This window comes from Orbicella franksi, chromosome 10 (assembly GCF_964199315.1).
Source record: "Orbicella franksi chromosome 10, jaOrbFran1.1, whole genome shotgun sequence".
In the NCBI taxonomy this organism is placed as follows: Eukaryota; Metazoa; Cnidaria; class Anthozoa; order Scleractinia; family Merulinidae; genus Orbicella; species Orbicella franksi.
Genome location: NC_138154.1, coordinates 30,600,013 through 30,858,731, shown reverse-complemented (window position 1 = coordinate 30,858,731; position 258,719 = coordinate 30,600,013). Strand labels below are relative to the sequence as shown.

General features: G+C 38.4%; 18 protein-coding genes, 1 long non-coding RNA gene, 1 other non-coding gene and 1 pseudogene across 29 annotated transcripts; 11 read left to right on the top strand and 10 right to left on the bottom strand.

Moving 5' to 3' along the window:
* The first annotated feature begins 1,605 nt into the window (after positions 1 to 1,605).
* On the top strand, positions 1,606 to 5,680 carry LOC145499512 (S-adenosylmethionine synthase-like). Its single transcript, XM_081479031.1, has 7 exons — positions 1,606 to 1,744; positions 1,894 to 1,971; positions 3,150 to 3,272; positions 3,482 to 3,873; positions 4,111 to 4,293; positions 4,528 to 4,745; positions 5,010 to 5,680. The coding sequence occupies exons 1-7, from the start codon at positions 1,675 to 1,677 to the stop codon at positions 5,107 to 5,109; spliced, it is 1,164 nt and encodes a 387-aa protein (XP_081335157.1). The 5' UTR covers positions 1,606 to 1,674; the 3' UTR covers positions 5,110 to 5,680.
* A 5,328-nt stretch (positions 5,681 to 11,008) lies between these two features.
* LOC145499514 (MOB kinase activator 1B) lies at positions 11,009 to 15,987 on the bottom strand. The gene is made up of 5 exons (XM_081479034.1): positions 15,877 to 15,987; positions 15,529 to 15,695; positions 15,256 to 15,349; positions 12,428 to 12,561; positions 11,009 to 12,235 (listed from the first exon to the last, which is right to left on the bottom strand). The coding sequence occupies exons 1-5, from the start codon at positions 15,888 to 15,890 to the stop codon at positions 11,991 to 11,993; spliced, it is 654 nt and encodes a 217-aa protein (XP_081335160.1). The 5' UTR covers positions 15,891 to 15,987; the 3' UTR covers positions 11,009 to 11,990.
* A 941-nt stretch (positions 15,988 to 16,928) lies between these two features.
* On the bottom strand, positions 16,929 to 31,831 carry LOC145499506 (heterogeneous nuclear ribonucleoprotein H2-like). Of its 2 annotated transcripts, none has more exons than XM_081479025.1 (9): positions 30,326 to 31,831; positions 28,332 to 28,437; positions 27,124 to 27,235; positions 23,369 to 23,556; positions 21,610 to 21,748; positions 20,114 to 20,275; positions 19,128 to 19,516; positions 18,639 to 18,746; positions 16,929 to 18,119 (listed from the first exon to the last, which is right to left on the bottom strand). In XM_081479025.1, exons 2-9 carry the CDS (start codon positions 28,420 to 28,422, stop codon positions 17,416 to 17,418), a joined length of 1,893 nt encoding a protein of 630 aa, XP_081335151.1. In that variant the 5' UTR covers positions 28,423 to 28,437; positions 30,326 to 31,831; the 3' UTR covers positions 16,929 to 17,415. The 2 variants fall into 2 exon arrangements, with proteins under 2 accessions (XP_081335151.1, XP_081335150.1); XM_081479024.1 differs by having other exon boundaries at positions 30,503 to 31,831.
* Positions 31,832 to 32,783: 952 nt separating this feature from the next.
* On the bottom strand, positions 32,784 to 45,197 carry LOC145499511 (caspase-3-like). Of its 2 annotated transcripts, none has more exons than XM_081479030.1 (4): positions 44,664 to 45,143; positions 43,650 to 43,721; positions 35,785 to 36,264; positions 32,784 to 34,788 (listed from the first exon to the last, which is right to left on the bottom strand). In XM_081479030.1, the coding sequence occupies exons 1-4, from the start codon at positions 44,938 to 44,940 to the stop codon at positions 34,439 to 34,441; spliced, it is 1,179 nt and encodes a 392-aa protein (XP_081335156.1). In that variant the 5' UTR covers positions 44,941 to 45,143; the 3' UTR covers positions 32,784 to 34,438. The 2 variants fall into 2 exon arrangements, with proteins under 2 accessions (XP_081335156.1, XP_081335155.1); XM_081479029.1 differs by lacking the exons at positions 32,784 to 34,788; positions 35,785 to 36,264 and adding exons at positions 36,271 to 39,087; positions 39,513 to 39,983 and having other exon boundaries at positions 44,664 to 45,197.
* A 1,453-nt stretch (positions 45,198 to 46,650) lies between these two features.
* LOC145499507 (bone morphogenetic protein receptor type-1B-like) lies at positions 46,651 to 59,111 on the bottom strand. The gene is made up of 7 exons (XM_081479026.1): positions 57,869 to 59,111; positions 52,800 to 53,090; positions 51,227 to 51,344; positions 50,623 to 50,755; positions 49,676 to 50,342; positions 49,195 to 49,331; positions 46,651 to 48,761 (listed from the first exon to the last, which is right to left on the bottom strand). Exons 1-7 carry the CDS (start codon positions 57,936 to 57,938, stop codon positions 48,585 to 48,587), a joined length of 1,593 nt encoding a protein of 530 aa, XP_081335152.1. The 5' UTR covers positions 57,939 to 59,111; the 3' UTR covers positions 46,651 to 48,584.
* A 7,091-nt stretch (positions 59,112 to 66,202) lies between these two features.
* LOC145500008 (QRFP-like peptide receptor) lies at positions 66,203 to 68,503 on the top strand. Its single transcript, XM_081479520.1, has 2 exons — positions 66,203 to 66,231; positions 66,318 to 68,503. Exon 2 carries the CDS (start codon positions 66,498 to 66,500, stop codon positions 67,731 to 67,733), a length of 1,236 nt encoding a protein of 411 aa, XP_081335646.1. The 5' UTR covers positions 66,203 to 66,231; positions 66,318 to 66,497; the 3' UTR covers positions 67,734 to 68,503.
* A 3,412-nt stretch (positions 68,504 to 71,915) lies between these two features.
* LOC145499505 (protocadherin Fat 3-like) lies at positions 71,916 to 92,788 on the top strand. Its single transcript, XM_081479023.1, has 25 exons — positions 71,916 to 72,269; positions 73,873 to 73,935; positions 77,352 to 77,494; positions 77,740 to 77,799; positions 78,107 to 78,196; positions 79,037 to 79,141; positions 79,718 to 79,822; positions 80,224 to 80,355; positions 80,826 to 80,901; positions 82,289 to 82,386; positions 82,707 to 82,832; positions 82,928 to 83,122; positions 83,782 to 83,959; positions 84,435 to 84,646; positions 84,944 to 85,126; positions 85,681 to 85,774; positions 86,171 to 86,217; positions 86,466 to 86,663; positions 87,268 to 87,356; positions 87,578 to 87,646; positions 88,003 to 88,065; positions 88,415 to 88,615; positions 89,228 to 89,302; positions 89,874 to 89,925; positions 91,138 to 92,788. Exons 1-25 carry the CDS (start codon positions 72,215 to 72,217, stop codon positions 91,630 to 91,632), a joined length of 3,204 nt encoding a protein of 1,067 aa, XP_081335149.1. The 5' UTR covers positions 71,916 to 72,214; the 3' UTR covers positions 91,633 to 92,788.
* Positions 92,789 to 93,330: 542 nt separating this feature from the next.
* On the bottom strand, positions 93,331 to 105,459 carry LOC145500153 (uncharacterized). The gene is made up of 12 exons (XM_081479633.1): positions 105,384 to 105,459; positions 104,933 to 105,314; positions 104,049 to 104,056; positions 103,138 to 103,809; positions 102,378 to 102,623; positions 101,021 to 101,434; positions 100,302 to 100,475; positions 98,477 to 98,798; positions 96,537 to 96,761; positions 95,859 to 96,114; positions 94,608 to 95,003; positions 93,331 to 94,379 (listed from the first exon to the last, which is right to left on the bottom strand). The coding sequence occupies exons 1-12, from the start codon at positions 105,457 to 105,459 to the stop codon at positions 93,336 to 93,338; spliced, it is 4,215 nt and encodes a 1,404-aa protein (XP_081335759.1). The 3' UTR covers positions 93,331 to 93,335.
* Trnas-gcu (transfer RNA serine (anticodon GCU)) lies at positions 97,844 to 97,925 on the top strand. Its single transcript has one exon. It is a non-coding gene; the product is annotated as a tRNA-Ser (tRNA).
* A 1,873-nt stretch (positions 105,460 to 107,332) lies between the features above and the next one.
* Positions 107,333 to 109,745, top strand: LOC145500019 (uncharacterized). The gene is made up of 2 exons (XM_081479527.1): positions 107,333 to 107,475; positions 107,560 to 109,745. Exons 1-2 carry the CDS (start codon positions 107,430 to 107,432, stop codon positions 107,856 to 107,858), a joined length of 345 nt encoding a protein of 114 aa, XP_081335653.1. The 5' UTR covers positions 107,333 to 107,429; the 3' UTR covers positions 107,859 to 109,745.
* Positions 109,746 to 110,078: 333 nt separating this feature from the next.
* On the bottom strand, positions 110,079 to 146,250 carry LOC145499503 (voltage-dependent L-type calcium channel subunit alpha-1D-like). Of its 2 annotated transcripts, XM_081479021.1 has the most exons (45): positions 145,888 to 146,250; positions 145,278 to 145,383; positions 144,895 to 145,034; positions 140,169 to 140,302; positions 138,166 to 138,318; positions 137,534 to 137,745; positions 137,056 to 137,168; positions 136,571 to 136,686; positions 135,980 to 136,027; positions 135,549 to 135,657; positions 134,911 to 135,083; positions 134,301 to 134,413; positions 133,898 to 134,007; positions 133,469 to 133,600; positions 133,041 to 133,113; positions 132,837 to 132,960; positions 131,946 to 132,210; positions 131,410 to 131,443; positions 131,185 to 131,290; positions 130,615 to 130,744; positions 130,220 to 130,349; positions 129,987 to 130,046; positions 129,500 to 129,606; positions 128,928 to 129,030; positions 128,190 to 128,297; positions 128,009 to 128,061; positions 127,369 to 127,429; positions 127,074 to 127,174; positions 126,250 to 126,451; positions 125,300 to 125,464; positions 124,775 to 124,882; positions 122,726 to 122,806; positions 122,371 to 122,511; positions 120,016 to 120,081; positions 119,547 to 119,644; positions 119,152 to 119,296; positions 118,317 to 118,444; positions 117,868 to 117,964; positions 117,020 to 117,224; positions 115,575 to 115,678; positions 115,091 to 115,236; positions 114,466 to 114,610; positions 114,244 to 114,375; positions 112,580 to 112,622; positions 111,343 to 111,475 (listed from the first exon to the last, which is right to left on the bottom strand). In XM_081479021.1, the coding sequence occupies exons 1-45, from the start codon at positions 146,088 to 146,090 to the stop codon at positions 111,441 to 111,443; spliced, it is 5,358 nt and encodes a 1,785-aa protein (XP_081335147.1). In that variant the 5' UTR covers positions 146,091 to 146,250; the 3' UTR covers positions 111,343 to 111,440. The 2 variants fall into 2 exon arrangements, with proteins under 2 accessions (XP_081335145.1, XP_081335147.1); XM_081479019.1 differs by lacking the exon at positions 112,580 to 112,622 and having other exon boundaries at positions 110,079 to 111,475; positions 145,888 to 146,249.
* Positions 146,251 to 154,410: 8,160 nt separating this feature from the next.
* On the bottom strand, positions 154,411 to 167,010 carry LOC145499900 (uncharacterized). Its single transcript, XM_081479417.1, has 13 exons — positions 166,472 to 167,010; positions 163,969 to 165,846; positions 163,515 to 163,660; positions 162,637 to 162,904; positions 161,763 to 162,152; positions 161,052 to 161,274; positions 160,048 to 160,355; positions 159,183 to 159,695; positions 158,343 to 158,447; positions 157,470 to 157,625; positions 156,764 to 157,318; positions 156,029 to 156,400; positions 154,411 to 155,404 (listed from the first exon to the last, which is right to left on the bottom strand). The coding sequence occupies exons 1-13, from the start codon at positions 166,854 to 166,856 to the stop codon at positions 155,271 to 155,273; spliced, it is 5,433 nt and encodes a 1,810-aa protein (XP_081335543.1). The 5' UTR covers positions 166,857 to 167,010; the 3' UTR covers positions 154,411 to 155,270.
* Positions 167,011 to 169,074: 2,064 nt separating this feature from the next.
* Positions 169,075 to 177,386, top strand: LOC145499835 (protein Hikeshi-like). 3 transcript variants are annotated; one of them, XM_081479359.1, is made up of 4 exons: positions 169,075 to 169,284; positions 172,666 to 172,694; positions 173,894 to 174,118; positions 174,988 to 177,386. In XM_081479359.1, the coding sequence occupies exons 1-4, from the start codon at positions 169,263 to 169,265 to the stop codon at positions 175,324 to 175,326; spliced, it is 615 nt and encodes a 204-aa protein (XP_081335485.1). In that variant the 5' UTR covers positions 169,075 to 169,262; the 3' UTR covers positions 175,327 to 177,386. The 3 variants fall into 3 exon arrangements, with proteins under 3 accessions (XP_081335485.1, XP_081335486.1, XP_081335484.1); XM_081479360.1 differs by lacking the exon at positions 172,666 to 172,694 and having other exon boundaries at positions 169,076 to 169,284; XM_081479358.1 differs by having other exon boundaries at positions 169,076 to 174,118.
* A 173-nt stretch (positions 177,387 to 177,559) lies between these two features.
* Positions 177,560 to 181,671, bottom strand: LOC145499992 (C-reactive protein-like). Its single transcript, XM_081479507.1, has 5 exons — positions 181,214 to 181,671; positions 180,125 to 180,353; positions 179,094 to 179,218; positions 178,306 to 178,569; positions 177,560 to 177,898 (listed from the first exon to the last, which is right to left on the bottom strand). Exons 1-5 carry the CDS (start codon positions 181,305 to 181,307, stop codon positions 177,639 to 177,641), a joined length of 972 nt encoding a protein of 323 aa, XP_081335633.1. The 5' UTR covers positions 181,308 to 181,671; the 3' UTR covers positions 177,560 to 177,638.
* A 2,929-nt stretch (positions 181,672 to 184,600) lies between these two features.
* On the bottom strand, positions 184,601 to 190,191 carry LOC145499933 (methylthioribose-1-phosphate isomerase-like). Its single transcript, XM_081479447.1, has 3 exons — positions 189,830 to 190,191; positions 186,956 to 187,616; positions 184,601 to 186,383 (listed from the first exon to the last, which is right to left on the bottom strand). Exons 1-3 carry the CDS (start codon positions 189,959 to 189,961, stop codon positions 186,112 to 186,114), a joined length of 1,065 nt encoding a protein of 354 aa, XP_081335573.1. The 5' UTR covers positions 189,962 to 190,191; the 3' UTR covers positions 184,601 to 186,111.
* Positions 190,192 to 192,820: 2,629 nt separating this feature from the next.
* On the top strand, positions 192,821 to 214,717 carry LOC145499538 (collagen alpha-5(VI) chain-like). 5 transcript variants are annotated; one of them, XM_081479062.1, is made up of 5 exons: positions 192,821 to 193,096; positions 207,022 to 207,098; positions 207,832 to 207,892; positions 210,190 to 210,560; positions 213,391 to 214,713. In XM_081479062.1, exons 2-5 carry the CDS (start codon positions 207,036 to 207,038, stop codon positions 213,631 to 213,633), a joined length of 738 nt encoding a protein of 245 aa, XP_081335188.1. In that variant the 5' UTR covers positions 192,821 to 193,096; positions 207,022 to 207,035; the 3' UTR covers positions 213,634 to 214,713. The 5 variants fall into 5 exon arrangements, with proteins under 5 accessions (XP_081335188.1, XP_081335187.1, XP_081335184.1 ...); XM_081479061.1 differs by lacking the exon at positions 192,821 to 193,096 and adding an exon at positions 194,607 to 194,786; XM_081479058.1 differs by lacking the exon at positions 192,821 to 193,096 and adding an exon at positions 194,607 to 194,776 and having other exon boundaries at positions 213,391 to 214,712.
* A 5,829-nt stretch (positions 214,718 to 220,546) lies between these two features.
* On the top strand, positions 220,547 to 222,432 carry LOC145501832 (uncharacterized; annotated as a pseudogene).
* Positions 222,433 to 229,501: 7,069 nt separating this feature from the next.
* LOC145499863 (uncharacterized) lies at positions 229,502 to 233,358 on the top strand. The gene is made up of 2 exons (XR_014051000.1): positions 229,502 to 230,708; positions 232,645 to 233,358. It is a non-coding gene; the product is annotated as an uncharacterized LOC145499863 (long non-coding RNA).
* A 3,851-nt stretch (positions 233,359 to 237,209) lies between these two features.
* Positions 237,210 to 243,161, top strand: LOC145500547 (neuronal pentraxin-1-like). The gene is made up of 4 exons (XM_081480068.1): positions 237,210 to 238,390; positions 238,976 to 239,024; positions 239,399 to 239,618; positions 240,226 to 243,161. The coding sequence occupies exons 1-4, from the start codon at positions 238,064 to 238,066 to the stop codon at positions 240,620 to 240,622; spliced, it is 993 nt and encodes a 330-aa protein (XP_081336194.1). The 5' UTR covers positions 237,210 to 238,063; the 3' UTR covers positions 240,623 to 243,161.
* Positions 243,162 to 244,208: 1,047 nt separating this feature from the next.
* Positions 244,209 to 251,542, top strand: LOC145500237 (uncharacterized). The gene is made up of 2 exons (XM_081479752.1): positions 244,209 to 245,681; positions 249,863 to 251,542. The coding sequence occupies exon 2, from the start codon at positions 249,870 to 249,872 to the stop codon at positions 250,749 to 250,751; it is 882 nt and encodes a 293-aa protein (XP_081335878.1). The 5' UTR covers positions 244,209 to 245,681; positions 249,863 to 249,869; the 3' UTR covers positions 250,752 to 251,542.
* A 594-nt stretch (positions 251,543 to 252,136) lies between these two features.
* On the bottom strand, positions 252,137 to 256,010 carry LOC145501830 (uncharacterized). Its single transcript, XM_081481217.1, has 4 exons — positions 255,842 to 256,010; positions 253,776 to 253,797; positions 252,775 to 252,979; positions 252,137 to 252,388 (listed from the first exon to the last, which is right to left on the bottom strand). The coding sequence occupies exons 1-4, from the start codon at positions 256,008 to 256,010 to the stop codon at positions 252,137 to 252,139; spliced, it is 648 nt and encodes a 215-aa protein (XP_081337343.1).
* Between the last annotated feature and the right edge of the window lie 2,709 nt (positions 256,011 to 258,719).

The following is a 258,719-nucleotide window of genomic DNA, read 5'->3' as shown; positions in this document are numbered from 1 at the left end:
ACAACGCATGAGGAACTTAACGTTTCGTATGCTTCTACATACATCATCAGAAGTATAAAGCGGTTAGTTGCATTACAATAAATTTAAACGAGACGACTAGTACCTAATATGAGGAAAACCGGTACCTAATAAGGAAAGAAATGACAATGGATATAAATGAAAATAAACAGACTTAAAATCTGCTGGAAAAAAAAACGTATAAATGGCCAGTAGAAAAGAAGTTTCTCACTGCCAACATTTTCATTGTGCTGGTTGCAAAAGTTGTCTTGTCACGCAATGGTCCTCTCTTTGAACAGCAATACTATTCACGGTCATTGGCGAACAAGTGAGGTCATGACCCGGGGGAACTTCGGGAATTTCTGGGTGGGGATGTGCCACTGGGACCCTGGAACCCTTAGCCTATACCAGAGCTAGTTCAGCTGAATTTTGCTAACTTATACTAGAGTAAACTCCCCAAATCCCCCCGTCTATCGACACTGTTGAGGCTGATTTGCGTAAATTTAAACTTGCCTATTTGATTTTTTTATATTTTTGAGTGGCAATTCCTGGTTTCCTTACTCTAGATAAAATCTTCAACCAACCAGTCAATTTTGTGAAAAATGATACCCTATTCTAGACCCAGACACTCTGATTTATATACCCTATTCTAGAGTAAACTGCTTGAAAACCATACTCTCACAGCGGTACATACCTGCATAGCCCATTTATGGCAGTGCCTCCCCCTCCCCCTCCCCCGGGGGTCATGGCTGAAGTTTATCAATATGGATATGATTTTGGTGTAACGACTAGAGTAAAGAAAACAATATGGTGTTGCGCGCGAGAGCGAGATCGTTAAAAATCTCTCCAGTGTATCTCAGCTTGTCAAGGCTTGTGATCGTGCCATGAGCAGTATCGACTATAGTCCCGCTATTGTGCAGGGGTTCAAGTACGTTCTGCATGCGTCTGGGCTTAGATTTCAAAACGTTCTTTTGTCAAGTGAAAATACGATTGTACGAAGTATCTATATATCATATTACCACAAAAATTCTATGTACTTGAATTTTTGACAAAAATATTACTCTTGAGACAATTGTAGGCCTCTATGGTTTTCAACTTGGACTAGTGTTCACGGGTGAGCTCGAGCCCTGGGCTGCGAGGAGATGAATGATGTGATGCAGATTCATAGCCAAATATGTCCGAGGCAAGTTCTTGCGGAGGAGTTCGCAACTGGGATCAGGGGCCGGGAAATGAGATTGTGAAATTACGTAACATCACCGACAGCCGTAAAATTACTTGGGATGTCACACACGATTAAACCTTTTTTCGCTCCACAAATTTCATTAAATTAACCACATAACTCTTATAATTCATAAACCCTCACCTATACATCTGTAAGAGTCAGCGCAAACAACTTACAAGTTGAATTATAAGAGAAAACTTGGGCTCGTGGCTCTTACGAAATTTTTCGTTGGCATTCCTAACTCACGTGGACATTGTGTACCAGGAGAAAGGTCTTTCATCACCTTTCGCTTCTAAGTCAGCTTGACCAATGAGAAGGCTAGTTCCAGTAAACCTGAGCAAAGGCGGTCACCAAGCAAATTATACAAGAAGCACTGGAAAGCTGACATGAGTCACATTTTTTACAACGACAACTTTAACCAAGAGCGGTGTAGTCCTTCCCTTTAAAGATTCAGAATGAACAACCCAGATACTCAAAACAATACTTTCCTCTTTACGTCCGAGTCTGTTGGTGAGGGACATCCTGGTAAGTTTCAACAGTAAGCTTAATTCGCGTTTCAATTGCTTTAGCACGCCGTTCTGAATGAATTTATGAATTGTTCAGGTGTCGGTCGGTCGCAGTTTAAAGTTCACCATACAAACACTGAAACGTGGTACCGGTACATTTTTTCGTAGATAAGATTTGCGATCAGGTCTCTGACGCTATCCTGGATGCTCATCTTAGGCAGGATCCCAATGCTAAAGTTGCGTGTGGTAAGTGGAAGAAAACCTCTACTTTGGAGAGGCGTTGTTTTGAAAAATCATCCTGCGCAATAGCTAGTTTTCCGTGGTTAGTTAGGGATCGGTAAGCGTATGTCAGTTTATAACCAAACCTCGATTATACTGAAAGTTAAAAAGTGTAATTCACCCTTCATCGGGCTGTCCAGTCGATTTAGTTTCGAATTCAATCTCGAGAAAGTTTTTCATTTTGTACTCGATGTACACAAGCTTGGGTCCTGTCGGAACATGTGTTTCTTGGGACGTTGTATCGAGAAGCTGGCGTTTGTCTTCAACGTTAAAATACTTCTGATTATGGTCAGAATGACAAGTTTATGCCACACTGTTGTTAAATGTTAACCGTTCCTGGTTGTTTTTCGTGGGCATGGTTCCATGCTCGTAGTGATTTCCCGGGAACTCGTGATATTGCGAAATACATTTAATATTCATAGCTTTTCACATGGATTCATTTGCTTGTCCAGTGTTCATTGAATCTATCTTTTTTCAGAGAAAAATCATTTCTGACGAACTCTTTTGCGTTTTTTCTGGGTTGTAAATATTTCTATGTCAACCCGCTCAGCTTAAGTTCCGTTTTGAACTTGGGCAAAATCCCGCCAAACCGGTTCAACTGATGTAAACATTATCACGTTGCGTAGTTTACTCACGTAGTATTGTTTTCATTCTCTACAAACATGATAACGTAAAATTTATCCTCCTTTCAGTTTAAATTGTAAGAAAACCATGTTAAACGGGTGTAAAAACTGCGGGAAAGGAATGTTGATGAATCAGGCGATAGTTAGATTTTTTTCGACATCCATCGAAGTGCTAATGATCATTCATTCGTAAAACTCATCAAACTCGGATGTGTATCCTAACAGACCTGTTTTTGTCCAATTCCAAAGAGGGTTTTTTCCAGTCAAGCCAGTGTTGTGGGGCGACATTTAAGCGCTTGGCATGAAAATAGGTCTCGTGATTCCTTTTACACCACAGAAGACACGTAATCATTTCAGATGACTTTAATCATGAGAGCAAATCATAGCGTTGTTTACTTGCTAGTGCCACACTCTCATTTTGACTTGATTATTAACGTATTTGTGGAAGTCTTGGTCACGCTAGTCAACTGTCTTTTTCCATTAAGGTATGATTTAGTTGTGATGTATTTTTTTGTTTTGTAGAAACCGTTTCCAAGACTGGCATGATTCTTGTGTGTGGTGAGATCACGTCTAAGGCTGTTGTGGACTACCAGACTGTTATTCGTGACACTGTCAAGAAGATAGGCTATGATGACTCTAACAAAGGTCAGTGTTAGTTTTGGCATCTAATTAATGTGTATGCAGATGTAAACTCAAAATTAGAACTTGCATTAGGAGCAGTCTTTGTGAAAACTCTCTTTTGAACTGGAGAGTAATAGATTTATTGTGGTCTTGTATTGATTATGTTTTGTACATAACAAATTGAACTTGTTAGTGATGAGTGAAGCAACTGATTGACTTGTTTACTCCTCTAGGTTTTGATTACAAGACCTGCAATGTCTTGGTTGCTCTTGAACAACAAAGCCCTGAAATCGCTATGGGAGTCCACACTGGAAGGAAAGAAGAAGATATTGGTGCTGGTGACCAGGGCCTTATGTTTGGCTATGCTACAGATGAAACTGAAGAACTTATGCCTCTAACTGTTGTATTAGCCCATAATCTCAACAGAGTGCTTGCTGAAAAAAGACGAAATGGAAGCATGAAATGGGTGCGACCTGACTCTAAGACTCAAGTTACAGTTGAGTACAAAAATGAGAATGGTGCAGCGATCCCTCTCAGAGTACATACCATTGTTATTTCAGTTCAGCACGACCCTGACATCACATTAGAAGAGATGAGGAAACAGCTGTATGAGAAAATCATCAAGGTACTGTAACATGTTAGCTTTTATCAAGAAAAATGTCATTGAGTTTAAAACAAACCAGCATTGTCTCAAAAACTGTCTTGCTGGTTGTGACTGTTGATTTTAGTGGACTGAAAGATGACAAACATAACTAGAATACCTAGTATGAAGAGTTGATTAGTGCCACTGGGTACAGTTATTTGAGAGGTAAGTTATTGATTTAATCTGAATGTTTCTTTAACAATGTGACTTATTTTGTAGGAAGTTGTCCCTGCAAAGTACCTTGATGATGACACTATCTACCACCTCCAACCTTCTGGAGCATTTGTGATTGGTGGCCCTCAGGGTGACGCTGGTCTGACAGGAAGGAAAATCATTGTTGACACTTACGGTGGATGGGGTGCTCATGGAGGCGGTGCTTTCTCTGGAAAGGACTTCTCTAAGGTTTGTATTAATTTGTTTTCAAAACATTTAAACTTTTGACTGGTTGCCATACATGTACATTTATTTTTGTCATGGAAATTTGGTGCTTATAACTCTCAAAAGTATCTCTTGATTACTGAATTTTTTCCTTCAGCATTCAAATGTCCAAAATTGTATTAAAAGTGAAAGGAGAATTCATGTTTCCTATGTCATGATTTTGGACAGTTATAACCTTTTTTTTTTTGCATTTATCAGGTTGACCGCTCTGGTGCATATGCTGCTAGGTGGATTGCAAAGTCTCTTGTAGCAGCTAAACTATGCCGTCGAGCTCTTGTCCAAGTCTCGTATGCCATTGGTATTGCTGAGCCACTTTCCATCACTGTGTTCTCGTATGGAACTAGCAAAAAGTCTGAAGATGAACTGCTCAAGATTGTCAGGGAGAACTTCGATCTTCGTCCTGGCATGATTGTTAAGTAAGTACCAATGTAATATAGGTGTATACATTAAGGTGTTTGTAAGAGAAATGTATTTTAACTGATTTGGCAATTCACTGCAGGAAAGGTTATTTTAACGTTTGTAGCACTGCATTTAAAGAACGGCAATTTCTAAAGCTCATCCACCAGCCTTCTCTTCAAACTTATATCATGCTGTTGCTTGTGCTTTTGTTTCACTTATAAGAATATTAAGTATTGCAAAGCTCAATTTTTGATTTCTCACAAGGGTTCCTTTTTTCCTAGGGCTCTTGACTTGAAGAAGCCCATCTATCAAGATTCATGTGTGTATGGTCATTTCAAGCCTGGTTTCACATGGGAAGTTCCCAAGAAGCTGGTTTTCTAAGTCATTTACCACTTTGTCCCTGGAAACATTTGTGGAAAGTAGACCCATTGGAGTAGACGAGAATGATTGAATTAAAAGTGATACATTGGAGTTTTCAGTTCCAACCTCACAACCACAAATATAGGAAGACACATATATATGAATTTTGACAGTTTTAGTTTAGACAAAATAATATGAAGTATTTTTGTTCAAATACCAAGTGTATAATTGTTTCTACAAGTGTTAGCTCTTCTATTCTGCTGTAAAAGAAATTGCAAGCTCATTTTAGTAAGCCAAATAAAAAAAGGGAAAAGCTATTTTATAAAAAAATGCAGAGAAGTAAAGAACCTTGTGACAAAATACATTCAGACCTAAATTATATTCATTATTTATTACCAAGCAGGCATTCCAAAAGCCTTGAATACAGTGAATGAGAAGCGTACTTTTTTCTTACTAAGGACATTCCACACTTGCATTCTCTTTTGTTTTAATGTTTATGTTTTTTTTTTGTCACGTAATCATATTGTTGCATTCAACATTTTAGCATGTAATGGCAATAAAGGCAATAAAGGGCATGGATTTGTCTTATAAATATCATTCTGATCTGTGTTTGCTGTGGGATACTTTTGATGGCTTTAGTTAAGCTCAATGGGTTGGGCAAATATGGAGCTTTGAGACTATTTGATGGATTTCATTGCCTTTGCCAGAAATATTTTCCTTTCAAGTTCAGCTTTTTGGAGGCATATTTGATAAAATTTGTGACTTGTTTGCCTTAGCCAAGTAAATTGTTAACTGGGAGTTAAATAGTGTTATCTTTGTTCATTGTTTCAAATACGTGAAATTTTGGCAGACAAGTCTGGGTAATGAGTGAAGTCTTGCAAAGGTAGCCCTCAAAGACACCAATAATTTGGAATCCTAATAAGAAAAACCGTATCCTGGGAAATTAGATTTTCTGTCACTGGACATAGCATAAATGCACTACCAAGATGTTGACAAGTAAGAGCTACTAAATGAAGAAGTAAGTTTTTGAAAGGGAGGAGCCAGAAGTATTATCGGACTGTTGGAAGACAAACCCTGTTATCAGCTGCCTGCTTGAATAATTCCCTTCCCTGATTGCTACACATTTCTTCTTTTGTTATCTATGGCTGTACATCAGTATCCCAGTTTTAATTTTTTTCATGATTGCCTTTGGTCTCAAACTGTAATTGAACCTTCACTAAGAGCCACTTCTCTACAATGGCCACCTTTTTGGTCCCATTGGACAGTCCATACATTCACTCTTAGTTTAACCTCTCTATAATGTCCACCTCTTCAGAATGGTAATGGCCACTAAAACTTGTCCCAACTGCCAAAATAACCTCTTGATAATGGCCAGTTATTCAATGACTGACGAACAGTCTATACAAGACAATAACAATCATAGTTGACTGGCAATCTTGTTCCCAGAGTCTTCGTTCCCCTTGACCAGTGGTCAGAAAACAAGAGCCCTGGGAGCAACCATTTTGAAATAACCGAATTCTGGTGATTCTGCCCATCTGATTTGACTGCGTAGTCTGCATCTATGGCACATGCCTGAAATGGTTGCTCCCAGAGCTCTCGTTTTCCGACTGCTGGTCAAGGGGAACGGAGACTATGGGAATGAGATTGAGTTGACTGGAAGATCTGCTGTTGGTCAGCAGATGATCACCTTGGGCATGTGTAGTTGAATCTTGCCCTCAAGGTCTTGCTTTAGCGTTGCTTTTGCCTTAAGATTGCCACCTCCCACCCACCTCTACACTCTTGGTTAAAGGAGGGCCATGTCCAGCTAAGTTCACTTGTTCTCCATTGAGAATTCAGTGTGACAGGTGCCAAGGGGAGGGACCCATTGGAGGTTGCCATGGTTATCCCCTTATTTGCATTTTGCCCGCCCACTTGCTTATTGTCTGCTTTGCTGTCAATTGGCGCCTACCTTCCTCCATTTGAATATTGCTCATCAACAAGTTAATAGACCATTTAACAGTTGTCTGTTCAGTGACCTGGCCTCTAGATGGCAGTGATGCTGGATTTGACCTTGTTTTGATACAGACCTCACTGCTTTTGCTGTGTGAAACAAGTTGTTCTGATCCTAACTAGGTGCATTTACATGACAAAAGCAGTGAGGTCTATATCAAAACAAGGTCAATTCAAGCCTCGCTGCTATCCAAAGGCCAGGTCACTGAGCAGACAACTGTAAAATGGTGTATTGTAAAAAGTCACCAAACTTGATCCATGCTGTACATTGCCAGTCTCGGTTTCTGTTTAGTTTCTGTTTTATTGATACATTTTTTATTTACATATGATAAAGGAGCATTTTCTGGAAAAAAATTGTTGCAAACCCCCCAAAAACAGGTGTCATTACACCCCTATCTCCCCATAACAGCCACCTCTGTCCACACTGTGGCCCTTGTGGAGAGGTTTGACCATACTCCTAAAGGACCTTTTCGACTATGTGGAGGCCATTTTGAATTCTATTGTTTCAAATAGCTATTATGGGTTGCTCAGGGGGCAAATACATACTAATTTGCCTCCTGAGCATCCCACAATAGCTATTTAAAACAGTGGAATTCAAAATGGCCGCCATATCCCCGAAAAGGTCCATTACTTACATTACTTGCTAAATACTCCTCTTGAGCATAGTGTCTTATGTTTTTAAGATCCAAGCAGATGATGTCAAGGTCTCCATTACATAGTACATGTAGCTGGGGTCCTGGGTAAATCCTTTTTTCTCTAGCTATTTGAATATTCTCCATTTCATAGGATTAAAATAAATAAAAAAAATATATTAGTATGTGAATAAAAAGCCCAGATGAACAGCTTAAATTCAAAAGTAATAATATTAGAACTGCTACAAATTTATGTCTTGACTTAAATCTTTATTTTTATGAGAATTACCAATGCTGCCTCTGAAAACATAAAACCAGAATACAATAAGACCTCTATAAAAACTTTCACTAGCATTTTTAATGAAATTATTTGCTAGCAATCAACACTTAAGCAACTTCACGCACTTTTAAGAGTTAAATATAGAACTACTGTTAACCTGTTAACTCAGTCATATACTACAGTCACGAGCCCTGTATTTTTCCACACAGGGGAAAGGAAATGGTGCTACAGTTGAGAAGAGTTGAGTACTGTTATGTGGTTAGATAAATGTGCTTACAGGAGAAAATTTGCAATAATTAACTTCATAACATTAACATTTTGATCGAAATTTTACGATACAAAGTTAGTTTATTTGCAGAAAAAATACTCAAGGCTAAACTTGCAATAAACACTAATGCTAATATGACCACCTTGGAGGCCATTTTACCTTAAAGGAGCTCAGTCATGGTGTGCACATATTGAAAAGTTTAACCTCAATTTTTCAAATTTGTCGTTTGGAATCCATGTCAATCTTCTCCATCCTTAGCCATCCTTGTTCCTTTATGGTTTATCATTATGTCTCTAAGCAATAGACCACAAGTTTTTATTGTTTATAGGCTGATAAACCACGCAGGATGTTGGGAGAACACAAGAAGAATTCGTAAATCATGAGCTGGAGGGGAGTGATTTACGAATTCTTTGAGTGCTCTTCCAACATCCCAAGTGGTTTATCATGTCTCTAAACCATAAGAACTTGTGGTCTATTGCTTTTATATGACAATTCAGAAGACATGCAAAATTTCTATGAGCTTACTGGCACAATAAACCATGGCTGATTGACCAACCAGAGTGCACACATTCATTTAATTATTATATAAACCTTATTAAACTGTTATTTTCAGGTTTCCTAATTTTGTATGTGGCCAAAATAACTCAAAATACTGTGACTGAGCCCCTTTAACAAAATCTTAAAATATTTAAGATGATCACCCAAGAGTTACCCTCAGGCCAAAGAGTGGTGGCCATACTGAGCGATACCGACAGGATGCTTGTAAGGTGGTGCGCCATTCTATCACAATTCATTAAGATTGTTTAGTAAAAAAAGTTACCAGCATTTGATGACAGAAATCATTTTGATTTCTGATTTATCTAGAAATACTCTTTATGCCATTACTATTGGCTTTTAGTATCACCCAACTAGTGGACTAATGCAAATCCTGCATTTTAATTGGCTACGCTACTACTTAAGGGCCACGGGTCAATAGCCCATTTGGCTTTGCCTCATGGGCTATTGACCTGTAGCCCTTGCGGGCTACGGGTCTAACTGTTAATTAGTATAACTCTAGCAACCTCCTACCACGAATGGCATTCTCTGATTGGCTACACTACTGACTATCTATTCTGTGATAGATAGTGAGGAGAGTGCAAAGTGCCTTGGTAACAAAATGACGTCCACTTCTTAGTGTTTTTGAAGTGTCTGTGAAGAGGATTTAGATAAAGTTTTGAATGACTAGTAGATTTATACTAAAACAATTAGATTATTCGCACTCGATTTCTATGTGTGACAGTTAATGAGCAATAGAAATCTCAAGGTCCTAGTCCTGTATTAATAGAAATTAATACAGGAAATCAACAGTATCATAACCAATAGTCCACAAAACCGCAATCATTAGAACAGTTGATGAAAAAGTGATTGTATGTGGTATATTTATATTATAATTTATAATACACGTAAACACGTTAACACAGCATGCAGCTCATTGTGAACATTCTGGTCTCCCTTTCAATATAATTCTCCTTGCTCAACTTGTGGGAAAGTCTGACAATTCATTTGAAATTAATGATCAGTATCTCTGGGTGATGAGTTTCTTAACTTCCTACCAGTCTACTTGACAATGTGCTGGTATTGAAACTCGAGGAGAAATTAACTGTGGAACTGATGATCACTCCCAGGAAGCCTGGCAACATGACTCATTACTTCCAGATAATGGTAAGCTGCTTCTGCACAGTATTGTAGGAACAGAACATAAGTTGGAGAGTACCAGTGAAACCATGCTCGGCCTTTCAATTTGTTTTTCACCACCCCAAACCAAATTCAACTGAATAGGAAATAACATAACCCAACAATCTTCGAAAAAATGATCAACAAACACTTGAAAAGGAACCTAGAAAATTAATGGAAAAAGACAGAGATCTACACCACCATTGCAAAAGGTGTAACTGACACAAGTAAGCATGCAAGACAAACACAACTCAAATGTAGAGTATGATCTGTAGTTCTTTAGTAGTCTCTGACAAGTCACTGAGGTCTCTTTCTTTGTCACACAACATTCAGTGTCAAGGTGGCTCCCTATAGTTTTATGATCGCACAGTCACTGAGGAAGAAAGCTCAAGTAATCTGCGTGCGCGCTCGAAGGAAAACGTCAGTGTTTTTGGATATTTTATGACATCAACATGAGCACAAAAAGCAAAACTGACAGTGAATTTTCTTGCGTTTCCTTTCGTGAAATTCGTACAATTTGGCAGATTGGTAGTAAATATTTTACTTTAGTTGGAGCTCGTTTTTCAGGGAAATCTATAAGACCAGGTTTTTTGCAGCAGTAAAAGACAAATTTGAAAAAACTGAAAAAACTGCCTTTACAAACCATACTTCTTTTTTATTTATAATTTGTATCCTGCTGGAAGCGATGTGCTGTAAAAATTTTGGAAGATTTCACCGCAGGAAATTCAAGAAAATCACAAATAAAGCCATAAAAACAGTAAAAAAACATGTTTGGGCATTTATAATTCAAGACTAAAGCCCAGAATTTTAACAGAGATGATAGCAAAACACTATTTAATTATTGGTTATTACATGTACTAATAAGTTTGAGAGGACTGGGTGTGAAAGCCAATGCAAAAACAGCATTCAATACATAACACTTGCGTGCACAATGGCATGAATGATTACCCCATGGAGCTACCTTAAGTAACAACTTAAAATAGAAGAACAGTTGAGACAGAGGTTACTTTTTGCTTAAAAATGGACTTTGTTTAACACGAACAACAGGTTTATTTGCTTTATTTGTTTACTTTGTAAACAATAACTAGACATCTGTGTATTTTCGTAAACATAGCAGAATAACACCCACTACAAGCAAAGCCTTAGTTGACCCACATAATTCACCTATGTACAAAATTAACTTTTCTATCAAAAATAGGTACATTATCAATCAACTCAAAGATACTAGTCAATAATTAAAAAACATCATATGAAGTTACTCATGACGCTCTCTTATCAAGTTTATTCAGATAGGAACTGATAAAAAAATTGTTTTTTTTTTATCTTACAAAGAATGCTGCATAATGTGCCGTAATAAGGGCCACAATGACAATTACCACAACCAGTATTACAGTACAAAACACCCTTACTATCGGCATATAAAGCCTTTAAATTGCTCTTTGTTACAGGCCCAAATGTTACAATTTACAATAGTTCTGCAACCAATAGCTTGTTGTAATTTTCATGGTTTTGTTAACAATAACATTGATGAAAAGCCCTTTATCTCTCAAAGGTTTATAGACATAAGTGTGACTGTGCAGACTGCAAAAGTCTTTTTTTGCATTTCAGCTGTTTTGCAGTCTAGACCCTGTGAAGACCACAGGCTATCTTAAATATCTTTAAAATTTCATCAAAACAGACTTAACTTGCATTAGCTAATTTTCCTTTGCAACATGAAACTGCTGTTACTTACTACTTGCTGATGTTGTGATAACAAATGAATTAAGAAATAAATTGTTTGATATGCAATACATAGATGCTTGTTGTCAGGGAAGAACATGGTTAGAAAAGAATGTACTTTGCCTTCTGCTGCAACATGAAATAACTCCAAACAAGCTCATGACTACAGAGATGACAATATTTGGCTTAGTCAAACACCAAGCCAAATTTGTTACATGTGTTCATGCAATGGCAAGTACATGTAGAGCGACACACAAAATGTCTAGATCATAGTAATTAGAATGTTTAGAACTAGAGACAGCTAAACTTTATCCTTGTTTGTGAGCTTTTCTATAAGTTCCTGAAGTGGAGCAAGCTCTCGCTTATCAACCAGACTGAACTCTTGAACAAAGAACATGAAGTGTTTAAACGAGGTGTTGAGATGGGCTTCCTCACCAAGTCCTACAATATGGAGAAAGTGCTGGTGGTAGATGTGAGCGTATACTCTGAACAGACGCTTCAGGATTGTCTTGGCAATGGACAGGAAATTCTTTGGAAATGGAACACCTGTCATTAAAGCAAGCAAAGCAGCACTCCTTTTACATTTAATAATACTACAAGACAATAATCCTGTACATTATATCCATTTCAGGCAAACAAAAATGTCAAACGGCTACCAAGTTTATCCCTGCAAGTCATCAGCAATGAGTGGTTTGAAAATAACTAGCAGCAGAATTCTGGACACTCAGTATCACTCACCAATTTTTGATGGGAATAGTGTCTCATCATCCAGCTGATCCTGTACCCAAGTCATTAGATAGTCAATGTATTTTGGTGCTGAACATTTAATTGGTTTCTTGATTGTTGTTCCATCCGCCCAGTGGTATTCATATCTAAGAGGAAAAAGCAAGTCAGTCTTCAAATAAAGTAGATGTTTCAACTTCTACAGACACATTTGGGTTGCACATCAGAGAGATTTACTCAGAGAGCTACGCCAAAGATGTTACATTTTGAATATTAAGTTTCTTGCTTGTAAATAATTACCAGTATGCATCTTAGCCATCTTTGTCCTGTTCTGGTTTATTGCCATACCCAAATTGAGTTATTCCAGAAAAAATACACCCCCCCCCCCCCTCAAGGGATGGCAAACTGGAAATTCTCGCAGGAGGGGGGGGGGGTTTGATGGCTCGGGAAATCCGGGCGGGAGGGGGGGATCTGAACCTAAAAATTCTTCCTTGGGAGTCACTTTTAACTTTAACCTTGATCGATATATTTTAACCACTTAAAAAAAGAACTTTGCAATAGGAAATCTTGTAGTCTTTCAGTTTATAGTGTTCTTACCTCATATGCTTTAAGTTTACCTTCATAGGTTCTGTTAATCATGCAGAACCAACACAATAAATGGATAACACCGTTGACTGAGCACACAATGCTTGGAACATTTTTACAGTACCCAGGCCACCCGTGCCTGTGCTTTGTAACATCCTCAAAAATGTGACAAAAAGACGATTAGGCTGGGAGTCAGTTGTACTTTTCTGTTTTATTCAGGCAACCCAAGAACTCGTTTTGCTGGTTAACATGCGTATGCACAATTTGCGTATAATTTCTTGGTTACCTCTTACGATGTGTAACCGTAAAATCGTGGATACGATACCGCCATGCAAAATAATTAGATCCGCCAAAACAATTACTTTTCTTGTAGAATCCAGGTTGTCCAAAATTATGCTCATGGTACATGCCACAATATACCACAATATTTTTGCAAGATTCCTCGTCAGATCTACAAGAGTTTTAAGCTGTTTTATCTAGGCCACTTCCACTGTATTATCTGTGCCTTATAATCAATATGGTAAAAGATAAGTTTATGGAGGCCAGAACGTGGGCACTATGCATAAAACTTGAATGCTTGAAAGAAAGGTAAGAGTTCCAGTTGACCTACAGACCCATAAAGGTAACAAAATTTAAAATTAGTCTAGTTCGAAAAGCTTTCTTAATACGCTTAAGTAAATGTCACACTAACAGTCCTAACAACGGAAACTTGATCTTGTAAACATGTGCCAATGTAGGCCGTCTTGTCAACGAAAACTGAAATTATAGTTTTTATTTATAATCGCCTTAAGGACTTTTTTCGCTGTAATTTTTCTTATGTTTACATAATTTTTAAGACTTACGAATTTCTTATCTTGTACATTTGTTGTGGTACAGAAAAAGGCAAATGGTGTTTTACAGGAGAGTGTGAGATCACTCAAACGTTAAACATGATCGTTTGAATAATCTGATTTAAAAAATGTTGAAATTTAACCCACAAAATTCGCAATATTTGCCGAACTTTTAAAATTATAATAAACAGGGATCTTTTGGATGAAATATTATGTCTTTTCTAATGCCTGTTGTTTCCAGTTAGGGCCTTTAAAAAAAATGGAAATCCGGGCAAGAGCGGGGGTCCTTGAGCTTGGAAATCTGGGCGGGAGGGGGGCTCTTGCCATCTGGGAAATCCAGTCAGAGGGGGGGGGGGGGGGGGGGGGGCAGAGTCAAAAATGCTTGCCATCCATCAGGGGGTGTGTGTATTTTTTCTGGAATAACCCATTTACTGCCCTGACTTATATGTACCCCATGAAGACATGGTTGATTGTAGCAGTTAAACAACTTAAGCAGTTGTGAAATTAAAGCCTGAAAAAAATTCAGGCCTGAACAGGATTCAAACCCAATGACCTCTGCAATACCAGTGCAGTGCTCTACCAACTGAGCTATCAAGCCACTGGGAGCTGGTCACTTAGTGAATTCGTAATATACCTGTTGATGGTGAAGAATACAAGTGAATATATGAAAGATCATATATATTTGAACTGCAGAGAAAGATATGAAGACCTGGTTGATCATCGCAGTTATACAAACAACTCAAGCAGTTGTGAAATTAAAACCTGAAAAGTCAGATGAAGATGACCTGTTGTCGTAAACGCTCGGTTGTTACTTTTAACTTTTTCAGCCATGTAAATAGAAATTATTTTTAAAATCAAAGCAAATATTATGGACACTATTATTATTATTATTACTATTACTATTACTATCACTATTACCATTACTATTATTATTATTATTATTATTATTATACTGCTTAAGGTCAAAATAAGAGTCTAAGAATGAAACATGTTTTAAGCGAACGCCCATAGGACCCTCACTAGTGTCTGCTCTAAGCAGGTTCTAACATATTGTGCAATACAGTGTATGATCAAAGACTGCTCATAGCACAACGTTCAGTCTTTTCTCATGCAAAGCTTATGATTAGTTGATTACAATGACTGGAAAAAAATTGGGGTACCCATGCTCGTTGGTGAGCTAGAGCCATTTTCCAACTGACAGAGCTCAATATCAAGGCAAATCCGTCATGTTTTCTATATGCGCGTGCACAAGCGCGCGCTAATGATGCCATAAATTATGCGCAGTAAGGATGCGCAATGCAAATGTGAGGAACGACCTTAAAACAAGTTTCACTGTACAGGAATGATGCCTGGTATTGGTTGATGACAAATTAGGTTTGTAAAATATATTTGTATTCTTCTTAGATTTAAACAAAGTTGGACACTCACTTTGGACCAGCTGACATGACAGCACAAGATTCAGCAGTGCAGAACTCCGTTATCGTTCCGTATAACATGTTGATTTGATTGAAGAAATCCACAGCTGAAATGACACAAGTACTCATTACAAATCAAAAGCGATAATCCCTCGACCCTACAATTGTTGCAGTTTCTAACTTCTTGGACATCACAAATACGAACACGATATTGAGTTTCTAAAAGCTTAATTATTTCAAGAACTAACAGACAAATTTCTGAAAGGAAAGTATAGCTTAAACATACTGTTTACAGCCACCCATTCGTTCAGATCCTCTCCTTCTGGTAACATGACGGCCAGCCGTAAATTTCCACTTCCGAGAGTTGCTGCCGCTTGCTTCATTAAATCATATTGATGTGTCCCTTCTGGTATATTCTTTTTTGGCTTGAAAGTCTTCGTGGAACGACCACCACTGAAAAAGATTGCACACTGTCAGTGATTTGATTCATCGTAACTATTGACTGTTTGAGTTACACGGCAAGATAGATCGTGTGCCAGCAACTTGCTGCGTGAAAAGCTACACGCTTTGGTTTCACTAGAACCAATATGAAAGATAAAAACGTTTGAATTATCAATTAACGGTGAAAACTTACAATAGGAAGCTCATTTTGACTATGAAACACTCTCAAAGTTCCAATGTTATTTTTATGCACTGAATCCTTTACCAGTCAAAATGGCGACCTCAATGACTGCCTCGCTTTCGTGTTTCCGGGATGCAAACATCGTGCTTACGTCATGGGTATGAATAGCTGAGAATAATTTATGCTTTTTTGGAAACGTTTCATCAAACATTGATCAGGTCTTTAGTAAACAAACTGATAGCCTTTGAAAAGTTGTTACACCCCTTAAGGAACCGCCCATCCCAGGTTAAAATTGTCAGCGGTGGTCGGATTATTGGAAACATGAAGGGAAAGTAAGAAGGAAAAGTGAATCAAGCCGAATGATGTTTCTACTCGGCTGAAGCCATGCTACTGTAGGTGCCCCTTGTGAACAATGTGTCAAGTCTATTACTTACCATCAAAATACAGTTTTAATATGATATGATTTCTCTTCGAAATGTTTTAACAAGTATTTGTCTCTATCGAAAACTAGAAATCGCATCAACGTCAAGAAATGTCGACTGGATGCAAACCCGGCCGGCACAACCGGAAATCGGCACGCATAATTTATAAGCAACTCACTAAAGCATTGCCCGTGTTTCTTAAGTTCATCGAGAAACCAAAATGAGAAATGTAAAGAGTGCATTTGATTTCCTCTTGTCTCGAGTCCAAGGCTACTTTTTCGAGCGCTTCTAAAATTGAAAACTTTTGAAGCACAGGAAGTCCGTTCCACCCTCTTCCTTTAGTTGAGTTTTTTCCCCCACCTTTTATAACGCCCGTTCATTTATGACTTCCCGTTATTTGATAGGTTCATTACACCGCTGAAAACAACTACAGAGAGCGGAAATTGAAAGTTTTTTCGAGGCTTCAGAGAAAAGACACTGAACAGAACGGATTCCTCGGATCAAAATTGTATCTGTTAGGGAATTTCTTCGCAAATTCTTGACGATTCACTTTTCCAGCTGCTCGACTATCTTAATGATCAATCAACGCGCAAAATAAGGGCAAGAAAGTTTATCAGTGAGATCAAAAAAAATACAAAGGACTGTCTGTATTTAAAACAATTTATTACGAAACCCAAAGGGGCTTCTTGAAAGTAAAAAAGTGTAACAATTAATTTAATTCAACTTGAGAAATATCTGCATCATCTTTTCTAGTAAAAGACGATACTGCTAGTTCGTAACTGACAAAATGAGCAGACAGAATTGCGTTTATACTAACTAATCCAATCACAAAATGTTAAGTTGCAGTTTAAAAGTCACACTCTCGCTCAGACTTAAAACATATTTTGTTCTTTTTACAAAAAAAACACCCTCTGACATAACAAGTCAATATAATTGAAATGACTGCAAGCACGTTTAGCAAAGGCTGTTACTATGCTCCAAGTAGGTCCCCTGGCTAGAAGAGCGTACAATGCGGTAGGGATTTGAAGCTAACGGTTAACCTGTAAATAGCACAATGTACAGGAAAACTATGAGCACAGTTCTTACAAATGTTTGTCTTAAGCCAACTAAACTATCATATAGCAGTCAGTCACTGATAGCCGGGATAAGAGACCATGCCAGGCGTTGCCGAGCCCTGTGGCTCCTGCTTAATTTGTGTTTGTATGCCACCAAAGAATGAGCCGCCGCCGGATGCCCCATAAGCCGAGTTGTCGCCATATCCGGTCTGCTGTTGCTGTTGCTGTTGCTGCTGCTGTTGTTGCTGCTGCTGTTGATTAAAAGGAGTGCTTTGTTGTTGTGCTGACGGATTGTTGTAACCTCCTCCCTGTGCTCCGTAACTGCCTGTGTTTATTCCAGTATTCATTCCAGTACTCATTCCAGCGTTCATCCCAGTATTCATGGCTGTGTTCATTCCTGATGACATCTGTCCTCCATAGCCTGATCCACCGTAGTTAGAGCCTTGTCCATAGTTAGACTGTGAGTTGAAGTTTCCACTGCTGGGACCCGAGTTGAACCCTGAGCCAGCATTGCCAAACGCATTGCCTTGGTTTCCGTAGTTTCCACCACTGCCCCCTCCCATTTGATTACCAAAGCCGCTCTGCTGCTGCTGCTGCTGCTGCTGCTGTTGATTGTTGAAGCCAGTGTTCTGGTTTCCTTGGCCTCCAAATCCTCCCATGCCACCACTTTGGTTGCCAAAGTTGTTTCCTCCACTAAAGTTGTTAAAGTTGCCGCCATCATTGAAGTTTCCACCACCAAAGCTTCCTCCTCCAAAGTTGTTGCTGCCAAAGTTGCCACCTTTAAAGGACAAAAAGCTACTTGATATATTCATACCAAGAAGAGAATAACACTAACTGCTTTAAAGGTGGGGGGGGGGGGGGGGGGGGCACACAGGGAGAAAAAAAAATTATAGTGTTTATCTCTGACTTCTACACAGGTCTCTTGTTTGTATTAATTCCAGTGTTAGTTCTGAGTATTTCTCAACACATCGTCATGATAAAAAGGGTAACAGACTGGCAGTAATTTTATATGAAGTTCTGAGGACCATCAGGGTACAGAAAACAAAACTCAACAGTGGTAGTGATGCAATTGACAACTAGCATGATTATCAAAGAAACATTTGATTGTTCGATATCATTAACGTGCCACTTGTGTTCATATATGGTTATTCATGGTTAAAATGTTTCTTGTGCGTGAAAAACACTTCAAACTGCCGTGAATTCTAAATCTTCATTTTAATATCGTCCGCTCTCCTTCAACCTCTTATACACCCAGGTTATCACAAGGACATGTCAAAAGATATAGGTATGTACTTACCACCACTGTTGCCACCACCAAAGTTAGATCCTCCCCCTGAACCACCCCATCCTTGACTGCCCCCACCATCAGGCTGAGATCGCAAAAACAGCTCAATGTAACGATGACCTGTGAAGAGCAAAGTTGCATTTTGTTGAAAAAGTTTCAGCAGTTATTTCAACCCTCTTAGACAATAGTAAAGTAACTTTTATTATCACTGGAGAAGAAAATCTTGCCCATGTTCTTCATCAGTCTCATCTCACTGATTCATATTCTTAGTACATTACATATTATGCCCATGTCTTCTTATTGATAATAAAATAATTTTAAACTTGTCAGAATAGCCAGAAGATGCATCTGCGGACTCTCATTTGGTTAATGCGGTCCTTGCACCCTCAGAGACTATCACATGACTATCAACAATTCAAAGGAAACAAGAAAAGTTGTTCAACAGACACAACAAACAAAAACAATAATAATAATAATAATAATAATAATAATAAGTCTTACCCATTGATGAATTATTCTTTAACATGGCTGCTTGAGCATCCTCATGGGTTGCAAAGTCAACATCAACTTGCCCATTAAAAGAACCATTTGAATACTCCATCCAGACATTGACTGGGTTAAGAGGCATAAAAAACTGTTTGACATCACTCTCCTTTGCAGCATATGGTAAGCCTCTCATGTGTACTCTATGACCAGTAGTGGACATCATCCCCATATTACCACCACCTCCTCCACCCCGACCCTGGTTGCGAAATCCACCTCTGCCACCCATTCCTCTGCCACCACGACCCCCACGACCTGATCCACCACGTCCACCACCAAACCCATTGAAGTCACCACCAAAGCCGCCTCCAAAGACAGGCCCCCCAAGGTTACCTCTACCCCTGAATCTGTGGAGATAAGTACCAGACAAGAGATTCTCACAAGGTAAATAAAAGAAAATCTATGACAAAGAGTAAGAAGAATTTGACACTAACAACAACACATGCTATGTGCTGATGTAGTTTGCGTATGCACAATGAGAAATCAAAAAAGTTGCAAGCAGAGGCTTCCTCTTGTCTCTAAAAGAGAAGAGATCTCTGTCTTGCAGGTAACCTTTAGAGAACACTGAGATTCAACTTGCATTATGGCTTCACAACTGTGAATGATAAGGACTGATGAAAATTAATGACCAAGCAACAACATGACCAGACACACTTGATCACCTCTGTACAATTACATGTACATTATTTGTCACTATCAAATCTTTTGGGGTCAAAGTTAAGAAGTCTCTTCATCAGCTGAGTTTTAAAGAGAAACATCTCTTACCAATACTCAACCCACAACATACATAAAAACAAATACCACCAATGGGAAGTCAAAAACAGGAGGAGAAAAGAATCAATTTAGATTCCAGTTATGCACACACATAATGCTCTTTCACTCTATTTCAAAATATCTGTCCTCCTTGAAAAGTTAATCTAAATAGAGTAGTATTCTGTTCTTACCGTCTCTCATTTCCTCCTCCACCACCAAAGCGACCTCTTCCTCCACCAAAGCCCCCAGCAGATCTGTCATATGGCCCAGGTCTGGTCGACATCAGAGGCTTCAGTTTTGTAGAAGACACATATTTGATGTCTGTTTTACAGCTCTTGAAAATCTCAATGTACCTAAAAAAATAATGTAAATCTGAGTTAGAATCCCGTCAGCTCAAAGAACAAAGCCACATCCAAGTAGTATTAATGCAACACAACGTTCTCACCAACTACAACTAACACTATCAACCCAAAGAGATTGCATAAATTTAGCTATACACCTGGCCAGCTCCGGGAAGCCTTTGCTCTGTGGAAGTACTGAATGAATGTTTTTTTTCTTTTTTTTTAAATTACAAAAAAAAAAAAATTGACAAACCAAACAAAACCAATGTATGCAATACTGTAAAACTAAGTAAATGTACAGGGACAAATTTCCAAGACAATGAAAAGGTTCTCTACATAATTTGCTTCAAGAATATCAGTAGAAGAACCAAAAAGTTAACCTGATAAGAACAATGCTTGTGCATAATTCACAATGTGTAAGCAGGAAAATGCATTTCAATTTGCACCCGTAGGCGTGTGTATTTCAGACTATCATTGCTAAGGTTTGCCATTATTTATTTTTTCTTAAGGGGAAAAATATATCGACAAAACTGTGAAAAATTAAATAACACTACACTTCACAATACTGTGTCTTCTGGAATCAAGTTAGAACCACACTCAAACTCCAGACAGATATTCTTTTACATTCATAGCAATATTTGAAAAGCAGCACAGCAATCACACCACAACAAAGGTAATACAACATTAAAGCATGCTATTAAAGATAAATGCTGATCAATACATGTAAGGTCTGTGTCATGCTTCCTCCCAAATCAAATTACAAAGTCAACCCAGATCAAACAACTTTGTAATCAAAGAAAAAATTCATAGAGAAGAAAATATTTTAGTCTTGGTGTTTGATTTTGATACCTGATTTACATGTAGTTTTTCCAGGTGTCACAAATAGTTATCCCTGTAAATTTGACAGGAACCTTTCTTTTGAGGGTTTAGGATTACCTAAGGTATCAGAGCGATATCATAACTACCCCGTCCTTTAAAATTGATAACATTAAACACAAAACACACACTTCAGAGTAATACCCACCTAACATTTCATAGTGCAAGTTTAGACCACACCATCTAATAAAGTGGCATAGTGCAATACAAAATGGATTTGCCAAAATTTCTCTAGTCTCTACATTTAAAATTGAAGACCCAATTAACATACATGTATAAATGAGTTTGTTAGAGAATTATACCAGAAATACATGTATCTCTTCACTTCCTCACCAACTTAAATCAGTTGCAGACTGAATTTGCACTGTGAAATACACAAACATACATGACCAACCAAACCACTGCAATACAGTATTATTACAGAATTGTGCCCGTGGTCCCATTCAGACCCGCACCATTACTTTCCCCACCTGTGCCCTATCTTCTCTTTGTTTTTTTTCAAAGCTTGCTGAGCTATATCAGGAGAAGCAAATTCCACAAAAGCATCCCCCGTGGTCCTCCCGTCCTCGTCAAGAGTGATTGTTATCCCATTAGGAACTATCTCCAGCCCTTTGAATTCCAGTAGAGAGCAAAGCATGTAAACCAACAACTGTTATATACACCCACTCACTAGTAGAGGGATTATGTTACAATTAACTCAGGGAAAACATATTTCAAAGTGAATTAAGTTAAAAGAAACGGCTAAGCTCTGTTACATACATGCACAGTGAAAATTATTTGTAACACCCTGAGATCAGTCCACAAAGAACTCACACCTTAACTAACATTTTGTACAGGTCACCACAGAAGAGAGTGATGGTCTGGGACAAAAGTGCCACATGGGAAGACAGGAAAGGCATATCAAATAGGCAATATTAGTATTGGAACTAGCTTGCAACTGAGGCTGATGTGGCGAGTCTTTTCAAATGCAAATGACATTTATCTCTTTCTCAATGGTATTCCCCTGCATAGTCACATAGTTCAAGCCATAAGAAGTCTAAGGTTGATGCGAGCTGACATTCCCAGAGTGACTTCACTAAGATCAAAGTCTTCCCAAACAGCACCAAATGTCCATTACCATCATAGACCTTTTTTAAATGAGTCATATGTGGCTTACTTTTTTACGTGGGCTATTAAAAGATCAACATCAGGGCTAATGAATAGTACTTGTTGTAATTCTTTAGCCCTGATGTGAAGCTAATTTGTGTTACCATTCACCATGCATTTTATACTGGGCTACGTGGAAGACACTTCTCATAACCAGAGCCATAGCCAGTATGAGACAAACAGAGGCACTTGCCTCAGCCCTTTTTCTTAGTTCCTTAGTTTCTTTTTTGCAAGGGCAAAGTAAAACACCGCTGAATACCTAGGAAGAAATTTAACTGTGGATATTGCCCCAGTTGTAATTTCTTCTGGCTGTAGCCCCGATATCAGACAATTCCAGATTGTTTTGACCATTGTGCCTGACTTAAAATGATGTTAGGAAGAAGTTCTGATCACTGTCAGACACTGTATTCCACCAATAACATGCATCTCCCACATGGGACACAAATGGTAATAAAAGTTATACACTGTATTCACTGTCTATACAAAATAGCATACCTGCACCCATAGCAGAAAAAAATTCAACAGGAAAGATTGAATAAAGACAATTCAAGTCACACAATCCTTCCTGAGTGGACAGAATTTTTTAACCTTACATGGAATAGTAATATACCTGATATATCCTTACAAAATTGTACAGAGAACAAACCTGACCAAGAATAAAAATGTTCACAAATATAATAATTCAATGCTACCTTTTGTATGTTTGTTTTCTCTCTCTTTCCCAAGATAAGAAAGAATGCATTTCTGGTTCTGAATGCATTCACCTCTATTAATTATGATATTGCATACCCTGATTCAAACTTCCCAAACTTTCCCTGCTTTAAAGAAAGATTGTTTCTCTGACTGTGCCAGGCGTGTACATGAAACGCACTGCTTCAACAACCTTAAAAACACTGCATTTCAATATAAACCTAGAATAAGTCGTTGTTGTGGTTTATCTGTCGTGATCTTTGTGCAACTCCTTGGCAACAAGGAATTGCATTTAACATAGGTGAAAATTGTACAGTACTTCCCCAAATGACCATAAAGATCAATTTTATATCCAATATTTCTTTAAGAAAGCAAAGAAAGCAATGAGGTTACCTGTAAAGAACTGAGCAATCTCCTCTTTTGAACAATCAAACGGCAGTCCCCTCAGTCGCACAACAGCTTCATTGCCTCGATCTGGAGGTTGTCCCATTCTCTTACAGATCCACTCCATTTCACCGCTTTTGGACTCAAACACCTCAACATACCTTTTGCCAATGAAGTTGTTGCTTTTTGCAAGAGCTCTGTTGAAAAACACAGACTCATTTGATTTCAGTCCTACATTCTACCCTTCCTTATGAATCACTTCACAGAACTTAATCTTACTAATATAGAAATAGCACTACAGTACCGCTCAAAAGTAAGTTACCACCTCTCGTCTCGTTTCTCGCGAGACGAGACTCTCGTCTCGCGAGAATCATTGAAGCGTATATTTTGGAATGAATTACAAGCAATTAGCTTGCGAGAAAACGATTAAATTCTCGCGACGCGGTGAAGTTTACCCCGCGAGAGCATCTGGTTTTGCAGGCTCTTGTTTCACACGCCACTTCAAGGGAGCCAACTTTTACTTACAAGCGAAAAACTTAAATGAAAGTGATGAAAAACGAACGGCAAAGACGTTCGCCGAAACTCGAGTTCGGCGGTCGCGTTAATTATTTCATTGCAGCGTGTTGACTTTGCGTAAATATGAACGACAGCTTTTAAGTGGAAACTTGCTTCGTAAGACCCAATACTATCATCGCAAATGAAGAAACTGAATGGAAACATTGCTTTTTATTCTCAAATCAAGACGTTGGTGAAAGTGCTTGAGCAATCGATGAGTAAAGTGTCAATAGTTTACGGATTATTTTTAGTCCGTAACGCAGTGAATTTGCATAAGTGTGCATGTCCTTTGAACTCGCTTTTGAATCGTAAAACCGTTGTTTTCATCCATAAAATTGAATGTAATCAGTCATAAAAATCGAAATATTAACCACCGGAAAGAGAACTTCGGTAAATCTGTACATGTTTCGTCTGACAGCGAGAAAGGAAGTGAATTTTTGATTACATAACAAATCGAAAACGTGACTTTGACTTTATGCACGCGTCCTTTGCTAAAATAACAATCGCACGTGGTAGAAGTGTTCAAAGAATTGGAACGTGAAATGGAACGCAGAAGACGTCAGTTTGAATACTGAAAGTTATGTTGATCCTAATTTCCTTGTTAAACGCGCTCACCAAGAGAGACAAAGTCTGTTGAGCGATTGATGGAAAGATTGCGATCCTTTGGTCAAATTAGTTGTGTTGATGTTGAACTCGCCTACATGTACATCGATCGATAAAAGGCTTTCTGAGAACCCTACAAACAAAGAGAAACGTTTAAAAAATGAAATGGCTTTATAGGAGTTTTTAATAGCAAATGCTGCGAGATAAGCTGTGTCACAGAGCTCGCTTAACTGCAAAGTTAGCAACGTGCGTCGATCAGCGATCGAAACACGGTTATGAAAATTGTGAACCGCTCGAAGGCCAAGAATGGTCCTGAACGGTCCGTGTTTGCTTTTAAACATGTCACTGTTAACCTGTCTTTCATGTATACAGCACCTTTCTACTGAAGTGAAGTTAATGATTTCATAAATCGCAGCGCTAGTTTGGCGAAAGAAGCCACTGGGATCGACCAGCAAAAGAAGCAATTTCAGCGTACAGGTCTGGACACCGTGGAAGTCATGAACGATATGTTTTCGATTGAAAACTGAAAAATTTGCGGCGTATATATTCACAGATACCATTCTCAAACCATGTGGGTTGAAAATTTCTGGAGTTACATCTTTTATGAACGTGGTAAACATGGGAAATCCGGCGCCGGCGCTCGCAAGCGAAGCTTCGTCAGATCGCGCAAAGTTTCGCTGTGTTGTTGCTGCATTGTTTGCTTCACAATGGGCTATTAAAATCTCGCGAGAAGTTCAGGCAACCGTACTTACAGTTTTTTAAAGCTCTCGCGAGACGAGAGTCTCGTCTCGCGAGACGAAAGTCTCGTCTCTCGAGACGAGAGTCGCGTCTCTCGAGACGAGAATCTCGTCTCGCGAGAAGGTGGTAACTTACTTTTGAGCGGTACTGTATATAAATAAAGTATTATTATTATTATTATTACTATTATTATTATAAGCCACTAATAAACATTATTATTATTAAATTAAAAATATTATTATTATTATTATTATTATTTAAGAAAAACCCTCCTTTTCACGAGTTTTCCCTGAGAGAAGTGGTTTAAGATCAAAATATCATACTAAGAGGAAAAGCAGCACCAAACATCGATGGTCACCAATTTAAAACAGACCATCTAAATCTATAAGATGATGACATGCATTAAATGCTCACAAAGTATAAAGTTACAATAAAAATAACACAGCAAGTAGGAGGATGAGACAGCATTGACAAGAAGTTAGGGTAGCACACTTTAAATCCCGGGGTACCTAGGGTTCTTTCCAGTCCATTCTTTAAGTCGCACATGCTACTGAAACAGTTTTGGGACATCTTCATTTAATTACATGTCACAAGTTTTCTTGCTTTATTCTAGAGAACACTGATGTGTGCTCTATTTTGTCCTGGGTCACTAAGAGGTCAAGGAAACACCCTGCAGTAACAAGGCTGTGTTCTAAGAAAAATTATGTGAAGCCAAAAGGTTCTTAACCATGAAATTCTGGGTACCCAGCACTTGAGCTGATATGAAAAGAGTAAGTTTCTCCATATGTCTAAAGTCAAAAGTTAGCAGTCCGTGGCATCTAGGCACTTCTAGAACACATTCCTGAGTAAAGTTCACTTTAACCTAACACAGAAAACCAATTTTCGGTGTAACTATGATGTAAGTCAATGGCACTAGCCCCAAAAATGTCATTTCTCCCTGTGCTTCTGTAATTTTTATTTTCCTAGAAAATTTTCCTAAGACATTTTACTTGTCTGTCACACAGGAGAAGGTCAAGCTGCAGGAGAAAAATCATCACCTTACTTCTAACTATAACCAACATTTTTTGTTGTCCTTCTGTAGTTTTGGGGACATATCCAAAGCTGAAGCTCCTTCAACTATATTGGCTAAATATCTTGCATGTGAATATTCAAGCATAAGTAATCATTCACTCTCAGCAAGACTTGGAAAAATCCCGTGGGGTCTGCTGTGGTTCTTTAGGTTTAGCTGTTTGCCATGTTTTTTTTTTTTAACTCTCTGCCATGTTAATCAATGCTGAACAGAAAACTCTCTGATCTTTTAAACAAAATGCTGACTAGAAATACTGAGTTAGAATCTTCCAAATGTAATTCTCATCACAAGAGGACATTAACTTAAAAGCTATCTGTCCTTAGGCTGTTTTTTAGTCCTTCTTTCCTTTTTGCTTTGGAGAACTGAAAGTACTTTAACATCAAGTTTTTGACAATGATGTAGGCTTTTTACTGGGAATTTTTATGTTGGTGGAACAAAGTTACAATAATTATTAGGTATTGTGTGTAATTCCTGGTTACAAAATATTGGTCATCAGACAGATTAAATGGGAATGAAAACTCCATCTTTAGGTGCTCCTTGAACAAAACTTAGGTCGCCCACACTCGTAACTTAGGCGCCTCAGGCAACCGGGCACCTGTTAGGCAGCAGCCTTGAGTAACTGCTTTGTTTTCAAGTCTTTGGATTAATTTGCCAATAGAATTTGGTAGAGGATGAAAAAACAAACCACTTGACAAATCGATGTAATGACAATGACAACAATTTTAGAAAGGTACATTACTTCCATGAAAATCAAGATTCAATTAAAAAGAGAGGTAAAATTCTTCCCACGTTTACTCACTTGTTCATATCTTCTAGGGACACAAGCTCTACAAAACATTCACCACTGGGTCGTCCATCAGAACTGTAGGTGAAGTGAATACCACTCTTTGCACCACCTTTAATGTTGCAACCTTCACAAAATAGCATTATTAATGATATAAACTTGTCAAATGGGTTTATGAGTAAAATATCAAAGTGTAGTCTTGACATATATTTTTTTCAAGTATTTTTGCCCTCAAACCACAAATGTAAAACTACTTTTCGTATTTAAAATACCCAAACCCAGTGATAGCTGCAGCCTACATGTACAGCTTTTCCTTTGAAGTAAATGTGTTTTAACTTGTATGACTAAATGCAATTTACACTAAGTTAAATGTGAGAGAATATTGCTGGCCAGCAGCCTCCCACAGGGTTGGTGTATGGAGTGGTTACAGGGTCTTTTGCAGGGGCTCTTCGTCATTTAAAGCCCGGATTGGATGTAAAGTTATTCCGCGTGTTTTTTGATGCCCGATTATTCCCCTAGAGCTTTTCTCCCAGTCCAACCCTGTTTCTTTTCATGGTAAGTATGTTATAAATAATTTTGTTTCCACTATTTGTTCAGTGTGATGGTGCCTGGTGGCCACTGCTCACAGGGTTGTCATGAATACTCTATGCGCTTGGCTCAGATTGCTCATGGCTCCACCATCCTTTTAGGCACTATTCCTCAAGCTCATCTGTTGTCAATGAGTTCAACCCAACTTTGTTACCTCCAGTTTCAAGCCTGTGACCTCTGGGCTACTACAGTCAAACCCCCATTAAGCGGCCACCTATTAAATGGTCAGCCCTATTAGGCGGCCAGTAATCAAAGTCCCAATGAAATTTTTTCTTTTGTTTTTACCTTTATTAGTGGCCAGCCCCTTTTAAGCGGCTACTACCATTTCCCCAGGGGTGGCCATTTAATAGGGGTTGAACTGTATTAGCTTGCACAAAGCACAGCTCTTAATTTTATTTTCTTTGTATTCTGAAAAAAAAACTGATATTGCTTTGCCATTGACCCCCCATTTTCAAGGAAACTTGGCCAATGTAAGAAAAGAGCCATCTTTAGTCACTAATTTACAAAACATTACTGAAATACTCAAAACAAAGCAAGGCTATTTATCAAATCCCTCATGTTTAAGAGCACTACTGTTTTCGTGTTCACAAAATAGTGTTAACTATGCAACAGTATAACACACAAAAAGAACTAACCTGAGAAGAAGTCGGCAACGTTTTCTGCAGTTGCAGACCAAGGCAGTCCACGAGCACGGACAATGTATTGTTCCTCAGAGTCTGGGTTCATGCTGTCTGGGTTTTCCTGTCAATACAAGAGAGTTATTTTAAACATGTTTTTAACTAGAGTTTTATTTAGAATAAGGGTTTCAATTTTCACAAAATTCTAACGTTTTTTAATTAATTTTTCTTCAATTAGTGTCACCAATTAGTGTGTAAAATGCTAGAACGACTGACACTTAAATAAAGTTTACTACTACTACTATTACTACTTGTGTTTTAATAAAACTCTGCACTTTAAATTTCTAACAAGCTGGCCATGAATGTATGGATTATGGCAACAATATCTCATGGTGCCAACAACTGCAACACTGACTATGAACCCTCACGTTATATATGGACCCATCACTCATTTTATCCTCCCTTGCCATTGGAAATTCTAAAATGCTCTACTCCTATGCATGCAGAATTCCAAAATCTTTCCAACGATACCCAGATCAGAGTGATCAGCTAAGTGGAGCCTGATATACGCATGAAAATGCTCAGAAATGTGAGTGAAAAACTTGGAGCAAAATTTCCTGCAACTACACTTAGCTACTCCATGGTAAAAAGTGCTTGTCTCAATGATGCTTTCCCAGAAATTTTTGAAAGATAAGAATGGGAGAAAAATGAAAAACGAAAAATAATAAAAAACCAAAAAGCCTGAAGACGTAGGTCACTCTCTTGTCCAAAAAACTCGAAATTTTGATTTCTGTGTATGCTCGGGCAACAATGTCATAAAACGCGGTGCTAAAAGAAAGAGGCATGCAGTCATGTTGAAAATGCCCTTTTGAGTAGTGTTGCAGCCGCATTTAATTCTTTATTATTTTTTCTGTTTGTACATGCATTCTTCCCATGATCATCGCATTCTTAACATTTATCTCACTTTCAGGTTATCAATATTGTGTTAGGTTTTTTTGCATAATTTTGTTTTGCTTCAGTCTCCTTTTGTATGCATTTTTCTAGTCTATTTGTGCATTTTCATTGCGACACTACAGTCATCTTGTTTCATTTACCGCCTTCCACTTTCCTCTTTTGTGTTCCTAACCATCCTAGTCATACAACGTTTGTAAGTACCATCAACCTTTGGCTTGTTAGTTGCTTCTTTTATTGTATTCCTTCGTAACTTGTAATTTATTTTGTTTGTAGCAACCGCTCTCTTCTCATCATTTTCTTCACTTTCATCATTTATCACTGCACTCTATAGTTTGAATTGTACATATTCATGGCAACGATTAAAGCACATGTAGCATGTTGAACATTTGACTACATTAAGTAGGTTGGACCTAATTTGGCCCATATCCAGGGTGAAAACCTCCAAAATGTCCAAAAAAGGCGTTTTTGGCAAAAGCTCCAGGAGTCAATAGGTTAAACAGCACATAAAAAAGGCGTGCTGTTCTTGTTGACATCAGGTCCTGCTGGTGACATGCACTAAAATATATTAGAAAACAGCCCTAAGAAAATACGTGCACTGATTGGTTATAAATCGTGCATCTATAACTCAATTGAAACACAGAACTAGCACGAAATGTAGATGGCACAAGCAAAGGGAATTTAGGTTTAGAAAAAATGTTCTCCGTGTTTCTATCGAGTTATAGAAACACTCGTGAAAGTTTGGGAGAACTCGAAAAAGCTGTGGAAACACTCGCCTGTGGCTTGTGTTCCCACAGCATTTCTCGTTCTTCCAAACTTCCACTCGTGTTTCTATAACTCGATAGAAATACGGTGCATGTTTTCTATTTCTTAAATAGGGGTTAAATACTGTAACATTACACTTTCTGTCGCTTATTGCAGCTTTAACGTAAGTAGGCTTATTAAACTGAAAACAAACTGCACAGATTTTCTTTTACGGATGACATTATCATTCTGACGTTGGGCCACGCTCAAAGATTACTTCAATAATCATTGCTCCATTTCTCTACGAAATTGCTTACCGAATATAAGCTTAAGTCAGTCCTCGAGTTAGACTTAAGACTTGGTTGTATAATTGTAGTTTCACTTTACGATCCCTCGTATTGTTCACTCGATAGTTCGAAATCTCTCCCAGTTTTCGTGCCGGGAAAATCGTTTAAAAGCCAATACAGAACGAAACAAAGATAGTCTAACCTTACCTCTGGGCTTTGGGAATCAAGACTTGTCATAATAGTAGTTGGATATGACAAGTAATGTAAAAAAAAGGACAGCGACAAAACTGAAACCAACAAGCACTAGCTTTCAAAGATGGCGTAGAAACGATGCCACCGTCATTGAACCACGTGGTGTTATCGTGTGTGAGCTAAGCATGTCGGGATTTTATCGTTAAGGGCGGGGCCGGGGCGGAAGGGGAACCCTCTTGAATGTCCCCAAAACTATTATCTGATGTTGACCGTGATCAGCTGTAGAGTTCGGGTCGCTTAACACGTGCGGACGATTTGCATCTTCGAGATCCACGTAAATCTTCTATGACTTCTGCTACATGAATCGTCCACCCGAACCGCTCGATCTACGCTTGCTGAGGTAAAACGCCTGAATTCCACGCGCAAATCATTTTCTTCCGGATACCAAATGAACTACTTCATAGTATTCACAGTGTGGAATAAATAGTTAAAGCATCGTTTGGCTCTTGAATCTTGAACAAAGGAGGAACACAATATGTCGTATGTGAAGTCAGGAGCTTCCGAGTTGTCCTTCGCCTGCGAACGCGGACATATTTCTTGCTGTCTCTTAGTTTCGCCAAAAATAATTGAACCAAGTGACACCCGGAAATATGTCTGCGTTCGCTGGCTAAGTAGGCTCGATTTCCGCCGCTTTCTCGAGTGTGGTCTACGTTCCTCCCCGAGAAGTGTTCGGGAAAGGAGCGCGGGCTCCTTTCCCGAACAGCGGCTGGTAATCGAGCCTGCTGGCTAAGTTGTCTCTTACCTTTGTATCAAAACGAGCCTTCGTGCGAAACCATTCATATGAAAATGCGTGCGCCTACAGGTTCATAGCCTGAAATGTCTGTCATCTCCCACCCTCAGCTTGATTCCCGGGTGAGGGACGCCGTCTCTCACCAGGAGATTAGGCTTTGGGCGGGACATGACAGACATTTCAGAAACAGGTTCATTTTCATGCAAATCAAACTCATTTCCATATGAAAGGTTCCGAGGAGACGTACCTACCCTAGGCTCGATTACCAGCCGCTGTTCGGGAAAAGAGCCCAAGCTCTTCCCCCGAACTCAGTCTCTTCTCGGGGAGGAACGCAGACCGGACTCGAGAAAGCGGCGGAAACGAGCCTACACAAGGACTCGTTTCGAAAGTTGAAACAGAGCCACAAGGTAACTCGAAAATGGCCTGGTGCACATTAACCCCACAACATAACTCCAAAAACCCTTTGAAAGTCTAACTGGCAGAATCTGTACTCATTTTGCATAAAGAATATCGTAGAATTCGAATAAACCCTTGGTTTAGAATTGTTATTAGAGGGGGGGCAAGGGGGGGGTCTTGTCACGACGTCACGATAGTAAATTTTCGATTTCACGAATCACTAAGGTCACGGAAAAAATCTGATCACAATGCAGTGAAATTCAGCTACGAACTCAACTTAAGACATTCACGATTTATTTCTTATCTATTCACGATTCACAGCCAAGGACTTTTGCGATACACGCCTCACGGAATACACTTCAATCACGATTCATGGAACAGTTTTTTATCAAATCACGATTCACAGAGCACAAAAAAAACCGGATCACGGCGTCACGAAAATACCCTTGCCCCCTCTCTTATTAATAATTCCTTTGTGAATTTATTTTTTCTTGGGGGAAGGCGCGACGGCAGTCGGCGGATGTGGCAGGGACTATAATAAAGGCACCCTCGCCTGCTCCCCAGTGTGCACCTAATTTATGATATCTATTTTTTTCCCTACCAGTTCATGCTTGTAACTCGTTTCAATTTTTTTAAACTCTTTTTATATAACTATTTCAACTACTAGACGTTAGTTTTTTTGGTGTTTTTTTAACTCTATTTTTATAACTATTTTATACTATTAGACGTTTTATATTTTTAGAAATTGTATTTAGCAGGGCCCCTCTGGATACCAGCCACTGTGCTGAATGGGCCACCCTGCATAAATAAAGTTTTACCTACCTACCTACCTACCTACCTATTTGCAATATTTGTTTATTTATTTACATTGTCCCCAATTAGCACAACAGTGCTAAATACATTCGACACTTAAATTAAGTTATTATTAAATGGAGGTTTTAGACGAGAAATGAGGATCTTTTGTTATGTTTACTGAATCACCCATAAGTCTTGTGGCTTGACTTCGATCTCCGCTCTGAGAAACTCATGAGAGAGAGAGAGAGAGAGAGAGAGAGAGAGAGAGAGAGAGAGAGAGAGAGAGAGAGAGAGAGAGAGAGAGAGAGAGAGAGAGAGGAGGCCGAGAAATCAATCAGTGAATAAATTGTTTATTATATAATATTATCAAAACCTCTTGATTATATTGTAACACATTAGCAACAGAGATATATTGAAGTCAAAGCTAAGATTTCATAGAGTGCAAACGTTATGGTAAATCATATTATTTTATACGACAAAGCTACTTATACAAATAGAGGAAATAACAAATTTGGTTGGTAAACAGAATGCAGCTATGCTGTAAAAGCAGCAGCTTGCACGAACAGGCATCATTTTCTCAACCAAACTTTCACCATGACTAAGAATAGCGCATGGCTCGTTACAGTTTTCATTTGGAATTGCGGCCATGGAACGATCTGATCGGATACCTTCATTTGCGGTAGCCTGTGTCACAGTCGCCCTCCCCAAGGAGGGAAGCTGTACCCACATTTGTAATCACATAAATTTTTCACTTGAACCATTCTCTACAAATCTCACGCGAACAGACAAGCTAATTTACAAAAGTGCCACCATATTTTAAAAAAAGTGACGGTCGTGGTTGTTGTAAAAATTGGGAAATTCATTCAGTGGCCTCAATGCTGTTAACTTTGCTAAACTGGGGGGAATTTCCACTGTGTCACGAGGCCAGATCATTTTCAGCAGCAGCTCCGAAACTCTGGAATGGCCTACCTGAAGAGCTTTGTCAAGCAACATCACTTGACAGTTTTAAGTCTCGACTTAAGACTTATCTATAATTATAATTTATAATTTTATTTTATTTTTATGGTGATTGTTAAGTGCTATTGATCAGAATATGTAAATATGCGCCATATAAATTGGTAAATTATTAATTATTATTATTAAGCTATTAGTGCACATAAACAACATTGATAGCATTGATGACACATTAATTTTGTTGCCACCGAAATAGTACCGGTAACTTGCATATGTCCTGATCAAAATAGAAAAAGATCTTTCTAATTTCCACTTGTCATTTGCCAATAAGCACTCAATATCACTCGTTAATTCTACTTTACAAACCTCGCGCTACCAGACAAGTCAAAACCTCAATGCTACAGTTTTGTTGCAAGTCAGTGAAGAGTTAGTGAGACAAATGTTGATAAGCAAGCACTGAAAGACTAGCTTCTAATTTTCAACAGTAACTGCGTTTGAACCAATCTTCTGTGCACAAGTCACACTTGATCAGTTTAGCACAGAAAACTTTAATAAGGCCTATAACGATTAAGACTTTCAACCATTCTGCAATGTTGCCAGATGTAACTGGCCTAATTAACAGAAGGCAAAATTATTAAATTCTGTTTTATTTTAACAGAGGGCACAAGATCACCTAGTGGCTTTCAAAGTCATTTAAACTTCCTCTTTTTCTCCCACAGTGCTCTTTAACAGAAATAGAAAACATTTTCTCTGTGTTTCTTCAATTTATAGAAATAGCCATAAAAGTTTGGGAGAACTAAAAAAGCTGTGGACACATTTCTTCCATCTGTGTTCCTATCACTTACTAGAAACAAAGATTTTTTTATTTCTTAAACAAATTCCAACAAGTTTTTAACAAGGCTAGCCACACAGGATTCTCTTATCTAAGTTCATTTCAATTCTCCACAATAAAAACTAATTTTCACGGTCATACATCATGATATAGGAACTAAAATGTTTGTACTACAGTGTCCATCTTAACTCTGCTCAACGTTTTCAGGGAAGAAATACAGTTCCTTCCGTAGCATTGACACAATACTAGAAACCTGCCGTTTGCTGTCAGAATAATAATCACCGGTTCGCGACTTGTAAGTAGACACCATGGCATTGACCCGGGTCAGCATTCGGAGGATATCCATACGCTCAGCATTATCCTCGAACACCTTTGTCAATGACTGAATAAACCAGGATCCATTGACAGAATTTCTCCATGAGTAGTACCCTGGGACTGTGGAGTAGGCATAGAGGAAGTCAGCCTCAGCTGGAACAGACACTTTGTTTTCTTGCGGAGCATCAGTGACGTCCATACCATCCATGTACTCATGTCCTTAAAAATACATCATATAAAACAAAATTAGCCTCTGAAAATAGGGAAAAAATATCCTTATAAGTAGCTGGAAACTTATCACAGGCTAACAATGACGTCTTTCTCTCAAATCCTTTTTAAAAATGCTGTTTTAGGCTATCTAGAGTGCTTTTTAAAGCTGTGGCTGCACTGTCAAATTTTCATCTTTTTGGTTATGGTTATTCTAGGTAAACTTTAGTATGTTAGGGCTTTTTTTTTTTGCCCATTTCCCAAAAACCTTAGCAGATGTTGCTTTTCCAAACATTGTAGCTGGCCTTTTTCGGCACTCAAAACAACATCATTATCAATCCAAAAGCAACAGGCATTGTATTTCTCATATCAAAAAAGTTCTAGGAGAAAATTCACTAAAGAATATTGGAGGGGTTTAAACACCTCCTGAACAGTCATAATAATATTATATAATTTACTGAAACGATCTGTTGGGTGCTTGTTAAAAATTGGTTTCGGTAGTAAACAGACAGCATATTTAAAATTTACTAATACTAATCTGGTTTTGAACAACCAGGCTGTGCACTTAAGATTGTTGACAGACCATAATATAACCAAAACAGATCAGTAGTAGCTCCAAGGAGATCATCATATGAAGCCAAGATCCCTAGCTGATTTTTGTCTTAGCTTACTTCTACTTGACATGTTTATATCATAATTGATTGTCCTCAGAAACCAAGAGTTAATCTTCAAGAGTTCTCAAGATATCAACATGAAATTAAGCAGACATGTCACAAAAATAATTACACACATGACAGATCATCGAAATTATGAATGCAACTTAAGTTGCTGGGAAAATAAAGCCTAAAAAAATTTCAAGCCAACTGCTCAAGTTACATTCAGAACTTGATGATTTTTCATGCTGTTTCTCTTTGTAGTGCAGTTCAAATGTAGAACATTCTACATAGAAACAACACATGCCCTGTACAAGAAGTGCTGCCTGCAAATGATATGTGTTTATCTTCTTACCCTGACAAGCTTGGAAGAAAAATAGTTTTGGCTTCCCAGCCAAAGAAGTGGAATATTTAAACTCTGCTGTAAGATCCCGGATGGAAATGGTGCCATCTGTTCCGTAAATTACACCCTCTTCACCATGTGTCAGGATGGAGAAGATAAACGCATCATAGTTGGAATGATTCAATGTTGCCATTTCCTTTGTTATGGTACGTATCTCAGCTTTGGTGCGGTCATTGTAAATCTTGACTTCGAACTTCAGCATTCTGAAAAGCTTCACCAGGCTGTCTCGGTCAACATCAGTGCCATTACGTGGATAACGATCCATCCCTGAAGACCTCAGGAAGTTCTTGTTGTTAATGATGACAGCAATTCCACGAGTCGAGCGATCCATCTTGTAAATGATCTCCTTATCCAGTGTGCTTGATGAAGGCTTGGCACTTGCACTACCACCTCCAAAGCCAAACAGCTTAGCATCAGCTTCATCAGCACTTTCTGAAGAAACAAACACACAACCAGATTTGCCAGTGTTAAAGTTGAGCTGTGCTCTACGCATGTATAGTTTATACTCCTAGGGTAACACCCAACATTTTGGGTGTAAACAGGAATTTTCACAGTAAAAGCTCAGCTTGGAGCTCATGTTTTGTTATTTACATCACACATTTTGTTAAAATTTGCACTTGGAAGTTCTTTGCGTTCGCTTTTGTGCCTGCTCTCACATGAAGAGTCATAAAGAATACTGTCTTTGAACAGAGGGGAAAAATCAATCCATATAACAAACAATTCTGTGAAGAAAAGAGAAAAAAACCTTAATGGAAGCAATGAAGGCTCTTGGTTCAGACTAAAACTCTTGTCATCCATTGAGGAACCAAAGACCCTAATACCCTAGCCTGCAAGCAGCTCTCATATGCGAATACCTTTGGTGTTTTTCCCTTCAACACTTCAGTGAGATAGAAAACATGAATGCATAGTGACACTTTTTACTGGGAGCTTCTGATCCATTGTCCAGGTCCTGTTTTCCATTGGCTTGAAGTTTTATGAGGATGAGGTGAGATAATCTCCATGTGTGGTACAAGTTGTTTATGAAACTTTATTAGTTAAAATGCCACATTTTAATTTTGGGAAGAATACTTAACTTTGAGCAAATTTAGACCTGAGGGATTTTCATGAAAAGTTGCTGAAACATTCCAGGAATAATGACAAACAAGTGTGTCAGGAAAGTTTGATATTCAAAATATTTTTCCTGTGGTGTCTATTCACCCAACACACCTCACATATTTAGAGCCAACTTTAGGTGTAAACATCAAGAATATCAAAGAGGCCTGGCACATTTTTGTTGATTGAATTTGATGCCTGCTGAATGACACTATGCAACTGTTTCGCTTGTGCTGCAGCATTTGATTTTGATAAATTCAATAGAACCCTTGCATGTTTCATGGTCTACTGGCTCCCGACGCTAAGAAAAAAGTCACTTAAATTATATTTTCTTTTTTACAGAAAAACCACATTTACTAAGCTTTACTGTTATATGCCTTACCACAGAACCCCTGTGGCAAGGGCCTGTTCCTCGGAAATAAATGGCCAGTAAGCCAAACATTATTGCTATTTGAATGGCTGCAAACACACAGATAAAGACAATGAACGTAGTAAAGAAGAATTTAATTCTCCCAATTGGAATGACTTAGAGATGAACAGTACAGGAACATTGTTTGTTCTGAACAAATAACTTCAAAACCAATTACCAGGTGTTACTCCCATGTAAAAATGGCAGGGTGCTCATTGTACCTTTTAGGGGTTAAAAAAGTGGTTTTGGTAACTCTTAGGTTGCTGAGCCTCAAAAGGTCAACAGTGGGAGCTTTTACCGTACCTTTTAGTGTACATTGAGCTGAAAAAAAATGACAGGAGTTATCTTCAGTGTTGTTTTAGAATTGGTACCTCTTAGCGGTGAAAAAAAATTCAAGCCACGCCCACAAAACAGGATCTTGGTACCTCTAAGGGGATCTTTTCAAAACTTCTGACCAGCACCCCTGGCCTTTTTATACAGGAGTCTGCCCTTCACGGGACCAGATAAAGTGGTTTTTAAAATAAATATTACGCTTTCATTACAAATATTAAAAATTAGGAAATACAGCCTTTACATAAAAAATAAACTTCTTTTGTAATTTATATTAGACAAAGTTGACTATATAAGAATAAGTCACAATATTATTATTTTATATTAAATTACTAAAATCGTGCATATAAAAACAATTACCAATACAAAGCTTAGCTAACATTAAACAACAAAATAGTAATAATAAATTGTTAATAATATACTGTATGTACATTTTCTTCATTCATATCTTAGAACCTTATACTGGGAACTTCAGTTTCACTGTGTCCATAATACCTATTTACACATAGTTGTTTTCTTAAAACAAACTTCTTGAAAACTGCAAATGAAAACAAAGTAACTTTACATTCCTTCCATCATGTTTTTGTTACAAACATGGGGTCTTGAAAACAAACTAAGCGATAGACTCTTAGAAGTACAAAGCAACCAACAATGGTTTTCCACACTGTAGCAAAGTTACAAACTTACGAGAACAAACTTGCTTGTGTTCATAATGTAACTTTCTCTGTCCAAGGAAAGTCCTGTCTGACACCATGGGGCTAGTGAATTTTCAGACAAGCTAGCAGATTCTGTCTGTCACTTGTATGAAATGAAGTTTCTTGACAAAATTTTTGAGGAAAGTTAAATTATGTACATAATGTTTAAGACAAACTTTTGGGGGGCTTGCTTTGATGATTTTCAGCCTAGTACAATATAGTTAGAGCCCCAACATTTGTTTTCTTTCCACTCTTGTGGAGCCAACTTAAAGCAGAAATTAAATCAAATGCCATGACCGCATTTTTGTAGAATTTAATCACCAAACAAACCCTTTCAAGATCAAGAAAGTGGACATTTTGAATTATCACGTCCCTCTTGAGAGTGAACTTCCACATCAGGGAAAAAGTACAACTCTTTTCTGAGCATTGAGACAATACAAGCTATCTGCCTTTTGTTTTTCGAGATAGGGTTATAGGTCTGTGATTTATAGGTAGATAAACTGGCATTGACTCTGGTCAGCATTTGGAGGATGTCCATGTGCTTGGCATTCTCCTCAAATACTTTAATCAATGATTGCATGAACCAAGACCCATGAGTTGAGTTTCTCCATGAGTAGTACCCTGGTACGGTAGAATACGCATATAAGAAATCAGCTTCAACTGGGACAGTCACACTTTCATAAGGCTGAGGTCCATCAGGAACATCCAATCCCTCCATGAACTCCTGACCTGCAGGTTGAATAAAGAAACAAGTTTGTTATAAATTTGCTGGTAAAATTCTTTACAAAAAAAGTTTTGATGGAAACATAATATTAAGGTAATATTAATTACTAAGTAAAATCAACCTGTGTGAAAAGGACTAACACTCAAAACGTCAGCTTCTCAATCTTGCTATTAATAACGGTTAATTTACCTTTATCAGCTTTGAAGCTGATAAATAGGTTGGATTTCATCAATAAAATAATACTGAGTACCGCCTGTGCTGCACTAGTCTGAAGCAAACTGAGTGCCTGCTTATATCATCTTTTTATCTAGTTTTAGGAAACTGTCGTTAGGGTAAACCAAAAGCTGTAATGCAAGAATTAATTCAACATGCTTTCCATGGAATTACCAGTATGTTCACTGTACTATAAATTTCTTGTCAATCTTCATACCTTGACAAGCTTGGAAAAAGAAGATCTTTGGCTTGCCAGCCAATGAAGCATTTGATTTGAACTTGGAGGCAATGTCCCTGATTGAAATTGTGCCATCTGTTCCATACACCAAACCTTCCTCGCCATGTGTCAGAATAGTGAAGATAAAAGCATCGTAGTTGGAATGATCAGCTGTTGCTATCTTTGCTGTGACATTTCTTATTTCACGCTTTGTGATGTTGTTGTAGATTTCCACCTTAAATTGTAGCTTTTGGAAAAGCTTCTTTAAGGCATCACGATCAACATCTGTGCCCTCACGTGGTGCCAAATGCTGTCCAGAGGATTCAAGGAATGTTTTGTTGTTTATGATGACTGCAATGCCTCTTGGAGAGCGATTCATTCTGTAGATTAACCTGCTATCGGGCATGCTTGATGAAGATTTGGAACCAATGCTATTCTGTTCAAGTGACTGTTCTATTGAATCATCTTTTTCTAAAAAGAAAACAAGTACAATAAATTAACATTACTCAGTTTGAGGATTTCTCCAAAGACAAAAAGATAGTTGAGAACATATTAGTACTACTATTTTATTTCCTTTTTTCATCATTTAACCTAACTGCTGGTTTAAAGAAATCTTCAAATAGGCGTTGACCTTAGAACTTCTGAATATTCTTTGCACAAACTTTTCCTTGAGTCTAGATTAATAATATTATCTATAAAAAAGTTTCAAGGGTTAGGGTTAGGGTTAGATGGTCAAGGCGAAAAGTTTAGTCTGGTTTCTACAGACAGATACATGATACATAAAATTACAACATCATCAAAGACAGAGCAAGCAAGACAATTAAATCCATTTATTTCACAGAAAAAATCTTTGGTTTCACTTGTTGTGTCAGATGATTCACAGTGCTATACATAGCACTTTGAGACGTCTCTTTGTGCACTAGCATTTCTTGGTTATTCTGTACCTATGGGTGTACAGACAAACATGAATTTTAGTAGGGTTTTGTCAGTATTTATAACTTAATTCTGGCTGGCTAACAATTTGTTGATTCTAGAAAGTTACCAAGAAAAAATGTATTTCTTGCTTACTCTGCATTTCTTAATTAAAATGTGTTATCTATAAGGTAAAATACCACCTCCACATAAAATCATGGCTCCAAGGTGGGACCATTTTGGACATAGCCATAGCAAAAAAAAGTCGCTAAAATAGTCCCAAGGTTCGCCAATTTGGCAAGTTGTTTTTGATACTAGAAAAATTTGTAAGTCAAACAATACAAAATTTCTTAAGCTTAACAGGTTCTTCTTGTAATTGCCTGTTTTGACTTTGTATCAAAACCTAAATCACGTAGTTCCAGTTTAATTGATTTCGTTTGATTCAGAACAGTCTGTGGTTTTAAATTTATACCTCATATAATGAAGTACAATGTATCCCCACATAGACTGGCAACCAAACTTTAATATCTGGTGGCCATTATATCAGTAAAGGCCACCAAAAGGCGATGTTTGAAAAGATTCAGCTTGGAGTCCTGAAAATTAGTCATAAATTTATCAATCTGGTGAGTTTCATTTTAATTTTTATGACCTGGTCAACAGTATCTTAAACAATTTTATTGGTATAGCGACAGCACTTTTCCAAAGCACAATATGGCATTTACACTTGTCCAGGTCCCAGGTGGGAATTTGTCTCACTAACTGGACCCAACAGTGGAGCATTATTCTGTAACATTCTCTAATGCTGAAAATTCAAATGCCTAAAATTATGAATGCCTTTGGGACAACCAGGTCTGCTTGGAATTCATCTTGACTTAATGAATCTCAGAATGACATGGTTTGGTGCCTATAGGCATATAAACTTACAAAGTTTATCAAAGTATAACAACTTCAAACAATGAAAGCACTTACCTGACGGTTAGAACACATGGGTCATAAACCAGGTTGTAAGATATTGTGGCCAGGTTCCCGAAAAGTTGCAATTTGTACAATAATCAGTATCTCATTCAGTGAAATGTGTGATTTGCTCAAAAAGTAACCAGATGACTCCATTTTATAGGACCTTCCAAGTGTGAAATGCAGTGGTGAAATTTTAGTGTGCAAGACCCGAAATCAAAAATCCAATCTAAAGCTCAACCAGGTACAATCCTTATCTTGTATTCTTATACATGTACAAGATGCTCTCCTCTCCACTGTCCTCAAAGCAGGGTGCACATGAATCAATGTATACACAGGAGGAGACACGTGCAGATTAAGAGCAGTCACTTCATATTACAGAAAGTGGTATTTAAAGCATTGGCGTAGTTCAAATGGACATCACTTCAAAATATTTCAAGGAGCATTCAAAGACTTTTTACATAAAATTCAGCGACAAACAAAGACTCGTTGTCCTCAGAATCATATGGCAGGGGAAAGGTTGTGTACTTTGTACAATTGTTTATAATATGTTCCACAAATTTTAAGAGCTTTTAAGAGCATGACTTTTTTAGGAGTCAAAGACTGCTCTCCATAAAATAATTTATTACAAAATAACAAAATAACAAAATATGTTCACAGACCAACCAGAAAACACATGTTTTAAATTTCTGGCCTTATTGAAGGACTTTTTTATATAAGGACTAAAATTCAAGCTCTTTTCAAGATTTTGAAAAGAGTGGGAACATGTCAGTTCATGTTCAAACTTAAGACATCTATTATTTTACAACCATCAAACCCAAATGTTGCATTTTGCAACTAGAATAAAACACATCATTTACCATTATACTATTTTGGCTATAAATCTTTCAAAATGTTGAATTTTGAAACCATTCTGGCACTTTGGTTCAAAACAACTGATCCATTAGTTTGCACTAGGTTTCCTCAAGAAAGCATCCTAGTCCCCGCAGCATCAAAATTTTTGGGGTCCTGCGAAATTTTTAAGCATCCTCATGTGCATATGTACTCTGGACCCAAAATTATCGACCTCAATAATGAGGCTTGGTGGATAGCTTCTTCGTATTTTCAAAGAAGCTAGTGACAGAGTGACAGCGAAAAGCAATTCAGCAATGACAAACACTCAAAGATAATATAATTACCACTATCTGTAAAAACAGTTTTAACAATGAACTAAAGTAACCTTCTGCAATTGCAGCTAGACACAAGAACATGACAAAACCACATTTCCCAACGTGTGATGTGATTGAGAAATGCACAACTTGAAACGAAGTCAAGCCTTTATAATTATTACTAATAGTAATCAAAGATTTGAGTGGTGCATTCACGGGTGTACTTTACATATTTGACAAACAAAGTTTGATCAAAATGACAGATAACGATTTGCGCGTAAAGTTTACCTAACGATGAATAAATTAGATCCCGCAGCAGCGACCCCTAAAAATGGTTTTAATAATAAAGTTTTAACTTGTACTGGACAAAATATTTTACAGCAAAGACATTTTATTTAACTGTTTGTGAAACTCAAACTTCAATTTCAGATCACTAACACTTGATAGATATTTCGTGATAGATATTTCTCAAGAAAATAAATTTTGACCAGCTGACGCTGTTAGACAGCTTGTCACCAATACTTTACATCTTGTCAATTTTACTTGGTGTTTGTATTTGTTTCAGTTGCTCGAATTTACATCTTGTTTACACAAATGAAAGAGGTTAAAAGAGTTCTAAACATAAATCACAGCTACAAGACGAGGAAAGTTTGTTTTCAGAAAACAAATCATGGTCATTGACCGAGCTAGTCCGAGCTACAACTCGGAAACTTTTATTTTCTAACCATATATCCCGGTCATTTCCTACACAACCTGAAACAATTCATGAACATTTGCCATCGCCAAGGTACAAAATAGTCACTCTGGATGACAAGGGTAGAGTCACCTATTGCCGAAAATCACAGCATTTAAGTGCCAAACTGCAGCTTTGAACACTTGCCTCAAATCTATACACATGACTGCGTACCCCATGATGTAATTTGCCCCTGCTGCGGGGAGGCCAAAACAGTGAACACGATTGTCTAAAAAAATCTCAATACTGACTGGATTAGGATTGCATTACACTTCATAAACATAACAAATTATTCTGGTCCAATCTCAAGATCAAATGTGGCATACAGTGTGTCCAATATTCACCTACATTAAATTAAGAATAATTAGTAATTTATTTATTGTCAAGTACCTGATGCACCAAGGTTTGAAGTGCTAGAGATAGGGTTCTTGTTTCCACCATCAGTACCTTCACTTGGTATTCCTGTTTGAAAAGGGAGACCAGTTGTTAAAGTTGACACCTGATAACTTGAACCTTCAAGGCAATCAGGAAAGATTCAAGCTATGGGAAGTTCAAGTCATGTGGAAATGGGAAGAAATGACTAGAAATTGGGAAATAATAAAGTAGATATTTCAATCTGGTTATTAAACTGGAATGACATATTTCATGGCAAACTCATATGACATCTGAAAATAATAAAACAAAACAAATCAGAACAGAAGAATACTAATGTGAGTAACAGTGCATAATTTCAACAAGGTCCCAGAGTTGTACCTGCAGTAAACCATTTGAACACTGTAATGGACATTCACCAGAAGATAGGACATTTGAGTTAGGGAAAGACTGTTGGACCAATCAGTGAGACAAAGCATGCAAGATGACATCTTATTGTTAGTATTCTTTGTTCCAGGTTAATGAGATAATAAAAAAAAATGAAAATCAAGCTGAATGGAATCTGAGGGGAGACAACATCATCGTCGAAGTCAATAATAATTGGTTAAATTAACCGGCATGCAATGAACTCACGATCGATGCGACACTTGCCTTTTTTTTCCGAGAAAGGGCATTGCCCGGAAGTATGATGCTACAAGCAGTTTGTGACGACCAAAAACATGACTCAGCTAAAGAAGCTCAAACCTTTACCATTAACTATTTTACAGATGGATACCGCACTATGAATAAAATTTTACAGCCTGGTGTACACTTCGGAAATGGTACCAATATTGACAAGGATAAGGAGTGCAAACAAAAGGGCAATACTTAAACATTTTAAATGGTAAAGAATTATCTTGATTGGAGTTATGCACGCTTGCTATACAATGTTCAAAACTGCACGATAAAAGAATTCGTGCTTGAGCTCGATCGATCGAATTTGATAAGCATACTAATTTTCAGTTGACAATGGCAACATACAAAGTATCTCACCCGCTTCTTGAACCGGCCTCAGAAGTGATTCCAAGTGAGGAGACAATTCGTGTAAGACGTCGCAAAAGGCACGAAAAGCTTTTGGTCCTCTTTTGGGAAGAATGTCAAGCAAACATTCTCCTTGCTCATTCGTAGTAGATTTGGAGTTCACCTCGTCCTTATCTTCTTCGCTGAAAATACCTCTCGAGTAAAGCCGCGAAGCGACTCTTTTCGCCTCCATATCCTTCAATAAATCCTGCCTGTTTTTGCGCAATATATCACGGTCGGATTGCTCCATAATATCGGCGACAATTTTACAAAACTGTTCGAAAAGATGAGGCTAGCAAACCTCCCCAAAGATGGTTCCGTCTGAGAGAATGGGAAAGGCGCGTATACGATGACATCACGGAACACTCAGACCCAGTACCGCTCGATCATTTCCCAACTGGAAGGTCTAAAGTCCTAAAAGAAATTAAAATTTTAAAAGCAAAATAATTGTATTCCTGATGGATTAACTGAATATCTTCACTCTTACAACACTTTGACAGTACTCATTTCCACTGGGTAGCCAAACTAGTAAGTGCAGTATTGCAATGTCTTTTTTTTCTTAGTAAAATATCACATCACAGCTATTTATCACATTTTGCCTTCAGCTTTCTCATTTGTTAGCTTCACGGTATACTATGGCAGAAAATTTACAGCTGATGCGTCAGTATGGCTCTGGCTATTTTTAGCCAGAATTATAATTATGTCACTTTGGTGTCACTTTCATTTGCAGGTTGAGGAGTTTGTTGAAACTCCATGATTGAGAGAAAGAGAGAACTTACAAGATATCTCCTCTATTTTCAAGCATAAGATACTCAGCGACTGCAATGAGGATTTACCTGGAACACTCTTGGAACAGGAAGTAATCATGCACTGACTTACCGGTACTCCCCGGCCCTCCCCATGAATAATACATAGATTTAGCCAAGCCTAAAAGTGAAGCTCCTGGCCCGCCAGTTTTTTGTTTAAATTTCAACCTGAGAGGTACCAACGAAAAATTTCAAACAGACTAAACTATAAGGATCAATTTACATATTTTACAATAACTGTCTAATTTCTCACGTGCTGATTGGCTCATTTTATCATCAGTAAGAACACAGATGTACAAAATTTTAATTTATGCAAGCTTTCAAGTTCAACTTTCAGCTGTCTGTCAACTTTTAATGAGATTTTATGGACTTTTTTAAGTAGCCAATCAAAAAGCGAGAAAAGCTATCGACAATGTTCACATCATTTTTGAATACAATTCACTTATCTTTGTTTACGACAAGTTTACCACGTCTTTTCCCCTCATTTATTCCCGGCATTTGACCATTTTCGGGTCTTGTTATTGTAAAAAATAAATTGACATCAGTTTTTTATGCGTCTGTCCTCTTATTGATGATAAATTGCATCATAACATTGTCAAAGTTTACTGCAGAACCACAAGCCGTAGGCGACTGGTTACACAGCCACTTTGACAATGTTATGATGCAATTTATCATCAATAAGAGGACAGATACATAAAAAATGACATCAATTTGTTAATTTTTAGGTTTAGAATTAGAGTACAGTAACTGTGACCAGGTAGGATTACTAAAAGACACTTGTTAGTTGTTTTAAACTTGAGACTTAAGCATAGCCAATCTTTGAAGTTCCTTTATTTTGGTCATGGTAACACACATTAAACCAAAAACAAAGCATTGAAAACTTAGTCATTAAAAAGATTTGACCTTTAAACTGTTGATAAGTGTTTTCAATTTTTTTTGTTTTATAGTTTTATGCAAATTAGTTAACACGAATCTTGAGTTGAACAGCTACATGAAGGGTTAAAAATTGAATGAACATGATACAAGTAAGTGGGAAGTAAAAAGCACACAGGACTGGACACAAGGTACTCAGATATAAGGTGTGTATCAAAACACTCGTGACAAACAATAATCTCCCCCAAAAGATAAATCACTCGTTTGCATGAAGCCACATATATAGATAACATGGAAGAGGTAATTTTTTAATTCTGTATCTAGATAAGAAATGTTAACACAAAATTTTGCCCATGTTAAATAAATTTATGTAAACAAACTAGGCAGCCATTCAGTTTGTGCATTTTCCATCTTTGCTAAATTAGTAGTCAACCTCCATGACCCTGTGATTAAGTACATATTAAAGTTCCAACATCAAAATGATAAATCCTATGTACATTTTTATTATACAATAATCTACAATAATTAGCACCACTACAGTAACTGGTCACTTTTTCAGGGACAGTCACCAAAAACAAAACCATTGAAATTGGGGTCTGCTAAATCTGCGAGCCAGCGAGCCATGCGAGCCAGCGAGCCATGCGAGCCACGGTGTGAGCCATGCGAGTCATGCGAGTCATGCAAGCCATTTATGCGAGTATTTTTTTTTTCTTCAACTGGTCTGGGAGGTCATCGACGTTTCGCCAAGAAACATAGATCTCGCACCCGACTATCACTAAACTATCTCTATAAACCGCTCGCCCGCCATCTTGAAAGCGGAGATGACCCTGGGGACGAGTATAAACGGTACAACCTTGCTCCTAGAGTACTCTCTCTTTCCGGGCCTGGGAAATTAATTTTAAATAAAAATTTAGCTACAAAAGTGCCTACAATTGAAATATTCCCAAAAGAAAATCCTAATCTCGCTTCGGTTACCAGAACTATTGCTGGTGCAGCAAATATGAAAAATGCTCTAAACATCTGCACATATACATCATGCCAAGTCTTGCGTCATAGTAATCATGGCTACCCTGAGTGTGATGAATTTTTTTCTTTGTTTCATATTTTTGTTGTTTGGAGAAAATTTTGCGTATTCAAATCGCCCAGGATCCGCAAAAAATAAAAACAATGCGTCAAAAATTTATTAAGGTTCAGGACTACAGTAAAGAAATTTTCTGAGAGAAACGTACAGCTCCACCGCCCCACCACTACTCGAATGGGTAAGTGAATGGTATCCATTGGCACCTGTCATTCATTGATATCCACGTTGAAAATCATTCAAGAAAAAAGAGAACAGTACTTCAGGGCAACTCCGTGTATTGGCGTCAAGAATGGTGAGTGAATCGCTTAATTTTAACAGGTTCGCTCTTTAGTGAATCAGAGTTACCAAAACTTTGTCGGTTGGCTGACTGCTGCATGTGGTTGTCCCTTCCCTTAGAATTTAATATTGCAAGAATTTAATATTGCGATCTTATTCATCTTGTTCCGTTGCTCTTGTTCTTGTTCTCATGTGAATGTAAATGTAACAAATAAAAAATCTTAACATTTTTACTAGGGCTCGCATGACTCGCATGACTCGCATGGCTCACCCTTTGGCTCGCATGGCTTGCTGACTTGCAGGTTTATAAAACTCTTGAAATTGGGAAGTAACAGGGGAGCATCTTAAAAAAATATAATTTTCCTGACACATACTAAGCTAGTGTTCTTTCCAGCAATTGCAATAATATACTTTCTTTGAACTTATTTTGATTTATGGAGGGTATTTCTTGTTGCAGAACTTACCAATTACATGGCAATTGAAACCCATGTTGTTAAATCCATTTTTGTTTTAAATTCCCTTAGAATTCCCCCTTCATACCCTAATGTTCCATTTTAAACTGAAACAAACTTTGATCTACAGTAAAAACTGGAAGGCATTAATTACATTTGTTTCATCATTAAATGCCCTTCAGCTTGGGGGCAGTTTACATGGTTTTTGAGTAAATGGAAAGTGAAAAATGTACAAAGTACATTCCTGTCAGTTTGTAAGGTACTTTGTTCTTGTTCTACTCATGGCTGGATAATTTCAAAGCAGAATCATGAGAATTAGCACATAGATCTGCTAACTGTCTCTTGATCGACAGGCAAGCCTCAGTGCAATCGACACTGCCTGTGTTGAGTCTACAAGCGTTCCTCTTTATGCTGTTGTAACACTAGTGCGAGGGCTGTCATCATCAACACTGAATGGTTGGTCTATATAATCCATGGACTTCTTGAGTTTGTTCATAGTTTTCTGCACTCTCAAAGCAGTTAACCGAGCCGCAGGATGGTTTGCCCAACACTCTGTCATCAGTTTGGCCACTGTTTGAAGAGACTGTAAAGAGATTCACAGGTGATTATTTTAAGAGCCTTCAATCTTGTCTTTTGCATGACTTGATAGTACTAGCAAGTTTGATCCCTTCTTGACAGTATTTACTCAGTTTAGACTTCAAGATATTGTAGTTGAGAGGGCACACAAAACTTAAATTTAAGCTTAATGTATCAAATTTAATTATTTATACTGTACAAAATCTGTAGAATAACCCATGGATAATTTTATTTTGGTAGGGAAAGCATTGAGGGTCATTTCTCTCTATTGTTATTATTTATTTATCATTTATTAACATTGCCAAGTTGACATACTTTACCTTTGCGTGGGCTAACAGTTTGAATTCTAAGTGTTCTATATGATGTTCTTTTATTCATAGTACTTACTAATAGGTATTGTTGCTTTTGGTCTATGATTACTACAAAGCTACAAATCTTACCTCATCTCGATACCATCTATTGGGCACTGAAGGCCGCTTCTTTTCTGTAAGTACAACTTTCTTGACTTCATCAAATGAGGGATCTCCAGGCAACATGTCAAAATAGGGTACTTGATATTCTTCACACAAACCAGTTTCTGAAATAATAAGGAACAAGTTAGAAAGTTCTAGAAATTCGCTCATGTATAATGTACACTGCAGCTGTGACTAACTCGAGCACAGAATTTCATTATGAATTCTCTGTCAATTGTGGAAGGCATGGTGACCTGGTGTTTATTTGCTTCTGGCTGTTTGATTCAAGCCCTCGCTGAGCAATCTAACAAATTGATCCCATACAGAGAGACACTTTCACTCATTGTCAGTAGCTTTCTCTGGAAGCTGAATGGAGTTACTTATTTAATAGGTCACTTATCATGAGTTGCTTGAATCAGCCTTATTAATTATTCCAATTTTGATACAGGACAAAATGTAGAATACTTGCCATCAGAAATACACCGTCTAGCAATCTCCCACAAGACCAGTCCAAAAGAGTAAATGTCTGCCATCTTAAATGCGGCAAAGTGTCTAGTGTCCAATGCATTGTCTAACACCTCAGGAGCCATGTATCTTCTAGTTCCTACTCTTGTGTCTGGCTTGATGTCTATCTCTTCAGTTTCTGATGAGTACTTAACAGCAAGTCCAAAATCTGCAATGCAGCAGGTCAGGTTTTCTTTTACTAGGATGTTCTTGCTCTTAATATCACGATGTGCAATAGGAGGTTTGCCCTTTGTTCCTTGGATTTCAGTATGAAGATGAGTCAGTCCTGCAGAAGCAGACAATGCCAGTTTGATCATGGTCTTCTTGTTAAGGCAATGGCACCGTAAGAAATCGTATAATGAGCCATAAGGGTGATAATCTGATATCAGGTACATCTGTGTAACCTGATTGCTTCCAATAATGTCTGATGCTATGAATCCAAGGATGCTCTCATGACGTAGTAAAACAGTTTGGTAGATTTCTGTTTCCCTTTGCCAAGAGGATTCACAGTGGGAAAGGAATATTTTGACTGCTACATCTTCTCCACGCCACCTTGCCTGCCACACTTCACCATATCTCCCTTTACCAACACTCCTAACAAGCGTGACTTGTTTGGCAATGGTTCTCTGAACCTAAAAGAAATTCAACCACATACAAGTGAAGAAATTCACAGGGTGATGGACGTAAGACAACATCATTATGTTCAACCTATATTCCAGAGTAAACCAATTTTACTTTTTTGCAAGAATGAAGGGGAATCTGAGTAATTGCACTGTGCCTATTATATAGACAAAATACAAGAACCTTAATCTGCTGTTTTTTGGCCAGTACTTTTATTATGATTTTTAACATTATAGTCAGTATTTCCTCTAAGATTACTTAATGTTCCATTAATAGCATGTTTTTACTTACCAGAAGTGGCAAACCTGAACCACTACCAGAGCTCTGATCAAGCATATCTTTGAGCGTTTCTCCTGGTGTTACATATGGATGTGCATACTTCTCAACATCGAGGGGCGAAGGAACTCTGCGTGATACTCTAAAGCTAGAAACAAAACATCATGCGAACCATTTCACTACACATTTTCAATTCTACACGGTATATATGTTGGAGAGACATTCAGGCATATTCAGATTGGAGATGTTCTCTTCAAGAAACCATCAGTTTTGACGTCTAAGCTCTTAAAAATACAATTTGAGGCCTAAAATAGCAAAAGTGCTCCTGAATAAACTGGCTGTCTTTCCTTCCAAAGCACCATCTAAAATGAATTTTAAGCTGTCTGTGGCTAACTGGCTGTTTGTAACACTTAATGAGCACTGCTAATCAGCTGATTAAAAAAGGACTAAGCTTTCATTTAATTTTGAGAACCTCAGGCATACATTTGCATAATAACTATACCAGTGAAAAGAAGATGGCTGTGTGAGTTTTAACGGGGGTCAGACCTCTGTATAAGCCTGGCTTCTTATGAAATCTGTGAAGGAGAATTAAATAGACTGACAAACAGTAAGTACTTACCGGAAACAAAGAACCCCAAGGAAGATTATAAACACTGCAACACAAACACCAGCACTGATAAAGAGAATGGAATACTGCTCTGTGACACCATCTTCAGACTCTTCTGCAACAGTCTCAACTAAAACAAGGTAAAAAACACTATTAATAGGTATACGTTTTGGCAAAAGCATGCAAGTAAAAATTCTCCTTACTTACCTTAATACATTTCTTTATTGTTACTATTTGGGAGAACATTAACAGAAGATAATTTCCCTATGGTAATGATGATGACGACGACCACGAGGGTGACAACAACAATGAGGACGATAATGAGTTTCATATAATATAAGATACATGATGAATAAATGCTTGAGTTGGAGGGAAATTCTGGAGAGAAATTGACCATGTGATCACTCCTGGGTCAAAACAGTATATATTGAACATTGAGGGAAATTAAGCCAGAAGTAGTTAATGGATTAACTAACAGGATTCTTCCCTATGAATGTTTATGAAACAGAAGAGTAGAGCTACTGATAGAGATACTGTTGCTCCACTCCAGTAGCAGAGTGTTGATCAGATTATCAGTTTGGTTAAGTGAGGGTTAGTGGATTTCAAGACTTAGTTTCTGTTCTTGAGGCTTAAGTGCCGTGATCAATATATATCCACATGGTTAAGTATTGGATAGTGGATTTCAAGTTTACTTTCCTGGAGGTAAGAAATGATACTGTTATAATATGATAACTCTACTCCTGGGTAAAACAGTTACTCAATAATTGTTTGCTGTAGAATAATATCATGGCCAAGAATATCAAGGATTGTGGAAGTTTTGTTCAGATCATTTCAGGAGTAAACTAAGAAAACTCACCAGAGCAAAAGATATAATCAAGCAACTATATCAATAATTAAAATATTGCCCTGACAAATTTAATCTTTGGTCACCTTAAATTAAGTGTGCATGGTTGAAGGTAAGTGTTTTAGTGCAAAAGTGGCTCAATGACAGTAAGTTTCATCACATATCATGAGCCTCTGGCTGGGAAGATTGTGCAAACACTTTCCACTTTTTCGACATAAAATAAATTATGACTATTACTATTACTATATCACTTTTACATATAGCATATCTGGACTATTTTCAGAAGGCTTGCATTTAGCTGCATAATTTTCATCTGAAGATCACTTGGTTGCTACTTTGAGTCACTTCAGTGGAGAATAATTCGATGTATTCCAAGGCCACAACCAGAAGCCGTATAGTGATGTTAATGATGCCCTACATTCTTATTTCCTGTTATTATACCTTCTGGTAGTTACATTTTTGCATTTGGCTACTATTTTTCCTTTGCCAGTCACTTAAGATATTTTTATTTTTGAGTCCTGCAGGGAAACCTACTTCTAACACCTCCACATTTGTTTACTTCAAACAAAATTCTATGAACTGTAGTAATGAGACAAACCAAACAGTTCATCCAGTTGGCAGCTGTACACCATACATTTGTCCTCGCATACTTTATAAGGATGTAAACTAGGAACAAATACTCATTTAAAACCAAAAGCAGCACCCACCCAGTTTCAAATCAAAATAGCAAAAGCCCTGTACCTGTGGTAGGAGAGGGTGTTGTTGGTAAACTTGGCTGCAGCAATGTGTTACACATGTCAGCATGTCTGCAGCACTCCATGGAAAGTTGTTTCTTATGAACGTGATCTGGAGTGTTGCATTGCATTCTAGTCTTCTCTTTAGGTGGTAAGCAGCCATATGTGATGAGCTCATAGCTGTCATCAACTCCTGGTTCCACTTTCTTATAGCAGTGACCTTCAGTTGTGCAAGTTTCATTGAGATGGTCGCCAGGACAGTTGTGTGTACTACACCTACATCTTAAGCTCTCAGCTTCTGAAATTAAAACATTGCTTTGTGAATCAGCATCATACTAATGCAGAGATCTAACCAAGGTGCATTTGTACTATCTAACTGAAGTGACCTTAAAGATTTATAACAATGTATAAGTGATGCAGGACTTTGTTGTAACACTGGAGCCATAAATGTAGGTAAGTTAATTCTCAAAGATGTTCAACTTGTCTCAGAGGGGTTGCATTCACATATTAAAGAGGTAACTTATCTCTTATCTTGGGACACTAGTCAAACTTTATTTCATCCATCTCAATTAGTCAGGCCAACAGATTAACCTAGATGAGATTGTTTGGCACCTTGAATTACATCCATTGTGTTGCATGTATTCACTGGAGATATGGTGTCTCCAGTGTGAAAATGGTTGATGGATCACGTACAAATAGAATCTTTTATTTAGTATACTTAGAATCCAATGTGTTTGAATTGCTACCAACATTACAACAAGTTTGTCAGGAATACCCATCACTTTTATGTAGTAGTAACTTTATTATTAGTCACTCAAAATTGGTTTAACAGTAACCAGTTACAAACTATACCATACAAAAAAAAATTATGTAGTAAACGATATGAGGAAATGTCAGAGGTTATCCCTATATGGGACGTTCCCTGCTTTAGGATATTCATTTGATATATACAATCTAACTGTAGGATAAAATTCAATTTAAAATGTGCAAAATACATTTAATAACACAATTCAAAGCCCCAAGTAAAAGCTCTATAGATAAATATATTTTACACTGTATGGGTAACTTTTCTGCATGAGGCACTCTGAAGAGCTGAAATTATTTGCAAATTAGTATGAACCCCAGATACATGTAAACCAGTGCTTAACAACAGAAGCAGTATAAAGCAATTACCAAAATGTAAGCACTGCTTTCAGCTACAAATATTGATTAAACAATCTGTTGGAAAGAAAAATCCAAAACACTCTGGAATATTGCATGTACATAAAAAAGAAAAAACAACTTAATCCAGATTTATCTAAAGGTATTTTGTTTACTATTGACAAAAATAATTACAGCTATAATAATAAGACTTGAATTTCAGAAAATATTTTTCAGATCAACAATTCAGCAATGCCATGCTTTACAACCCACTTAGTGCATTTAACAGGGAGTGTTTTCTGAAACATTGTGCCCAAGGTAATTAACATTCTTTAGAACATTATCAGAGTTGAGGAACGTTCAATATTTCAAAGTATGTTATGATAACTGATGCTTGCTTCCAAACTCTCACATTCTTTCTATTCCTCTCAGTGGAAATTGTTTACAGTGTATCACCACAACATTCCACATGAAGTGTCCTAGCAGATGTAAGAGGGCCAACAAGAGTGATGTTCTCTGATTTAACAAGTACATCACTTTAATTTTACCAACGCAAATCACTTGAGTAATATCAAAGAATTACCATTGTATGATTTTGATTTGTAGGATATTGCAGCCCTGTGTCGTCACTTAAGTTAGTCTTATTGCACCATTCAAACTATGCATTCCATAATCTGATAGTTTGTCCATTTGAAGAGCTGTGATAATAAACTAAAAGCTTTGTTTTGGCTTACAAATGACAACCATTCAGTCAATTTAACATTTGAAATGTTGACCAATGATTTGGTTTCATTGTTCATTACAAAAGCAAGAGTAATTTTCACTTATACTGATCACTTGCATCAATATCTTGGGGGCTTTTTCTAATTTATTACTGAATATTCATCACAATCAAACTATAAAGCAATATTGTCAAACTTAACTTGCTATGAAGGTTAGCATCAAATGAAAAGTTCAAAAATAAGTTCTCAGCAGGGGACGTATATATTGGTACCGCGTGGCTTGAATAAAATATACTACCAGTATCTATAACAAGCCCGTCATCGCTGAGGGAGAGTCAATGGAGTAAAACCACACTGAGAAGACAATGATATGATATTTAGAGCTTGACCTGATAGCAAGATCTCCAAGCACGGAAGTCTCTTGTGCAGATCAGACTAAAGCAAGCAATATGGTTGTTGCTATACACCATGGCAGTTGAAAGTTGATTATTAAACATTTACAACGTTGAGCCAACATTTTGGTCTACCCTGTTAAAGATCAGCCTTTATTATTGGTTCATCTCAGAAATCAACAGCAGAAAATTGGAATGTAATCTCCATTTTGCTAAGGACTAATATTAAATCTTTATAAAATGCAATGCTTTGTCTCACCAGACAGTCTTTCTTCCTAAATATTAGTATTAGGTTGATTCAGAAAGGATCACATGGAAATAATAAATGTCCGCATTTTTACATCATTATTAACTTGGAAGAAAGATTTGAATGAATGAAGCATTAATTCACTGTTTTGTAAGGAAACCCACATAATTTCAATAACATCTGTCAGTTGTCTGCCCAGTTTGGCTTTACCTGAATTGAAAGGAGCATGTTATGGTATAACTGAACAAAAACGTGTGAAAGACACATGGAGTACTACAAAATAATAGAGAATGAAAGCAGTATATTGCTTAAAACAAATTTGCTTTCTTGAAAAAGTATGGACAAAACAGTAATTTCCTGGGATTATAGTGTGAAAAGATAATTCAATTAACAAACATGAGGATGGCTTTCTTTCAACATATCAGGGCATTCAGTCTGGACCCCGGGGCATAAAAAGTGGTATTTTACTGGTCAGCCAGACCACATCATTATACCAAGTTGGAATACTTTCGGAAGGCATTGCTTTTATGGGCATTGCTTTGTTATTGAATATTATACTTGACAAAACCCACACACAAGTCAAATAAAGTACAAATGAATCTAATAAAGTACAAAGTGAAAACATTGCTATGTAAACAGTAAAATAAACTATAAAGCTACGTCTACAAATTAGAATCAACATGAAGTCTAACACCAGGATCACCTGAATTAAATGTAACATACAGAAAACATGTGCGCTTTAAGCACAAGTACAATGAACACAATTTATTTACATAATTCAAAGCGTCACTTGAATCTAACAGAGAATAATTAGGCTTGTTAGCACAAGAATCTGATCTCTTTTTTAATTCCACCCAATATGACACAAAGCGCGTTTAGCAGCAAAAGGAAAAACAACCCCAACACCTCTAAAAAATAAAGACACCATACAAATCCCTGAATAAGGCTATGTTTGCTTTGAAAACTAGCAATTAATCCGTAATGCGCTTTAGATTGGAACAAAAGCAAATAGCTGCAAAAAGGAATGAACTGCGAGGAATGACTTTCCACATGACGGCTTCTCGCTTCATGCACAATTCATGTCACTGTTTTCTTTTCGCGGAGATCGGTGACAAGTGAGATAAATGCAAAGATAAATGACTTCTTGTTATAATTGAGCGAGCACTCACTCGAAATGTTAAATTTAACTTCAGTTTTTTAAGCAAGATTTTACCTTTCACATATCTTTGTCTAACTTCGGAGGAAAGCTGATTTTCTAACAGAAGTTGCAGCATGATATCTAAAGCCAATATCATGTGCTCAGTTCAATTGCAACTACAACGCGAGCTTAAATTAGCTCTACACTAAATAACAGTTATTTGTGCGACTCTCTCTTACTTTATCACACAACAAGAAGAGACAAACTGCTTACAAAGCCAAAAGATGTATTCATAGAGAGGTTAGCTAAACAGCAAGATTCTTTTGTTTCGAAAAGGACCACTTCGCACACATACACGGCCGTTCAATTTGCAAACTTCCTCCACAACCAACAGTCAACAAAGAATCGATAATTTCAACTAAAAGTTTTATCTTTGAAAGAAACGACACAACTATAGAAAGCAATAAATGATACAAAAAAGTTCCATTGTAGTGGCTCTAAAGAGAAGAATTTGCTGGGCTGAATAGAGAATGTATTGACAACAATGCAAAGGCATAAACACGTTCGTAATGTCGAGTGGCGTCAACTGAAGTCGTGATAGAGATCAGTGTTTCGTACCAAGTCCTTGCAATGCCCTCTTCCTTTAGTCACAAAGTCTAAGTATATTTCACAATCTAGCGATTAAGCGAGTGATGAAAAATCGAGCATCGCGCATCGCTTTGAATGAAATTGCAAATCGATGTTCCCAGTTGTATAAATACTTAGGACAAACACAATTATTACAATACGAACGCTCATCATAAAAATCGTCTTCACACAAAAACGAAAACTTTTGTATACCGCGAGAAGTAATTACGCCACAATCTAGGTCGTGTTGTGTAAAGCAAACCTTGAAATGTACATAGTGAAAACTGTGCAGTAGCTGCTGAGCACGAAACGTTACAGCATATATGCATGTCGCAGATCATAAGTTGCTTGGCGCGCGATTCCGTGCACTGCAATGTCTTCTTCGCTTAACTCCCGCTTAATTCCCAACAAAAACGGTGTTCGAATTCTTCCAATTATATCGAGATAGTTTTCTAAATGCCGGTGTTTTCATGAAACCAAGGAACAAGTAGAATAAGAAGCTAGTGATTTCTTTCCACGGGGAAAAACTAAGTCGGCATCATCTTAGTGATTATTGCTCGGCCAAAATTCTAAATTGAGCTAAAACTCTCGTCTCGCGTGACTTTCTACGACAACAGCTCAGCTTAGCTTTTAAGAACATGTTCTTTCAAAGGGAGAATGTGCGCGTTTCGTTTACATTCAGGTTTCTTCAGGGCAGTCGCAGATGCCATGCTGTCACAAAAACTTGCGGGTTTCTATTTGTTCATGCTTCGAACATTCACACCTTTTATGAAAGCACAAATCAAAAATTAATCACTTAAGACTCCTTACCTTGCGCCAAAAAGCAAAGAAACATGAGTAAGAAAAGGAGAGAGAAACTTCTTCCACACGCTGTCGCCATATTGATCAACTGCGGCTACAGACATCCATCGATTCGCGATTCGATTGAACCAAGCCACAACATTAAAGTGACGTATTCAACCCCCCAGTGCGTGAAAACTTTGCACTTTAATAGAAAACCGATCTTGAGCTGTTTGATTGCACAGTTTCGCTACGGAATCTAGCGTCCAGCGCGGCAGACCCACTTACTCTGAGAATATTTAAGTCACAGAAGCCTTTGCATAACGCCTGAAATCGACTTGGAATTTGACAACTATGCGACGGCTAGTAATGTATTTACTTACAGAAGGAAATATGCCATACTGAGAACAATAAGCTCTAATCATTCCTTTCACAGCAACCAATCACAGAGCGGATTAGCGAATTCTCACAGAATTACAATGCAGTGCTAAAAGAAAGCAGTCTTTTCGCGGTATACAAACTTCACAGCTTTTAGAGGTCCTTTTTTTAGTATCAGAGGAAAGAAAAGAGCCCGACTCCTTTGTTCAACATGACGAGCGAGCCAGCAAGCCAGGACGACATCCTACCGTGAAATGTCTGGTTTTCCTTCACGACTTGGAGGCTCGAATTGATGAGTCCACGCGGCTTGCAAATCGATTAAATTAAAAGTGGATTGCTGGAAACGTTTGAAGATCTTATTGTGCCTTTTCGAAGTGATTCTGTTTGTAGATTTCAATGCGCACTTCGAATTTCTTGTGTTACACCCTCTCTGTCTTGTTCTTTTCGATTTACTCATGTGGCATTGAAGACTGGCCAAACTGATCAACAACAATAATTGAAAAGGCTCTTGGCAACAATTATTCGGTTCTTTGACTAATTATAAATAGAACAGTACATGTACAGAAAGAAAGCTTTGCGCGCGAAACTCGAGAAACTGACAGTGAGTGAAATCCTCTTGGCTCGTGCAACAAATTTCCGTTGACACCAGGGAAGACAACAAACTACTTGAAAGTAAAGTGCCCGATCAGTTGGTCTACCTCAAAGAAAGTTGTATAGCCTCAAGGCCGCCTTCAGGCATTTGTTTACAACGTCCGGAATTGTGAAACAAATGAAGAGAAGGTAATTTCCGAACACAGACAATTCTTCAGTCTTCATAATCTTCAATAGCGTATTCTGAAAAGACCCCGAAAAATTATTGCGTGCCCTTCTGCTACCTGATAGTGACCTCCTATTTTTCAGCGTAAAACGTTGAATTTTTCCTTTCACACTCAATATACATGTATAAATTATTTTCAGGAAAACAGTATTCATGTTGCATCTTATATTCTGCGCTCGAAGGATCTGAATTGGGTTGAGAGAGGAAAGGGATGAAGAGCCCATTTCTCCTGACAAATGGATAGCGCCTCCATTGTTGCGGCACGCCACAAAAGGGCTGTATATAAGTTCACTGCTTTGTGTTGATAAAAAATTTATTACGCCGGGACACTTGCCGAAACGGAACGTGAAAAACAGGGTTTGTCCCTGAGACTTCAATCACTTCCATAGCCTTTCATTTTTAAGGCAAACAGGGAGGAGCTACGTCGAGGCGCTGCCCAAACTCACTTCTGACCGGCCTCAAACACGTACGGCAAGAGCTAGGGCACTTTGGCTCCATGCAGCTGCTCGTGCTTTTCTTAAATTAGACTAAATACCTCTGGGCCCGTGCACTAGCGTTGTCATTTTCCATTACACTGGCAGCAGTAAGATTTACTTCGACCTAAAGAATGGAAGCTTGACCACAACTATCATCAAATTGTTTGCCAAAATCGTTTGAAATCAACGGTATCTTTCACTGAGGTCAGCTTTGAAATTGACATCTTGCCACATGATTACCGGCATCGATGGAGACGGACAAGGACAAAAAATTACAGAGTAGCAGACTTGTCTCGTATACTAACTGAAAATATTACAAACATCGACCGACAACTGACTCGTCCACTGACAGCATAGGCCTAACCCTTGATGACCCGAACACACGAGAACACTATAACACCAGACCATGTCGTGCGTTTGGGCTTATTTGCCGTTTCAAGTTATAATATCCACCTCTCGCCTGGTCGTTCATAACAAACAAAAGACGTTCAGTCTCGGCTCATTTCAAGTAGTATCGTTTTTGTTCAGGCTTGTTGTAAGTGACTGCTGGTATCAAACAACTTCCAACAGAAAAAAATAAACAATACTGCTTGGAAAAGGCACATCATTAGGATAACACTAGCTCAGGCTTGAAAAACAACGCATTTCCACAAAAATCAAGTTGTCTCTATTCTTCTATAGGTTTCAAGTAAAGTTAAAAAGCAGCATGCATAATACTAACTGTCTCCAAACTAGATATTGCAATGGTGTACAGCCACATTCCGTGGCCAAAATGGCGGGAAGTTAATATAAATCAGTCTCTCTCGCGCTCTCCTCTTATCTTGGGTAGGCGCCCACTGTAATTACTCTGATCGTTCAAGGCCCAGCAGGAGTCTTTCTCACCCCCGTAGGTGTTGGCCAGTTTGTATCAGTAGGATTTTTGGTCAGAGTATTTTGGCGCTTTATTACTGGTAAAGTTTTCATTTACGTTCAAAGTGACATCCATGGTGACAGTAAACTGATCATCGCGTCAGCAAAGCCAAAATAGCGCTAGCTTAGCTTTCTTCTAGCCCACTGAAAAGTTGAAAGAGAGAACAAGGAGATTAAATAGCTGACCAAAGCAAACGAAAAGAAACCGTGATTTCGCGGTAGTCGTTGTTGATAACGAAAATTAACACTTTGGAATCACTGATTTCGGGACTCGACTCAATCTATCCGGCACTAAAACCATTATCAACTTCTACAGTAAGACCCGAAAGACAGTTTGCCATCTGTTTACATCACTATAGTACCGAGCTCCACTTTGGTACTTTAGTATAAGTTTGGTCGACAGGTCAGCAGGGTTCTTTTTGTTTTATCAACCTGGAAAATAATCAAATTGTACAAGCTACTTTTATTCTCTTATCTTGATGGCTAAACCTATGCAGTTGTTAATGTTTTTTACCGAAATCATGATTCCGTGCAAACGGTAACCGTCCATAACTTAGCTTCTGGTTGGTATTAGGACCTTGCGGTACAATCTCTGAATCCAGTCTGTCGGCTGTGAACCAGTGGTGACACTTGTCGATAATCTGTTTGAGTATTGGTGTCCCGGTTCCGCTACGCAACGAACAGAGGTGGGGTGTGGCTGCAGTGCAAAGGGACAAGGCAGTAGTGGAGTGTGCCCTGAAGCGAAGGCGGGGACCCGACTGAGGGATCGGTGCTTGGACGGTTGCTATGGAAACCGACGACATAGTGAGGTCCTTTACATAGTCACACTGGCTAGTCAAGTGCTGGTGCCTACGTGCTAGTCTTAGTGCTACCAGTCAGTCAGTCAGTCAGTCAGTCAGCCAGCCAGTAAGCCAGTCAGTCAGCCAGTCAGTCAGTCAACCAGTCAGTCAACCAGTCAGTTTCTTCTATGTCATCATGCAGGTAAGCTTTTTCTTAACACAACCCCGCAAGAGCTAAAACTTCGTTGACAATGATAAGTGCACGTTCTTGCGTAGATAGCTTTCGTTCGGCAGTTTTATGATTGAAAGACTTACCTCACCAAGAACTGAAATTATCCTAAGTCTGGTTGCTAATAGCGTCGAAAACCATGATTGCTTTTGTAATACTAGTTGCCTGTTAATAATAAGGGTGCTTTTTTTTTCTGGGAGTATCTAGACTCCAGAAACGGCTTTAGGGTTTCCGTTCCAAAAGGTAAAACTGCACGGATCATGAATCAGAGGAATCTGCAGTCCTTAGTGGATTCAGCAGATCAAATCTAAATCCGGATTTCCGTTGGCTTCTTTCAGAAAGGATTTTAAAAAAGTTTATTTGCTTGACAGTGTGGTGTCTGTGAGAAGGCTATAAGAGCGGCAAGTTTCCGAAGTCCTATTTTCTCCGCAAATAATTGATTATAACAGCCATGGTAGCTTCAGTGTGAAGTTTTGCGTTTTTTTACAGTCGACTTTGAGAAGTAAGCCGGGTATCCTCTCGGAAATCGTCGTCTAAGCTTCTTAATTGTTAGCTCCAGCGGAACGCCAGGGTATACTGGAGGCAATGAATATTTGCAATATATTATCAACTACCGGCAACTAATTTCAAAAACGCGGCGTGATCAGCGTGTCTGGGTGGACATCCCAAATAGTCCAAATTCGTGTTTTTCATTTCCTCAACTGGGGTGTAAGGTATCTGTGTGATCTGAGATCAAGAATCCATTCCAATCCTTGATCTATCTGGATCTCCTGAACAAACGTCTCCAACTTAGAGCGCGAAAAAGTTGACGAGGGATACTCATAACTTGAGAAGGTTAAGATTCACGCAGCACACGCCGATTCTGTAGTTTATGAAATTTCTGAGAGAGTCTCTTTGAACAGTATTCGACTCCAATAGTGTCAATAGTCGATAATGCGGGTAAATTCGTGGCAAGGTAGAATTCCCACCCAATTCCCACCTGCTGCCTTCTCGGAGCTCAGTCGGTGAGCAATTCCAGAGATCGTGGATCAAAGAATTTTTCTTTATCTTGTGTGGTACACATTTGATTTGCTTTCTAGGGTTAACGCTTAGAAGGAACTACTTGAGTTGTTTTCATTTGTAACACTCCAACTGAGTACTTTAGAGTTAATTTTGTACTTTTGAACACTTATGAAAAGTGACTGATCTGAGTGCGTCGAGTAGAGCCGGAGAGGAAAGAACAAAAATTACGGGTGGTTGAGACCAGTCAGTTTCTGGTGAACAGAGAAACTTGTCCTAGCGCTGGACAAAGAACAAATTGTTCTGTTTACCAAATGCCAGCAACAAGACTTTCGGGAAAGACTTCGTCAGAACTGAGGTGAACTGCTCCATTCCACAACTATTGGCAGCATTCAAAACTTGAAGCTTAAAAAAAAAGCTTGAAGCTTAAAACCGCACAAAAAGGTAAATTGTCTTCCCGAAGCCTTTGTAATCAACTCAGTGAGCTAGGCTCCTCAAACTCTTGCAAGTTTACTATAGACTGAAGACTATTCTTACATCGCTAATTCACAAGCACATTAAAATTTTACACAGCCTTGATAAACAATTCTCTTGACTATTTAAGTCTGAATCGAGCTCCCGCATTTTGACAGTAAACACCAGTGGAATGCAATTCCCACCGTCTCTTAATCCTGTAATAACAAAAAATTGCGGCAAGGAAATTATGATACTAAGGCTTATGTCTGGGATTGTATTGATCGTCAGCAAAAATGACAAACAATTGCCGGCAAGAATAGAGCTGCAGAGTTGTTGCAAGAAGGCAGGTAAAGTGGACGTTGGCCCTCGACAGCCTACACAGGAGACACAACTCAGGGCATTCAACGTAAGAACGGCATGGGTGTGGATCGAGATAAAGGAGGTAGACTGAATCGACTTGCATTCGTACGACAGAATTGAAGCAAACTCAATCATTTAAGTGGGCTGTCAAAACGCCTCTTAAGCTCTAGTTAGATACCTCCCACTGAAAATGCCACAATTCAGTTCTCCAGGCCATCCGCTTATTTATTCCACGTGCTTTTGAGCGAATGGAACCCGGGTGTCACAATATTTCTGGTACTCAACTAAGATACGTACGATCATAAAGGGATTTATGAGCAAGTAGCTCACAACTAGCAACTGTTTAAACGGAAACAAGTAGCAACTTTTTATACTGTTATTCTAAATTATTCTTTGGTTTAAAGCGTTTTTAAATTGTAGTTCCAAATTTATTTTTAAACAATTCAAAACTGATTCGTAGGTCAAACAGTTACCTACTTTAGAACGCTCAAAAAATCCAGTTTCACAGCTAGAATTAAAACATTTAGGCATTTCACGGATAGAAAGACTGTCTCTAATGGGAAATAAAAATAAAATCGAACGCAGTGACCGAAATAAAGCCTACGGCAAAATACCCAACAGCGCCCTTCTTGTGTAAGCTAACCCCTCCCCCTCTCTTTAGAATTAATTAACCTCAAACTTGAGTGAGTTCACCTTTACCCCAATTAACTGCCAGTATTTCTTCTATAAAGACAACAAACAAGAACCGTTCCTTCCCAAACACTGATTGTATCAACTGAACTTTAGGAATAGCGTTATTTAAGTGATTCATTTAATTTCTTACAGAAGAAAGTCATGTGATGAAATATTGTACTTTCAAGATAACATATTATACATGTTTTTCATGTGTGCTTCCTCGGGGTTTGTCAAGACTTAAAATGTCCACCCTCGCAAAAGTCATCTTTATATCATCAAAATTGTTTTAAATATAATTCAGAGCGAACTAAATTTGAAATTGTTGCACAATATGCCGGAAACAAATTAAAACAAGGAAAACAAATACGTGCATCGTTGAAGAAATTCAGAAAAAATTGCTGTTTTAGTATCCTATAATAAGATCTATATTTATATGAAGCCCTCCGGTGGAATCTGATCCTCTTTAGAGTTAAGCATTGGGATAATTCAAACGATCTTCAGGAAATCTCTTCTATATTTATCTTTTGTCTCTAACGAACTGCAAATGCATAGGTAATGAATTATCTGAAATCAGGTAAAAGTACCGAGGCCACATATATGTATATATTTATTGGAGTTTACATGTCGGACAGTGTCTTTGAATTAAAATGTCTTGACCTTTATATAAATGACTACCTTATAGGTGTGATAATTGACATTGGTAGCATTACAAGCGGCAAGAAAAAAGGTGCATGTAGCCATTAGTTCACGCCAGGGTTTGGCAATTTACGCTTTCTATATTTAGGGGGGGTTTTAATTTATGTCGCCAATTTTTCATTTTAACTCTCTGGCCATATAACAAACTATTTCGCAACATAAATGATTCAGTTGAAGGAAAAACAATTGCAGTTTATTACTTGTTAAAAATAACTCTGACGGATGAACTGGTATATGGCCAGTTGATTTCCCGAAGGTTGTTATCGAAGCTGTACTGTTACAAGCAACTAATGAGGTTTTTTTTTGTGTCGAACAGAACAACGAACAGGTCGCAAAAAGACACAAGAACGTCTTTTTCAAGACCGTTATAGGAGTTTAAAACTTTACGGGTTAGAAATCCTGTGCTGTTATAGCCAGTAAAAATCCTGATAGCTGATTGGTCACTCAATCTGCTTTATATAGTGTATTACAAGTGTTAAATTTCAAACCGTATTCCCAAATAACGATGACGTACGTTGTGATAGTGTATTACTACAACTACAAAAGCAACGTTCAGCAAGAATATATTAGAATTAAACAAACCAAACCAAACATGTTTTGAGAATCTTTATCTTCGCTACGCACGACGTATACAGCAAGACTGGCCAAAGTACGATGCAAAACGTTTTGTGCGCTGAACTAGTTGGAAAAATAAAAACAAGCAAAAACAAAAAGCAGCAAAAAACAAATCAGGGAAACTTTGAAGGAACGATTTAACAATTTGATTAATTAACACTGGATCGTGAAATGCACTTCATGACATTTGTTTGCATTGAATTCAAAACACTCAGTTACTAGCAATAAACGCCTTTCAATTTGTATTTTATTTATTTTTTTGCATGGATAATCGAGAAAAGTCTGAGGGGAAACTTGATAAGGTTAAAATTTCAACTTAAGATGACGAGAAAGAGGGTATGACGGTGAAAAGATTCAAAACATTTTCTTGACATGTTACCTTAATTACCTCCGACTTCGGTTAAATTTAAGGTTTGTTTTTTTGTGTTTTTCATATGAAAATACCTTGTGAGAATTTCTTCAGGCTCGAATGATATAACATAATCAACAAGGCAAATGGAGAGCTAAAAATATATCTAATGCATTTTACATTGTTGTTTAGCATTGGAAAGATGCTGGATTTTTCAAACAAATTTCAAACGTAAACCTATAAAAATGCAAAATTTGTCTTTGTGAACGGCTCTAAAGACGTTGGGTAAAAAATTAATCAAGAAATTTTTAGGAACATAAAGCGTTGTATTTGTGCGTGCTGTGTCGGTGCATTTCACCAGCCATTAATCTAAGAATATTCTGATCTGATCCACCTGCCTCAGTCATTTAGGCGCCTAAAATTGGAGTTATTTGACAAACGCATTTCTAAAGTTTTTGTTTTCCGACCAATAGAGTGGGAAATAAAACAGCTAGGGGCAACAGGAATCTTTTGAATACAGTTTTGTCTTTCTTCAGTCGCACGATTTCTCTTTTTGAGTAGGTCTTTGATTGAAGCTCCAATGTAATGGGAAGCTTCAGTGTTTCTTTTGATTATGGGAAAGACTTAAACATAACAGGAAACAAACGTGGTAAAGGTAAATGATATTTCCTGAATTTTCAACACCCTAATTCTTCGTATCTTATAGAACGTCTAAGCGGAGGCAATTTCTCTATGTGACAGCTATTAACAAAGTTCAGTAAAAGAGACGAGGATAAGGAGCACCAGGCCATGAACAAGCCATGATGTGATGGCTATATAAGCTCAGACAAAAAGGACGCAAACAAAACTGCGTTAGTTGAAACATAAATATCCGGACCTGCATTGAAGCTCTGGCAAGAGAAGTGCAAATCGAGCGTTGCTATGCTGTTAAACGGCACAAGTTCAGCAACGCCGATTCTTGGAAACTCCACAAACTCTTCGCGAATTACACACTTACCGCGGCAATATGATACAGCAAGAATCATCATACTTGTGCTGCAAATAATTGTTTCCCTTATAGGAACTGTCGGAAATGTTCTCGTGTGTGTTGTTACATCGAAAAAAAGAAACTTGAAGATAGTCGGCAATCGTTTAATTCTCAATCTCGCCATCGCCGATTTGGGAGTGTTACTCATTAACTATCCGATTCATATCAGCAAAGAATTCTCTATCTCGTGGCCGTTTGGTGAGTTCGTTTGCGAAACTGTCTTCCCTTTCACTTTAATCTTTTACGGGGTAGGAATCGGCTGCATCACAGCCATTGCACTTCATCGCTACAGAATGCTGGTGCATTGCATGAAGCCGCAAATGAACAAACAAACAGTCAAACGCGTCCTGTTCCTCATCTGGCTTCTATCCTTCATTATTGTGGTAATGCCATTGTTTTTCGTCATGAAGTTGCTACCCATACCAAAAATCGGGATAGTGATCTGCGAACCACTGTGGCCTAACCCGTTGTCCAGCCAGATGTACCATACTACGATTGTCTTGGCTTTTTACATCATTCCTTTGAGTATTATCGCGGTAACATACATTCGCATCAGAACGAAGCTGAAGGACAGCATTCGCAGACACGACAGCTACCGGCGCTCGAGCTTCAGAGAACAAACTGCTCGAAAGGAGTCTGTTTCCAGGATTGTACAAAATCGCCGAGCCTTGAGACTTCTTGCCCCAGTTGTTATTGTGTTTGCTGTCTGCATGGCGCCCTCGCATTTGACCACCATCATGTCTCTTTTTGTCCACATTACCGGTTCCAAACACGTTGCAATCGCTGCTCGTATCTTTGTTCTTTTACTGGTAACAAACGCTTCTGCTAATCCAATAATCTACTCTGTAGTGAACTCAGACTTTCGCCGTGACTTCGTGCAACTTCTGCGATGTGACACCGACGGTTGCTGTGCGGATACCACGGAAGGACTTAGCTTGAACACATTTCGACGAACCTCTTCTTCACTCAACAGGCGCGACAAAGACGGAAAAAGAAGTTCCTTCTTACTCAGTAGGAGAAGAAGCTCTAGCTCCAGCTCCAAAAAAAGTTCGAAGTCGTCATCAAGGAATTCCGCCGAGAAACTACAAGCTAAAATTAATGATGGAACCGCGGCCCACGAGAAAGTGTAGCAAGGTGATGGCTAATGAGTCACAAAGGACTGATTAGACCACTATTCTGAGATCAAAGAAAAATAGTTTTGACAGCCCACTCAGCTTCTTCGAGAAATAAACACATATTTTGAAACTGAAGAGTAGAAAAGAGGTAGAAATAGAAGGAAAAGACGGAGAAGAACCTGAAAACACTGAAGAGGAAGGAGAATGAACAGGAAGGAGAAGAAATAAGATGACAACAGCCGCCATGTCGACCGAGCGAACTCTTTGTCATTTAAACCACAGACTTTATTAAGGCAAGCATTCATTTCATGTTCAAAACCTAGCACGACTAAAACTGGAGCGTTGAACACTAATTTCCCTGGTTTTGCATTGTGACATTTGTAAACACCCCGTATTTCTCCAAAGACTCTTTCACTGTTAACAATTAGTGGAAATTTTCCGGCATATTTTCACGACTAGAAATAAGCCTACTTCGCTGTTTTCAATTCCAACATATATTTCATGTAATACTAAATATATGAACACCCACGAGCGTCAGCTCTTTAAAACAAAACATTTCCGCTCGATGCGCTTTTCTTTTGAATAAAATTTACAGTTCTGAAAAGCACTCAGTGCTGTTGCCTGTACATCTCTTGACACTTTTTTAAGAGTGATGCGCTGTTTATTCTTAAAACAATATGATGATAGACTAATTCTAAATTAAAAACTTGATCATGTCAAGTTTGAAGCTTAAGATTTCAGAAGCAGGTTGAATTCTTGATTTCTGTTTCCTGTTCATGTACTTTTTTTCCAGACTGTTGACACTTTTTTTATGAGTGATATGCTGTTTATTCCTAAAACAATATGATGGTAGACTAATTCTAAATTAAAAACTTGATCATGACAAATTTAAAGCTTTAGATTTCAGAAGCAGGTCGAATTTTCGATCCTGGGGATCAAGAAATAAAAAAAAAGTTAAAGTTTTTAGGATTTTGTTTTCAGAAAAAGATTTTGCAAAATGTTGTTTTATTTTGTCTGACTTGAAGATAGGAAAATTGACTTCCACGCAGGTGAGATTTTTGTTCAGAATTTACATTTGTTCCAAACTTTAGGTTGGTATACAAACATACTACTAAGGATTCGAAAACACACTTTACGAGCAAAATAATATCAGTGAAAAATCCCACAGATTAATTATCGATGCACGTTGAGAAAAAATCCTTTTGAGTGACCGCTAAAGGGCGTTTTAGATAGGATTTAAAGTTAATTCATCTCTGTGTAGCTTGATGGGCATTCTGTACACAGGAAGACACTTAGCACCTGACCGGTTAAATATATGAAAAGTGACGGATTATTAAAAATATTGACCATATTGAGCACGATTATTTCAGGCACATTAATCTTACTTTAAAAGCTTATACTCCAGGCTAAGCCATGTATAAGAAACACTAAATTGTCTTATTGGGTACGAGTTTGAAAAAAAAAAAAGTGAAATACAGGACTTAGCAGTTTTTAAAATTCTAATTATCATTTCGATTTCAATCCTGAAAACACTTTTCTAAAGGGTCAATCAGATTGCAGGGATTTTCAGATAAAAATTGCTATAGATAGTCCTCACAAAATCATGAATCTCTTATCAAACACTGGTTTGGCGTTAATGTGTTCCGTTGACGCTCGGGGCCAAAGAGTTGGCGTGAAAAGTTTCCTAAAACAGATATAGTTCTGCAACGTGTACTTAAATGAGTTGTATTTTGACTGGTTGTATTTGGGTTTGCTTCCCGTCCATTCGATGGGCGGTACGAATCATCTTTCTTTAACAAAAAAGACTAAAAATATCATATCATAGCGCAAGGCATGTATTTTATCGTTAAAGGGATGAAACTCCATGACAACAATCATCAACCATAATTTCATGGCAGCAATCAACAATAAACAACAGTATTAAAGCCGTCTGGCTGTTTGGCAGGAATAGAAAACGTTGATAATAATTTTCCTGAAAAACAAGGTAAAGAAATGTTGAGCGCAATTGTGTTTATAATTAAAGCAATTGCGCCAAAAAATCATGAAAGAAAATTCAAGTATTCATTACTGTGATGCAAACTTATGATGTTTTGGTGCAATATGCTTACAGATGAGCTAAAACCTCTGCAAGAGGATCAATGGCGATGAGTTCATTTATTCGATCACATAAGGAATAAAAAGACAAGTATTGTCTATGAAAGAATCATGTATGACTGGTTGCGAATAGATTATGAAGTGAAAATGTTCCGCCCGTCAGAGATGGTTTGGTTTTCCCGCATCACGCTGATTCGATTAAACGCTTTTGATTTACCTCCATAGTCTCGATAGTAATTACAGCACCACGCGTCTCAGGATGTCCTATTTAATTTGAATGATTTGAGCATCAGATAGTTAAGTTTGAGATTACAGATAATTTAAGTCGGTTTTTATTTCCAAAGCATTTCATAAGTAAGATTGTGAGCATTAACCCACCAATTGTGCCCAGAAAAATGGCAAAACATTCCTTATACCAGCTCAGCTTGTATGCTGCTGATTGCTATTACTCAAGACAGTTAGTTTGACCACTATCAGTGACTCAAAGATTGTTAGAAAGACTATATTATCACATTAGACAGAGGGTTTCAATTTTTCGTGCGCTTTTGAGTACCTTATGCGCCATGTTTGATTGCTGCACTTTCCTTGTTTTGGTGATACTTAACTATATTTAGCAATGTACACAACCACTGTACATTACCAGCAAAGATTGGCTTAAAAAAAAAGCACACCTTGATATTCTATGGCGCCAAATTTACAATATCATGTCATACAATCAGCTCCCTGTCAACTAAGCAAACGCCCACCATGTTCAATCTTTCTATCGCCTCGCTGTTTTTGAAGGGAATTTTGGCTTGTTTACAAGCACAATATTTCAGTTCCTTTAGCCGTTTTTAAAATTCTAATATCCTGTAGTCTTTAGATGCTTCCCTAGATCTGGACTCTGCTGCTGGGCAGGCCGGTACAAATAATTGTATTGCAACATGCGGTTTTGGCTACTGAGTTTTTGACCGCGAGAATACTTCATGTAACGTTATATAAAGCAAAAGCGCTAACGACAACCGCTGGCTCTATTTCGACCCAACCTTCATCTTCCCACGACATTTACGCTTGACTTGACAGAGGTTAGACAAAAAGCAAATACCGACCATTGTGTCTTGTTTAAACGTGTTGGTGCATGTTTAGCTCAATGGAAACCGAAAAGTATTTGTGAAGATGACTTAAGTAGTCGAAACCGTTAGGTTCTTCTAATTTTGTTTAACTTTCAAGCCTTGTAAACAGCGTCTTCAGGCAATTTCTCTGCCAACTTTGGTGCTCACGGGTTGGTTCTTTTTATTAGTGTCGGTGGAAGAAACCTGTTTATAGAAAATATAAAAAGAACTGTGTAGCAATGTTCTTAAAAATTCGCCAACAAATCCACTGTCCTCTAACTCGATTAAGAAGTTAAAATTTCTTATAATTCCTCTCTGAAACATTAATAGAATGCCAGACATACATGAAACACTGGAGATTATAACCAATAACTTAAAAAGGTGCTGAGTTATTGAACTAGTTATTATTTGTCATCGGAGACTCTGGTGTCCACACACTGAGCAATTTTATACAGCTGACAAAATGCGGCTGTCTGTTGTATAACCAATCTTGAATAATCGATGATTAAATTCACTCCAGTTGAAGAGGACAAGTGCTTGTCTACTAGATTTAGATACCTACTCCTGACACAGCCTGGCCTAGGGTTGTGAAGATCTCTTTCCATAAGTGACCGACAAAATAAGGTAAGACTGATTGCACGATCGCGTGAAAACCTCTTTCTGAAGAAGCTCTGAACGCCGACCTTCTAATTGCATCAAAACTCATTTCCAATGCATGACTCGGTTACTCAAAGAAGTGAAAGTAATGAAATAAGAGAAATGAGAAAACAATTAAGGACAAAGAAATTATATTTCCGTTAATATTCTCGAAAAGAAACTTGCTTTGGACGAGGTTCACATCTGACCTAATGAACACAGGTCACGTCAGCGGCTCTAAACGAGCCAATGAAATCCCAGATCCACCCACTCATGATCAGGTTACCCTAGAGATCTATTGATGCTACATTTTATGCAAATGCAATGTAATCAAGCTCTCGCTCATGCAGAACTGCCAAGATTTGCATAATCTTTTTGGTGTGGGAAAACAAAAATTGAAATTAAAATCGAATAAATTTCACTGCTTGTTAGCGATACATGAGTGCTTGGGATGATGGAATCGAGGCGATCGCGTGTTGATTAAGACAACAGACCCGTTCTGAGACGAAGCTGTAGTCTGCATTGTTAGCGTTCTTCGAAGCAATAGAGGTCATGTAAAATCTGGCTTCGTACATGCACACGTTTCTCGCAGCGGCTCAGGAAGACGATTGAACTTTTACCGGCGACGATCCAAGGAAGCACGATTGAACTCTACCAAACTAAACTCCACAAGCCATGCTAATTCAGTTAATGTTTTTATTGGCGGCTTTCAAGCCTGGCGTGATCGAAGGTAAGTTAAGTAAATCAAATAAATTCCTTATGTATTCTGGGTATGTGTGCCCATGTATGTGCTCTGGTCTCCAAGTACTGAATACAACACTGAGTAAGTGCGTATCGCGAATTCCTTTCTTTGCATTCCGAGTAGAGAACACAAAAACATTGAGCCAAAGTTACCTTTATGGATTGTACTCTTACTGATGTTATCTCGTAACAGTACAAACCGCGACTGCTCTATATGCTATATCCCTTCTATGGATTGCGGTAATTAATCAGCATATGTTAGGTTTATATAGTTTGTATACACTTCAGAAAGATCATCAAACATAAACCACTGCAGAAGACATCAGATATGCCAAACTTTGGTAGTGCCTTCACAGGCTTTAATTGACATTGTATTCTGTTCATTGATTGAATTACGAGATCTTAATCCTTAAATTGTCTTTTAGCCTTCACTTCGACATGTTTTGTTTTATTATTTGCATCCCTCGAGGTAATTGACTTCCTGCGGGTTAGAAAATTCCAGTATTTCCTTGTAAGTTCATATTTTCCACTTACATATTATATTTTCACGGAGTGGTCGGTGGTGGATGGAAAAAGTGTATAGTTTTCCAATGTCCTCCAACATTTTGAGATTTTTGTTTCGTAGGAGACTGAAGGGATTGATTTCGAGAACAACCATGCATTTTTGTGCTAATAATTCAACTTTACAGTCCAATGCTTGAACGGAGTGTCAGCAGTTATTATTTAAAATTTATCCTGGCTGTAGCTTCTCAAGTCTTGCCTGTAGATCAGTTAACCAGGACCTGGTTGGAAAGATCAGTTCGGTTCTGTGTTAAGACAAGGGGGGAAACTTTTGTTAAACTAATTTGAAAGTTCACTATCTGTTTATGTGAAAAAAAAAAAAAAAAAATTAACAAGTCGCTTGGATGTTCTGACTGCAAGTAATGTTATTTTAAAACGTGTCAATTGGTTGATGATTACACCCACTCTTCTTTCCTCCAAGTTATTCTAAATACAGTGTTAGACTACAAGCCACAGTAAGACCAAAAATTACCTGAAACCGTCTGTGATCACCCTGGCCGAGAGTGTATAATTTTTACATTAGTTCAAATTACATAAAGTTCAGTTCAGGTTGGATACTGTGATTCGGTTTCTAAGAGAACTATTAATACTATTATTAGTTAATTAATTTTTAAATTATGTACGGGGTAAAATACGATCATAATTCGAGCCACATTAGTCAAAAGTTAATCAGACAAAGTTCCCCAAAATTACTGTCTTGTAATTAACTGTTTCTACAACAAAGTACCTCTTTACAACTATGTACTGCAGTAACCCACCAAACTATATAGCTATTCTAATTCTGCTGTCTTCTTTTGATTTGTTTTATTCCTTTCAGATCTGTCTCTATATTAGCAAAGTATCGCCCCAGTTTTCGTGTTTCTCTGAAATAAACCTGATTGAAACACATACCGAATTATTCCCTATTATCTCCCGAGATAATTTTGAATCTTTCTTTATTTCCTTTAATATAAAGGCTAGCGGGAGTCAACTAAATATCTAATTATGGAGTGTGCGCCGCGTCTGTAGAATTTGTTCTTTTTTTTTGGCAGGTGTTTACTTTCCAAGCCCAAATTTACCGCTGGAGCCAAGAGTGAATGAGTCTAGTCCTCCTGGTAAGGAAACTGAAAAAACATCAAAAGGACTTTTGGTATAAAGCACAGTAACCTTGAGCAGAGGGTCTCTATCGTCAACATGGCGAAAATACAATGATATTTACATCAAACTGAAGAAACCTAAAAGATTCAGTGTTAAAAATTACTAATTCTAGTCCTCGCAAGCTACCAAAGGGTTGCTATCATGAGTTACGGAAGCACAAGCGCGAAATTTTGATCACAAATAGAAAAATTTAGGCACCCGTTTTCAAAATTTGCCCTTGAGTCTTGGAAACGTGTTCTTCTTTCGTCGACTGAGTTGTGATTTTAGGACCGCTTCTACCAAAAAGTCAGCAAACCGGCGATTTTTCTCTTTATGGATCTCTCACTTAACAACCGCAAACTGTGGCCATTTTCGTTGTTTTGTTAATTTGCCGGATCGCTAAAAGAAAGTCAGTTAAATAACTCACATCCAAATTAGAGGGCCATGATTGTCAACGAGTGCCTCTAAACTTTGCATAGTTAAATGACAGACGATTGACACAACGTTTTCGTCGTCATCTTCATTGTTATATACTGATATATATATATATAACTAACTATATATATACTTCTTGAACTTGAACAGAATAAATTTATAGAGCGCTCGACTCTGAGAGGAGCAGTGTAGATAATAAACAATGGTAGCAAGACTTCAATTCATCGTTTATTGCGACAACGCTGTTTCGTATGGTCAAAGGATGACCACACTCATCAGGCAATATCAACGAATGACCGTTAAATTTCACAAACTGGCAATTAAAAGCTAACTTTAGGTTGCTATGAGATATAAAAACAGTTGCTATGATATGGAAAAACAGATGCTATATAACATTGAAAAATCTCGTGTTGCTAAAAGATTGCGTTACTTGCTCACAAAGTTCTTGAGTAGGTATCTGTTTCTGTGGGGGCACGCACTTGCTAGTTCGTTTCGCTTGTTCAAAGTACACAAACTCTTCTTACAGATGATCACGAATTTTTCAAAAAGACATAAATTACATTTGTTAGTAATGTTGCTATAAGGTCTGCACTGCTTAATGATTCTCCACTTGATGGTAAAAGGTTTGTTGTTGTCTTTGAGTGTCCAAATATGTTTAGATAGCTCAGTTTCGTTTCTCTTGTTTTGGTGTCGAAAGGATGCTGTGTGATTCCTGTAGCGCTCTTTAAAATTTGTGGCGAGGCCCACGTATGATTCTGATGACGTTTGTGTTGTGATTGTGGCTTGGTAAACTACATTTTGTGTGAGGCATTTTCCGTCCAGCGGGCATTGATCCTTTTTTCTGCAGTTGCATTCTTTGGCGTTTGTTTGTGTTTGCGACTGGTGGTAATCTGATAGTAGTGCTTTGTTGTGTGACGAGATGATACTCTTCATGTTAGGCATGCAGGAGTAGCTGAGCTTCAGTGTGTGCTTGTTGAAGATCTTGTGTAGGGGGTGTCCGTTAGGGAAGCATCTGTCAATGATGTTTAGGAACTTCCTTCCCAGGTTAGTTTTCACGTTAGCATTCCATGGGGGGTTGTACCATACGATTTTTCTTTGGCGATTTCTGTTGCGCTTTGGCTGTGGTTTATACGTGAGCTTGTGATTGTAGCCGCTCTCGTCAAGCGCTTTCTGGTACGGCGGAATCGCTTCGTCGAAAACTTTCTGGCTAGATGAGATGCTGGTCAGTCGTTTGTTGATGTTTTCTGGAATGTTCTTCAGTAGTGCGGGTGGGTGATTACTTTGTCGGTGAACGTAGAGGATTTTGTTGTTGGGTTTCATGAAGGGTTTGTAAGATCCACTTGTAAGGTCTAGGGTTACGTCTAGGAAGTTTATAGTTTTTTTGTTTGCTTTGATGGTGATTTTGAGGCCATTTGACTTGAAAATTTCTTCTAAAACGAAAACGAAAACGAAACAAGAAGTCAGTGAAATTTTCAAGTCAAATGGCCTCAAAATCACCATCAAAGCAAACAAAAAAACTATAAACTTCCTAGACGTAACCCTAGACCTTACAAGTGGATCTTACAAACCCTTCATGAAACCCAACAACAAAATCCTCTACGTTCACCGACAAAGTAATCACCCACCCGCACTACTGAAGAACATTCCAGAAAACATCAACAAACGACTGACCAGCATCTCATCTAGCCAGAAAGTTTTCGACGAAGCGATTCCGCCGTACCAGAAAGCGCTTGACGAGAGCGGCTACAATCACAAGCTCACGTATAAACCACAGCCAAAGCGCAACAGAAATCGCCAAAGAAAAATCGTATGGTACAACCCCCCATGGAATGCTAACGTGAAAACTAACCTGGGAAGGAAGTTCCTAAACATCATTGACAGATGCTTCCCTAACGGACACCCCCTACACAAGATCTTCAACAAGCACACACTGAAGCTCAGCTACTCCTGCATGCCTAACATGAAGAGTATCATCTCGTCACACAACAAAGCACTACTATCAGATTACCACCAGTCGCAAACACAAACAAACGCCAAAGAATGCAACTGCAGAAAAAAGGATCAATGCCCGCTGGACGGAAAATGCCTCACACAAAATGTAGTTTACCAAGCCACAATCACAACACAAACGTCATCAGAATCATACGTGGGCCTCGCCACAAATTTTAAAGAGCGCTACAGGAATCACACAGCATCCTTTCGACACCAAAACAAGAGAAACGAAACTGAGCTATCTAAACATATTTGGACACTCAAAGACAACAACAAACCTTTTACCATCAAGTGGAGAATCATTAAGCAGTGCAGACCTTATAGCAACATTACTAACAAATGTAATTTATGTCTTTTTGAAAAATTCGTGATCATCTGTAAGAAGAGTTTGTGTACTTTGAACAAGCGAAACGAACTAGCAAGTGCGTGCCCCCACAGAAACAGATACCTACTCAAGAACTTTGTGAGCAAGTAACGCAATCTTTTAGCAACACGAGATTTTTCAATGTTATATAGCATCTGTTTTTCCATATCATAGCAACTGTTTTTATATCTCATAGCAACCTAAAGTTAGCTTTTAATTGCCAGTTTGTGAAATTTAACGGTCATTCGTTGATATTGCCTGATGAGTGTGGTCATCCTTTGACCATACGAAACAGCGTTGTCGCAATAAACGATGAATTGAAGTCTTGCTACCATTGTTTATTATATATATATATATAATAAACAATGGTACATATATATATATATATATATATATATATATATATATATATATGTTATGTTAAGGCAGAGAAATCTAAATATATAGAGAAAAGGCACTGTTATTTCCCAACTGATGTTCACTGAACCACTGATTGCTCTGAACCCTTCCGAACATCGCATGTCAACCGTTTTCCCAACTCATAGCGCGTATTAAGAGCTATCATGCCTGTGATTGATAAGTTTCCACATCGTTCTTCCTCAGGAACGTTCATTGCAAGTGTGCAAGCTGTGGCCGTGACAAATACTGGGGCTCAAATCACTTATTCCCTTACAAATGACAAAGGATGGTTTGAAATAAACAGCACGACTGGCGTTATTACTGTTGCAAGAACTTTGGACAGAGAGGTAATCAAACACTATCATCATAGAGCTTTTCAATCCGAACAAGCGTTGAAATTGTTAAAACCGTTTCAGGGCTTGTTCGGTTCACCCAAAACGTTGGTGATTTTAACAAACAAGCATTCAGAGTAAATTCCGTCCATCTGCGCACGGTCAGTTAATTGATCCTTTAGTTGATCGCAGAAGCACTGACTAAAACACGGTGTTTTCTCGTCTTGTTTAAACCCTAAATTATATATATATTTTTTCAGGGAACGTCGTCGTCGATTCGGTTTGACGTGGTTGCTTCTAAAAGCGACGAATCTAATAAGGTTAGAGGCATTTCTGAAATTAATTTTAATGTACTTTTTTAGGGCAAGGGACGTACATTCTCGTTTCATTTCCTGGTTTATCCGGCCATTTATTTCATCGTTTTCAGGATCTGAGCACGGGCTAAAAATCATGTTCCGTTGACTATGCCGGATTAGTTGCCGGAATTCTCCTTGCACAGTAAAGTGAATGCTGCAATTTGTTGAGCTGTTTCGAGAGCACATTTAGAAGAACTATGCCACCATCTGAAGAAAATGCCATCATAGGCTTCAACTGTTCTAAATATTTCTCCTTTGCTCTCTTCGACAGGGTACAAAAATTATCTTTTGCACTGTGCTGGACTTGAATGATAACTATCCACAGTTTGAAAACTTGCCATATCAAGTCAACATTTCTGAGGTAAAAACGAAATAAAAACCAACCTTTCAATTACTTACAGTGTTAACTAGGGAAACACTTCAGTCAGTGAAAACATTTGCTGAGTTGTCCAAAAAATGTAAAGCAATCCCAGCAGAGTCGAGAAGTTTCAATTAATAACTTAGGAGCTGTTGGCTAACCAGTACAGGAACTAATTGTCTTCCTCCAGCACCTCTGACATGTTCATCCTCAAATGCGACACTTTGAGGCCTCCGGTACCCGAGACAACCCTCCCCCCGAGTTAACCTGCCCAAGGTAACTTTTAGCTTATTTCTTTGCAAAATTCAGCAAACCGTTTACACGAGGATCGCGAAACCGTCTCGTGGGCGAGACAACTCGAGTGGGTGAGTTGTCTCGGCTCGGCAGGTAGGGTAACTCTGGCAAGCGGGGCAACTTTTCTTCATATAAACACTTAATTTGGCTCGCCTAACGGGAAAACTCTCGGTGTGGCAAGTATCACGCAATGCCTAGGTTTAGGATTTGAAGCAGAAATTCGTATCAATAAGGGTTATGAATAATCATGCGGGATCAACCTACAGGGACTACGTTTTCACATATATATAAACGCTCGATAAAGTTGCCTCGGGGGAGGGTTGTGTCGGGTAACCGAGACCATATAAATAGGACCTGAGTTTCTGTTCACGGACTTCACTACTCTATATTGAGCTGGTAAATGATTATCAGGCAATACGAGCAAGAGAGCTTATAATCGTGACACACTTCACAGACTGCTCACAGCAGGTATTACCCAAGACTAGCACGACAGGCTTGCATGCCACCACTATTGTTTTACATTTGTGTTGTAACTTTTATTAAAATCAGAACACAGAAGTTGGCGAGGTGGTGTTCCAGGTATCAGCTTCTGATAAAGACAGCTCAGATCATCATTACAATACAGTGTACTTCAAAATCGCAGGAGGAGACAAAGTAAGTGGGCGAAAGATAATACACTGTGTGTTTCAGTATCTCGTGATTTAATTATTCTAGTCCAATGATCTCTAACGTTGCATTCTGACATGTCATATAATTTCTTCAATTTCTCCCAGCGATTTCATAGGCTGCTTCTTAGTAAAACTAAATTTTACTACTAAAGCACCCTCTTCATACTTTCAAGTTCATTCTTTTTGGAATTAATCCCACTGCATTCAGTGTGAAACTAACGGGGACAGGAAAACTGGTTCAGTTGCTCAACTCACCTTTGAATACAGCGTTCTTTTTGTAACTGCCTATCATCTCCTTTCATCGTTGAAACGGTTTCATCCGACGGATAGTCGCCGAAGATTAACATAAAGGCAATTAAATTTTAATCAGACTTGTAAGATTCCAAGGTTAACCGTTTACAAACTTCTTTACTGTTGGTAAAGTAACTATACCACCTGCTAAAGAAATACACAAAAATTGAGAGGATGCCATCGTGGACTACCGTTAAAATATCGGTTTCTTTATGCAAGGCAGCGAATGGAACCAGTAGGTAATGCGTTTATTTACTTATTTCATTTTCAGGAAGGAGTTTTTGAAATTGCTGGTCTAAGTGGGAAGATAACTTTGAAAAAGCCACTTGATTTCGAGGGATCAAGTTCGTATTATTATCTTAATATAACGGCAACGGTAAGAACATATCTTGCGTTAGGTGCATAGTCTAACCTAGCTTTCTGTCTTTGCTTGACTGTTATCTTCCACTCACCCCTGAGGTATAAATAAAAAAGCCGTGCGCTGTAAAACAATATTCGACGAGTAACAGAAAGCCGTTTAGAAGTGAGGATGAATACCTGTAATTATTTTGGTTTACAATGGATTACAATACAGACAGACTTGAAAATGACGTACTCGCATTCTTAAGCACAGTTCGGACTTCTTTTAAGTTGTGCCGTGCTTTTCATAAATATCTAATTCAATAAGAGATTTGTATTTGACGACTGAATACTGGAAAGTTAACCTCATCCATCATCTTGAGGTTTGTCATTCCTTACAAAATTCTTCTCTTGATACTTTGACCTAATCTTCTGCAGGATGAACATGGTGCACCCACGGGCAACCAAAACTGGACAGTGGTGACCATAGGACTGTTAGATGCTGACGATCTTCCACCAAAGTTCTCTCAGTATTTATATGAAGCGTTGATTGAAGTCGATACGCCACAAGTAAGAAGGATTGCTGTTTACTTAAATCATTTAACTAAACACAACTGTAAGACTTGATGAGCTACATAGGTTTGTACTCGAATACAATTCTGTCTCACCCACGTGCTTTATTTCTGGAGATGGCGTAAAAAGAACTCAAAACAAACAGGACCGGAGTAACCTGTTATTCCAAAAAAGGAAGGAGAGTGTCTAGTTATTCTAAAACCTAAATTTCTTTTTGGTTTTGTCAACTCACACATATCACAAGAACCAACTCTGTACTGATCATGTCTTTCACACAGACATTAAATAACTTCATTGATGTGCCACGATATCTTTATTCTTGCCCGGGCACTCGACGTAACAAATATGTGGAAAAGTTTCCCCTTGTTAGCTGCAATCCCAGATAACGCTTGGTATTTTCTAGATATGCAGGTACTCTCATGATAATTTCGTTTTTGTGAAACGCCTTTTTTCTTCTGACAACTAAGGGCCGTGAAATCGTTAAAGTGCTCGCTGAAGACCAAGACTCGGTGGAGGCTCCAGTCTCCTATGCAATATATCCAGGTTGGTGATCCTGTGACTCAATAGTAATAGTAATAGTAATAATAATAATAATAATAATAATAAAAATGATGATGATGATGACGATGATGATAATAATAACAATAATAATAATAATAATAATAATAATAATAATAACTAACCAGAACGCTTGAATCGGTAGACAACATCATAATGCACAACTATATCACATGACTTTTCCTCTTGTTTACGAAATGCACTCATAATTAGCAAGCGTCACCATGGCAAAAAGGGAAATTTGTATTTATTGGTCTGTATTTTGACTGGCATTCTGCATGAGGAGAAAGGAATCCTGGACTAGCAGCTCAGGAAATTCAATATCGTAGAAAAACAAACACCTCCGCGTAACATGAGTATAGCGAGGAAGGAGAGGGATTCATCTTAAAACCTGCCCTCCATATGTGAACGTGAATTAATCAACATGACACGAGCGTGGGACAAAAAAAATTCTGAGTCCCCGACAGGAATCGAACCCATGACCTCCCATGACGCTCGCGTCATGTTGATTAATTCACCTTCACATTTCATTACCGAGCTTAAAATTCACCATCTTTATTAACTTATCACTGCTCACGATGAATTCGATAGCGTTGATCCTAGCAGTATGCAGGACACCTGTCATATATGAACTCAGCTAAATGACCTTACTCTCCATGAGTTCTCGTAGCTCAGTGGATAGAGCGCCCGCCCAGTGTTCGGGAGGTCATGGGTTTGATTCCTGTCGGGGACTCAGAATTTTTCTTTGTCCCACGCTCGTGTCATGTTGATTAATTCACCTTCACATTTCATTACCGAGCTTAAAATATCCTCCATATGTCAGATTTTCACATCCCAAGCTAGCAGGAGATACCATCATGTCCCGAACTGCACGGGAGCAGCACGGGAGCTGAATGTAACTGTTAACTGAAAATTTGTCAACCGTTTTAAGTGTTAGCAACATTATCCAATGGCAACTGAGATCAGAGGTTTGAAGAATTTACTAATAGAGAGATTAAGCATGACGTTACGTCAAATGGCAAAAATGAAGTTTTTGCCGTCTGTCTTCAGCTGTCTATACAGTTAGCGTGAAAATATTTGTATTTGAGGTGAATAGTAGGGGCGATTTTTCTATTTTTGTGTGATTTAGTAAAGGACTAGAAGAAAAGAACACAAATTCAGAGGTAATCTTTGCCGTTTGCCGTCTGCTGTAAACGTCATGCTTAAACTCTCTAAATCTGGGAAATGGCTGAAACTTGACTGATATATAGCTGTGATTACAGCCGATTACCCAAACCAGACCCTCTACTAGGGAGAACCACAGGACCCCTGGCAAGACTAGCATTTTAGGTCAGAATGTTTGAAGACCAGAGTTTGCTTTGTTATATTGCAGAGAGTGATCCTGACAAGTTATTCACGATCAACAACATAACAGGCTCAATAACAGTAAACAGTAATCTTACTCGAGACTCCTATCCCATCATAGTAACGGTAAGTAGTCCAAGCAATATGATGAATCAGCTATAGCGACAGGACGCATGGAGTGCTTGCGTTACTTACCATTCTTAGTCAAGAAAATAGCTTAAAGTTGGTTTTGTTGGAATGAGACAAGTATAGATCCCTCTTTTAGAAAAGTGCATCATGTGTTCTCCCTTTCGTGCAGGAATAAACCATAGAAAGACATGCATGTTTGGCACGAACAATCATTACCGACAAATAAATTCCGTTTTGTATAAACGTCTCTAAAGAAATGAATAAGTCTCAGAGTGCTTACCTCTTAATTAAAATTGTAATTTGATTTCTTCTCCCAGGCAAAATCAACCAATCATCCTGTTGCATTTGCTCTGGTCATGATAAATGTGGGTGCAATGCCAAATCGAACATTTGAGACTGTGGTGCTGGAAAACGAAGCTAACACAACAGTGTTTGACTTAAAGGTACGTCAGTTCCTCTTTTATTCAAGAATTAAAAACCAGCTTCGCGTGTAAAGTAAAATGTCTTTAACATCATTGTTTGTGTTTTTTATTTGTAGCCTCTGGAACAATATTTCAATGTATCAAACCCTGTATTCCAAATTCATCAAGGCGGTGAGGGTGACAAGTTTTTCATCAATGGAACGTCAAAAGAGCTCAAAGTCGGCCCTCAAGCTTTGGACAGAGAAGAACAGTATCAGTATACCTTGGTTGTAGAGTTACTGAGCAATGGAAAAAACAAAGGATTTGCAATGGTGAGGGACTTTTTTTTACCGTCTGCTAGCTTGGCGTGACATTAAAAAACAAACAAACAAAAAAAAAAAACAGAATCGAATCATTGCCCTAGTATGCCTTTTTAAGTCCTTTTTGGCCACAGCCCGTTTCTCGAAGGCCCCGAAAAGTTTTCGCACCCGAAAAGCCGTAGCAAAATCTCAAACCTTGTGACTACAGAGCTGTTTTTTCCACGTATTCTTACTACGAACAGAGCTCCCCTCATACAATAAGTTTCAGGCGTATACACCTCTATGTCTTTAAATGCTGATTGACTAAAAATGGCTTTTAGGGCCCGAAACCGGGGCTTTCGAGAAACGGGCTCCTGGCCACAGCCAAGTGACAAAATCGTCAAAACCGTCAAATACGCCAAGTTGATTTGGCTTTGACAAATTTGACTAAAGTTCGGCAAAATCGTCAAATCCATGAACTCCATTCACTCAGTTTGACGAAATTTCCTCAAATCTGTCAATTTCGTGCATTTCTGGACATGATATTGCCGTGTGCTTTTGATGGCGAAAATTGGATGTTGCCTTTGTTGTTGGAGGGTATATTTATGCGGAATGTAAGAAAAGCTTCCATCTTAGTATCATGTGAATGTAAAAAGATGAGAATCCTTTTTCTCTTTTTTCTAATTCTTCAGATAATTATCAAAGTTTTGGACGCAAACGATAACACTCCAAAATTCGAGAACGAGGTGTCGGTAAGTGTAGGAGAAGACACATCACCAGGGACTGTTGTTTTCACAGTAGCGGCACGTGACCCAGATGCTGGTCAGAACGGTTTAGTGATGTACGAGATTATAGCAGGCAATGAACAAGGTATGTGTGACTTTCAGATGCTGTTTTTAACAGCGACTAGCAGCTGTTTTTTTCCTATTCCTTATCAATAGACACACTTATTGAGAGTCGCGTTGACCAGTTATACTTTGCAGTTCTCAAACTGCTTTAAATGAAAATTGTTTTTTTCTGTGCATCCTTGTCTGTGTGTGTGTGTTTGTAAACATATCGACCATTGGACATATCAACCACTTATGATTAGGTTGCCCCCACACGGTCGAAAGACATAGCACCAAAAAAAGTAAAAAGGAATTGAAAAAAAAAAAGCTGTTGCTGCTATAAAGTGCGCTTTGGTCAGGAAGCCACTTTACGCGGATCAATATTTTAAAATCATCTTTCTAATTAACTGCTGAATTATCATAGGTCTTACTGCATACATTTTGCTGTCAAATGCATAATGCACCAGTTTTAGAAGGACGCAACTCGAGCGTGTCTGTTTATTTGTGTTCTTTATCAGGAATCTTTGCTTTGAATAACCAAACCGGAGCGTTATCTTTGGTGAAACCACTTGATTACGAGTCTGCAGTTCAGCATACACTCAACATATCAGCTTCTGATATGGGACAGCCTCCACGCAAAGCATTTAGTAACGTCACGATTCACGTGATAGATGCTAACGATAACTCTCCAGCTCTTCAAGCGAGGATCATTCGAGCTTCTGTTTTTGAGGTAACAAGTTGTTTTGATCATAGTTTAGTTCGGCTTAAAATATTAATATATTACAAGGCACACGGGCGAGGAGAACATGGACAATTGTTTTAATTTAAAGCATTCAATTCTCAGAACTGACTTTCAAAGAAATCTCTTACAACAGTAAGGAGAATTTACACTTTACATCGAGGTTGAAAGGATTAATCTAGTGTTATTGGTATTATTTGGTAGAATGTCACAGGAAGTACAGCCTAAAAGATGACTAATTCGCTATAAATGGTTTAACGTATCAGATCTTCGTACGTTCTATTTCAGGGTGCCGGTTCTGGTTCGTTTGTTGCTCGGTGTCAAGCCTCAGATGCCGATGCAGCCAGAAATGCGCAAGTTACTTATCACCTTGTTCAAGGCGCCGACAACAAGTTCTCTATTGATAGTGTCACAGGCGTCATTACCACATCCGGGACATTTGACAATGACGCTGACCCTGAAGAATACATGGTATTGGGACAGAGTGTTTTTATTATTCGTTAGACTCATTTGGGATCTATTAGTCTTGTATCATTCTACCAGAAGGAATGTTTTTTTTTTTTACTTGTTAAACCAAATTATGTTTAACTAGACTGTTTCATATTGTTGACTTCAATATCTCTCATTTCGCCATGGTGACTTCGAATCCTTCTTCTTTTCCCTTATTATGGTTCTCGAGTTTGGATAGCTCATGTTGTGCAGACTGGCAAACTATTCTATTCAAACTCGTTATCGCCGTGAGGCAGTAGAACAGCTCAGTATTTCAAAAATCATGTAATTCTCTCGAGAGGTCCCTTCTGGCAATACAGTATTTTTTTGTGCTAAAATATTACCCATGGCAGCTATCACTGTGGCTGTAGATAACCCTGTCAGTTGAATAAGTTTCTATCATAATTTACTTGGTAATTTGCAGGCTTTAAATTTGTAGAAGAGTACAATATGAAATGTGAAATGGACACCGTGGGTAAATAACGATTTTCTTATTTCATTACTGTGATATTTACTCATCAGTATCTGTTGTTTAGCTTGTAGTAAAAGCACAAGACGATGGACTTCATCCTCGCTATGATGTTGGTTTCGTTGTTGTCAATGTTTTCTCGCCACGATCGTACATAGCAGGTAAGATTAATTTGATCGATATCAAAACTAAGCAAACAGCAGCTGCTCTCGCAGAAAACGTTTTCCTGTACATATGATTATCACATTCTTTCAACTAGTTGAGTGAAAAAGTTCAAAAAGATGATCAGTACATAGCGGCTATGAGGATGAAGCTCTTTGGAATTGAAAGGCGTTGTGTCACAAATGATTTAACAGCATTGTTTCCACAAAACCGGAAACCATTGAGGCTAAGCTCAATTACCAGCCACGCGAGAGGACTGGAAACCATAGGGCGGTGAAGATAGAACGAAGTTTAATCAGATATGTAAATAAATGAATAAACAAGTAAAAAATACCTTGCAACTTCCCGTTGATACAGACTCTTACCTTGCACAATTTTGTGTTATTATTTACCAGGAGTGTACAAAGAAACGACTTATTATTCGTTGGTGACAACTGTAAAGGTTAGTTTTGTTGTTATTGTCTCAGGTTATCAAATCAAATCAAATCAAAACTTTATGACAACATAACATAGCCATTACAACTCGACGACGTACTTACCACCATTCTGTTTTTTTTTTGCGCGTATACTGGGAGATACTGGGTTAAAAAATTATCTGGGGGAGTTGTATATGCAAGTCTAGGTCCTTATGTGCTATTACATATGTCATTAGAGAAACATGAATGTAAATTGTGAACATCATTTTTCCAGGCCAGTCATGATGGCTCTGACTCAGTCATATTCTATAAACTCGTCAGTGGTAATGGAGCGGGACTGTTTCATGTCGAGCCATATACGGGTCACGTGAGAGTAGCAGCCTCGTTGGCTGATAAGGATGGGTCAAAGTTCACTTTGGAGGTCAGTGCTTCAGAGGGCGGGCAAGAACCAAGTACCAACGCTACTGTGGATGTAAGTGTCTTCTGTAAACATAGTACACGGCTTGTTAGGGCCTGTATTCAAGGAGAGAGGGTTACCCTAGCACTCACACATTTCCTGTTTTCTTCTTCGTCGTGTTTACAAGGCAGCTAGGGTTACCCGGGTAAGCGGGTTACCCTGGCAGGGGGGGTTAACTTTTTCCCTTGCAAACACTCCAGGTAGAGTTAACCCGCCTACCCGGGTTAACTTTCTGATTGTTTTCACTCTCTTTGAGTGTAACCGTGCATCAAGTTGTCCCGGTTTGTAAGGTTACTCTGCTTGTGAAATTTTGCTTGTAAACCCGGGCTATCTTTTGCCCTCCAGCAAACAGACCCTTAGATACCGTGGACTGCATTTTGTAAGTAATCGTATTGTAAGCGATTTTACGGGCGAGAAGTGCGCGCCTGTGACGCGGCCATTTTTTTCCCGCGGTTTTCTTTCGCGTCACGCGCGACGGACTAAGCGAAAGAGGGACTACTCGTAGTCTAGATTCATTTGCCTGAAAAGCTCCATTGGGGGAGTGGTCAATTAAGATATTTTGTTTTTTTGTAATAACTTTGGCGGTTGGCTTGAAGACTTGTTTGTTTTGTTTCCTCAGGTCTTCGTCCTGCGCGATAAAGATTCTATTCTCATAAAGGCAGGAGTGATACCAGAAGAGATAACAAAACACCGACAGCAGTTTCTTAGGTGTGAAATGAGGCGCAGTTTTAATAGAATTCTCTCGATTTAAGAAAACGGAAATTCTGAACATTGTTTTGAGTCGAGAACACTTTGAAACCCATATCGCGTACTTATATCCTGAAGTATTCACCTATTTATTATTACCTCACCATGCAAATTATTATCATTATATGTTTTCAAATGCTTTTAAAATGTATGCATTTTATTACATTTTAATTTATTGGTAGGATGCTTGAAACCATATCTGGAGGAAAAGCGTTTATCAAATATCTACAGCAAGAAAATGGCGAAAACGCGTAAGTACTACCAAATTATATTGGACAACACTGTAAATAGTGTACTGTAAATCGAGTATTGCAATGTGAGTGGTGTAAATAATTTAATTTTGTAAAGTAAGTATGTAAGTGTGTATGGAATGTATTTAAGTTATTAACCAAAGAAATAGAAGAGAGCAAAAACAAAATATGTATGTATCGGACAACACTCGACACTTGATGATATATAAGTGTAAAGATTAGGAGACCGATCAATTTGTTGGTGTTGTTTATCTTGTTCCAACTTCAAAAGTAATGTGCTTTTAAACCTTCATTCTACGAAAGCTGCTCATAAAATGAACGAGGGAACCTGATCCTAGTGCCTTGTTGTGTTGCAGGACTGTGGTGACTTTTCACGTGGTGAAAGATAAGCAAGTGATGCCAGCCACTGAAGTTATAAGGTACAAAGTAACAAACGTTTTATAGTAAGACCTGTTGTTAAAAACAACAGAAGTGCTTGCTCATGATGTTTTTAGTTATCGGTGTCGTAGATAAAGTGCATCCTTACATGACATCATACGATGAAAAAAAATGTTCGGCCATGAGACCAAAGAAACCCCGTTGAAGAGAAATTTCTTGAAACTGGCGCCCAGAAATAAATCTTGTTGAAATCAATAACTGAATCAAAACCGAAGCCACGTCAACTATGGTTCCGATGACATTAAACTGAATCGCACCACTCCTGCAGCAATTGCAATAACGATTGTTACATTTGCAGATTTAAAATCATAACATCTTTGTTATTTTTAGTTCTTTGTCAGACAATAAGGAACTATTGGATAGTACTTACAAACAGTTTAATATCCAATGGTACCAGCTCCCCGACGGACCGTCATCTCCTGAGGCTCGAAAGGGGACTGAGAACGAGTTATCCGCTGTGGTTGGAGCAATGATTTGTCTTGGTGTAATTATCGGGGTTGGAGCAATAATTATGATAATTATATTGATCATGTGAGTGTTTTTCAATTATTAACCATGCATAACGTGATGAAAAATTATATCTTCCTGTTGCCCAGTGTTAATAACAAACATGAAAAACGAGCGTAACACAGAATATTTGTACTTGTTCTACGGCCCGGGTTTACCAACTTCCAAAACCATGCAGTCCCTTCTAAGTTGAAAATCCCCGTAAATTTTTTAGTGAAAGAGTGCTCATTCGGTTACTGATCCAAAATAGTCTAAAATGGTCCAAAATGGTACAGAAAACAGGCATTTCATGCAGTCTTATCTTCCCCCCTCGCAAAAATATAAAGGCATTTAAAAGGGTACAGGATCACTTAACCCACGCACTGAAATTACAATACAGCGTTAAGTGGAGCCGGTTGTAGCGTGAATTGAAACAACATAAAATGCAATGCTAGTTCTACGAGGTTTTAAAGTGGTGCAGATCAGGAGCTGTTGAAGTATTTTTCTCCTAATCGAAATGTTCGCCATTGTTTACATCTCGTACGAATTTTTCTCAACAGTATGAAAATTCTCTCTACTGCCTCAAACGCATTTTGTAACATTAGTAATGATTTAGAACTAAATTCACTCTAAAGTTTTTTTGTGCGTTTCTTTCAGGAGAAAACGGAGAGGTCAAAGTCCTTTCAAGAAAAAGAGAAAACCAAAAGTGACTTTTAATGACAAACCCTTCTTGTAAGTAATAACAGGCAGCCGCCAGTTTTATTTCGATTTAAACAGCCTCTAGACCGGTCTAGTTGTTACAGTAACCGTGAGAAAGTTATAAACGAAAAATACAAAAGCATTTGGCCTGACCGTCTTATGTCCAAATTTTTCATCTTCATTCGCAACCATGTTGACAGCGAGAGCCAATCGGATACCGGCTTTCTGCGCGTTTACTTAATTTAATTCTGGTTTAGTCATGTAATAAAAATGTTATTGAAAGAACTCCGTACGGGAGAATCTTTACCTCGCTCTTGAGTACAGACCTCCCTGTGTTTGATCTGTACTTAGGTCCTCTGTGCCACAGTTGATAAGAACTAATTCAAGACTGAAAGTCTATTATTACCCTCCATTCAGGTTATACAACAGTTGTATGATAGACACAACTTTGGGTTAAAAACCTCATATCTCATCCTCGACAAATGCCAATAACTCTCCCAAGAGTAAATTGACGGCTGCATGGAGTTATAAATATTCTTTAGCAATCTTTATGTATAAATCAGTAGAAATTTCAATTTAGAAACGCCTTCTTTTATTCCCTCAGCATTGACCCTGTTCAAAGTGCCGTGACGTCAGACCATGTAGATTCTGCACAGGTAAGCACTCACCCTTTTATGGAGTAATGTAGAGAGGTGTCCCCAATTAGTTTTTATTGGTAAAAACTAGTAAAACTGACACGGTAATAAAGTTATTATTATTATTATTATTATTATTATTATTTTTATCATTATTTTTATCATTATTATTATTATTATTATTATTGCGGCACTCGCCTGTTTATAAGGGCAGTTCTTGTTGTGCAACAAAATTACTTCTAATGTAACTCCCAGAAAGGATATCGCAAAAAGTGAGCTTAAATGTTTATTGCTGGATAAGCAAAGATGGTGTTATTACGACTTTGTTTAGATCCGAGAACATGATGGCGGATTATTGTAAATAATGCTGAATGAGACGTAGTTAGAATTTCCGCCGCGTCAGGTACCATTTAGATCATTTAAGGTTGTAATTCTTATGAAAATTCCATGTGTTAAACCTGATCCGATATAAAACTACAGTTTTTTCTATAATATGACACTGACCTTATTTTACACCTTCGCCGAAAACTCTTTATAGATTTTCAAAGCTAACGGCCAAGAGTTTAACAATTATCTCAGTAATCTGTTTAAGAAGTGAATAAATAAAGATGGATGAAGGTTTTTGCTTTTTGAAATTTTAACAGAATGGTTCAACATGCACTGAAGGTCGTCAAATGATGTTTGATCCGGGAGATCTTAAATTTGACACTACCAAGTTATAAAATGTAACTATTGACAAAACATAAATATAAATATGTGTAATTTTAAATACGGCATTAACCAAAGAATGTAGTAGCTAAACTTTTAAATAACCGGTAAAGGGAAGGCAGGTCCTCCGTAAACATAAAAACGTTGTTTTATAAATAACTGAGCACTATCATTGAGCTAAATGATTCGAGAAGTTTTCGCTGTTAATGGGAAAGATCAAAGTTTCCTTTTCCAACGATTTGTATCTCAATAATTAGAGTATAAACATCTTCAGTGAATAAATCAGTGGTGCCCACTCCTTTCCTGTTTAAGCTGCTAAGCGAGTCACGTGACAATTACGTTCTGCTTGCTAGTGTGACTTATTAACATGCATTAGAGAAATTTACTGAAGCCTAAGTGTCAAGCTGAAAAAGGCCGACTTGCTTCGACTTTATAAGAAATCCTTGCTTTTGAAGTAAAGACTGCGTGGCTATCCAACATCACGCGGTACGGGTAACTTACTTTGCCATATTTCAATTGATACAGGAAGCTCAAGAGGTTATAATTCACATACCAGCAGAGGAAGACAATAGTTCATTGGAAGAGAATGACAGCATCTCTCACGGTGTTTCTAGCTTCATCAATTTTGGTTACGCTGCCGCGCGAATGGCGGCCATGAACGACAGAGATTCAGATGAACTTGATGACATGGATCACGAGGCGTTCTTTCCTCCTCCCCCCAGAGGACCTCCTCCGCCACCGCCGGACTCTGACGAGGACGACGAGGAGGACGACGAGAAGGACGACAATAATTCACCTGTTGTCCTCCGCCGAAGTGATTACGAAAAAGGTAGAGATAGTCCGGAGCTCCAGCCTGCAGATTACGATGGTGATGTTGATGGCATGGTACTAAGTAACTCTCCTTCAGAGTCCACATCAGGCGGCACAGATCAGTTAGTAACAGGTTCTCTAAAAGTTTCATTACCTAATGGTTTGTTCTTGAAGCGATTTTCTTTGACCGAAGATACTACCGAGCTTTAAACAAGCTCGACAACCACATAATCCACTGACACTTAGATACGGCCGTTATAGACTTGGGCACTGCTCCCTATTTAGTAAATATGATCGGTACAGATACTGCAGATACAAAAGTCCAATAATAGGGACGCTTCGTAAGGTTTAGGGCTGGCAGATCAGTGTTTAATGTTATGTCAATCTCGGACGGAAGAACATAAGGAGGTCCTCATACCGTGAGATAAACGACCAAGTCAACTCACTAGCAGCAAAATGTTTCAGAAATCAGAAATCAATCAGTCTCTTAGTTACTGATGGCAGAGTAAAAAAACTCTCTAAAATAGGTATTTATTATCAATGGTACGACTGTCACAAGTGAAACGTACGCAATATGTTAACTTTATTGATTATTTTAACTCGCCAGCGCAGTAATCTTACTTGTAATCTTATAGATGGTTAACAAAGTTAGCAACAAATATACAGCTGACGAGCATCTCATGTACCACAGTCAGCCGCCATCTTGAATAAGGATGTATGCCAACGGTGTTTCACTCAGTATTTCAAAAGGGTCCTTCTCATCTCCTTTCGTAACAATTCAGACGAGAAGCTTATATTAACATCGTACCATACTACTTCTGGCTTGAAAACATCGCCTTTGCCGATGGACTTCTGAATTTGAAGGTTATAATGCAAATAGTTTTGTTAAACAGAACGTATAAAAGTTGTCAAAACTTTTCTTAGAATTCTAAGAAGTGCCCTTTCAAGCATTTTTGTTGTTTTTTGTTCTGCTCAGACGTCGACAGTGTCAAAGTTAAGTTTGTCTATTAATTCAAATTCACGGTTCTCGAAGACTGAGATTAGGGTGCCCCCTAAAGAAAGAGTTTACTCTTTTCGAACAATTTTATTAGTTCATCCTGTGGAACTGTTAGATATCACATATTTTATATTTTTGAAAAGGTTGTAAGACAAAGAAATGACTATTTTTGCGAATGTAAATATGAATTACGTACTCTGATGCTGTTTGTAATAGCATCTTGAAGAAGAGAGTTTTGAATGTCTCAGTTTTTACTTTTAGTTTATTCAGTCCACACTCAAAGTGCAATTTTCAGTTTCAGTCCACAAAATTAATAAAAGAACACAAACAATAAAACCAAGCCATAGACTTGTTTGAGTAACTCTATTTCTGTAAACTAAATAAAAAAAAAACTGCTGCAACGAACGATTCGTTTGACGTCCCTTTCAACAGTGTACTGTGTCTGTTACAAACTGAGGCCTGGTGTAAAAGGTGAGTTTTGCTCACAAATTCACTTTCAAGTTCAACATAAGCAAAATCATTTCAAGTTGAAGTAATTTTACACCAGACGTCATTTTGATTAAACCATTCACACATACAACATGGTGAACGGTGATGACTAGTTGAGAGATTAAAACCCAAGTTCTCTTTTTTCATACTTAACGAATTAGGTCATGGGGGTCTCAGGGGATTTATAGTAAAAAAAACAAAAACAAAACAAAAAACAGACAAACCATAGCAAAAACAAAAACAGGCAAGGAGAATGAAGTTATGCTGAACGCGTCATAGCCACGTGACGTATGGAGGGCGAGGGAAGAGGTGGAAAAGTATGGGGGAGGAGGGAGGGAAAGATCAAGGGAAATTTCTGGAAGGATCACGCCGTCATGTCTATTCTTGTCAGTTGATTTTCAGGGAACTCGACAACACGAGGGCGAAATCATTTCTTTTCCCAAGTAACATACTCGCCCTGCCTCAAGCTAATTCTGTTCTTTGGATACATGCTCTTCGAGACGGCCAATAACTTAAGTTTGAGTTTCCCGAATGTCACAGTCACCATGTATTTAACGCGCTCATTGAGATTCCTCGCTTGAACTGTTCCGCTTCCAAAAGGAGTGAAAAACGGAAGAGCATATGGGACTTTTAATTTCGGCTCAAACGTCAATTTCTGTTCGACCGCGCTATACAGCTGACCAGAGAGAGCCAGCGGTATATGCCACAGAACCATGTGGAAACCGTAATGCGACGTGCACCAGGGCTGACCGTCCACGCCATAACCTTGGCCAGCGGTCAAACCGTGAATATTCCAGAAGTCGTTTAGTTTTGTTCTGTAATGTTCTAAGGCTTTCTCAGCTTGTTTGAGTGCTTTTGCAGGATTCATTCCCAAATGAATGTTCATAGTTGTCCAATCTGCATCGCTTCCCATCCAAATCGAGTTGAACTTGCTCTCTTCTTCGAGAGAAAAACAATTTTTGTGATTAAGAGTTTCTTGAGTTACAGGTCGCATTGAAGTTATTTTGTTTGGTTGCTTCGATTTTCCAAGTGCATTACCCTTTTTTGCGGTAGTATTGTCTTTTCTGATCTTTATTTTCATTTCCACTTTCTTCACCAGATGTTTATCTGAAGATACTTGACGTGGAACTTTGTTACTTGTTTCAGTGTTGGTTTTTGGATTTTTCTTCACAGCTAACTTTGGAGAGTCTTTATTCTTGTTAACATGGGACTTCTTTTGTAGTCCGGAAACTTCGCTAAAGAAGCTGTCCAGATGCGCTACAGCCTCTTCTCTGGGTATTTTTCTTTTCTGTCTTGTTATTTTGTTCTTGCTAGTTGTGTTTGTTTTCTTTCTCAGTTTGTTTGCAGGAATACCCTGAGTGAGCACGCGCAATCCATAAGGCGTGTCATTCAATTCTCGTTCCTTTTGCAGATGTCTTTTCATCTTATCAGGATCAAGGAGACTTCCAAGACCCAAAGCATAGGCCCAAACCTAAATAAGGAAAAAAAAAAAGAAACTCTAGAAAATAACAACTTAACGTGTAGAGTATATCATAAACTTAAAGTAGAAGTAGTATAATTTAAACCGCTGTGTGATTGAGCTTTCCAAAGACATTTCAGGAACTAACAAAGTTCTCATGCAGCCATGACTACAAATATATAATATAAAGAAAATCGAGTAGAGCTCCCATAGATCCTATAAAGGCAGTGTGCTACTCACTTGTCCATACAAGGAGTCCGTCATTAGCCAATTAGGTGAGCCTTTCTCGTGATCCCACCAAGAGTGATAAAATCCGTCATTCTCATTCCATAAAGTTTTGTCCATTTTAGCCTTTCCGTACTTGAACGCTTGGCGAACCGTCTGAACTAATTCTGTTTCTCCTAGCGCCTCAGCAAGAACTTGTCCAGCTCGCAAACCCAGAAGATACATCACACTGTTATAGGTGGTGTGGTCGTAACCCTCGAGGTAAATGATGTCATAGGTGCAGGTTCGATGTAACGGAAGACCCGAGCCTTCTGTACTGATATGCATCAGCCAAATCAATGATTTGCGGGCCGCTGGCCAGAGGTCTCGCAGGAGTTTTTGGTTGCCAGTCCATAGGTAAAGATGATAAAACTGCAAAAAGTAAAATCATGTTTTTGAAGCATGGTGGTCTGGGTTTGAATCTCGTCCTCAGAGGTGCCTTAAGCCGGTGACTCCTTTGTGAGTGCATTTTCACTAATTCAAGGCTGGTGTCCCAGAAAGATCACTGGTTGATTTCTAATTATTACCTTTTGGCGAATGAAAGAATCTACAGGCTTTAACAGCTTTTAATATAGAGAATTTAAAACACAGTAAAATTCTGACCTAAACTTAACGTTAAGGAAGACTAAACTAAAAATGGTTCGTCGTAGGTCAGTTTTAAACTTCCTGGAGGTCTTTAAGTGCTGTTACTGAACTGCTTTAGGTAGAGATCAATCAGTGGATATTGCTCGCAAGGAAACAGCGTTGAATTAGGAGAAATATTAGTCCAAGAATCTAGCCAATCAAATCACGTATTTTCGGAGTCACCCTCATCGGCTAAGAGAGGCAGCCCTGGGGACGAGAATGATGTCAAATGTTGGTCTAGTTTTTTGTTTATTTTTTCCAATTTTTTGTAAGAAGTTTTCCTTTCTTATCGACTCCTCCCCTAAAAACCATCACATTTTAACCGCCTTTTCCTTAATAAAGGGTTAGGTCAGGCTAGTTTTGAAGATTTGCAACTGAGGTATTTATTGACGATGACAAACTTACATTCTGAACAAGGATAATGCACGAACGTTACGAATCACGTTTTCATACAAGACATACAAATTAAAAATATTATAAATCATGTTTATTACTCTGCAATATTATTTTATGCTGACCAACCCATACTTCACATTTTTACGGCTTTATGTAACACACCCGTCAGACCAGACCATCCTGGATTTAATTTCTATACCAAAATACCTGTGCTAGAAAGGCTGGCGTAACATCGGCCATAACTCTCCCTCCCGGGTTATCTAATCGGTTTGTCCGGTTATGGCATCCCCACTGCATTTGCAGAGTTTCTTGTATATATCCAGCTGGGTGCTGAAATCGAGCCCAGGCTCTCACGACGTTCTCTAGCAAATCTGGAAAGAACATGACGTAAGGCAGCTCTCGCTGGAAATCATTGTGAACTGAATCAACGTCATTACAGTCTAATGCCTCCCACTGTCGCCATCTGGATAAGAAAAAGTGAAAAATTTTCATCTTATCAGTTCTCGTTCGTTCTCATTGATTATATGCAGTAACCTAAATCCAGCGTAGTGTTTTGATTTGGCACGTGGGGCGGGGGGGGGGGGGGATGGGGTGCAGGCAAAGTCCATTCTGGTCGCAGAATCATGACTTCATAACTTAGCAAGGAGGGAAGGCTTGAACACTATGATGAGAAATATCATTTTCAAAAGACGAATGTGACAAATGCAGTTTAAATGTGTCATCCATAAGCAAGACCATCACCGTGTCTGTCAATCTCTCGGTCTCTTCGTCCAGTGTGTCTGTCCAGATGTGTGTCTGTGTCTGTGTGTCTGTCTACCCAGCTGTCTGTTTGTCTGTTGGTCGTGACGATCAGTAGATGGCTATATTCTTTGCGTGAGCTGTTACCTGCCGTCAGCCACTCGGAATCCACTTCTCCAAAAACTTAAACTGTTGATAAGGTGATCTTGAAGCCACTCAGGGAGTGAAGATTGAACAGCGTGATCCTGTGGGGGAGAAGAGACCGGCCTTGGTGGAGAAATGTTTGACTGCCAAGAAATAATGTCTTCCAAGTTTCCCAAAAGGTTGACTCGCATATGGTTGGCCACATCCTCACTGGAATTGAATAATTTGCTAAAACAGAACAAAGGAAAGGCTTGTTTTACAACACTAAATAACTAGCAAGCAACGTTTAATACAAGTTTTATACAATTTTAATTTACCAGAAAATTAAATACAATACAAGAAAACAGCTACTATCTCTGGTCTTTTCTGGAGACACATGTTGCCACTCGAGGGTAAGCGTACAGAGTAGACGGCTGATATTCAGGCTGCCTTTCTGACAGTACGAAGTTCCTGATAGAAGCATTCATTATTTTCGAAAAGACAATATAACCTGTGCATATTTTCTATCCTTAAAAACTCGAGTTTAAATTGGTTCAAGAGTCGGGAGTGATAATGAAACAGATCCAAGATTAGAGTTATTCGAGGTTAGAGAAGAAACGGAAAGCCTCCTTATCCCAATATCTGCAAAACAATTCCTTATTTGCACGATTTGACAAATAAATACAGTTCTAGCGAATTTGAAACCGTGTCTTTTGAGTCATTTTTCCCGTGCAAGAAAGCTTCAATTCATGGAACATCCCTAGTGACAAAAAATGTCGGAGATTTGCATTTGATTTTTAAGGTTCAAAGTCTTAAACGGTTTCCCACGCTTTGGAAGCACTGATCAACAATAAGTCTATCGAATGTATATTTTTTTAATTTTAAGAGCAATACCTGTCAATTTATTATTCAATTTTCATTGTAAATAGAATTTGAGCCGCGAAAATGGATTTAAAACAAATTTAAAGACACTTCTTTCGCTTACAATTGCCGCGAAGACGGCTCGAGAGAGAAATTATTTGTATTTGTCTTTAATTAATAATTTGACACGCCGCGAATTTTCTTCGATTCAAAGAAGAAACAAAGAAACCCCTTTGGATTTCATTCTTTATTAAATTTAAAGACGGGTCAGGTGATTAAAAACAAAAGATTTATATAGTAAATGGTTTGAACCCAGGAGTATCAGTAGTTCGTATAGTGTGATCATCCGGGTGAGGGTAGTTCTGAAAGTGTTACCAACAACAGTTCTTTTCAGAAGTACTCTCACCGGAATGGTCACACTATATGAAGTTAAGATTTATATATTTAAATTTTGCAGAGTTTATGTGAGTGACGAGGTGGCCGAGTGGTTAAGGCGTTGGACTGCTAATCCAATGTGCTCTGCACGCGTGGGTTCGAATCCCATCCTCGTCGACATATTTTTTTTTCTTTTTCTCGCTTAAAGTTTTTTTTCTCTCTATAGTTCTTTTTTAATTTTTTTTTATACAAAAGGCAATCATTTACCTTTTCTGGTATATTATTTTGGACTGTATTGGTTAAATATTGCTGCATTGCAACCTACCGGCCATTCTGATCTAACTTAAAATATTCGCTGAGCTTCGAAATTGACTTTCAACTAGAATTTGAACCCATTGCAACAGAACAGTCAAACAACATTTAAAATGTTCTTTACAATCCGAATTTATTAATTCTATGATTTTTAAGAAGAAACTGTTGTCCTTACATAGTCCACATAGAGAACCGCTGTAACCGAGCCTTTAATCGCTGGGCGAGCGGAGAATATTGAATATTGAATAACGTTTACTACTAGGCTCCTACGCAGAGAAACTGGAGGAAAATAAAGGGCCTTCATTGTAAGAAAGAGCCATTCGAAGGCTAGAGCAACCTACTATTTATAATTGTAACGCTAAAACCAGCTACTGAACCATTTTCAATTTCGATCAGTATCACGATACATTGCTCACCTGTAATACTGCCCAACTCGCTCTCCTGTGTGATCTCTGTTAGGATAATGCCAGGCTAAAATAAATGTCAATGTTTCACTTATTCCAGAAGGTAATTTTGCACCAACGGAAATCGTTCCATGAAAGCCTGTAGCTTCAATCCTTTTCCTCAACCTTCCACTTGATTCAAACGCTTCCCATACCGACCGGAAGTCATCGGTGACTGCAAATGTCGGCTTGTTTGTGTTGATTGACATCAAAGAGGTACTTCCGCTGTTAGGGAAGTTTCCAGGTCTTTTGCAAGTCAGCATTTCACCAGTTATTTTCCATCGTCCTTTCACCCCTACGCATTTTAAATGAGTTTAGTACTGTTTTGTTAACTTTTTCTTTCACGGAAGAAACTACTGTAAAAGTAGTCCGTGTTACGTATTGCGTTACGCAAGAATCACGCAAGTTAGTACTTCTGCCGTTAGAAAAGATTTACCCAGCACACCTGGGTTGTTCGACCTCCGTATAAGTCAATATCCAGTGGATAGCGTGGTTTGTTTTGTTAACACTTATCCACTGGATGGCGGTTTATCCGGTGGATAGCGTTATCTGGGCCCAGCACAGTCTGAGCGGCTTCTATTTGCGGGAGCGTTCGACCGAGAAAAACGGCTAAAATTATATTTGGCACAGTATGGGCATTCTTGATAGATTTAAATTGCGAACACACAGATCGTTCAGCAACATCCCTTAGAATGAAGGAAGACTCAAAATGGAGGTAAAAAAATATATTCCAGGAATGAGAGAGTTGCCAGCAAAAGAACACGAAAGACGATCGGGGAGTAATTCTATTTCTGACGATTGATGGGGTCAGCAGGACGGAGAGGCTAGCGGGGTGTCACGGGACGTTTAGGGACTACATTTATTTACGCTTTTGGCGGGAGATTTAGGTCATTCTAGAAAGTTGGTCAGTCTTCGTGTTCGTCCACTTTTAAGCCTTTGTTTTAACAGCGTGTACATCCACCAATAATTGTGATAATTTTGATAATTGTGATAATGTTGATTTCATACCCTTTCTCGGGGTCTCGTGCTGCTGCGTTAGATGAGGAATACGTTTCGTCTCTGGCGCAGCACAGGTTCTAATTGTTCGAACCAATAGTTGTAAGATTATCTTATAAGACGGATTACATCAGATGACTGACTGACGCATCCTCAATAAACTATTCAAGTCGAATGTCTCGTGTTAGTGCAGTCAGAATTTCAAACAGATTTTAGAAGCAGAAATTGTTGTTTGATCTGTTGGCCATAAACATTTTTCTACATTCTGCAAAACGCTCTACTCAGCAAACAAACCAAAAGGTAAGCAAACAAGTAACCATCTAAAGCAAGCAAACCCAGGGGGTACTCCCTCATATTGGCTATATAGGTATGTGCTGCCCCAAAGGGTATGGTTTTTCAGCCGTTTTGGTCAGTCGTAAATAGGGTAAGATTTTTGGGAAGCGGGCCGCACACCCCAACCCAATTTTGCTGGGAGTACCCCCCCCCCCCCCGCGATAGAAACAGACCAACAATAGTCCTAGTCTGCGAGCGGGCTCACGTTGGAGCACAAGCGCGCGCGGCGTAGCCGCGAGACGAGAAAGGTGCCTCTTCCCTAGACTCCTTCCCGCCGGATTGCTTTGCTCTTCGTCGCTCGCGCGTGACTCAAAGGTGAGCCTGCTCGCAGGCTACAATTTTTAAATCTCAGGCCGCCTTAACAGTGAAATGTCAGTCATCTTCCGCCCTCAGTCTAATTAGGCTGAAGGCGGGAGATGACTGACATTTCAGGCTATGGCGGCCTTGTTTAGAGTGTTTCCAGGCTTACCGGAAATAACATCAGGCCGGTAAGCGTGAAGCGGCATAGAGTCCTTTAAGGAACAATTGTTCTTTTCGTAGCTCCATGCCATACAGCGATCGTCTTCATTACACATGGCTGCACACTGTGCGGACGACTCCACGTCAACTATGGTCTCTATATTGTCACCATCCCTTGATGTGTCTGGGGATCAAAAAGGAAAAAGAAACAAAATAAATACACATTGCAAAACAAGAGGACTGAACAAGCAGACAACTCCCTGCTCATGCCAAGTTTCCTTTTCTCTCAATCGATCTCAATAGAACTGTGAGATTTCACCCGGAGATTACTGATGACAAAGTCAATCGACCAATCACAGACACAGATTTCTGTAGTGCTAAGTCATCAGAATGGAATTTTTGCTTATCCATGGTCAGGCTATCGATTTGGACTCGCAAAGGTGCTGCCCTAGGCTAAGTTCTGCGCATGACAGCTAAAATAGTAATAACGGCAGCCCTCGAATAAACGCCGCACCTCTGAACAACAACGCTGCGCTTATTGAAAACACGCTAACCGTATTGCTGGTGGGATTTGTCTCAGCGGCGGAGCAGCCAACAGCAGCGACCGAGCTCCCGGGAGAATGGGGAGTAGCGAAGTAAATACTCGCGAGCGCGAAATCTGGTAGCTAAGCAACCTAAATGAAAATTAAAACTATAACAGTAATACCGTAACTTGTGTTATGACGTTACCTGGTTGTTCACCAAGAGGAATATTTAACAAGAAAGACAAGTTCACTTCTTTCTCAGTAGGATTTTTAACACTCAGCGTGAAAGTTACCCCAGGAACAAAAGACAAATCAGTTTTTCTTGCACGGAGAGTTCCATACGCAAATAAATCCATTTCTACACCAAAAAATCTCTCGTCTCTAACACTGAGTCTTGACACTGGAAAAGAACCAGAGTAGGACAATCCTTTCACACCGGGGTATCCAGGGGGAGGGTGTGTTCGTAGCAAGGCGACTTTTGTTCCCAACGAGGAGCGAACTCGTACTCCAAGTAGCGCTTTATCCAATGCACCTGGCCCGAGTTTGACCGAGCCACCGGGAGACTGGTTCTCAAGGGTCCACTCGTGGAATGATCCGTCAGCCCTTAGCTCTAGTGATCCTAGAAATGAAAAGCAGAAAATTTCAGCACGCCTCTACCAAGTCTTAAGACTTCTAATTCTCGTTTTTTTTTTTCATGCCACTAACATGGGAGTAAGAAAAGGATACTGAAGGGTAATACACAGGTAACGTCCACGCGACCTCTTACTTAAGGCTCGTGTCTATACCAAGAAAATACAAGTGACTAGTGGGATATTCCATGGTATACCAACGAGAACGTGTTGTATAATTATTTTATACCATGCCATAGAAAATACAGTGGCCAACACAATCAGTGATATACGCGCAAGGCGCGATGGGAAAGTTGGGTGCAATACCGCAGAGTATACGACGGCTTTGCTAATTTCTGATTGGCTGTATTTTCTATGGGATGGTATAAATACGAGCACCACACGAACATAGCTGGGAAATATATGGGTACATACAAACACATACGTGCAATACACAGGAATAACACTGACAACAGATAGACGTCATATTAATAATAATACTAATAATAATGATAATAATAACAATTAATAATAATAATAATAATGATAATAATAGTAATAACAATATTTATCCAGGGAGCCCACTCGCCTTGGCGGTTTTCAGTGGGCCCCTTCAAATCATAATAAAATTAAAAACAAGAAAAGAGATAAAAAAATTGATATTACAATATAAAACAGATTATCCATAATGGTTCATGTGTTACCCGTATGAATGCGTACGTATTGCTTTCAAGAGGGGTAAACAAACGTAAAGCGAGTTAAACCCTTATACAGGCATTATCCAAGTTCTTCAATGCTTCCAATGATATTTAAGAATTACACCTTGGTCTCTCAATTCCATGCTACTGGACTTCGCTTTGTCCGAAACAATTCAACGCTATTATTCCAATTCCACCGAAGGGAAAGAACTTGTTAGTCTACTCCATAGTTGCGGGAGTCTCATAGCAGCATTACCTGTGCCCATTCCTCCAAGCGGTACTGCAGATCTCATGCCGAGAGGTGGAGGAGTCCCACTGGAAGACTGGTAAAGATATTTAACAGGTGTATATCGTGGTGTAACCCAGCCATGGACAGTCTTAGTGAAATTTTCCGGTTCAACATACAGAGCGCACTGCTGCAGAAAGTTAAACTTCATGTCTGAGTTGATGTTGGAAGGTCCATTCAGAAACCGGACTGAATCAAGAAGGTCGCCTATGTTACCTAAAACGGAACAACATAAGTATGAGGAAATAATGACTATTTTGTTTGTTTCCAGAAATGGGAAAAGTAGGTCAAAAAATTGAATCATTTCTAAATGGCCTAAGTATTGGCATTATGCTCAACTTTTGACATATGGATTGCCTTTACTACGCCTTTCAGTAACATGCGGACTCTAAAATTCAAAGCTCAACCGACAAATGCGTTTCTCGCTACCGTCGATCAAATGTTTGGCGGCTTCTCCCAGCTTCCAACTACTGCCGACCACTGTTTCGTTGTCTGAACTTTGCTCAACGATTTGATTACCGCGCACTAGGCAGTAGTCGGAAGCTCGGAGGAGCCGCTGAACATTTGATTGACGGTAGTGAAAAACGCATTTGTCGGTTGAGATTTTAATCTTAGAGTCCACACGTTATTGAAAGGCGCAGTAATACAATAAGTGATTTTAACTTTGCTCCTTATGACTCCCTGTTTAGAGCAATAATTCAAGCTTCTTACCACGCGACGCATTTGTTACCTTCATTTGGATTAGGCACCACTGTTTTCTTGCTATTTTTCCTTTGAACGTGATCTTTAGCTTGTTTGATATCCCACCTGTCACTTCGGAGCTTCTTGGAAGGATTATCTATGTACGCTATGACATTATCAACTGTTTTGCTGTCAACGTTCTTAGATTGACAATCTTGCATGCTATAACACTGCACAGTATAACATCGGCCAGTCATGATAAGGGCGATATCACACAGCTGGTCCTGACAACAGAGCTTTGCGCAGTGTGTAATGTCATTTGATTTTCCACGTAGTGTAAAGTTCCCTGCGTCCATTCCTGAATTCAAAGTGGCATTCTTTGCTATCTCTATGATTCCGCACTTTTTATCATCCTTGTGCAAGTATTTACTTTTCTTTACATTTTTAACTTGGGTTTCACTTTTGACTCTTGTTTTGACAGAACGGCGGTTCGGTGCGCCTTTCTTTCTCCTGCTAGTTGAAAGTTCATCTCTTCGCTTTGCAGAAAACTTCTTTTTAACATGAAAAGCGTGTTGTGTCTCATTCATAGTCTTTTGGCTGTTTGAGTTAATCTTGATTTCTCGGAAACCACTTAACTGAGTTTCATTTAACCAGACAGCGTGCTCGTTGGAATAAGGTTGCTTGGTTTTCGACGTGTCTTTAATCTTCGGTGAACTTTTTCCTGTGAATTAGATTAAACATACCCAAGAGACGATAGATCATGTCTCTTGACATACCATATTACTTTCATTATCAATTATTTTCAATTATTATCATACATTAATAACTGACTATTATAGGTTAAGAAGAGTCAATCTATACTGAGCACCTTACTTCTGAAGTTAACATTGCGAAAACACTTACAGCGTGGCGCTTTTTCTCGACATGTTCAGTTGAGGAATTATATTTTCTGGCCTGCACTTTCAGCGCTGATGAGAAATGCAATGGTGGAAACAATAGTCTTCGTTTTCTCAGCCAAACGAAATAGTAGCCGTTTCGATTTAGCGTCTCTGGTGACCAGATTATTGATTGGCCATGTTTGTTAAATCAAAAAAAAAAAAAAAAAAAAAAATCTGCTTTATGTAGAAAAAACAAAGAGATCATGAGGCAAGAGATCCCTCCCCCACCCGGTGGGGTACTCCCCAAAGATTTTGGTGGGGTTTGCGGCCCAACCTTGAAGCCCTTACCCAATTTCAGGCCAAAAAATGTGATTTTCCATAGTCTATTTCAGACCTGCATGAGTGAAAAATTGATACACCATATCTCTAAAATTACCTCACGACTCTGATATGACTATATGACCGAAGTTAACCAGAAATGGAGCCATTTGCATAAACATTTCAGAAGGGCGACAAATTTGACAACGTTGATGCAGAAAAAAAATAGTTCCATGTAAACAAAATGCCCAATGCTAAGCCAACGTGTAAAACATACCCTAATTCAGATCAAAATGGTGAGAATTTATACCTTTTTCAGGGCAAAACATCTCAAAACCATACCCTTTGGTGCTGCACATGCCTGTATAGCCCATATAAGGGAGTCTCTACTTTCCCCCACCCCCGGGAAAAATAAAAACAAAGCAAGGAAGCATCCTGCATTCTACTTACGGTACTGGTACCCGTTCTTATGGGTCAAACACTTCTTTTACCAATATTTCGTTTCATTCAAACTTTGTTCCCCTTCATGTTTGTGGGAATATTATTAAAGTACTCTGCTGTTAATATGAAACCTGAAATGTGTTTTCAACATAAGAGCTTACACAAATATTACATAGAGCATACTTAGCGTGGTCAGATTAAGGAAGCAGTTTCCATAACCGACTGATCAGAAGTTGCCGTAACTTACTTTTAAACGCATTGTTTAACAACACAGCCTGAAATGACCTTTGTCCTTGCACTGCTGTTTGAAAGCGACAAACGTCTTCCGTTGAACAAAACACGCTGTAACAGGAGTGGCCATCGAACAGCACTACATCACAGTTTTCTGTGTCACAGCAGTGTAGAACACAACTTGAAAGGTTCTTATGATGCCCAAGCCAGTGACTTGCCATTGTCATATTGTGAGAAGAGGAAATAACGGTATTATCAAACGTAGCCACCGGGAGACACTCTCTTGGATCACGCCACGAATGCGAACTTCCATTTAAGCCTTTGAGATGAAAACAAGCAAAATAATAATGGTAGATTTCTCATTCGAAACTAAGAATTGGAGCACTTAATCTGTTAATAGTTCGTCTATTGTGATCTTTTGACCTACCTGTGCAGAAAAGTACTTGGATAACAAAGAAAGTTATAAAAGTAGCACGACGTCCTCTGAAGAGTTCATAACACATTTCTTCGATACAACTTTGAAGTTTGGCACAGACGAGACAGTGGAACCAGTCAGCAGTTTACTTACTAGGCCGTGAAAAGAGCAAGTATATTTGATATCGAACAAAAAGCGTATCCAGAATGTCTTATACAGACAGGTGCTTTTGTACTGCATGACCAGTCAACCAAAGATCTGACAATCGGGCAGCCACGACAATTTTGTGCAACATTTATTTTACGACTAAATCGAGAGTTTCAGTTCAAACGAAACTCGGCTTGGAACCAACAGAACAAACAAAATTTAAAAGGTGACAAACGACACACGAACGGATATGAACTGTTTAAGGGTGTTATGGCCACTGCGAAAGAAAATTGTTGTCTCTGCATCTGTCAAAAAAATATAAATAAAGATTGCCTGTTACAGGGTCGTAAAGTTGTTCCAATAATTCTCTGTAAGGAATCATCGACAATGCAGTTTTACAAGCTGTTTAGGTCGTAGACGATGCGAAGATAAAGAAATCTTTGATTGTAGCTAGAACTGGCCTGCTTAGATATTGTTGTTCTATAACGGCTGGATGGAGTTGACATCTCACATAATACATAGAAAAACACCCGCACTTGCCACTGAGACTATAAGGAAATGTTATATCTTCACACAGGCCACATATTCTCAGTTTTGAGTTTGATTTTTATACCTAATCGCAACTTTTTGTTACAGTTCGACGACATGTCAGCCGAGTTTGGTTGCGCCAAACAGCCTGCATGTCGCCAAAGCGTGCCACAAACGGTACGATTAGGCATCAGTAACCGTAACCATACTCTGCCAAAATCCAGGAGGTATTTTTCCAGTTACAGTAATCTACACGAAGCACAAATTGTGTAGACCAGCTTATGTTTATGCTTGTGTCTTCTTCAACGCTTTTGTCAAGTTTCTCATCACTCATTGTCTGTTTAGAGTTTCGTTTTCAGTGTTTTGAAAACACAAATTAAGCAAGGAATCTGCTTGGAAACTCCAGCTCCTTTTAGAAACAAAATTCAGGAATGCCGGAAAAAATCACGCAGTTGACGAGCTCTGCTATAGTTAAGTTTTGGGGGGAGGTTTTGACACCTTTTAACCTCGAAAACAAACGCTCAATATTTAATAGCGAACTTAATATTCTTTTGTGAAAACTTCCTTTCAATTTGGCTCGTGGAAAAACTACTATTAAATGTAAAAATAACATCAACTCGGAAAAAAATCCGAGTTCCAGATGGGATTTGAGCTCACGACCCTCCGTGATCTAGCCGGACGCTCTAACCTTATAATAATCACTTTGAAGGGTAGAAACATTACTCTACTGAAAGTAACCAGAGAGTACCGACACTTCTAGCTACTTTACGCTACAGAGACACAGGAGAGGTTAAAAGCTTGCAGTAGTGGGTCAATGGGGTTGTGAAGACTTGCAGGGAACAAAAAGTATTACTCGCAAAATATTTCAACATTTTTTCTCAAAGATCATGGCTTAAGATTGAAAATTGTCAAGGATGTTTGCACGTGTTACAATCCAAACCCTTTCCCTTGTGACCTCGTGATGTGACTAATACCTTTTTAAGAACCTTATTATTATTATTATTACTATTATTATTATTTATTTTTTATTATTATGTTATTTTTATTTTTGTTATTCTCTGGCTAGTGGAACTAAAGCTACGTAGAGGCAGACAAGTAAAGGCAAGAATTTTAAAAGTTGCCTCTCAAGGGTCACAAACATACCAATAGAAATATGGTTAGCAGAATATTTGTGCAAAAAGTCTTTTGGTACCTAAACGTGGCCAGGTGGCGTGTCAGTCCAACAACCAATCAGCGTCGCTATTTACTAAAGCCGGTGACACCTGCTACTATAGTGTTACGCGGGCCAAATAGCAAGAATATCGCATGAACAGCTCATTGAATTCAGTGTTGTGATCAGTGCTTGTGTAAACGCGTGAACTACTCACTGAAAACAAAAAGGAAATGACCTTGTTGAGGTTAACGTTTACGCTTCTGGCCTTTGTACAGGGTGAGTTAGAGGTTTTTTTTTCCGTTAAATCTTCATTATTGTCCTGCCACTGACACGTTTGATCTCATGTTGTTTCTCCGGCAGTAATTTTCGTGGCTGACTGCAACTCTATTCCCAAACACAAATGTACACCGCCTACTTCTTCAGAAAAGCAACAAACCGAGGCATCTCTCAAGCCAGATCACTTTAAACAACTTGGCAAGGTTCAAGACATGAAGGAATGTATCGATAAATGCTGCGATGTGGAACATTGTGATCTTGCCATGATGTCGTACGGCGGACAAAACTGTTACGGTGTAGCTTGTTTCAGTGAAAACCTTTGCCAAATGCTTCCATCATACCCTACGAGAATAAGTTTTGACGTTGCACATGTGTCAAGGTGATAAATGGGAGAAGACTGTTAACGATTGCATGGTTATAGACAATCGTTTCAAGCGAAGACCGCACGCTTTGTCCTCTACGCTTCGGCAACCGGGAGCAGTCAATGAGGCATAAAACATAAAAATCTTAATACAAGGTAAATCAAGGTGTTGGAATATGGTGTAATATAAAAAAAAGAAAACATTGGACACTTTTATATCGTGAAGGTACCTCCTTATTTTATATACAAAACTAATAGGATTTATCAGCTTATTTTTTTAAGGTATAGCCATGTAAAAATGATAAAAAAATTGTTGAATGTAAATAGATTTTGATCTGGGCGATCTTGCTTGCTGCTCAGTTTATCTTTAAGGAATTACCAGCTGACAAATTGTAGACAAAAAGCTTAGATATAGAGACTTGACCAGAACCACGTGCGTAACCAGAAATTAATTAATATCGTAATCGTTCAAGAATCCCAAAACTGTGTGAATAAATTCGACAGAAAATTTCATGCCAGCAGCAAACCGACCATCGAAGGCCTTCATAGTGTGTAGATAGATTCCTACGTTATATTTGACGACAATCCATTCGCATTTGACAAAATTCTGATCACATCTCGTCTAGCATCTGTTTTAAAACAAAGATGTTCTTTAATAATAGCTGTTTGCTTCCCTGTGAAACCAGCTACCGGTAGCTCCACCGTTAACAAATTAGAAGTGTTATACCGTGCAAGTTCTCAGGTTGGTTATACTGGAGGATTAGGGCAAAAATACATCTGCACATGAACGGCTTGGAAGGTTAGAAAGAACACGCCAATGAAAGGCCCACTTCTGACGGCAACAACAGTAACAATTTATTTTTACTTCTGATATTATGTAAAGCTTAAAACATATTTTTAAACAGAAAATTGGTATCATGGCACCCAAACTGGACTCTTTTAATTGAAGCGCCCCCAGTCCTCTATAACAAGACACCTCGTACTCCTTTCGCGCACCGAACCACTGCAGACTAATCAGTAATTTGTTATAAGCAAAATTTGCTGATGCCCAGTCCCTGAGGACTTCCTTACTCGTGCTGTATAGGGGCTCTTCTGGTGGGAGAGAGGCGTACTGAGCATGTTCTGAGCATGTACTCCCACCCGGGTTCAACCCCTATACAGTGCGTGTCGTCTTTTCAATCACGGTTACTCAAGGCATTGTGAAAGGAATAAAAAACGACTGAAAAAATAACCCTGAGACTTGTATTAAGTACAAAATCCAATTTTAATCTCCATATATTGTTTTACAAAACATTATTTATCTTAACAGAAATGTATATATGTATAGGATAAATCAAATATCGGGCACGATAATTGAAATAAATTAAATTTATAAAGACAATAAATGTGATGAAAATGGAAATCACTTTTTCCTTTAGTTTTTAGTCACACCTGTACAATAAAAGCCTATTTTCCAAAAATTTCAGCGAAAAGCGACCTAGCTTTTTGTTTACTAAGGAAAAACTGTACATTGTAAAGGCAGACTTTCTCAGGGCATAAGCATTAGCAGGGACAACACACAAAAACGCAGTAAGGTGCTGATAATAATAAAAAAATCGCTATTGTTAGAAAATTTCCATCCTTTACTTATATCCCTTTCACACCAGCGTTTAACTGTGTAAATGCGGTTTATTTTAAAACGGCTCATACAGAGCATGTTTTACGCAGTAATGTATTTTGCTCGGTTAGTCTTTGTGATGGAACGGCAAGTAATAGCTGGCTATCCTTGGTCAACTTTAAAACCGTCAGTTGGCGTGAAGAAAGTGTCATTTGTATGGTATGAAGTATTGAGGAGCGGTACTGTGAGTTGTTTATCCTCTCGGCTCTCGTGGTGTTTGTTTGGCTAATTATATAATATATAACAATAGTAACAACACGATAATTCTTATGCATGTTGACAACAGACTATTTAACAATTATTCCATGAAACCGCGTTGGATATGAAGTGATAAATAACCAACGGGCGCGTAGCGCGAGTTGGTTATGATCACTTCATATCCAACAAGGTCGAATGGAATAATTGTTTTAGTATATTCTTAATCGGGTTTTTGCCGCCGATTTTTATTTCAACAATTTTACAGAGCGGAAAATTTTTAAACTTGGCGCACTGTTTTCCATATAAGGTAAAACTCCGACTAATGGCTCATAGTCGGAGTTTTTGAGCCAATCAGAGAGCTAGAAATGCAATAGTCGGAGCTGAGAATATACTAAGTAGCTAATAGCGAAGCGCGCGAGTGACTTCATAACTCAGACAAACTCTGACAAACAAAACGGAATGGTAGAAAATTTGACGCTTTTTCAAGTGCGTAAGCAAGTGTTCCTAAAACAATTTTTAAAACGAAAATTTGGCGTTCTTTTTCTTCCTATTTCTCTCAGAACACGCTTATGTTGTCTGACTCTCGGGGGGTTTCAATAATTTGCATTCTATTTTTAGACTTCGCGCGCTTCGTTATTTCACCACCAAGCCTTTAAAATGCAAACTCAGTGTAAATTTTATCATGAACAAATTCCCATAGCAACAAATAACACGAAAGTGCGAGATGTTTGAGAAAGATTTAACCCTGAGCATGTGACGTAATCATGGATAAGACTTACTTGTATTGCGCAAATCTCATAGAAAATGTTCAAATGCGCATAACAATAATTAGATAAAAGATAAAAGACGATAACAATTCACCTTCACTAATCAACAATGTTTGCACAGCGTGAAGATATGCATCAATAAAACGATGAAAAAGCGCCTGTTTTAAAAATAAGTTAACGAGGATATAACCTGCCGCATGCATCTTATGATAAATACTCTGTAAGCGTCCTCCTCAATAGTACTGATTTATGTTTTTTTTTTTGCAAAATTATTGTCCGAGAACAGTTTTTATGCACAGTAAATTTATCAAAAACGAACTTATGAAAAAAAAGCAGCGAAATAAAATAAAATTGCTTCCCAAAAATATGTTAGCGTAACGAACGTTGCATCTCAAATGATTGAATTTCAATTCACTTGTGTGTAAGGTTCCCTGTCCACTGGAACACGTTCAAGTTTCTCTCCAGGTTAGCAGCTTTTCTCCAATATAGCATTTCAGTTTGTGTCCAAACTTCCAACCACTTTGCATTTGGTCTTCTTTGGACAATTCCCTTCGGTGACATTTTCTTTCTTATGATCAATGAAAACCTCAAATGCCAGATTACGGTAAAACGTCAGCACCAGGTTTCTTCGTCATTGTCCATTATTCCATAAATATAATACGGACTTTGTCCTCTGTTAACCGCTTGCGCTACTTCAACATTTATTTGATTGATTATTTCTCTAGTTCTTCGATCATTTAACGTTCTTCCTTGTGACTCGTAAAATTCACTAAGTGGTATCAGCGAGTGTCGAGGACTGCTTTCTGCTGATTTAATCACATCCGGGAAATCAAGAAGCATTAACGATCGATCTCCTGCTAATCTTTGGGCCGACTCCTCTCCAGGCCCCTGAGCACCAGATGGCTGTGGTGATGTCACTTCTATTTTCACCATGGGTAGAGAGAGTGGGGAGGAAAGTCCGGTGGAAGAACGTGAGCGACTCTCAGAACTTGCTGTCTCCATCTCGTCTTCCAGAGCCTGCAAATGACACAAAGAAGAATTAGCAACTTTTGAAAGATTGTGGCAAAAACAAAGCAAAGCTAACTTGAACAAATTGTTTTGCCACCACATAGGACAATGAGCCAAATAGAATTCTTAGCAAAGCCATGAGACTGCTGCAAAGGGATGGAAACACACTCGAGCGAGCAGGTTTTGATCGTGCGTCTAATTGGTTAATATGAAAACATGTTCTAATTGGCTACGGCACGCTGAACTAGAAAAGGAAAAAAGCTACAGCTCTATCCTACACTCCTGATATGCTATATGTACCTATCGGACCCAGGTTGTACCGGTGGCATAGTTGATTTTGTTCACAATACTTCTTCGGATAGCGATTTATCAGGAACTCAGGACCTCAGGACCTCAGAGGTGCATTATGGTGCTTTTCAGTGACAGACATTTCTACGTGAATCCAACACTGATCCAAAATTGATGCAACATTGGCACAACATTGGTGAAAGTCGGTTTTGATTTAACAGTTCTAGACCTGATTTCAAAATTGGTTCGATAACTACAAATGGGGTTGGATGGTGTGATTCTACTTAATAGAGGAAATGCTATCCGACCAGCACTTCAAACGATAACTCATCAACTAACTTTTCTCTTATTGATTGGTCGATCGGAAGAAAATTATTACCATAGGTTTGATAATTAACGTATTTCTTAAATCAGTCTGATTTAATCTTCATGATTTATAACTGGCGTAATGCAGCCTTCTTCAAACGTACGTTCTGCACCATGACGGCTGCTGAATAAGACCTGTTGTTGGAGCGAGTTCTTGCTCCAGATATAATATGCTCTATACCACTCTTATTTGATAGTTTGCCCATAATGTTTCCTTCATTACTGTGACAATGGTTATTATAATGGTTTGGTTTAATCCTTAAGTTGAAATTATTATACTGGGTGTGTTTTGCCGTGGATGTTAGTGTGGTACCGACTGTTAACAAGTTATCCTCTCAAAAATGTTTGAAGATGTTACTGATCTTACAGACTTCACATGATCGATCGGTCATTAAGATATTGTCACTGAAAACTGACTAGCAGGTGAAATAAATGTCAGTATTAGTTCAAGCGACTAACCGTAGGGAAGCATGCACTCCATTTCAATCGTCTCTCCTTTTGGCTGAAAAGTATGGTTCAAATGAGAAAAGAAAATTCTTTGTTATTGTAATTCTGTGCCTGCTCTTCACTCCTATAGCTATATTTGCATTTTTTATAATTCAAATTCACTGTGCGTGTTTTGCTCTATTAAACTCGAGGAGTGTAAGATTTATCCAAACATTATTTTCACCCGAGTTTAATTTAGGTCGTTGACGTTCATTTTCTGAAGAAAGGGAAATGCAGAATGGTGTTAAATGTTAATTAGCAGTTAGGATGTGACGGCAGAAAATAGCCCTTACAGTAGGTTTTATTATACCCTTAAAATTATTATCCGTTATATTATCAGTGCCTTAAACTTACTCATTATTTTAAATTGAAACAAGAAATTAAAAGTAGATCAAGGATAATAAGTAGAAGGCATAACAAGTTCATTATCTGGCGCTTAATAACCAAGTGAAGCGGAATATATATATATACAGGCAAAAACTAACGATAGATAAATCCGACGTTTCGGCGACATCTTGGCGCCATTGTCAAGGGAAACTAATTAAATATGCGATTTCAAGAGTAACTAAGAGTTCAGAGTTTCTAATTTGCATAAGTTAGACAAAGACTTTAGCGCGAACTGAGTCTGATTGTACATTTAAACACGGTCGTAATTGTTTAATGAGTAACATCTCATTAATGAGACAATCAAACTTGTTGTGGCATTTTTTCAACACGCTAAAACAATTGCGAAGGTCATCCGGAATCCTGCCTGCGTGTCTATTAACATAGTGATTGCGTACTGACGAGGTCTTGCTTCTATGTCCATCAACGCAATCACTATGATAATAGACACGCAGGCAGGATTCCGGATGACCTTCGCAATTGTTTTAGCGTGTTGAAAAAATGCCACAACAAGTTTGATTGTCTCATTAATGAGATGTTACTCATTAAACAATTACGACCGTGTTTAAATGTACAATCAGACTCAGTTCGCGCTAAAGTCTTTGTCTAACTTATGCAAATTAGAAACTCTGAACTCTTAGTTACTCTTGAAATCGCATATTTAATTAGTTTCCCTTGACAATGGCGCCAAGATGTCGCCGAAACGTCGGATTTATCTATCGTTAGTTTTTGCCTGTATATGTTTATCTAAATCATTGTTGATTAGAAGCGGAATATGTAGTGAGAATTCCGGTTTTACAGAAGCTACAAGTAATAGCATTATCAGGTCATCTAAATTGGAATTTTGGTTCTGTCTTGTGTATACAAAGAGACAGAAAAGTGAAAATCTAGTCAGTGATCAGTGACGTCGGTGTTTTGCAAAGCTTAGCCTGCAGAACAGGCCGATTAGCGGGACAGAGAGCGAAAGGCTAGAGCGAAATCCGCCTGTTCTGCAGGCTATGCAAAGCTCTCCCAAAAAACCGGCGATAATTAAGAAGCTCTCAGGGCTTGAACACATTGTAGTGCATTTCAGTCCTGGCCATCTTCATCTATCATCCTTACTTCCTGATTGATCTGTCCCTGTCATTGTTTCAGTGCCTTGTCTAAATAACACCACTTACACCGAGTTTCCTATGATAGCAGAAATTATTCCGAAAATGACAGGGTCCTCTTAAATATCGAAGCTGAGGGGTTTAACAGTGAAGCCACCTTACCACTGGGTTCTTAAAGCTGAGTTTGGATGGTTTCCTTTTCAGTTTAGGGCATGCGCCGTCAATTTGGTCCTCGTCTTCCGTGTCAGTGCTGATAATAGTTGGGTTGATGTCGGTGAGATCCATCGGAGCATCCTGTAACATAAAGAAGATAACAAACAAATCCCTTATTAGTTATTTGATCAATCATGCCTTGACACACAGCAGTTAGATTCTAATTTGTACCTTGAAGTGAACAGACTTGTTGATTCCTCTAAAGTCTTCATCTTCACTGTAACTGTCTGATCGTCCAAATGGCCTTCTACTGAAGAACTTTAATGAGCGATGCATCCGGCGCTTGGAATTTAACACTTCTTCTTTTTCTTTGCTCCTGTATAATTGGCAAGAGACATAAACCACGTTCAGATCATGTACGAATATATCTTGTGAATTAGTAAGTTGAATCACTTTGAAATTGACTGAAATAAATGTCGAAAATAAAAACATGTTCTTGTCAGGAATTGAAATATTTTTTTGTTGTCTCACTCTTGCGACGAACGTGCTGAACATTCATTTGATCTTTCACTCGGATTTGGTTTTTCTTCAACAGAAAGCGACCGTAATTTCCTTATTTTTGTACTGATATTTATCATGTAATAGGCAATTGGGGATCTTTCTTGATCCAGAGAGGCGTAAACTTGTTTCTGCTCGCCTCAGTTAAATGTATCAAGATAAATACTGCCACGCATCTTAGCTGCTAAAAACATACAGTAAGCACCAAAAACAGAGAAACGTTTCTTTGACCTCAGGGTGGAAGAAATTGAGCATTTCGAACCTTCGCAATCTTCAATTAAACAATAACATGACTCACATTGTCGGAAGAGCTGTTAATGTCTTTGATCGTCTTCTTGTTGTCGTCAAGTAATCCGAAGGAGTATCGATTTCTCCCTCTTCGTCATCAGAGTTAGAGTTACCACTTCGAAGGGCTCCGACAAGCCGACGAAACAATGAAGGCCTCTGAAAAGACACATAACAGTTAGAAAACTGATCTACAGCACATGAACTTAAGAGTAGAGAATGACAGTGTTTGTTATTATGAAACAGGCCAATTAGCAGCGTGATAAATTTTAGAAATGTTGACTTACAATTTGTTATATATTGCACATGATTGGCTGAGAACTGGTAACAGATACGAATACCTCATTCAAAATAAACATAAAAAAAAACAAAAAACAGTTTTCTTGAGTTGCAATTTCATTGAGTTACCAGAACTCGAATGTCAGTTGACTTAGAAAATGTGAGTAGATCTGTAATCGATACAATTCGCACAACTTTAAAAGGCTTAACCTTCTTACTTTTTTCTTTTTCTCAAGGCGCTTCTTCTTCATGTGTTTGTAGTTTTCGTAAATCAGTTTCGCGCAGTAGATCTTACCAATGGTCATCTGCTGAGAACTCAAAACTGCAATGAAACAAAATGCCGCAAAATACGTCAAGTGGTGTAATACTTTAACAGTCTAGGACATGGGAAGATGTGGCTTTGTTTTATGTCCACCAATTGAATAAGCAAGCAGGTGTGGTTAGAGACGTTGCTAAGCGACATGATGCTTTTGACGTTATGCTAACTCGAGAACATTCAGTGAATGCGAGAATGTGGGTGCCATTTGACCAAACCTGTGAGATTAGATCAAGGAAAATTTCTTCACTGAATGCCATGTCTTCTGCTGCACCGCTTCCTAAGTTAAGATGAGGTCGCTGTACTTCAGCTATATAATGTTGCACACAAGTTCACTTACTTTAATGAATCATAATAAGTTATGGGTACATCGCGTATCTAATTTTTGTCTCAGGCCCGTTGACCACAAAATGTATTCGACACGCTCTAACTAAAACAAACATAATATATAGATTTAGCCAAGCCTAATAGCGGAGCTCCTGGGCCGGGTTGTTCAAAGCCTGATTAAGCTAACGCAGGATAAGCGAGAAATTTTGATTTGAGTTTTGTAACTTTACGGTGAGGTTTTCTGTTTATGTTGTTTGGCCTTCAGTTTTGAGTTTGAATAATCTCAAGGTCCCCAAAATAAACAAAACAAAAGCAGTTAATAGTGTTTGTAAACAAGAAAAATTTTGTACTTCGGTTGACTTTTGCAATCCTGGGTTAGCGTTAACCGGCTTCCGAACAATCCGTTCCTGTTTACAATAAGTTAACCTGACATCAGACCGCGATTCAATCGAAAACCAGCACTTGGTCAGCGGTCAACTTAAAAAAGACACGTGACCTCTATGAGCTCTAAACTTGAGCTCGCGATATGGTCACCTGATACTGGTCAGTGGATACCTTGTTTTGATAGGTGTCAATTGACCATAACATGGATGTCCAATATCAAAGAAGGACGTTATAAACCAAGGGTGCATGTCTCTGTAAACCTATTATCTAGAGTATGGCCGCCATCTTGCGCGACTCCGTCGCCGTCGTCGTCGTGCCTACACGCCTATGAGCAATACCGCTAGCCATGATAACATTCGTGGGTTTCTTTTTCATTCCTATATCGGTATGGCGCTCCGCTTAGCGACCCTGCGGGCCGCCGGAGCTCCGCTATCATCATGTTGACCAGTCAAGAGCAAAATAAAAACTAAATACACCGTGACTTGATCAGTTGTTACCACCCATGATTTGTTATCGAAGCAATTTCCTTTTGAGTTAAAAGATTTTATATCCCCGAAGCATGCTGCCGAGGCATCAGTTTGTCATCAAAATATAAACATTAATCAAAGCGGTTTCTAGTTAACGTACTATTCTTACCTGACTGAAGAGGAATCATCTTTTCCAGTATCTTCTTGGACGTTTTTGGCCACAGTATTTTTATCGTTCTTCTAAGTTCACTGTCGGCGTATGCTGGGTCTCCTGTGCTAAATATCCCAAGCGCTGTTCTGATGAGCGCAAACAAGGTGGATGTGAATAAGACCGTGTTGTCGCCCATGATTGGCATGTTCATCTTTATCAGACGCTTCCAAGAAAACAAATACGGAAAATTGTTACACGACAATCTACTGCAAATTTTGGGAGATTTTTGAGGGGTGAACTGAGAAAAGTGAACAACAACAACAGCTAAAAGACAAGAAAAGCAAAGCTGCTAAATATTGGTGTGAAACACTGACATAACATTTCAACAATTTGCAACAGCCGTTGGAATGATGAAGTCGTGTAAAAAAAATAGATAAGATCCAACAAAACAAGGAACGAACGAATGTACGACAAAAACATCAATAAGTAGAAACAGTGCAGTTGCGACAGCGGGTCTGCTCCGAGTTTTATTTTCAACGCAACTTCTTGAAACACAGAGAAACACTTTCTAGCGTGAAATCAGTAAATATTAAGTAAATGAGTAACACAAGGAATGACTGTCTAAATTAGAGAATAATAACGGGAACAGACATGGTCGTTTGTGATGTCTCAATGGTGAGGTACATGTTCTGAGAATAGAAATAATTCCTTGATATCATTTCGCGTGCACTCTTTTATAGTTTTTCTTTCTTCAGAGTGCTCAATATAATCATAGAACCATTTCGAATGCAATTTACACCACAAAAAATAAAATAAGAGAGCAAAGTCTAACATCATAACCTTTACACTTAGCAAATCACGTGTACCTTATAGGCGATAAACTTTGGGCATTTTCTTCCAAACCCCACCGGGGGAGACATGTCACACATCAAGCGGTACACCTCTGTGTGTGGAATCCGTCCTCTGAAGAAACAAAAATAAATGGTACGCAATGAATGCTCTGGATGACGCTTAGGAATGTCCTAAATATCAGCTGTCCGCGAAATTGAAAAGTAACTAAAGTCCAAACAACCCTTGGGTTGTTAGATGTTTTAGAACTTCGGATAGGCTCTGCTCTGAAATGGTGGGAGTCGTTTTTGTTCACTGAAAAACAGTGGCAAACTTTCAACCTTCAATCTTGGCTGTGGATTTCCCTGGGGTAGCTGGATGGGTCTTATCCGTTCATTCTCTAAATACTTAGCAACTGAGTCCATAGCTAAGTCGTGTTTCTTGTTAATTACATAGAGTTCTACCAAGAAATCATTGGTGTTCTTACGTGGCGCCTGGGTCATATTCGGACCAGACTCTCACAAACTCGTCCAGGTGATGAGGGCCTAGAATGGACTCGTCACGAGTCAAATACTCGAAGTTGTCCATAATAACAGCAACAAAGAGATTTAGCATCTGAAATAAACAAAGAAACAACCTTGATGTAACAGCAAGCCGCGAAAACACAAACAAACAAGCAAACAAACAAACAAACAAAATAAAAGAAAACGCAGATCAGCTTTCAGAATACACGTATTCTACGGCCGGCTTTAAGCTTTAAGGTTAGGGCTACTTTCGCGGTTACGTTAAGACTGGAAGGAAGCAAGCCTTAAGTTGTCCACAACTAACATTTATCAAAGAATCAAAGAAATTTGTTTTTTGCGCAAAAAGTTATATACCAATAAGCCAGATGAAACTGTTGTAACCATCAAGTTCTGTTATATCAGACGGTCAAGTCACTTGTCAGAAAGTACAATAAAGCTTCCAGAAAAATATAACGCAAACCAGGCGGATAGTTTGCTGTTTACTGACGGGATTTAACGCCCTGTTTCCAATAAAGGCCCCCGTACTCTGAATGTTGTTTTGACAATAAGCATCACTATTCCCTCCTATTCCTATTTCAGTTACAACACCATGAGAGTGCAATCATTAACACGAAGCTTCTTGTGAAAGAACAATTCCTTTAAACGAAAGATCTCTCTTTTTTCACACTTAATGTCAGAAAACGAAGTAAGCGCTCAGTCCTCAGCAAGCGTCATGACACTATTCAATCTCCACACGGCTAAGCTGCAGTGTGCGCTTGACGCACACGAAGTGTTCTTTAGCGCTCCTCTTACACTTACCAAGAACGTGCAAAAAAAGTAAAAAGTACAGAAATAGATAATGGAAGCGACAGTGCTGCCACAACTTCTGTTTTCATCAGAATCACACTTGGCATCGTCAAAACAGTCCAGCATTATTTTATGCCAGTTCTCGCCTGTGGATGCTCTGCAACAGCAATGACACAAGTCAAGGATTGATTTCAAGAGTGCATTTTTAATAACATTTTAATGCAATTGTACGAGTTGTCAGTCCAAATTAATCGTAGTGAGAGAACTATGCTATTAGTATCACACAACCTATTTTTGTCGAAATGCTACGGTACTAAGAGATACTCAAATATTAGACTGAATCAGTGATTTGTTTTGACAGGAATCTTACTCAGATCTCTTATTCACTGTAACAGAGAAGTATTTACCTGAACAGGACTTGAAGTGCCATGAAGAAGTTCCGGAAATTGTTATGATGGTTTATTTGCTTGCTCCAGTCCTCACTCGGGCGAATCCTGCCAAACAACTAAAACGGCAATGTGCTGATAAGGATAAACGTGATTTGCTGTTACATTGTGCGATCATAATGATGACGATGATAGCTTCGATGACGTTGATAATGATCATGACGGAAGTGTTTTGCTAGTGATCGAATAAACGCTGAAAAATCGCCTACCTAAGTTGCCGACTCGTGTGTTGTCCAGGAAAAAGGCCCAAACATCAAAGACGAAAAGATTGCTTCCAATTTATAAAGGGTCCTTTTTGTCTCACGTTTATTCGCTTAATGGCCTACAAGGAAATCCTAGGTATTGTTGAGGTATTGAAAAATAGGTCGATAACGTCCACTCTGTTCATTACGTTATTGTTGTCAAACTTTTGAGAAGTACAATATCTTACCTGCATTCCGATGACAGCGTAGACGAAAAACAACATACCAAGTAAAATGACCACATAAGGCAGCGCCTGTTGACGGGGGATTGACAGAAGTTCAGTTTGATTAATCTGATACTGATTTTTCACATTTCCACACACAATTCCACATTTATTTATTTCTTTATTCCTCCAATTCCTAGCTAATACATAGATACAGTGGAACCTTGATTTAACGAAGTCGCCGGGGACCGGCCAAATTTGTTCGTTAAATCGAGGGTTTGTTATATCGAAAACCTCGATATAACGAATTTGAGGGGAAACGATCAAAATGTTCGTTATATCGAGGTCATAGTTAATGCTTGGTTTGTAACACAGGTGACTTCTGTCACGCAATTCAAAGCAATTTTCGTCATCCAGAAGTGCCGCGTTTTGAGATGCAATTCATTAAGCATGGTGGCTTTCAGTATCAATTATTTTCACTTTTGAGCGGACGCGCAGCTTTTGTTTACAAAAAACGACACTTTCAGAGTAGCGATTTAAAAATGTTGCAACGTAGAGGTTATACAGAAAATTGTCTATGTAAACAAGGAAACGGGCTTTAGTGTTGTTATATTGCACTACCCAACATTTCCGGATTTCAAAGAAGATAGAGCAGAAGTTAATTGATGTCGAAATACTATAGTGCTAATGTCTATGGCATATAATAAGCCGTTGACTGAAAGACTGCTGTCTCTTTACCACAAGGATTACACGGATTTGTTGACTGTTGATCTGTTCAGCGTTTATCTTCTGTCGCGTGTTGACATTGTAATTCGTTATATCGAGGTAGATTTTACGTTTGGGCTTCCGGATTATGTTCGTTATATCGAAGAATTCGTTATATCGAGGTTCGTTGTATCGAGGTTCTATTCCATACATTTTACTGTAACTTTGGCCGGGACAGTTCGTTATATCGAAGAATTCGTTAAATAGAGGTTCGTTAAATCGAGGTTCCACTGTATGTAAATATAACGTAAAGAAAGTAAATAGTAACCGATAGTGCTTTGTAACGAAGAAAAAAAACGCATAAAACAGAAATTACATCACTTAAATTGAATTACATTGTATATTGGAAGGAGAGGAGAGGGGCACATCTAGATAAACTAATTTTGTGCCCCTTAAAGTTATGTATAACTTGAGATTATTAATAAAAAGAAAAGGAAAAAAGAAGAGGAAAAATGACAAAATAGCTCAGAAAGTTATAAAGAGATAATGTTTTCATTAGTATTGAGCAAGGTACCAGCGAAAAAGTGCTTTTCTAAACATTTTTTTAGATGGTTTGTCTCTAATGGATTGCAGAATATTATTCCAAAAGAAACTTCCAGTAATACTAGGGCAAAATCTTCTAAGATTAGTTCGAAATGAAGGTACTGCAACTTGGTTGGATGATGCACTACGGGTACTGTAATTATGTAGTGTAGATACTAATGAAACAGGTAAATTAGGAAACTTATCATGGTGGAAATAATCATAAAAAAGCATACACGTGTTCAGTTTAACAATATCAGGAAATTTCAGAAAGCCTAAGGATGAGTAGTGTGGAGTTATTGATTCCATTAAAGGAACATCATTTATAACACGAACCGCTTTGTTTTGTAATTTTACGATTTGAGACAATGGAGCGTTATAATTATTTCCCCAAAGTGTACAAGCATAGGTAAGGTAAGGATAAATAAGAGAATAATAGACACTAATAAGTGTTGCTTTTGATACATAATGTTTCAACTTAACCATTATATTTATATCTTTGCTAATTTTGCCACATATGTAGTCAATTCCACATACAAGTATTAAGAATTCTTTCATCCTTTCCTATCTTAATTTGTACATGATTTCATTTACTTTTGTTTAATTTTCCTATTGCTATGTATTTATGAATAAGCTCGTTTGTAATTAGATTATGATAGACTGGCCCGCCTGGATCAGCGCTAGCTATCTCCTGGCCAGGCCAGTTGTAACAATGTAAGTTGATCAACGAAAAAATATAGACTGTTGTTGTAGTTAAATATTTTAATTGAAATGACTTACAAGCTGCGACTGTGGTGATAGGCGTAACATATCAGTAGAAAAACAGTGAGCAACAATGCTGTTTAGTCGTGTTGTATCTTAAAGACGTGACATATTCGTATTTTGTCGTCTTTGTGCGCCCATAAGTCACGGCTCACGAAATACCGATAACTGTGGCAGCGGTAACAGCCGGTGGATAATTACAACGTGACCTTAATACAAAACGCGTAACTTTGGGGAGGTTTGAAGGTATATGGCCAACTTCGTGTTTATTTTTCTTGTTTCCCATCACCCAAACCTAAACAAATAGTCAAAGCAACAACATCCGCTCACCTTGAATGACTGTAGGAATGTCCACAATAGAATTCGTATGGTGTATCCTTGTCTCAGTAGTTTTACCAGCCGAGCAGCTCGAAAGAGTCGGAAAAAACTCGGGTCTACTGGAAGGGCGTCACTGGCCTTTTGGGTGGTTGACTAGTGAGGGAAAGATTTTGTTGCACATACAATTCTTAACTATATCTTCTTCACTTGTTCTGCTATGTAATAAAGCACTTGCAAATAATTTTTTGTCTAGGTCAACGAAAGAATTAAATTGAATGAATGAATGAATGAATAAATCAGTCAATGAATGAAGGATGTCGTAAATGAAAGAAAAAAAAAAACTTGATAAATGTTGATATTTACTTACGTTTAATTCTAGGATTACGCCGACCAAAGTGGTGATGACAATGATGAAGTCAAACACATTCCAGAAATCTCGAAAGTAATTCTGAAATAATAACAAATGATTTTTTAATCTTTTATTCTGGAAAGTAAGAGATCAAGGTGCCCTTCGAATTAAATTTAGGTGGGGTCATAGGTGATTGTTACTGAGACGTAATATATCAGACAACATAGACCGTGTTTTCCCACATTTCCAAACACAGAGTATAGAGTTGACAGTACGAAGCGCTGCGGAATGTTGTTGAGGAATTCGAACTTCGAGATTTTTGAAAATATGGGAACACACTGCCTCTAGCGTTTGATATATCTTCTTGATCAAAACTACAACTAACCAGAAAACAGAGAAATGAAATGATAAAAATATGAGCTAATTAAGATCATATCCAAACATCATAACGATTATGATTTCCTTTGTTTCAACTATCACACATCCTTTTATCCTTGATTGGAAACTCATGTTGTTCAGTACAGGAACACCTCTCTTGTGGTTAACCTGCTTAAGGTTACTGTATACCTTGAGAGGTGTCTCGCGTCCAAGGGATGTAGCGCGTCCGGTTTAAGCGGTAGATACCTAAACCCCTATATCAAATTAAAGCTTATAGAGCTGGCTATCAAACTACACCAAGAATTTTGAAATGAAATGAATTGCCGATTTTTTCAGGACCACCAAATGCGAGCGCCCTAATCACCTTTTGGAAGCTACAAGTCAAAGCGAATTTTGTTTTTCGCCGATTTAGTTTTTTCCCCGATTTAGGGACAAAAAGCGGTAAAAAGCGTGTCTGCGTTTTGCCATATTCAATTACAGTAAAATGTTACAGAACATTTTTTAAATAGGATTTAAAAAATGTGAAGTGATCGTACAAAAATCGCTCTCGGAGAAAAAATATTTCGAAATAAACAATTCGCAGACATGATTTTGTTTATTATATGTTAATCTAGCTACTGTCCAAATTTGAGGGCAATCGAAGAAATTCCCTTTGATTTGTAACTCTTTAAAGTGTCTGCTTCAAGCGAAAAAATTTATTCGAGAAAACAGCGCTAAGAAAAATCTCTTACTTCGCAAACAAACTCCGCCCACAAACGCCTTCAACAGGGTTCTCAGATCACTAAGCCAATCGGCGTTTGGAAAGTTTTTTCTCGCGGTGAAATTTACGCGTGAATCTCCAAAGCACCCTTGTGTTTCGCAATGCGCTGAAAGCTGGTCTGGCAAAATGGGGAAGACGAAAAAGGATACGAACGCTAGAGTGGCTGGGCGAAGAAAACAAACAAAAGAAAGCGCGGCGGAGCAAATGTGCTTGGACAATATTCCAATGAATCTCAATGAGTCAGACGATTCATCGGTATCGGACTCAACAGAAGAGTCACTGTAAAAATCGCTGTTATCGCTGTCAAGTTCCCAAATTTTTACAGAACCTTTCTCTTCTCTTGACTCGATCTTTTTGCCCGCTTGATACGATAGCCTTAGCTTCATCCGCGAGGCCAATTTTCGCTTCTTCACTCCGAGATATATTTTCATTCGTTCTTAGCTGTTTCGCTTTTTCGAACTGGTCCACGGAGTTTTCCGTGGTCCACGTTTACTTATAACTTAATAGAATTACACCTAATGCTTGGATTAACAATGCTGATCAACTGAGTAGATGTGAGTAGCCAGTCAATTCGTGGTATCCATATTTCCGCGAAAGTCGTCTCGGTTGATTGCATACGCGTTATAGGGCTGTCAATCAAGAGGGAACTTTTACTTCCGGCCATAACGTAAAACCTCCATTTTTCCGCCAATATTTAGTTTTTTTCAATTTTTTTTTTTCAGAAATAAGAGATTACTCTTCGACTATTACTTTGACCCAAAAATCCAAATTTGAAGAAAATTACCGATCTGAAGGTATACGGTAACCTTAATATCAGGAGCGCTTGGTAAGCAACCCAAGTTTACGATTAAAATGGCTGACGTTTAAAAGTCAGCCCTACAGAAAGAGACGTTAAAGGAATAAACAGGGACGTGATAAAATAAACTAACCTGTCTAAACGCTATCAGCTTCAAAATGGCTTCGGACAGAAACACGAAAGTGAAAGCGGCGTTTAAATTGATGAGGATTCTCTCATACTGAGGAGAAGCATCGTCATACTGTAGAGAAAGAGGAACCTGCTAATCCTAACATTGATCGGAAACTTACTTCTCCTTATAGTATCGATACAAGTCCGAAGTGCAAGGAGGGGAATAAAACAACTGATCACTTATGAGGAATGTAAGAGTTGAAATAGAAATACGATATGTGCAATGATAAATTAGGACATGGATAACATGAAACAGCTGTCTCCGGCTTTGCTGAAGAAACTTAAATGCACTTCAATTTACTGCTATTATATGTTTTATTTTCCGTTGCGTTGGAACATTTAGCTGCGAGTTTCGTCTATTAGAATTTGCATTCCTTCTTGTCTCTTCCTTCGAATGTTTCTTACCTACCACTCCGGACGATCTAACAGCTGTCACACATTCTTAAGAAATAACCAAAAATATAGTTGGTTATTTAGAATTTCTTACCGAGACCATAAGAACTATTGCGTTGAGAACAATAGTGGCCATGATAAAGATTTCAAAGGGTTTGGAGTCCACAACCTTCCACACTTTATAAACACAAGTGTTTTTATCCTCCGGCATGTAACGTTGTCTTGGTTTGGCTGTCATGGCGAACTGAATGCAATCTCGCTGAAATATAAAATATAAATTGGCTCATAAACGCGCAGAGTGCTGGAGTGTAAAGCAAAAATTATATTTTACCAATAGATGCAAAGAAACAGTGTTACTTCAAGAAACTTTCATTTGAATTGTCACATGCATGCGACTGATTGAGGGCGTCATCGTCAGACTTAGAAGACAGAGTAAAAGTTGAAGTAAAGTTGATGAAACACTTCGTAGGATTTTAAAAACATTCGATGCACATTTATCATGAGTAATCGAGAAACAATTTTCTTACAGTCCAGATAATGAGGAAGAGGCGTCCTCTCTACTTAACCCTTTGAATAACAACTACACATATATGCGTAATTAATGGTCGTGCTCTTTGTACCACTTGTGACGTCATCAATTTAAATGTCATCAGATATTCTTGATAAGCAGATGGTAGTGCTAGGCTAGCCCTTTCCGCACAATGGTCAGGTTTAGATATCGACGACATTCCGACGTCGCAAATCGAAAAACAACGTTATCAGTTTTGGTGCAAAAATGGTGGTAAAATGGTCCACAACGCGTATGATTGATCAAGGTCCATTTCTAGGCTTCGCCCGTATTTAACATCCAACTTTTCACCGCAGCCAGAAAGAACATACAATGCAAAAGAAAGCCAGTGTAAAAGGGCCGAGAAAAAAAGAAAGGAAAGGGCCAACAAACGAAATTGAGAACGGTTAATGGTAGAAAACGGTATTTTTTGGCGAAAGTTTGGCATTCTAAGGGTTAAAAGGAATTCTACGTTCAATTAGGTATGGTGTTAATACCTGATTTCTATCGAGTTCACATCCATCCATTTCTTTTTCTCCTTGCTCTTGAAATGTAACAATGATCAGAGCTACGAACATGTTTAAAAAGAAGAAAGAAAACACAACAACAAAACAGACATAGTACAAAGACATCTGGATTTGGTAATCCTTGATAGGCCCTTGATCCTCTTTGGTCGCGTCAACAGTGTGATACATTCCTCTGTAGGGATAAAAGAAGAAACAAGTTACTCTGAAGTCAACTTAATTAAAGCATAAAATTGAAATAACCGAAAAATGGAGTTACAGCTTGTCTTGTAAGTTATTAAGTCAACTTCAATTCGACGATAGCGGTACACTAGCGTTGGGGGTGGGGGGCGGGGGGGGGGGGGGAGGAGGAGGGAGAGCGATGTAACCCTAAGAGGTCTTTGCAGAATTTTGAAAAGAGGATTTACTGCTGAAACTTTCTATAGCTGTCCATTCCCTCCCTCACCGGAACTTTTAATGTGTCAACTATTTCTCCGTATCATTTGACAGTGCCGTGGAGAAGGCATTTATGATTTTGACTTACAGGTCAAGACAAATTTCGTTTTCTCCGGCAAATTCGTCTGTTTTTTTTATCTTGTTTACTGGTGGGCATACTATTGTTATGATTTTTGACTTCTAAGAGAATATAGAAATCCAAGATGGCAGATCTCATTTTGAATTTCACTATTTGTAGAACAAGTCGAAATTTACCTGTCTAATATTTATATGGAAAGGGATATTTCTGTGGAAACGATACACAGAAAAACTCAAAATAGGTATTGATCACATGATTGAAGAACATGTGTTACGAAACTTACTGAGGCCACCCCTCCCCAGTAGAAGAGGAAAACAAAGCCAACATGGCATGTGGTACGTTGTCGAAGTTAAACTTGTGTTTCTTCCACTCTCTGTCTTTAACCTGAAGGTGTAAAACATAAGAGCTTGACATTTTTGACGAAGACAAACTTAAGGAAGAGAAAGAATCTCATTCAGCGTCCTTGGAACAAATAAACTCAAAGTGAAACAGGAAAGCGGCGTGCTAGATTTCTTCACTGCTAGAAGATTGTCATCTTCGAATTTTACAGAAATTCATTTACATTAGATAATAGATACCTCAAAATTATCCAGACTTATTTTACTGTTGATGGCAACATTGTACTTGAAGTATTGTCCTCTGCAAAGAAAAACATTGAATTCATTCCGTAAACTAATTAACACTCTAATCTAAAGACAGCGAGATACAGAGAAGAGTGGCAAAACAAACATGATTTATTTTGCTGTGAGTTGAAGTTTTTAAAAATAACATCTTGGTTAAATTCCCGCTCGTATACAATGATCATAACATTTAGAGAGAGAACACTACAGGTATAAGGCTTGGCAAGTATTCCATCAAATCTCTCGGCCCGCACATATGGTCCAATTTTTCAATTGGAAAATCTTAATCTCTTTTAAAATTTTAATTTTTTTAAAGAGTGTCCCCAGTCAGTTTTGAAAAGTTTGATTAAGTGAAGGTTTTACTTAGAAAACGTGTTGGATATAGCTGGTCCTTAGCAGGCGTGTCGGCTGACGTCCAGGGTGTGTTCAGAAAAAGGCGAGATTCGTTTAAACTCTACACAAGACAACTTGCGTTGTTAAGAAGAAACTGTTTGCATGTAAAAGTTATTTTCACAGTAAAACAAAGCCAAGCGACAGAATGCCAAGGCTCTTGTCAGCGTGGTTATGATGGAGTAGGTGACAGAGGCTGAATACTTACTGACAAGTTGCATTCGTCATCTTCGAAAGATCTGTACAATACCAAAATTTCCCCTAAGAATAAAAACAAAATTTGTTATACTGGCAACCAAATAACAGTTCGTGTTGGGCAAGGCTCTCGTACGCGCTTCTTTCTTATATTAAAAATACAAATGAAGATAAAATATTTTAGAGACTAATACCTTAAACAACTGCACGCCAACCACAGCGAATATGAAGTAGAACAATAACGTGATGAGGAGAATGTTGCGTACATTCTTTAAAGAATACATCATGCACTCGAACACAGCCTAAAAATTATAAACAAATCTAAGTATTGGAAATTAAATACTTTTTTTGAAAAATTTCATAGTTATTATCTCTACGATATATCTCATATCAGTGTAATAAAGTCATTTTCATCGCAGCCATTTGATAACTTGTATTATTCTCATACGATTTTTTTTTTCATTTAAGAGCTCAGACTCTCTTTTCGTCTTCAACCGAAACACACCCTAAAAAAAGCAAGAAACAGGTAGACAAAATCGAGAGATAGGTACACTCGACTCTTTGCGGAAATCTCAGTCCGATTCTCGAAAAACATCCTCGTGAAATGAACGTGTCGATTAGTTGGAGAGGGTGTCAGTTTGGGCTTAAAAAGCTCTTGTACGTCATTTAATCGGTATGAAACTTCAGCCCGGGATGAAAAGTGAATCTGTGTAGGCGCAGTGATTGTACTTTTCACGAAACAAGAAGTTTGTTTCACATTTGGCGTCCGCGCTTATATTTTAGCCAGGATGGAAATTCTTGATGTAATTACAGCAAAACTCCACCCCTTACCCTTCGAAAGTAATAATAATAAAACAGCAACAAAAATCTTTTATCAGAATGATGACATGATGATTGAAGACATATAATGAACATATAACACTGAATCTAACCTTAAGTTTTTTTGACTTGTTAATAGCCTTCAAAGGTCTGAGCACTCGTAAAACACGAAATGACTTGATAGCATCCTTCTGTAAGTTGTCGTCAGTTCCTATGCTGAGAACCACGAACACAAGAACCTTCAGAGTCTATGCTTGAATTGAATACGGTCACCCAACTAGTTTAGCTTTTTAGTTATTTTGGGTGTCCCACTACTGTATGTACTGTACTGTATATTTGTTTATTTATAATTATAATCTTGTTAATTCTTTTAGTTGTTTACGGTAGTAGAAATAAACTGTTGTTGTTGTTCCAAGTAATCAAGAACAGAATATTTAAAAAATCAAACACTAAGACGGCTTCCATTGTGGTAGACTGGCTCCAAAGGGATGTATCCCTATAGCTGCCTTACCAATCTATAAAGCTGTTTTTATCTTTTTCAATTAGTTAACTTTTTTAAATTGCAGTGCAATTTAAATTACATGTATATATACAAATTTTGTTACCTCGTACCCAAGGGGAATTTTCAGAGTTACTTTACTTATAAATACGTTAATATTCTAACCATAAAAATAACTGTACTAACTCTAACAGCAAGGCAGCAATATTACAGCCCACAACGAAGGCATCGATGACATTCCATCCACTTCTCAGATAAGATCCCTTGTGAAGTATCACACCAAGGTCGATCATCTGCACACAAAAAAAGCTTCACTTACAATCACAATCATTTCCGTCAAGAAATCGTTGCCTTTAATACAATATATTCTTTATGATTTTTTTTTTACTTTTTTTTTCCGCAATGATGATTATTTCGTAGAAAGTCAAAGGGGTCAAGATACAGATGTGGTCCAATTGTCAATATCAAGCTGTGATGTTACAGTGTTTTTTATTTATCATTGGGTTTTCCATGTTATGGGTAGGGCTACACAAATGCTCTTCCATTGCTCTCTGTCTAGTTCAGCCTTTCTGTACCATTCGTCCTTCCCACCAGCCCACTTTCCGCGTAGTGGAATAAGTAATAGTTGGTCTAATAAACTTTAAAAGAGATATACGTTTATAGATATTGTTACCTTTACTAGAACTTCTAACGCAAAGATCCCTGTAATACCATAGTCAAAATAACGAATAACCTGTGCAAAATTGAAAACGTTGGGTACAAAGTTATATTTTAAGAAAGAAATGATGTCGAGGAAACTGTTACCAGACATTACAGAAATAAAACTGAAAAAAAGAAGTGAAAATGCCGCTTTGCAAAATTGTGTTTTTACTTAGCAAATGGTTCAATGAAGTGCACGCGACAGACCTTGTTTCTTGATGCATCCGGGTGGACTGGGTCTTCTATTGCTAATAACACGCTACTGATTAAAATGACCGCCAAAATGAAGTCATCAAAATATCGAAGATTTACAACCCAGTGACAAGCCTGGCGAATACTGCAATGAATGAGATAAAAGAAAACAAAAAAATATAATAACAGCGAAAAAGAATATGAACCTGGATGATTTATTAAATTTTACACATGAAATCTGGTCCTTCTTCTTGCAGACCCAGAAGAGAAGAAAATTTAGAAGTTACAGAAGATGCTGCATAATTTAGATCGATGGATGAGTTTATTTTATTGCAGACTTAATAAGCAAACTACCTTTGCAAAGTAGCAGAAACAAGAAACATTTCACGGACTTATTGGAGTGCACTTACGGATTATCAGGACCAAAAATAAACATGGAACTCTTTCGTATGATTGGTACGTTTCTGTGAATGTTACGTCTCCGTATAATACGCCCCGCATCACGCAAGCTGAGTAACGTTCTACGAGGTACACTGTTCTCTGAAAAATAAATAAATAAATAAATAAATAAACAACTAATTAAAACAAGGTGATATCGGCGTAAATTTTTAATTCCTAGCTATAACTGTCCTGAGATGGTGTGTCGGTATCCGACATGTTCTGATGGGTGGACCAACAGTTCCAGGCTCGAAATATAAGTTCTCGTTACGCATTTTTTGTCTTCATTTAACTTCTGAAAATAACATAGTACATTGAGACAGTATTCCCCATGCGTTATTTTTCTGTTCTTCTCATAACCGGCTGCTTTGAAGTGTGGTGATATCGTAAGGCCATATTAGATGTGGATGATAAACCTCTCGACACGCTGCTGTGTTATTTTACACAATGCATAAGACTCAGTATTCTCAATCACTCATCCTTGAAACTGTTTCACTGACCTCCCTGACGGGATTCCTTACCGTCCCCACCCTGGATCTCACCTGTATCTTCTCCTTCTTCTTCTTTGTCAGGGTTTTCTTTGGAATTGCCGTTCGACATTTGTCCATTCGTAGCCTGAGGAAATTTACCATCTTGGGAAATCTTCACCTGTTATTGAACGAGCAAACAAAAAATGAACAAAAATGTTATGATAATATTGTACGAAAAGGAGGGAAAAACAAGGAATAAAGCTGATTAATAATTCATGTTAGGAGTCTCTGTCTTACCCTTAAAGCTGACTTCTTGTTCCATCTCGCTCCCCTAAAATGGAAATAAAGAGAACTGTATTATCATCGTTCTCCTACTGCGATCTTCTGGCTGAGGATAGTTTCTAAATGAATTGTTGTTAGTGACAAACGTTTCGACAACCTCAGACAATCACACTAGATGAACCACTGATACTCTTGGATTCAAACCATAATATGAATGATAGTTTGGATACGGGTAAACACACATTTGAAATAATGGATATTTGTTTGGGCAAAGCATATTTGTTGTGAGCCGATTGCGTTGTCATCAGCTTAAGTAACGTTGATCTGTTTCAAAGCTAGGGATGAGAGGTGCCTGACAGTTTACGAGTGGCTGTTCTAAACTCCAGCATCGAACGAATAAACTACTTTCCTGGGATACTCTAGTCTATAGTTTTTATCCAACAATTACTCGCTCTTATTTGTACACCTGAATTACGAAAAATTTTGTTTAAGTAAGCTGTTTTCCTGGAATACATTTTCAACACACGGAAAACACTGGTACTGCTAGTTACCTTGGAGACACATGATCCAAAGATGGATACACTGGTTTCATGTTGTGAAATGGATTGTCGTTGTCATTTTTGCTATGGTTAATATTTTTTATGGCCATAAGAACAGGAATCTGCCGAGCTTTAGCCCATCCGTCCCTTTTTTTTTCAAGCCTCTTTTTTCTCATGGCTTCTAGCTGTCTTTGTTCCTCTTTTTCGTCTTGCGTCACGGCCTGTGCGTTTGCCAAGTTGTCTACTGCGATGGCTAAAAATACATTTAGTAACGTGTCTGGTGTAGTTTGGTTAAGAAAACCTAATTAATTTAAGCTGTTTATATGTAGAGAATGTAGAGAACTCATTTTCTCATTTACTTAACCTTTATTCGCTTTCAATGCGTCCTGGACGGGATGCTAGTTACTTGCTTAAATTTTGTAACATTGCAGTACTCCCCATTTACAGCACGTTATGGAGATGGCCGCGGTGGGGTAAAAGAAAAATATACTATGTCTAGGAAATTGCTGATATGCAAAAACAATGACGTAACTGTCTCCTTACAACGACGTCATGAAACCACTTATAATGGTTCACTCAATCGTCTGTGAACATACCAAGCAGCTTTCAGTGAATTATCAGAGTTGACATGGCATGCCTCTAAAAAGAGGGCTTTCGTAGGGGTGCTGAAATCTCAGATTTTAGCGAAATTTTCGCCGATTTCTCAGCTGTCAGTCCACATTTTAGCCCATCTCTCAGTTATCAGTAGATTATGTAGATCTGCGACCTTAGCTATCGATGACAAGACTAGCAATTTCTCAGCTGAAAGCAACAATTTTGAGCAATTCTCAGCTATAAGTTAAACCCTCCCTACACCCTCTGTAAAAGATTGGTTCTAGTCAAGTAAATTGAATTTCAGGATACAATTTCCCAGAATCACTAGCGAAACAAAATACAATGATGATAACATTCCCGTGATTGTATGCGGTCCTTTTGATGCAACTATCCCATCATACATCACGGCATTCCAGTCCTCTCCGGTCATAATCTGAAATAATGAAAATAAATTCAAAATTAAGTGGAGACTCGAATCAACCGAGAGGTGAAATACAAAGTCTTCACACATACCTGAAAAACTGCCAGCATAGCCTTCAGGAAGTTGTCGAAGTTGGTTCGTGGAGCATCGTGACGTTCACTAAACCTGTTGATCAAAATATAATTTTCCTAGTTACACTAAATGTAATGCCTGTGATATGTTGAGCTCATTCAACATATTAGTAAAGCTCTTGCCAGTAAGAACAAACACACAGTGAGGAGGAGCAAAACCAAACCCGAGAACTGAATCACGTTACATTGCCTGCTCTTAGGTTGTAAAAAAAAGAAGTAAGTATGCAGTGTGTCTAAGAAATTTGTAAATAATGAATCTTGCAACAATTATTAAGGGCATTATGGACATTAGCGTACCCCGGCTTTAACCTCTTTCATCACTGATATTGGTGGATATAGACCCTTCGACATTTTTTGAGGCTCACATTAACCCAACATTTTTTACTCACTTTCCACCAAAGAGCTGCATACCAAGTAGAGCAAATATGAAGATGAAAAGAAACAGAAGGAAAATGAGGCTGAGGATGGACCGCATGCTGTTTAACAATGACGTCACAAAGTTACGTAATGAAGCCCAAAACCTACAACCGCAAAATAATATGACAATGATCAAGGGATTGTCCAGTTGTTACTCTTTAGTACAAAAGTATTTAAGGTTTGCGACAAGATATAAGCTAATATAAGGGGTAAGGGGTAAGGTTGCAGATTATTAATGTGTGACAAATTTTCATAAAAACTGCTGCAAACAAAATATTTTAACTTGATTTTATACAAAAAGCAACAAAGCATTTACTCTTCAAGCTGCAACAAACAAATTTGAGACAGTTATGTTGAAGGAAATATTTCCACCTTGTGAAAAACTTGTGATTCTTTCTCACCTCGTAAATTTAAAAATTCTTAGAAGACGAAGACTACGAAGAACACTTATACCAAAGCTATAATCAGTAAATGTCTGTACAACTATCTCTATAATCCCTCCAAGAACAACCTGCAGAAAAAGAGGCAAAAATAAGAGGCATAAAGTGTTTGTGTATTGTAGGGAAGCGAAAAAAGAGACAGCATGTTTCTTGGGCTTAACGAAAAATTTGATGAGCAGAACGTTTTACTATCCTAGCCTCTATCGCAATCTTATCAGCATTCATTGTGTTCTTTCCTTATAATCAAAGGACCTAGGACAGTTTCACAACAACCTTTCAAAAGTATAATGTCTCAATACAAAATAAATTTGCCTGATTATTAAAAATTACTTTCCCAGTAAAAGAACAAATGTGTATATTTTACCGCACAGTCAAATCTGTTGAACGCCGACTTGAAGTACACTCTCGGGCCCAGGCCATACATTTTTAATAGCATCTCGGCTATAAATATGCTGAGAAAGACATATTCTGAAATTTCTGTGAAGGTAAATAGAAACAATTAACAAAAAATGCAGCAATAATAATAAGAAAACGTTTTAAAGCAAACATTTTACTGGTAAATACACACAACTCATGCGCAGGGTTACTAAACTTAAAGACAAGCCTGGTTGTTATATCCTCCTGAATGAGTCACCTCGTTAACACTGTCACCTAGTTATTACGGCCACGTTTTGTGTCCCAGTGAAACGCCCATTTCTTATAAGAAAATCCCGTTAATGCGGCCACCCGTTAACACCGCCAACGACCTCGTTCTAAAATCCCAACCTGCCACTCAAACCAGATTTGTTCATCTTTCCAGTGTTAATTTTGTATGAACTGATTGAAGTTTCAATTTTTTTAACTTTATATCTGCATTCCGGATATTTGTTAAATAATAGTTGTTTAGAAGTGTAATTTTGATATATACTGAAATAAAAAGACTTATAGGTGCGTCTAAATACTCAATTGTTTCTTTTACAACAATTGGTACTCACCTTGAAACTTCTCCAGCCAATCAGGTTGTCCATAATGCTCAACAGACATCAGCACGGTGTTGAGGAAAACACACACTATAACCGACCAATAGAAAACTTGACTTTTAACCATGTGACGAACTTGGATTCGCAATAACTTTTCTTTTTTCTTGACTTTCCGCATCGTACTGGAACTAAAAAGGAACAGTGAAAACGTTAAGGCACTAAACTGCTCGTTAGCTTGTAATAATGGTTTCTTTCACCGCGTCCAATTTAACAAATTGACTTCAGTTTTTCCTGCGTCTGTCATGTTATTGATGATGAATTTCGTCATAGCATTGTCAGAGTAGCTGTGGATCCACGAGGCAATAGCCGAGTGGATCCGCAGACTACTTTGACAACATTATGAAGAAATTCATTGTCAATAACAGGACAGACGCCTGAAAAACTGACATCAATTTGCTTTTTACGATAACAAATTGTCAAATTGTCCACTCTCACTCGTTGACGCATATGTGTCTGTCCGCATATTGGCAATGAAAATTAGCCAATGAGCGCGCGAGAATTTCTGCAGTTACCGTAAAAAATACTACTCTCATGAAAAGCTTTCCTAATGAATATATGGCATGTAATATATTTTGTATACAGCAGGTTTGTACCTTTCAGACTTGTTTCTGAGATACTTCACCATTTCCCCATGATCCTCTATGAGATGCATGATTGAGTCAGACAGACTGTAGCGCTTCTTCAATGGGTCTCTTGGACCACCTGTATGGTTACAAAATTGATAGGTGGCGACAGAGAAAGAAAATCGTTTATCTCAGAAGGAGATCTTGATACCCAACCAGACACTCGACAGGATAAAAGTTTGAGTGAATTTATAAGATAAAATTTTGTGCAGTAGTCTTAAGGATCATTATGAAAATAAATCGACAGCTTTTGACACAAAAGAACTAAATACAAAAATAAACAATGGTTTCAATCATGGTTGACTCATGAAGGACATTAGTTTGAAATAGATTGTTTTCTTTTTATAAAACAGCCGCTTAACGTAAACATTAAGTACAAGTCGTCAAAATCTTCAAGTTACCTTCACCAACTCCGTGCTTTTCTCTTTCTTCCCTTAATAGTATATCCTCTAAAAACACAAACAAGTTATCAGTTTATAATCCAGTTAACAGACTGAATGATTATTTTATCAAAACTATTTCAGTAATTCTGTATAGACTAATATTCTAATTTTTTTTTTTAATGCCGAGTTTTTTTAGAATACTGAATTAAGTCGAACGACCGTTTTCGAAAAATATATGTGATGTGAAGAACGAGGTTCATTGATTTTGGGGCGTCAACGAATGGATGACAATCATATGGTGTTAAGCGTTCTTGCAGCTTTCCGTTCTTCGCTAGAGCTTTTCTTTTTCTTTTGCCAGAGTTTAAGAGCATGATCAAAAGCAATTCGTTGTTAACTATTTACTGTTAGTGTTTTAAGCTCTAGAGACTCTCAAAAGTGGTTCAAATTCGATGAGGTCACTCGCGATCGCGCAGCCTCAATGGGGGTCACCGAGAGTGCCTGGGAGTTTTAGATCGTTCTAATTCGGTTCGTTTAACTAATCACATGTTTAATTTTTTGATGAAAAAAGGTGGTATGGCCGGCATTTCGTGTTAAGGGGGCTCTGCTTACCCGCTCTCCCTATCCAGTCAGTGTAAGCATTAACTTGTCTTTCTATTTTCTCTCGACTGCGGTACTTGAAAAATGTCCGTCGATTTTCAGCTCTTTCTCTTTCTTTCGCAAACTCACTGAAAAGGAAAAAAAAATATGCACGAAATATCACACAGGCGGTATCCAAGGCAGTGAAAACAGACAGATTCAATTTGCAGAGGGATCTCATAACAGTTTCATTATAGGAACAGAACAAACAGTTAAACTGTTATCAACACAGAAGTTAAACCATGTGATGTGAAGCCATGTGAAACCATGTGACATTTCGTTATCGTACACTTAAGTTAGGCAACTAGGTTACATGATAGTATTTCTTGTGTGTATGTTTTACGTGTTCTTACAATAGACTCAAGTTGGAATTGATAGTTTAATTGGAAACCATCATGTTTAGTTAAATTTTAAGCGTTTAATCAGTTTAAATAAAGAAGTAACTTGTTGATACTTACCCGCTTAAAACACCAAGAACTAGATTAAGCATAAAGAATGAACCAATGATGATTAACGATATGTAGATGATTGAAGTCACCACGCGGGCGTTATAGTCTCTGGCATCGTAACTCTACAATCACGCGAAAGAAAAGTTGTTAGATCTTTACTTGTCAATGGACCTGAACAAGTTAAAATGAACTCTTTTAACTTTCAACAGTAGTTATCAAGACCTAATAGTAAAGAAAATCATGAAGTTCATAAAGAAACCGGCTGTGCTGCTGTATCTAAGTTGAGGGGCAAGAGCACCGGAGATACTAGTAACCGATCTGTTAGGTAAAATTTCCTTTTGAAATATTCGCTCGTGTCTACAAAAAACCACGAAGCGCATAGGAGGGAAAGAGATAGAGAGTGTAAGACATGTGAAATCAGAAAAACAGAATAGTGCCGTAATATAACACATGTGGTGTGAAAAAACGTTTTTCACTCTCAACTCACGTGATACATGATATCTGTCCATCCCTCCATTGTGATACATTGAAATACTGTTAACATTGACAGAAAAATATTATCAAACGTGCTTATGCCCTTATTTGGTCCACTCCAAACCGATTCCTTGCTTGTACAGTTAAGGCCTGGTTCACAGGGTCGGCCTCCCTTTCCCGGTGGGCTGCAAACACGTGGACTAGTAAACTTTGTATCGAGTTCACCTGAAAAATTCAATTCATACAGACGCTTTATTATTGAAGACAGAGGGCTTTTTAACATCAATATCAAAAGTTAACATTCTGAAAATAGATATATAAGAGAAAAAAACCTAGCAAAGCTATTCACGATGTAGTTAACATGGAGCAGTACAGAGTGGCGGTGTCACAATGGAGTGGTTAAAAGTTAAAAGTTGCCTTTTTTCTGGCGGTATGACCAGATATGAAATAAATGCAGGGGTTTAGCTGAATTCATGAGCTGCAATGATAAAGTGTCTTTGGTCCAAGACAGAACTAAGGCGAATAAAGGTGTCGGAATAAAAAAAAAAAAATCGCAGTAAAAGGCAATGTATTAACTTACAACCAAATCTCATAAAAGTAGAATGAATTAGTAGTAATGAGTGAGCAATGTTTGTTATTCCTTACCTGTTATGGCGTCATAACATGTAAGGTGAAACTTGCCGTGAAGAAGCTCTAACCCTACTATAGCATAGATTACGATAACAAATAAAATTAAGAATAAGATCTGAAGCAGAGGAATCATGGCTCTTGCTATTGACTTCATTACAACTTGAAGGCCTGTAACATAGAAAAGATAACATAATGTTAAATTGACGATATCTGTTAAAGTTGCAAGATGCAAGGGGGATACTACGCAAAATTAAACCGATAGGTTTTTAGCAAGAGCATTCGGCATTATTTGAGCATTTTTATTTATTTATTTATTTATTACGATTTAATCCATACAATACGAATACATTATGAATAATTAAGATAACTAACTAAAAACAAAAACAAACAAACAAAAAGCATTGGAGAAGGAGACAACCAAAAGCGCAATGGCACCATACTAGGGATGTCCCCACATATTACGGTCATATTTAAGGTCATTCCACTGAAATAGAACCTGCACTGAGATTTTTGTGAAACTTTGCCTATTGATTTTTTTATATTATAGGAACTTAAATTTTGAAATAAAAATGAGGGGTCCACGTGTTCGTTTAGGAGCAACAGCACCTTGTTTATACCTATATAAATCTTTATAATAGCACCATGATTGTAGTCACGATTGCTTGCTAAATTCACGTTTCCGACGATTGCTTTTTGTTCTACACTGAGAATTGGTCCATAATTATTTTACAAAAAATTTATTACTCAATTCAAAACAACAGAAAAAAATGATAGGTCACCATACTCGTTTGCGAGAAAATGACGATTTACCTCTATGGCGAGGTCCAGCTGTAAAGAAAAAGCCGCCATTTTTTAATGCGCTTGCGCTAATCACGCGTGAAATTATGCGTAGTAGGGATGCGCAATGCAATGCTTGAGATCGTGCGATCTTTAGTCCTCGACACTGCGTAAAATCTCTCACAGAAAGACTTGGTGGTGTAACAGTGCCAGGATTTAGTGAGACGTCGCGGGCAAGACAAATAAGTAGAAGTGCGAACGACGCTGAACGTGCTAAGCGGCAGCTAGCAACAGCGAGTTCCCTGTTTGTTAGCGATGGCGACGTCTTGCAAGAGTTAATCGACCTCCTTGAAAGTTGTAAATCGTACACTTTTGGCTGGCTAACATCTCTGGCAACGCGTAAAATGCTGCTATCGGTGCGATGAGTTGGAAGTAGCGGTATTTGAGGCGAAAAAGTGAAGAGGACAACATATATAAGGAGTAAAAAGCAAAAATAGCGGGAGCACCGTAAACCCGTGATACTTGACGCCATGTTGCTTGCCGCACTCCCCATGTCATTTTTAGGTGATTTTTATTTAGGAGGGCTCCACTGAAAACCGCCTTTGGCGAGTTGGATTCCCTCACTAAATATTATTATTATTATTATTATTATTATAGAATAACCTTAAGTGACGTTTTTTGTACAAACAAATTCGGAATAAGTAAATTGAGTGGAAACTGAGCTCATGTCAGCGGTTTGACCTGAGAAGTAACGTAGTTGATAAACAGTTATACTTCGTTGCCAGCCATTGTTAGGGTGAAAACTTTAGAACCAAAATAACGATTTTTTATCCAAGTATTTTAGCAACTTTTTGGGAGAACGAACACTTCAGTGACAAAAACGTATAATGTACAACTGCCTGAACACCAATGTGCTTAAGGACTACCCAATTAAATCATGTGACGATTCATTTGGGAGATTACAATTGTTCTGTTTGCACATACTCTCCTGCGATCAGTTCACGTGTGGCAAATTGCGCAGTTGTGACCTCCCAAATGATAAATCACGTAGGCACCAGGGTGTTAATACGTTGGCCGAATTGTTTGTTTGCATGGTTAAATGTTTTCTTTTTCGTGTCGCTCTTTAGATTGAGTCCAAATTTGATTATGATTATTATTGCGGTTAGAAAAATGATGATTGCGTTAATTAGTTAGAACAGGCAGACTAGTGACAACAGAGCAGCTGCACAAGTTTCACTCACTTGGTATTCCAGAAACTATTTTAAGGGGACGGAGCACTCGCACTGCCCGGAGGACCTTCAGCGACTCAGATTCTTTGATGCTGTTGCTATCACCATCTCCTGAAATCTCCAGGTCAGATATCATACCAACCAACCTGTTAAATAACATATCAGCCCACATAGTAATAAGACTCGACCCATGACATCCTTGCACACGGCTAATCGCCTGAAATTTGAATCGACCAATCAGGATTCAGCAAGTTGGAAAAACTGTACTGTCCTAATGTCAAATACATGTTAACAAGAAAGGCATTGAAGTCGGGCATCGTTTCTCACTGGTGATGGCATCGAATATTCACGAAAAGGGAATTATCATAAAACCATATCAGATTATAAAAAGTAAAAAAAAAAAAAAAAAGATCAAACATTTCAGTGTCTCTAAGCTTTTGATTTGGCGCCAAAAAATAAGTCACCCGCGTTTGGCTCTTCGATGGCTGTCGCCAAATAGTTGTGTCATTTTGAACCAATTATGCTGTTTATCGTCCTTCTAAACCAAGAATTCTCAACTTAAGCATTAGAAGTGGCCAGAGCAACTTAGCAATGCCAATATTTAATGTTAGCTGCGAAGAAAAAGGCTATTATCGTGTCGTTTCGATGGGTCAGCTCGGTTTTGACAGCCGCTCGTACTGCGGGCGCACCCGTCGTGTGCAAGGATATAATGCAGTTTTTACTTTGCTTGTGAAAGTTCTCGATCTAGAAAGTGATTTTTTGAATGTGCTGTCATTCAAATCATTCTAAAGTTTAACATGGTTGAAAACAATAAATAGATAAAGACGAGCAAGCAACAAATGCGCCACAAGCCTTTCCAGCTGCCGGTCATGTGACCTTGTCAATCAAAACAGTCTTTAGCACTAATATAGCCTCAGCCTAAAAATGGAAATTAGCTAGCAATAAAATACTAGCCTCGTGTAAATCTGCAAATTACGTGGGTTTGAAGAGTCAATATATTAACAAAAATTGTTACACGTTAATTTATGTATTGTTAATCATTAGAAAATTAAGTTCGGAAAATAGTGCTTGCATTGCTAACCCGTCAGAGACAGCTGGGAAACGTATAAACAAGTCATCAGAACTGAACAGCTCGTAATGAATACATTTGGACAGGGGTGGGATATTATGAACGGAAAATCAGTCATAATACGGTCAATTTCAAACTACCAGTGACAGCATCATTAAAGAGGAACTAAGTGTCCGGACATTGACGTCATCCGTCACCCATTGTATAATCGAGTTTGGACTCCGTGAGTGGAATTACGTCAAGAAAAAGAAGAAATTGATAAGAAATTAAGTTTGTATCTGGCAAGCGAACAAAAGATTTAAGAATTAAAACACCAGACAAGACAAATATGATGTGTTTCTGATAAGGACTATAAAGTCGTGATCTTTCGGGAAGTCCAATTTTCCCTTAGGGAGAAAAATGATAATCAATAAACCGTGAAAAGGCGAAGAATATATGCATAAACACAGTAAAAATATTGAGATGCACTTCACTCGAAAAAAGGTAGGCTGAAAATGTGGCGTTAGATATATTTTTAACCTACAGTAACTTGAATATGGGCATTAGTTATGATGTCGAGAAGTTAAGGCCAGAAATTTGAACATAAAAACAAGACACCCTTGCATCTTTCTCAAGACATAACACGAACACAATTCCTGATACAGCTTGATTCCTTTTAGCTAAAAGGTTATTTAACGCTCCTATAAAGTTGACTAATTACTGATTCACTTTGTCGATAAGCCAGCCTGTCACAGAAATGGATTATAAATGTCTTGCGGCATGATCACTCAAGGAAGAGGAAACGCAAAAGAGCAATTTAGACGTGATCCTAAAACAAACTGTCAAAGCATCAAACGTTTTCTCAGAGTTCAACTAAATTTAATAACAGCAAAACAATACCTTCTTACATTTGTAGGTCAAAAACGTCTTGTCACTTGCGTATTTTCCTCTTGATGCTATATATACCTCAAACTTCCTTTCTATGAAAGCACGTTCTGATATTTATCTAACCAGTTTTGCCTGCAATTTATTTTATGAGTTGAGTAAATAAGCGTTTTCATTTCGTTTTGAATTTCAGCGGAGCCCACAATTTTGCGGTCGAGTTGTTGCTTAGTAACAGGACGTTTCCCAATAGTGGCGACGTTTGGTATTTTCCGGAGCGTCTGTATAATTCACGGCAACAGGAAATTCGTCGGCTACCTCAGAAAGGTTTCTTCAAAAACGCTGAAATGTTTAATCTTGTTTCAGTTATTTAAATGTAGAATCAGATTAATATATCCGCAAAAAGAGATTTACGCTCGCAAGAATATTCGGAACATACACGTAAAAGATAAGTCACTCATAAATATAACATCTAATGATCAATAAAATTGTTCCTTGTTGTATCCTTCGATTCACATTGAGACTTTTTACATTATCCGGCAAGAACGCAATTAGATTGTCGTTTGAACGAATTCAGTTTCCTTTCTGGGGTAAAACAATGTTCACACGGACAAGTTATATTGAAGAAAAAAAGGTATGGAGATATTCAAAATATCGCGATTACACATTTATATTATGGAAGTGTAGAATGCAAAATTTTATGTCGACAAGTCGCCCAAAAGTTTGAAATTTTTATTTCGAAAACAAATACGAGTTAAATGCAGATCAGCAATCAGTTAGTGAGGGGAGGACAGTAAGATAACCGAACGCATTCATCATAAACTATAGAGCAACCTTTCAGTTTTGACAGAGGAAGACAATGCACTTTTCATTATTGATATTCATATTAGAAACTAGATGTACGGAGGTAAAAATCGTGAAACCAAAAAGCCACAACCATATAAATTTGAGAAGCAAGTTATATGCTGGACGTGTACATGGCATAAATTGAAAAAAAAAATGTGTTCCCTCATGGTGAAAATGACACTTAATTTAGATTCTAAATCAGATATTTTGTTCCTATACAGGCCAATTTCCATAAGGGTTAATAAACCGCTAAAACAGATCGAAAAAATTTTTTTAATGCAATTCTGACAGCGGATAGAGTTTTCATGAACAATTAAATAAATAGCAAGAACTGTGAAATTCGCTGAGCACTATCTCAAAGACAATTTAACAATTTTTATTCCAGAATTAAACAAAGATTAAGCCACGTTTTTAAACATCTGTTTAATTTTTAATTTCGTCTTTACGCGGATCGATTTTCCTTCCAGGCTAAAAGATAACACAGGACCGGTAATCCTAACCAAGCCACTAAGAACGAGGAAGGTGTCCCTGTGGGGCTTTAATTTTACTTATCCTTGTTCGTCTAAAAATATCTTAACACGAGTTGTCTTGCCGATATATCAGATTCAACGCATTTGTGCTGCAGGCTTTGGATCTTGGCTTTCATTCAAGCAAGAAAGCTAAAAAACAGAAAACACGAGTTGTCTTGCCGATATATCAGTTTCAACGCATTTGTGCTGCAGGCTTTGGATCTCGGCTTTCATTCAAGCAAGAAAGCTAAAAAAGAAGAAATTTGACTCTTCTCAATTTTCCACCGGCCGAGCGCTGCAGTTGTGAACCGGGTGTGCATTGAAACAAAGAAAGCGACTCTTAAAAGCGCATGAAAAAGAACAATCAAGAACCATCCAGTCATTGTTAGGCGTTAGCATGCATTTATGTCCATTGTTCGCTTAATTCGTTGAACAGGCGATTTTTTGCAAATGTTTTATATTGTTAGCACTTACTGCTTAGCTTTTAAAACAATGCCAGTAATATTTATACGGTCCTTATGTTCAGAAACATCAAATAAATGAAGGTTAACAATGGCAAGATTGACTGCCGTGAGGAAAATACTTAGAGTTGGAACTATTGTAATCTGTATGCCGCTCGGCTCACCGTAATATCATTGGCACCCGATAAGAGGTCGAACCGAAATTTATAAGTATGCTATTCACTATTCTGCTCGAAAATTCATTCATTCATTCATTCATTCATTCATTCATTCATTCATTCATTCATTCATTCATTCATTCATTCATTCGTTCAAGGGCTACAAATTGTAAACTAAAAAAACTCTTTAAATCTTGTTCGTTCTAAAAGGTAAAGGGTATTTCGCTTTACAAAAAACATTTTTAAGCTAGCACCCGGCTGCCCGCAGAACATACAAAAATATATTTATATATAAAATATAACAGCCCGAAACTCGCATCTAACTTCACTGATAAGGAAAAGTCCATTTTAAAAAAAGCTCCTGGTTCGTGAATTTTCTTTTGCTCGTCGGATTAATACCATAACAACACAGCTGTGTGATATATATAGAACTTAATATTCGCCAGATTCTGCGAATGTTTTGCTTGTTTAGAATATTTATTCTGAAGACGATTTTATTGCCGGCGAAATGAGAGCAAATTTCAATAAGACCTGCTGGTGCATCCCTAGCTGATCTTAAACAAAACTCTTTGATAATTCATTCTGGTTTATTTTTTCTCGTCATTCGCACAACAGGAGTTCTTCTAAAATGGCGAGAGTAATAGAATCAGAAATCGTTTGGTTAGGTTTTTTTTTTTTGAATTATGCCAAGCCGCTCTGTTTCCCGCGACCCATGAGTCATTCATCTGCAAATGAAATTTCCGGCCCAAATAGCATTGACAATAAAGACAGCTGAAGGAACAGAATGTTAATGTACGCAAACTCTACTGTCACTTAGATAAATAAAAACCTTACCCAACGACAACCACCACAAAATCCAAGATATTCCAGCCATTTCGCAGGTACGCATCCTTATGAAGCAGAAATCCATTAGCAATAATCTTCGTTGCAGCCTCAATACAGTAAATGATAACAAAATACTTTTCAGATTCTTCCTGTTAAAATTAAAGCAGAAAATCAACTGAAAAATGTTATAAATACATCGCCGTGGTGATAAATTCCCGTCAGCCGTAACACATACACTCTTTTGGCAATTTTCTTTAAATTTTGTTTCTTGTTCTTGAATTTTGTTGAAGTACTGGCTGCACTGAAATGGCTTCCTTAAGCAATTGCGCCGAGATGGAGTCCTCACTTAAATGGCATCTTTGGTTAGTGAAGACATTAAAATCATTTCTTACCAGTTTTTTGTTGCGATCTGTTGTATCTCCATTGGGTAGTGGCTCTTCCAACATTAGAACGACACAATTTGCGGCGATAGTCAGTAAAATGAAATATTCAAACTTTCTGGACTAAGAGTTAACGAAAACAGCAACACAGCAACCAATTTTGCAACTAATTTTTGTTACTCCAATATAATAAAAATAAAATAAGATAAAATAAAATGCAAAAGAGTTGCAAGTGCCTAGGCGCTGTAATATAAACATTGAATCGTCAGGGAATAGAAACGAAAAATATCACGCAGAATTTCCAATCTGAAAAATTTAATTTTAAGGTTTGGAGTAATCGTATTCTACATCGTGTCAACATTTCTGATGACACGCTCTGGAAGTCGCCGTGATGATCTCGACAAAATCGCGGGCGATTCTGAATACTGATCGCGGGCAGACTTAAGGCAGCTTGAAATTAAAATTACATCAACCAAACCATGAGGTATCGGCAAGCCGTAAGGTAATATAGTTAAATATAACACAAGTGTCATGAACAAAAGGGACTAACTGATGAAAATTCAAGCAAAAATATATTAGTTACGATGATGATTATTTTTTAAAGTTCTTCAGCAAAGGATACTTGGATTCGACGATCTTTTTGCAGTAGAATCTTACAGGGTTGTCTTCCGGTAAACAGAAAAGCGCTTTCTTCGAACGGTTTGCATCATCGATGACTTGTTCCCCATAAGTGGACATTGAGCGATATTTGCGCTGGAAAACCTCAGTAGCCGCTCGTAGCTTGTTTTCTGAGTTTTTGATGGGATCTTTCGATTCGTCCGCCATGGAAACATTTGGACTTGGTTTTCCTTGTCACCTGTTATACGAAAAGAGCACGTCATGGAAAATGAGCAGGGAAGATTATTCATTCATCAAAATTCATCCTGAACAAGAAATCACCGAAAGAGAGCGCATTAATTCAGAAATATAGAAAAGCCGAACGTCTGGTCATGTAATTTGCATATTGTGTCCACCAATCAGCGCTTAGTTCTTTTATTACTCAATGAGATCAACCATCAGGCTTTGTAATTGATGGATATAGGAGAATCGCGGAAACTTCGTGCACTTTACGCCGTAAATACAGCTGCTGTGTGCTATCATATTAACGGGTATTTTGTGAACATTTGCTGACGTCCAATTTGATAAGTTTTTCACCCAAAAGCACAGAACATTCAAACGTGTTGCATTCACCACAATATTACTGAGCATTCTTCAAATTCGCCCGTTTAAATATTTAAGTAGAAACATACACACAAAATTTCGTATTATTAACGAGAAAGGATTTAACCTTCGGGGCATTGAAATTCACACCCAAGATAAATTCATTTTAACATTCATAAAAAAAATACTGGCAACGATAACAACCGTGCGCAGAGAAAAGAAAATACGACGGGCAATAACCTATTTTTTGTTCGCACAGAAGAAATTAAGCGCGCTTCAATTAATTCTGAAGATGTTAAATAATAATGATAAAAAAACATAAATCAGTCACGGAGTTTTAGCCGTTTAAAAAATTAACCCAAGGAAAGTTTATTTACAGGAAGTGACAGAATTGTAGCAAAAAGACAATCATCACGCACTGACAAAAACATTAACGTGGAAATTTTAAGCTTCCGCAGCAAATAGATAATTCTCATGGAAGGCTTATCGACTGAACTATTGAATACCTCGTTTAAAGCGCGGATTTGTAATTATGGTTTTATCGTTAAAAATCTATGTAATTAAGTGGTCTAGGATTATCCAAGGAAATACCGAAATCTCCGTTCTGTAACATTGGTTTTAAAATGTAATTAACGGTACCTTTAAGGATTATTACCGGTCCCAGATCAAACTTCAGAGAATATAAAACTGCCAGCTCGCTATTTTATCATGAAGAACACGAAGTACACATTCAATGTATAAAATCCGGGGTGTACCAGGCTTTTTCCGGCGAAAAAAACACAAGGTTTAGATAGCTCGTGGTTCTAGTGAAAAAATGAATCAAACAGGCCATTGTCCAAGAAATTGACGAGCGCAGTTACCAAAGAAGAAAACAACAACAATAAAACATTGTTTCCAAAATGAAGCAAAATCGGCGTAAACAAATTCATCTGAGCGGAACATTTGTTAACGTCCGTGACGACTGCTAAAGTAGACGGCCGGTAACCAGGCAGTGGGTCGCACCGGTTATGTTGTTCACCGCTGGGCGATAAAAGTGTCCTCGTATTAACGGCTCGAAACGGGTTAGGATCAAATTAAGGTACCTGTATTTACCTCTTTAAATGATGTAGATATCATAACAAGTATAATTTAATTCTGATTCGCCAAAGACTCAGTGAACACAACTGACACTTTTCATTACAAAATGTGCTCTGTTCTGTTCATATCATTACGTTTCTTTCTGTTCCTTATCATCTCATGAGGCATTAGTTTGAGTGTCTTACGTCCAAGATAAATATACTTTGCCCCCCATTTCATTTCTGATTTCTAGCTTTATGTTAACATTTCTTATGAGTTGTCAGTGTTCAGTAGAATCTACTAGTTTAGATACGGCAATAGTTTTTAGCCAACAAACTAACCAGCTCACTAATCTGCCAGGTTATTTTATCGGTCTTCGAAGACAGATCTACCAAATGAAAGCAAGCATTATCTTTACCTTACATCTGCCATTTTGAACTCAATCTGACCGTTTTCTCCAATTTTCGACTTTCGCGGAATAACTTAAACGTACTGCGATAACATATGTGTAATGGCCAGGGTCTTATACCGCGATGCTGGTCACCCAACTAGTTTCAGCACCCTATAGTAATTAATATTTTGGTTGACCAGCTACCGTGTCGATAATTTTAACTTATGTCAGTATTTAACCTCACAAATTCTGTGTTACAAGTACATGTTTTCTTGCTTGTCTTGTCTTGTATTGTCTTAAGCGTGAAAAATATCATTATTATGATTGTGTAACACATAACCGTAACCCCTAGTGACTGAATAACATTGACTTTAAAAGAGACGGCCTTTAGTTATGCCTGAAGACATCAGATGCCTTCACAGATTTCTTGTGTCATGATAGAGAATCGGAAATACAGCCGGCCGAGCGAGCGGATTCCAAAAGTTCCTGCTGGACATTTAGTTGAGTCGTCGCTCAGTAGTTTTGTGCCGAAAAAGTAATGTTTTTTATTTCAGCTGTACATAAAATTTTGGTTGTAGCTTTTGTTTGCCAAGGTGTTTCCGAACCATTTTCGGCAAATGTTAACTTAAGCACGTTCTCAAACCAAGAATTTGTGAACAGTCAGTTGAGGGAGCTGTTGCGAGTTCAACCATACGTTAACTGTGCTAAATGTGTTCCTTGAGATTTTTCTTCGAGTTATTCCTATGGTAAGACTGCTCTCTAGAGTTAAACGCATGGTGTTTTGTTTCTCTATCGTGATGGCCTATTTTGTGAGTTTAATGGCAGACTTTTCATTATTTTTTTCTGGCGCAATAAAAAAATTGAAAAAAATCCTTTTTGATTTCATTTAATTTTCCGTGTCGAACATCCATTTCAAACCTCGAATTTTTAAGTGTATCCTGCCCGATTTCACCCAGGCCTAAGCACGAGTAAAAATGACAACCTTCAAAAATTAGACTGCAACTGAAGGAAAAGCCATTTTCTCTTCTTAATAAACTGGAAGTGTCTCATATCTATCCGAATACTAAAAAGATTTAGTTGTGTAATCCGGAGAGATGCCGGAGAGAAAAAGAGGAAATTCCTTAACAAAATTATGCCCAGAACAGAATACCTACAAGCTTCTGGTGCCTGAAGTGTGAAGTGAAACATAATATATAGAACAAAATAACTGTAGAGCTAAACTAGTAGGGTGACTCGATCTGTAAGCATTGTTAACAGGCTTGACAGATGTTTCAGTAATTATCAGGGAAACAGTGACGTTGGGTTGAGGATCTTAGCAGCTTTTACACACAGCTAATGTCATGTGATACCGAATGAAATTCACATGTTCTTATGATCACAGATGTTTCTTACAGCTAACGGCATTACTGCAAATTCTGGTCCAGTTTGGAAATAATTAGATGGAAAAATTCAAATACAAAATTGGCAGTAACAGGAATTTTTTTCTTTTCATTTATTTTCAAACAGAACAAATATGTAGCCATCTTGGTTCAACTTGCACACGGAAAGGTCCAAATTAATTCAAATCATAGTTCGCCACACTGCATTACATTTTGCCAGATTCCTATTGGTTTAAACTGATCACGTGATACGATAGTGTTTATCTGCGGAGAGACACTATCTGCCCATTAGTGGTGGACAATAAGACAATAGAATGTTTATGTCTCGGAAAAAGCGGTCTGATACATGTAGTTGTCGTCCCTTGGAAAGTAACATGCGTCAGAAATTAAAGTGTTTGTTTGTTAACCCGATGGCAAATAATTTTCTTAAAAATTGAGTTATATGTGGAAAGCAAAGATCTTAGTCAAAGGATTGCATCTATACCAATGAATTTGGGATGTAGCTGCGTTAAACTCCACTGAACGCTTTCTAGCTCAGCTACGTCCCTCAAATTTGGTTCAGACAAGAACCGTGATAAGGTCTATTTGGACATTACCAAACTAAGAACCAGTTTGCAAAAACAACAAATACTCATTCTCTTGCTTGGCTGGTATTCTGGGTTGAAAATATAATACACCACTTGAAAATTACATCCATTCTCTCAAAGATGCCTTAAGGCCTCCACAGACAAGGCACTTAGTTTTCGATAACTATTTGTTCTCGACAACTAAAATGTTAGACTAATGTTATCGACAACTAAAAAACCTGGTGTGTCATGAGTTGTCGACAACTAAACGCTAAATTTTTAGTCGTCGACAACTAAGCAGTTTCCCTATTCGAAAAGAGAAACTGCTTTAGCTGTCGCAAATGTAACTGTCATGACACATATTTGAACATGCGTATTGTGTTGTGAAAATGCCTAGTGAACGTTAGTTCCCAAGTTCTCGCTGATCTGACTTAGTGGTCGACAACTAACACTCTAATGTGTGGAATGCTTGCATCGGACACGATGAGTTGTCGACAACTAAATGTCTAGTCTGTGGAGACCCTTAAAAACGTAAATGATGCCTTAAAAAAGTAAATATGCCATACAACCGTGAGTGACAGAGACGGTTCAAACCAAAAATGAAGTACAAATAAAGCGCATCAAGATGATAAAATAATTGTAAAATGTTGAGGTCTCAATCTCATCTGTGTGAGCTACAGATAGATAAAAATTACTGGACGATGTTGAGCAAAATATCGTGATTTGTCAGTGGTGAGCAGATCAATTATCTACGAAGGCTGAAGCAAATAATTGATCTGCGCGACACTGACCAATCAGCTGGGAAGCGCCTCGCATGGGTACTCTCGTCCCGTTCGCCCTTTCCCTTTTGGGAACTATTATCTTCAATTTCTTCTTGTTTTTGTTTTCGTTTTTACTTTATTATATATCATTCCCAATAAAGTTTATTAAAATAAAAGATATTTTGCGATGACCGAGTTCAATAATTATTTTATCATTTAGTCACTAAGTTTGTTTTCATGTTTAAACCACTCTCTGACAACTCAGGTAAACGATGTGGTTACAAATACGCAGAATCTTCTTTGCAGTAAAACACATTTAGAGGGTACTACGTATGAGCAGACCATTATTTGTAGGCAGTTATTTGCAGGTCACGTGGTGGGCTCTTGGCCAATGAAAAGGAGGAAAAACTACATCGAATGATAATCGTGGATATTTTATCACCTGATCGAGCGCGGTCGCATAGCTATTTTCGATCGCATTACTACGAAAATTAAGGCTGGACGTCAGACTTAAGACCGATTATTTTAAGAGTTGATCATGAGCAGTTAATTCATCACTATTTGCTAACTATTCCCAATCTTAGCGAGGCGCGCTCCGTTATGTGTTCATAAGATATTTGCTCTGGAATCCATTTGTTTATATTAGTCATAATTCATAGTACATGCATATCTTTATCAAGTTAGTGAAAAAACTAGTCAACTTTCGCCAAAAAGAGGTGTTAGGATCTCAGAAAGAACAAAAGAAAAAAAACAAACAAAACAAAAAAAGAAACCAGTTGCAACCATTTTTGTCACTCTTCGCAAAACTGCATCCAAATATGAGACATTTTTGGCTTTTTTCGGAGCAATTTCTGAAACAGCTGGCATGATTAGCTGCAATAAGTAATGGTAATAGAACTGAGTGGAGTCCAATTCGGTCGGTTATCATAAGAGTGATAACAAATCGGACGACCGCGCAGCGGGAGTCCGATTTGTTTATCACGAGTATGATTACAGACCGAACTGGACGACACGAAGTCTTATTACCAATTAATCATAAAAATTGCAATTTCCGAGAAAAGAATAGCCAAGTTATGAAAGAAAGGGAAAATTTGCATTAAAATACCTATAAACGAGATGTAAACATTCTAAGGCCACCGCGCCTCCTACCGGCAATTAGGCGCCAAAAACACGACCGCAAGCGCACGCACGCATGCACGCAAGTAACTACAACTTTGAATGTGATTGGTTGATTTAAACTACAACTTTGAACGTGATTGGCTTATTGAACTGTCCGATAACAAACTGTCCAATAACAAACCTTCCGATAACAACTTGGCAAGTGAATTAGTGGAAAATAGGAGTTTTTTAAACCAATCACAATCGAGGAAATTGTAATTTTTATGATTAATAACAATAACGTGAAGAAAACTGATTGTTTCTATAGGCAACGCACTTAATTTAAAACCACTGAAGTGTTGAGGCTGCCAGAATGATGGAAGTGATTAGATTGTGAGAAAAAGATTTGGGCTCGAGGCCAGGGAGGTAATAAACAATCATTGGATGAGGTTTTCGTGAGGTCGAGCCTTGTAGGCGTACTGGGACTTTGATTGTTCCGGATATCACAAAAACCGAATCTAATAAGCGTTTTATTATATATTGAATGAAAAAGAAAATGGAAGTCTTGTTTTTGCTTCTTCACTGACGGCAAGCAACACAAAGCGCGGGAACTTGACATGATTAATCTTAGAAATCATGCACCGCGGTCATAGCTTGAGTATCCTTGACATGATTATTGTATAATCTACAGCTAGATGACGTCACTAGTGCTGATTTCGAAAATTCACTGGACGCTTTCGGCCAATCAGAAAAGAGATAGTGAGTTCAATGTATAATAATGGATTTAATCAGTCTTAAACCAAAATTATAATGAACAAATGCAATATTTATAGGAAGTGCTACCAATATGTAAAGTATTATCAATTATTTTTATTCGCTACTTTAGGGTGGATTGTCCGGTTGTGACAAAAATAACTTTCATTTCAGTTAGTTTCCACAAACGTTTCTCTAGCCGCAGCGGCTACAGTATCTTTTTCAGTGCAATCACTCACAGAGACAATTTCTTTTTTTGTCGCTTGATATTTACTTTTTATTTATCGAGAAATTATTCAAAGGCAATTATTCTTTTTCCCACTTAACGCTCAAATGTCCCCACATTCGGTGCAAACTCACCATAGTACTAAAATTTTCTTAGTGAATTTTGCATGATAGAATTTGATTGTACTCTGAGATCCAGCTTCGTAGTGTTATTCTGGAACAAACGGATCTATGTAAGGAAACTACGCGGTACTGAAAACATACAAATATATACAGAAAAATGTCGCCATAACTTACCTGATTAACCGATGAATGAGACTTGTTTGAACTGTCCTACATTGCTTCCAATCGAACTCCTAATCTGTTTTAAACCAGTGTATAATCAGAGCTTCATCGCCAGTCAGCAGTTTATAGCCCGAAAATAATTTATGAAAATAAAGTAGCTCACAGATGTCGAGAGGTCACCAAGCGACCGCAAAACCTTGACGATCAACTGAAGCTTAAAACTTGCAACTGACTTTTGATTGATAGCCAGAATTTATTATTGCAGTGAAAGTAGTTGTTCCTCTATAAGAAGGACGCGATTGGTATGTTCAGAAACGCCAACTAAAAGAATTTTATTGAGAGATTTTATTTTTTATTCAACAGCTCTTAGAAATTTGTGTTTATTGAGAAAATATTTTGCAGATTCTCAGAATACACTTCAGTGAAGTGAAAGGGCGGTTGTCACGTTACACAAAAGATTGTATTCAATTGAGTGAATGAGGTGAAACTGGTGAATTAAAATAAAAATAACGCAAGAAACGATAATACTATTAAAATGCCGTAAATGCCAGGAATAGAGATCTTTAGAACATAGCAAGTGTATCTGCACGGTTTAAATCAACAGCACGAGCGTGTATCATAGCTCAACAGACGCACACCCCCAGCGTGCACTAAAAAATGAATGCTGTAAATCACCACTCTAATCAGAGTTCGTTTCTCCAACTCGAGGCGGGGAAAAATACTTGTTTATTACAAAAGTGGTGACTGACGGTGAAGATCTTTCGTTGGAGATTTTCTAGCACCACTCTAAGTATTAACAAACACAAACAACGGGGCGGAGAGAGACGGTTTATCTGTACTGCCCATAAAAGTGAGTATAATTTCACCACCGTAAACAAAAGCTGTTTCTGGTTTGCGATCGCTCTCCCTTTGTTAAAACAGAACTGGTTCATGCTTTAAGTTGTGCGAGTCCAAATAGCGCAGAATAGCACGCGAAGAGCTAGAGTTGCTCTCTGCTACGCCTCTGACAACTCTTGCGCTTCTCGCGTGCACTTCATCGTAACTCCATAGACGCACGCCAAACATGCATATGCATGCGATTAAATCAAAGCCGCCATCATAAAATGAACTTTCCATCACAATTGCAAAGTAAAATTCAAGCGAGATTATTTCGTGAGTAACATGTTAAGTAGATTGTCGACATTTAATATTAGTTAACAAGCAATTTGAAGAAGTTGCGTAGGCCTCACTGACCCCAAGGCGTCATTTGCCAGTTTTGGAAAAATTGCGCAACCGTGGTTATACTCTATCTTAAGTGGTTATTATTTACATGTACGTCAACCAACGTATTTCTTTTGTTGACAATGCAGATGATTGGTTATGCGAGGTACGAACAAAGTATGATTGCAATTAACTTTTTTCATATTTTTATTATTCATATTTGCTGTACGTTTTGGATAATATTTCTTTTTTTCAAAGAGCCTTTCAACTAAACAACCTCTGTAGGGTTGTTGGTGCAAAACAATCTGAATATCCTTCAGCTCTTTTCTAAAAAGAACGTTTGTTTTCGGATACCGTCAGTGAGAATTAGATTTTTAAGTCGATTGAACTGCCTAATGAGTGGGATGTCAAATATACACGTTTATTGCAGAACTTTGTTTATGCGGCACGGAGATCTCTGGTAAACAATAAGTAACAACGTAACAACTAAGAATAGACCTGAAAACTAAAAGGTCCCTGGCTGCTGGATCGTAGAGCCCGAGCTGCTTAAAAAAGGTACTGCAATTTAAACACCATCTGGTAGATAACCTCCATTTATCTACACTTAGCAAAATTTCTTTTTAAATTTAATTACATTTCTTACGATACCAAAATTGCAATAAAATTTAATTGAACTGTATTCAAAGTTAAGCAAGTTATACACTTATACACTGCCTGCATACAAAACAGAAACAAAATTGACCTCAATCCTACTAAATGGCGGTATATGTTTGTTCGTGTTATGAATACTCTACTCGATAGACTAAATTATAAATACTCTACTCAAAAAAGCAAAGAGATTGGAAACAGCTCTTAGCGCGCTAAAATTATTTCAGCGGATAATTGAATGGCGTCAGTTAGTGAATTGGATTACTCTCTAAACAAAATGCCAAAACAAGTAAATTGCTCTGTTCACAGAACTAAGTAAAAGTGTTCGTCGTGAAAAGCATAATGGTAATTTCGTCTTTTTTCTGATTCTGTTTCGGCGTTTCTCAAATTGATCCCAGTAGGGCTTGCGTGATTAAGCTCCTGTTCTGAGGCGATGTCTCAGTTTACAGTTGTTGTAAAATGTTTTTCACGTCCTGTTTTGGGCGAGACCACGTGATGGCCTCTCCTTGCTTGATTGATATTTCACCTTCGCCATACCTGCTTCCTAGAATGGCTAACTCTTTGAGGCTAAGCGAACCTGAAAAAGTGACAACGTTAAAAGTATTCATTAGCTATTTATTTAGCAAATATGGAGTCAATATTTTACTTGGTCGTACACTTAGCTATGGTAAGGTGCGAGCCATAGACTTGATAAGCAGAGTCTACAGGACGCAGCGGTTAGTTTAAAACGAAATAACAAAGCAAAAATGTATATAAACTATGTTACGTTTATTCGAAATATGTTTCCTTTGTTGCAGTGGCATGCCTGTAAACTAGCTAAGCTTAGTGCTTGTATAGGTAAGTGCATAACCACTACAAATAAGATAAACATTTCTTTTCACATTTGGGAATAAATATTTAACTAAACTAACTAAGACTATATAACTGCTATGAAATATCTAAAAATGCATGAGAATTATCATATGGCTTGTGTTTGTAGTTGACATAACGCTCTGATGGACTAATTCTATAGCATTATTCTTCCGGGCCGGCAGAAACAAACCAAAAGGCCATATAGTAAACAACTTATTAACCTCGACTGTTCGGTTAATAAGTTGTTAATATGGACTTATCGACCGGGTCGTCGGGATAGTATTTGGCAGTGCGGTATTTTAAAACAATGTCGAAATGAACGCGCTAATTCAGTAAAACATTTTGTCACCTGATTTGACAGTGAATGTAAACATTTCTTCTTCTTCATTATCATCTTCTTCCCTGTCGTTTCCCTTCACGTATGCTCCCTCAATGGTCCCCAACGCTTTGGGCGTAAAAAATGGCAAATTAAATGGTATTGGGAACTTGGGCCAGAAAGTCAGAGTTGCATTGGGAGCGAAGTACTGTTGTCCTGACAGGGCGAGCGGGATGTGCCATAGTACCAGATGGAAGGAGTAATGAGAAGTGGCCCACGGGAGCCCGTCCAGTCCGTAACCATTACTGGAAATGAGCCCATGAACGTTCCATTGATCATTTAAAGTGGACCGCCAGTGATCGAGTGATTTCTTTGCTCGGTTCAAAGCAATTATGGGATCCGTGTCTGTAAGAACACAACAACAACAATTACAATTTAAGCAATTACACTTAAAAAGCTTTCTCTCTTTAATCCTTTAAGCGCTGATACCAACATTTAAATTTCCTCCACTGCTCTGCTTTCATTTCGTATAGCACTAGGTGACAAATCTTTACCTTTTAATCTTTGACGTTGACGTACAAATTCTCCTTACTGGTTCCCCTATATTTTTGTGTTGCTGGTTGAGACAAATATCGAGAAATCCTCCCTCAGTGATCAGTATGGCTACTCTTAAGACTCAGGACTTATGAATAATACGTAAAGATCAATAAGTCTATACTCGTATAAACAATACAGGAAAGGATTAACATCAAAAGGTTTCCTCCTCACCTAAATGCAGCATAAGAGAGGACCAGTCAGCATCTGCTCCCATCCAAACAGAATTATGCTTCGTTATGTTCTCCAACGACTTACATCCGGGAATGTGCCGACTTAAAATGATTGACGTATCCTCAGGAGTGATTTCTACCTCTCCCGTGTTCAAGACCTTGAGCCCAAAAGGAGAATCGTTCCTTTCAATCTCGCGCAACAAATGCTCTTTCAATTTACTGCGAGGGACTAAATCTCCCAGACCAAGACTATAAGCCCAAACTTGCCCATATAAGGAGTCAGACATGATCCACTCTGGTGAACCGTATTCCATGTCCCACCAGGCATGATAATACTGCTTTGCATTGTCCCACAGCTCGATATCGACTCGTTTCTGCGCGTGGTTAAATGATTGACGGACGGTCGATACAAACTTGGTATCATTGGTTATCGTCCCCAGCTCTTGCGCGGCACGAAGAGCCAAGAGGTAAACAAAGGAATTATAAGCATCGTGGTCAAATTTATCCAGCGCTACGATGTCGTATGTGCTAACTTTTCTAAAGGGAAGTCCAGTGCCTAAAAGTAAAGAGGATTATTGCCTTAGTAGAAACAGGCGGTAATGTTTCTCAGTCTTTCAGCCAAACATGATTGTGCAGAAGAAACAGCATAGAGTATTGTTCGCGATGCAATTTATAAATATTATAGCATATAAAAGAAGATGGCTAACCTTTCGTGGAATCTACCATGACCCACGCAACCGCTCGTTTTGCAGCCGGCCAAAGTCGATCGAGGGTAGCCTGGTCACCAGTCCACTGATAGTAGTGATAAAGTCCTACCACGAACATGGCTGTAGTGTCCGCCATAACTCGGCCACCTGCGTAATCTACCGGACAGAACACATTGAATCCAAAATCAACAAACTTATTATTAAGAATAAATTAAGGACCCTGGGCCAAGTTCCCGAGTTTTCCCGAGATCGGGATTGAGTTAATTCAAGATAAGCTGTAAGTTTAATTCAGCCCGTTCATAGACTTTTATTTTCTCTTTGCTCTGTTGAGGGCAAGTTCAAAATAAAAAGTGCACAGGATTGAAAGTGGTGAACACAACAAGGTGAAGTGAGTGACGCTCCTCGTACACATAAGAAAAAAAAAAAACAGTAACGGCTGTGAACAGACAAGATAGAATTCAATGTCATGATTATTTTCGCTGTTTTTGCTAATATCAAAACTTTCGGTTTGTGCTCATGTTAAGATTTGTTTCCATAACTTTCAGAATACCATGACTTTCAGAATACATGTGATCCCATGTACCTGTAAATACATAACATTAGCAATCAGCATTCGTCTCATTTTATCATTATACCACGGTAACCGGATCGTTCAATATCATCAAAGAATCTCTTTTAAAGATTAAACTAATTTATTTATTTATTTATTTACTAACGAATTGAATAGATCAGCGCGTGATGAATTCACCACGAAGAAGCAAAATCCTTAACAGGCTTCCAGTCCCCTGACTGGCATCTCTGTTGATTACTCCATACATAACCGCTATGTTAATTTTTTCACGTGACACATGAACACAAAAACAATATTCTTACCCAGCTTCCCTGTCGGTCCTAGACAACCAGATGTGAGTGCTTCCTGTAGCATACCGCTGGAATACTGATTGTCGGCCCAAGATATCAACAGATCTCTTACAAGTTCTAAGCAAATAATATAACAGCAAAATTATTACCACTGTGGTCAAGTATGTCGTTCTTGAAAATGAGGCTAACAACGCATAAGCGTTACCAATACGATAATATAAGAAAATAGGAGAAAAAAGTAGAATTCTCTCTCACTTCGATAAAACAATTCAGTGACCTTCCTAAGGGTTTAAGGGTACACGTTCTGGGGCGAATTCAAAATTGTTGTAGTTGTGCAAAATGTAAGCAAATTAAAAACAAAGCCTTGAGAATGAGAATGAATAGACCATATTCGTATACTCGGTATTGGACTGGAACTAGCTTGCAGTTGAGGCTAATGCGGGGAGTCTTTTCAAATGCAAATGAATGATATTCCTTTCCATGAGCCTCCAGTGCAAGCTAGTTCCAGTCCAATACCGAGAACACGAATATGGACTGCTGTCAATGAATATAGACAAAGTTAGTTAGTTATGCTGCGTTCGTAGGCGGGTAAAATACATGTACACGTAATGGATTATCGACTTACAAGTTTACAAGATTAGTTGAAGTCGATATAGAGACAACTTTTGAGAAGCTGAAGCTTTGAGCGCTAGCCCTAACGTAAAGTAATATAAAGACACCTTGACCCATCTACTCACATAACCAACATTGTGAACTTTGTAATTTGCAGTCGTTCTTTTGGAAAAGGAATAAAACAAAATTGTCTGCATTTCCAGGATAAAACAAATGATAGCTAAACATTACTTGACATACCAGGAAAGAAAAGCGTGGAAGGAATGATTCTCTGCATGTCATTTTGAATGGTGTCGATATCATTGCAGTCAAAGGCCTCCCACTGACGCCATCTTCCATCTTCTGCCCAGAACCCAGACCTCCAGAAACTCATACTGTTAACAAGCAAGTCCTTCAGCCAATCAGGAAGCTGGTTGACTTTGTTTTCTTCCGGGCTATTGGGTACATGCTTGACTTTGTCGTTGATCGGTGCCTTTTTCACTGGCTCAGACCCGACGATCGGTTCATGCCACGACTGAATATCGATTACCGATTGAACCAAATCATTGCGCATGTGCTTAGCGACATCCTGACTGGATTTGAACATGGTGGAGTACAGATTGCCAACATGGACTTTGGCCACATCACGGTGAGGATAATACCACGACATGATTAACGTCAGGGATTTTTTCTCGCCAGGTTGAAGTTGTGTCTTCACAGATGCGGCGCCATACAGGCCAGTTTTATTTAGTGACTTAGGAACTCCAATTTCTCCTAAGAATTAAAACGAAAATAATTCATGATAGCCTGGATGACAAAAGTAAGAAGCTTGAAAATGAAACTAAGAAACCGGTTAGAGACGACATTAATTCCCTCGTTTGAACTTGAGTTAGGAAGAATGGCTCAGTGCACTAGTCCAGTACTAAGATAGCGGCCCAATTTTTTAAAAGAAAAATATAAACCATTTAATTAGAGCTTGAAAGGTACGGTAAATAATTTTCTGTTCTGTCGAAAATACAAGATTGCTTAAAACAAAATGGGTGTTTCTGTTTTTATTTACAGTTCAAACTGAATTTACTTTCAGTTTCTTTTCCTTCCTGGAATAATCTGCATTACGTGTACTTGCCAGTGTTAGAGAAGTTCGCCCAGATTTCACGAAAGTCGTCCGCTACTGCAAAAGATCCCAAGCGGTCATCATTGTCTACTGCATACAATGTCGCGCTTCCACTCTGGGGAAAAAAGCCAGGCCTGTGACATGTCAACATGGAGTCTTGAACGTTCCATTCTCCCTTAAGGCCTGATACAATGCCGGTGGCCCAGGCGTGAAGTGGCATTTTGTCCTTCAACAGGCACGAGGTGGGCCCATTGGTTGTCCATGACATACATTTGGGCATCTTAGAACACGCATGCGCGCAATCTGAGGGTTTAATCATCCTGTCAAGAAAGTAATACATATTGAAAATAACTTTCAGGTATGTCAATGGATGAACTAAAAATAGCAGAATAGCAGAAAACGATTTTCCGAGGTAGCTCATTCATTTTTTTATGGTGTATAAGCTAGTCTGGAAAAGTTATCCATTCATTATAAAGGAGATGAACGAATTTCATAGTTTTTTTTTTTTTGTTGGAAATCTTAGTTTTAGTTTTATTGGCTAAGTTAGTTAGTTTATTTACAGTAATGATTGTAAGGTGCATTTGAATACTTATGTTTATTTATTTATTTATGTATTTATTTATTTATTGTATGACTTAAAAAATTACTTTATTGCGATTATCTGATAGTAGGCGATAACATAATAATTGAGTAATCGTATGAAAACTTGATTAATCAAGAATTTATACTCTCGTGATATGTGAAAGTTCCTGAGTTTCTCAAATATCTCTCTTAGTGTAAATCCTTAATTGGACTCGCATTCATACGATTATCTACACTAATATTAGCGCTATACAAATTAATCTTATTAATTCATTTTGCTTGCTGAATAATGAGATATGCTTTTATTGAAGTGTCCATAGGAGACATAGCTCAGGGTTTAAGATTTTACCAAACTCGACATTTTTTCAAGCTCTCTGAAGTTACGCTTATACTTGAGATGTCACGTTTACGCTAATAATCTAACAGTGACACACCTAGTGAATACAACTTCGCCGTAATTATCGCCCACTCTGATGGTGTCTTCTTGCTGCCCGAGAGGTAAGTTGAACATGAACGATACATCCAGAGGTTTATTAGCTTTATTGCGCATGCCCAAAGTAAAGGCAACTGCGGGGACCGCGGACTTAAAACGATCTCTTACGTGGAATGATGGGAAGGCATACAGACTCATGTCAATATTTTCTGTAATGGAACCACCTGTGGATTAACCAAATGAAAAGAAAAGATTTACAAGTAACATTAAAACTACGATTTTGAGTTGTCTTATGGTGTGTTCTAGCAGAAAGCATTTACCACCCACAGGGCCAATTGGAACATAACTGGCCATGGGCGTGGGGAAACATGGCCGAAGTAATGGATGTGGTCTGTATCCGGACAATTCCATCAAGGTCCTTCAGATAATTTATTTTAACCCACATTTATATCAGGCAAAACCAAATAAAAGTGTTCACATTCGGTCAGAGCAAACCTTTATGTTGCAGTGAGCCGACTGACACAAGAAGCAAAAACAACTTGTCGCGTTTTGTTCATGATTGCGCTTTTCAAAAAGGAGTTATAATTGTGATACATTCAGCACAGGTGGATAAAACATGAATAAGAAAAAAGCCCAGTTTATTATGTGCTTATAATAGACGCAAGTCAGATTAAAAGATTGTTTATGTAAATAAGGCAAACTATTTGCTTACCAGGAGTCAGTTTACTGACAGGGAATGACCCGGAATATGACAGACTCTCTACACCGGGGTACCCATGTGGGGCATGTATTCTCAATAGCGCTGCCTCGCTCTTATTTTTGTCTGGTTCTGCTACTCTTACACCAAAAACAGCAAGGTTCAGGGCTCCCTTGTTGAGTTTTGCCGAGCCCCCAGGGGACTGGTTTTCAATTGTCCATTCATGTATCGTCCCGTCCGCGCGTAGTTCAAATGAACCAGTGCCCAGTCCTCCGAGAGGCACAGCCGAACGCATGCCGGAGGGTGGATGTTTGGTACTCTCGCGGTGCACTATCCCGGATGTACAGTGTTCTGAATCTCGGATTGGTGTTGGTATGGCACTCTTAAGCCAGCAGCAGAAAGAACCTGTAACAGAGTGAAACCTTTTGATCAAATCAATGTCTTGCGAACTCTACGCACCAACACTTTTAATTATTCATGATTGAAAAACGTTACGCTGGTTGAAAAATGTAAAAATGTTAGTAAAATTCTTTTTGTAAAAGTCCCAACGTTTCGGCTAAAACTTCAGCCTTCATCAGGGGAAAGTGACAAGGAATTTGTTGAAAAGGCACGTTCTTATACTATGCAAATCGGTAAATCGGAGCTAATTATGTTCTGTCCCTTAGGGCTCAATTATCAAGATTTTATGAACGTTTTATGGAACCTAGCGTCAGCATTGTGGTTACTTGAAACCTGGAAGAAAACTACTCAAACTTAACGAAGAGTGTAGCATTTGACAACAATAATAACTTCTTACATTGTGCCCATGCTTGAAACTGCAAGCAAAGATTAAATTTCATTATTAAATTATTGGAATGAAACTAAGACTCAAATAAAGAGTACCGCTGACCTTTAGGACAGTTGGCAGTGTCTGCCTGCTGGAATCTTAGTGTCCAGGCCTGGCAGCGTGGCTCTTGGCAGCAATATTTCTCACAGATGTTAGCATTGTTTGTCATGGTACTTCCTTTTATGGACATGACTCGGAAGCTCAAGAACACGTCTCCTCGCAGATCTGTGCTGTTCATCCGCACAGAGGAGTTACACGTGTGATAGTTCTTCGGCATCTCGTACAAGTATGAATATGGAGAGAATAAGTCATTGTTCCAAGAGGCACGAGTCTAAGGAAAAGACAAAAATCGTACTTGGAATGGTGACCTGGGTAAAATTTAATAAATGAAGAGGAGTTTTCAAGTGCGTCAAGTTAAATACTCGGCAATTAAAATTTCTGAGTTCCCAGTGGTAGTAGAAACCATGACTTACCAGACCGGTTTGACTCTCCAAGCCCTGGACTGGTGATAAGTATGTTTCAATCAGATTACAAGTTAAAGGCAACAAAGAAACATGTCAGAGAGTCAGTGAGCATTACTGTTCTTTAAAGTAACTCCGCGAGGTCTTGGTGTAATATGTACAGGCAAATTAAAATCATAAGAAAGTTTGGAAGTTTCCTTCGACTTCTACATAAATTTGATTTAAGTTAGACGGTACCTTACCAAGTTCAACTTCCATTTTCCTAGAAACAAGAACATCTTTCACGTGCGAGTTCTATCTTTCATTGTTGTTTTGCGTCGAACAACTAGGAAATACACGAATATCGATAATCTCCCGGCAGATCCAGTAGCGAATGAACGCCGTTGATGAATAAGACTTCTTTGCTTTGCATTGTGGTTCGCGCTGAGTAAATGCAACCTGAAGGCAATGACTTTTACATTGGGGATCAGATTTTCTTACCTTAGACACATTATATTCCTCCACGTAGAGCCCACACTGTTTGAGATACACAAACCTACTCTCCTTATATACAGTTGAAGGCCCGTTCAAGAATTTCAGTTTCTCCAGTTCCGTTAACAATTTATCTTTCTTAGCTTGTTGGCCAGCTGAAACAGAAAAAAGGAATTAAAACAACTGTCAATTTCATGCTAGCGTACAAGGTTCTCAATTACTGGAACTTTGATTTGCTGTGGGAATAGCTTTCCTACTGACAGCGGGTAAAAAAAAATCAAAGTAACTCACTAATCTAACCGACAATGACACGCTTATGATTAGATGATTACGGGCACAGCAGTTCAACTATTCTTGAGAACTTTCTATGCGATAAGCCGCTAGTATGATTTCTGCTGTCTAGTCCAGTTATTGTGTTAAAAACGACACAACCTAGCTGATAAACTGAACACGTCTCACTTGCCTTTTCGAGATTCGTTTTCCGTTTCTGATTGGTCATCCTTCTCTTGGTCTTTCTCAAAATGTTCTTGTTTTCCTTTTTGTTTAGTTTGGATTCCCTGTCTTTCAAGTTGTGCCATTCTGTTCAAAATCAACTCCTCCAACTTCTTCCCTATTTCTAGCTGAGTCTTATCAAATGGCTCTTGATTGTCTAAGACGATCTTTTCACTTTGAGTTTTATCTGGCGTACTGATCGCCTCATGCTCTTGTTCAGTTTCTTTACTCGCGGTATCATTGACTGAGTTCTCCGCCGCAGTATCTTCCTTATCTGATTTCGACTCAAGGAGCTTTTCTACTTTAGAATTCTCGTTATTGGTCGTTTTATTAACCTTTTTTCCAGTCGGAGTTAACTCTTTCATCTCTTCTCCGAGAATAGCAAGTTTATCGCCGTTTCCCTTTCTATTCCCGTGGGTTTTTTTCACATACTTCCCGCTCGGTTTGCGGGGTGACTTTCCCATACCCATACCCCAAGGTTTTAGACTTTTCAAATCCTTGTTGTACTCGTATTTTCTTGCTTTCTGAAGTCTATACAATTTCTCTTCGGTGGCATTATACCCTGCCGTAGTTGATTTTACTCTGCTCTTACGACTTTTATTGCTGTGATGTTGCTTAGGAGTTTTCTCGCTATCACTTGACGATTTTTCCTTCTTTCGCAATTCAAAATCAATAAACGCCGATCCAGTTTCGTGCTTGCTGACAACATTGTAAATCGTTTTCACTTTTTGTTCTTCTTCCTTTCCTTTTGGCCCCCTAGCTACCATGTCTAAATCTTTTTTAGGCGCCGCATATCTCCATACTTTGTGCAAGTTATGTTCAACTTCTCTCAAAAGTTCGGTGTTCACTTCCCCAGAACCACTGGCGCTGGCACCAGGCATCTCTGACAAATCAGCAAATCCACTGCCTTCCCCAGAAATATCATCGTCACCTGATATCACATGTACCCTCTCTTCGTTTTCTCGAAAGAGAGCAGATCCCATTTGATGTACATCATCTTCACCGCTTGCGCTTTCATCTGAGAGATCATCCCCCATGTTTAACCCACTCGCAGTTTCACCAGGTACAGACTCCTTGGGTTCTATTCTGCCAGATTCGTGTTTTATCACCAAGTTATAAATCTCCTGTAATTTTTGTTCTTCTTCTTTACCTTTCGGTCCCTTGGAAATCATATCAAGGTTTTTACCGGAAGAGGCATAGCGCCACACTTTGTGTAGATTGCGCTGAACTTCGCGCATGATAGTCTTGTTTATCTTTCCAGACCCTTCTGAACGTTCATCTTGAATTTCGTCCGAGAATAAAACATTAGCATCACTAGCTCCTGAAGAACTAGAACCCGCAAACGTATCTTCGTCTTCCTGTAAATTTCCCGAACCCGAATCGTCTGAATCAGGTTCAAATTCCTCTATATCACTCGGGTTAACCACAGACGCCATCTTCGTTCGTTTCACTGCAGTTACGCTATGTGTTTGAGTCTGAATGATGTCATCAGTCACGTCATCATCCTGCTCGGCACTTGATTCAATTAGACCTCCTTCCCAGTCTCCCTCGCTCGGTGGCTCCTCCATTTTGAATTTCACACTTTCAGAGTTGCGTTCGTAATAATTGCCGCTAAGCAAAACGTTTTCCTTATCGTCATCAGCATTGTCGGTGTCGACTTTGCTTTTGATGGCATCCGAGCCGTCTTCATCTTCAATTTCCTCTAGAGAGCGTATTATTCTCTTGGATTTTAAGGTAGCGGGTTCGTGAGAAGCACTGTAGGAAGCTAACGACTTTGTAATATTGACAGAGCCAGGATCACTCGGCGATAAGTAAAGCATATCACTGACTTCTCTCCGGTTGGGTTCAACTGATGAGAAGAGTATAGGATTATATTAATGTCTCCTAATTGGATTTTCTCTCTTCTGCGTCTTCTTAAGCGTAAACAGTGTGACGTAAATAAATTAATACACTGGAACATGCCCCTGTAGCATAACGCCTGGTATATAGTTTATAACCGAGTGCATGAACCTCGAAATAATGATGTGAAACGCAGCAATCAATCATTTGAGGAACGACATCAACTGGCGCATGTCAAAACGGACGGCAAAGACGGTCGCCAAATGAGTAGGCGAGGTGAGCAGGCAAGGGAGGAACGACAGAGTGTTATTCCTCATTTACTTGATTGTCTGCCAGAAACACTATACTATTCCTTATGTTGCGGCGAGTTTGTGATGCTGACGTTTTGAGCGTTATTCCTTCGTCAGAGCAAAGTAGTTGTTCTTGTTTAGACCAAGGGCTAACGATCGAAAAGTCAGCTTCACAAACTTTCGCCACGACAGTTCGTTTCTTTTAGTTTGGTAGATAGTTTAGTGTTTCATTTGCCCGCCGACACAGGAGTCCAACAGGTTATTTACAGATAAATTGCTTTGGTAAGTCGTATGTTGCATAACTGTAGTAAAACTTCACGGTCTGTAGTTTAGTACTTTGCCCACCTTCATCTTCTGCGTTTTCTCTGGACGCGATGTATAGCAATCTCATGCCCTTGTGATAGCTTGGTAACCTCACAGGCTTGCACAATTCTCGGTTCACGCAAGTCACTGAGTAGCAGTGCTCACCAACCCAAGCAACCAGGTCACATGAACTCTGATCGCAACACCGCTGGACGCACAGCTCAGTGTCATCAGGCGGACCCAGTCTTCTAAACTGTCCAGCTTGAAGTCCTCCTTGGAGTCGTGCGTTTGTAAATGTGTAACTTTTCGGGCAGTTGAAACGTTGAAACGTGAACTGACCTAAGTCGCAGAAAATTACTGCAAGAAATGGAATGAGGATATTGTTTTGAAGCAAAGGCATCCTAGCTCTACTTAACAATTGGATCATGAGCTACAACAACAACAATAACAATAACAACAACAACCGCTTTATTTTGCTTAATACATAGAATATCAAATAGCAACAAAAAAATAAATTAAACTTGAATAAGCGCGAGATTTCTATCGCGTGATAGTTAAGAGCACAGCCTGAGTCAACTATCACGCATAGAAATCAAGGGCGAATAATCTAATTGTTTAGTATAAATCTACTAGTTTTTCAAAACGTTATGTAAATTCTCTTCACAGACACCTCGAAAACGCAAAGAAGCGACCGTCATTTTGTTGACAGCCGCACACCGTTAGGCTACTCACTATCTAGAACAAAATTACATAGATAGTGAGTAGCGTAGCCAATCAGAGAACGGCATAGAACGTTAGTAGATTTATATTAAAAGTAACTAGAAAGGACATGGTCTCTATTGCAAGTGCAGAAGAGGCTTCTAACCATGCACCCGCTTAGATTGATATACTTGAGTTAAACTGCGTATTTTTTATAGAGTTCAACTTTGGGATAAGGCATAAAAACTCCAAACGTGAAGTAATCATGTCACAGACATCTAGACAGGTGAATGGATGTATAGTCTTTGTTGATACTCACTAGAGTTTAACGACCTTTGACAATTGATTTGATCGGATGACTTGTTAGAAGTGTGGAATATTTTAGCGTTGTAAACTATCTTATTTTATTTCATTTTATTATCAAGGGTAAATTTAGCAGTGAAACTCTAATGCACTGTTTCTAGCATTCTGTAAGATGGCCGTGGCAAAATGAAGAATTTGTTGACCATAAGTTACCGCGATTGAAATTAAACTGCACTCGGGACTAAATAAAACAGACGATACAGGAATTATACTAGTAAAATTATATATCTTGTATCGAGTATAACCAAATCCCGGCACACAAAGCAGGTTCCCCAAAACAAAGGGACTTGTACTTCATGGCTTTAAAATAAACTGTGGCCCATGTTAACTTCTTGCAGGAGTTATTACATTTAATGTTGTTTAGCAGGAAATGGCCTAAAAGTATAAAACAATTTTACTCACCCGGCAAAAGTGATAACGTTAACATAACCAGCGAAATATTTCTTGGTGGGCTCCACATCTTAAATTGTTGATCTACGAAAACCACACCTTAAACTTACAAGTCTTTGTTTTTAAATAGATTCTTTTCTGCACTAAGCGCGGTTGAGGCTGCTCCCTCGTAGTAAGGCTGAAAGGAAGGCAAAGATACGTTCTCCTAAAGGTCAATAGGCCACGTGATTCCTTTGTTGCTTTGCAATCAGCGTTGTTTTAAGAACAAAGTGAAATCTGTGTTACGAAAACCTCATTATCAGCACTGATTCACCATACAATTTATCCCGTCGAGAAAATGTCAGTTATTTTTTCCCGAAGGAGTAAGTTATTGGCCGACATTTCATGGCGAGACAAAGTTCACGGCAACGAGAAATCAAAGATGCGAACAATAGTTCAAAAATTCATGTCTTTACTGAGGCAGGTGGCAACGGGTTTTGACTTCTGTTCGGGCAAAATGCCTTTTGTGGGGGAGTGGGGTGAGGAAAATAACATCCTGTGAGCGAAAAACTCCAGATTCTCTTGAAAATTAACATTCGGCAAAATATTGTTTTATCTTCGTTAACAAACTGCGTAATCCTGCCAAGTACACAATATAAAAGCACACGAAGCAGGACATCGTGAAAGTAATCGATATTTTTCTTTTCTTTTTTCCAATGCAATATAGTAGAACTAATGCTTTTAAGAACAGCTATTTTATACGTAATATCGTGAATGGAAAACTTTACCAGATCATGCTAAGGAGATTGGCAGTGTCTCTATTTTATGAGCAAGGTTGGATCATTTCTTAAAATGCCTTGGGTTTAAGTTTAGTACGACAAATTGTAGTATGCTTCCAATTTCATCTCGTCTTCGATATGTTTGGATGCATGCTTTTATTTATTATTATTATTATTATTATTATTATTATTATTATTATTATTATTATAATTATTATTATTATTACTATTCTGTATTGGATGTTGGGGCACATCCTTCATGGCGCTTCAAAGGCGTTTTTTAATTCTACCCTCTCCGCGCTTCGCTCCAATTTTTGCTCCTAGTTAGTTGTAATTCATACTGGGAAATTTCTGATGTAATTTGTATTTTTATTAATTTATGATTTTCTGTTATGCGGAGTCAACTTCAATCAATCATTCATTCAATCAATCAATCAATCAATCAATCAATCAATCAATCAAACATGACGTTAAATTTAGTGCCCAGATCTAACTCGACCATTCGCTGCTGGGTCCTGACACGTGATCGAACGTTTTTATAGTTGACCGCTGACGAAACGGTCGAACAAAAACAACAACAATCCTACTTCGAGTGGGGATTTGGTGTTCTTAGATATGTTTGGATGTATAGTGTCAGGACGCTTGGTAAGTATGTTCTTTACTGTCGGAGAATTTTAACTGTAATCGATAAACAAAAAGCTCAGCTCTAGATTTTGCCTGGAATAAAATTATAACATTAGAAGATGTTATTGGGAACTATACAGTGCATGAAAGCTTTCACGTCTACTTAAACCCTGTTAAACCGCTAAGCTTAAACTTATTTCAGATTTAGACTCTCCCCGATTTTATTTCAAAATCCATGATCTAGGTTTATTTGCACGGTGAGCAAGGGAATTATTCACCTGAAGAACATTGACACTGGAAACTTCTCAAAATTACTGGAATGCATAAGAATACAACAGTTTACATTGTGACATTTAGTATCACGATTACATTAGGGGGGGAGGGGGGCTGGGGCTTGGTAGATGTTAGAACTCCTATCGTATGGGTAGTGTTGCTGTTTATCTGTACTGCCTAAATCATCCTGATCATGTGTAAAATTATTTTACTGTTGAAGATTTTCTTGTCTGTTGTAAATCACATTATTTTTGGAAACTAGCTAGAGAGGGGCACTCATAAAGGTGGGGTGCTTATTTGGGACAATTTACTCATTTCATTTTCTACTCTGATATGTCTTAAGTGCCCTAATAACAATTTGACTATGTTCAAGGTTGGCGTTATTGACTCTTAGGTCTTAAAAATCACTCTTGATACAAAACCTTACCAGAAGAGCAATTACACTGTGTAAGTGTTATTATCTGTCAGTGTAAAGTACACACTACGGACTGCAGACTGTAGACCTGGGATAAAATGGAGACATAGGGTAAAATGCAGACTGCAGACCAGAGGTAAAATGCATACTACAGACCTTTTTAATGTATATCGTGTTATTTCCATTATATTTGAGTGCTAATCTTCAACAGGATTGTTCAGGCCAATCGGAGGGAAAGTCTGCACTACAGTTACATGTACCCTGCTGGTAGCCACCTCTGTTATGATGTTCAAAACTTTACATGGATTGATCCCTGAATATCTACAATCTTGATTCGTATCTCTAAATGATATTACTTCGTATCAATGCAACTGAGGAATTCTGAGAATAAATTGGCTCTAAATCCACAGCCCTGCACCAATTGTTTAAAGAGAAGTTTTTCCTAGAGGGGTGCTATGTTTTAGAACAGCCTTTCTCATGAACTCCAATCCTCAATTTCTTTAAACGAACTCAATGCAAACTGCATCATTACAGCTTTGAATGAGAATGGCGTCCTTGAAAAGCAGCTTTAGTGATATGATTGGGTTTTATTCTCATAAATAACACTATGTTAATTATTAGTTACTTTAGTTAGGTCGACTTAGATATTATACTTTCAAATTGTGCTGATTAGGAATTTTTACCATGTGTAAATAAAGTTATCAACTCACAACTAGCCTGAATAACACTCTGGTTAGCATGTTTACAGTTAGCTCTCATATCTTAATGATGGAAATTGTGACAAATTTCAGTTTAAAAGTCTGCAGTATGCATTTTACCCTTAGTTTGCATTATTATTAGCATTGGAAGATGGTAACATGTTTTAAAGTGCATGTGTTGGAAATTATTTTGAGGCATTTATTAGAAAAGGGATGAACTACAAAACAACACCTTTAAATGGGGAGGAAAATTATTGGTGCCAAATCAAATCAGTAGGGTAATTAAGTATTTATAAACAGTATTCTGTTTAAGTCACATGCAGTGCTCGAAAAAAAAAACCCCGTCCGCTCATCCGGGACAAGTACAATTTCCTCTTGGGCAAGTAACTTTTCCTCCTCACTTGCCCCACGGGCAAGAACCCAGGCAAGCTGTCCACCAACTACCGGTAAATGTTTGATAACGACTTTGTAACGACTAAATTTTTGGCACATGGAAAGTGTTTAGATGGGTCTTGACAAAAATTACAAGTCATAAGCATTGTTTTGGTTATTGCGTGGCACATGTTCACAGTTCAGAAGTGGTTACCTAGGATATGATAAAAATCTGCCCTGATGAAAGTTCTTTCCACAACTAAAAGTAACTGTGACCAGCACGAAAATGCTGTGTTTATTTCTTACAATTTCAGCAGTATTTTTCCGGGGTTTTTTTGTGAGCATTTACCAGTTTCACAGTAAAAGAACAAACTTGACATAGTTGTATCACTGACAGCTGTAGAAGCTGTACCTGGAAAGAAGTTGTATATTTCTACTGCAAAAACAAATCTCTCGCCAGCAACCAAAAATCTCCCTCACGATCTTCCACGAAAGTTTCCTAACAGAAATATAATCTTACTTAAGGCACTGCCATAGACTATTAAAACAAAATTGATTAGCATCATCACAAAATTTGACCAAAAATAGTTTTACATTCAAACGCAGACGTTTTCACTCAACTGAAACTATTTATCAACTACCTAAAAGAAAAAATATGAACTTGCCGGATTTACAAAATCAACACGGTGCCTGTTTCAGAACTGAAGAGGAGAAACAAAAATGTTCTTTCTTTTACTAATTGTTTTTAATTTTATGCGCTTCCGGCTTCAAAATGATTTTTTTGGAGTTACTTAGGCAAGGTGCCGTTTAATGTTCAAGGAGTTGCACACAACCCAGTTACACAGATTGAAAACATTGATTCAAGGATTTTTTAAGATACCCAGCCCATAATTCAGGAAACAGCAAATGAAACAGATCAAAACTAAGAAGATTGCAAGCAAGTCAGAGAAGTTATTACATTCGAACACCCCAGTGAATAACTTCCATCTCTGGTTTCATGAATTATTAATGAGTTTGAAAACTTGGGCAAGTGAGGAAATGCCCCAGGCAAGCAATATTTGAGAATTACTTGCCCATGGGGCAAGCTGGAATTCAAATATTTTTCGAGCCCTGACAAGGGGCCCTGAGTCCCACAACTACTCAGAAACAGACTACAAGGATTTGGTTAGAACCATATCTCTAGAAAATACAGGGAATAAAATACAACTACAGTGATAAGCAGCCACTTAAGTACATACCACATCAAATGCTGTCTGCATGTTGTTTATTGAATGTGCTGGAACCTTACAGAGTTTAGGGTTGCACTGGACTAAATAAATTTTGTACAAATGGTAGTCCTTGCAGAGGCCTGGTTCAATATGAAGGATTTATTCTGGAAGAAAAAGAGGGTCTTACATATTTACATTTTTAAAGTCAATAGCGTAAAATCCCATTAATAAGCCCAGGGCTTTGGGTAACTTTGTGTAAAGAGTGGAGGATTCAGATAGACTTAAACATGGATTATTTTCTTGTGGAATCATTATGGTGATTATGGTACTCTCTCATGTTCTCATTTAAGGTTATTATTTTTTACTTGTTTTCATGAAGTACCTGAAGTTAACCTACTCACACCTGAATAACATTCCTTTCCTTTTGTTTTGGCAGTGACAGGTTTATCACCTATCAGCAATCAGGTGACCAGTTGAATTTCACAAAAACTATAAATTAAATTGCTTTGCTAATGACCTATGTAGCCTTCAAATTAAATCTCAGTTTTATTTCATTTCTGGCATGTGTCATGTTCAAAGGCAAAATCCTCTTCCACAAACAGAAGCTTTATCTCTCAGAGATAATTCATCTTGTCTTATTTGAGTGGTTTTATGATGTACACGTATATTATAGATTCAAAGGGGGTGAGGGGTACTGATCACGCATAATGCTGATTCTCTCTTTTTAATTACGTATCACATGATTTTTTTTTTAACCAATCACACTTCACATAAAAAGAAGTAAGAATGCTGAGCTAATATTATAAGACTTCACCCTTTGTGGCCCTATATGTCTGTTATGAAAAATGGAAAGGAACCATACCAGTAACCTGCACAATCAACTCTGTATCAGGGCATTTGATTTTGAGATGTGGTTTTCAGAGTCATCGTGAAATTAGGGATCATGTCCTAACAGGTTTTCTCCCTTGCATTATACTGTTAGTCATTCATTATCTTTGCATTTGCTATAGCTCTAGCTTGATCACATAACTAACTCAATTAACTATATTTTGAGCAGTGTCAGGAAAGGTACAGCCTTTAAATCTGAATGGGGGGTGGTCACAATGAAAGTGTAAACCCTAGCCTGTAGTGCAGGGGTTATTTTTGAATGGGATGGTTGATAAAACCAGGTTTTCAATGCCACCATCTTGGATTGTAATTGGATGCCTCACCGGTAGAGGGTTTGGGTAGTGTGGGGTGGGGCACTTTATTTTTCCCCCTACTCTGTTCTCCTCGCTCCTACCCTAGGTGCCAGGGGATTTTCTTCTGCGGTTTCCAGTGTCGGTCATGTCTCTGAAGCGAAGCGAGGTATTTCCATCTGCTGCGCGCAAGAGAAAACCTCTGGTACCCAGGGTACCTCACTCTCACTCCCTTGACAAATCGTCCCAACCCCCCACAGTAACCAAATCCAATATGGCGACCTTATACGGAAATGTACACTTGCATGCTCAAAATACACCTGCACTGCAGGCTATATATGTAAACAAATACAGACTTCCATTTATTTTTTTAAAGTGTGGTTTAATGTTTCTTAAGTCATTTCTGATTATATCCACATTTAATGTATTATGAACATGTTTATGTTGATTGACATGTTTGTAAGGTGTCTTGCAATATTGTTACAGGTGCAAACTGATGCTCAACAGATTGGACCTACTCAGTTTGTTTTCAACTTAACTGATGTTGAAAGTATCCATCATGTGGTAGTGTTCTTGACTGGTGTGACCCCATTCCCAGATGGGATGGGTGGGGGAGTTTACTACTGTTATCCAACCCCCGACGGACCAAAGTCACAGCTACTAGGATTCATAGCAAACAGCAAACCAAGTGCTATATTTAAACTTGCAAAGGTATGTGATGGTGTACATGAAATGGGTCGCATAAAGTATAACCTTAGACAAAGGGGCTTCTTTAATTTTTGGGAGAAACATTCCTTGTTGTCATGGCAACATGACAGGCACATTTTTACAAAGCGCAGAGTTCTTTCCCCACGCCATTTACACTTTGACAAAGTAGCTCAAAACAAATATCTGTCCAACAGTGTACAGAGTATGTTGTCTTTTTCTGTTAGTGGCGAAACTGTAGGCCACAAGTCCAGTCTAACTCCTCTTTGACAAAACTTCAGCAAGACACTTAATTCCTCACAAATGAGGTAGGGTTCATTTCTGTCTCTGTCTCCTGCCTGGTGTATCTTTTTGTTTTCATCTGCCTGCAGGTGATCAACTATTAATTCCTTGTATACTGTATCTACATGTATCCCCCTCTATCAATTTGAATATTTTGAAGTTGATGTGGGCCTATCCGTTGGTAGTTGACTATCCATTTAATAAGATTGAACAGATACAAGGAGTTAATTTCAAACAGTCTGTACATAGTAAAGACATCATGGTCTGTCAGCTCAGACACCAAAACAGTTGCTTCTTGGTAAACTCAGGCGGTGACTTCGAACGAAAGTTCAGGAGCGAGTATTAAACGTAGAGTGAGACTGAGGAGAAAAAAAAATCGACTGTTTTGAAGTCTAGCGTCAACTGAGGAAATATAATGGTCTTGATAAACCACAAAATTTTCACAGCCGACCATTTAACAGAAATGTGTAGCAATTGGTAAGGAGAATCGAATGTGTATCAGGGAATCACTGATTCAGGGTTAATCATTTAGGCACATAGCTTCACTTCGTTCTGGAAGACTTGGTCATAACTAATTTATCACTTTATACCAGGTCAAGCCAGAGGAAAGAGTTCAGAACCCATTTTCAATGGATGCTAGTACAGCGATTGACCAGGCAGGCGCTCAAATTGGTATCTCAGTTGAACCCCTGGACCAGTTGGCCCAACAAACACCAGCAAGTCAATCAATACCATCCAGCTTGAACACTTTTGTGGAATACACGCAGAAAATGTTGGAGAATTTCTTCAATTTTGCATCTTCCTTTGCCATAACACAGACCCAAATGACACCAAATCCATCAGAGAGTTTTGTGCCACTGAGCGTGGTTCAACGGTGGTATGAGAACTATCAAAGAAAAATGGCAAACGATCCTAATTTCTGGAAAAATTGACGCAATGAAAATTGCTTCCGCTAACGTCAGCTGGGCAGTATTTCTACATTTTACGGCTCGTACAACGAGAGATATGCTAGAAAGGTACAAATAAACCTCAGCTTTTTTTTTGTTTGTTTTAGAAAAAACGAAAAACAGTGGCACTCCAGGAAAACAGCAAAAATCTTAGTGTGGAATTTATCTGCACTTGCTTCAGATTCTTGACAACTGTTGGATCATGTTCACTTTCGAGAGATGAATTGCTGCTCAGTTTATTCCAAAGACGCCAATGTTCATTTGTACTTTATGTACTGACTATTGAATAGACATAATTTACGTTATGTCTTTTTTTTTAACTCAGAAAGGATGAATTGTCTCACCGACATAAACTATATGTATCGATGAATAAGTAGTGAATTTTAGAATATCGATAATTGAATAAAGACATGGATGTGTATGACGGTATAACTACAATATGACGATTGCGTAGCCACCAGTATTTAGCAAGTGTCAAACAGTTTATTTTAGTCTTGTCTTGCAATGATAGTTTTCGAAGGGTTGCATGAAGTGTTAATAAAATAAACTAGACATTTGATGTGCTCTGTCACGCGGTACAAGATTAATTTCCGGGACCTCAGACGCCCTCGGAAAGAAAACGACTGATTTCACAGAGCTTTATCTTATTTTAGGGCAGTTGCAAGGAAATATGAAATGTATCCTCACGTTCAACAGAAGCAATTTGTCGAGTAGTAAAGTGTAACACTTTTAGTATAAATTAAAATAATTATATTCTGAATTTAATCGTTGGATTGTAATAAGGTATTGAGTTCCTCTCTCCGCTCACTTCAGCTTTTCGTTTTACCGCAAAACCCGCGTAAGATGAGGGATTGGTAACTGCTTGTTTTTATTTAAGAAATAGAAAACACATACGCGTTTCTATCGAGTTTTAGTATAAATCCATTAGCATTAGTATCACGAATGCCGTTCTCTGATTGGCTATGCTACTCACTGTCTATTCTGTGATAGATAATGAGTAGCCTAGCAGTGTGCGCTTGTTAACAAAATGACGTCCCCGTTTTCGAGGTGTCTGTGAAGAGGACAATATTCAAAAGGACAATATTCAAAAGTTTTGAACGAAGAGTAGATTTACACAAAAACAATCGAGTTATTCGCTCTCGATTTCTATGCTTGCGCCTTCGTCAACTATTACGCGAGAGAAATCGAGAGCGAATAATCTAATTGTTAAACAGAAACACGGTGCATGTTTTTTACTTCTCAAATAATTACGACTTGATGCGTACAAAATTTAAGTGTGTGGCCAACTGTTCCAGTAGTTCTAGACTTAAATTATTTGTTATAAAATAGGATGAACCACCCCCATGAGTAGCTAAAAGTTGACCGACCACTCCTTACCAATGGCTCAAAAATGAATGACCCACCCTCCCCCTCTCTCTGCTCTGGCCCACCCCCTCACCCCCAATACGTTTTGACCAGTCCCTTGTGCACCTGTTCTGTTGCCGGCCACTCAGGCTTTGGCATACTCACTAACACGGTCAAACTGTCAGTGAAACCGTGAACATCATAAGTTTGAAATCTTCATACAGGGAGACATTCGTAATGGCACTGGTTCTATTTTTATTTTCATAAACGTACATCTGTGCTGTGTTCAAAAGATATTCCACCAAAGGCGTAGTTATGCAATATGTAGTCTATTCAAAATGTCGAAATACAACTCTAGAAACGTCTTCAGTAAACTAAAAGCTCGGTCGAGCTGGGTCACATTGAAGGCTATGATACAGGCCATATCCAACGGAGAGCGTAGACGCAGGGTAACCAGGCCTTCATGTCACAATTAAGCAATCGATCATAATATTAATCACGTGACCAGATTAGACTGTTGGCATTTCATCAAGATTTTGATTTTGTCCCAAAGAAACAAATTTATATTGGTGAGCAGATAACAAATCTAGTTGGTATTGGGATTAGCTCTAACGAAAAGCTGGCGCTCAAAACGTCTGTTTCTGGAGTCTGGGTAATTAATCTCACAGTCAAAGAGTGATGTGGTTTAATACCTGGTTCACACTAGCTAAACATGCTTAGTATAAAATCATGTTAAAAAATCTAATCGCGACAGTGACCAAAAACTGATCCAGTGAATTTTAACTAGACAAATTCTCACTTGTGCTAATAAAGCAACTTTTAATACAGCAAGTATTGCTAATCACTTGCACAAAAATGAATGTTAAGTGGGAAAAAAAATCTGACTTGCACCTGTAGCGGTAACATTACTATCTAACAAACTGAGCAGCCATGTGACTTAGCCTGTCACGCAATCAGTGCAGCGTCAGCATGGTGTGATACGTGACATCGTCATCAGCCATAAACACGAGATCACCAGGGAACTGTTTGTCTGTCGCTTTGTTCAGTTCACAAATGTACTGGTTATGTGACTGTTTTGACAAGTTAAATGATTGGCAGCTACAATTCCGCAGGCAGTACAAAGCGCATGTAAAGTCGTCCCGAACTGTAGTCTGGGTAATCTCGTGTCCCGTAAGTTTGAAGCTAGCTTGCCTAGTAAAGCTTGCATCGGCATCTGAAAAAAGTGGGAAAAACTGTCATCATGCTAACAAGCAAACGAATAATAGTAAGAGTCAATTGATAACATTTTCTTGTCGAGCTGACAAATTGTCAGAATTGTCAGAATTGTCAGCACACCAGAATTTCTTCAAGCTTACTTAACTTTTCCTATTACCCCTCTTTAAACATCGTGAAATTACTTTTTACAAACAGAAGACCCACAAATGAGGAGATAAGAAGCTAGTCAATTGTTTTTTTTTTTTGCATTTGGGGAATAAGGCCAAATTGGGGGATAAGCTCTCTTACTCGTCATCCTCTCTAGCTGGTTGCATGTTGAAAGAGAACAAGATGTTTACTGGAAAATGAATTATCGAACCTGTTAACTGTGCAAGAAAAATCAACGAGATAATCCGTTACACTTACACAAAGCACTGCACTCCGTTGATGAAGATACTATACTGACGTTGTTTCTAAGCATTGGGGCGATCACGTGTTCACACCAATACATGACATTTCCTCTGTTCAAGTCACAGCTGCGGTAGACCTTGTGTAAATCATCCTCAGTCAGGTATCTGTCCCATATGTTCAGGTTACTGAACCTTCCGCTCATGCGGTGAGTGATTTGGCCGATCGACTTAGTCCTCCTCGCACCAATTAGCAAGGTGCCGCCCCCTTTTAGGATTTTCTCTGCCGGTAACAAATACAGTACAGTTCATAACACACAAAGCGACTGGAAAGCTTATTTTCTCAAAGTCAACTTCTAAATGCTGGCAACATGGTGTTATCATTGTTTCAGTACGCGGAAATTTCTACACGTCCCCTAAAACTTCCGGCCCTATCCACATTTTTGCGATTAAAATTGAAGATGAATAATTGGCTTGCTGATTGATTGATTGACGTATTGATTGATCCACTGATTGATTGATTGATTGTAAGCTACTGATCACTGACGTTCATTTAAACAGTCACGTATACCATGGTTTCATGGAAAGACTTCGGGCACACCAGGACCTTGTACAGTTTCTGAGAACTGAAAACTACGACATGATAGGTCATGAAAGTACCGCTCCATAGCGATAGGGCACTAGATTTTTATCTAGACCGAGGATAGACTAAAAGGAACAAGGACCAAGTTTAGACTAAATTGGTTATCCATAATTTATCTTAGAGGGAATTAAATTCAAGTGTTAAATGCAGTATGTCTTTGTCACCTCGTCTAAAACTCCGCAAAGTGGTATGAACACCGTCAAAGTAGAAGCTAAAATTAGAAAATGTCTGGTCCAACAAGATGCATACGTGGTGCCATTTTTCGTCTTTAAGATCAAGCGTCGGGTACCTGATCATGAAATCACAGTTTAAAAAGTAAAAACCAGCCGTAAGGGGACAATGCCAAGGCAAAACAAAGCAAGACAAAACAAGGGAAGGTTCAAAGTAGGGTCTCTACTGTTACTACTATTGCAACAACAACAAAAACAACAATAGTTTTTTTTTGTACCTCTAATCAAAAGAAAATATTTATGTGTAATGTATTTCACGGAAAATAGGTAAGAGGATACCCAATTAATTATATGAAACTAAACTGGTTAGGTGCCCATTAAATAATACAATTATTAAAAAATAGCACTCTCTTTTGGGAGGGATGTATCAGTTTTGCAAGACATTGAGGCGATTTAACTTTGATAACTCCGCTAAGAGTTGTCATTTGTTTAATTTCATACAGATAGGTTCGTGTGCGATAAAGCCCCACAAAAGCATTACTTGTTATCCCAGTGGAGATGTGCAGGGATGCGAAAGAAAAAAAAATTAATTTATCGTCCTTGGACCTATGCACAAAACTAAAATTGTGGATAAGAGATAAGAAGATTGAGTTTTTATTGAAGTCCAGGAGAGTCGTGAGGCTGAATTATTGTCGAGCTTTCTTCTTTGCAGGGATACAGGAGGCTCATGGGTAAGAGGGATGAAGCTGCTGTCCGCTGACCAGCACTCCAAAGTCCTCGTCCTCCATTACGAAGGACACAGTCACTGAATTGATGATTTTTACAGTTCATATCTCAAAGTAGGTCGTATTAATGGTCTTGTCAAGTATTGATATGAGGCCAAAAAACGCAGCATGTAAGAAATCATATATTTTCACGCGGAGCGTGTCACCAAAAACGCTTGCCGTGTGCAACAAAGAACCGCGTGAAGACACACCACCACTTTTAACCTATATCCTCACAGTTTACCAGAACATTTTACTTACAATTGACCGTCGTCGTCCATGTAGATATTTATGGTCACTCCTTGAGTATCCAATAGGAACGCCTTTTCGTAAACAGAATTGGAATAAGACAACAAGGTCACTGTTGATCCAGAGGCATATATCAGCTGGACCCAAAAGCAAACCGAGAATGACGTCATATCCGGTATGGCAATATCTTCTGTTATTGCATAACCATCCGAATTTTTTGGAAAATAAAGGTCGAAAGATTCTGTGAAAATCGTAGAGAAACAATATTAAGTTACTGAGTGCTAAAGAACCTCATCACAATTAGCTGCACAAACTACAGTTAACAGAGGTGAATAGTATTGAAGCCCAGCAAACTTCAAAGGAGCAAACTAAGTCGACAAGATTTATGTTGGAAGGTTCACAATGGTGCACAATCTTTCGCTTTGTACCTATGCAGCACTGTGCATAAATCATGCAACCCGAAACGTTTCCATTGGTTAGTTCCTCACTCAATGGTAAATAAAAAAAAAACGAAAACAAAAACAAAAACATACAACAAAGAACTCTGACAACCATTCTCCTTTATAAAATAACTGAGCTACTACGCGCGCTCTCATTGGTCGATAGGTATGTTTAGATGAGAGTATGTAAACACGGTTGTGACGTTTTAGATTCGCGCGTATTTTTGAGAATTATTTTATAAAAGCAATAGTGCATTTTTTTCGTGTTTACATGGCCTCATCTAAACACTCTGGGGTTGGGAGAATTCTTGAAAGTTGTACAAACCCTCGACTACGTCTCGGGTTTGCATAACTGTCTCGAATTCTGCGAACCCTACTCGTGTTTAGATGAGGCTATGTAAACACGGAAAAAGTGTTCTATTGCTTAAATATAATTACGCACAAACCAGGCTTTAGATTTTCTAGAAGTTAGAAAATGATGCTTGAAACAACCCCAGAATTTCTTTAAGCCAAGAAAGTTCTGAAAGTGTAGTGACGCATGTTGTACGTCACCATATTTTTTTATTCCGTAATCATTTGTCTGCTTGTGAAGAAATTGTAAGTTTACGACTCTTTGGAAACATTCTGTGGTAGGACAACTCAACCTAACTGTCCATCTTACCTGAACCGCTGATCATAGATAGCGCAGCTGTGTCTATATTCAAGCCAATCACCAACAGGAACAGATACAGGGCTGACATCATCTTACCTAACATTCAGTCTGAGTGATACCAAATGCAAGTTATCATTACTAGGAAAATCAGATATTTCATTAGAACTTGGTCCATTAACACTCGTCAAAATTTGTGGCCCGAAATGTAGCAGTTCTCGTAAGCTTGTACTGATTCTATTTGTCGCCATAGCGTAGCAGCTATTATTGTTTCGGGGCTAGGGGGATTATTGTCTCTGTTGATTGATTCTTCTCTCAAAGGGTATCGAGCCATTCATGTGAGATCTTGGGAGAGCTGTTACCAGACCTTCTGTGGCATGAGCTGGATTAAAACTGTTACATGAACACACCATTTCTAAATTACATATTTGCCAGTATACTTGTGTAAATTAGAATACGCTATGGGATCAATATTACTAGCAGGGAACAGCAGCAAGATACAAGATATTCATGATAATTAAAACTAAAACTCAAAGCTGAATCTCTATTTATTCTGTCAATTGTATTCCGATTACAATTTTCAGAAAAATAAGAACCAAAAGAAACTGCCGTTCGCGGTGGGCAACTGGACATACCTTGGACAAGAAATTTTCAGCTTTTATAGAGAAGATTATAATTTTCTCTCGCTTTCATTTTCTCGTTAAAAAGAACGCAAATTTTTAGCAACGTTTCCATATATTTAAATATATGAAATTAATTAAAATAAATTTAATTTTGGGAAAATACACATCATTCATGGCTTTAAAAAAATCGAAATCTAGTGGCAAGTTTCAGTGTATACAAAACAAAATGAGTAAAAAACAACAAGCATTTTTTTACGGCTTACTATAGTTACATAAACTTAAATGATCGTTTTCCTATAGGAAGAGGAAAACTGCATGCTTGAAATCAATGAGCAAATACATCTATTTTGTTAATCCAATTCTAATTTTTCGTTTCGCAAATGACATCCACTGGACAGTTCTTTGGAAGAAAGGGGAAATTAAATTTGCTGAGAGAATTAATGAACCCGAACACGGATTGTTCAGATTATTTTTAAGCATCCTTAACTATGAAATCGAATCGAAGACTGCTTGCTTGAATTCTTGCTGCGCTGCGCTCGGACACTGTTACTGATTACACTTTTGAACTGACACCTTTCCTCGGGCACCCACTACGTTTACGCGCGAAGCATGGGCACTGTCATATAAAATAGATTCAACAAACTCTGGACCCTGGCAAAAGGAGCAAAATTGCTTTGTCGTAATTATAACACAGACGCGGTTGAAAAGCGCAAACAAACAAACAATTCATCATATAGCTTGTTATACCTTCCTCCAAGATGTAGGGGTAATTTTCGATGGAAAATATCGCTGTTGCCCTCTAATCTGAACTCAGTTAAAGGTTTAATTTCCTTTCATGGTAACCGGCTCACAGTGAAAGTCTCTTCCGCAGAAAACAACTTGAAACTCGTTTGTTCTGTTGAGTCAAGGATGTCTTTCCCAAACTGATAATAGTTATTGCAAGTACAGGAGCAGCCTGCCTTCTACGCATTGAGTATGTCAGTTAAATTAAACCATGAGGAAAGATGACCAAACATTACGTCAATCCTGTTAATAAAATGGCTCAAAAAAATCTACGCGATATGTCTTACAAAGTAAACACAGCCGGTCATTACAGGCGTAAAATCCGCTGCATTTGTTGAATAACCTAATATTTATCATGTTTTTTTTTCTTTGTCTTTAAATGCTAGGCAATTCTAAAAGTTTGTATCAGGTTGTGCTAAGTACAATCAATTTATTTCGTCGCGTTATAGCAGTCACAATAAAACTACTGGAGCACTAGGCGCTAGTATTACATTCTATTCCCGCGGCTATTATTTTTTCTTTTATGAAAATAGCAAATATAATTTAAAGTTAGATCATTGAAAGCATATCTGGTCCTGCCGGAAATTCTGTTGAGCATTGCCATATTCTTATTACGTCCTATCACTGCACTCACATTGCCGACTTTTCAATTCAGTCTTTCTGAAACTTAAATCGAAAAAGTCGTCATGCCGATCAAAGTAAGCGCGAGAAGAACGTCGAGAGAAGTTTTTTCTCCTCTGGCCGACGACTTGCTCTCCGCGCCAACTCACATCTGACAGAGAAATAGAAAAGAGAAAGCCTATGCGACAAGGGTGAATAACAGTATAAGGTGATACAGGACTTTATCTTTATAATACAATTACAACTAATTTTGTTTTCTCCTTATAAATTGTATTGAAAAAACAAAAACAAAAAAAAAAACAGACAAACAAACAAATACTCTTAGCTGTCCGACGTATTGCATAAAGTGAAACTATAGAACATTACTTAGATGTAAAGACAAGGCGAAAATTGAATCAAGCCCCTGTCACTGGATATCTACAGTGTGGGGGCACTACAGAAGCAAGTAAACTTTTATCTTTTGTTGCTGTCTGCTATACTCTGTTCTTATAATTGAGTTCACAGTTTGGGCGTCACAGGTGTAAAATTAAGAGAATTTCTCAAGTAAATGTCAAGATCTGTTTGTTAAATGTTCGCCGGCGTTGGCGTCCAATTTGAATCTTTACAATAAATGACTGAGACCTGAAGAGTATTTCCTGGCAGTTAGCAGCCTAAACATCAGTGTCATTCTCTTCGTCTCCACGTACGAAGGACTAATCAGATTCGAACACTCCCTCTAACGGGAATACGAAACTAAAAAAACAAGTCACTGTTTTCCGTGAAACCCCTTTAGTCTAGAGCTCTATACCTGTATTCGAAAAGTGCTGGCAAGTGCGAGCTGTGTAGACACCTTGTATTTTGTTCATGGATCGCGTTTTTCCAAGTTCCCCTCTCGTCCAACCGCACCTAGCCTTTGCCCACAGTTTTACGCAAGTGAGAACCGCATATATGGTACTCCACTAAACCTTACGGATTTTCTCTCTTAATTCTCGTCCCACAGAGTTGATCATTTCATTTGCATGTAACTATGGTTTCTATATACAGTTCACAAGCAAGACAAAACTCACTGATTAACATGTGCCTGTAAGTTTTTAACACTACCGAGCCTTCACGGTACATCGCCTCCAGTTAACATCAAGATTTACTGAATACACGGAGCAGCTCACTTTGTAGAAGCCTGGTGCGAGATTTCAGGGGAATAGCTCTTGCAGGGGAATACCATGTATCATCAAAAGGAGATTAATTTCATTTGCATTTGAAAAGACTCCACACACATTAGCCTCAGTTGCAAGCTAGTTCCAGTGATATGCTGGGAATACAAACATGGGAATACAAATATGGGCTATTAACAGGAAAAGAGTACACTGGACAAAATAACTAAACACTAGCAAAGTATTTCAATATGCATCACCATCACTGTTTATTTGCCACACCATAAATAAAACACATGTACATATACAATAACAACAAAAAAAATCAGACAGGGCGAGGAGACCATAAAAGTATTGAAAGTAAGTCATTGTCCTCATAAACTCAATTATTATACATTGATCTCACTATCTCTTTTCTGATTGGCCGAAAGCGTACAGTGAATTTTCGAAATCAGCGCCTGTGACGTCATAACTGCAGATCATACAATAATCATGTCAAGAACACTCAATGTCATGGGTAATCATGTCATGTATGACCGCGGTGCATGATTTCTAAGGGTAATCATGTCAAGTTCACGTGCTTTGTGTTGCTTGCTGTTAATGACGAAGCAAAAACACAACTTCCATTATTTTTTTCGTTCAATATATGATAAAACGATTATTACATTCGGTTTTTGTGATATCCAAAATAATCAAGGTCTTGCTAAGGGTTATCAACTTCAGCCTTTGGTTTTGGCTGATAATCCCTATCTCGACCTTGATTATTCTGTATATCACAACAACCTCATCCAATTATTGTTTATTATTATACATTGAACTCACTATCTCTTTTTTGATTGGCCAAAAGCGTACAGTGAATTTTCGAAATCAGTGCCTATCAGTATGACGCCATCTAGCTGCAGATTATACAATAATAGTGTCAAGGATACTCAAGGTCATGGGTATTTGTGTCATGTATGACCGCAGTGCATGATTTCTAAGGGTAATCATGTCAAGTTTGCACGCTTTGTGTTGCTTGCCATCAGTGAAGACCCAAAAACATGACCTCCATTTTTTTTTCCATTCAATGTATAATAAAACAATTATTAGATGTGGTTTTTGTGATATCCAGAATAATCAAGGTCTTGGTAAGAGTTATCGGCCTCAGCCTTTGGCTGATATCCCCTACCTTGACTTTGACTATTCTTGATATCACAAAAACCATCATCCAATAATTGGTTTATTATAAAAATAAATTAAATCAGATGAACATTCCTTGCATGTAAACAAACTACTGTGTGGAAAGATTGTGTAATTCAAGTGATATGGATTTTTCAACAAGCTAGAATTGATATCAAAATGACAAAAAATCACATAATTCTTACTGTCAAACCTAGTTAATGAAGAATTGTTACTGAAACTACATGTATCACACCAGAAACAATATCCCAAACTTGTTCTCAACTACCAAGACTGTGAGCAACCTCTGTCCAGCACAGGCATTTCTCAACATAACATGATGAGTCGCATAAGTGAGCAGGAAAGCCTCGTAATTAAATTAATAAGAACTGAGTACATGTAGATGCATTTCCATTTGTCTATTTTGGTAACATTGCAGACTTGTGAAAAACAGAGATTGCTTGTGGTCTGAAGCTGTATTGTCAGTGGACACCACTCTCATCAGGCATACCAGGTACTGTACTAGTAGTTGTGTTCCTGAGGTGTCTTGAGTCATTATTGTACAATTTGTTTTCTAATTACTTACATCACTTAGCTATTGACATTTCTCTTGTAACCCCATCTTAAGTTCAGAAGGTTTAAACACACCATATTCTGTAACAATGCCCCCTGTAATCAGTTCTGCTGGAGTGACATCGAAAGCTGGATTCCAGCAACCAATCGCAGGAGCTGCAATGCGAACTCCAGCTACAGTTGTCAGTTCTTCCGCTGGTCTCTCCTCAATCACAATGTCACTGCCCTTCTCCAGAGTCAAGTCTACAGTAGTGGATGGTGCGGCAATATAAAATGGAACCCCATGGTGTTTTGCTGGAAAGTTGGTCGCGAAAAGGCTGAAAATTAACTTCGAGTAATCATTGAAAACAAGTGGGGAGAGGCAATGCGAGAGTAAAACAACAAAGTGAGGGCTCAAACCCTGACCAATCAAACCAGAGTTCAGCTTCCATACCATTACACCACCATATCGCTGACTACCTTTGTAATATGACATTAAAAAGTGAAGTTTAGAGAAGCCTTCTGTTATTCTTAATAGCAACCTATTGCACACCAAAATCTGGCCACAGGTAATGGGTAGCTCTTTGTCTAAACAGCCAATCACTCAGCCATCAAAGTTTCAAGATGTATAATTTTTCTTTGTGACAAGATGAGGATAATCAGAGCCTTTGCTACTTCTTACTTTCAGAAACAGAAGACTAAAATTGTATGGCATCTCATTTGAACATTCAGATTGAAGTTTGATTGACACAATCTATTGGCCTCTTTAGCTTAATGGCTCATGTCAAATTCCAAAACTTGGAACCAACCAGAATTTATTGTGATGAGAATCATAAAATGTAACAGCATTAATAACAAATACATTATTATCTGTGTAATACACTTACCAGCTATAGCTATCTGATATGTTCCAACCTTATTTGCTGTGTCACCATTGGCAACCACTCTGTCAGCACCCACAACAACTGCATGTATTCCTTTTGTTTTCATGAGCACTGATACCATTGAGTCTGCTACTAAAGTAGCAGGAATCTTGTCAGAAACTAGCTCATATGCTGTTAATCTTGATCCTTGGTTGTACGGCCTGGTTTCAGTGCAGAACACATGATCAAGATGATTTTGTTCTGATAAGCTTCTGATTACCCCTAAAGCAGTTCCATAGCCAGCTGTTGCTAGTGAGCCAGTGTTACAGTGAGTGAGGACCTTCAGCTTATCAACACCTACTTGTTGCAACACATGTGCTGCTCCAAACCTCCCGATAGCTTTGTTATCACTTATATCTTTTGCCAGCATCCCTTCAATTTCTTTAATCAATTCCATCTTGACAGTTTCAGTATCCTTTGCTTTTAATGATAAATCCTTGACAAATGATATCAGATGCTTGGAGGCTTCCATAATGTTCACAGCTGTCGGTCTTGCCTTCATAAGATACTGTAATTTCTCTGTTACAAAGTTTTCCAGTTCCTCTGTAGAACTAAATGACCTTGGCAGAATCTCTATCGCTAAACTCAATGAGCCAACAATTGCAATTGCAGGAGCTCCACGAACCTACAGGTAGAACAATAACACTTCTCATGAGGAACACAATCAAAAAGTGCAATTCTAATACACTGAATGCCATATTCATTAAAGCCTTTATTCTCACCATTTCATTGATATTACATGTATGAGGACAAACGTTCAGTGTACAATATACACACTGTTTATGGAACCACCAAATGTTTGCACGGATTATTGAACTGGCCTGTTCTCTCAAGATGGTTGGATGCTGGCCAAGTTCTGGGTTTTTTTGTATGTTTATGGACTGAAAACAAGAATATCAAGCTAATATCCAGCCTTCTTGACCAAACAAACTTGGTCCATAAAGGTTTATGAATTCATATAGAACACCATTTTCTTGTGGTAAACAGTGGGTTATACTGAGTATTAGCAAGATAGCACCACCACCAACCACCAGAACAAGAATTGGGTCATCTTGTCCACTCCTGAAGCGTGCCAGCTACAGTATTCTAATAGTCTATTATATATTACGTCCTCACACACTCACAACCCAAGGAGGTGAGAAGGTGGAAGGAGTTCTTATTTAATATGCAAAGCAGAAAGCAGTCGCATTATTCAGTGTGCAAACTAATTTAAAAATCTTAGTATGTAACAACACCCTTAAACCTAAAACAGAAAATGAAAAGAAAAGCAAGAAGAAAACATACTTAAATCGAACATTCAATTCACTAGCCTGCATAGGAAGCATTCCAATATGATCTAAGAGGTTTCCACATTCTGGCTCCATAAAATTGGGATGAGAGTAAAAAAAAGAGGAGGGCGGGGGGGGGGGGGGGGGGGCAAATTAATATTCCTCCTTTCTCCTCCTATAATAATTATCATTATTGCTTGATCAAAATTTTCCTATGGCCAGAATATGAAACTCTTTGTTCCCATGGGAATGCTTCCTACGCACACCATCAATTCACTTTTCACAACTTATGCCTTCTGGCCAACACAATGCAATTTTAATGGGAGTGTCCTGATTAGTCTGCCTCCGGGCTGACTAGAAGTTTTAGACACTTAAATAAAGTTTGTTGATTGATTGATTGAATGTTAATCAATTTATGATAAATTCAGAAGATACAAAATGTAACCTAAAGACATGCAACTTATATAAAGTACATGTACAGCAAATCTATCTTATTAAAGTTCTAAAGAACTTGCCAAACCAAAGCCATCTTTACTGATCATGATCAGCATTTGTTCAACATAATATCAATAACAAACTTTTCTTCATGATCAGTAAGTTCCTTATAGCTCTGTTCTAAATCCACTGGTATACACTCTTTGTTACAAGCATTGTCTCTTGACAACAGAGAGTAGCAAGAGCTTTTTCTTCTTGGAATATATGGCTCAACCACAGTTTTCACTGATCGTCTTACATGGCTTACAAACTTTTTGTCCTCTCGAACAGAATGGGGAGGTACACCTGTGTTAACCATCTCTGGAATTAACTGAGATAGTATAGAGTCTCCAACAAAGTTTTCTGAATTTTTTCTTTGCTCCTCAGTAGCATTGTTACATGTCAAAAAGTGATGTCTGCTTTTACCTGGCTTGTTGTTGCTCACACTTCCACTTTCATTGCTTGGAGTACAAACTGGCCTTTTGAATTTTGATTCAACTTCAGAAGAAGATTTTTGTCCCCTGAACCCAGAGGATACAAACAACCTTGGTTGATACACAGCAAAATAACTTCCTCGAAGTTTACGTGGAATTGCACAAGTCTGTTTGTAACTCCTTGCTTTGCACATGAATAACAAAATGTTTGAGAGCTTTTTGGACAAATAATTTATTGCTCGAACCCATAACTAAATATAGTTATTACCAGTTGCTACCGAGTTGAATTTCAATTAGTATTATATTCTGATACGTGGAGGATATTTCTGTAACTAGTTTCGTAAGCCCAAGAGCACTGCAGTAGCAATTTATGAACCGAAACGTTTTGGAACGTACCAAAAACGTTTCAAAACGTTCCTAAGTTCTGCAAACGTCAGCAGGGTGACACGTGGAACAATGAAATTTGTTTTTTATTTATATGCCTCTGCACATTAAATAGTAGCAAAAGCAGTTAAACCTTTTTAAGTTCTATGTCAGCTAACTCCGGCATTTATTTGAAAATCACAGAAGACGCTAGCGCTATTCTAACAAATTTAAGCTTAAGCTTAATTATTCAGCAAGGCGCCGCGGGTAGTATTAAGCTAACTTCGCGCTTCGCTTACCTTCATTGTCTTTATCGCTTGCCAGCCATCTTCGACGCCTCTTATTTCCTCGTAAACTGACTTGTGAGGCAGGACAAGTTGGTTTAAGATTTCAAGATGTCCACGTTGGTACTTTATCGCTAAAAGTGACATTGTTAGCAAAAAACAGTAGAAAGAGTTTGTTGGCGTACGACTGCCGTTGCCTCGATTTGATGATGACGCGTGTTAATTTAACCCCTCCCTGGAGATAAAATCAGATCTCTTCTTGGCCTCCCGAAAAGTTATAGCACCCGGAACCCAAGCGCTTTTTCTTTTCTTTCTTTCTTTTTTCTTTTCTTTTTTTTTTTTTTTTTTTTTCACATATTGGTCAGGAGCTCATTATCATTGATTAGCTCCTGTATTGGTAACATCAACAGAGGTTCCCTTCATAAAAGAAGTTTCAGGCGTATACACCTCTCTATTTTTAGATACAGCATAATTAGTGGAGGGGACCCTCCACTAACTATGGATGCAGATAAGAGATTAACCAAAAGTGGCTTTGCGGGCCCGAAAAGTTCCCGGGACTTTCGAGAAACGGGCCCCAGGCTTAGTCCCATGCACTGGCGCCCTTTTGTTTTCGTCCAGTCCCTTAGTTTCCCAAACTGTTAGAAGACAACAAGGGACTATGATTATAGATCATAGTCTCAGTCTTGAAGTCAAATAAAAGTCCTCAAATTAATGTCCCGGACCGTTGCATTCGCTGCTTTCCGGGAGCCGTTCATAGAGTCGTTATTGTAAGACTGGAAAAACGCGTATCATTTGTCTACATGTGGAGTACACACACTACTTTGTAGAAAATAAAAGTGTTCTAAATCAAATGCCGCCAAAGAAATCACCCTTTGTACAATTTATATCTGTATACAACAAGTTGTTGTGTGATCACGTTCATTTCATCTGGTTGTATGATATACCGACTCTTTTCAAGCGTTACATAGTACAAAGGGAAGCGCTTGATGCAGTTGCAATCTCAGTTTTAAAAAGCAATTTCAAATTAAATCCGAAAAAAGGATTTTGGGGCTTCAACGGGATTCGCACCCGTGAAACCCGAGTAGAAAGACAGTGCTTTTAATACAGTTCCTTGAGAGAAGTATCAGATCTCATTCACTTCTTTCTCGATAACAATTCAAGTTACCATCTATTACCCTTATTTTTTAAATTATTTATGATGTTCTGGCCTTGTAAATACACTAGAAGTTGTTAATGATTCTTGGGTGGAAAAACAGCAGCTTTCATACGGCCCTTAAGGTCACAGAAAGGGAAACCAGTGCGGAAATAATCCTTCAAATCCAAGGTTAAAAGCAGTTAATGGTTACCTAATGTTGGTCAGTATATAACCGATTATTCAGGTCAGTTTAAGCCACTAAATGTTGTCTCATGATAGATAGAAACTTTATTAAGAATGTCATCAACCACCTAGCTGGGGAAAAACTCCCCTACTAATACGGGGACATAACAAAAACGAGTTAAATTAGAAGAAAATACCTAAAAACAAAAAAAAACAAAAACAAAAAAAAAACCTATAGCTATTTACAACAGTAAAATTTAAATCCAAGTTAAAATATGTTATGAGACTATGTACAGTGGATTTTATAATCCAATAATACATACTTCAAAAAAATTCTTTAGGAGGAGCAGAGCGGACAGCCTCTGCAGCCATCATCTAATAATGCATCAAGATTGTTGAGATTTCTGATGTTCGTCTTAAAAGTGCTGAGAGATGTGGCCTCTCTTATGCTCTTTGGTAATTTTGACCACAATTTGGGTCCTAGATATCTGATCGAGTGCTTACCATATTTCACCGAGTTAAACCTTGGATACTCTTTAAGATCTATAGTGAAGATGTCGATAACGTCACCTAACCAAACAAATCGAGGAGTTTGTTACAGTTATGATTAAAACGATGAAGGCCATCTGAAATCCATTTTGCCGGATGAAGGCGTGATAAAGAGCGATGCTTCTAAAGTTACGATCGTTTGGACTAATCATAATTTTTTCTTTCCGGTAAATGTTTGCTTTTTTTATTGCTCAATGATCTCGTTTTGTTTTCTTGCAACTCAAGCATGAATAAATTTGTGTCTTCCCATTAGCTGAATTAATACAACACATTTTTTCTAGAACATTTTACTGTTGTCAGCTCAGTGACTTGGCCTTTGAATGGCAGCGAAACTGGAGGTGACTTGTTTGTTTCAAATGAAAACAAGGCCACCTCACTGTTTTTGTTGTGTAAATCTAGTTGTTGTTATGCTAACTAGTTGGCGTTTAAATAAGAAAGGCGTAATATTTGATATTGATTCAACAAATAGAAAAGACACGGCATAAGTTGCAATCACGATACGTACAGTAGGCAAGTTCACTGTTGTTTTAACCTGTTTAGGATTATTTTAACGCTCAGCCACAGCTACTGTTATCAGTCTAGCTTGCTGGCTGGTTTGCACAGTCTGGTTGTTACCAATATTATATGTACCATGTACCAAACCTCCGCCGGTTTCTTGATTGTCAAACCGTTCAGCCATTTGCTGCTGCCCGGTTCTTTCAGAAGTGTTTCAGAAGCGGTAAACTGACTGTAACAGACAAAAGGTGACAGCTCAAACCATTTAGCGAATAAGAAAACAATAGGCCATTTTACGGTTGTGTGCACAGTCACCCGGCCTATAAATGTAAGTGAGGCGGTGACCTAATGCTCTTCTATTCTTATATACATTAATTGTTTTTTTCTTGTTCTCATGGTCTCCTTTTGTTTTCTTGTAACTCCTGTACCAATAAAACTTTGCGTCTTCCTTTTAGTTGAGTCAACAATCATTATGCTTATTTTTTTTTGTAAAGTAACTGTTTTCCCGATTGACTTAATGGTTTCAAGTGTTACCTTTTGTCTGCAAACAACTAATATTTACACCGGTTGACCAGTTAAACAGAGAACACTTCTTAACTCCCAGGATATCAGGTGATCATTGAGATTTCCACTCAAATTACAGTAATTTACTGACAGTATTTAGTGAGGAAGCCATATAAGCCTTAGCTGGTTTTCACACGGGTTCTCTATCCTGGTCGAATTGGAATTTGAAAATGTTGGTTTTTCAGGAGAGAAGAAAACCGGAGAACTCGGAGACTTGACCCTTGGAAAAAGAGCTAAAAAGGCGAGAGTCAACAACAAACTTATCGAACCCAGGCCTCATTGGTGGGAGGCAAGTGATCTCAACATTGCTCCATTCCTGCTCCCCAGAAGGCGGATTTAATCTACAAGCAACGGAGGTTTGAAAAAAAAAAAGGAAATATACCTAACGAACCCATAACGCAGATTGTACAAACCTCCGCTACTATTATGTGAAAGTGTAAATTTTGCGGTTGCCACTTATGAATCAATAGTCCCTTTATGATTAAAAATATAACGATTCATCGGTTTAGAAGGCCAGCACGGTCGTCCTTAGTTCTTTAAAAGTTGTCTGCGAAGACATTTTTTAATGCACGGGACTCCACAGAGACCCGTCTTTAATTAACAAGTAATGAAGGTTAGGTAAAAATAAGAAATAACTGACAAGAACGAAGGTGAAAAACCAGATTGTGCGAACAAATCAGCGTGTTAGAATACATTAGTCATGTGAAGGGGAATTAATCAACATGACACGAGCGTGGGACAAAGAAAAATTCTGAGTCCCCGACAGGAATCGAACCCATGACCTCTCGAACACCGGGCGGGCGCTCTATCCACTGAGCTACGAGAACTCATGGAGAGTGAAGTCATTTAACTGAGTTCATATATGACAGGTGTCCTGCATACTGCTAGGATCAACGCTATCGAAGTCATCGTGAGTAGTGATAAATTAATAAAAATGGTGAATTTTAAGCTCGGTAATGAAATGTGAAGGGGAATTAATCAACATGACACGAGCGTGGGACAAAGAAAAATTCTGAGTCCCCGACAGGAGGTCGTTTTAAGTCTTTACTTTCCACGTCTTCCACTACTACCCCATCTTCTACTCTTCCTTCAACTTCTACTTCTACTCTTCCCTTCTCTGATCTTCTCTTACTCTTACTTTACAATGCATTCACTTTTATGCTAACTGACTCTGGCTACGCTCGGGACTCAAGCACAAGACAATTAAAGTACTCGGACGCAAATCTTAAACGAACGCAGCTGACTTGATAACGCAAGCAGGCTGGGATTAACCAATTGAAAACTAGAAAAATAAAATAATCTTTAGCAACAGCTAACCTTGGATCTAGTAAGCGGAGTTAGAAGCCAAGGTTGCAGGAACGACACAAACATGTACACATGTAACCGTCGAAACACAAAGTTCTAGAATAAACCGTTTCCCAGCTCAACAGAAGGGGTGTGCAAGAATTGAGTGTTCCACGTATGTGAGTTAATCTTGGCTTGCCAAAACTAACTTTCTTAAAAGCAAAATATTTGGCTCCAAAACAATTGAATGGTTCCAAATGATCAGGTTTTGTGTTCTTGAACTACAGATATAAATACAACTTTGTGTCTTCCATTAGTTGAATCAACAACAAGTTGTATCAATTTTCCTGGTGCGAAAATGCTTTTCTTTTGTAAGAACCGTGTTCTTTAGTTATTCAAATGATCTCGTTTTGTTTCCTTACCACTCAAGTGCAAATATAGCTTTGCATCTTCACATTAGTTGGATCAATAATATGTTGAATCAATGTTATACTTAGAAATTTTCGTTAAAGTAAATGGTTTTCCTATTTACTTTTAACACTCGACTTTGCCTCAGCAGGTTTACGTAGATATTAAATGCACTAATCAGACCATTTTTGTGAAAGAACTAAAATGACAGCCAGCGACAAATGACATTCAATTCTCCACGAAAAGCTATATAATTTGCAAATTATAGAGGCTTGGTTTAAACCGAAGACGAACGCCGACGAAGAAGAAAGAAGAAAGACGGAAGGAAAGAAAATTACAATACCGTAAGTTTTGGTAAGAATTAATCTCAAGGGGTCCCGATGTTTACCATGCCAAACAAGTAGAAGAAAGTGGTTCCTTTCTCTTTCGTTACAATGAAAACTGAAAGCAAAAAATAAAAAAAAAAAGAAAAGAAAAGGAAAACGTTATCGTCAAGAAAACCATAAATGAAGGTTTTGAAAGCAAAGAGGAAATTTTATTTGGTAAACACTTGTTTTGTTTGATTTCTCACAGTTTTTCCCGCGGGAAGGTTTTTCTCTTATTAGGGATTCTTGTACCTTTGGACTTCGAGGAGTTTTCCACCTCTTTAATTCAACCTCAGTAGCATCTAATGGAGGAAATATATGATTGCAAACTTTCTCTTCTGTGTTCTCTTCTAATGAGTCAAGTTTCTGCACCGGTCTTTTGATCATTCTTCTCTTGGTATGCAGCCTGAGTGTACGAATTCTTTCATGTTTCCTGTAAAACGTTTTTGTAATGATCTTCCGAACTTCCGTTTTCCTTTGGGAACATTGCCCTCCGGTATGCAAAACGACATCCTTTTCCTTCAATGGGATTTCTTCCTTAGCCCAGTTGTATCGGACATTAAATTCTGGCCAACGAGCCACTGAGGCTCAAAGGGATGAGAAACCTCTCGCGGTCCAAACGAACTCAAAGCGGTGAGTTAAAAATGACTATTCGTCATTCGTGGTGCAGAATGTACAAGTGAATTTGTAGTGATGGTTCTGATAGTCGGTCGAGGTAGAGCTTTGAAGTTGAAGAAGGATTTCGCACAATGTAAAATAACAAAAGCAAAAATGTTCAGTGTGAAGTGAAGCGGTATGCTTGTTGTTTCGAAAGGGCCTGTACACAAACGAGCAGTATAGCAAACCGCTGCTATGATCCCTGGGATATGTTGAATAACTTAAATCGAACTAACTTTTAGGTTCAGCTCATTCGAACGTAATTATTCAGCTTATCGATATATCAATTATCAATAAGAATTTTGACTACCGCTTAATTTGCCCGAGAACGTTTAAAATATAACAATATCAGCTTCGGCCCCCGCGGCAATTTTTAAAACAGAACGAAATGTGGTAAATTATGCAGCGCTGCCTGAGTGCGCCCTTTTTCCATTCAGAGTGCTCAGGTCTCTTGCAATTGATCGACAGCAGATCCTGTCACTAACCCGATTTGGACTTGGTAATCTCGAGTTCAGTTACTTGGTCGCACTCGCCCCAGTGAAAGAATATCTGATAATCAGTGTGTTTTGGATTCAACAGCCGACTCGCTCGTGCGTGGAAGGTGCTTCCAGGCTACGAAGCTATGCAATTGCAAACAATATCAAACTCTGGTTATGAGGGAATTATAAAACGCTCTACAGAATTATCATCTTATTATTTTAAGATAATTTATGCAATTAAAATTCACGCAGAGTTGCACAAACTAAGCACTTATGCGAATAGCAAAGTCATGATGTTGGTGTTCTTGATATTCTTGACTTTTTGTTTCATTTTCAGAAAAAAACAAATGTAGTAAATTATGGGATATAATGTTCGGCGCGCTCTTTTCGTTCCAGAATGTTTGCTTGTTGGCTGCGGTTTCTGCAATGTTGTCTTTTTGCTTAATTGACCTCCAACTGTTTTATCGTCAATTGTTTTATGCTGTAGTCAGTTCAAACACATGTTCTGGCTGTGCTCGTGACCACAACATTCCAATGTCTTCAATGTTCAGACAGACATTATGGATCTAAACCAGATTTATTTGTCAAGTTTGTTTTGTTATTTTCCGTTCGTCGTCTTCGTTTATTGTTCCCAACTTAACCTATAACATGTCCTGGAGGGAAGGGGGGTACTCCCCAAAGTTTTTGTTGGGGGTTTGACGCCCGAACACTATATTTCAGACCAAAATGTTATTTTCCACACCATATTTCAGACCTGAGCCAAAAATCAATGACCCATTTCAGACCTCTAAAATTAGTACACAACTCTAACATATGACCACAGCTAACCAGAAATCGTTCTATTTGCATAAAAATTTGAGGAGAGCTACAAACTTGCCCATGTTGATGAGGAGAAAAACACCCAATGCCAAGCCAGAGTGAAAAACATATCCTATTTCAGACCAAGACGGTCAAATCTATGCTCCTTTTCAAACCAAAGCAGCTCAAAAACCATAGCCTTTGGAGCCCCACATACCTATATAGCCTGTATAACCCATATATGGGAGTACCCCCTCCCCCGAGAAACGTGTCAACGAGTTTTAACTTCAATTAACGATATTGAGATGACTTTGATATGACTTTATTATCGAGTTTCGCGTGGTTGGTCATCTTTTGTTCTTTGTTCACAAATATGAAATAAAATCGCAATCGTTATTGTTGGCGAAGCAAGACTTTGGAAAGCAGTGGTGAACATTGCAAATAATCCTAGACTGAACTTGTTTAAATTTTGTTGGAGAATAATTCCAAACGAATTTTATCAGAAACGTTCAGTCAGACTTGCTCACAGCACTAAAAGCTCAGGTGAAATTCAACATATAAAATTTTCTCATTTCAGAACAGCAATTAGATTCATGCGGTAAATTCTTATATTAGCATGATTAATGACACATCCATGCAAGTGTCAGGACGCAATTTTCTTGCCCGAGTGATCGCAGTTATAAAAGAAAGCGCGCTAACATAGATTAATCATTCAACTTAATTGCCTTCACTTCACAGCCTCGCTGATCCAAGGTGTTTGAAGTCGCGATCTTCTTATATGTGAGTTTCTAAGTTCTATACTATTCTCAGTGTTATGTGGGTGTTAATGACCTTAAAACCTGCTAGTTTTCTGAACTATCGCGTCAGTTTTTTCGATGATTGCTGATTATCCGATTTAATACATTTGACTTCATCTATAGCGTTTGCGCCCTTGAATCGCTTTAAATCGTTCCAATTTGTTCTTCATAATTAATTTTATGATAACTGTACCCGCGCGCGCCGTTACTGTAAGGATTGTGGCGCTATCATTATCACAACCTTTAATCCATGAACCTTACTCGCGAAAATTGCACTTCTATTTTCATCCAAGTCCAGGCTGGCCTGAGAGGGAGAGAGAGGACCATAGAGATTTTCTACGCGTTCAGGCTGCACGGAGCAGCTAAAGCGTGCAAAATAGTTTAATACGTTTGCCCTAAATGATTCGAGAATCTCGAGCGGGGGCACATTCTATCTTTCTTGATTATCATTTTAATTGGCGACTTGAGTCGTTGAGCCGAGCATAAGAGAGTTCTTTCTTCCGACCACTGAGGGCACCATCTCGTCTAAGTGATTAGGTAATTCCCTCGTCCGAATAATTACTGGTTTATGAGTTAAGCAGCCGTTTTTGACAGATTAGTAAACCATTGCTAATTTCACCACCGAATGGGCCAAAATATATTCATAATGTATTATTTCTTTCGCGATAATATCGGTATTCATCTCAGTTTAAGTATAGATTGGCACATAGTTTTCAACCATCTCTAATTCAGTGAGCCATGCCTGGCCGATGTTTGCTGCCGCAATGAGTGAGCCTGAAGCGAGCGAACGAGGCAGCTCTCTAATCGAGAAAAGGACACATTGTAGGGGCCTTGAACACGTTTTTGTGAAACGTAAGGAATTGTGGTAGTGGTAAGATCAAAGGCGCAAGGAATTGAGGTTATGCGGGAATGGCAGAATTAAGGACTTTGGCGCGAAAATTTTCCAGTCGATAGATTATTTTTAAATTTTTACTGCAGTCGGATAATGAGTTACTTGTGTTAGAAATGCAAAAAAAAACTGGGGGCCACCAACTTCGTTTCAGAGATAAAGCGCGTGGAAAACTGCACTGATTTTGAAAAATTAGCGCACGTATTCTTGCGGGCTAAGGGTCAATAGCCCATGAGGCGAAGCCTAATGGGCCATTGAAGAAATATTTTTTTGGGAATAAAATGAAAGAAAGCGTCACGCTCGATTGCGCCAATTTCGCTACTCGAGGCCTATTACTAATAGTCCTCTAGTAGCATAGCCAATTAAAATGCAGGATTTGCAGTAGTCCACTAGTTGGGTGATACTAAAGGGGTTTATAACTAAAAATATCGAAGGTGGGTCAACGGAGGCAAACGATCTTAGTCATATTTAGTAGAAGTGGGTCTGTTGCGTAAATAATTCTAAATGTTACCAACATTTTCACAAAACTTAACTCTTTAAGCGGCATTTGAAACCGTCGCACAGACAAACGAAGAGCTAAAAAGAACAGAATTTGATGGTGCATTTTGCAAAAAATTCAAACTTCTAGTCGATAGATTTTCTTCATTTTTTCGCTAAACGTAAAAAATCGGTAGAGAAAATGATTTATCAAAAGAAAAGTAGGGGTCACCGAACGTCCAAGATCGTTAAATCCAGGCAAAGCATAGCAATGGCCATCTGCCCTATCATTGTTTGTTTTATCACTTACTGCCATCGTTGGTCGCAGTGTACGATTTCTGCTGTGATATTTCTATTTTTGACGCTTCTTTTATCGTTCCTGTTTTCCTTTGTAAACTTTTCTTTGTAATCTTAGTCTTTTCTGTATTAGGCAGCTCTCTATTAAGATGCGCTGTTTTCCATGTGCTGCTCACTGTGAGTGTTAAAGCTCTGAAAACCAGAAGTGTAGAAGTAAACCAGTTGTAGTCACTCGCGAAAAAGGTTCAGCGTTACATTGTGCTATTGATGACGTTTAACTGTGTCAATCTTCACAACAGCAAACAAAATTTTGATTTTTAACCAGGCATCTGTTTTATAGTTTGAAGCAGAGTTCCCTCTCATCAAGTGTTATTTGAGATCTGTTGAAGTTAATATCATTTAAAAAATCACAGATTTTAGCGGTACCGTTTATTTTTTTTTTTTTCTGCACAACAGTAGTCAACATTTTAGAAATCACACGGGAGAAGAATATACTTCATTCCAATCCTTCGCAAAAATTACGGCTTGCTGTCGTTATTTAAAATCTCGAACTGGAAGTTATTTAGCCGTGACCTAGAACCTTCTGGAATGTTCTATTTCTCATGTAACATTCGAATTTAGAAACCTTGCAACAATGCTATTTAATTCCTTAGAGAAGTTTCTGGAATTCGGGGTGTACTTGTATAAGAGCGTGAGTTTCGTCCATAAGGGAGCAATGAGAAATGTAACGAAGCTTATAGTGCTGATGTGTCCTGTAACCCGAGAAGTTAAATAAACCAGTTTGTTACTGTTACCGACGATCAGGAGTTCTGTTTGGGAACAGCCCTGCTCTGCATTGACACTCCTTACATCCTCCCCTTCGGCAGCATTTTGTACCATTTAGATAAACTACTTGTAATGTGGTTAACCTGCGTATACCCCAGGGCCCCGTACACTTGAAAAAATTAGGCGCCAACTTAACCGTCAACTGGAATAGCTAAGCGAACTGCCACATCTTGATGTAAATGTCCTTTATACAGTCTCGTAAGTACTGTTTTTACAGTTCTTTTGTAATACTTTTGTTTATTTTCTTACTCCAGTTTAATAACAGGTACTCTTTGTCGGTACGGGTTTCAAAAGTATTTTTCCCTCAAACGTGTTAAGTCACTTTTTAAATTTTTTTTTCGCTAGAAAATCCATCTGTGAACCTTTCTTCCCCTCACTTGCCATCCGCTGTTTATATGTCTTTTTATATTTTATGTGTGAATTCGCCTGTATACATAACAGGTTTGATTTTAGTCAAAATGACAATATTAATTACTAGTAAGCCTCGATATCTTGCCACTTTCAGCTTGTGTTTACAGCCTCTCTTTTCTTTTCGTGAGCGGGAGGAATGCAAAGAGGCTACTACGCGAAAACAGCGTGGAATCTGGGATGTAAGTTCTTAGAACTTCTTGGTTTCTTGAACTTCCTAGTAACTGACACAAGAAAGAGAATATCTCTGAACTTGGACTCGAATTGCCACTCCCTGACAGCTACAAGATAACATCATGTTAATTGGTTTGTCAATGATTGTTTTTTTCATTTTTTCATTGGCCTGGCCAGCCACGTCTCGCATTAAAATCCGGCCAACATTGGAACTTTTGAAAGAAAAACTGAATGATAAGAATAAAAGACGTATCACCTTCAACTTTTAAATACGCTTTGAGGTAATAAAAAAATTCTGACGGGAATAGAATATTCATTTGATTAGACGTTCATGTTGAACTAACATGTCATCAAGGCAAAGTAAGTCAACATTTAATACAATTCTTATAATAGAACAAACAGGAAGTCTTAAAAATTGCAATGGCTGTGCTGCAGGCTTGTAATATTGTTTTGGATCATTCGTGGCTAATGGAAAGCGATTAGGGCTTGCTTTTCAATTAAGAATTTATTAAGGATGGTTTCACTTCTCAAAGACGAAACTAGGCAACGCGACTGTACTGTCCAATGAAAATTAAATAAACTTGAAGGTCCACGTAAATACAAACGGAGTTTTAACAGCAGTGTCTTCAGAAACCGTCTTCGTTCTCCTCAGGCAGGTGAAGTTAAAATAACTCCCGAACACCGTTGCAGACTTCTTGAGGTTTGTAGCTCTCCACTCACTGAACAAAGCATGACAGATTTTAAGCAAGGACGAACTGTTGATATTTTTGCCTGCTATTGTCGGAGAAATCGCACTCAAACGCTTGTTTCAATGGGGATAACCATGATAACGCTTTTTTAAAATTCTTTCTAAAAGGAAAGTGCAGTCACTGCTACTGGGTACATCGACAGGATAAAATGAAACAAAAACACTCAAACTGCTGGAATCTATTCGTTACAGAAATGCCGATTCCGGTTCTATTAATCAAATCATTACCACAATTTCGTAATTTATAACAATTATCTACCATTTATTTATGTTGAGTGAGTTAAGAACAGTTCACTGCTAGGACCATGCAAGAACTGAGAACGCAAATGTTACGCTCTTTTGTGAGACACTTCTGAACTTTCGAGACCGGTGAAAGAACACGCTCGCGACGCAAAAACACACAGTTTCCGCTAAGCGTGGTCAGTTTACATAAGCGTGGTCAGTTCTCCAAAGCAACCGCCTTCTATACAAACGATAAATTCAAGAAATGTTTCTGAGGAAAGATAAAACGCGTACTGCCGACTGACTCACGTGCAAACGAAATGATCAGATTTTTGTTCAGTTCTCTGAAATGCATAGAGGCGTTAACCTTGTAGGCGACCTGACAACTGTATATTGTGGGCGTGAACTGTATTGCATTTAAATTCTGTGCACAATGTATTCAAATATGGAAACCATCGACTGGTAGAGTTCTTATTACACTGTATCCATGAAACAGGCTCAGATCTTAACTTTCCTTTCACAGTTTTACAAAACACACTCCTTACCTGATTCATAAAATTCATGTTTCAAGCATTTTAGTCATTTTATGATTAACCTCGTGATTGAATGGTCTAAGAACACATTTTGTCATTTTTCTTTTTTTTCTTTTCACCTATGAGTGAAGCCAAAACATACCATTACTGGTTCGCACACGTTTTTGCGCGCTTCGCTTCGTCAGCTACGTGCAATTACTTCAAGTTTTGACTGGATTGTCAGTTTCCTCAGTAATTGGTCAGAGTGATTGCTTTGGCTTTGGTTTTACGACACTCAATTGAAAACTCTTCTATAATGATGGCTTGCACTTGTTAGGATGCGTGATCCAGCACTAGTTAGATAATGAATTTCAGTTTTGTCTTTATGGTTAACTATCCTATATCTCTTTATGCCATAAGGCACATAAGGCTTTGACATTCTCTTTCCAACCACTACGGTTTGCTGCGAGGTTTCTGACATTCGCCCATGACTGCCACCCAGCTGTTTTCCTTTCATCTTCAACCATTCTCCTCCTTGTTGTTTTGGGTCGACCAGGCCTTCCTTTCCCTTCTGGTATACGCTGATCAGTTACACGTGACCATATCGCGGACTCAGGTCAAGAGCTAATTGAGATCGCGTGTTTGTTGGAAGATGACCACTGATCAGGTACTGGGTTTGATTTGATCGCGGGCTCACACCAGGTTATAACTCTGGGGAAGAGGGAGGGAGTACATGCAAAGGCAAAATTTCGGCGCAAATTAAACCCTTACACTCATAAGGTATGGTTTGTTAAAATATAACTAAAAATATAGTGAAATCACACACTGAACAATCATATGCTCACGATTGATCATTTTTTTGAGTTTCTGACACAGGGGAAAATATGTTCTTTTGTTTATGGTTAAATATTTCATTAGGAGCTCCGCTTTTAGACTTAGCTAAATCTATATATTAGGCATGAATGAAGTTCGACGGTAACGTATAAACCGCGAATCGAAACAAACCTGAACCAAGAGTGGCTAGTAACAGTGTGACAGCAGGACTGAGGCAGATGTGCCAGCAGAGGGGCAGTACTACTTAAGTGTAACTAAATTTAAATTTATCGCTTACACTCATTGATATTCTGATATTAATAAGAAATTTGCTCTTAAATTCATATTTTGATCATTGCTATCTTTGTGTCATCGTAGTAATAACTAATTATATCTTCAGCTCGACCGTCTGATAGATTTGAAACCTTTTTGGAAAAATCCGAGACCTAAAGCAACATAAAAGTGGTGCTGAATTAAAGTATTCCCCAAAGATATCCAAGTGCTTGAACTTGACGTCGGTCAAGCTGCGCCCGATAGAGTTAAAAACGGCGCACGGGAACAAACCCAAAAATTACTGAGATATTTGTTTCATGGCCAAAACATGCTTCCTTTGTTTTTTTTTTTTCTAATTAAACAGTTATCATTCATTTGGTTCAAAAGAGGGGGCTTTCGTTATAAAATGTATGGCAAGAAAATTCTGCGCACAAATGTAGTCTCTTCAGCACAGGCTTCTACTACTTACAGGTTGAAATGAAATTGCACAGACAACGCAAACAAAACAGATCAATGAGAAATGAATTAATCCACAAGTAGCATTCCTTGTGGTTATTATTACCGAGAAAGCGTTTTAATATCACCAAGAGACGGTGTATTTCTCACACTAATAGTAGCATACTTGTGACTAATAATAGTATGTGTTTTAAAATGAGTATTGCATTTTCCTAAATGAAACAAAAAAGCATTTTTGCTGGGAGGCTATAATAAGCAAACAATGAAGTCCTTGAACCCTTAGATCATGCTTAGATCTAAGTAAACCAACTTGACATAAGTACAATTGTTCTAAACTAATGCTGAATGGCGCTAATAGACTGATACAAGAAACAGAGTATACAAAGAACACTGTTTAGCATTTACCTACGTGCGCAGCTTGAGAACACAAAGCAGAAGTTTCTGAGGTATTGTAAGCTGTTTTAGTTACACTGCCTTAAAAAATGAATTCTCGTCAGATCAGAATTTCTCAGACGATTAAAATTTCCTACCAAATGAACATCTCTCGACTAATACGAGATCTCGACTGGACCAGAACTTCTCGACATCTCAAAAATCCCAGATTTTTACGGCCGGCAGGCCTCGGTTTCACGTACTTCGTCAATAATTCTTGAAAAGTTTACTCTCATCTTTTTGGTAAGAATGACATCTGGGCGTAGTTTTAAACTGGGCATGAAAGCTAATCTTGGCTGATATTGTTTATTACATTGTGGCTTTCTATACATACCAGCGTAGCTGCAATCTTAAGGAGACAACTGTACTTTGAAGGCGGAGTACTTAACTTGGTGACTGGATGGGTCGATAGGAGAACACAGACGAACGGTAATATAGCGGATTAAGACAAAAACGTTAAACTATTCATATTCAAGCACTAAGGGTTCCTAACGCCAAGAGGAATGTAGACTGATAAATACAGAGTTCCGAGCAAAAACAAAAATATAACAAAAACTGCTGAACTCAGTCACGTTCCGCTCGTGCGTCCACTGGCAGTTTTTCAAGACCTAACGCGTGCATTACTTTCTCCGAAACATGGAACATCATCTTTATTTGGTAAACAGATTTGAAAGTATGAGCAGAATTCGGCGCTCATACCAATACTGTGTATAATGGGAATCTTTGTCACCAGCAGTGCTTTGAACTATGACTGTTCGATACAATGACAGAGAGTCCCGAAGAGCATCAATCCTACATGGACTTGTTATTAAGCTATCTGTTGAAGATGAAACCAGTTACAACGGTGTGGTTGACAGAATAATGTAAAATATATATTCTAGTACTATCGGTATTACGCGTAGGACATGAATTCCTAAACTGGGCGTCAAAATAATCTAAAAATAACAACAAACAACACCTTCAGTTTATATCAGAACGTAACGATATCGGAATGCAGGCTGCTCTTAAACAAATGCACTGTGTTACCTAAAGCTGATTAACCCAGCGGTCTTAAAATCAAGGTGATGACTTGATACAAGGCTTTTTTTACAGCTTTCTACTTCTATAGACTGTGTTTTCACAACCAAAGAACTTTTGGTTTGTCAATGAAAAGGGTATTTGTTTGTTTGAATGTCAATTTTAAAACAGTAGTATCTTTGAGACGAAAACTGGTTTTGTATTTTTTTCTTATCAGTGATCGGGTCTTTTGGCCACTTTTGATCGATTTATCCAGTTCGGTTTCAAAAGCGATTTACTTTTTAGCAATAAGAGCTGCTAGCGGGATGGCTGGTAAATATTTAGGTACGTATATCTGAACAGATTGAAGGCGTGCGCGAGTCGGTGCCGCTTGAATGGGCAAGCCCAAGTACTTCGAGTGTTTACATGAATGGCGAAGAGACAAGAGCAAGGGTCGCGTGGCCCTTTGGGGGTCTGGGAGACTTGACATGACTTGAGAGCCACTGTATACTTTCTGAATTCTTTATCTTCGCAATACGCCATGATTCCTAAATCTTTAAATAAATTTGTCCAAGTGGCCGCACGGAAGCAGTTTTTATCAAGAAATACACCATCAACAAATAGGTCGTACTTTTGTACTTATTCAGTGTTAGGAGTACACAAAATGCGGGGAGGGGGAGGGTAGATGATCTAGCATCCCATCTGAGGGGATGGGAGGGTAGTTTGGACACCGATTCTTAGAACTTGAACGAACTTCACATTTCTTCTAACGAACTGTTAAAAAATATATTACATTATTAAAGGTTACACCATATAATTCGATAGAAGTTCACAAGGTGAAGCATGTATCGAATGTGAAGCATGTTAAACTATGCATATCAACATCCAAAAACACTATTGAAAATAGCAATGAGTAAAAACCAAAAAATAGTTTGGCGCCCTTCATTCTGCCAGCCCGACTGGATTCGTGGCTAGATTTTAGATATTGTCACGCTGTTTTGTACATCCCGCCGACATGGGAGGAGACTTGGCAAGACCGCATTGCTTGCATGAGTGACTCGATTAGTGCGGAACATTATAAAAGGCAAACAAAACATACCCGAGATTCACTGAGCTGGGTGCAAGCAGGGTCACAGTTGACGAAAGTTACGATCCACTCAAATCGTAAGTTCTCTTTGTAAACTTTGAACTATGATACATTTGCTTTCTGTCCGAATTATACAAATCGGATTCCTATACTGTGCAGTGGTCCGATTTTTTTAATCAGTCGCAAGGTTATACCATTTATATATTCTCTTAAAATCTGATTGCAACATGACAAGGAACAATAAAATCTTGCCACGGAGGCAAGCGTGGTGATACTCATTTTATTTACTTAGAGTAATATGATCGAATCCAATTTGCGCACGTCTCTTGTTTATGATCAAGTAAGAGAAATGCATTCAAATTGTTGTCTTGGATATCGTTTGTAATCCTTTACTATAGATTTCGAAACTTGATCGAGCACATGTACAATGTAATACTGCAAAGCAAGCACTGAAGTATAAATACTAATCGTATAAGTATAGAAATTTACTTGACAGCTGCTCATCTTAATTCCGGACAAAAGTAATTAATATATGGCGATCAAGTCAGATATGTCGGTTGCAAATTTGCGGCAAATGAAGTGCAAGTAATTATTTGGCTGGGCCTGCAAGACAAAGAGACAATTTTAACGAGTGATGTAGCGTAGCTAGAGTGAATTATAGAAGTTATGCCACGCAACACACAAACTCCTCCTTAATAACAACCAATAGAGTAACTGATGAGTTTTGTTATTATTTATTTCCTCGAAGATTTTAGCTTTTTAGCTACCTGTAAATTCGAGTCAAAATAAAGTTATGTATGTATGTCTGTCTGTATGTATGTATGTATTACTGAACATATCTTATGTTAATTTCTTTGTTATATTTTTCTTTTTGTATTTTCCAGTTTTCTCCCTCATCATGACTGCACTACACGCTCTCGTTGTTTCGTTGTTGATTGTTCTCGGTGCCGCTGAAGAAACGGTAAGACTTTTTTGTCCACAGAATTTTTAAATCAAAAAGGACGAAAATTTGAGTAAGAAGCATTGTCGACATCTGACAAAAATGCGAGGTTTAATATCAATGATATACATGTAATATCGATCTTATCGCACATTCATTATGACATCGATATTTGTTCAGTTTGGAAAACAAAGCGACAAAACAGATTATGCTCACGATACCAAAAAAAAAAAAAAGACTTACTGTAATCTTTCTTCGCGGGAAAGCAAATTTACCAGAGATAAATTTTTGCAAAAAGATAAGCGACATTAGTAAAAGACGTCCTCAAACTACCTCATATATGATATTAATATTCGACTGATACTTCTTTTTTTTTCACTTGGATTCCATGACAAAATAACCAGTTTAGATTTATTATAAGTGACCACGTTTTGCTTTTATTTTTATTTTTAAACTTCCTCCGAACCGAGCTAAACTACCTAAAACTACCTCATATATGATTATAGTATTCGACTGATACTTCCTGCTTTCTTTTTCACTTTAATTCCATGCCAAAAGAACCAGTTTAGATTTATTATAAGTGACCACGTTTTGCTTTTATTTTTATTTTTAAATCTCCCCCGAACCGAGTTGTTATAGGAAGGAATTCTTAGATTTCATGCTACGCAAAAGAACTAGGCACCATTCATGTTACTTTTAATTTATTACATAGAAATTGAATTTGTTTTTCCTTTCTTAAAATTGAATTTCACAGCAAGTGTCAAGGCGAGCGTTTGCAAACTGGAGAGCACTACGGGGATTTGGAAGGAATTCAGGTACAGTAAACGTAACCGATAAATCGAATAAAAAAAACACTACAGAAGAACTTGAGTAGTTTTCTTGCAGAAGCCGTTGAATATTTCGTGTTTAATTTGTTGTGATAAGAGTACTAAATGTACGAAACTTTAGGCTCAATAGACCACTTTCCATATATTAAAACTCAGCTTGATAGCGGCCTAGAGGACACAAACAAAAGAAATGAATAAACATGGTAATTCAATCTCCTTTGTTTGTTTCCTCTAAGCCTCATTGCCAAGCTGAATTTGAATATCGAAAACGGTCTATTCACATATGCTTAAGGCTCTAGTTATGGTGTTTTGATATATATACTACTGTAGTTATGCAACGCTTCTGAGTGGTATACCATGGTATATCCTCCGAGTTACTTGTATTTTCTCGGTATAAACACCAGCAGCCTTCAGGCGAATGTTTATATCGAGAAAATACACGTGACAAGTGGTACATTCCATGGTATACCACGAGAGAGCGTTGCGTCACTATTTATACCATGCCATCGAAAATACAACACAATCAATGCGACATACGCGCGGCGCATGATGGCAAGATTGGATGTGATATCGTCGATTATATAATGACCCAAATTATTCTCGCATTTTGATTGGTTCTAGCCTATGATCTATTTGAGGACAGACGCACGATTGACGTCATCAGTAACAGATCACAGATGACGTCAAAATGTGGTAAGAACAAAAACGTGGCACACGAGGCGATAGCCGAGTGTGTCACTGATGTTCTTACGTCTTCTGCGGATCTGTTACTGAACAGACGCACGGCAACATGGAATCTATTTATTTTATATTATAACGATTCAAACTACTACAGATATAGCTTTTTTATTTCACAATCTTTCACCATAAGATTCTGAAATAAAACTCAAACTCGCTTCTCGTGGAATTAAGACTTAAAGCGAAAACTACAAAATCTACAAATCTTAACTGAGAAAATGCTGGAAAAGTCAAGTCAGTGTTTGTTATCAGAGTAGCCCCGTGAGCCAAAAAGCTTGGACGTTGCCTTGAATATTGCAGGGGTGAAAAAATACGCTCGGAAAACTTACGGTTGTGGTCAACCTGGAGGCTATTTGATTCGAGGTTTTCAAAGAAAGGAGCGTCAATATATTAGTGACGGAGGAAATTTGTGTCCTCAGTGGTTGCTGATTCTCAAATCAGTTTGAAATAGTGTCGGAGACACCCTTCAGCTGCGATGCGGTTGGCCGTGAGCTGTAGTGAGCTACACTTTGCTTGTGGCTGTGCCCTGAAACGGACTGCAACATTCGCATCGGAAGGCAAGGTTATGTGTTTATTTTAACTGATTTTACCAAGTGATGTTTTGATGTTTCATTCCTGACATCAATCAGTGTGTCAACAGTTGTTTTGAGACTGAGAAAAGTTGAAATTTTTAAATAAATTAATCTCATAAACATTTTGTGTACTGGGTTTGTTAAATGCGAGATAAAGCAATGGTTCTTGGCTTACCAAGACCAATTTTGTGCTTTGAGACTGCTCGAGTATTTTTTTCTGAGTCATTTTCTAAAAAAGAAACGGCTTTATCTTTCTCCTTCCTGCTTCTCGTACCTGTTCAATGCCTCGACAAGACTTTTTTGTACCTTATCTTTTGCCCAGTCACGTAAAATATTATCTAACTTCTCAAAACTTTCCACCATTTTAAAACACAGAGGGGAAAACTTTGTAATAATGACGTCAATCGTGCGTCTGTCCTCTAATAGATCATAGGCGAGAGCCAATCAAAATGCGAGCATAACTTGGGTTATTATATAATTGTTAAATATACAACGGCTTTCCTGTATTCTGATTGGCTGTATTTTGTATGGCATGGCATAAATACTGATATGCATATATGAAGCTTGTTCCGCGAACGCTTGTTCATTAACACTAACGCCGTCCAATCAAAACCACCGAACAAAACACTGCATGCTTGAATTTAAGTCTTAACTAATTACTATTCGAATCGGCCGTTTCATTTAGTTAGTTATCGTTCAGCAGTCGCAGAGTTCGGACTAAAAGCAGTACGTTTAGTCGCTGCGTTTTCGTTTTCGATTTTTGTAATAATTGCAGAATTTCGTATCGTCGAAACAAAGCTGTTTAATATCGATTTAAGCTTAATGGCACAATTCAGCTAAAAGAATACCAGTCAACGTAACTAAATTAGTACTAAGATGGATACTTTTTGTTTGCGGCCAACGGAGTCACAACATTTTGCTCAACGTAGCCTCATGTTATGTTTATTCCTAACATAAAATTGCTCTTACCAACAGTCCAAAATGCACCACCTCAAATGTGCGTAAAAGCTGTTGACATTGGATTTGTGATGGATAGACGTCTCAGAAGTGATGGTTCCGGCACAGACTGGAATGACGTCATGTACTTTGTCAAGAATATAATTGACAGCAAATTTGAAATCTCTCACGACATGACGCACGTTGGGGCCATTTCGTTCGACGAAACTTCAGCAGAGGTACTTCTCGACTTTTCGCAAGGCAACAGTTTAGATGCCGTAAAGCAACAGATGGAAACCTGGCGCCCTGGTGCTGAAGCTACTACAGGTGGTCCCGTTGAAATAGACAACGCTCTACAACTTGCACTTGATCTTTTCACCGACGGCGCTGGAGCGAGAGGATATGACGAGGTTAGGTTATGAGTATTTATCATTATCACTGATTATTCTCATTATCACTGATCATTACCATTGCCATTACCATTGCCATTGCCATTACCATTGCATTGCCATTACCATTACCATTACCATTACCATTACCATTGCCATTACCATTGCATTACCATTACCATTGCCATTACCATTGCATTGCCATTACCATTACCATTACCATTACCATTGCCATTACCACTGCATTGGCTTTGCCATTACCATTGCCATTGCATTGCCATTGCCATTACCATTACCATTGCCATTACCACTGCATTGGCTTTGCCATTACCATTGCCATTGCATTGCCATTGCCATTACCATTACCATTGCCACTGTCATTACCATTGCATTGCCAATGCCATTACCATTGCCATTGCCATTGTATTACCATTGCCACTGCCATTAGCATTAGCATTGTCATTTTCATTGCCATTTCCAAAGCCATTGCCACTGCCATTACCATTGCATTGCCATTGCCATGACCATTGCCATTACCATTGTCATTATCATTGCCATTACCATTACCATTGCCATTGCCATTTCCATTGCCATTGCCATTACCATTGCCACTGCATTACCATTGCCATTGCCAATGCCATTGCCATTGGATTACCATTACCATTGCCATTTTCATTGCCATTACCATTGCCATGGCCACTGCATTACCATTGCCACTGCCATTGCCATTTCCATTGCCATTGCACTACCATTGCCATTGCATTTCCATTACCATGGCCATTACCATTGCCATTGCCATTGCCAATGCCATTGCCATTGCATTGCCATTACTATTGCCATTGCATTGCCATTGCCATCGTCATCATTACTGATGAATGTGAATTATTATTATTATTATTATAGTACAATGGTGCACATCTGCAACAATCTAGGCAATTCTCTTAAAACCGATTTCTACTTTTAAATTTTACCTGAAAAACAAATTAATTACTGACTTTTAAATAGCACGTCGCGATGGCATGTCACTACATTTTAGTATTTGTTGTATGATGAATTTTCTATTATTGTTGTTTAAAGTTTATCGCATTTTTCTCCGTTTAATTGAATTGTAAACCACTTCTTTTAACTTGATTAGTTTAGCTCTTTTGTATTGTCACTGAAAAGTCCCATCAGGGGACTGTCAATAAACTATTGTATTGTATCACTATTATACTATCATCATTACTTTTTATTTATTTATTTTTTTTTTCCAGGAATAACAGTTTGTTAAAATATAAATACGGAATAAATACAGAATGTTCACAGAACGAAACAATGTGCTACGAAATATTAGACTCCTAAGAGCTGAGAGACACTCTGCCAAAATTCTACCGTTCATCCGGTAAAATAATTCAACATAATAATGCAACAATTGAAGAAAAGGAATTCGACACACTCTGTTTATTAACAATTCCGCAAGTCTACGCTGCGAAAATTAATTTTGGAGTAAATATGAGCTAAAAGCTAAAAAAAGAAATTACATGCTCCAATCAAACTCACTTCCATCGTTGCTAAAGAATAAAGTTAAAATCTAAAATGCAAAAACCAGTGTTATTATTAATATTAGTTTCAATATTATTATTATTAGGGAGCCATTATGTAAACACTGTTGAAATAGGTTTTAATAGTTTATTTCTTTTACTTATTTTTACCTTGTATATACCATTTCTATTATTATTATTATTATTATTATTATTTTTATTAAGTAATTGTTGAAAACAAAAGATCTGCTGTTGATCTGCTAGCAGAGCAGTCAAACATGCATGCCTAGAATTCTTGTAAATATACTGACATCGAAGACCGCATGTCTCGATTGTCGGTTCGGTGCAACATCATGTTAGCTGATAACGTCTTGGAATATGTATACTACAACAAATAAAACATAATTGTTAGATTCGGTTGGCATAGTCATAATCCAAGTATGCTAATTTGATAATATGATAATCCAAGAAAGTGAAGAATGATCATCGCAGTAAATTTTCCAATTTAAGTAACAGGAAAGAAGAAGCCTGAAAAAAATCAGGGCTTCAACGGGATTCGAATCCCGTTGAATCCCGTTGAGGCCCTGATTTTTTTCAGGCTTCTTCTTTCCAGTTGCTTAAATTGGAAAATTTACTGTCATGATCATTCTTCACTTTCATCTACAACCGCAGTTCTATATGAATTATTTCATATATACTTCACATGATAATCCAAGTCCTACCATTGATAAACAATTATTGGATGAGGTTTCTGTGATATCCAGAATAATCAAGGTCGAGGTAGGGGTTATCAACGGAAGACAAAGGCTGAGGCTGATAACCCTTACCGAGATCTAGACCTTGATTATTCTGGAAATCACAAAAACCGATTCTAATAAATGTTTTATTATACATTGAACGGAAAAAATGGAAGTCATGTTTTTGATTATACAGAAGCAGAGAGGTCTGTATCAAAACAAGGTCAACTCCAGCCTCGCTGCCATCCAAAGGCCAGGTCACTGAGCAGACAACTGTAAAATGGTCTATTGGGGACACTGTAAATAAATAAACAAATATTGCAAATAGGGTATAAACTATTAAGAATACCAACTGGCGGGAGGCTGACCAGTTGGCCATTTGTGGACAACGCGGTCGAGGAGTTGAACTTGGGACTACTGAGAACAAATCCAGCGGTAGGGAAGAGGATCTGAACCAGCGACCTCCAGATTTCAAATCCAGCACCCTAAACTACTCGGCCACGCTGCCTTATCCTTTAGATAGCAACCGTTATACACAAGAATCTTATTGTGTGATTTTTGAAACATTAAAAAGGCTTATTTTCTGGATCGCAGGTACTGGTGTTAATGACAGACGGACGTTACGACATTACAATTCCAAGCAAACTTGTGAGTGATCTTAGGAAGAAAAACGTCAACGTCATCGTGGTCGGCATTGGTCTCGCCGATCCAGTACAGCTTTGGATGATTTCCAACAACCCGGATACCGTGCTAAACATGGTGGACCCGAAAGACATTGAGTCTGTAGCCGAGAACGTTAAAATGCTCGCTTGTGCTAACCCTACCCCTAAAGCGTAAGGTAAAAATCGCTTGCACTGAGTCTGAGACATCTGCCATGGCGAAACCTGATTGCGTTCTTAATTTGAAAACTTATGAAGGACACAAGTAAATCTAATAGGAATAATTAAAAAGTAAGCATAACAAGTTAGGCGCCAGAAGAAGTTCTTGTTGTTGTTTTAGGCGTAAGGTAGCCAAAGATCTTTGTCACAAATAGAGGTCATAATGATTTATGCTTGATTTTTACACTAATGAAAAATTAATAAATCACGTCTTGGCAGTTCAACAGGCGTCTTTTCTTTCGATCGATATTAAAGAATTGGTTCATGCTTAGCGTGCGCATATATGGATGCACGCAGGACGTTTGGAGAGCACGAAAGAAGCGTAAGAGTTGCTCGAGGCGATAAATTTCAACCTTCCGTATATATCCACATACATTGGTATCACATGAGTAATATCCCCCCATTCACGCAAAGATACCCCGCACTGCCTGTCAGTCAATTTTTAGATATCGTAAATGGCCGCTTATAAGCCCTCCCGCCTATAAGCCCCTCCCATAGTCTAAAATGAAATGAATTCGATTTATGATGATGTTTTAAAGCTTAATTAAAAACCAGTATATGAAAAGCGTACTTTGATCATCACTAATGTAGCTTATTTTGAAACGGTTTCTCACCCGGTTATAAACCTCTCCATTTATGCGCCCATTCAAAACCCCCATTGCAATGCTGTATATGGGGCAGTTTAGGGTATTCAACAATTCAAGCTAGAAATGGTCTGATATTTGAGCTGTATCTCTTCCCAAAAAACTGTATTTTGGGGTTCTAATGATGCCAAATTGTCCTAATTTTGTTCGAAAAGCACTGTATTTAACAAGCTAGATTTAAAGGTGTACATATTACGATGCAAAATACTTTGCTTTCGTCCATGCGTATTAGGCAAAATTTGAACCTTTTTCTTGCTCCTTTTTGTTCCTGATTGTGTTTCTTTCGACCAGCTTCGTCAGCCTGAAGTCGAATTCAAACTATCGTGCTGAGAGATCTATTCCATCTGTACTGCTGATATGCAAATTAATATAAATTACTGACCTAACAAGTGGTTCAATGACTGCTCCTCCAAATTGCCACAAAAGTCAGCTTTGGGAGCAAAAGGGTATATTGGATTTAATTAAATTTAAATGTTTTATATCTTGTTTGCGTAATAATTCAGAACAAGTTCCTGAATGGATAACTACCTTGTTTTTTCTATTTTACGAGCGTACTTAATTTCGCGAAAAATTCGGGAGCTGTATTTCGCGAGTATTAATATTCTCGATTCCAGGAAAATACTACACGCGAAGATTTACGTTCGCCGATTTACCATTTTTTAATCTCCCAAATCCTGATCCAAGGACCCCGTTTCACTACAAGAGACTACAAATGGAAATTTGACGACTGTATCAAAGAGGTTTCCTTAGCGGAGTTACAAGCTGAAGGTACATTGTTACGGTGAATGGGAGGAAGAGTTGAAAACAAGACCATAAGCACTTTATATTTTCAAGGAAATCAATGGGCCACTTCGATATATCAATATTCTAACATGGCTCCGAGGCTTTCAGGATAAACTTCTATAGCTGGTGTTGTTTTTTTTTTGTATCTATGTCTCTAATGGTAATTGAAAGACAAAAGAAACTGGAAAAATTTACAATTTTGACCCGACAGCCTCAGATTTCAGATTTCAGATTTTTTATTAATTGACACTATTTACAGACATATTTCACTATCGCACACTATTACAAAAAATTCATTAATCAAAATAAGGAAAATATAATAATAAAACCAAAACAAAATGTGCTCAGTGACCAAAGAAGCATATGCTATCGTGTTGGTCACTGACACGTTCAAAAATAAAAGACAAGACACATCAATTAATAGAAACAATGCAATAAAGGAAGTAAAATGTGAATAACAAAAGTATTCGAAATAAACAAGTTAAATGAATAAATCATAATGCTGAAGAGTAATATTGAGTATTTGAAAGGTATAGTTTATATTGCTTATAAAAGGAAGTGTAAGGCAGTTTTTTAAATTCTGTTGGAATAATTTCCCAAAGTTTTGATGTAACAAAAGAGAAAGTAGAGGTCCCATAGTTATTATTTACTTTTGGCCTATGAAAATTCAAATTCGCAGCAAATCTTGTATTGTAGGTATGGACTTCAGATGCCTGAGTAAGGGTTCTATGGAATATAGTTGGAATGTTTGTTGAGTCATTTAAAATTTTATGAGTAAATAGAGCCACTTTTAATTTGTACACCTTTTCAAATTTGAGAATTCCTAAAAGATTGTAATATGGTGAAGCTTTGTCCCTGCTATAAGCAAAGAATATGCTTCGGACACATTTTGAATTTTATGTTCTCGTGGCAAGAACAATATCTCACGAGTGAGCGAAGCTCACTCGTGAGATATTGTTCTTGCCACGAGAACATAAAATTCATATCTTCGAGCCAACGTGTAATGTTCTTTTTATTGTATGGAGAAACCAATTCAACAAAAGCAAAAGGCGGGAATCGTGACTTCATTGAACGATACGACACTCACAAATTTGACATACGGAAAATACGCCACTCGGGTCCCGGATGAAGTGGCGTATGGAATCTACGAGTGGTTTAGTTCCCAGTAAAACACTCTTCTCCATATAATAAACAGTGATACTACACACCATATAAAACACTTATTATCCAACTGCTGTAGTCAATAAGTTTTGCGTGAGTGCGCCGAACTCTCCGACAAACAGGTTTGCTACTGTACAAATAACTGTGCAATATCGCTGTGTATTTGCACTGTTATTTGGACGATATTCGCTTCAGTTGGATAATAATATTAATCTATATTTCGTTGCTGTTTTGATGCTCTTGTGAAGAGAAGTCTAGGATTAACTGAGAGCCAACTGCTCCAATTGGTGTTTCGTGTCCTGCCACATTAAATATAATTCTCAAACTGAAGTTAAGGTTATTCCCCAGTATTGCATTGCGCATCCCTACTGCGCATAATTTCACGCGTGATTAGTGTGCGCGCATTACAGAATGACGGCTTTTTCTTTACAGCTGGACCTTGCCATAGAGGTAAATCGTCATTTTTACACAAATGAGTATGGTGACCTATCATTTTTTTCTGTTGCTTTGAACTGAGTAATAAATTTCTCTGTGTAAAACAAATATGGACCAATTCTCAGTGTAGAACAAAAAGCAATCGTCGGAAACGTGAATTTAGCAAGCAATCGTGACTACAATCATGGTGCTATTATAAGGATTTATATGGGTATAAACAAGGTGCTGTTGCTCCTAAACGAACATGGGGACCCCTCATTTTTATTTTAAAATTTAAGTTCCTATAATATAAGCAATCAATAGGCAAAGTTTTACAAAAATCGCAGTGCAGGTTCTATTTCAGTGGAATGACCTTAAGAGATCTCATCGCGTGTATGTATTATTCTGCGACCATCTCAAGAAATCAACTAACATTACAACATACAACTGATGTTGTGCTGCCAGATATTTAGGGCCTGTTTACATTAGGAGAGAGGGTTACCCTAAGAAGTGGGTTAATACCCTAGCACTCACACATTTCCTCTTTTTTCTTTGTCCTGTTTACAAGGCTCCTAGGGTTACCCGGGTAGGCGGGTTACACTATCTGCGTGCTAGGGTTTCCCTGGCAGGTGGGTCAACTTTTTCCCTTGTAAACACTTCAGGTAGGGTTAACCTGCCTACCCAGGTTAATTTTCTAATTGTTTCCAGACCCTTTGAGTGTCACTGCACATTAAGTTGTCCCAGGTTGTAGGGTTACCCTAGCTGTGAAATTGTGCTTGTAAACCGGGGCTATCTTTTGCCCTCCAGCTAGGGTCAACCCGCTTGCTAGGGTAACCCTCCCTCCTTGTAAACAGGCCCTTAGAAGTTACGAGGCTTTATTAGTTTTGGCAGGCTAAGGTTTACTCCCATACACTCTTTTTTTTTATAAGAACTTTTTTCTAAGAACGTTGAGGCTGAGATTAACTAAAATTTTAAGAATGTTGCGTACTAAGAACATTCTTCAGGCTGAGAGTCGATTAAGAATGTTTTTCTTTCGCTAATCTGTATATTAAATGACAAGCATAAAATAAAGGGAACAAAAAATGTAAATTAACCCAAATACTTATCATGGGCATTAATACAAAATCAGCCTTTACTGAAAACCATCCTCAGAAATCCACCTATTATAGCCTACAAAAGAGGTAGATCTCTCAAAGACATGCTCATAAGAGCCAAATTATGAGAGACACATGTAATCACATCCATCATGTAGGGAGTCTGTGCTGGCCTGTCTTCATTATTTTTATACCAGGTAAATTTAAGAACATCTTAAGAAGGTTTTCAGCCTCAAATCGCAAAAAAATATAGGAACGTTCAGCCTCAGTCCCAAAATAAGAGGTTCTTATACAAAAAGAAGAGTGTATGTGTCACACTCAATTCTTGAACGCCTCTTCCGTTCGTGTTGGAAACATTTCATTCAGTAGAATTTTGTGCCTGCTCTAATTGTTGTCAAGTAATTAGCCATTTACCACATTTTATCACAAGTAGAAGCGTTCTGTATTGTGCTGTCTGCACTATTTAGACTTTTCCTTTCTTTTACTATGTAATTGATTACATAACCTATGTTGACACTAGTTTTGTATATATAAGTTCGCATCTTGTAATTTCTTATGGTCGTAATTTTTATTTTTGAACTTTTTACTGTAAAGCTTATCTTAACCTGAAGAAGGCTGAATAGCCGAAATGCTGTTGCATTAAAACCAGAACAGTCAAGAGTTGGTCTTCATCCTCTTCAGTTACACAGATTTATGTTTTTTTTATATATTTATATATATATTGTTGGATTCCATGGTGTCAGACGCACAGCATCTTGTGATGGCACTTATAGAGGCATATATACCAAGTGTCCATACTTGCTGTCTTACAAGAAAGAAAATAAGAAGAACTTTAAGCAGAAATCAAAGGCAGATGTTGTCTGTGGCTGTTGTAGCTATAGTGCTATTTAACAAATGGTAAACACCATAGCGTGCACTATTGAGTTATGGATGCATGTGGGAGATTGCTAAGCATGAAAGAAGCGTAAGAGTCACACTCGGCTATCGCCTTGTGCGACTCTAGCTTCTTGAGTGCTTAGCAAACCTCCCAAGTGCATCCATAACTCAATAGTGCACACTATGGCGTTTACCATTTGTTTTATAACATAACATTGAGACATTGGAACAACAGAAGTCCTTTTATTGAGCTACATCACAAAAAAAATGTTTGTGTAGTCTTGCATGACAAGAGAAAACAAGCGCGCAAAAATTCATTCATGACAACCGACTGCACACCAGTAACTCAATAAAGTCTCATCTTCAGACAACTGTGAAGACAATTTCGCATTTCTGGCAGAAGGACGTCGGCCATTACTTTGGAAACAATGTCTGTCAAAAGATTTGCTTTGTAAACATTAGCACACACATCAGCAGCGTACACCCATGGGCAAATAGTAGACGCTAAATTAACCAATCAGAGCGCGCGCTTTGCTTTAGTTATGTTATAAACATATACGGTCACTTTTCAAATTTAATGTCAACTCCTGATCTCCATACAAACTCTTATATTTTAGCCACAGTTCTCCATACAAGCTCTTATATTACGCTTGGGTGACCTGTGGCTTAATCTGTAGAATTTTTGCTGCAATATTTGTTTAGTCAGAGAACAGATGTTTAGCTTCTGGGATAAGGATCACAATATTTTTCACTGCTTATTGTTATTCTGGATCTGGGATTAGAATTGTCAATTCTGATGGTACTAGAAAATCAGTTACGTTGGGAGAGAGATAATTTTCACCTCGTTACATTGACTCGCATAAATAGCTGAAAATATTTCTTCTGCCTTTCTATATTTGGCACTTCCACCCGGCCCTGGATATATGATTTGCTTCTGAAAACAAAATTCTAACCTGGTGACATTTCTGGTATCACATAGGTTTCACATAGGTTCTGTCTGTTGTACAATTCTCATGAAATCAAACATAATTTTACGATAGATTTTAATGGTTAAAACCGCGGCCGATTTGACACGCAAATGAAGAGACACTCGAAAGTTAATGAATAATTCATAACTAAAGGCATTCATTGAAGTGTCAGCTATTGTTTCCAGTCTAAAATACTATTACGAATGCAATACTAGGATAGATTAGAAAAGATTGCCCTTACCGATCTGCCATCCTCGTTCTCCTCCAACTTGAAAAGACCTCAAGACGATGACAAAGTACGTTGTGTAAAACCACTGAAAATTTATTGGAAACCCCGCCAAAAAAAATCCTAACACGAAAATCCAACTCGAAAATACAACTGGAAAATGCAACTCGAAATCCTAACTCGGTAAATAGGCAACCTCAGTTTGGTTAAGATTATTTTATTTTTCTAATTTTTAACTGAGTAATCACTGTTCTTAAAGTTACCTTAGAGGGTGTCTTTTATGCGTGTGATAGAGCTGCTTGTAAAATGCTCGGTCAACACAATTAGTCTTCCAACTGGGAGCTGAGTTTTATCAAACCAAGAAGAACTGAATAAACCGATATAATTGGCAGCAAAATAGAGTTTGATCGGTTTACTCGTTTTTCAATCCCAGATGGCGGTTTTGATGTTGTCTGAAATACGTATGCATCTTGGTTATGCTGTTGATAAACTTGATTTGATTTGATTTTCATCATGATATCGGCAAGCAAATGTGACAATAACAAGCATCTTCACAAGACATGTACTTCACAGCCTGTCATCACTTACCAAGAGAAAATGAGGGGACAAAGAGGGACATCGAGGCCGTTATCTGGGATATGTCGATTCCACTAAAGCTATTTTTAGTTTTAGACGGAAACGGAAGTCTATTTCCCCAAATGTCCGCATGATACCTTTCACCCCGTTGATCAGGGCATTTTGGAAGGGCGGTCTGCGTGGAAGTACGTTTTGTCAGTAGAAACGCCTAAATGAAAATGATAGATTCCACAACCCCTTTGGAATAAAAGCACTGTGTGGGAGAAATATCAAAGTTTGTTCCCTGAAAATAAGGAAACAGCGATGACAACAAGCAAGAATGTATTTGCTTTCATTTGTATAATACAGATAACGTGTAGAGAAGTATCATATTGTTCGATATTGTAACATAAAATACTGTTTCAATCTGTAGCGATCGTAATACTTCTAAACGCAGCGACGAAAGAAATCTTAGGCCCAGTTCAGACGTCGTGCTTCTGCCGTGCCAAACTAAATTGCACAGGGTTGACTGTACTCAGAACTGCATTTCCGTTGTCTGCATGAGCCATTTTATTCCCAAGGAGTTGTGAAAACATATCTCCCACTTCGAGTTATCCATTCAGAAATATCAGCTCTCTCTAATGTACCTGCAAAAGGCGCTTCTGTCGACAAAGCGTGTTTCTCCGTGGATCACCGTTTCTAAATTGCCTGATCACCTAAGGAATGGTATCATGCGTACATAAACGGAAACCCACTCCCGCTGTTTTCGGCAATCCCAAAAACCAAGGACTCGAATGGGAGCCTCTCTCCGGCTCTGTCCCCTCATTTTCTCTTGCAGTTACGTATTGAATTGTGATATACCCTGTTTCGCTAATCTTTATAAAATCAGTATTTCTTATCTTCCTTTTCCTAGCTACTATTCGAGAGGACAATACCAAAGATGTGGAAACTCCTGTTCAACTTAGTGAAGTTGCGCAAGTAGCCACAACAGCAACTACCACGCAGTCAGCTCAGTTCACGGAAGCAAAAGACAACATGACAGCCCGAACAACAAAGACTTCAACTCAATTCAGTGAAGCTAAAGTTAACAGCTCAGTAGGAACGACTTCAAAGCCATTTATTTATCTGACCCAGACTGAGAAATGTCTCCCTCAGAATCTTATTGAGCCGATTGGAGACGAGAATGCGTGTAACTGTGATGTAATAGTGTTAAGTTACCGAACAGTGTGTCAAAAAGATAATCGAACGCACATCTCCTACATATTTGTTGGAGAAGGCTCTTGGAACTTAGGGCGAAATATCCTGTACTCTACTGCAAGGGAGAGACTGCCTGGCTACCATTATTACATCTTCTTAGATGATGATGTAGATCTTCGATTCAATTCATTAACTCCTCATGAAATGAAGGTAGTGTCACCGTTTAGAGCCTTTGAAGCATGGCTCTTAGATTATGAGCCAGCAGTTGGTATTGTTGATCAGCCGGGGCCTCAAAATGCCATAGCGATTTTGTAAAAAAGACGAATGAAATGTGGTATTAATGAAACATCAATGGCTGTTCCAACGGTGTGGTTTGATGCAGTGTTTAATGCATTTCACTATAAAGCCATCAAACACATTTTACCTTACCCCACACAATATGACAAGGACAGTTGGTGGGCTTCTCAGTTACATGTCATGTGTTCTGTGGAGCTGAAATTCCGAGGCCAAACACTAATGTTTGTTCCTGTGACTGTTAACAATCTACAGCATCGCGAGTATCCGAGGGATGCCCAACGTTTTGGTGCGTAAGCGCTTACCTTTGTAGAAGAAATTCAAAAAAGTGCGCCCGCAGTTTCGTCTATCAACTTTATTGGTCACAAAATTACAATATAATTAAAAGAAGAAAAGGACCAAAACCGAACCTTATTTGCAAAGTTAAAGAGCAGTTTACTAACTGAGTACCGCTTCTTAGAGGCTAGTACATACTGTATGAATGTATCACGTCGCCACCCTATTGTCCCATACTTGCATTTTGAAAGCGAGAGCCTGGAAACATGAGTGTCACCAGTGCAGTTTAATTGAAACGCGATTCAGGTCATTTGGGAATAACCAATGTTCCAATCTGTAATGCATTACATAGTTAGCGAAGGATTTGTGAATGATGTTGTTTTTGCATTAAGGGATATCATATAATGCCCCTTTATCAATTTTCTTTGCCGATGGAAGAGAGGAGAAAGTAAGGTTTCCTCTCTTCTAGCCTTTTCTCTTTTCCTTGCATTGCTTTCATTTGTATTTTTTATCAACTAAACAAATGAAAGTTGACACAGATGTCGTTGTTAAAACCATTTCTTCACATTTCTCGATGACGATGCCAAACTAATGCACCATAATGGCCCGCAACAAAACCCTTCTGACGTGTAGAGTCAGTCGGGACATCCCATATTTAAGCAGCTTTACAAAAACCAACGACTCTAATAAAACATCCTCATTCATGATGCTTCACACGAGATGCATTTTCATTAAATTTAAATTCACCAGCAAAGTGTAAAGTAAAGTAAAGTGATCGTATCGCAAAACATTACAGATGGATTTAGATTTTAGCCCCGCTAAACTGCTAAATATGTTATCTCTTTTCTTTTTGGGGAATTGGACCTTTACCTTTCATCCAATAACTCTCCCCAACCGTATGTTAGTGAGTCATGTTTATCGCTCTTTACAAGACTATGACTGGTTAAACTGCATTCAAGCTTGCCAAGATGATCCCCATTATATCTCGTACAACTTTATTCACTCACTCATGGTCTTGGTGTTTGTGAAATGATCGATTGCGGGCTGGAAGACTTATGTGACATAAAAAGCCACCTGATGTTCTCACATAATTTTATGCCAGATGTAAACGCAATGCCGAGGGAGCGGTCATTAACTATGGGTGGGGGGAGACGGGGGGGATGGAGGGCGGGTATTATTTCAAAGGCGAGGGCCCAAAAATTTTAGTCTCTCTCAGGTTAACAGCCCAAAAATCTTGTCTCTCCCCCCCCCCCCCCCCACCCCGAACATGTGAGCCCCAAAAATTGTAACCCTCCGCTGTAATAACTTTTTGAGAATTAGAATGTTGCATCGCAAGAATCCATATGAGCGTGATTTTCAGACAATTATTTTATTGGAATAAGAAAAAAGTGTTACTACTTACAATATTTACAAAACCCAATGCTTGAAGTAAAGAGAACCTCCGACAGCCCCATTGTGACTTTATATTGAATTCCTGTACATTTGTATACTGTATCAAGAACTATGTCGCATTTGTTAAAAAAGAAAAACAGTGTGTTACTGTTACTGTTTAAAACTGACTGAGTTTTGTAAAAGTGCAGATAGGATTAGTAACTGGACCACTATATGAGTCTAGCTAAGTTAACTGTTAAAGGGCTACGCGAGAAACATGACGCTCCCGTAGAGGAACAATGTTTTCGATAAGTTGAATGCCTGATTTTATCTCTAATCATAAAAATCACAATTTCCTCGATTGTAATTGGTTTAAAAAACTCCTATTTTCCACTAATTTACTTGCCAAGTTGTTATCGGACAGTTCAATAAGCCAACACATTCAAAGTTGTAGTTAACCAATCACATTCAAAGTTGTAGTTACGTGCGTGCGCGCGCGCGTTTGCTTTTGTGTTTTTGGCGCCTAATAGTGCCGGTAGGAGGCGCGTTGGCCTTAGAATGTTTACATCTTTCTGGGTATTTTAATGCAAATTTTCCCTTTCTTTCATAACTTGGCTACTCTTCTTTTCTCGGAAATTGTAATTTTCATGATTAATTGGTAATAAGACTTCGTGTCGTCCAGTTCGGTCTCTAATCATACTCGTGATAAACAAATCGGACTCCCAATGAGCGGTCGTCCGATTTTGTTATAACTCTTATGATAACAGATCGAATTGGACTCCACTCAATCCTATTACCATTACTTATTATCCAACTGCAGCGAATACCGTCCAAATAACTACAAACATACAGCGATATTGTACAGTTATTTGTACAGCAGAAAACTTGTTTGCCAAACAGGTCGGCGCGCACGCAAAACTATCACACTCTCCCTCTTTCATTGATAAATTTATTTACTACAGCAGTTGCATAAAAAATCTCTTATTAGATGTTTCGGTTTGTAGTATCGCTTTATATTTTTACAAATGATCAGATCATTTTGACGAGCCCGTAGGGCGAGTCAAAATATGACACAACTCGTAAAAAAATACAGCGATACTACACACCAAAACATCTAATAAGATATTTGTATTGAAATATTCGATATGTGACTTCATTAGGGAGCGGTCATTAACTATTGGGGGGAGAGGGCCGGTAAACTTTGGAGGAGGGCTGCGATTTTGGGGGCGCCCATTTGGGCGGGGCCAAAATTTTCTGGGCCCGCGTCACAATTTCTGGGCGCCTTCCATTAAAACTTTGGGCGATGTGCGCGTACTAATGGATTTTGTGCTATAAACATTTAGCACTGCTTCAATATTCGATAGCCGTGCAAGATAATATTCATACTCAAAACTGAATCGCACGGTAAAAAAGCACTCTGATTGGCTGGAGATGAGGAGTGACTTCAAGCAGAATCGCTCACTTGCCTTTGAAATGGCTTTGAAAACAGCACGTGGTTTTTGTTTGGTATTCAGTTTCTTTTATCCTTTTTTTTTCTTGAGCAATTTCCGGTGGAATCAACCTCGTCAGCATGTGATTTACTATATTATAGGATAACTGAATGGCAAATCATTCATGAAATTTTTCTTAAAAAAGCCGCCATCAAAGTGCACGGATAGTTGATGACCTGGTATGATAGCTGAAAATGTTTTTCTTTTTTTCATATTGTGACTGGTACTCGGACTGTATTTGTGTTTTGGTAGATTTTGAAAGCTGTGGAAGCTAATTTTGAGGAGTCACTTTTCTTTGTGGCAAACTTAAAAATAGAATTTTAGGAACATCACTCGATTTATTGCTATTCTGAAAACTAAATAAATTCTGGTATGCTACAATGCCATTGCCAAATGCAGCGAATACATATATCCAGAAGCATATCACCTAAAGGTGATAAGGTTCTGATATATCTCATTAGATGTTTTGGTGTGTAGTATCGCGGTAAATTTTTACGAGTTGTGCGGTATTTTGACGAGCCCGTCAAAATACAAACAACGAGTAAAAATATAAAATGATGCTACACACCAAAACATCTAATAAGAGATTTATTATCCAACTACTGCAGTCAATAAATTTATCAATGAAAGAGGGAGAGTGTGACAGTTTTGCGTGCGCGCGCAGACCTGTACAGCAAATGGGTTTGCTACCGTACAAATAACTGTACAATATCGCTGTATATTTGTACTGTTATTTGTAATAGTAATTGGTCCGAGTGGAGTGCAATTCAGGGAGTAATCGCGAGAGTAATTTCAAAATAGGACGAGCGCGAAGCGCGGGGCCGATTTGAAATTACAAGCACGATTACTCCCTGAATTTTACGACAATTACTAATTAATCGTACCCATAACAAAATTTCGGAATTAGAAATGTCTTTTGAGAACTTCTTGATGAGCAAACACGTATGTGCGTTTCATAAGTTTTGAAAACTGTAGGTAACATTGCAAAGAAAGCCATCAAAGCGCGCGCAATTGACGTGGAAATCACGTGGGTATCCAATTACGGGTGTCCAATTACAAAAAGCTCAAATTAGTTACCTGTAATTGGACACCCATGTGATCGCGCGTCGATCACCTGGCAAATAGGCGCGCGGAGAACCAATCACGATCGAGAATTTCGTTATAGATAATAATAATAATGATGATGATAATAATAATAATGTCGAGGAAAAGGTTGTTGTTATTCATCGTGGTAGATGCAATAATAAAGTGTATTATCGTTTGTCTAACGATGTAGTCACTTGAGATGTAGATCGCGACGTTTCGACTGCTTACTGCTAGTCTTCTTCAGGCGATAAGGTCGACTGATTGCACGGTATCATTTATATCACAAAGGTCGGCTGTGATTGGTGCATTTCGATCCTCCTATTGTTCCATTATTCCGGCGAGTAGCTGTTCCCTCAGTGGTCCGCTGTTGTACCGTTCTCCTGTTGTTGTGTTTCTTGATCGTGGGTATTCATGCTTCAGGAATTTCAATTCCACTATCCCTGTTGACGTTGTTAGGGTGAAGTCTTATGTGAATAGCTTCCTTGACCCTACGTGTGTACCAGTGAGGATCTCGATCAATAAACTTGACCTCATTCCAGATAGGATAGTGGCCGGTCTCGTGGGTGTGTTCAGAAACGGCGGAGGTCTGGGTTCGGGCGAGTCGTATATCCCTGTCGTGTTCTTTGATCCTCTCCTGCATAGATCTCCCTGTTTCCCCGATGTAGACTTTGCCGCACTCACAGGGAATCCTGTAGACTACACCATCTTGTTTAGCCGGGTTGACGGTGTCCTTTGATCGCACTAAATGTGACCGAAATGTCGTGTCGGACTTAAAGACGGTGCGAATGCCTTGTTGTTCTAGGCAGCGGCGGAGAGACTCCGAAACTCCTTGGACATAAGGTAAAACGGCGGTGGATTTAAATTCCGCGACAGGCTCTCTTCTTGGGGTTGTTCGTGCCTTTGTGATCTTCTGTACAAAAGAGGAGGGATATCCGTTAGAAACAAGTACAGATGACAGATGTTTCTTCTCTCCAGCGATTACTGATGGTTTGGTGACGAGACGTTTAGCCCGGTCGTACAGACACTTCACAATACCGCGCTTTACTGAACGAGGGTGGTGTGAATCATGTGTCAGCGCTAATTGATTCCGGACCGTACCAGTTGCTCAACAAAGATCCGACAGACCGTTTGACCCGGAAGCTATCTGAGAAGCTGCTAACCCTGAAACGGAGTGGACACATATCAGAGGCGGTTTATAATAAGATCAGACCTCGACACAAACAACCACCTAGGATCTATGGTTTGCCGAAGATCCACAAGGCCGACACACCGCTTAGGCCAATTGTGTCGTGTGTCAACACCTTTGCATACGACCTGTCTGCTTCCTTGGCTAACGTATTATCTCCTCTTGCAGGTAACTCGAACTTCACAGTGAAGAACTCAACTGACTTCGCCTCCACCATCGCCAGTGAAGAGATCCAGGACCACGAGATCATGGTGTCTTTCGACGTAGAGTTACTGTTTACCGACGTACCGATCGAGGGCGCCGTACAAGCCGCGCTACAAAAAATGGAGAACGACGCAGGCCTGGCTGACCGCACGACACTTACACCAGTTCAAATCGCGGACCTCTTGAATTTCGTATTAAGATCTACGTACTTCCAGTACAACGGATCGATTTACGAACAACGAGACGGCACAGCCATGGGGAGCCCTGTATCCGCGGTTATTACTAATCTCTACATGGAGATATATGAAGAACAAGCAATAGAGTCCGCACCTTGCAAGCCTAAGATCTGGAAACGCTACGTAGATGATACTTTCACCATCCTGGATCGGGATAGAGTTGACGTCTTCCTACAACACCTGAACAGTCAACAACCATCAATCCGTTTCACCATGGAGATCGAGAACAACAACAAGATCGCCTTTCTCGACACGTCAGTTTACAGAGAACCTGATGGCCGCCTTACCACCAGTGTCTACAGGAAACCAACACATACTGATCAGTACTTAGCGTATGATTCACACCACCCTCGTTCAGTAAAGCGCGGTATTGTGAAGTGTCTGTACGACCGGGCTAAACGTCTCGTCACCAAACCATCAGTAATCGCTGGAGAGAAGAAACATCTGTCATCTGTACTTGTTTCTAACGGATATCCCTCCTCTTTTGTACAGAAGATCACAAAGGCACGAACAACCCCAAGAAGAGAGCCTGTCGCGGAATTTAAATCCACCGCCGTTTTACCTTATGTCCAAGGAGTTTCGGAGTCTCTCCGCCGCTGCCTAGAACAACAAGGCATTCGCACCGTCTTTAAGTCCGACACGACATTTCGGTCACACTTAGTGCGACCAAAGGACACCGTCAACCCGGCTAAACAAGATGGTGTAGTCTACAGGATTCCCTGTGAGTGCGGCAAAGTCTACATCGGGGAAACAGGGAGATCTATGCAGGAGAGGATCAAAGAACACGACAGGGATATACGACTCGCCCGAACCCAGACCTCCGCCGTTTCTGAACACACCCACGAGACCGGCCACTATCCTATCTGGAATGAGGTCAAGTTTATTGATCGAGATCCTCACTGGTACACACGTAGGGTCAAGGAAGCTACTCACATAAGACTTCACCCTAACAACATCAACAGGGATAGTGGAATTGAAATTCCTGAAGCATGAATACCCACGATCAAGAAACACAACAACAGGAGAACGGTACAACAGCGGACCACTGAGGGAACAGCTACTCGCCGGAATAATGGAACAATAGGAGGATCGAAATGCACCAATCACAGCCGACCTTTGTGATATAAATGATACCGTGCAATCAGTCGACCTTATCGCCTGAAGAAGACTAGCAGTAAGCAGTCGAAACGTCGCGATCTACATCTCAAGTGACTACATCGTGAGACAAACGATAATGATAATAATAATAATAATAATAATAATAACATTTATAATGCGCAAATTTCATAAAATGTTCAAATGTGCATGACAAGATTAAAAACGGAATAAAAAGGCAAAAAAGCTAAAATTGCAATTAAAAATAAACTTACAATGATTTTAAAATGCTTAAATTATAATTAAAAGTAAACTTACAATAATAAAAACAACTATGATAAAAATGCATGACGGAAAAGGTGAGTCTTTAGCTTGGATTTAAAATACTAACAGTGCTGGCGCTTCTTATGTCAAATGATAGCGCATTCCAAAGTTTCAGTGCAGCACAGGTAAAAGAACGGTCACCTAGTGTAGCTTTTGATTTAAAGCGAAGATAACCAAGTAAACGTTTATTGCTCGAATTCCTTAGATTATATTTGGATGGGAGCCTAAGAGAAATAAGAGATGATAAATAAGTAGGCGCTAAAAAATTAAGAATCTTAAAAGTAATTAAAAGTATTTAAACTCGATTCTGTGTCTAATCGGAAACCAGTGTAATTCATAAATAGGAGGCGTTACATGGCAAAATTTCTGTTCTTTAAAAATCAGTCTGGCGCAGGCATTCTGTACTCCTTGCAGTTTATTTAACAAGCAATCAGGTAATCCATATAAAAGACCATTGCAGTAGTCAAGGCGACTTGTTATGAATGCATGGACAAGAGTCTCAGTTGACTGCTGTGAAAGGTACTTTCTGATCCGACGAATATTATAGATATAATAAAATGAAGAGGCACAGATTTTTGTAATATGTGTTGCTATGGACAGCCTACAATCAAACCAAGAACTAAGATTTCTTGCGATTGGCACGGGATGAATATCTGAGTCACCCACACGAACACTGATATTGTCTAGCTTTTCCAGCTGTTGTGATGTACCAATAACGAGGAATTCAGTCTTGTCGTCGTTTAATTTAAGATCATTATTCAACATCCAAAACCGAATGTCTCTGATGCAGTCTTCTATATTCCTCACCACAGCAAGTTGCTCAGCTGTCGTACGGACTAAATGAGATGTAAACTTGTGAATCATCAGCGTAACAGTGAATCATGAGCAGATGATATTTAATGATCTCAAAAAGCTTACTTGTATACAACGTGAACAATAGCGGACCCAAACAGGAGCCTAGAGGCACGCCGCATTCTAAGTTGAAAGGTTCAGATAGTGACTCGTCACTCATTATCCGCTGTCTTCTTCCAGACAAATAGGACGCAAACCAGTATACCTGTATACCAAATGAGTACTCAAGTCGACGTCGCATAGTATCATGATCAACTGTATCAAAGACAGCACTCAAGTCGAACAGAATTAGCAAAGTAACACATTGATTGTTCATGTTAAGGAGAATGTCATTCATAACTTTAAGCAGTGCAGTTTCTGTGCTGTGGTTCTGTCGATATGCTGATTGGAACACTGGGAACAGATTGTTACAATTTAACTTACAATGTAACCTGCGAACACAGACGTATTTCCAGCTGTCAATTGGTTGGCGTTCGCAGGCTATATTCGCTGCAGTTGGATAATAATGACGTGTTCAGTTCAGCCTCGAAATATCAAACGCCAACTAAAAGATCCTAAAAGCAAGAGCAAGTCTCCGAATGACTCGAATCACACAAAAGAAGTTCAATTTGCTGCTGATTGTCAGTCTTGCAATTTCGTTGTTCTACATTGCTTACCTGTACAGAACAGCGTTTGGAACACAAGAAACAAGTGGTAGAGACGGTGAGAGTCTCATTTGTTAGAAATATTAGATGCCTTCAGAACGAAATGCTTTGTTCTTTAAACCCCTATAAGAGCCGCTCAGCCTGCTGAATTTCATAGAACCGCACAAGGGATCAATTATTTCGGAAGAAACCAAAACTATTTACATATCTCAGGTTTTACTGGCTCAAACAAAAACGCTTTAAGCAAAGCAAAGGCCGTATTCGAAATTCAAAGTAAATATAGTGTTGCTCTACTAAGTTTCCACTACGAACCATGATCCGAGCGAGGCGCATGAATTTCCTTTAGGATAATAATATTCCTAGGAATATAATTAATCTATATTTCGTTGCTGTTTTGATGCTCTTGTGAAGAGCAGCCTAGGATTAACTGAAAGCCAACTGCTCCAATTGGTGTTTCGTGTCCTGCCACATCAAATATAATTCTCAAACTGAAGTTAAAAGATCTCATCGAGTGTATGTGTTATTCCGGGGACCATCTCAAGAAATCAACCAACATTACAACATACAACTGATGTTGTGCTACTATATATTTAGAAGTTATGTTTTTAAGAAGCTTAGTTTTGGCAGGCTAAGGTGTTCTCCCATACACTTTGTTTTTTTTATAAGAACTTTTTTATAAGAACGTTGAGGCTGGGTTAATCAAAATTTTAAGAACTTAATTACGTATTAAGAACATTCCTCAGGCTGGGAGTCGATTAAGAACGTTTTTCTTTTGCTAATCTGTATATTAAATGACAAACATAAAATAAAGGGAACAAAAAATGTAAATTAACACAAATAATTATCATGGGCATTAATACAAAATCAGCCTTTGCTGAAAACCATCCTCAGAAATCCACCTATTATAGCCTACAAAAGAGGTAGATCTCTCAAAGACAAGCTCTGAAGAGCCAAGTTATGAGAGACACATGTAATCACATCACATCTATCATGTAGGTAGTCCGTGCCGGCCTGTCTTCATTATTTAATATTCTCATACCATGTAAATTTAAGAACATCTTAAGAACGTTTTCAGCCTCAAAACGTCAAAAAAATATAAGAATGTTCAGTCTCAGTTCCAAAATTAGACGTTCTTACATAAAAAAAGAGTGTATGTGTCACACTCAATTCTTGAACGCTTCTTCCGTTTGCGTTGGAAACATTTCATTCAGTAGAACTTTGTGTTCGGAAGTCACATGTATTGTTTATGTCGTTCTTGCGACCTTAACTTGGCTACTACCTCCCCCAGGTACGGTCAAGGTTAGCTGTTGCTTAAGATTATTTTATTTTTCTAGTTTTCAATTGGTTAAGGTCTCTGCTTCCCTTGACTAGTAAGCTTCGTTCGTTGGGGATTAACTGATATTTTAGCAGGCGAAACTTAGTAATCATGATCACTATGCTTAAAGTTACTGTAGAGGATGTCTTTCATGCATGTGATAAATAGAACTGCTTGTAAAAAGCTCAGTGAACACAATTAGTCTTCCAACTGAGAGCTGAGTTTTATCAAACCAAGAAGAACTGAATTAACCACTGTGTACTATACGTACGCTTAGATAGTATTCTACAATCTGCCCTCTCACCCGTTGGAGTAAAGATAATATACATGGAGTGCATAACACTGATATAAATTGTATCCCAATATAATTGGCAGCACCATAAAGTTTGATCGATTGACTCGCTTTTCAATCCCAGAAGGTCTCTTGGGGCTTAGAAGCCTATCCGTGTTGTAGGTAGGGTTTCGATGTTTTCCGAAATACGTATGCATCTTGGTTATGCTATTGATATACTTGATTTGATTTGATTTTGATCATGATATCGGCCTGCAAATGTGACAATACCAAGAAGCTTCATTAGGCATGCACTTCACAGCCTGCCATCAGTCACGTATTGAATTGTGATATTGCCTGTTTCGCTTATCTTTATAAAATCAGTATTTCTTATCTTCCTTTTCCTAGCTACTATTCGAGAGGACAATACCAAAGGTGTGCAAACTCGTGTTCAACTTAGTGAAGGATACACTACAGTGAGATCGACAAATGGACCAGCTCAATCAATTAAAGCGCAAGTAGCCACAACAGCTACCACGTAGTCAGCTCAACCCGGTAAATCCCAACCTAACACAACAGTAAGGACAACGTACCAGCCAGCTCAATGCAGTACAGCACAAACCGCAACATCAAGGACAACACAACCAGTTCAATTCACGGAAGCAAAAGGCAACATTACAGCTCGAACAACAAAGACTTCAACTCAACTCAGTGAAGCTAAAGTTAACAGCTCAGTAGGAACGACTTCAAAGCCATTTATTTATCTGACCCAGACTGAGAAATGTCTCCCTCAGAATCTTATTGAGCCGATTGGAGACGAGAATGCGTGTAACTGTGATGTAATAGTGTTAAGTTACCGAACAGTGTGTCAAGAGGATAATCGAACGCACATCTCCTACATATTTGTTGGAGAAGGCTCTTGGAACTTAGGGCGAAATATCCTGTACTCTACTGCAAGGGAGAGACTGCCTGGCTACCATTATTACATCTTCTTAGATGATGATGTAGATCTTCGATTCAATTCATTAACTCCTCATGAAATGAAGGTAGTGTCACCGTTTAGAGCCTTTGAAGCATGGCTCTTAGGTTATGAGCCAGCAGTTGGTATTGTTGATCAGCCGGGGGCCTCAAAATGCCATATCAATTTTGCAAAAAAGACGAATTGTGGTATTAATGAAACATCAATGGCTGTTCCAACGGTGTGGTTTGATGCAATGTTCAATTGCAAAGTTCAGTTGTAATGTATGCGCCCAAGATGGCTGCAACACGCTTCCTTGCTCCTGTAATTTTTTTCGATTTTTATTTGTTTTTCATTTGATGTTTGTTTGCCTGGCATCAATTTTCGTTTTTCTAAAGACACTCCTATCTTATCTTCGAAGTTTTATGGTCTTCCACTGATCGTTACTACTGTGGACAGTAGGAACAAAATTACACGCTCGATTTGTACATGGCACAAACGTGGTCATCTTTCGATTGCCGTGCCTTCGACAATGGACCTGACGATACACATGGATGTCGAATCTAATCCTGGTCCAAGTCCTTCTTTGACTGAAGGAATACATCGTGAACATGATGTCAATCCAGGATACAGGTCTTCGATGTGTTCTACATTAAAGATGACGAATCATGCCTATAACAACTCTACACTTGGTTCGCCATTAGTGCAATTTGTTTCGAGCCCTCTTTGGAACTGTTCACGAAATATGTACTTTCAAGGCAATTTCCGTCAAAGGAGATTTACGGGATCTAGAGCTGGAAGGAAGGTTCAGGAGAAAAGAATGCGCTGCTCATATAATATTCAAACTTTGGTTTCAAATCCAATTTCCCGATCTAAATCTGCATATTCCAGAAAGAATTCTAATTGCTCAAACCACAGCAACTTAACAATAATACCGCGTCAACCGTTTGATAGAGGAAATACATCGGCGACTGGCCCTGTAAATTTTCTGCCTTCTTAACACGCGTTCAGTAAACAACAAGACTCTTATCATCAAAGACTTTGTTGCTGAACATTGCATTGATCTACTTGCTGTAACGGAAACATGGTTGCAACCAGAAACTGATAATGAATTTATCATTCGCGATTTATGTCCTACAGGCTATTCATTTCATCATGTTCCAAGATCTGGCCCTGTTCGTGGTGGTGGAGTGGGCTTGTTGTTTCGATCATGCTTTAATATCAAGCTTCAACCACACAGGAAATTTATTTCGTTCGAATACATCGACTTATTATTGAACTCGGTTGATAAAAGTATAAGAATTGTCATTGTTTATCGTCCACCGCCTTCGAATACTAATGGTTTTACACCTGCTATGTTCCTGGATGAATTCTTCACGTTCTTGGAACAATACGTTACTATTCCTGGCAGCTTATTAATTGTCGGTGATTTCAACTTTCACGTTGATACTTGCGATTCTCAACACGTAGCCGCATTCCTTCAGTTGTTGGATGTTTTCAATCTTAATCAGCACACAATTGGATCTACACATAAAGATGGTCACACTTTGGATCTTGTTATCACTAGATCAGATGATGACATTGTTTCTAATTTGTCAATTGATTCTCCTTTTGTTATATCTGATCACGCTGCCGTTCATTTTCATCTGATGCTTAAAAAACCAGTGTTGGAAAAGAAGCTTATCACATTTAGAAAACTTCGTTCAATTGACTTTGATAGTTTTGGTTCTGATGTCACGAATTCTAGTCTTTCGAGTTTCTTTTCCACACCGCTTCCGTGCCTTGATGACTTAATCAGTGAGTATAATGGCGTTCTTAGTTCCATACTTGATATCCATGCTCCTGTAAAAACCAAAACAATAACTCTGCGTCCGGCTGCACCTTGGTATTCTGAAGAAATAAACAATTTGAAGAAAGATCGCAGGAGACTGGAGCGGCGTTGGCGAAGGACCAAACTTCCAGTCGACCGCCAGTTGTTTATTGATCAATGCCGTGTAGTCAACTTTTTAATTTGTTCTTCCAAGAGAACTTACTACACTAAGCTGATCAGTGATAATCAGACGGACTATAAACTTCTTTTCAAAACAATTGACAGTCTATTACATAGAAAGTGTGATATACCATATCCGCCCTGCAACTCGCCTTCGGATCTCGCAAATAAGTTCGTCGAGTTCTTTTCTGATAAGATCACCAAAATACGGGTCGACTTAGACAATGCAGCTCTCATCATCCATCAAGTTCCTGAAGTTAACCGGGTCTGTCCTTATACGTTTGATGAGTTCAGTTTGGTAGATGTTGACGAAGTCCGCAAATGTGTTGTGAAATTATCTTCCAAGTCATGTGATCTTGATCCTCTTCCTGGCTATGTCACAAGAAATGCTTTGAGCACACTGCTTCCATTTATCACCAAGATTATAAATACTTCGTTGCAATCTGGCCAAATACCCTCTCAATTAAAAGTTGCTAAGCTACGTCCTCTTCTTAAGAAGCCTTCTCTGGATCACACGCAGTTTTCAAATTATCGCCCTGTTTCGAATCTTACTCTTCTCAGCAAAGCAATTGAGAAGTTGGTTGCTAACCAACTGATCTCCTATGTTAACAACAACAACCTGAATGAGCCATTACAGTCTGCCTACAAACAGTATCATAGCACAGAAACGGCTCTCATTCGCGTGCATAATGACATCCTCACAGCAATTGATAAACGTAGAACGGTAATTTTATTACTTTTGGACCTCTCTGCTGCTTTCGATACTGTTGACCATGATATTCTCCTCTTCCGTCTACAACAGCGCTTTGGAGTTACTGGCAAGCCGTTACTATGGTTTAAATCTTATCTGTCCAATCGCATGCAGTATGTCTCTGTTGATGGTGCAGCTTCCTCAGATCATGCTCTTCAATGTGGTGTTCCACAAGGATCAGTGTTGGGACCCATTTTGTACGTTCTTTACACTTCACCCCTTTCAGACATTGTAAAAAAATTCAACTTGAGTTATCATTTTTATGCTGACGATTCACAACTTTATCTGTCCTTTCAGCCAACTATACCCAGTGATAAGGATTTAGCTGTGTCCAACATCGAGCGCTGTGTACGTGAGATTGATCACTGGATGTTGATTAATCGTCTTAAACTTAACAAGGATAAGACTGAACTTCTAGTGATCTCCGCAAAACATCTACCGAGACCAACCCTTCAAGAAATCTCTGTCGTCGATGAAACCATCTGCTCGTCACAGAAAGCAAGAAACATCGGTGTCATTTTTGACCATCATTTTCGTTTTAATGAACATATTGCAAGTATTTGCAAATCATCTTTTTATCATCTCCGTAATATCAGCAATATAAGGAAGTACCTGTCATCGACCACCACTGAAATACTTGTTCATGCGTTTGTTTCTTCAAAATTGGATAACTGTAATTCTCTACCCTATGGCTTACCAAACTGTCTTTTAAAAAAGTTACAGCACGTCCAGAATGCCGCTGCTCGTCTCATCACCCTCTCTAAAAAACACGAACACATCACACCTATTTTGTTTAATCTCCACTGGCTTCCTGTTAACTATCGTATCATCTTTAAAATTCTACTCATCACGTACAAGGCCCTAAACGATCTGGCACCTTCATACGTTCGTGATCTTCTCACTCCTTACACTCCGTCTCGTCAGCTACGTTCATCTTCTAAAGAACTTCTTTCCATTCCGCACTTCAATTTGAAAACATATGGCGCAAGATCTTTCTCTGTAGCAGCTCCTACACTTTGGAACACTCTTCCGTCTGACATCAAGAACAGCTCCTCAGTGTCCCTTTTTAAACATAAACTAAAAACGTTCCTTTTTAAGAAAGCATTTTTATAACTTTTTAGCGACATTTTTTTATTTTTACTTTATTTGTCTTAAGTGTTTTTAATATTTCTAACTGTAAAGCGCTTTTGAACTTTTAGGATATTGGCGCTCTATAAATATTTTATTATTATTATTATTATGTTTAATGCATTTCACTATAAAGCCATCAAACACATTTTACCTTACCCCACACAATATGACAAGGACAGTTGGTGGGCTTCTCAGTTGCATGTCATGTGTTCTGTGGAGCTGAAATTCCGAGGCCAAGGACTAATGTTTGTTCCTGTGACTGTTAACAATCCACAGCATCGTGAGTATCCGAGGGATGCCCAACGTTTTGGTGCGCAAGCGCTTACCTTTGTAAAAGAAATTCAAAAGCGCGCCCACAATTTACCAAAACCGAACCTTATTTGCAAAGTTAAAGAGCAGTTTACTAACTGAGTACCGCTTCTTAGAGGCTAGTACATACCGTATGAATGTATCACGTCGCCACCCTATTGTCCCATACTTACATTTTGAAAGCGAGAGCCTGGAAACATGAGTGTCACCAGTGCAGTTTAATTAAAGCGCGATTCAGTTCATTTGGGAATAACCAATGTTCCAATCTGTAATACATTACATAGTTAGCGAAGGATTTGTGAATGATGTTGTTTTTTGCATTAGGGTGTACCATATAATGCCACTTTATAATTTTTCTTTGCCGATGGAAGAGAGGAGAAAGTAAGGTTTCCTCTCTTCTAGCCTTTCCTCTTTTCCTTGCATTGTTTTTATTTGTATGTTTTGGCAACTAATTAAATAAATGAAAGTTGACACAGATGTCGCTGTTAAAACCCTTTTTCCACATTTCTCGATGACGATGCCAAACTAATGCACCATAATGGCCCGTAACAAAAACCTTCTGACGTGTAGAGTCAATCGGGACATCCTATATTTAAGCAGCTTTACAAAAACCAACGACTCTAATAAAAAAAAAATCGTCATTCATGACGCTTCACATGTAAAGTGACCGTATCGGAAAACATTACAGATGGATTTAGATTTTAGCCCCGCTAAAATGTTAAATATGTTATCTCTTTTCTCTCTGGTGAATTGGACTTTTACCTTTCATCCAATAACTCTCCCCAGCCGTATGTTAGTGAGTCATGTTTATCGCTCTTTACAAGACTATGACTGGTTAAACTGCATTCAAGTTTGCCAAGATGATCCCCATTGTATCTCGTACAACTTTATTCACTCCACTCATAGTCTTGGTGTTTGTGAAATGATCGATTGCGGGCTGGAAGACTTATGTGACATAAAAGGCCACCTGATGTTCTTAGATGGAGCAGTATTTCAGCAACTGGCTTCACCAAGGGTGAGATGAATTGATATTCTTATCTCGTACACGTTTTAACTTTGTGAGCTACTGTAAATACAATTATAAAGGTTTCCTTTCTTGTCGGTGTGAAAGAACTGAATTTAAACGAGAACAAATAAAAGATTTTGTATACACGGGAACATATCAATGTCATTTGAACTTTCCTTTCATTCAGTTTAGTGATATCAGATTAATTTTGGTAGTATATATAGTTGAAAAATCTCGAGATCTTTCCTGGCACTCTTCAGGAATCTTTCATACACATTTCCTTCAGATAATTTTTGGGACTCTTCTGATTCATCTTCTATTTTTAAAAAGGTACAGGGTTTCTTTGCACCGTTTATGAGGGTCATTTTCAGGATGATTCTTGTAAAACGAAAAAATAATACATGGTGACATAATCGGGGACATAAAGTTGATATTTAATCCGTTTGCTGCCAAGAATCACAAGTGAGATATATACTTTTATCATTGAGTAAGTGAGTGAGTGAGTGAGTGAGTGAGTGAGCAAGGAGAAAAAAGTCATCTAAGTTTTTAGATAAAAAAAAGCCGTAAAACTACTTACATGCCGTAATTTTTCAGGGCCGTGAAATTTGCGAGTCGTTATCAAATACTCGGATTGGAAAAAAAGGTACGATTCAGAGCGATTGATGTAATTTGCGAATAGTCGTTTCTTGAGGAAATTTTTCACGACCAATCATGGTTGTACGCGATTTTGAAATGTTGTTGTCCAATTGTTGCTGTGCTATAGTGGTCAATGCGCTTAGCTACATCTAGCTAGTTCACAGACATGCCGCTTAAACTGAAAGAAACGAATATATAAACTAAACAAAACTCGATTGAAACTCATGTCCAGTTTTGTGTAACATCTCTTTATTCATTTCAGGGGAATCAGCTGGCGCTAGTTGCCCAAGTGGCCGTATTGAATGTGAATGTGGCCTGTGAATCATTAGCACAGTCAAATTGTTTCTATAATGAAGGTTTTTTTTTTTTTTTGTAATTAAGATTTCAGTTTATTGTTCCCTGCCGAGGGAGCTGATGGTAATTTCGTGCGGAAACGTGGGATGGCTCATCTACCACAGCTTAGCGTTTGCTTCTGGATGAAACCTTCCCGCGGTCATCACATGACCATCTTCAGTTACTTAGGAACTAAAGGAACCAAAGAGTTGATGATGATTCTGATGGACACGAAGCAAGTGGAGTTCACAGTGGGGACAGAATCCAAGTAAGTGGTCACAAGTTGCTTTGGCGAAAATTGACTGGGGGACAGATTTTCCAATGAACAGATCCCTTGCGTGTCCCTGAGCCTCTATCTGCAGAGCTCTTTCTCAAGCGTTAGTGAAGTATCTCAAGGAATGTTTGCTGGGGGTGTGCCGCAAGGATGTAGAAGTCCTAGTGCATATATGTGGCTTTCCATACAACGTTTATTAGACGTCAGCTGACATGTTCTTTATTCAGCAAAACCTAGCCGAAATTGAAACCCCTGTTCTTTTTTACGCTGTCCTTTGTTTAATTACATTCCTGCCATTTGTTTCAATTAGCCGAAATTCAAACTCTCGTCCTGGCTTAAGCTGCCTTTTGTTTTAATTTCTCTGATTTCTTGCCGGTACATGCGAAGAAACGCATGCGAAGAACATGCGAAAAAACGACGACTTGGACTTCCATAGTTGGTCGGGTCAGTTTAATACGTACCTAGGCAAGACACTTAACTCTGTTAGTATCTCTCTCCACTTTACCAGTATAAATGCGTACCACCAAAACTTTAGCACAGCTAAAGATCTTGCTGTTTCTCCCAGTAAACGTTGTTGCCGACTTGCATTTTCTCTCAACAGAGCGATCTCTGTGACAATAAATGATGGCGACTGGCACCACATCTGTACTACGTGGGATAACGCAGACGGATCGTGGGCGTTCTTCAAAGATGGCGTCGCGATCAGCAATGGCAACAGTTTTAAAGCTGGTCACATCATTCCCTCAGGAGGAAGTTTGGTCCTTGGTCAAGAGCAAATCACAGATAAAACCTTTGAGCCACGGCCATTCATTGGTGAGCTGGGAAATTTCAACATTTGGAACGAAATTGTGTCCGCCATCGAGGTTTTACAGATGTCGAAAAGGTGCTTAAATGGGAAGGGAAGCGTGTTGCACTGGAATTCCTTTCGATTTGGTATTAACGGAAAAGTAAAAATCGTTAAGCCGTCCTCGTGTACTCCAAACGCATTTCTTTACTAGTGTTTAACCGTATTTAACAATCATAGGTTTCCTTTCTATTCTACAAGCCAGCGAAAACTTGAATTTTCGTTTCACAAGCTCAAGCAACCCTATATTTTGATGTGGGATTTTTAAGACTTGTTTTAGTTAGTTTTCGGACAGGCATTGGATGCCATTTGACGATGCTGCAGCACAGGCAGCGACTCAGTGGAATATGTAAAGTCAGAGTAACCTTTCTTGGGGGTTGAATCCTAGAGCTCTTTATTAACCGCAGCTTCTCAGGACAGACCGTTTCCAGTCTCAGTCTAGGTTCAAGGCTCCTAACCAGAACGCTAACAGTAACGATATAAACAGTAGTCAAAAAATTACAACAGTCACTTTTGAAAATGTATGTTGCTTACCATTAGAAAAGTCGAGTTTAATATAAATATGTGTTGGCTTACCATGTTTATTCCCGCTGTTTGCGTGGAGAACAGATTTGATTCCCTTACTTTAACTTTAACTTTATTGAATTTGCATTTTGCTGCATGTACAATAAAAAGAAAGAAAGGAAAATAGCATCAGCAACTGGAGCAGAAAACAGGACGATGTCCCAGTTGAATATTCAACCCCAATAAATATTAACAAAATAGTAATAATAATTATAATCGTAGAGGTAGTAGTGAAAGAAGTAATAATTACTACTTATTACCTCCTAATTGTTAATTTTCCTTGTTCTCCTAAACTGCCTACTTTCTAATGAAATGACTCTGTAAATTGAATTTAGATCTTGATGGCAATTGGAAATAAACAATGCCGAGGGTAAATGACAAAATAAGGTAGGTAAAGTCTGCATATGAGCCAAGTGGCTCATCAGGCCGGAGCTTATCCCGGTTTCAGTAGCATGAAGCGACTACGAGCATTTCTACTTCCCCCTGGACAAGATGTTAGTCCATCGCAGGGCTACCCCCCAGCATTACATTCGCCGGTACCCATTTATACACCTGGGTGGAGAGAGGCACTGTAAGAGTCAAGTGTCTTGCCCAAGAACACAACACAATGTCCCCGGCCCGGGCTCGAACCCAGACCGCTCACTCCGGAGTCGAGCGCCCTAACCATGAGGCCATCGCGCCTCCCACAACCGAGGGTAAATAAAGGTTATTATTTTATTATGTGTTTTTTTTTTTTAAATAAAATACATAATTCAAAAGCATATTCTCTTGGATAATTGTTATCTCCTTCTTAATTTTTGTTTAGAAATAGCAACTGGATGACGTGAGTGCAGGCGTAAAGTTAGGTCCTGCACAGCGAATTTCTATAACGAGCGTTCCAGCCTCTGCGGAGGAGAAACCCCCTGGTTTTTCCAGCCGTTCCTCGCGCATGCTCCCCCATTGCAAAGTGAACGCCTGGAACAGCACGCGGCACAGTGCGAGAGGATCATGGGAAGGGCGTAACCATCTCAGCTTGGTGTCGTGCCGCGCGCTGTATACAGGCGACTATGGACGAGTCAGTAATTCATCGTTTGCACATGACGTCATCATGTTCTAAAATCCAAAAACTAAAGAGACACCAAAGTTTTTATCCTCCCCAGGCATAAAGGGTGCTAGATTTATATCTTTTGACAGCTTTCCAGCTCAATAGCGTGTTTCGTCTGGAAATGTGCGCATTTTGAATTTCAGAGTTATGGCGGTGCGTGACTTAAAGCTACGAACGCGTCTGTTGAAAAATATAAATAAATAATCTCGTGTTTTCTAGCCTTTTTAGAAGTTAACTACACTGTATTAGAAAAACATTTTCGGTGCTCATGTAAATGCTTGTTTGTTCGGTACCGATAGTCAGTCGCCTAGATAGCTAAAGTGAGTTCCAGATGTTTACACTATTTCCGGGCGCCATGTTGGTGTACAACGGAGGTACCACAACATGGCGGCTTCATACTGGGCTCTGTAAATTTGTGCAAACTCTTTCAACGAAGTTTTGGAAAACGCACACACCTAAAACTTGGAGAAGTGTCTCCTTTATTTATCTTCTATAACATCACAGTTTCTTGACTTTATCCATCGAAAGGTTTCCGAATTATTTTTTTATTGCGTGACAGTGCAAACGAAGAATACGAGTCAGCCTTGAGTCAGTCTCCTCAGCAGCGGTTTTTTGGGATCCCAAAAACGGCTGCGGAGGAGACTAGGCGTGCCCGATCCATTGAACCAAAATTTCCGGGCTGAGTTTTATCATATCATGGTCTCTTGGCGATACGGAGCGGGCTATTTCATGCGTAGAAATTTAACCCATATAACGAGTTATTTTGAGCGGACCGTTTCCAGATATATGCCGGTTGAGTTCAAACACCACTTTCGAATGACAAAAGAAATATTACAAAATCTGTTAGGAATAAACCGTTTTTAAAGAGCCAAAACATGCACTTACCTTGCCAAGCAGCTATTCTGATACCTGTTGTAGCTGCACATGCATGGACGAGTAACACCGACAAAGCCAGATAAAGTCGCTGTTAACAATCCTCAAAAGTTGCACTGATAAGTGTTTTCCTCCATGTATTGGCTTGAACTGAAACCCGGAATGTGCTCGCTTCTTTCTGAGGGCTCGCTACTTTTGGGAGGTCGCTACTTTTGAGATTTATCAGCGGCCACAATTTTTTTTTTTTTGCGTTACTTTCGGGGAGTCGCGGGTCGGTAAAAAACGTGGACCCCTCGATCTGGACCCCCTACTGGACCCCCTTCTGGACCCCCTTCTGGACCCCCTTCTGGACCCCCCTCTGGACCCCCTATTTTTTCTTCCAGAAAATACGGGCTCCTGATTTAAATAATTAAACTTAGAAAATAACACGATGAAGTCAACTTAATCAGTGAGCAAGATGTGAAGAAATTAATGAATTCACACAGCGTTGTGTCTAGAATAATATAATGGCTGCGGCCGCACTATGAGAGTTAACCGGGTTATTTCTAATTAATCAATTACGACACTCAATTGAAAACCGCTCTAACCGAGTTAGGTTAATTTTAAACTACCCTTCTACGTGGTGTAACCCAGGTTTGTGGTCTCTTATCAATGCTGTGCATTAGCTTTTTCGTGAAATGTGTCAGTCATCACGGTCTGTAAGTGGAATGCTGTTCACTGTGGCACAAACAAGTGCATAATCTTGTACTGAACATGGCGAGTGGTAACAGTTCGAAACAGTTGTATTACTAAAGTGGATTTCTAGTTTTTTCCTAATATGTGTCGGCTATACCATATCAGTCAAGTTTGCAAGGAACCTTCACACTTGAACCATGGCCTGAACAGGAAGTGCTCGTTCACCTTAGAAGGAGAAATTTTAATCGACCTCCGCAAAGAACACAACAGTACGTCAAAGGCAAGCGGCAGTTCGTTAAAATGGTAAGAAATGCAGATGAATGAATGAATTCGTGAACAATTTTAAGAGAAGTGCATTTTCCAAACATAACAGCTGTTGACCGAGAGCGTTTCACACAGTTTCTAGATGCCATAATTCACGCTTCTCTATCGATAAAGATTCTCCGAAGCGAGCGTTTCTTTTTGTCATAATTGAAAGAATACGAAAAGTTCTTATTGAAAGGACTCGAAGTTCATTCGGAGGTCCTCTCTATAAAAGCCCAGGTATAAAAGTCATGCCTTGTAGGATTCCAGTCGAGGACCATTCATTCGACGGCAGTGGAGAACACTCTGACGTCCACACGAAATCAACATCATGTTCGAAAGAACTGTCTTGGAAATTCGTGTATGGTGCGCATGAGAAGGAAGAGAGACTGCCTTAGCTGTGAATGTAAAGAAACTGAAGGACACCAAAACAGAGGAAAAGAATCAAGAAAATAAAAGACTGTCGTTGTCAAAGCCTGTCGTTTTGTTGATTTATCCACGTCACGACGTCAATTGAGTTCACCCACTTCATAACCTATTCCATTGCGGCCACTCGTAAAATATAACCCCGTTGTTTCGTCATAACCAACCTTTAACCGAGTTAAGTTATTTGGGAATTTTAACCACGTTTCTAAAAATCTGACTCAGTTAACTGCGGCTGCAGCCATCATATTATTCACAATGCTGCGTGAATTCATCATTTCTTCACATTGTGTTCACTGATTAAATAGAGCCCGTGTCTTCCGGAAGGAAAAATAGGGGGTCCAGAAGGGGGTCCAAAGGGGGGTCCAGAAGGGGTCCAGAAGGGGTCCAGAAGGGGTCCAGAAGGGGTCCAGAAGGAGTCCAGATGGGGTCCAGATGGGGTCCAAAAGGAGGTCCAGTAGGGGGTCCAGATTGAGGTGTCCACGTTTTGTACCGACCCGGAGTCGCTACTTTCTGGGGGTCGTTACTTTTCGGAAGTTGCTTTCGGTAATAAAACAATTATTTATTAGCTGATCTATAACGCTTTGTACATCTTAAACGAAAAGAAACGAGCTAAAAGAGAAAAAAACTCACCTTGTAGAAGCGCCCTATATCTCTCGATGAAAGCACACCTGACTGCAGTTGATACATAATTACCATTTTTTTTTTGCGGGAAAACATTGTCACACGTAAACAATTTCTCCTGCTTGAAGCATGTGTTTTATTACTCCTGGAAGAGAGTTGTAGAGTTAAGAAATCCGGCGTTAGAGTTTCGTATGTGTTCCTGGTTTTAGTAATTTTGTATCCCGGTTTTATTAATCCTGCGTTTAGAATTTTTTATGAGTTCCGGGTTTTAGTAATTTTGTTTTCCGGCTTTAAGTATTCCGGCGTTCCGGTGTTTCAGCGTTCCATCGCCCTGACATTCCAGCGTTCCCAGCCGAAAGTATCGAACAGCGTAGTGGGATTGAGAAAAGACACTGGTACGAATTTTCGATCGGACCCGTCCAAGAAAAGAGGTCCACCTTGAAAGGTGGATTAGGTTTTTCGGAATTTTAGACTTTGGTCAGTTTTAGACCAAAATATCCTGAAATTCTGGTTGAATGGTTCGCGCCCACTAAACCATTTCCCTTGGGGCGTTCATGTGATGTGCCAGTTGACTTAATCTTCAAAATGGCGGTCTGTTCTTGTCTACTTTAATTTTACCAAGCCATCTGCGCGCTTAAACACTGCTTGGATGCCCGCATTTTCAAAGGTAGGACGGTGTTTTGGTTCGTTACTATTTGCTTAAGTAAGCAGTAGAATTAAACAAACGCGAAACAATACGGAACAATTTAATATTACTTTCAAGCAAGTATCCTTGTTTTTAGACAGCACGTGGTCAACGATGGTAGAATAAGGAAACAATAATAGACTTTGTGTGATTTGATTTGACTTGCAGTTGCTTGATCGCTTTGATATTCCCGATGTTACTTATCGAACTTAATCAAACCCAAATCGAATTTAATGGAATGGTTAGGTTCGATCAGTTCGATATTTGAACACAATCGCACCAAAAATCTTTTGTGAGAGAGTTCGATTGCGTTCGATTTCCGAACTAATCGAACTCAATCGAACTCAATGAAACACAATCAATAAATCTAAAATTCACCCTAAATACCACCAGATATTTAAACGCTCTGTCAACTGCTACAAATTTATAATTAACTAGAAATATCTTAATTGAAATAACTTTTCGGCAAGGAAAATACATTGATTTTACAAATGAATGAATAGACAGACTGTAAAATCGAAAAGTCGAGGCCTTATGTACATGTGACACCTAGTCATGAAAGATGTAGGTACTGAAATTGGAAAATTCCTAGAAGTAAAGTTCAACAGAAAATAGTTTGTTTTTATCAGCCTATAGAGTCTTCAATAACCCAAGTAGCCCATGCAGCTGGCGATTTTGTTAGAGATCAAACTTTTCTCACAGTAATAAATTTGACAAAAGCAATTTCCTTTCACACGGCCCTTTTCTTCCAGAGGAGAGCTAGGACTCTGCTGCTGCTGTTGATGATGATAATGATGATGATGATAATGATGATGATTTATTCGTTGTTTTGGGAAATATACCTGATGCTTGTGACACTTGTATAATGTCCCTGTTTTACACAAGTCATACTACATGTACCATGCCCCTATTTCCCGTCAATTAATGCAATTCAACCGACCGTGAATCCAAACTTGACCGTTGTTTTACAATCACCCTGCCCTCTCCCCAGCACATAGCCTGAGACAAATTGAAGCAGTCAAAGCTGATTGAACCTGGGTTGAACTCAATCCAAACCAATTGAAGGCAATTGAATGATCGACTGAGTGTGATTGCATGCTCAAAATTTTTTGTGAGAGTTCAGTTGTATTAGATTACTGAACTTAATAGAACCCAGTCAAGTGATTGGTGTTCAATTAGGTTTGACTGAGTTTGATTGAGTTTGATTAATGGAATGCTCAATTTGGTTTGATCAGTAAATTAGGGGATATTTGGTCAAAGAACTGCACATTATTATGCAATGAATGAGCAAAACCCACTTGCTAATATGATTTAATTGTTATACATGTAGACTTGTCAGGATCAAGATTATTTTCATCTCATTAGCATCAATAAATATTATACACAGTCAGAGAAGATGATACGTGTACATAGAAGTTAATTCATTGGCCAAAACTTCTGCAATATATTGAAACATGCATTTAACAGATACTCAGTTTTGTGAAAGGAACCAACCTGTTTTGGTATTGATAGGGCTTAAGGGGTGAATTATTTACACAGTGGTGATACTATCTAATCACACTAAGGTTCATGACTGGCAATGCAAACATTTACTAACTGGACAAACCAACCGCTGAACACGTGTTGTTGAGATATATTGCTAAAGCAATTGCCATGAGTCCAATGTGTCACAAAGTTTTGACCGTATTGATGACTAATTAAAGTGATTCTAAGTAAGACTGAAGTAATGTTGTTAAAAAAAATCAAAAGGTATCCCTTTAAGTGTAAAGTTGTACAGTAATGTAAACACAGTGACAAAATGTCCGTCAAAAAACTGTTCTTTTCAACAAAATATGATGTGATGCACCCTTATAATGATTGCGACCCTTATACCCTTATAATGATCAAATGGGACCACAGGCTACCAGCATGCAGTTTCATTGCATGCAGTAGTTTGGATACTTTGTGACATTGTTTCTCTCAGTGGTCTATAAGACTGTGCAAAAAAATGTAGTCAATTTGTTTCTTATACTAAACTTTGCCAGTGATTTAGAAATTGTACATGTATGTGACAGTCTTGGATCACTTTTTGTTACTTAATTAAGGCAGTCAATTTCCTCGAAAATTGCACATCAAAATATGCCAATAGGCCTTACTTCTGAGTTACCTTTACGGTCTTGTCAAAAGGAGTCTTTGTGTGAAACCATTAATTTCAAAATGATTTCAGCCCATAGGTTCATTTTTGTGCAAATCAAACTCATCTTTGCGAAATGAAAGGTTTTACTGGAGGAGCCGTTTTGAATCACAGGCACAAGCTAACTTGGAAATGGCTTTTTGGCTTTTCAAAAATTGACAGTTTCAGTATAATGGGAAAGTCACACCAATTTGTCAAGTTCTTCAAAAGTTTCCTTGTTATGCGCTATAGGTTACATCATTTTTCTCATCTATATTCTAATACTGACCAAAGCGAATGGACAGTGAGCATTCAAAAATTCTAGCACTTAATATCATGTATAATAATGAAATGATCTTCTATAGTTATAAAAACAAACACCTGCCACTATTACCACTCCACAGCATCAGTACTTTCTTTCATAAGTAAATACATGTGAGGGGTGTGGTGACCTAATGATTAGCATACTAGCACCAGTTGTTCAAAGGCTGGATAACACTATACTAAACCACGCTATTCAGTGGATAACGTTATCCACCTGTTAAACAACCAGAGCCAGGACCCCAAATCAAGTGTTCTAAGTTTAATCCCTTGTCGATGTCATTGCGATTGGTTTTTTGGCAAGACACTTTACTCTCACAGTGTCTCCCCCCACCTAGGTGTATAAAGGGGAATGATGAATTTTTGCTGAGAGATAACCCTGCAATGGACTTTTGTCCCATCCAGGGAAGAGAAGAAATACTCCTGGTGGCTACATGTTATGGAAACTGGAGATAAACACCAGGTTGATGGGTCACTAGGCTCAACTGTGGACCTTACCTCACCTTACCTTAACCTAGTATATAAATAAAACAAAATGTAAACTATACAAGATACCATTGGTCCAGTTTAGTAAAAGGCAATAAAATGGATTTGTTATTGATCTCTACTGATTGATCAATATTAATTTAATATTAATCAATGAATCAGATTTAACAACTTTCACCAATTTATTGATTTACAAATCAGCATAATTCTCTTCAAAATGATTGACTATGCCTAGCCAAATAAAGACTTTAATTTGTTGATGTACCATGGCGCAAAACATCCGGTTGTGCGAGTGACCAGCTCTCTAAAACAGCTTATTCATCATGATTTTTTAATTTTTACAAAACGTCATTGCAACATAGAACATAAAAACAGTAAATCGCTTAATTGAAATGTCTAAGTGTTGAGCACTTCTGTACTAATAGGGGACACTGAAATAAGCAAACAGTAGATTTCATTTTTGGCACCAGTATATACTGAACGTTATTGACATGATTCAGATGGCCAGTATTGGTTGTGTGGTTTCCTATATCTATCTGTTCCCAGGGGCAAACACATGGATAAAATAGGCATAGGGGTGCCAGTGAAGTTGTGATTTAACACACCAAAACTACTAGCCATCTGATGTACATCAGCAAAGCCACACCCTCTTAGAGTACAGCTCAACCTAATAAGCTCCCCCCAAGAAATCCATCACCTTTTCATCTCATTATCCTAGAGTAACCCTCAGCCTTTGTTTTTTTTCTTTCCAACTACATGCATGTAGTATTCAGTAAATGTGATCACAAAGCACAAGTCTTCATAAATGGGAATGGTGAATAGTACTTGATGGGAGGTTTGGAGATGCTGATGGGATGAAAGGACTGCCCCGTCAGTGTTATGGGACACATTTAGCAATTTTAAAACTCATTAACTTAGCAGTTGACCATGGATTTCCTGATTTACATCATTACTGAGCACCTAAAACCTCACACTGCGATCAAATTATGGACATGCTATTCCTTTCTTCCTACATCAAAGTAGTTTATTATACCAATGAACCGCATAAATGAGAACTATGATGATGCTTGAATTTTGTGATATGATCTGGGTATGGTTAAAAATCCATGGGCTCTATTTTGAGTTCGCATCTCAGTTGTTCGATTGCAACTCTTAACATTTTTGTCTTGTGTTCTCAGAGCTCTTTTTTCTTGTTTTATTTCAGAATAGGCATGTCTACATCTGAACAGATCAGCTCGAACGAGTCGGTCAGTAAAGATCTGGATGGTTTGGATCTCGAAAGTCTTTTCCAAGAAGAGGAGTCAACGAGATGTCTCAGTTTTGACATGTGGGGTAGCTGCCGCGCAGATAACTTCCGAACCAAACTGCAAGAGAATCAAAGTCTTAAACCCCTACGAGTTCATTTGTTAAAACTTGTGACAGAATACTTCAAGAAGATGAACATAAACTACTTTATATATGGTGGCACGGCGTTGTCCGTTTATCGCGAAGGGGGAAGAATGATCAAACATGATGGTGATATAGACATTGCCATTCTGGAATCTGATTTCTCAAACGCGGTTCATGGTATTGATTCATTTTGCGCGTTCAAGGAAGGAGATGTTCTAATGTCGCATGAATGTTCTCACCATAAACGAGGCTGGTTTGATTCAGACGGAAAGGAAATTCCATTCAGCGGTGCGGTTGGTGGAAAGCGTTTGAAATTTTTTGCCAGCAGAAAACTTTTCAAGCAATTTGGATTCCAAGCCGATGAAAGTTTCGACCTAGATCTAGCCCATTTGGATGTTTTTACTCTGAGTCAACACCCGGATGATTCTAATTGTTACTGTGTGAACTGGAATTTTCCGGGCTCTTATGATTACAGAAGAAAGGCTTTTCCTAAGTCAATCTTTTCTCCCCTTAAAACCTACAATTTTGAAGGAGTCGAAGTCTATGGAATGAACGACCTTAGGACTTACCTAGAAATTGAGTATGGATATCTAGGCCGCGGTGCCATGTACGACTGCAAAACACAGCTTTACGTGAAAATACCAGAAAACTTGTTTAAACAGCTCCCAAGCGAAGTTCAGCGAACGATGGACGGTGACTCTTGATTGTATTCCTTCCGGCACGCTGCCGGCACTCGCCATTGTACTTGCACAAAATAAATGAAAGACCGTTATGAATTGGCTGTGTATGTTTATTGGGGATGTCTAAGTCTCGCTATGACTGGCCCCTACCTGCCTACCGTTCTCCTGGACAAAAAATATGACTCCTTTATCCAAGTTTTTATGTAATTTCCCGATCACAATATTGCCAATATTCCTGTGCAGAAGAGAGATTTCGTGGAAGGGTATTCGATATTTCTGCATAGAAGGCCTCGCTTTCCTCTCTCATGTGTTTTTAACATTTTGTCATGACTTGAATTAAGGCTAACCTGGCGGACTTCCAGTCCCGAACTAGAGTCCGGCGGGCGTGGCCTTAGGAGACTATTAAGCAGCTTGGGATTAAAGTAGGCCAAAAACTTCATCTAGTATCGTTCCCAGGGTAGCCCTTGAGGAGCAGGAGTGAAGTGACACGTGATGCGCACTCGTGTACTCGTGGCGGAAGTGTAGGTGATGCTTTTCCACACAGCCGTAAAAATTTCAAACAATTATGGCGATATTAACTCTGGCAATATCAGATCAGAGACTTGATGAGGTGAATGAGGATGTAAGGCAAATGAATGCTTCTGATTGGGAGATGAATGCGAGCTAGATACATTAATTAACATTTAATATTGTTTAGTGCTTGCACTGACTTAGCGGAGGTGACATTTGTTCCTGTAACCCCTCTAAAATAAACTTACTGTCGCTTGACACTTCCTTTTTGCTAATAACAGAAATGCAAGCCAACTGTTTTTAAAGCCATGAGGAATAGTGACGGCCTGACTAACTTATTGGCTCGGGAAGCGCTCGGGCTCTTTCTCTAACACTGCTTTTACTTCAAAGTTAGACTTGTGCAAGACAATTTGACCTTCGCTTAGAGTCATCGCCCTCGAGCGAATCTTCGCTTTATCATCTTTCTGCGGGACAAACAATAGAATCAAATATTTTTGGAAAGGACTTTTAGAAAGTCTATTCAAAGTTTGAGCAGTTCGGCAGGAAACGCAAAAAAAGTTGACACCCAGCCTCAGATTATTTTTTATTTGACATCACGCTAAAGTTGTATTGACGATTCGATGAAGTTTAAGTTAGGAAGGGCCCACCCATATTTAAACTGAAATGAAATGGCAGAGAGTTTTTTTGTTAATGCATTTATTGTTAACTAAGAGCCTAAACACAAGTTTCACAACGCAAGTAAAAAGATCATTTTGGTCTGTTTTTTTTTTATCGGTTGAAAACTTAAAGCAACCAAAAGCACGGTGCCGTGACAGCTTACATTACAAAAACACAACAATTAAAACTGAAGATTGTCAAAAGAGTCAAATACGAACTGGAGTGAAAATAGCGCACTCTATTTAAGCTGACACGACGAATGCCAATACAAGAGAGATTCCGCTGACCAAAAGAGATGCCCTTATGTAAGCAGCCAGCGCCTTCGGGGTGGGCTTGGCGACAGCCTTGGGTTTGACCAGATCCATTTTGTTGCACATTGGGGTCTGACAACACGCCACCCCGCATTTGGTTACTTCAAATCCAGGAATTTTGCTAATGTACTTCTTTAAGCCATCGGGACCACAGTTTTCTGTTTCAATTTTCGAGCAGAGGGTCTGACAGCAAAGAGACAGAGTATATATTACGAGAACAGTTATTTACATGTAGTTTTCAAACATGAGCCGAGTTAGCTTAAAAATCCGTTGATTGATTGATTGATTAATCGATTGATTAATTGATTGATTGATGAAGGCGAGAAAAAAGACAAAGTTACTGACTGACTGACTGACTGACTGACTGACTGACTGGCTGGCTGGCTGACTGACTGACTGACTGACTGGCTGGCTGGCTGACTGACTGACTGACTGACTGACTGACTGACTGACTGACAGACTGACAGACTGACAGACTGGCTGGCTGGCTGACTGACTGACTGAATGTCAGTTGACGAATGAACCGACTGGTGCTTTGCTTCTGTTTGGTACATTTGCTCTATACCTACCTTTTGTGCGCATGCCATCGTGTAAACATTCTTCACGATGCCGCCAAGTTTGGCTTTTATTGTCATGGCGGTAGTAACACAGGCATCAAGAAGTCCCGTGCAATTCGTCATGGAACTGTTGATCACCTTGTCGCACAAGGATGTGGGGCCATTCATCTTACAGCTGTAACACTGCAGTCCAAGTGCTAAAATAAAAAAAGTTAAACTTGGTTACACTGCGTAGATGGGCAGGACAAATTACTAATCACATCAGAAACACACAATCTCCGTCACAGGGCCCATCTTCTTGCTATGTAATATTCCGGTCACAAGTTCCTCAAGTTTAATCCCGCCCGCCTTGGTCTTTTCGTATCTATTTATCTGAAAATTACAGCACAACAGTTTCCTATCTCGTCCAGAGTACAGTGCGAACTACTAAAGTGAACAGTGAAATGTGCAACTGAATGATTAAGATTAATAAAGAAGCAAAATAGATGAAGAGATGAACGCTTAATGCCAGTGGTTTAGTGCAGTAGTTTTCTGTAAGTTTACTAACATTCTCGTAAATCATTGAAATTCAATGGATTTCGCTTATCAGTAATTTACAAGTAGAGCTAGCGCTACAGATAAAACGTTTCATAAGGTAGGGGGCCTTAAAAACTACAAGATATAGCTGAGAAACCTATCTTTTCAAAACTAAATTAAGAGTATTCAACATATGGTCATCGATATGGCAGAGTTATATTTTTAGCTTGGCGTTTAAAGCTGCATAAAAAAAGTTCTTACCGAATTTCTTGTTTCCGAGCAAACCGAATGGGTTTTGGGAGGTCTTAATAACAACATTTCTCAACCGTTAGTCCTTTTTAGATGACTAGAGTTCTGAAAAACATACATTCAATGAAAGCATATCTCGATCGATTTGCATAATGAGCAGTAGCCACAGAATAGAAAATATTCTGTTATGTGGCTTGAGAAACAAATAAGGCTTTCAGCATAAGGTTCTGCAGCGAGGTTTTTCTTACCCTTGCTTTCCACATCCGTATACTGTGCAAATTTTCAAATGAACAGTTTCTCAAAAACTCTGTATACAAGCTTATTTTACGTCCCTTTTAAATTTAGCCTCTTCCAGGCGTTCAAAATAAAATTAAAAAAGCGCGGCGAGAGGAAGCGAAAGAACACCTGTGGGCAAACTTAACAAAAGGTCCTTCCGCCTAAAAGAAAAGGTTCTTCTTCTCTCCGCGCTTTTTTTATTTTTTGCGCGCTGTTTTTCGCGCTGCGCCCCAACCAACTGAGCGCCTGGCAGAGGCTATATTAAATTGTGCTTGCTTGGCCTCAATCGAAAGAGGGTGGAGTTTATTACACGGCGAGCCCGTGTTTCGCAACCACAATACGGTGCTTCTGAAATTCACTTTGCTTGTTTTCCGTTCCTGAATGCAAGTCTTTGTTTGAACATTTTTTGGTTTGTGCTAAGCGCTCCGCTTTTCATTTAATTAGCTTCATTTGCATGGATGCACTTCTTCCCAAGAGACTGTCCCATAAGAAAAAAAATGCCTGTTGGTGATTAGTCTATTGTCAACAAGGTATTAAAAAAAATGCGGTTGAGGTCTTTGATGATATTCCAAGAAACTTTTATTTCATAAGGTTTTCTTCAACGAAGGCTTCAACCATCGATTAACAAAAAAAAAAAAAAGATTTGTCCTACTGCGTAAGTCCGAGATTGAAGCTTTCGCTTTGTTGGCGGGCGATGGAACGTAATCATTTTTTTGTCCTAACACGCTAGTGCTCTTGATGACTAAATCAAACCACTCTTAGCTCATAAAGCTTTCGACAAAAAAAGTTTACAATGATTTTTAGCCCGTTTTCTCGCCAGCTCTAAATCAAGAAATTACTTTAAACAACTAATCTTTTTTTTCTTTTCACTCATTCCAAACTTGTTTTGTCTCACAGGAATGTATAAACAGTGGCGGGAAATAAAACATTCCGCTTAACCATGGCTTAACTCCTAGATCCCAGGTCTGAATCTGAATGAATTGTATAATTGTCTCTTTTCCTCCAAAATAACCAATTTAGAACTTTGCAAGTACTCTCAGGCTTTTAAAAGTTGCGAGGTGAAACAGAAAATTACATGCTATACTCATTTCTGAGAAATTCAAAGAAGATCGTTACATGAAATGAAGTTTGTAAGTAATTAACCGCGTCGATGAATTCCGCATGTTTTGTTGTTTCACCTGGGTTACAATTTTTTGAGATTACTGGTTATTCTGCAAATTTCTATTCAACTCCGGTCTCTACACTGTTAAACAAATATTCAAGCGACGCCGTTTTCGAACAAACGATTTTCAAAGAACAACAACAAGGAAGGAATATAATTGCAGTGATCGAAGAAAGGTTTGTAATTTCAAAAAGGCACCTACAACTAGTTTTCATTAGCATAAGGCCCCTGGCGTCCTTTGTGAAAATTACTCCTAGAAAGCTTTGCTCAAGAAATTTTGATTAAACTAGTAAAATTTCCAAGTCCTTAAAAGGTTAAATCTCCAGTATTAGGCGCAAGGTTATTTAACGTTATTTCTGCTTACTTTACTAATTAGAACAAGCCATGTATATTTGACCAGAAATAACGGCTTTGTGTTAAAAGTGTTCATGTAAGGGCTGATGAAGTTAAATATATAAGCAGTCCTGAAAAAAAAACTGTGGATCTTGTTTTGATTGTATTTTGAGATTTATTTCAACGCAAAGTAATTTAAAACTCTTTCTGTTCATTAGGCGGTTAATTCTTTATGAGTATCATGTGCCTCAACCATTTCTATTAACTACGTGACCGGCATTCTAAGGGGGTGGTCGCTTCTCAAATTTACAATGAAAGTTTCCTTATACAACCAATAGCTAAGATTTATTAGTTTGTGTTGCCAGTCCCTTTCAATTTCTCCTCTGTTAAATCGTGAAGGCAAATGCGAATATTCGGCTTGATCGGTTTTCAAAAATGGGCGTAAATCACTCGAGCATAAGTTAATTACGGCAAGTTTCATTTCCAGACATCACAGCCAGAAAATATGTAAAGCAATTCGATTAATATTGACTCAGTACTTACCGCATGGTAGGGCAATAAGGATGATAGTGCTGAGGACGATACCGTTCATGTTAGCTGGTAAATTCACTGCAAGGGAGGGTGTTGGACGTCTGAATAGCTTTGTATCAAGCACCGCTACAATGAGCCGACCGTCTCCAGGCACCGCTTTTAAACGCTTCTTAGTAACCATCGTTACCAGGTTGTTGTCGCTGGCAGAGCCATGCCAAGAGACTGGTGGCGAATTAGTTACATCCGGCCGTCCACAGCATGCAAAGCTATCAGAAGAAAACGAGAGTAAAAAAATAAAGAAATTTTTGTGCGTGTGTTGGGTGCTTACTTTTGTAAATAAAAAAGTTGACTATCATATGTAACCCTGTGTTAAATTGAATTTTACAATTTGGTTCAACTGTAAACTATAGACCCTTTCGGCATATGGCTACCGAACAAAAGTTATTTTGTATGCATTTAAATTAGTCTCACTAAATTCGTTTGAAATTAAAAATACTTTTGAGATATCAACTCAAAATCGAAATTAGTCAGGCTTATTTAAACACTGGGGCCATGTTAATTTCTCGAAGGGGGTTAAAAAAATATCCTTCCTACCCGCCCTCTACCTCTTAAAAAATCAAACGGTCCCTAAAGAGACCGGGCGAAAAACACATTAGAGGGAAAAGAGTCTAAGACATTGGCCTTCAATAAAAAATTAAATGAAAAAAAAAGCGAAATGAACAAAGGGGAGGAGAGCTCGCGGCTGTACTCAAAATGTTGCTCGAAATATGTCAAAAAGTTGTGCACAATTTGCTCAAAAAGTCGGGTTTTTAAAAGTTTCAACATTTGGTTAAAACATACTTATTACTCTATGAAAGGAAGCCTTCTGAACAATTTGTAATGCAAATTTTGCGGAATGCAAGATTACCTCTTTATCAAGTTGCTAGTTAGCACTAAAGTTCATTACATTCAGTTGGAACCCTGTTAACAAGGGACACACAACTTGACTGAGTGTCCATATTATCCGGCTATTCTCATCATAAACGCTACGGTCGATGGACACTGTTTTATAGTGACGCTCAACGCCTGTAGCGGACTGCATCGCAGATCTAATTTGTGCAGCAAAAGATATATTACATATATGTAGGATATAGTCCGGAAGCATAGCTCTTGAACTGGGCGATTTTTGATACAAGCACCAAACTTTGTAGGATATATATTATGGGCATTCCCATACTAATCAATTCCTGACATAGTGCCAAGCTCAATTTTATAATTCCAGCTAGTTAGTAATAATTAGAGTTTTCACTCATTAGACCCCCCGCAAAGTTCTTACGAATGTTCTTTTTCGAAAATTATTTAACGTTTTTACCTTACGCTTTGACGTTATTGATTAGAATTGTTATTTTTCTCCCTTTTTATTCAAATAGTGGAAATTTTCCAGCTAAAAATATTAAATGAATGAAGGCCTTAATTTGCATAAATCTGCATTTTCTCTTGCTGCTCTTTCTCTCCATTTCTGCAACACTTTCTCTTGGTTCGGATGGTAGGAGCGGCATCTCATTCTAATTCATTTCTGTGCAATTCGATGCAACTACGTACAGCAGAAGCCTTTGTTAGAAAGTCAACATGTAGGGGAAGAAATGGGTTGATTTGAGAAAATTTGGACAAGAAAATGGAATTGCTCGGACATTTGAAAGTTATTGTGCCACTGGACATAAATCTTGTCCAATTCGCCAGAACCAAACAGAATCAAACTGGATCACATATTCAAAAGGAAACTGTCTCGTCCAAAGAAGCAGCAAACATATGTACAGGAAATATTTTCCAGACAGCAAAATGTTCTAGTATGTTCCTTTTGGGAGGATCCGACTACCGAGGTTGATATAAAGGAGGCGTGTACAATGGTTGTCGACTCCGATCCTGGGTCCGATCTGTTGTTCAAGAGTTATGCCATTTGAATCTAATATCTAAGCTAAGTACGATTGACATGATTGTCCTTAAAGCCAAATATGACCTGAGTTGTATGGCAGTGCTGGTCAACTGCGCGCGACAACATAACAGTGGAAAAGTCATCAGAAAAAAGGAAAACCGTAACTGCCAATATCTTACTATAGCTGAGTTAATTTTCTAGAACTCGACGTACTACTCGTTTTCTAGAACTCGCGTACTACCGTTTTCAAGCTCTCGGACTCGAGGAGTTTTGCAAAAGGCGTGGCAGCAGACAAGTAAACGATACACTCTACGCATGTTATTGACTGCCGGCACCCAAGTTAAAGAGGTATTGCTAATGTTTGACGTTTGACGAGAACAGGATGACTAGTAACGTTTTCACACTTCCTCCGCGGAAAACGATGGCAAAGTGATGAGTTTAGAACGCACAACTAGCATAGTACGTAAATAAATGCTCAACAGATCGTTCATAGCCAGTGGACCTTTTTCTCATAACTGCCGAAAAGAATCATAACCCCAGACTGCTGGCATCGGTAGCCATGATCCTTGGAGGACAAACGCCAAATTCCAGTCATGAAACCCGCCAGTAAACTCAAAGAATGCACTCGGCATGTCAAAAGTCAAGAGACCCCTTTACCACTATGTATAGGCTGCATGCTGCACGCAAACCTACTTAAGAAAGAAATTGTTGACAGACGGCATGCTCTTGGCATGTTGATAGCCAAGAGCAACAATGCTATGTTTGTCATATATCAGATATGACACAAGTGGCAGATGCAGTTGCGGATCGGCACGGTATCCCCTCCTAACCTGAAAACGGGAGTTTTAACTGAACAGTCAGTCGATAAAAGCGACCACAACACGTCTTCGACAGCGGCTATAAGTTCCACGGTACGCACGGTATCCCACTGATCCAACAACCTAATGAAGCGCGTCACATATCAAGGAGGATACGTGC

Coding starts and splice junctions, on each gene's coding strand:
- LOC145500008 (XM_081479520.1), top strand. CDS start 66,498: ATGCTGTTAAACGGCACAAGTTCAGCAACGCCGATTCTTGGAAACTCC.
- LOC145500019 (XM_081479527.1), top strand. CDS start 107,430: ATGACCTTGTTGAGGTTAACGTTTACGCTTCTGGCCTTTGTACAGG. Junction 107,476..107,559: donor GCTTCTGGCCTTTGTACAGG/GTGAGTTAGAGG, acceptor TTTCTCCGGCAG/TAATTTTCGTGGCTGACTGC.
- LOC145499992 (XM_081479507.1), bottom strand. CDS start 181,307: ATGTTAGGTAAGATGATGTCAGCCCTGTATCTGTTCCTGTTGGTGATT. Junction 178,570..179,093: donor TTTGCGGAGTTTTAGACGAG/GTGACAAAGACA, acceptor TGTTACCGGCAG/AGAAAATCCTAAAAGGGGGC. Junction 177,899..178,305: donor AACGGAGTGCAGTGCTTTGT/GTAAGTGTAACG, acceptor CACTTTTTTCAG/ATGCCGATGCAAGCTTTACT.
- LOC145499505 (XM_081479023.1), top strand. CDS start 72,215: ATGCTAATTCAGTTAATGTTTTTATTGGCGGCTTTCAAGCCTGGCGTG. Junction 79,142..79,717: donor AAATCGCAGGAGGAGACAAA/GTAAGTGGGCGA, acceptor TTTCATTTTCAG/GAAGGAGTTTTTGAAATTGC. Junction 87,357..87,577: donor CACCGACAGCAGTTTCTTAG/GTGTGAAATGAG, acceptor ATTTATTGGTAG/GATGCTTGAAACCATATCTG.
- LOC145499933 (XM_081479447.1), bottom strand. CDS start 189,961: ATGTCACTTTTAGCGATAAAGTACCAACGTGGACATCTTGAAATCTTA. Junction 187,617..189,829: donor AAGCGATAAAGACAATGAAG/GTAAGCGAAGCG, acceptor TTCTACCTGTAG/GTTCGTGGAGCTCCTGCAAT. Junction 186,384..186,955: donor ATATCAGATAGCTATAGCTG/GTAAGTGTATTA, acceptor CCAACTTTCCAG/CAAAACACCATGGGGTTCCA.
- LOC145499512 (XM_081479031.1), top strand. CDS start 1,675: ATGAACAACCCAGATACTCAAAACAATACTTTCCTCTTTACGTCCGAG. Junction 3,874..4,110: donor TGTATGAGAAAATCATCAAG/GTACTGTAACAT, acceptor CTTATTTTGTAG/GAAGTTGTCCCTGCAAAGTA. Junction 4,294..4,527: donor CTGGAAAGGACTTCTCTAAG/GTTTGTATTAAT, acceptor TGCATTTATCAG/GTTGACCGCTCTGGTGCATA.
- LOC145499900 (XM_081479417.1), bottom strand. CDS start 166,856: ATGATCCAATTGTTAAGTAGAGCTAGGATGCCTTTGCTTCAAAACAAT. Junction 162,905..163,514: donor AGGAATATAATGTGTCTAAG/GTAAGAAAATCT, acceptor TCTTTTCCTTAG/ACTCGTGCCTCTTGGAACAA. Junction 160,356..161,051: donor GGCGAAGTTGTATTCACTAG/GTGTGTCACTGT, acceptor CTTTCTTGACAG/GATGATTAAACCCTCAGATT.
- LOC145499514 (XM_081479034.1), bottom strand. Junction 15,350..15,528: donor CGAATGGGTGGCTGTAAACA/GTATGTTTAAGC, acceptor GTGTCATTTCAG/CTGTGGATTTCTTCAATCAA. Junction 12,236..12,427: donor ACTATTCCCATCAAAAATTG/GTGAGTGATACT, acceptor CTTTAATGACAG/GTGTTCCATTTCCAAAGAAT.
- LOC145499503 (XM_081479019.1), bottom strand. CDS start 146,090: ATGGCGGACGAATCGAAAGATCCCATCAAAAACTCAGAAAACAAGCTA. Junction 127,430..128,008: donor ATGACGAATGCAACTTGTCA/GTAAGTATTCAG, acceptor TTTTCTTTGCAG/AGGACAATACTTCAAGTACA. Junction 120,082..122,370: donor CATTCCTACAGTCATTCAAG/GTGAGCGGATGT, acceptor CCCCGTCAACAG/GCGCTGCCTTATGTGGTCAT.
- LOC145499538 (XM_081479057.1), top strand. CDS start 206,100: ATGAGTGACTCGATTAGTGCGGAACATTATAAAAGGCAAACAAAACAT. Junction 206,215..207,021: donor AGTTACGATCCACTCAAATC/GTAAGTTCTCTT, acceptor TGTATTTTCCAG/TTTTCTCCCTCATCATGACT. Junction 210,561..213,390: donor GAGCGAGAGGATATGACGAG/GTTAGGTTATGA, acceptor TCTGGATCGCAG/GTACTGGTGTTAATGACAGA.
- LOC145499507 (XM_081479026.1), bottom strand. CDS start 57,938: ATGGCGACAGCGTGTGGAAGAAGTTTCTCTCTCCTTTTCTTACTCATG. Junction 53,091..57,868: donor TCTTTGCTTTTTGGCGCAAG/GTAAGGAGTCTT, acceptor TTTTAATTTCAG/AAGCTGAGAGCTTAAGATGT. Junction 51,345..52,799: donor AACACCCTCTCCTACCACAG/GTACAGGGCTTT, acceptor ACCTTGTTTTAG/TTGAGACTGTTGCAGAAGAG.
- LOC145499511 (XM_081479029.1), bottom strand. CDS start 44,940: ATGGAGCAATCCGACCGTGATATATTGCGCAAAAACAGGCAGGATTTA. Junction 43,722..44,663: donor GAGGCCGGTTCAAGAAGCGG/GTGAGATACTTT, acceptor CTTTTCAAACAG/GAATACCAAGTGAAGGTACT. Junction 39,984..43,649: donor TTCAAACCTTGGTGCATCAG/GTACTTGACAAT, acceptor TTTTCTTTTTAG/AAAAAGATGATTCAATAGAA.
- LOC145500153 (XM_081479633.1), bottom strand. CDS start 105,459: ATGTGTTATGAACTCTTCAGAGGACGTCGTGCTACTTTTATAACTTTC. Junction 105,315..105,383: donor CCAAGTACTTTTCTGCACAG/GTAGGTCAAAAG, acceptor GTTTCGAATGAG/AAATCTACCATTATTATTTT. Junction 96,115..96,536: donor TTCCGAGTGGCTGACGGCAG/GTAACAGCTCAC, acceptor TTTCTTATCCAG/ATGGCGACAGTGGGAGGCAT.
- LOC145499835 (XM_081479358.1), top strand. CDS start 173,837: ATGAACATGTTTATGTTGATTGACATGTTTGTAAGGTGTCTTGCAATA. Junction 174,119..174,987: donor CTATATTTAAACTTGCAAAG/GTATGTGATGGT, acceptor ACTTTATACCAG/GTCAAGCCAGAGGAAAGAGT.
- LOC145500237 (XM_081479752.1), top strand. CDS start 249,870: ATGTCTACATCTGAACAGATCAGCTCGAACGAGTCGGTCAGTAAAGAT.
- LOC145499506 (XM_081479024.1), bottom strand. CDS start 30,532: ATGACAAGTCTTGATTCCCAAAGCCCAGAG. Junction 27,236..28,331: donor CGTTGCCGACTTCTTCTCAG/GTTAGTTCTTTT, acceptor TATTTTGTGAAG/GTTGCAACATTAAAGGTGGT. Junction 21,749..23,368: donor GATTGCTCAGTTCTTTACAG/GTAACCTCATTG, acceptor TGGAATTCAAAG/GGCTGGAGATAGTTCCTAAT.
- LOC145501830 (XM_081481217.1), bottom strand. CDS start 256,010: ATGGTTACTAAGAAGCGTTTAAAAGCGGTGCCTGGAGACGGTCGGCTC. Junction 253,798..255,841: donor CCTTATTGCCCTACCATGCG/GTAAGTACTGAG, acceptor AAATTTGCACAG/TATACGGATGTGGAAAGCAA. Junction 252,389..252,774: donor CGATGGCATGCGCACAAAAG/GTAGGTATAGAG, acceptor CTTTGCTGTCAG/ACCCTCTGCTCGAAAATTGA.
- LOC145500547 (XM_081480068.1), top strand. CDS start 238,064: ATGGATTTAGATTTTAGCCCCGCTAAAATGTTAAATATGTTATCTCTT. Junction 239,025..239,398: donor TACTCGGATTGGAAAAAAAG/GTACGATTCAGA, acceptor TTTGTAATTAAG/ATTTCAGTTTATTGTTCCCT. Junction 239,619..240,225: donor ACAGTGGGGACAGAATCCAA/GTAAGTGGTCAC, acceptor TTCTCTCAACAG/AGCGATCTCTGTGACAATAA.